The sequence below is a fragment of the Diceros bicornis genome, chromosome 8 (genome assembly GCF_020826845.1).
Source record: "Diceros bicornis minor isolate mBicDic1 chromosome 8, mDicBic1.mat.cur, whole genome shotgun sequence".
Lineage (NCBI taxonomy): Eukaryota > Metazoa > Chordata > Mammalia > Perissodactyla > Rhinocerotidae > Diceros > Diceros bicornis.
Genome location: NC_080747.1, coordinates 21,439,530 through 21,680,000, shown reverse-complemented (window position 1 = coordinate 21,680,000; position 240,471 = coordinate 21,439,530). Strand labels below are relative to the sequence as shown.

The 240,471-nt window shown below is 37.7% G+C and overlaps 1 protein-coding gene across 7 annotated transcripts; it reads right to left on the bottom strand.

Moving 5' to 3' along the window:
- Positions 1-33,765: 33,765 nt before the first annotated feature.
- Positions 33,766-174,746, bottom strand: TBC1D19 (TBC1 domain family member 19). 7 transcript variants are annotated; one of them, XM_058546836.1, is made up of 21 exons: positions 174,537-174,745; positions 145,220-145,292; positions 144,203-144,248; positions 139,489-139,564; positions 127,898-127,972; positions 126,674-126,737; positions 125,609-125,655; positions 121,835-121,945; positions 114,126-114,198; positions 106,037-106,075; positions 104,388-104,500; positions 92,644-92,718; positions 88,245-88,307; positions 68,755-68,839; positions 67,099-67,143; positions 52,910-52,942; positions 49,055-49,164; positions 46,746-46,837; positions 40,019-40,140; positions 35,211-35,281; positions 33,766-34,189 (listed from the first exon to the last, which is right to left on the bottom strand). In XM_058546836.1, the coding sequence occupies exons 1-21, from the start codon at positions 174,633-174,635 to the stop codon at positions 34,115-34,117; spliced, it is 1,587 nt and encodes a 528-aa protein (XP_058402819.1). In that variant the 5' UTR covers positions 174,636-174,745; the 3' UTR covers positions 33,766-34,114. The 7 variants fall into 7 exon arrangements, with proteins under 7 accessions (XP_058402819.1, XP_058402820.1, XP_058402822.1 ...); XM_058546837.1 differs by having other exon boundaries at positions 40,025-40,140; XM_058546839.1 differs by lacking the exon at positions 127,898-127,972.
- Positions 174,747-240,471: the final 65,725 nt, after the last annotated feature.

Sequence of the window (240,471 nt, the reverse complement as noted above, 5' to 3'; positions counted from 1 at the left end):
CTTGACTAAAATAGGAATTCTCTCTTCAAAAAGTAAATTGAAATTAGTGTTATAGAATGGACATCAATACTTCTTTTTGCTTCTGTAATATGCATCCCCCTTGTTTTGGCAACAGAACATCAATTTCCCTATGGGAACAACCTCTCCCTCATCTTCAGTCTCAGAGATCTCAGCTCCAAGCTCAAGGTGGAGGCACATGACTCAGGCCTAGCTAGTCAGAGTTCTGTATGTACCTGGCCACAGTGATTGGTCCAGGGATGGGCACATGACCAAGATGGGCCAATCAAATCTCTTCCCAGGGTCTGCTAGAACTACTGGGAAAGAGGCTGTCTTTATCCTTCTGAGATTTCAGGTGCTATGAAGCAAGAGAGTCTGGAGGTGCTAGAGGTCATCTTCGTTGCCACTGGAAAGAGCCTGTCTGAGAATGAAGTCAACATAGAGGAACACAGAGACAAAGAGATGGCTTCTTAATGACATCAGCTGAACCCTTGACTGTCATGTCTGGAGATGATTCATCCCCTTTGAACATTCTAGTTATGTAAGCAAGTAATTCCCACATTTGTTTAGCAAGTCTGAATTGGGCTTCTGTCACACACCATAGGAGGAATCTCGATAGACACAGACCATGTGGCCCCTGCATGCCTCTTGGCAGAGAGGGGTCAAGTCACCACCGGCAGTTGAAGAGGAATCGAATGTGCCATCCCCAAAATATGCCTCTTCAGCATGTGGATTATTTTGAGCTGAAGGCAATGAAGACCCAGCAGCCTCAGGAAAAGCTTTTACCTACCTCTGACCTGCCTAAAAGAAATTAGAGAGGGGGCCTGTACCAGGAAGAGAGCTCTTACCAGAGATAACTTGTTATCTGAGAGACTAATCTGCAGAGCAGGGCAAACATTTGTTTACCAAACGTATCCTCTTCTCATCTTCCCAAGAATTGCCTTCCTCCCCTTTGAAGCCCTGGCCTCTATCCCTTTCCTTGGCTCAGGTTGGTATATAAACCTCAGTTGCCTGACTGCCTTCGAGTCTCATATCTTTGTGGGGCTCCCGTACTTATATACATAATTAAATTTGTTTTTCTCCTGTTAATCTGTCTTTTTATTGCAGGGGGGCGGGTCTCAGCCAAGAACCTAGAAGGGTAGAGGGAAAATTATCTTTTATCCCCCCCAGAGTCAGCCCCCACACTTTGGGCCCCTGCATCTCTGGCCTTCTTGGCAGCATCCCTCCGTGTTCCTGACTGGAAACGCCTTCTTGGAAACGCCCACTCCTTTGGCCTCTTCAGCATTCAACTTCCACGTTATTAGGTTCTCCAAGTCTTCTGGTTGTTCATTAAATGTTCATATTTTTTAAGAGTAACAGAAAAAAAAATAACACTTTTTTTTAAAAGCTAGCCAAAATTTGAACTTTTTGACTTGGAAGAAATGCAGAATTGCTTCATTTTTTGGTTACAGAACCACCTCCTAAATGGGCCCATTTGCCTGAAAGGCAGGAAGGCTGCAAAGGGACCCAGCTGGCCAGAGTAGAGAGTATGTGTTAGGGTAGAGGGAGAAGGAGGCCAGGAAAGGAGCTGTGTTCAGGATGTGGAGGGCTTGGAAAGCCAGGCTAACCAGCCAGGAGGCCCTGATCTGAACCCAGCTTCTCAGAATTGCCCATGCATATCCTTTGCAGTACTTGAAGGGCAATAGGACAAATACAGCATGTTTTTATTGGAGGGTCAATTTTACTCAAAGATTTGAGGAGTAAAATTGCTGCCAATTAGGATTCCGGTGCGTGGTTTTTTTTTCCCCACACTACCAGGAAGTTGTCTGACACCAGCTACGTATCCTACAATTCAACTCAATTCTGACACTACCTGGAGATAGCATCAGATCGCACTAGTTGAGGGCTCAGTCCTACAAGACTGCTCCCCCTTACACACACTTCAGATGCCAATCACAAGTCCAGGTTGTCACTTGTGCTTCTGACTAAACGGCTCAAGATTGGACGTTCCAATGATCCCCCTCCTTGGGTTCCATTAATTTGCTAGAATGGCTCACAGGACTCAGAGAAACATTTTACTTACTAGATTACTGGTTTATTATAAAAAGATATCATTCAGGAACAGCCAGATGGAAGAGATGCACAGGGCAAGGTATGGGGAAAGTGCAGGAGCTTCCATGCCCTCTCTGAGCATGCCACTCTCCTCAAATCTCCATTTGTTCACCAATCCTGAAATTCTCTGAACCCCATTATTTTGGAGTTTTATGGAGGCTTCATTACATAGGCTTGATTGATTAAATCATTTGGCCACTGGTGATTGATTCAACCTCCAGCCCCTTTCCTCTCCCTGGAGGTGGGGGGATGGGGGTGGGACTGAAAGTTCTAACCCTCTAATCACATGGTTGGGTCCCCTGGCAACCAGCCCCCATCTTTAGATGGGGTCCAAAAGTCACCTAATTAACATAACAAAAAACACCTTTATCGCTCTTATTGCTTAGGAAATTCCAAGGGTTTTAGGAGCTCTGTGCCAGAAATGAAGACGAAGACCAAATATATAGTTCTTATTATAGATCATAATATCTCAGACAGGATAGATTACTTGTAAATTAAAACAGGTATTCTTCAGAGTAAAAGAGGAAAATTGATGTGAATCTTTAAGATTTTTCAAAGAAATGTGCTTATAGCAGGCTGCTTTGGCCAAAGCACCCATGATTTTCTGGTGACATACAATTATGATGTAATTCTCCCATCTTAAGGAAAATCCTTTCTTGAGCCCATATTCTCCTCCAGCTCCAGCCCCTTTAATCAGTTTCCTTTACAGCAAAACTCATTCCAAATATTGTGTCTAAATCTACCGTCTCTACTTCTCTTCGGCCTAGGCTCTCCTGAACCATCCCTATCAGTCTTTTGCTCCCACTTTGCTCTTGTCAAGTCAGCTGTAGCTTCCATGTCACTGAATCCAACGGTCAATTATTTGCCTTCAGCTTATTTGACTGCTGCAGAATCTGATGTAGTTTATCAGCCTCTCCTCCTGGAAACAGTCTCTTCACGTGGCTTCCAGTGCCTACATTTTGCTTGGGTCTCATCTCTCACAACTGGTGACTCTTTTTCAGTCTCCTTTGCTGGTTCTTCTCGTTTCCCAGACCACTTAGTATGGGGGCCTGCAGGTCTCAGCCCTTTCATGTTCTGATGTGGTGATCTTGATACCGAACCCCTTAATCCCAAGTTCGTGTGCCCGATGCACAGTAAGCCAAACACTGAGGCATTGGTGCTTGGAGATGGAGAACAGTGTATTTGAATCGGCCAAAACGAGAAGGTGGGAGTGTAGGTTCTCTCAAATCTGCCTTAACAAGAGCAGAAAGCAGGGGGGCTTTATAGAGCTAAGAGGCTTGGCAGGAGGAGCTTCAGAGAAACAAAGGGGTCACTCCCAATAAGCCCCTGGGCACTCTAGCTTCTGGGCTTCAACAGCTGCTGGGGACTGGCCAGCTGGTGATCACAAGCCAAAGGCATTCTCTTTCTCCTGCAAAACAAGCTCACAAATTCTCCTGACCCCTGAGTCACCCCTCAGGTTAAACAAGAAAACAGCGAATTGAACAAGGTCGAAAGGCAATCATGTTCTTATTGAATATCTACAGTAACCCTCAGGCACCCGGCTTCAATCTCAGCCAGTCACAGCTTTAAATACCATCTATATGCTGACAACTGCCAAATTTATGTCACCAGCCTGGACCTTTCCCCTGAATTCCAACTGCATACTTGACATCCCCACTTGGATATCTAATATGCATCTCAGACTTAACACACTCAAAAAAGGAAACTCCTAATCTTCCCACAATAAATTTGCTCCTCTCCCATCTCATTAAACGACAAGTCCATCTTTTATATTTCTAGACTTCAAACAGTGGAGTCATTATTGATTCCTTTTTACTCTTATATTCCACATCCAATCAATCAGAAAATCATCTCGGCTGTATGTTCAAACTATATCCGGAATTTCCACTGGTACTACCCTGGTCTGGGTTGCCATCATCCTTCATCTCTTGCTCACATCACTAGCTTAGACTCCTTACTGGTCTCCTGGCTTCTGCCTTTGCCCACTCTAGGCCCTTCTCCACCCAGCAACCAAGGGGTCATTTCAATATATATTAGATCATGCCACTCCTCTGCTTGGAATCCTCCAATGGCTTCTCATTTTGCTCAGCGTAAAATCCAAATTCCATCTGAAGGTCCTCAAGCCTTCACTTGATCTGGACTCTTCTTAGTCAACTATTCCATGGCAGTCACGCTGGACTCCTTGCTCCCCCTCAAACACACCAGGCCTGCTCTTGGACCAAATTCCTTCCTTCTGGAATGCTCTTCCTCAGCTCTGCACATACCTTGCTCCCTCACTTTCTCAAGTTTTGGCTTAAACATCACTTTTGAATAAGTCCTTCCCTGATCATCTTAGTTAAAATGGCATCCTACCCCTACTCCTGGTACCTACTATTATTTGTCTCTGATTTATTTTTTCCCTTATGCTTATCTCCATTTAATGCACCATGACTTAACTTATTTATTCATTTATTCTCTATCTTCCTACACTCTAGCGTAAGCTTCCTGAGGGCAGAGATCTTTTGCCTGTTTTGTGCAATCTTGGATCCCCCGGTTCATAGCAGGTGCTCAAAAGTGTTATTTGAATGAATTAAATCAATGATTAAAGAATAAATGACACCAGTTTGTTCTTTCTACCATTATGGCTCTTTTCTAGAAAAGTTTGAGATTCTCTTTGAGAAGCAGCCAAGAGCCATGCGGGGTTTGGAGCAGGAGAGAGAAAGGTGACAAAGGAGGATTTGGGGGTGATTGTCCTGGGGAGAGTGTACTGGATGTATCTGGGGGTGGGCAGGGAGGCATGGGGAGGAAACTGGGGGCAGGCTGGCCTATAGGAGTCCATTCTAATAGTCAAGAAAAGAACTAAGAATGACTTTGGGGTTTAAGCCTTTGTGACTGGGACAGAAAGCACTGTGAAAGAAAACCAATACCCTTCCTTCCTTCCTTCCTTCCTTCCTTCCTTCCTTCCTTCCCTCCTTCCCTCCCTCCCTCCTTCCTTCTTTCCTTCTTTCCTTCTTCCTTCCTTCCTTCCTTCCTTCCTTCCTCCCTCCCTCCCTCCCTCCCTCCCTCCCTCCCTTCCTTCCTTCTTATTCCTCATATAAGCAAATGATTTTAATAACTATTTGACTGTAAAAGTGAAAATATTATTTTTGCAGAAACACCATATTTGGTCAAAAAAAATGTTTAATTATTTGTCTCATCCAGATGGTATCTCTTTGAGAAAAGTGGTAGTCTTTTGTTTTTCTTCAAGAAACATAGGAATGTACTAATAAATGCCTCAACGTATTTTTCTACAGTGCCATCTTTTGCCCCCAAAATGCAAACTCTATAGCTGTACAGTAAATATATATTTTTAGTATTATCTTGGTGATAATCTAAGAAACAAGATTGACCTAAGTGAAATAAGTCAGACAGAGAAAGACAAATACTGTATGATCTCACTTATATGTGGAATCTAAAAAAAAAAAACCAAACTCATAGAAAAAGAGATTAGATTTATGGTTACCAGAGGTGGGGGTGTGGGAGGAAGGGGAACTGGATGAAGGTGGTCAAAGGTAGAAACTTCCAGTTATAAAAAAAATAAGTTTGAGGACGTAATGTACAACATGACGACTATAGTTAACACCGCTGTATAGTATATTTGAAAGTTGTTAAGAGAGTCGATCCAAGAGTTCTCATCACAGGGAAAAAAACATTTTTTTCTTCTTTTTTTTTTCTGGTATCTATATAAGATTACAGATGTCAACTAAACTTATTGTAGTAATCATTTCATGATATATGTAAGTCAAATCATTATGCTGTACACCTTAAACTTACACAGTGCTGTATGTCAATTACATCTCAATAAAAACTGGAAAAAAAAGGACTCTGTGGCCAACTACTTTTGCAACCCTTAAAGATAAATTTCTCATCTCTCTCTTTCTCTCTCTCAATATCTATTTATCTATCCATCCATCCACCCACCCATCTATCATGATAAAAGCAATCATGTATATAGCTCATTTATATGTATGTTCCAGGCACTGTGTTAGGAGCTTTGCATACGTTAATTCATTTAATTCTTCAACAGCCTTATGAGGTAAGCTAGCTGCTGTAGAAACCCATCCTAGATTCTCAGTATCTTAACACAATAAAAGTTTATTTTTCCCTCAAGTAATAGTTCAGGTGTTTGGCAGGCAGCCTTCCATGTGGTGACTCAGGGGCCCAGGATCCTTCCATCTGGTGGCTCCATCATCCCCCAGTCTTTGCCAAAAGCAGTACTAGTATGCTATGTCACACATGGGAAAACCAAGGTCTAGAAGGTTAAGAAACTTGCCCAAAGTTATAGCAGTAATAAGTGATGGAGCCAGGATTCAGACCCAAGCTGTCAGCCTCCAGAGAACAGGCTCTTTATCAGTACCACTATGACAATACTCCTTGGCAGTTAGGTCAAAGTGACAACCAGTCATCCAAATAAATGTTAAAAAAGCAACAATGACTCCTAGTCCTAGAGTGTTCCCATTTCCTGCTCAGTCTCAATCTGCTGCTTCCCCTGAGTGTACAGCCAAGAGGCCCAGAGCTCAGCAACAATTCGCCCCTCCCCTCAGGGCCTTGACAATCAGGAGCCAGCAAATGCCTGTCACCAAGAGCATGTTGTCTTCTTAATAGGAAGCCAGCCAGCCTGACAGGTGGGTGGGGGTATGGGGGGAGGGGTTAATTGGAAGGAGGAGAGGCGCCGGTGGCATAAAGATTTGAAAAACAGTCCTTCTCAACATATTTAATTTCTGTCTGGGGGGTCATGTTCAGAATATCACAGAATGTCGCCTTATTTTAGGATCTCTCATGGGGCTAGGGTAGCCGAAGGGGCCCTGGACACTTTGCTTCCACTCTCCTTGCTCCCTGCCAGTAGAACCACTTCAGGCAAGTCACTCAATCATGCTCTCTGGGCAAAATGAGGATTGTAGACGTGATCAAGACATGTAGGGGGTCTTAGAACCACAAGCATCTGATTAAAACTATGGATCTTCTCCCCACAAAATGCACCTACCCACCTAATTTAGCAGGAGTTTACAGACTTCCTGAAGGGTACCCCTGAACTCCTCATTAAGACCAGCTGGACTTTAGGCACATGTTAGCGCTAATGCTCTTGCTTTCCAAAAGCAAAGAAAGAACTTGACTCTGCTGCCTCCTATGGAAGGGAACCTTCCAGGCTCCTTCTAGGTTCCTGTGTCAGCCTCAGTGTGGTCTGCTTGGTTCTGTAGAGCACAGCCCCTCCCCACAACCCAGGGCCTCTGGTTGCCTGGAACTGCGCCCCCAGATCTGCTGGCAGACGGCCTTCTCCACGGAGCCTTGTGAAAGTGTGAGTCACGGCAGATTGCTCTTCTGATTCACAGGTAGCGTTTATTTGACAAAGGAGGTTTAAGGGCCTTGTTTCCCTTTGTGCTAGCTAATCTTTAAAAATCATTTGCTTCTTAGCTCTCGGGGGAGGGTTTCTGTACACAGCAGCCTTTCAGCTGCTCCCCTGGGGATAGAGAAGAGCTGGCTGCAAGAGTCCTGCAGCTGTTCTGGGCACAGGAAGTCCAGGGGCTACTTGTAAAAGGTAAGGGGAACTATAAATACAGTAAAAAATGACAGCCTCCAAGTTCAAAGGAAGTCCGGATGTTGTCAAGGTCGGGCTGAGGAGGAAAGGGGGCCCAGACGGAGTCTTTCTGCTTCCTTCTGAACCTTCAGTATTCCCCGCTGGCCTCCAGGGAAAAGCCAGAACTCCTTAGCATTTCAAGTCCTCTAAGCTCGGGCCCCCATTTGCCTTGCCAGCCCCAGGATCCTGGGGCTCCGGTTAGCCTCCCAACATGCTCTCATCATACTGTTCTTCCATCAGATTGCCCTTTTCGTCCTTTCCATCCATCTCAATCCCATCCTTTCTTCAGGCCTGCCTCTAATTGCATGTCCACCTCGAAACTTTTTTAGACCATTACTAATATAAATAAACACAGTTGCTCTTTATTGAGTGCCTACCATATGCCAGGCGCTTCACAAACCTTATCACGTTTGATTCCCTCAACAAGCTTGCAAGGCAAGTATTCTCATCTGTTTTGTAAGTGAGGAAAGGGGTTCGAAGGGGTTAATTAAATCTCCCGGGCTAGTAAATGACAGAACAGCAACTCTTGTCCATTTGGCTTCAAACCACTGTGTTATGCTGCTGCACCCCTGCATGCATGCATGCATCCCTCTATCCACCTCCACCCCAACCCTCTTATCCATGCATTTGACTGACCATCCACCCATCCTTTTGTTCCTCCCCCAAATACCTACAGGTAGCAGGGCAGCTCTCTCCCTCTTACATAGTCCCGTGGCGCTCAGGATCTGTCCCCTCCTATGGCAGCCCAGTGTGGTACTTCTTTCCAGGTGTAGACATTACCTTTTGAACTAGATTGGAAGCAGTCAGCACAGGGATCCAGTGTTCCTCATGAAGCCGACCACAGCGCTTTGGGCAGACTGGATACTTAGTGACAACTGGCTAATGATTGAACATTTTCTCTACTTTTATGGGCAATCTGAGAAGATAATAGCCATGTTCCCAGATGACAAGGAGCCAGGAGGCCATGTCTTCAGGTGACCAGGGCCGGGGAAGGCCATTCAAGTATGGTCAACAGACAAAGGACCTCTTGCCAGATTCCTGAGTCAGAGTCTCCTGGAATCCCAGAAAACCCCCTAATTTTATACTCTTTCAAAACCTTTTGACAGGTCCACACTGCAAGAAAATCCTGCAGTGAGCATGGAACTTGAGCCTTAGATTGTAATCACAGGAAATGTAGTGTTCAGTTTCCCAAGCAGCCATAATTCTTTTGATTTGCATCCTGCCTGCCCCTTTATATTACAATGGGCTCTCTGATGACTGGAAGACAAATCCAAAATACTCTTCGGCAGCAGCCAAAGCAGCATTTTAAAAAGCTCCTGGAAATCCTGGTCCTATGGAGCACAAGGAAAACGAAATGATAAAAGCAGCCGTTGTCTGAACCTAATTCTACCCTGTTTACACAGACAGACGAGCAGACACGCAGGCATTTCACAGTCATCGTGCCAGTGCACACTGCGCGGCTGTGTGCTGACTGAATGCGCGGTCCCCACCCCCAGCCCCGCCCCAGGCTAGGTTGACTCTCTCCCTCGTCCCGGGCACACTCCCGCCTTATGCTCACTGCACGTATCAGGATCGTCTGTTTACTTGAATGCTTCCCCACTAGACTCTGAACTTCTGGAGGGCTGTAACCATGTCGCCATCGCCACCGTCACCATCATCATGGTGATAATTAACATTTTTCAGTACTAACGGTGTGGCTGACATTGTGTTCACTGCTCCACATGCGTTTTTGGAATCCAGCCAAAACAATCCTGCGAGGTCGGTGCTCTTAGAGTTCTCAGGCGCCATTTTGATTCTCTGAAGTGCCAATGTTCAGCAAATCTCTCTCAAAAAAAAAAAGAAATTTAGGAGAAATATTTTCCTCTTTTAGTGCAAAAGAACTTATCATGCCTGAGATATAAACTTTTTGAACTGAATTGTAAAGATTGCCAGTGCAATGTCAAAATAATAGCTAGAGGGGTCAAGGAGATAAAAAACAGAGCTGGGTGTGAAACTGCCTCTGACAGGCTGTGTGACCTTGGGCAAGTCCCCTCACCACTCTGAGCCTCAGTTTTAACAAATGTCGCGGGGGTGATAAAACATGTCTCATGGTGTTGTTGGGAAAACTAGGGAGTACGTAGGCACTGTGTGTACCACGGCTCGTGACACAAAGTAGGTGTTGAATAAATTGTAGCTATTACAATTATTTTCAGGGCCAGCCCGTGGCTTAGCGGTTAAGTGCGTGCGCTCCGCTACTGGAGGCCCAGGTTTGGATCCCAGGAGCGCACCGACACACCACTTCTCCAGCCATGCTGAGGCTGCGTCCCACATACAGCAACTAGAAGGATGTGCAACTATGACATACAACTATCTACTGGGGCTTCGGGGGTGGAAAAAAAAAAGGAGGAGGATTGGCAATAGACGTTAGCTCAGAGCTGGTCTTCCTCAGCAAAAAAAAAAGAGGAGGATTAGCATGGATGTTAGCTCAGGGCTGATCTTCCACACACACACACACACACACACACACACACACAATAAATAAATAAATAAATACAATTATTTTCATGGTCAGTACTCACCCTGTAATGTTAGAGAGTAATACAAGCTAGGGTTTAGCCTGAATTTACGTCAAGGCAGTTTTTAATTCTCTACAGATAATTAGCCAATGTTCCCCAAGGCAGAGAACTTACTTCTCCCTCATCAACTCAGAAAGTGCTTAACGTTAGAACATGAACTTGCCATAGAAGAGATGTAAGGACACTGAAATGTTTGTTTGGGTCTAGGGTTACGATCCTTTACGTCTTCAGAAGATTCATGGGACCCACTTTAGATTAGGGTCACCACAGAAACTCCTGTTCTGGGTCAGGAGTTAGCACGACCACACAGAGCTCTCACTCCCAAGCAGCTGGAGGCCCTGGCATCTCTGCAGGGGAAGGGAGACAGAGGCAGACAGAGAGCTCTTGGGACTGTCTCTTGGGTACATCAAAACACAAACTTTGGGAATGCCCATAACAAAGGTTTCTGTTGTGTATTAGGTTGCAATTGAGTGGTTTGTCCAGTCATTCACTAGCCCCGGCATTTGCCGATAGCCTGCAGAGGCAAGGTGATGATGAGGCCGGCCCCAGCCTGGCATCCCAGGCTGGGTTCCCAGGCTCCTGCCAAGTGCCTTGGGCAGTCACAAGGTGATTTGGGGCCTGGGAGATTAAGAGGCTTAGACAACAGTCTTTAATCTCTCCCTGGCTTCCCCATACTGGATTCATGGAGCACAAAGATGCTAGCAAAGACACAGCCTCCAAGATTCTTTACTGAGAGAACACTTGGGGTAAAGGACCCCTGGGATTCTTGGTGATCCTTGATCTGCTGCTGTCAACCACCACAGCCTTCATCTCGGCCAGGGCAGAGGAGAAGGGAGAGGGTCGGTCTCCCTGTCCCCAGCTTAGTGTGAACAAGTTCATTCAGGTTACTTTCTATACCTGGTAAAGATGGTGAAGTTCTTATTGAGGGTGAGAAACATGAGAGGCAATTTGAAGCCAAAGCCGTTGGGTAGCTAAAAATCTCATGAAGATTAGTACACGAGGCTCTCAGGAAGAAGGAGTGTGAGGTCGGCTCCAACTGGGCTCCCAGGAGACCAGTAGAGAAGCTTGGCTGAAGCTTCCTGGAGATGGCAACCACCGGAAGGCGTGCTCCAGGAACATTTCTGCTGTGGCTGGGGAGCCATACCTTTTAGGGGAAGTATGAGGAGCACTCATTTCTCTAAATTAAAAACTGTGAAGAGCATTTCTTCTCAATTTATTCACCCCACCTCCATCCTCCCGTCTTCTCCCCATCTAGCTATTGTTTTGACACTGTGTTGCCAATCTTTACACTTCAGTTCAGAAAGCATACCCACTTTATTTCTCGGGGATGACAAGTTCTTTTGCATTAAAGGGAAAAAAATAGGATTGCCTAATGTTTCTACCAAATAGCTTTTTTTTTAAAAAGTGCTTTTTTATCTTGGAATAAGGTATTCCAGTTTGTTCTAATCTTTCTGATCTATTCAAAATGTTTTCTAGTAGGCCTGCAATCTGAAACCAGATTTTTTCCCTCACACATTTCAATAGAAGGTGTTTCTTTAATGCAGAGCAAGTCATCTTCAGTGATCAGCATCTAGAATCAATCACTCCTCATGCCTTTAATTAAATCTTCAAGTTGGAAATCTCATAGTGAGATTCTTTATTTAAAATACCAAGAAACCATAAGCAGGCTTCATTTCTTGCTGTAACAATGCCAGTTTTCCATAATCTGACCTTCATTTGACATCAGTGGACCAGAACTTTTCTTCAAAGCAGTGTCTATATTTTTATAACCTAGATGCACAAGATGACAACAGAGGATTATCTTTGGTTATTGAAGATGTTGGAACATTCTTTATTACAGATGGAAAAAATAGCCCCATGGTTAGTTATGATTCCTGTTTGAAGCTGAGTTGAGTTGTCTTTTGTTGTCACAAGGTGTGGACTCCAACTGTAGGATTATACGTACCTACGTTCTTCAGGACCAATATTTAAAAGCAGATTAGGTATGTGACTCACACATTCTGCAGTCATATTTTGCAGAATAGTGAGAGTCATGTGTGATCATAAAACATGCAAATATACTCACAAACAAGAAAATCATCTGTATTCTCTTCTCTGAGCAAGCTAAGCTGTATTTATTTTCAAGGAAAACTTATTGGCGCATTGCTTTCAGGATATATGTTATGTTTTATTCTTCCATAATCTTTTTTTGATTGTTTTATAAGAAAAAAAATCAATGTTGTTTTTAATCCACACATCCTTCTGGAACATGAATAAACAAATGATCAGTTTCAGGGGAAACTTGCATTGCCACAAGATGCCAATGTCAAAAGAAATTTAATTTGACAATAAAGCTTTTGGTCACCATTAAACATAGAACATAATGCTAAACAAGACAAAGATGCAAAATTGTGCAAGTAATAAAGAGTCTAACTCTAGTTTTGATGTTTGGCTGCTGACAACTTTCAAGCCCATCCTTCCCCTTTCCCTTTCTTGCCCACAGCTGGGCAAGCTGATGAGAAAGCCCAGGGGCACCCTCCTTTAGCACCAGCGAGAAGTTCAAAACTTTCAAGGCCAGGTCTCCAGGTCTGTGTGCAGGAACCCTCACTCAGCCCTACCCTTTAACGACAATAAAAGCCCCAAGCCAGTCTCCTTTCCATGCTCTCTCGAGCCATTTTTGGACCTCCTTGGCAGCCTGCCCTATACTGCCCACACAGCTTCATAATGTGAGTAATGAACCTTTTCCTATCCTCTTGGTGTGTGTGCGGCATCAACAGCTTTGACATCTGAACCAAATCGTGGGTGGGGGGAGTCCTTCCACCTCTGCAGGATGAACACAACAATGTAGTATAATCCTATTAAAAAGTTTTTATATATGTACACATGTTAATAATTATACCTGTGAGCAGAAAACAAAACCACAAAGAAATATACTGAAACATTATCAGTGATTATCTCTGAGCAGTAGGATGTAAGTGTTTTCTTTCCTCTTCATATTTCTCTGTATTTTCTAAAATTCCTGCTATAAAGATACACTTTTTTAGATATAAGCAAAAAGCAATGTAGTATGCAATATAAAGTCAAAAATGTTCTGCCTTAAGAAAAAAGAAGGAAAATGCTCAAATCATTTTGATTAGTTTTAACTTTACCTAATCTTGAATTACATATACAAAAACCCCAAATCAAGCCTTACGTGATCTCTTCTTCCTCTCTCTCTTAAAAAGAAAGAAAAAAAAAAAAAAAGGAAGTATAATTGCATGAAGTTAAGTTTCACTTTTTAGGAAAGTTTTAATCTAATCTTTGAAACTATTTGGATGAAAGTCAGCATGGGGAAACATATTTCTGCTAAAAAAAATCCTTATCCTCAGGACTCAAAGGCTGAACTGAACTCTTTTAAACCTAGAACCATTTAAAAATGTTAATTAAAAATGTATTAACGTTAGCATCTTGTACACGTGTGGCCATTCCTTGTCTTGCAGATTTTCACTCTGGGGACAGTAGGTCTTTTTTTGTGTGTGTGAGGAAGATCAGCCCTGAGCTAACATCCATGCCAATCCTCCTCTCTTTGCTGAGGAAGACTGGCCCTGAGCTAACATCTGTGCCAATCTTCCTCCACTTTATGTGGGATGCCATCACAGCATGGCCTGACAAGCGGTGCGTCAGTGCGCGCCCAGGATCCGAACCCGGCCGCTAGCAGCGGAGTGCGCGCACTTAACCGCTAAGCCATGGGGCCAGACCCTGGGGACAGTAGGTCTTTTTCTGTAAATTTCCTATTTGAAAGATTGGGGTGGGGAAGAGACAGAAACTATTATATGCCAGACACTCATGACCTCCTGTGGAAGAGGTGTTAATTCCCCCATCTTAGAGCAGAGGGAACTGATACACGGGTCACATGAACAGGAAGTTGCAGAGCTAATACTCAGAAGTGGGGCCCCAACCTCCCTTACCTCTAGATGGTCCTGATTCAGCCTGGTTTAAAGGGGTTGAACAAATGATGATGTTTTTCACTAGAGCAGTGGTCTCAAACTTGAGCCTGCTCCAGAATCACCAGGAGGGCTTGTTAAGACAGATTGCCGGATCCCACCCCCAGAGATTGGGACTCAGTAGGTCTCGGATGGTGCCTGAGAATGTGCATTTCTAACATGGTCCCAGGCGATGCTGATGCTGCTGCCTGGCAACCACACTGAGAACCAGCAGGTGAGCGCAGGGCCTTAACTCTGGGGTTTTCAAAGGCAGATGGTTCAAGGCCTGGATCTTAGAGCCCTGAAGGAGTTCCTCTAATTTACTGGATGCTTATAGGTGTCAGAGGGCCTGAGGGGCCATGCTGAAACTTCCCGTCCCCTAGATGGCCAATCTCCACACACTGGGCTGTTTCTCCACTTCTCAGGGACTTCCCTCCAGAGTTGCTTCCTCCTCTGCTCTCTATGGTTAATTAGCTAACCCCCTAGGTGAGGTTTCACGAGACCAATGACTGGCTTACGGCCAGGAAATGTCTTCTTTTGTTTTAGCCCTCAAACGCCTACGTTTAAATAGTATCCCCAAGGGGGTGTTATTAGGCTTGGGGAAGTGAAGAGAGGAACTTAAGTCTACTTATTAGACTGGTCACAGGAGACCAGAGGCCTATCCCAAGAGGCTGTGTCCAACCCACGGATTGCACTGTGGGTACCCGGCCACTTACTAGCTGGAACAAGGGTCTTGGGGAGGTTGTTGAACCACATCATCTGGGAATGAAACCTTCCCTTGGCTATCCTTTGGGGGACAAGAAGGACTAATTAAGCTCTCAGTAGAGCGGAGAAACCTGCTCAGTCTTTGAGCTACATTAACTCTCGTAGGAACCAGACTGCTTTTCTCTGAATCCTTAGAAACTGGCAGGAAATTAGTCTCGAGAATCTGGAAAAAAAATGTTATTCCGGAGAGTAAACAGGTTGTGTTCTGACGTCTAGTTTTATGTGGCATGTGGTAAAATGCCTTGTAAGTAGTACTTAGAAAAATGTCAGTGAACAAGCTCCAAATAAAAAATACAGGCCGATCCCAATGTAGAATCTGAGATTGAAAGAATCCCCTCCTTGGCTGTTCTCACACCTGACATCCTAAACTCTCAGTTTTTCTCTTCCCTTCCTGTTGTCCTTTTCTTTCTGTCAAACCTAGAGAAGAGCGAGCTGGTTTGATCTGTTGCAGATGTTCACTTTCAGCTCACTGGAATTCTGCGGAAGTGTTCCGCGGCCAGTTAAGGCTGTCCGGGAGACTCCGCGGCGTGTCCAGAGGGAAGCCCTTACTCAGCCTTTGCTTCACAAACAGCCATCCCCACTCTGCTGCAGGCCAGGGGATTTGAGTCAAAACTCTGGGCCACAGCTGAGCTCAATACAGGCCTGCCTCACATTCGGCAAGTCCCACACAACCTGCTGATGACAGTTGCTTGGGTCTTGCCAAGGGAGAAAAATATGTAAATTATAAGCTGGAGTGGGAACAGTGCATGTTAGGTCCTGCCAAGCTCCAGTCGTCAGACAGAATCTTGCCTGTCATGAATGGAGCCAGGGTGAACAACAAATCAAGTTCCGTCATGCTGTGTCTCTCAGGCTCTCATCCCCGTGGCCCTTATTCTCCTGGCTTAAGTTCCTCAGGGTTATGGCCTGAGCTTTTGCAGTTCTGACTTAGTCCAAAGCCCAAGTAAGCACACTAGGGACCGAGCACTTGCCCCAGGGACTGCTGGGAAGCCAAGACACAGGAACCTAGGGGCAAGTGAGAGAAGGATGGACCAGGGTAAAAAAAGGTAGACAGCCGGGGAAGGTACAGGCAGCCAGAGGGAGGAGTATGTACTTGCAAGAGCTCTTGCCCTGGGGCTGCAGTGCAGCAGTGTGATGCTGGTGGTCCACTCAGCCCCAGGGACCAGAGGCCCATGCAGCTACTGGGTGCAGCTGCCCAGCCCAGAACCAGGTGTGAGGTAATGTGCAAGGCCCTGGAAGAGCCCGCAGCACCCCTCTTCTCCCAGAGTTCCTTATTTTATCTTACTCTGAGATAAGTAGGCCAGGACTGTGCCTTACAGAAGCTTATCTTGATTCTGCGCTGTTTGTACTCATTGGTATTGTTGAAGGAAACCCCAAGTAGTTTCATTTTACTCCAGAAACTCCTCGGACCAGCAGCATCTGTCATCCGGGAACTTGTTAGAAATGCAGGTTCTTAGGCCCCACCCCAGATCCACTGAATCAGCATCTGTAATTTAAGATGCTCCCAGGTGATTCCTAGGAACATTAAGGACTGATGAGTACTGCCGTAAGCGCTGGTTCCCAACCTTGCTGTACTTTTGGGGAGTTTTAAAATATACTGATGCCTGGGCTCCATCTCCAGAGATTCTGACTGAATTGGTAGGGGTTGTGGACTGGGTATCATGATTTTTAAATGATTTAAAGGTGATTCTAACATGCAGTAAAGTTTGAGAACCACTGCCTAAAGAACCCTTGGATTTTTTCTCCTAGACCAGTGCTTCTCAAATTTTAACAGGCACGGGAATCACCAGGGATTCTTGTAAGCATTCAGATTCTCACTAAGCAGTCCTGAAGCGACAGAGATTCTGCAGTTCTAATGAGCTAGCTGCCAGGTGATGCCAACATTGCTGGTCAAGGCCCTTACTTTGAGAAGCAAGGTTTGTAGACATGGTGTGACTATAAATAATAGTGCAAGGATGGGGAGAACATATGACAAAGACATTTAAAAACTCTTCTGTGCTGGGGTAATAGATTTGTTGTTTTGAGACTGTGGTATGTGAATGTTGGATAAAGTAAATGTGATTATAGATATTTTATTCCAGCATCTCCCGTGTCCTTGAGAACCATGATTATCAGTATGGAGGAAAGGAGTTATAGACATAATATAGAAGAGCTAAAGTGGAAATACTGTAGTCTGTATTTGAATTGGAAATTACTTCTGAACACGTGAAAAGGCCTAGTAACAATGATTAACCTGGTAGCAATGAGTAGCCCTAGCAACCAGGTTGTGGCTTTGAAATATTATTTCGCACTAAAAGATACCAGGACTTGTTGGGGAACCGGCTGATTTCAGATTTGGGGTGAGAAATGTACAAGATGAACCTGGAACATCTTGTCATACCAGACAGCAAGCAAGCTTCCAATCATGAGTAGAGTCATGTCAAAAGGACTTAGGAGTCTCTTTGAAGGGGCTGTCACTGACCAAAAATGGGGTAACGAGCTTCAATGAGGATAAAAACTGCAATGGATTGAAACCCATAAAATAGCGTATTTAAATCCATGATGTTCATAATGATATTTAAAAAACAACTGACCATCTTTGAAGAATAATAATGAACCAACCTATTTCCTTGGTAACTGATAAAGGGAAAGAATCAAGCATTATCCTGGCTTTCCTATGTGTACTGTACCAAATTATTCAAATACAGTTCACTAGATTAACACACTAAAATAGTAAAACCATATGATTATTTCAATAGATGCAGAAAAGGCATTTATAAAATTCAAGATCAATTCCTAATAAAAACTATCAGCAAACTTGGAATAGAAAATAACTTCCTTAACCTGACAAAAGGGAACTACAAAAAACAACTGTAACACTTCATGGAGAAACAGTGAATGCATTCTTCTTAAGATTAGGAACAAGTGGTGATGTCCACTCTCACAACTTCTACTCAACATTTTATTGGAAGTTTTAGCCAATGTAAAAAGGCCAGAAAAAGAAATAAAAGGCATCCATGTTGGAAAGAAAGAAGTAAAACTCTCTTTATTCGCAGACATTATCACTTATATGGAAAAATCACAGGGAATCTACAAAAAGCTACTAGAACTAATAAGTGAGTTTAGAAACGTTTCAGAATATAAGATCAATATACAAAAATCAATTGTATTTCTATATACTAGCAACAATCAGAAATTGAAATTAGACAATAGCACTTACAATAGCATCAAAAATATGAAACTCAGAGAAAACTCTGACAAAAGATGTTCAAGACCAGCACACTGACAACAAATGCAGAGATATACTGTGATAACGTGGCTGAGTGAGATTTAAAAAGACCTAAATAAATGGAGACATATACCATGTTCATGGATTGGAAGATTCAATATTAAGATGTCAATTCTACCCAAATTGATCTATGGATTCAATGAAATCTCAATCAAAATCCTTGAAGTCTTTTTTATAGAATTGACAAACTGATTCTATAATTTGTATGTATCAAGAGCTGAGCTGAGCTGAAAGAGCACTGAGCTGCCAGGTGTCACAGTGGCTGATTAAGGCAACAAGACAAAACGGAAGTCACAGTCAAGCCTTTAATCACTTACTGCAATAGTAAAAGCAAGAGGCTAAACTGGCAAAAGTGCCACCCATCTCTTCCATTTTTCCCCCCATGAAACAGCTCTGGTTGAAGGTGAAGGGGATCAGCACAGATGTGGGGAATTGTCTTAATGCTCTGGAGCCCCAAACAAAAGGCTCCTGCAGTATTATGGCCCTGGGGACCAGGAGGAGAGATAGGAGTGGAAGAGTACTGAACCAGAGTGGAAAAAAAGTGTCTTCAAGTCCTCCCCACCCCTACAAGGATGTCTTGGCAGAGGCACCTGAGGAAGGCCTCTGTGCAAGGCCCTTGGTAAAGAGGCTTTTGAATGGAGGCCCCAGGCCAGGAATGAAGCTATACTAAGGGCATGGCCAGACGGGGGTGGGGGTGGGGCTGAGTCCATGATTGCACCTCCCTGTAGAGGCTGCGATGCATTGGCTGTGCACTCAGTCTGGTGTGGGGAGGGCAGCTTTCCCCCATGAGGCCTGCCAGGTAAAGCCTTTGTAATCGCCTGTGGTCAGGACTGAGAAAAAAAAAAAAAAAAAAAAATCACACATAGGTTTTTGGCCAGGAGCCAGACTCCTCAATAAAAAGATGCAGAGGTACCAGAATAGCCAAAACAACTTTGAAAAAGAACAAAGTTGCAATGCTAAAACTACCTGATGTCAAATTTATAGGCATGAAGTTGTTGGTAATATTTCCTGTAGTTACTATAGCTTCTCTCTCATTTCTGATATTGGTAATTTTTGTCTTTTCTCTTTTTTCCCTGATCAGTCTGGATAGAGTTTTATCAATTTTATTGATCTTGTCAAAGAACCAGCTTTTTGTTTTATTGATTTTATCTATTGTTTTTGTTTTCTATTTCATTGATTTCTGCTCTGATCTTTATTATTTCCTTTTTTCTACTTACTTTTGGTTGAATTTTGTCTTTTTTTAATCTAGTTTTTTAATGGAAGCTAAGATAATTGATTTGAGACTTTTCTCCTTTTCTAATATAGGCATTATAGTATAAATTTCCCACTAAATAGTGCTTTAGCTGCATTCCCCAAATTTTGATATGTTGTGTTTTCTTTTAGTTCAGATACTTTGCAATTTTCCTTTTGATTTATTTTTTGATCCATGAGTTATTTAGTAGTGTGTTAATTTCCAAATAGTTCAAAAATTTTCCAGATATCCTTACTATTGATTTCTAATATAATTCCACTGTAATCAGAAAACATACTTTATGTTGCTTGAATCCTTTTAAATTTATTGAGGTTTGCTTTATGGCCCAAAATATGTTATATATTCATAAAAGTTCTGTGTGTACTTGAAATAAATGTAAATTTTGCTGTTGTTGGATGGAATGCTGTATAAATGTAATTAGATGAAGTTAGTTAATAATATTATTCTTTTACATCCTTACTGATTTTTCTGCCTACTTTTTCGATAAATAATTGGTAGAGAGGTGTTGCAGTCTCTGACTATGATTTCAGATTTGTCTATTTTTCTTTGCATGTCTATCAGTTTTGCTTCCTATATTTAGAAATTCTGTTATGTGCATAAACGCTGGGGACTGTTATGTCTTCTTGATGAATTCACCTTTTATCATAATAGTAACACTCTTCGCTTTGAAATCTAATTTTTCTGATATTAATATAGCCACTCCAGCTTACTTTTGATTAGTGTCAGCATGCTGTATCTTTTTCATTTGTTTACTTTTAACCTAATTATGTCTTTATATAAAAATAGGCTTATTGTGGGGAGTATACAGTTAGGTCTTGTTTTTTTTTATCCAATCTGATAATCTATGCCATCTAATTGAAATGTTTACATTTAAATCTTACATTTCATGTGATTATTGATATGGTTGAGTTTTAATCTACCGTTTTGTTATTTCCTATTTTCTCCATCTGTATCTTGTTTCCTTTTTACTCTTTTTTTGCCTTCTTCTGAACTGCATATTTTTATGATTCCATTTTATCTGCTTTGGCTTATTAATAATAACTTTGTTGTTCTATTTTAGTGTTTGCTTTAGGATTTATTATATACATCTTTAACTTATCACAATCTATCTTCAAGTGATATCACACCACTTACAAATAGAATAAAGAACCTTAAACTGTATACTTACAATTCTACCCTACTTGCTGTTGTGCTAATTTGTCATATATTTGACTTCCACTTCTATATAATCTCATGATTTATTATTATTTTTGCTTTACATGGTTTATTTTTAAAATAGATTATATAGTAAGAAACAACGTCTGTATATTTACCCACATAGTTATTATTTCCAGCACTCTTATTCTTTTGTGTAGACCCAGATTTCCTTCTGGTGTCCTTTTACTTCTGGTTTAAGGATTTCCTTTACCATTTCTTTTAGGGCATGTCTGTAAGAAATTCTTTCAGCTTTTGAATGTGTGAAAAAAGAATCTTTATTTCCATTCATTTTTGAAAAATTTTTTCACTGGATGAAGAATTCTAGATAGAAAATATTTTTCTTCCAGTACTATTGTATTCCTCCACTGTCTTCTAGCTTGCATGTTTCTGATAAGTAATATGCTGTCATCCTTAACCTTATTCCTCTGCACAGAACGGGAGTTCTTGGGCTGCTTTTAAGATTTCTCTTTGTCACTGACTTGAACCAAATTTATTATGTGCCTTGTTACATGTTTCTTTATGTTTTTTGTGCTTGGAGTTTGTTGATCTTGCACATGAGGGTTTTTATTTTTCATCAAATTAGGAAAATTTTTGGCCTTTATTTTTTCAGATATCTACCCCTCCCCCCCTTGGGGATTCCAATTACAAGTATATAAGATTGTCTAAAGTTGACATACAGTTCATTGATCATTGTTTCATTTTTTCAGTCTTTTTTTTCTCTCTGTATTTCATTTTGAATAGTTTCTATTGCAATGTCTTCATGGTTCACTAATCTTTTCTTCTGAAATGTCTAATGTTAAAACATCCAGTTATTTTCCATCTCAGATACTGTCCTTTTTTTCTTTAGAAGATTTGGAACTTTTAATATCTTCCATGTATCTACTTAACATGGTCATTTTTCCCTCTAACTTCTTGAACAAATAGGACACAGTTACAAAAAACTGTTTTAATGTCCTCGTTTATACATTATATCATCTGTCTCATTTTCACTGTTTTGATTTATTGATTTTTCTCCTATTATGAGTTGAATTTTCCTGCTTCATTACATGACTGGTAATTTTTAAATTAAATACCAAATATTGTGAATTTTACCTTGTTGGGTGCTAGATATTATTTGTATTCCTATAAATATTCTTGAGCGCTCTTCTGGAATGGGGTTAAGTTGCTTGGAAATCATTTGATTCTCTTGAGTCTTGCTTTTAAGCTTTGTTCAGTGGGACCAGAGCAGCATTCAGTTTCGGATTAATATTCCCCACAAATGAGGCAAAACTCTCTATGTACTCTGCCCAATGCCTTGTGAGTTATGAGAATTATTCCTACTCTGGCTGGTGGGAACAGACACCATCCTGGCCTTGTGTGAGCTCAAGGATTGTTCCCTCTAATCCTTTTGGGAAGTTTTTTTTCCAACCTCGGGTAGTTTCCTTCCATGCATGCTCTGAGGAAATAGTTCCCAGCTGAATAGTTGAGGAGGATCTTTTGTAGATCCCTAGTTTTCCCTCTCTGTGCATCTCCCTCCCTGCCAGTACTCTGTCCTGCGCACTCATGTTGCCTTGGCCTCCTTACACTCCCAGTTTCATCTCTTCAACTCAGGGAGATCACCAAGTTCTTACTGGGGTCCCCCTTCCTGTGTTGCATCATGGAAACTTTCTACAGGCAGTAAGCTGGGGCAATTAAAAGGCTCACTGTCATTAGTGCTTGATGTCCCAGGTCTTGAGATCTGTGGGTTTGTCTATTTAGTTTGGTTTTTCAGTTGTTTCAGGTGAAGAGTAAATCTGATTCCAGTTACTCTGTTGTCTTAGTCTACTTGGGCTGCTACAACAAAATAACTAACTAAATAGACTGGGTGGCTTAAATGACAGAAATTTATTTCTCTTAGTTCTAGAGGCTGGGAAGTTCAAGATCAAGGCACTGGCAAGGTAGGTTTCATTCTGAAGTCTCTTCTCTTGGTTTGTAGATGTCAACTATATCTCAGTGTGAGCACATGACCTTTTCTTTGTTGCCTGTGCCTGCAGAGAGCTCTGGTCTCTTCCTCTTCTTATAAGGACACTAATCCCATCATAGGGGCTCCACCATATGATCGAATCTAACCTCCCATAGGCCTCACCTCCTAATACCATCCCATTCAGGGTTAGGGCTTTAACATGAATTTTGGGGGAGCACAAACATTCAGTCCATAACATGCATCTTGGATAGAAGCAGAAATATCCCCAAATTGTGTTTTGAGGAAGAGTAAATCTGCAAGATGTTAAGAGTTTGTGTATATATGATTGATAAACTCTGGGTTAAGTAGTTAATCAGGTTGTTTTAGGCAAGAATTCTTGGAGTCTCTAATGGCTTAATGTGCAGTGTAAATCTCCAAAAAGAAAATACAGTACTAAACATTTCCCAAATTTATTGATCATGAAACTCTAAAAATGGCAAAGAACTTTGATGGGTCTTACTAACCTGGGCTTGCTATTTTTTGCAAAACCATGTATAAGAACAGTTTCTTTTCTTCTCAGTAAAGCATGTAATGTTAAATGTTTTATATGCATGATCTCTTTTAATCTTCGGAGTAACCAGCCCTATTTGGTACTGATTAGCATTTTATAGATGAAGAAATTAAGGCTTATAAAAAGGTTAGGTAATTTTATCAAGGTCATATAGCTAGCAAATGGTGAAGCTGAGATACAAGTCTATGTCTAGTAGAGTATAAACAAAAATATGGGCTATTGAGAAAATATTTGTTTTTAACAGTGGTGACTATTCCCTCTGTTTCCAGCACAGGAGTTACTGATGTGTATGGTTATCTACAAAGCACAGGTATAGGAACTCTCCCCCTCCCTTCCAAACATCTCACATGGAATAGGTGTCTGGTGGGTCCTTAGGAATAAAGAAAGTCCTGAGGGTAATGCTGGGAGGTGTCCTCACAGTGTTTGAGTATTTATATTGGTTAGAGAAGTCTGGAAGGTCAAGAAGGGTGTTGTTCCTACCCTCTGGATGAGGCCACTGACCTTGTGCTAGGGCTGTAGTCCTAGGTTTGCCTTGTCTCCAGAGGAGTTCCTGTCCCTCCTACAGTGCCCCCTTACAACATTTCTGTACTTAGCCACCAGCCTAGCAATATCCAGACAGAGTTGGCAGAGTTGGGACCTCTCTTAGGATGGAGTCCTATCAGCCTTTCCACAGACCTAAATCTTTCTTTCCATACATATACTCAGATCTTCCCATTTTCTTTAGGCTCTCACACATGAAATACTTAATCATTCAGCCACTTTTCTCCTACACTAAAGGAGGAAGCCCATAAACATAAAAATAGTATGCCCTTCTTTGAGGGTAAGGCAGACACAGTCCTATGAAAGGTAACAGAGAAGAAGGGGAAAATCTGCCTATTTCTTCCTACAGAGTTGTGGGAGATCAAAATCAGCCACCCTGAAATATGTCTCTTTACCTTGATTATTTTCTCTGACAGACATTTGACCTCCCCTAAACTGCCTAAAGGATTTAACATATAAGACCTGTTTCAGGAAGGAGCCACTATCATATGATGGCTGTAATCTAATGTAAAATAGATGTTACAATAGGAAAGGCACCAACAAGCCCCTCTTATCAAAAATGCTGTCTCTCCCCAGCCACATTTTTTAGGTGGCCCTGAAAAGAGTTGCCAGACAAACATTTACATTTATAAGGGAAATCTCCATTTGTAAAGGTATCTCCCTCTCTGTACTGGGAAGAGGGGGGATGACCTCATCTCTAGAAACTTATCAGTGTGGAAGGGGAGGCCTTAAATCTGCACAATAACCTTACTCTTGTTTACTGTGCTTTTCTGCTAATCTCCCATAACTGAGTGCCCCCACCCCCAACATCCTCCTTTGTCTTTAGCTGAAGATAGTATTTGAGATGAGAATCTCTGCCATTTTCTTGAGAAACTCAGTTTCTCTGGTTTCTCCCATATATACATGTTATTAAACTTGGTATTATTTTCTCGTCCTAACTTGTCTTTCAATTATTTGGCCTGCCATAAGAACCTTAAGGGAAAGGGCAGAGGGGGATTCTCCCTCTTCCCCAACAGAGTCTTATCATTGACATTTTAATCCTCTCATTCATTCATATTCTCTCTCTCTGTCTCTTTCTCTCTCTCTCTCCTCCCCCTCCATGAGTCAAATCCATCACTGTGCATGCTATGGGTGCAAATTACATTGTATATTGGAGATAATTTGTTGCTTTCTTTTTCATAAAAACTTTGCAGTGATTTCATTTATAAAGGAGGGGTATTTTTGTCTGAGTAATTGAAATAATCTCTTTCTAAACCATGAATAAATTGAAACAATAAATAGGCAGAAGCCAAAATAGGGAGAGAGGAAAACCAGATTCACTGGATGTGAAAAAAAATAGCGAAGTTACCAAACTAGTGCAGTGCTAGAGCAGAGACGACCACAACTCCTGCTGTCTGAAGAAGCAGCTGACTATAATTAGACCATACGAACCTCAGGCTGCCTGAGGGAGCAGCTGCCCCAGCACAGAGAGAAATGGTCTGGACCACAGCAGTAGAACTGATTGCTTAATCACCTCTGAGAGGATCAGCCCATCCACACATCCCTGTTTATCCCACTCTCCATCAGGATTCCAAGCTTCCCAGTCATCAATTACCTAACCTTTCTTCCCTTAATCTGACCTAATTCCCACCTCTCATCCCCTATTCTCCTCCCTAGTAAACCATTCCCCACTGCATCTTAGAATTTACAATTCCCAATGTGAGGTCAATAAATTGTATTTTTCAGCCTTTTCTCTGAAGGTTCTATTCATCTCCTCACTTAACTAAAAACAGGCTATATCCTGAGGACATGGTTTCTCTGCAGCCCTCTCATATGGATGATTTCTTTCCTCTTCTACCCAAAGTGCTTCAGCACCAGCCTCACTCCTCAATGCCAACTTTAGAGTATTATTCCCCCTTTCTTCTTGCAAACCCCTTCTCCTTTGAGGTTCACACCATCTGATTATATCACTCTTCATCCTCCATGTTACAGTCACCTACTAGTAGCTTCTGGGTCTTTCCTCCTCATTCTCAGTATAATTAACTTGCAACTCAGTTTTCTTCTTCATCTCTACTCCTGTCATCCTTCTTGGTGACTTCAATGTGTATGTTGATGATTCATCCAACACCATGGACTCTTGGTTTCTTGACTTCCTCATATTTTCAGTGATGTTTTCATCTACTGTACCTCAGCTATCCACCATGCCTTAGATCTTGGCATCAACAAAAATGGCACCATCTCCAAAATTTCAAATGTAAATATCTCATTCTGACTACAAATATTCTTCCAAGTTACTTGCTGAAGTTTCCTTCCTTCAAAAGTACTTTTACTTTTTTGTTGTGACCTTCAATCCATTCACCTCTCTTTGCCCATATCCATCATCAACCCCTCCTTATCCTTCATTTGTTTTCTTTTCTAGCTTATATTCCATGACTCATCATTATAGTTTCTTCCTTATAACCCTTAACTTCCTGGCCCTGTTGAATGAGGTTTGGAGGTCAAATAAATAGCACCCTTCTTCCTGCCTGAGTTGAGTTCTTGAGAGATAAAATAAACCCTAGGCAGATGAAAGCAGATGAAGATATCATCTTTATTAATGATTAAGTTAATCCCACGAAATGTGATGTAGTTTCGAAGCAAGGACAAGCTTTTCAAAACTGAGTCTCAGGCTTATGCACTGAACAAATGCAGCCACCCCTCCCATCCTCCTCTCTCCCATACTGTGGGGTCCAGACTTTCTAGAGCTCAGGGATAGAGGAGCAGCACGGAACATATGTTTACTGTGGGCTGCTGGATCCCAAGATAAAGATGAAAGAAAGGGGTTGGCTTTACATGCCCAATCACCAACCCTAACCTCATCAATAACATAATTTACTCCTCTGCACAGGAGGAGGGAGTGAGGAGAACTATATCAGCGAACTTTCTCTAGATGGAAAGAAACATTATGACTTGAAGATACAGTTCCCCCAACACCTCTCTTCCTCCATTACACTTGCCTTATAAAAGCCCAGCTTTCTGGGGTCTTTTCCCTGTCAATATGAGAGTAGTAGAAGGTAGTCTTCAAAATACTTTTACACATTTTATCTTATTTCGTCATTATAAAAACGACATGACAGAAACTGGACAGGTAGAATCACCTATTCTATAGGTAAGAGAATTGAAGCAACGTGAACTTGTTATTGCCATATGTTATAGTTGATACGGTAAACCCAATTTATCTGAGAGGATGTGGGTTAGTTTTCTGTTGTTGCTGTAACAAATTACCAAACACTTAGTGGCTTAAAAAAACACAAATTTGTTTTACAGTTCTGGAGGTTAGAAGTCCTAAAATCAAGGCCTCAGCAGGGCTTAGTTCCTTCTGAAGGCTCTAGGGGAAAATCCATTTCCTTGCTTTTCTAGCTACTTGAGACTGCCTGCATTCTTTGGCTCATGGCCCCTTCCTCCCTTTTCAAAGGCAGCAGCATAGCATCTTCAAATCCCTCTCTGACACTGACACTCCTGCCTGCCTCCCTCTTTCACTTAGTCCAGGATAATCTCCTCATCTCAAAATCTTAATTTCATCACATAAGCAAAGTGCCTTTTGTCATGTAAGGTAACATATTCACAAGATTGAGGGATTGGGATACGAACATCTTTGGGGGGACCATTATTCTTCCTACCACAGGAGGGATAGCACCATTAGTTCAAAAAAGAGGTGTTAGTATTCTATTTCCATAAGAAGTACTGTCTCTTATCACATACTGAAAAAGCAAACATATGAATATATATAAACATTGAATGCCCAGCATAGTACCTTGCTCAGAGTACAAATTTAATGTTTGCCGAATAAATATATGCATACCTCATATCTAAGGATAAAGAATAGAAGTAATACAAAAACAATTACCTAATTAACATGACAAAGGCATTTATAACACCTGAAGCCAAGTGCTTAAGTAAAAGAATGATTTGAAGAAGCCATTTGGATGATCAGCAACATAAAACTCACCCAATTTATCTTCACTGTGTATCAATATTTCTCCCCACCTCAGTCTGAATCTGTTTCCTTTCCTCTCACTGTTTTATCCCTAAATTGGCCAAACTATTAAACTGACATATACCTAAAATATTTGTTGCACCTATTCAAGAAAGAAGTACATTTAATTTAAAACCAGGTGAGCTGAGCTGCACTTCTATGTTCTACTGTTCTATGTTCTATTGCAGGTTCTAGTCAGTGAATGAAGGGAAAAAAAGAAACAAAAGGCATATAGATTTGAAAAAAAGAAGCAAAATTGTCTTTATTTATAGATGACATATTGTATACGTAGAAAATCCTAGGGAAGCTACAAAAAAGATCCTAAAAGTAGTAAGTTTAGCAAGGTCTCAGGATACAAGATAAATATTTAAAAAAATCAATTGTATTTCTATATATTGACAAACCATTGGAAATTGAAATTAAAAATACCATTTACAATAACATAAAAAATGTGAAATAATTAGGAATAATTTTAACAAAATATGTGCAAGACCTGTACATGGAGAACTACAAAATATTGCTGAGTGAAATTAAAGACCTAAATAAATGGAGAGAGATACCATGTTCATGGATTAGAAGACTCAATATTGTTAAGATATCAATTGTCCCTAACTGACCTAGAGATTCAATACTACCTCAATAAAAATCCCAGCAGGTTTTTTTTTTTTTTTTTTTTGGTACAAATGGAAAATCTGATTCTGAAAGTTATTTGGAAATGCAAAGAACTTAGAATAGCCAAAATAATTTTGATATAGTTAAACAAAATTAGAGGACTTACACTACTGGATTCAAGACTTACTCTAAAGCTATAAATATCAAGACAGTGTGGTACTGGAATAACAATAGACATAAATCCATGAAACAGAATAGAAACTCCAGGAACAAGCCCACATATATATGGTCAATTGATTTTATACAGAGGTACTGAGGTAAAAGGGCAAATGGTGCTAAAATCATTGTATATCCACATGCAAAAATGTGATCCTCAACCCTAAACTTGTACCATAGACAAAAATTAACTAAAAAAAAAAAAAAGGTCATAGGCCTAAAGGTAAAAGCTAAAACAATTATGTTTCTAGAAGAAAACACAGGAAAAAAACCTTTTAACTTTGAGTTATGCAAAGATTTCTTATATAGGACACAGAAAATATGAACCATAAAAGAAAAAGATGGATAAATTGGACTTCAACAAAATTAAAGCTTTTGCTCTTTAAGAGATAGTTAAGAAAATTAAGAGTCAAGCTATAGGCCAGCAGAAATTTTTATAAACCATAAGCATATCCAGAATAAAGAATTCTTACAAGTTAAGAAGATAATTGATTAAAAATGGGCAAAAGATTTGAACAGATACTTTACAAAAGAATATGTATAAATGGCAAATAAGCATGGAAAGATGCTCAATATCATTAGTAATTTTGGAAATGCAAGATAACACCACCTATTAGAATGACTGACATGATAATACCAAGTGTTGGTGAGGATTTGGAGCAACTGCAACACATACATTGCTAGTGGGACTGTAAAATGATAGAACCACTTGAGAAAAGAGTTTGGAGGTTTCTTAGAAAGTTAAACTTATGCTTATATATGATCACCTAGTAACTCTACTTTTGGTATTTACCCAAAAGAAATGAAGATATATGTACACATGAGGTTTGTACACAAATGTTTGTAGCAGCTGTATCTGTAATACACCAAAACAAGAGAACAACATGGATACCCATTAACAATGATGGATAAACAAATTGTGAAACAGTCATACAATGAAATATTACTCAGTGATAAAAAGGAATGGACTACTAATCACACAACAACATGGATGAATCTCAAAACATCATGCTGAGCAAAAAAAGCCAGAAACCAAAGAGTACATATGTATGAATCCATTTACACGAAACTCTAGAAAAGACCAATCTAATCTTAGGGACAGAAGCAGATCAGCGGTTGTCTGAGTGAATGTGTATATGGAGATTGAATGGGAAGGGGCGTAAAGGGAATTGTTTCAGGTGAAGTAAATGTTCTGTACCATGACTGTGGTGGTGGTGATGTGGGTATATACATTTGTCAAACCTTATAGAATTGTATACTTAAAATGTATACATTTTATTGCACATAAATTATACCTTAATAAAATTGATTTACATGAAAAAAAATTGAGCTGAAGCATTTACATTTTTTTCCTCTCAAAATAGCCTTCCCTTTTGGACTTCTACAGGCGACTCCACAAATCAACTTAGTGGGTAAAATAGCTGTGTGACACTGAACAAGTAAGTTATTACTCTGAACTGAGCAAGTTTCCTCATCAGTAAAATGAGTGAATTAGATTAGATGACTTCATTCGTTCATTCTATAAACATTAAAAGCCACTATGGGGCAAGCACTAGGCCAGGTTCTAGAGATATAAAGCTGAAAAAGAAACCATGTTTGCCCTTAAGGAGTCAGTCTAGTGGAAGAGAAAGAGAAGCTACCACATGATTATGATATAGCTCTTGTATATTTAGGGTATGAGGAGAATCCATAAAAGAAGCAGTCTTCCCTGATGATACAACACCTGAGTTGGGTTTGAGGTACAAGTAAGAGTTAGGTAAAGAGAGAAGAGAAGGCATTCCAAGCAGAGGGTGCTGTATGGGCAAAGGGCCAAAGGAGAGAGACATACCATATGTTCAAGGTACTTCAAGTAGCTTAGTAGATCTGGAACAGAGAATTCATCCTTGTAAGGTTATGGTGTGTCTTGATTGAAAGATAAAAAGGATTCCTCTAGTCTAACCAGTGTGTAGACAGGGTCCTGTACCAAATAATGATACCTATGTTGTAGTGGATCACGTAAAAGGTAAAATAACTGTACCTTCAGTTAGGGTCCTTTCTGTCGCAAAGAGGATCTTTTGGCTCATGTAACAAAACAGTCCAGGGGTAGAGTGTGACCTGGGGATCAACAAGGTCAACAGAACAGCTTTTCACTCTTTCCATTCCTACGCTACAGCAGCTCCAGACCCCATATCCTCTCCTTTTCATATGAAAAGATTAAACCAAAGCCTCGTAATCAAGTTTCATTGGTCCTCACTGGTCTTAGATTTTGCACTGATCCTGAAGCAATCTCTGTGACCAGAGGAATGGTACATGGTGACTGGCTTGTCTGGAACCCAGAGATCCTGGAGGTGGGAGTCAGCTTCATCTGAAACACATGCAGGAAGGGATAGATCTCCAAAAAAAAATTAGAGCCTTTGCGGAAGAAAGGAGACTGGATACTGAGGAGGAATTACGTTTTAAGAAAAACAGATCCCAATAATTTTCAGATCAAGTCAGGGGATACCAACATACACAGACGAATTTCTTCTTTCATCTTCCATACCTAGGACTAGTCAATGAAAACTGACTTCAGAATAAAGTGATGTGAGAATCAGCACATATACAAAAAACTACCACTCAATATTCTAAGCAGCATATTAGTGGATGAACAGTTTCACGAGAACAAAGAGAAGGGCATAATTAATTCTAATTTACAGTCTCCGAGGTATCTTCACAATAAAGGAGTTTTTTTATTGAGGCCTTGAAAAACAGACGTCCTTCTGACAAAGCCCAGGGCCATAGCTGGTTGAGGATCAGCACGCACTCTGGTGAGGCTGAAGTATAAGACAATGGATCAGTGTTGGAGCACAGGAACGGAAAGACCAAGCTGTGGCGAATTTCCCCCACTATGCTGCAGAGCTTGGACTTTATCCTTTAAGCAATAGGGTGTTGTTTAATTTTTTAAGCATGGAAGTGACACAATCAAATCTATATTTAGAGAGCTGTAGGAATAGATTAGATATTACTTGAGACAAGGAAGGAGATAAGTATGGGATAAAGCTAAGTTTTGAAGTGGAAGGCTGAGGGAGTTCAAGCCTAACAGTCTCTGTTTTCCCTGTGAACTAGGGAGAGAGAGGACATGCTGAGTAAGGCGGTGCTATGCAGTCAAGACAAGCTGGAAATTTCAGTTAGTCAGAACAGTGTATTACCAAAGCATTCTGATCAAGAAGAAGATTGTTCAATAAACTCTTTCATAATATAAGGTCATATTACATCAGTGCGTGAATTGAAATCCAGAAGAGTTAAACACAATTTGTCTATGAGGCTATTTGACCATTAGCGTGAATGCCATAGGTAGAACAACTATGGAATTATCTCTGGTCACTTAGATCCTTGTGACCACTGGCAGAAGCAGATGTGAGGGCGTGTCAGGGTTTGGTAGGAGATGGCGAGGAAGAATGCAGGAGGAAGGAAGCCAAGAGAGGTAGTGTGAGGAGGTGCAGTTTGAGATGGAGTGGGCAAGACAGCCTGACTGCCCTGGAGGCAGCATTTTAACAAGCAGCCAAGAGCAGCACATGGCTGAGAGGGGTTTGTGACAGCAGCAAAATCTGTGGCAGCCCACGAGGTTTGGCTTTGGGATTCAGATTCAGAACTACTGGCTAGAGCCACTTGTTCCAAATGAAAGGATCTGCTATGCCATGGTCCATTCATTTTTTATAGACACAGACTCAAATGATCAAATAAAGTTATACAAACGCTAATGAAGCCAGGCATTCTTCATATATTACCTTCTACCACTTGACCTTAAAATATCATATTTAAAATTAATTACCAACAACATCTTATATTTGCTTGGTGCTTTGCAGTTTAAAAAAATCACTCTCAAATATATTTTCTCATTTGGTCCTACTCAACCCTGTAAGGTAAACAGAGCAAATACAATAATTTCCTGCTGCCTGTCCTCCTCATCTTCCCCCATCTGCCAAATTACAGGTAAGAGAGCTTAAATTATCTAGCGACTTTTAGCTAGGACTGGAACTCTTCAGTCTAGAGTTTTTTCTGCTAGACCACAACAGTGCTGCTTTTAAAAAGGCTTATGAATATTCTCCTCAACAAAGAAGCCAAAGATTGGCGTACCTGTACACATTTGATCTTAATCATTTAAAATTTTCTCTCTTCCTAACATTTTCTCAGAGTGAGGGAAGGAGAGAAATAATAGTCATAGGTGTGTGTTTATCCTCGGGATGAATGTGCATTTGTACACACAGAATGGCAAAGCATATGATTATAAGTGTATCACCTCAAAAGCAATACAATGGGGTTTATTAAGAATCAATCACTGAATAAATTATTATTGAGTTCTCAATAAGTCAACAAGTACCTGCTGAATAAAAGCACATATTATAGATTTTCAAATTAATAACTAGTTACATCCAACTCTACCAGAGTTGCAGTCTTGTGCTAAATCTCATATATTTCCTAATATATACTCTATAAATAAAAGACTCAGGAAATACATTTGGATAAAAGTTAATACAATTCTAGGCATTCAGTAAGAGTATTAATCCATTAATTTAGAGTTTTGTTGAAATGATCAGCATCCTGAATTTGAGTCTAAATTTGAAAGACAATAATTTTTGGACTTCTTTTCACATACTATTATTCCATATTACATAAGTGATAGGTCTTTAGGAAGTAATATAAAATAAGGTTTTACAAAAAAGACCAAAATAAGATTGATGTCTTGCATAATGTTTTCAGTTCTAGAATGAATGTATAGTACCTACTTCTAGTCTCTCAGCTGCTCTGCCCTAGAAGTAAGTCTCGTTAAACCAAGCTTCAGCAAAAGTGGATATGGTTTTGATTTTCCATTCCCTTCACTGAATCATTGGGTATCCTCTTTGTATACTTCCAAAGTAACAGAATCTGTCAACAGGCCTCAGCAGAGTCAAGTCTTCTAACCAAGAGATGGAAAGATGAGAAGTTTGAAGGGATCACTCCGTAATTTTCTGACTTTCTTCAGAAAGTGAGGAATAAAATACTGTCAGCTGGAGACAATTGTCATTGACCTTCCCCAGTAGAGACCTTTAAGGGAGAAATAAATTGGAGAGGGATCTAGAAGACCTCCGGTGAGGGAAAAGTTAAAAACACTGAAGTACATTCGAATTTCTACTTAAAAGCCTTATCTTTTTCAAGTCTTCCCACATCCTACCCTACCCAGGCTCTGAGCGAAGAGCAACTTATAAGACAAGACGATACATTATCTAGAGATAAATTTACAAACTGACATAAGAGAATTGTCCCAGAGGTGACATTACCTCTTCAAGTTTATTACAGTATCTTTAGTTCCTATTGCATATATTGTTACATGCCTTTTACAAGTCAGGATTACATACAAAGTATGCTCGATTTTGCAGAAGTTACGTCTATTGCTTCTCTCAAAATTCAGCAGCATGCAGTGCAATATTTGGTGTGCAGAGTTATTGTTTCAAAAAGTGAAAAACTACTTAGGTTTAACTGAGGAAGGAACATGATCTTTATTGGCTTATATGCAAAGTTTAATTTTGGTTTTATGCAGAGTTTGCATAGTTCATGATTAGTTTCTAATGAAAAAACTAGATGTGTTGTCAATGACCTTGAAGAAGATCAGGTGACAGTAGCAAATAGAAAAATCTGAAGAAGAGGCATAACTTTTAAAGTAGAAAGGTCAGCAAGAACTGCCTGAAAAAAAAAAAAGAATTATTAATATCAGTATTCTAATCAGCAAAGTGAAGCCTATGAAATAAGGTACAATAGAAACACCATTACAATGTAATTCTGGCATCAACACACACTCTTAAGTTCTTCTGATTTGTCCTAAATTTCTGTACTGAAGCTACAACTTTCCTTCTCATTTCTGAATATCTTAATATTAGAACATGTGCAAAATGCTAAAATGTGCAGTAGAAAATAACCTGGACTTTAGCCTTGAGCCTTCTTCAAATATACAAGGTAGCATGAGTTTATAAGAGGTCTAACATTTCAACTTGCTTCTATAAATAAACGTACATTACGAATCTTAGTCCTGTTGTACTAGTATAAGGAGTAACTGACTTCAGGAAATCATTTTGAGATGGAACTAATGTTTCTTCAGTTGCAAAAGGCATAAACATCCTCTTCCCTTTAAACAAAGAATGTAGGCAGCTATTTTAGGGATAAAATTTACATTTCTATGAGAGATAACAAATTGAGTAATATGCTAAGCCACTATTTAACTGAACCAAGTTTCAGGTATAAATTATACTATTGAAAAGAAACCAGCTCTAAATAATTAACTCACAATTAAAATAACCAAAGAAGCCTATGTATCTTTACTATATCATTCAAACACATGCATCTTTAACTCGCTCAACTAGTTTTTCTTTGTTCTATGAGCGTAGCACATGGGCATGAACAATAATAAGAAAATGCAACATAAGCCCCAATAGTTTCAATTAAAATTACTTGGCATCCTGTTTCCCATAATGGTTATAAGGTTTCCTATAATAATCTTGTTTATGACTCCTTTACAAGAAGATTGTTTTCAAGTAATAAAGGAATTTTGAATACTTAACGTTACTTAGCTCGGAACTTACAGGTTTTACCCAAGTTAAAAAATTAGGCTAGGAGTAATGTGTGTCCTATGCATCTGAGACTAAAGTGCCTGAGCCTGGCAGTCTCTCAGGAACTATTTCCATCCCATCTGAGTGAAACTTATCCTTACTTCAGCTGCAGCCAGTGATGTCACCTCCATCAGGTTCACTGCTCGGAAAGCAAACACAGCAGCTGCCAGGACTGGAAAAGAATGCACACTATTTCAACTGACAGCCTACTCGTCAGCCTGACAACTTTACTGCTATGCCCACAACCCACTATGAGAGCCCAGAACTAGTGCTTTCCATGACTTCATGCCTGCATTCTGAGTTAAGGTCTTGTGATGAAGGGAAATAGTCTTCTCTGGAGAATAGTGCCTGATGCCTAGATAAACAGAACCCACAGTTTTTGGAAAAAGGAAATTCATTGGTCTTAAAAAAGCCATTTTATAAATTGTTTCTTTAATATCTACAAATTAAATTACAATGGTTTTTAAATGGCATGAAGATCTAATGACTGTCGTATAAATTAAAGTCAATTTTGATGCAGGTGTTTTTTACTAATGCAATAGAGAAGCTTCTGAAAAGTTATACAGAGACTGAATTTTTAAATATATCAGATCATATTTCATATGTATCAAGGAGTTATCCTGATAGAAATGTGGCAATAAAGGCTTTTCTTAACATTTTTTACAATATTGTTATACTTATATTTTTGTATTCAGCACTGACTTTCTTAGAGTGTCATAAATGGATATGTCTGGGGGGAAAGCTGCTGTGGGACTGATCCTGACATTGACATTAATGTTGGCTATAGGAAAAAAGAAGTTGAAACTTTGAAGAAAAATCAAGCAAACCATTATAGGACATCTTGAAGGTCAATCACATACATTGAGTAGAAAATGACATTTGGATTTTTGTTTCCATTAATCATACGCATATGAAAAGAGTAATGCTAACATGTAATACTTCTTGTTATATAATTTACCATAAAACCTCATGTGAGGGAATGAGTCATGAACAACAGAAGGACCCATGTAAGAAGCAGGCAATCCTGATAAGGAAACAGATGGTACTGCCTGGAGGTGACTCTTGACTTCTCTCTTTTTTTCCCATCGCCACTGGTGGCAGTACATTCCCTTCCCAATAAGTCTTTGAGGTTTAGGGAATGAATGGTAAGGAATCTTTAAAATTATTTGGAAGATTGGTTCTTAAGTATACTGCATAGCTAATGCAAATATATATATATTTTTTAAATACATTTTTACTATGGGAATAATAATAATAATGATACTAGCAGTTAATTCTCATACCAACTCTAAGAGTTAAGTACTCTTATTAGCCCAGTTTTACTAATGTGGAAACTGAGGCACAGTGAGTTTAAGTGACATGTTCAGAGTCGCATAGGTAGAAAATAGCACAGTGAAGACTCAACCCTGGCTCTGGAGCCCGAGCATCTAACCACCATGTGATGACATTACTGAGACTGAAGACAAGCAGTAATGACTCATCCCTGACATGGAATTCTGTGGGCTTTCCTAAGAATCATTTTCTCTGCTGTCCCTCAGAATGGTTTTCCAGGGATGGCACGCAGACTGATGCCATGGTGGTCCTGAGCTCTGACAGATACGCAGTTCTGCCTGAAGAGTAGAAGTCCGGATCCAGGCCTCTTAATTGCCCCAGATAGAGGCAAAGTGCAACCAGTGACTGGGAAGCTCAGGCATTTTTCTAGGGGACAATAGATTTTGGACAGTTTGGCAAAAAAGCATTAGAACTAGTTAGGAAAATTCTAGGGGGAAAAAGATGGTAGTGGTAAAACAAAAGTTAAAAAGTCAAGTCAGCTGGGATTATTTAATACGTAACAAGGGACATAAGAGATCTGGTACAAAGAATTTATCCTTTAAATGAAAAGGCCAAAACTGAAGCACGTTAAAGTCACTGAGCTTCTACGTTTATAAGAATATTAAAGAAAACGATTTCTGTGGACCAGCAACTTCTTTACAGTTTCCTAATACCTGGAATCATATTTAACAATGGAGACATTCTAGAGGCTAAAGAATATGATCATTACTTCCTTTTTTTGTGTATAATTTAACAGAGTTGGTGAAAGCTTGACAGGATGCTCAAATTTTCTGCTGTAGCAGGAAAGAGTTTTACATGGCGGGAAATTGTTTTTCCAAAGGTAGATAAGAGGGGGAAAAAAGAGCAGTTCACTAATTGACCTCAGCATTCAAAATGCCTATGTGCTCATAACCTTTATTTATCTTGGTGTCACATCACAGAAGTTCCTTTCTGTCTGCTTCATGTTTGGTTTGCCCGGCCCTTCCGCAGAGCAGATTTGTTTGCCAAGGAGAAAAGGTCTATACTTTGGGATATTTTCAACTGAAATCATGCTTTATATGAAATATAGAAACTTTAATATTTACTTTTGGTCTTTTAAACTTCTCATTACTTTAATTCTAGGCAACTCTATCATGAACATTAAGGTACCTTTGCTTTACACTGTTCTTCAAAAGGCTTTAATTAATTCACAATTAAAGCCAGTAACAGTTATTAAAATATTTCTAAAGACTATATAATAACTCGCTTGAGCAAAAAAGGTGGTCTGAAAATATTCAGACCAAAAAATGTATGAAATAATAGAAACTAATTTGTATACATCCACATGAAATTATCTACCCTGTGGCTCTTTATCTGAATTCCATGGGAGGGGAGCTTCCATCAGTCTAGTTCCATTTCTAGATGTTCTACAATTCTTCCCTCTTGATTTTTGAAAAAAACACTCAAGGAAAGTAGATGGATGCAACAGTGTGGATTGTATTACTATCTATTCATCAGTAAAGTTTTTCTTTTTTTTGCTGAGGAAGATTTGCCCTGAGCTAACATCCGTGCCAATCTTCCTCTATTTTGTGTGTGGGTCGCTGCCACAACACAGCTGCTGCCGACTGGTGTAGGTCCACGCCTGGGAACCGAACCTGGGCTGCTGAAGTGGAGCATGCCGAACTTAACCACTAGGCCACAGGCCGGCCGCGTCGGTAACTTTTTTATTAATGTATTGAGCTCAAAGCAGAGTGCCTGGCTTAGAGTAAATGCAGTATTCAACATTCATTTATTTCTCTTTCACTTCAGTTTGCTGAGGGGTGATAAGTCACAGAATGAAAGAATTTAAATTAGAAGAGGCCATGAAGGTCTTCCAATTCAACATTTCTTGCATAGTAGAAAATCTCTTAACCCTTTAGGTTAAAAAGCCCATTCCACTTTTGGAAAGTCCTAATTATTAGAAAGTACTTTCTTACACTGAACCCCTTTCTTTAACGTGCTCTAACATCTTTTTGAAATGATACAAAAAGCTATATACAGTACTCCTTAAAATTTATGACAAACTCAGAGGAGAGTTATTTGATGGAAAGTCTAAAGGTCTGTTGCCTAAGAAACAGGAGCAGAAAACAAGGCTACTTAGCCTGGAAAATAGAAGACTTTGGGGGAAAGAAGGGGTTGCAGGAGTAGAAAAAAGTTATGATAACCCTAGTTTAACAGGAGTACACTTTAGCAAGTCATATTATCCAGAAATGAAATGGGCTACCTGGTAGGACAGGGATTACCCAACACTGAAGTGTTCAAACAGGATGAGGACTGCCTGTCAGAAATATTTAAAAGAAGTTATACCTGATGACCTCTAAGAGGTTCTACCTCTAGATTGTATGTATCACTGCCATTCAGCCAAAAGAGATGAAGGCAGACCATTCTTTCCTAACTCTTATTTGTATGGGCTTTAAAAACAATTGAGATAGAAGGATACTAGGAATTGTTAAAAACATCAGTAAGCGATATCTTTAATTACACCAAGGGCAACATTTATCTTCATGGCCCTTTATTATTACTCTAATTTTCCTTTTCAAAATGCCACCCAATTACTCTAGACCTCTCAGCATTCAAGAATATGGTAATATGGTACTTAGAGAATCTTCTGCAAGAAAAGGGTCTTCTTCAATTAAGCATTATTTCCACAATTGCCAAGAGAGGTGTCTTTACAGTGTCATCAATATCAGACAAGGAAACAAAGGCTCACACAGGTTAAATAACTTGTTCAATATCACACAACTGGAGATGGTTGGACCCAGCACTCTGCCAACTTTCTGTTCTCCATCCATTGTTGTGAAAAGCTTGTAATATTTATTTGAATTTCCTAATAATCCCAATGATAAAAATAACTGAGTCTATTTTACACAAGAGAAGCCAAATAATATAATTAATAAGAAATCTTCACCCTATGCGGTATCACACAGTTGCCTTGTGTGTACATCTGTTGTAAGAACTGTTTAATTACGAATGAGAGATGAACTTGTGGCTTCCTGAGAAAAAGATGAAATATTTTTTGGCTCAAGAGAATTCCTAAGAGGGGAAACTCAGCCAGCAGGGCAAGATTCAGAGACTGTTAGCAAAAACAAAAACCTTTTGAATCCATTATAAACTGAAGTCCAGAAGAGCTGAGATTTCCGCTATGCTGAGGCTCAGTCTCAGTTTGGATTTTAGGTAATAGTTGAGAAGGGCACAGAACAGAACCCTAAGAGAGTCAGAAGAGTCCCGAGTAGAATGGAAGTATATCTACACTCCGCCGCACAGACCTCATGGGTGCCGAGAGATAGTAAGCCCTGGATGAATTAAAAGGAGGGGTCGGGGGGTTGGGAGCAGGAAAAATGGGCTTTTCTGGGAGCCAAGAAGAAAGACTAGGAATAGACTGGTGTCAGGAGTTTACACAGAAGTATCTACAATGCAAAACCTCAGTACTTGTCTTCCAAGGCAGATAAATCTATTAAATGTTCATGAATTAGACATGACAGATAACTGTAGACTCGAACTCCAAATACAGATGGTGAATATTAGAAAAGAAAGGGGCTTTACTACAGAAACAGCACGTGTTTTATAAACAAGCACTTACTCTTACCAGCAAGAATTTCCAGCGAGTTGTATCCTAGGATTCTATCCCACAAAAGCAAGAGTTGATCTGTAGCTAAGTATCCAGAGAAAGCTCGAACCATCCATTTAAATGATATGCGAAGCCTGTAAGCAAAGAAAAAAGAAAATAAACTTTACCACTGGAATCTTTTCTCACAAAAAGGCAATATCAGAAGAGCCCAACCAATTCTATTGCTAAGGTAACTCCTTTGCGAGTCTTAGAAATCACCAGGGCATTTAAAACTCAGGAACTCTCTTAAAAGCTGCAAAAGTACAATGGTGAGAAACCATGAGTTCTCAAATTAGTGGTCTCAAAGAATTAAGAAGAAGAATTATATCTGCTGGGCTCTCCTTTATGTTATAGTTCAGCCTTTAGAAAACTCACTTCTACATTCTGTTTTTCAGGCTGTGTACTAATCAGCTACCAATGAAGTGATCTTATAGTCTTAGTAGTTCTAGGCAAGCCATGATCATTCGAATTTTTATTCAAAATACTTGAAAGAGTGCTTGATAGCTGCATATTTTTCCAATTCAATTAATTATATTTCTACATTTCAGTCAAATGGCTATATAAGATGAATGAAATATAACAAGTAGTAATATAATTATATATTTCTTATAAAGCTATAAGGGACCTTAGAAATAGATTTCTGATTTCACTTTCATTTTCATCTGATTTCTGATTTCAAAACCCTTCATTTTAAAGAGGAGGTTATCAGAACTCTGAAAGGTCAAGCAGAATATTCAACTGAATTCCATTTTGCCAAAAAAAAAAAAAAAATCCTAAGAGGTATGACATCCCACTATGTATAAGCAGGTTATGTTACAATAACAATTTATCTCTGGAACGAAGAAACAAACTCTTTAGCTTTGGGGCCTCAAGATATAAACTAGTCTCTCACATTTCCATACTATTTATTAGCATCTAAACATCACTTGACTACTCCGAGAGGTGCTTGCCAAACTCTTTGCTGGAACTGTTATAGTGTTACATAGATAAGTATCTGTGCTATTTTCCCTTTATTAAAATTTTTTCATTGAGTTATAGTTGACTTACAACATTATATTAGCTTCAGGTGAACAATATAGTGATTCAATATTTGTATATACTGTAAAATGATCACCACTGTAAGTCTAGTTAACATCCATCACCATACATAGCTACAGAATTTTTTTTTCTTGTGGTGAGAACTTCTAAGATTTACTCTCTTAGCAACTTTCAAATATGCAATACAGTATTGTAAACTATAGTCACCATGCTGTACATTACAGTCTCATGATTTATCTATTTTATAACTGGAAGTTTGTTACCATTTGACTCCCTTCATTCATTTCATTGATTTGACTGGCCTCCCCACCCCCTGCCTCTGGCAATCACCAATCTGTTCTCTGTATCATCTATGAGTTTGATTTTGTTTGCTTTTTTTTAGATTCCACTTATAAGTGAGATCATACAGTATTTGTCCTTCTCTGCCTGACTTAGTTTACTTAGCATAAAACGCCCTGAAGTTCCATCCATGTTGTCACAAGCGGCAAGATTTCATTCTTTTTTATGGCTCAATAATATTCTGGAGGGTGTGTGTGTGTGTGCGTGTGTGTGTGTGTGTGCATGTGTATCACATTTTCTTTATCCATTCATCCATCAATGGACACTTAGGTTGTTTCTATATCTTGGCTATTGTAAATAATGCTGTAATGAACATGAGGGTGCATATATCTTTTTGAGTTAATGTTTTCATTTTTTTTTGGATTAATTTATTTTCTTAAAAGAGAGAAAGGGACACAGAGATTGCCTTTGCTGGTATCTGTTAATTCTCTTAAAACTGAAAAAGACCCCCAAGTTTCAGAAATTACTCAATACTAGATAACTATTGTTCTAATATAACAAAGTACATATTGGCAGTAGTATTGACAAATTAAGCTTTTTGGTTGGTTTTACAATATCTGTTTGTAGATGCCAAAGAAACTTTTGGCCACTGGATTTTTTAAATTAAAAAAATTCATTGGAATTTTAAATCTAAATTATTAACTACAGTTAATTTCATTTTACTGGATCTCTCATAGACTCTTATTAAAACAATAGTACCACACATTGTGCCCCCCCATATATAGCACAGAATCAGTTTCTTAGAAATAAAGTTTATTGAGGTGTAATTTATGTATAGTAGAATTTACCCTTATTAATGCACAGTTCTATGAGTTTTGTTAAGAACCAAACAAAAACTTTAGCACTCAAAGATACAATAACAACAAAAAAACCAAAAACAAAACCCTCACTGGATGTATTCAATAGCAAAATGAAAATGACGAAGGAAAGAGCCAGTGAATTTGAATATAGATCAATAAAAAGTGCCCAATCTGAACCATAGAGTAAAAAGGATTGAAAATAAAAAGAACAGAGCTTCAGGGACCTGTGAGATAAGACCAAGAATTTTAACATTTGTGTCATTGGAATCCCAGAAGAAAAGGAAAATGAGTGTGGTGCAAAAAAAAAAAAAAAATAATAATAATAATAATAACTGAATATAATTATGGTTGAAAATTTCCTAAATTTGGCAAAGACATAAGCCTTACAGATTTAAGAAGCTCAACAAATCCCAAATATAGGATAAACCCAAAGAAATCCATGCCCAGATACATCATAACCAAACTGCTGACAACTAAAGACAAAGATCTTGACAGTAGCCAGAGAAAAACAAGGATTGATATTATTTCTTCCTGAAATGTTTGGTAGAATTTGCTAGTGAAGCCATCTAGGCTTGGAGTTTATTTGAAGGTAGAATGTGATTAAAGATATATATTGTAAGCCCTAGGTCACTGTTATAGACTGAATTTTTGTGTCTCCCACTCCCTCTCAAATTCATATGTTGAAACTCTACCTCTACCTGGCCCCCCACCACACTGTGATGGTAACAGCAAAGAGGCAGGGCCTTTGGGAGGTTATTAGAATTAGATGAATTTATGAGGGTGGAGGCCCCATGATTGGGATTAGTGCCCTTATAAGAGTCACAAGAGAGCTTGTTTCTCCTCTCTGCTCTCCACCATGTGAGGATACAATGAGAAGTTGGCAGTCTGCAACATAGAAAAGGATCCATAATAATTCAATAGTGGAGATAAAATGGAATAAGAAATACTCAATTCAAAAGCAGGCAGGAAATGAGGGAAAAAGGAATAAAGAACACATGGAACAAAAAGAAAATGTCTAGCAAAACAGTAGATAATATCAACTGGTATTACTTTAATCCAATAATATCAATTACCTTAAATGTAAATGGAATAAACACACCAATTAAAAGACAAACTACCACACTGGAAGACCCAACTATATTTTTGACAAGAAAGTCACTTGAAAAATAGACATTGATAATCAATATACATTAAAAGTAAAAGGATAGAAAAGAATACAGTATGCAAATTGTAATTAAAAGAAAGCTGGAATGACTATATCAGACATAGGAATAAAGGAATAAAGACATTACATAATGATAAAGAGATAAATTCTCCTAAAAAGAGAGCTTCAAATACATGAGGTAAAAATATACATAGCAATAAAGGAAGAAATAGACAAATTCACAATATAATTGGAGACTCTAACATTTCTTTCTTAATAATCAAAAGTAGAAAGAAAATTAACAAGTGTATAGAGGGCTTGAACATTATCAACAACCTTGATTTCATTGCCATTTATAGAACATTCTGCCCAATACTAGCAGAATATGAATTCTTTTCAAGTGCACATGAAACATTTACCAAGATAGATCATATTCTGAGTCATATAACAAACCTCAACAGATTTAAAAGAATTGAAATCTTGGGCCAGCCCCGTGGCTTAGTGGTTAAGTGTGCGTGCTCCGCTGCTGGCGGCCCAGGTTCAGATCCTGGGCGCGCACCGACGCACCGCTTCTCTGGCCATGCTGAGGCCGCATCCCACATACAGCAATTAGAAGGCTGTGCAACTATGACATATAGCTATCTACTGGGGCTTTGGGGGAAAAAATAAATAAATAAATAAAAATTCAAAAAAAAAATAAAAGAATTGAAATCTTATGAAGCATGTTGTCTAACTGCAACACAATTAAAATAGAAATCAATAACAGAAAGATATATCTTTCCAAATATTTGGAAATTAAACAACACATTTCTACATAACCCATGGTCAAAGAGGAAGGTACAAGAGAAACTAAGAAACATTTTGAATTGAATGAAAATGAAAATACAACATATTAAAATTTATTGAGTGGAGGTAAAGTGGTGCTTTGAGGGCAATTTATAACATTATTGATTATATTAGAAAAAAGAAAGGTCTCAAGTCAATATCTAAATTCCAACTTAAGTGGAAAGACAAGAGCAAAATAAACATAAAGCAAATATAAGACAGGAAATAATAAATATAATGGCATAAATCAATGAAATTGAAAACAGGAAAACAATAGAGAAAATCAATGAAACCGAAAGCTGGTTCTTTCGAACAAGAATAAAATTAGTCTCTAGTAAGAATAATCAAGAAAAAAGAGAGAGAAGATACAAATATCAATCTCAGGAAGGAGAGAGGTGATGTCATTCTGATTCTATAGATATTAAAAGGTTAATTAAGAATAAGTAGGGAATATTATGAGTAACTTTATGTCCATAAATATAACAGATAAAATGCACAAAGTATCAAAGCTTACTCAAGAAGAAAGAGATAATCTGAATAGTCCTATATTTACTAAAGAAATTAAACTCTAAATTAAAAATCTTCCAACAGCATCAGCTTTGATTCACGAAAGCCTTTTGAAAATTAATTTGTAGCTCGACGATCAAATTTTTATACTTTCTCTTATATAAGAATTTTAATGTTTATCATAAGTCATTGAAATAAATTTGTTCCTTTTAATGATTAAAGTGTATAAATAGGCTAGAAAAAAATATCAAGATTTTAGTGTCTAGCTAAATGTCTTCATCCTAGTAAAGAAAAGCCTAGTTATATTCAAATATTCATTTCACAATAGTAAGAAAGCTCAATTTACTATATGTTTAAGAAAAAAAAGACTTGTATGCAATATAAAATACTTCTGCCACATTCTTGTTTTATAATCTTAATCTAACAGAATGCTGCTTTTTAATGGCTACAAAGGAAAGAGTATCAGCTTAGTTTTATCAATGGATGATACGAGGTGTTTCATAAATGGCATTTCTAAGATCTAAGTTGTCTGAAATTCAAAGATGCTTTATAGAAAGAACATACATAACATTACTCAATCTTGAAACAACTCCATGAGGTAGGAATTCTCTTGATTTTACAGATGAGGAAATTGAATTATCTTGATTTAAAGAAAAAAATTGAGGCTTAGATAAATTAAATAACTTTACCAGGAGTATACAATTTAGTGGAGATAGAATTTGAATCTGGGTCTGGCTCTTAAACTCACCCACTCATCCATCCAGCCATCCATCTGCTCTGGCTTCAAATGTGGAGAAGACAAACACTAAACTGTTCTATTTTCCATTAACTCCTTTTGTGGCCTCAAAGAGTTAATGCTTCTTTCAAATATGCCCTCCTCAATAGGAGAAAATTGTTGTGAAGGGATTTAGAACAGGCTGCCCCAACATGCCACTTTGGCATGTGGAATATTTTGGGCTGAAGGCAATCAAGAGCCTGTGGGCTCAAAGGAAACTTTTACCTCTCCCTTGAGGAATTTAAATTAAGGGCCTTGCTTATAAGGAGAGTAATTACCAGAAATAACATTTTTTTACCTATCTGTATGGTAGGGAAAACCTCTAATTAGTGAACATCTGCTTTTCTTATCGTTGGTGAATTACCCTCCTCCCCTCTGAAGCCTCAGGCTCCTATCCCATTCCTTAGCTCAAGATGGCATAAACACCTCACTTTACCTTCTGTCTCTGAACTTCTCATATATGTGGGGTTTCTGACACTCTCATGTATCTGGGGTTTCCATACGTACAAAATTAATTAAATTTGATTTTCTCCTATTAATCTGTCTCATGTCAATTTAATTATTAGAGCAGCCAGAAGAACGTAGAGGGTAGAGGAAAATTTCTTCCTCCTCTACAGATGCACAGAAGGGAAGACAGAAATAAAACATCGATAAATCATTTGGAAACTTCTGTTACCTCAGACACTGTTATTTAAAGAAGAGAGAAGAGAACCAATAATATTGAAATCCAGAGGTATCCTACATATTCTCCAATACCTTTTACCGAGAAAAATGAACAAATATTCAAACTTTTGAAAGGAAAAATCACAGTGTACAACCATTGGTAGATGACTGATCTAGTTTAACAAAAGATAGCAAATTTTAACCTATACAGCTTTCATAAGTTGTTCTCTGATAAATTTAGCTTAAATTGACTTAATTTTAGTAATATTATCACATTTCTCAGGTAGCATTTGTTTCCACAAATTTTTGCCTCAGTTTTGGCCAACGCCTTTCATTATGAATAGAAATTAGTTCATTTGGATGATTCTTGTACCAGCCATGAAAATCCTAGCAAAAAGGAATTTATTAGGATTTTGGTAATTCTTCCAAGAATTTTTGGCACAATGTAGAGTTAAAATTTACTACTTGATAATTATTGCTTTAGTGGGGAAGTTGTTAGTTTAATTTCTCTGAAGAATTACTGCGTCTTTGCAAGTGTTTTACGATGATGAAAAAGAGCCTTCTGATGTCAAACAACCTATTCTTCAATTAGGAGAGAAAAATACTCACGGTTGAGCCCCAATTTCTCGTAGGTGATAAAAGAGTTGGGGGAGATAAGTTTGAAGAAGAGTTTCAAACAGCAAACAGAGTGACACAATACCCTGGATACAATAATAAATCACAAGAGAAATACATATTTTAGTATTTAAAAATTAACTGTGCCAACAAATTATTCAAATAGAAATGAGACAAAGATTATCAACATAAATATTTTTTATATTGTTTAAGAGTCAAAAACAGGAAATGCACTAATGATCTCTAACGCTGTGTTTAAAGATAAATTTTATCCCTCTTTATGGATACCTACCCTCATAGATATGCTAACGAGCTTCCTTTTTTAACACAATAGGCCCCCCACATAACCTGGTATGTAATATTCAGGGAGTCCAAGGAAAACATCATTTTCTAGAAAACCTGCTACATTGGAAGCCACATATTATCACGTAGGCCCAGCAAAATTCGTTTTTTCTGGATGCATTCCAGTTTCCAGTATTTCTCTGGTGCTGTCACCACACCCTTTACTTTCTCCTCCATATGTCCCTTCCCTTTCAGCTGCCTCACCCATCAGGGAAAATATTTCCTGCTTTTTTCACTCTGTCTTTGAAAACCATCCCCAGGGAAAGGCTGACTGCTGAGGACTTGAAATTTGCCTTAGGAAGTTATCAAACAAGAATGTTTGATTACTTAGTATAAAGATATATATATATATTTTTTTTACTAAAATCTACTTTTTTAAAAGGTCATTATTTGTAGAGCACAAGAAGTAACCGATTTAAGCAGATGGTTTTTCAAGTGTGTTTATTACTTAACAACTCTGAATAAAGTCTTTCTTGCAGCTCAGCATTCCTCAGGGTTGATCTTTGTAAGGAAGTTTTAATCCTCTTTTTGAGTTTCTAAAGAAAAAAGGTTGTCATGGTTCCAAATAGTTAGTCTGGCTGCAAGCCAGAAAAGGAGATGATGGCCTATGAGTCTTGATTCCACTGAATAAAGAAAGGACAGAGGCAGGCTGGCCCAATCAACCAACTGAAAAAAGACACCTCAGGGTCCACAGGGAGCTAGAGAAGGAAAATCCAGAGCTGCTCAGGGTCAAGCTTCAGTGATCTGCACAGGGAAGACATCATGGGTGTATATTAGGCAACCAGTTAAAAAAAATATTTTTTAAACTCCGAAGCATACAACGGGACAGAATACGAGAGTAAGAAATCTGATGCTACGAATGAGGCCTTAGAAAAGAGAATTATTAATATATTTCTGATTATCCTAGATTAAACACTAATGTAAGAGAAGCACTACATTAAGTTGTCTCAGAGAGAAGAAACCCAAGGTAATTGGTGGTGCCTCATTTGTTCATCTGTGACATCCTGGAATTCTATTATTCGCCAGTTTTCACTAGCAATATATGAGAGCAAAATTGGAGACACAAGAAGGAGGAATAGGAATACATAGGACTAAACTAGAAAGATAAAGAACAGCTATTTAGTTTAGTAGCAGTGACAGAGTCTGTTCTTTGGGGAAATTTGGTAGCCCTGACACATTCCAATTTAATGTTTCTTCTGGAGAGTCAGTCACGTTACCCACAAGTAGCCCAAATCAGGCCCAAAGGCAGAAAAAGTATAACTGAAATAAAATAAACACTGCTTTTAATCAGGCTTATGGGGGAAAAAACAAAAGATATGATAAAGGACCAGCCAAAATAAAACAGATAAAAATGTTCAACTCCCAATATGCTTCTCCTTGACTTTCATACTGAGGCCAAAGGAGCTATCAATTGAATAAAAGAAAATACCTAGTATGATAACTGATAATTAGCCAAATAGGAAATTGAAAAATAATTGATAAATAAATGTTTGATTTTCATTAATAAAGAAGAGATGATGATAATGATAATCATAACAACAACAACAAAAATAGCAGCCATTTATTTACTGAACACCTGCCATGAGCCAAGTACTACTACCCAGGTGCTTCGCAGATTTCTCTACAGCACTACAGAAACATCTTATCAACCTCATTTCATAGATAAGGAAATCAGCTTTCAAAGAAGGTAGCCCTCTTTGTTGAAGAGAATAATACAGACATTTCTGTTTTTTCTTTTAACACATAAAAGATAATTTAAATGCAACTGATAAAGGACTTTTTCCACTCAAATTATTACCAAAAATATTTAAATATCAATTTCTTCCTCTCTCTCATTTATTCTACAGAAATATGTTGCTTGACATTACAAATTAAAATTTGTTGCTTGAGTAGGAGACTACTTACTAAGGAAAGAGAGAACAGATTAGAGCCTGATTTGATCCAATTTTTTACGAACTTACAGAAGGATGAGAAGAGATGGAATGGAGTCTGAAGAAAAAACGCACATACATCTCACGGAATATCTGATACAATTTGGAAGGTTCGTGGTATAGAAAACAAAGTGGTGCAACTGAAAGAATAAAAGGAATAATTTATAATATTGCAGAACTACTAAAATTTTAAAAACAAGTTTATGAAACACGAAAGAATAAATCAGTATTGTATAGTAATAATCATTCATAGACAAATTTAAAATCATATACATATTGTTTTTTCATGTTTAAAAGGGAATTATGCACATGTAAAAAATTCAGTCATTAAAAATTATAAAGAAAGAAGTAAATTATAAACTATTATAATCCCATCTTACCAGGAGAATAAGAATGACACAATGGAATTACATGGGATATTAAGAATTCAAAGTAAATTTTAAAAACTACATGAAGTCAAGCCTCTTTTTTAAAAAATTGAAGTAGTAAGAAAGTGGTGATCAGGCAATTCATTTTTACTTTGTTCCACAAAGGATCCAGGCCACTTTTCAAAATTTTTAATTTTTGTAAGTAAACTATCAGATAATTTATGACTAGCTTTTAGAATCATAGGGTCTGCAGCTAACTTAATTTCCAAATAAAAATTCTGAATAACAATTTAGACTGTTGGTCCATATTGGCATATCAATATGTATCAAGACAGTTTTCACTGACTTAACTCAGGCAGAGGGATTTATTTCTCTAATAATTGTTGATTTAAGTTTTCTTTTGCACCCAGTTCTTGGCAATTGAGCACAGGTGGGTCAACTCAACCAGAGATCCCACAGCTGAACGTCAGAAAGTCCTGGTCTCAGATGCTGACCGGACAGTGTGATCATTCTGCACTGACAAACATCATCATGCTTTTCATCTTCAAAGCCTCAAGAGTTTTAGGCAGCATAAACACATTCATAATGCAGAGACATAAAACTGCATTACCTAAGTATTAATTTTAATGAAAATGACTTATTGGGTAATTTTAACTACAATATAAATTGGACAGGTTAAGAAGTTCTCAGGCTCTATAACCCATCAGTAATGCCCTGAGGGCAGTAGGCATTAAGTAAGCTGGGAAACCAATGAGACAACTCAAGCTCACTTTTTGACAAAGGAAAAATGAGAGAAAATTTTAAACTCTTACAAAAATTCAATTATCTGAGATAAATGGTGGTGTACGGCATTACTGATGAATAAATCATCAAAAACTAGCATTGCAAGTGAGAAATTTCACTTTTTCTGAAGGGCAAAAGAGAGACAAATCAATTTTAGAGGGGTACGTATCTAAATATATACAAAAAATTACTTTTATATGTAGAGAAAAATTTATATTATATATATGTTTAAAAACTGACAGGCATGCCCTTCCACTTCAAAACTAATTTTAAAAACTTATTTTCCTATCAAAATAAATTACTACTTATTAAAATAGCCCAAATTAAGGTATTCTATATATTTAAAAAGATTAACTCATGTTCTAATCGCAACAACCTAATAAAAAGCAATGTGGCACAAATTATGGTATTATTATAAATTCAAAGTGAAGGTTTGGAATTTATTTACTTTTTTTAATGATGCATATTTTTTCTTCTAATTTTTTAAGTTACTGATATGTAAAAACCTATGATCTGAATCTAAAGATTTTATGGGTTCAGTAATCATTAATGACCATTTCCAGTGAATGAATAAAAAGGAGAATTTTAAAATCAGCACTTTTGTACAAACATACATCATACAAAAAACTTTATAATCATTCATTATTCAAGATACCACAACTGTTTATGTTGAGTTCTCTTATATAGCTATGAAATGGAAATCCTTTAGTCCATTATATATTATATGTAAAAAAATATCCTACATGACTTTTTTTTCTACTTTAAGCATCTTTGCCTATTTGGCTTTTTCATAAAAATGAATTCGCTCATCATCTTTTTAACTATACTATAGAAATTTATTTACGAAATCATAATATACCACACCTACAATAAAATTTCATTAATCTGCATAAGTGGGAGGGACAGGCTAGTTTAAATTAGAGAAACGTTTTGAACTGATTTTTAAAAGAGGTAAGTATTATAATTTTAAAGAAATAAAGTAACTAAAACTGAAATGGCAAAGTACTAACTAGAGTTCCTCGGGGTTGATTTATGATTATTCTAATACACTGGTTCTAAATAAGTGGTTGCTGCTGAAGTATTTGTGGATGCTTATCATATTTTTCTAAGATAGTATAATAAACTCTATATCAAACATTTTGCATCATCTACTTCCTCAGTGAACATTTTCCCCTTGGGTGTATAAACCTTAGCCTATTTAAACAACCAGAAATGTGAACAGGCAGGAGTCAATGATGTATTTTGTACCCTGAGAATTGTTAAAATATTTAAACTAGCATGACATCAACTGTCCTCCAAATCACTCACTTCACCTTTTAAAAACTGTTTACTTGAAAAATTCTTGCAGTTGGAATTACTAAAATAGAAGGATAAAAGGGCTAACATTTTTATTATTAGAGGTAAAAATTTATATTCTTTTATATATATATCTTTATAACTTTTTTAGGTTTTCCATTTTAAATTCCTCACATATTTATAAAAGAGAAATATGCTGGAAGGTTACTATAACAATATGTATCACGTTACGAAATTTTGGTTGCTCAAGAGAATAAAGCAGAGTGCCTGATCATTCAAGCCCGTGACCAACACCATCAAGGGCAGCCTAGCGCAAAGTTCCTAGGTACTTTGAATCCTTTTCATTGTATGCTAGTTTTAAAAGTTTTTTACTATGTCATTCATCATGACTGTCTGATGTTGAACACTGAGGGGATTTTTACAAAGAAAAGTGTTAATTTATTGCTAATTTGTTTTACTTTATTTAAAGTGAAACATTAAAGTATTTCTGTTTAGTCTAAAGGTAGGGGGGTAGGTAGCAATATTGGGGACAACAAACTTCAACAAGTTCATATGTTATGTGTGAAAATTTAAAAATTAAGTGGCATTAAGGTGTAGAGCATTATTCCTCTTGCTAATCTTCATTAAGCTTCTTGCATTCCTCATTCAATGACACATGAGGCCAGAAAGGCACTCAGGGCTCTCAAGCCTGCACATGCATTTTTCACATGTACCTCAGCATGACTGAACGCTTCAATGTAATTGTTGCTGTGCATACCAGTAGTCCAGAGAAATCATAAACTCAAACTTGTGTTGTCCCTTCCTTTGCATTCTTTCTGACATATTATTTTTTAAAACGATTTATGAGGGGGGGCCGGCCCGGTGGCATAGCAGTTGGGTTCGCACACTCTGCTTTAGCAGCCCTGGGTTCGTGGGTTCCCAGGTGCGGACCTATGCACCGCTTGTCAAGCCATGCTGTGGCGGCATCCCACATATAAAGTGGAGGAAGATGGGCACGGATGTTAGCCCAGGGCCAATCTTCCTCAGGAAAAAGAGGAGGATTGGCAACGGAGGTTAGCTCAGGGCTAATCTTCCTCACCAAAGAAAAAAAAATTTATGAGACTTAGTTCAAGAACTTAAGCAATCTCATTTTATACCTATTAGAAGTAAATATTAACATATATCTCTAGTTTTCATTGGATTAGAAAATGGTAAACCACAGAACCACTTTCACAGTACGTTCTAATTCTAATTTGTCAAGCAATTATCATTTGAGCAATTATGATGACCCTTTATTTAAACATTATTTTAATTGGACATATAAACAAATATTAAACTCAACGTCTAAAAATGTTCACAATAACTTGTTTAGTGTGTGGGTCATGTGATATAAAGTGTGATCTTCATGTTTAATTTTCTAAAGTGTAATAAAAACAGAATATTTTAAAGCCCAACTTACCATACATTGAAAATCCGTGAAAAGGGATTACACCTAAAAAAATAAAAAATTATTTCTTTTCAATTAGTATACCTACTGAATTATTAGGTAAACTTTAGAGGATTAAAACCAAAAAATAGAAAAGTTTCCTATTTTTGCTTCAACTTTGTTCATGAATGTCAGAAGTACTTAGTGATGGTAACCACCAAAAAGATATGCTTTTTAATACCTTTAGAAAAGCAAACAAGAGATTTTCAATATATGTCTAGTTAACTTTTTATTGATAATAAGGTTGAATAATTAAAACTTCGATTATATGTTACAAAAACAGGACAAATACAGAACAAGGGAGTCACAGAACTAAGTTTAAGAACTAATTACAACGGTCTCAGAAAGCCAATAGATTATGTCCTTCCTGAAACAACTTCATCCTGTATATTAGAATCCAATATGTTAACAGATAAGTGGGCATTTCAAGGCACCTCTAGCATAGATGGATTCCTTTATAAACTTACCAAAAATTATATCATAGGATCTGGTTTAGAAAAATTATTGGCAGGATTATGGTATATAAATTCAGCATAATCTTTGGCAAGAATTATACACAAGTAAAATAGACATCCATTTCAAAGAAATATTCAAAGCCTAAATAGGTGTGCTAAACATCTTGTCACATTCTAAGTGAAAAATCAGAATTTGTACAGCTTAGGTTCAAAACAGAAGTTCTGTAATATACACACCACCATATATCTAACACTGTACTAAATCAGGTTGCAAACCCAGTACAGAAGAAAGTTGAGAAGTTTACTTTTTTGAAAAATAGTATAAAAATGCTTTATTCATCTGACATGTTCACAGGCAAAACCTCTTAGTGTTGGTAGGGACTTTAGAGGTCACCTAGAGTAAGTTCTAATAAATGATGCAATAGGGGACACATTAATTCTCAATGCCACCAATTACAATTTTGAACAAGTTTAATTTGGGGGAAGTTAATTCTCATACTGAGTCAAACTCTAGCTCCCTATAATCCTCACTTATTATTCCTAGTTCAGACCACAAAGGTCACATAAAACAAGTCTCACTTATCTTCTATGAAAACTGTCAGAAATATTTGAAGACATTCTTTTCTCCCCCACCCCCATCACCACCAGGTTTTTTTTCTCTAAGACTCGATGAGTTTCTTTAATGGTTCCTCAGATGAAGTGGTCCTGAATAGCTTCCCTATTCTATTTTCCTCTGGACAAGCTGTAGTTCACCACAGTTCTTAAGGTGAGGTGACTAAAACCTTTAAGCATTTTTGCTCCCTACACACCCCACAGCTAAGACACAGTGCACTTGTGCAGTTGTTTCTGACCTAAGTAAAGGATTGTATTCTCGTCTCTGTTACAATTCTTCTTTGGCGAACTGTTCCAAATTGAGATAATCCTATATTCTTATTCTGTTATCTAATGTATTCCCTATTCTTCCTGGTTCCACATTACTGGAAAATTTGGTAAGTACACTATCTACGTCCTCCTCTAAAGCATTATAAAAATGCTGAACAAGACAGACTGAGGACAGGACTTGTCACTAGAGACCTCCTTCCATACTGATAGCAATTCCTTAATCAGCACCCTATTGTGGTAAGTTAAGAGCACAGACTGGGTGTCAGACAGACTTGATTGAGTTTATCTAGTTCTGTCACTTAAGAACTTTGTGTGCCTTTAGGTCAGTTTTGTAACTTCGCTAAGCTTCAGTTTCCTCATCTGTAAATCAGAGATAATGCTAGAACCTACATAATATAATTAAATGAGATCATGGCTGTAGCTTAGCCATTAATAAATAGGTTAGGCCCTTAATAAAAGTTAATTATTGATGTTATCATTCACAAATTAGCTCATCTTTCTTTGTTGTTTCCAGAAGTAATTTTATCAAAAAGGAGTATGAGGAAAATCCAATATTATCCTGAACTAGTATGACAGGCCAACCATCTTTAGAATTTTGTGCAGCATCACTTTTAAGCTTCACAAGCTATAATTCTCAGGATTTACCTTTTCTCATTTTTCCCTAGTCTTCTAGAACACATCATAGATTCATGTTGTCCAACTTTGACTGAATCCTGTGTTCCTTATCAATTTGCTTTTTCAATTCTATTTCATTAGTCACCCTGTTCTTACAAAACTTTCTGACTCTTCAAGTGTTTAACACTCAATTATAGAACTCACTTCCCTCCTCACTAGGAGGCTGATGCCACTGACATGAACTCTCTCACTTGTCTGTTCTTTACCTCAAATGTTCTTCTCATTTCCCTTTAGGGTGGTCTTCAGAGGAAGATGTTTCCTTTTTCTTTTTCAGAGCTAACATCTTCACCTGTGCTTTTAATCTTGTTTCTTTGACCTTTTACAGCAGCTGACAAGCTATGGTCAGGTCTATAGCTTGTTTTTGTGCAGCTTGTGATCTAAGAATAGCTTTTACATTTCTAAAGGATTATTTAAGAAAACAACAAAGAAGAATATGTGACAGAGATTGTTTGTGGCCAGCAAAATTTAAACTATTTACCCTCTGGTCCTTTATAGAAAAAGTTTCCCAACCTCTGCTTTGGAGTCCTGCCCCATCAATTCTCTCCTCCTCTCCCTTCATGTGCATCATTCAGTAAATATGTATTGAGCCTCTACCACGTGCCAGACACTGTTCTAAGAACTGGAGCTTACTTTTCATTAAGGACAGAAAAGTCATGATAAAATAAGTGAATATATGTCAATTAGCGATAAGTGCTATGAAGACAAATAATGGAGGGAAGAGGGATAGAGAGGACAAGGCCTCAGGAGGGGGGAAGGCCTTACTGATAAAAGAGCCACTGAAGCCATGGAGGCGAGGACCACTGGTCAGGGTGACATGGAAGCCCTGGCCTTTGTCTGGTGATTGCCATAAACAGGGATAAGTTTACTGAGGTTAGTTGATCTTAAGGTGGATAGTGGTGGCATCTGCTCTTCACTCCTACTAAGGGAGAAGCAGAGGCAAGGAGTGTGTAGGGTCTATCAAGGTACTCCTATCTTTAGTCTCTCCTACTTCACTGCAACCTTTTAGCCAAGGATATTATAAATGAGAAGAAGAAGAAGAAGACGATGATGAAGACAACGAAGAAGAAGAAGACGAAGACGAAGAAGATGAAGATGACGATAAAGATGAAGAAGATGATGAAGATGAAAAAGAAGACGACGACGAAGACGAGGAAGGCGACGACAATGAAGACGAAGAAGACAAAGACAAAGAAGATGAGGAAGAAGAACAAGAAGATGATGAAGAAGATGAAGCCAAAGACAATGAAGAAGAAGAAGACAAAGAAGAAGGAAGAAGGAGAGAGGAGGAGGAGACAGGAGGAAGAGAGTGGGGGAGGAGAGAGCAGGAGCAGAAGGAAAAGGAGGAGGAGGAGAAGAAGAAAAGGAGGAGGAGAAGAAGAAAAGGAGGAGGAGAAGAAGAAAAGGAGGAGGAGGAGAAGAAAAGGAGGAGGAGGAGGAGAAGTCCATTTTCTTCCCTGAACCTTACTTTCCCATCAAACAAACCTCTAATCTCTCTCCTTCTCTTGAAGACAAGCTTAATTCTTCGAAAACTATCTAAATTAACTTCCTTTACTTCCTCATTATATATCCTCAGCTCCTTGTAAACTGGGTTCCATTCCTATGACTTCAACTTCTGATTTCTAAATCCAGGGGTCTCCTCTCTGTATGTGTCCTGGCCCCAAGCAACTGAAAGTCTTCTCAAACTTGAGCCTGCTAGGCACTGATGACACTATGTGGATCAGGCTCCTTGCCTCTCAGAAACTTCTGCTGCTCAGTTTTTTGTTTTGTTGTGTTTTTGGCTAGTTCTCTCCTCTGCCCACTCCTGAAATATAGCTACTTTCCAAGTATGACCAAGATTTGGTCATACTTATTTTCTCTCTTTTTCTACCAGTATGCTCTTTATTAACCCGTAAATCAAACAGTAAAAGCCCAGTACCCTGCGCCTCCTTCTGGACTCTCTTTTTCTGCAAATGACTCCTCATTGCCTTAGTCTTCAGGGAAGAAGGCTTTCAGTCATCTTTGCTTTCTAGTTATTCCTCAGCCCTTATTCCTAAATGCGATTGTATTCCTTTCCTATCCCTTTAGGATAAACGGTACTTAACTCTTCATGATTTGGCCAAAATCTAATGTCACCAGCTTCATTTCTCTTCTCTGTCTCACAAGCACAACTCTAATCCGGACAAACTGATTGCTACTTCTTCAGCCTCTAGGGCTTAGGACAAGGGCTGTACGCAATGCTTCTCTTATCACACTGTATTGGAATCACTTTTTGTTTTCTCTTTTCCAATAGAATAAATCTCTTGAGTATAGAAACTATTCCTTATTTATCTCTATCCTCAAAGGCAAGCATAGTGCCCAGAATATAATAGGTACCCATTAAATGTTTGTGGAATGACTATACAAAGCCCTAGAGAATCTACGTCTACCATTTTCAACCATTCATTTTCTTCCGACTGCCAGGGTCTGAATTCAGGCTCTGATGAACTCTTACCTATGGCCCTGCAAAAGCCTTCCAATTGGTAACCGTTCCCCCAAACTGTCAGCCCTCCAACCAACTTTTGTAATGGTTCAGGATATCTTCTAAAAATGTTGATGAGACCACGAAAAAGACCTCTATATCTATCGAAGGTTTTCCACCGACCATTCACCCATCCACCAAATATTTATTTGCTGAGCTCCTATTCATCCAATTAACCAGTATTTAAACGCCTACTCTGTAGCCTCTGGAGATATTAAAATGAACATGACATTTTCCCCATATTTATGGAATTCACATTCTAGCCTTGCAATATAGCCTAAGAGTCTACAGAGTGAAACTCAAAACCTTTGGACTGGTCTCAACCATTCACGATGGCAATCTGAGGGATATCTGTCTCCCCCTTGTCACACTATCCTGACTCTGTACCAACTGTGGTACAGCCATACTAAATTACTTACCATCACCAGAACTCATACGCACTTTCAATGCTTTGGCACCTTTGAACTTGATAATTTTGTATCCTGAAATGCTTTTTTGTTTTCTACTCAGCCTATCAAAACCTTACTAAGGTCAGGTATAACCTCAGAGAAACATATCCTGATCTCTTAATCATAATTAAAAGCTCATTTTTCTGCGTTCTTGCGGCATTTTGTTCATATTTCCATCACTATATTTTATGTTATAATTAGCAGTTTATCAGACTGCTCCAGAAGTTAGGAATGTGTTTTATTCATCTTTGTATGCATTTCATGATGCCATGAACATAGCTGATGATGAATACACATTTGCTGAATGAATGAATGGTGGATGGATGAGTATATGATGAATAGAGAAGCAGCAAGAGAAGTACTGGGCTCTAGTCAGGAGACTAGATTCCATTATGGGCTTACCACAAGCCAGCTGGGTAACCTTAGGAAAGTCATTGAATCTCCTGAGCGTCAGTAGTTCCTCGTCAGGCAAAGGGACAAAAATTGTCTCTGAACTATCATTTAACTATAAAATTCTATGTTTAACAATTATATCTAGAGCAAATATAGAAAAAAATTGTGAGACATGAAGAAAACTGGACATATGAGGATCTTCCAATGGTAAGATTCTTTACCAACTTAAAGGTCTTTTGCTATCTAGAAATGAAAAAAATTCAAAACCAGATTAGATTCACATTGAAAGTCAATATTCCCAATGACACTACAGGTCTAGTCCCATGAAGCACTTAGAAGGAGGGCCCAAAGACCGTTTTTCTTCTTCAAGTTTCTCTCTCTGTTTATATCTTTGGTTGAGTCTCTTTTTCTTCCTGTGAATACCCATCTTTTTCTACCTACCCTAACTGCTGCTTCATTTTATTTCCTTTACTGATTACAGACTTTTAACAAATAATGAAAAAATCTGTCTTTTCTAAATTTTCTACAATAATCATGTTGACATGTGAAAGAAAAACTGAGAGAGAAAAACAAGTTAATAAATAGAAGGCATATTTTAATGCCTTACAGTAGTATAAGCACATATTATATCTTTCTAAATACTAAACCTCAAAGCAGATTGCTATTACACAAAACCCCTATATTCTTACTGTAAAAACATGTTTTCCTTCCTCTGTTAAGCTGCTGCAGAAACATCTGAACAAGCAGACTAAGGTAGTCAGAAATGAAGACCTTACTACTATTATTTTCATCTTCTATAAATATTTATTAAGGATCTGCTCAATGTAGGAATACTTTAGTCAGTACAAGGCATTTTTAATGAGGAAGCTTACAGTGAGTGAATTAGTGAACAGCCAAGCAGCAAAAAGGGATGCAGGTATTAAGATGACTTGTGGTTAATCACACTTTCACTACATTTCCCTCAAGTTCTGAAATCTTGAGCTACTCTGTAAGCAGCTAGGTTATAAGCTATTGGAGGCAAAGCCACGATTCACACTGTGCATTATCCTCAGCATCCAGCACAGTATCTTCCACAAGCGAGATGCTCAATGTATGTTGTTAATGATGGAAATGTGAACATTTATAAATATAATCAAGGCTTATAAATAAAATATTAAAGATTCATTTATGAATATGTAATTAACATATAGGACAGCAGGCTCTCAATAACACAATGTTGAAATTAAAAATGGCCGACGAAGTCACAGAGACATGAATTCAAATTGTGTGTGACTCCGGGCAAGTTACCAATACTCTCTGAGTCTCTATTTTCATTTCTTAAAATGGAGATAAATAAGACCAACTTCACTGGGTTGTACTAAAGCACCAATGAGTTAAAATATTTAAATTGCACGAGTATAGTGTTTAGGACACAGGAGATGCTCAATAACTGTAGCTATTTTATGCTCTCAGATGGGAGAGTAGCACACTTAAGTATCAGCTTAAACGTAAGAAAATCTTTTCTTGTCAGTATTAGATAAGGGTTCACTTCAGCTTAATTAAGATTAGCCACAACTTAAGACTCCAAAAAATGGTACACAGTCTGCTCTGCTGAAGAGGGACAAAGTCAGATTCTGGCAAGCAAAAGTAGGATGCATAAGAAGCAATGAAGAATCCATTAATGCTCTAGGGCACATATCACCTAGAACATTTCTTTGACCTCAGAAGTTGTCATGTTCTTGGCCAGTTTTTCAAAATCCTTTCCTTTGCCCCTCATCACTTTTAAGGGTCAAGTTTCATCCACCTGGCCATCATCCAAGAGTATACTTCTAACAGGGATCAGGATGCTTGGGACACCATCTCTTATCTGGCCTCAGAATCCTACAAGTCTGCTATGAGTAATTATTTTAAGATCCTACTTTTCCCTTATTCATCTGAAGAAAGTCTAAAATATTAACTGCTTACTCTATTCAATAGGAATAACTTTATAAAGCAGTCATTTTATGGGCCTTTGACATAGCTCAGAATGGTAAACATCATCAACGAGAATAAATCTTGAATTAGACGAGATATAAATAGTAAATATGACTCAGAAAATACCCCAAATATTAACATGCTTTGCACTTACTAAATATTTTCCCTTCATTTCCTCACAGTCTCTATTAATACTTAGCATTTATAGTTGTATCATAACTCTCACATCTGATTCACTTCAACATCACTCCAGTTGAAAGCAAATTTTTACACTCTTTCATTTGGGATTACTTAATACAGTTTATTTAATTTGTTTGTTGAAATAATCATTTCCTCTGTTTATTCTCATTCCACATGTAGCCTACAGGTCAGTAAGAGTAGGGATTAGGACAATGATTAAATTGTTTTCTAGCTATTTCCATTATGTTTCTGAATTAGAACTTCAGAAGATAATTTTGTTACTTTATTTCAGTAGTTAAAACTTCCCAAAACATCAGAACCTACCCATATTTAAATATCAATCTAAAAAACATACTTTAAATAAAATTTTAATTAGGTTTTTGATTTATGTCTAACGTTACACATCAAATTAATTTTGGATTATCAGATGTTTTGTATTTATTTAATTAATACAGATGACAAAGCACATTGCTATTTATCAACCTGACACTTGCAAGCAGATTTCAAATGAGATATTTTCATTATTTCTTCCAAAAGCCTTTCCTAATCTTTGTTGTAAGACTGTACACTGTAGGATGTTTAGCAGCATGAGATACTGGTGGTACCCCCCTGCCCCACTGGCTGTGACAAACAAAAGTGTCTTCAGACATTCTGAAATGTTCCTTGAGGGTGTGGAGGGGAATTGCCCTGGGTTGAGAGCCACCGCTTTAAAGTCCTGAAACTCCTCTACCTAATGTTCACTAGCAATTAATTATTTTCTCTTGTCTTGTAGGAAACAAATGATATTAGTAAATTATGATGTTTGTTTATTTTGTCTCAGTCAGACCTATGTGTATTTTTCCTATGTCTCAGCTCCTTGTTTCTATTCTTGCTCCTCTATATTCTTCTACATTCATTCCCTCACTCATTCAGTAATATTTACTAAAGAGCGACTTAATGCTGTGCATGATTCTAGGTGCTAGGTATGTTGATCATCAAAACTATTAAGGTCTTTGTTCTCTTGGAGCTTACATCCAAGTGACACTTTTATTCCACACAGTAGACAGGATGATTTTTTAAAAATATTAATCAGGAATTGGAGGAGAGATATCAGTGAGAAGAGTGGAGCAGGGAACGCCAAAAACTCCGTCTCTCCATTAAAGTAATGGTTAACCTGGCTAGAACTTTTAGAATCAACTTTTTTGAACTCTGGAATCTAATAAAAAACTTACAACAACCAAGGAAATGCTTAATGAAGAAAGAAGCTGCCGAATTTTGGAAGGAGAGTATTGTAGTATTTTAATTTATCTGCCTACCATCCTCTACTCTCTAGCTTGGAGGCAGCTATGAAGGCAGCTGCCAGCATCCCTGGTACAGCTTTCCGGGGCCAGAGGGGGCAATATGGATCTTGAATCAAAAAATTCAGTTATGTGTTTTGACCCATCTAGTAGCTACCTGACCCATCTAGTAGCTACCTGAGGAACTGGGCTGAAATCGTGGGCCAGGAGGCAATTATCAAAAGCATTTACATGCAAATATACTAGCCTTAGCCACCTGGGGCAGCAAGGGATAACAGATGGGGCAAGCAGTAGACAGACTGAAAAGCCTACACAGGAAGAAGCTGGGGAGGGAGATACATGAAGGGATAAAAGCTTTGAAAAGCTCCTGTGTATTCAGGGGAATCTAGAAAAGACCTGAGAAGACCTTAAGCTTTCACTTCTGCCTGACTTCTGGGTTCTATGCAAGCAGGAAGCGAAGGCTAAGGTAGAGCTGTAAATGGCCTGGGAGAATTTTTTTTTTTTTTTTTTTTTTTAGTTTCAGACATTTAAGGAAATCTCTGTCAAGTCACTAGCTAATCACTAAGCTAATGGAACAGAGACTCCAGCGGGCACTCAACACAATGAACACGATCTTTACAAAAATAGTTTAGAAAGTCACTAAACAAACAACTACAACCCAAAAGAAGCAACAACAACCAATTCTGGGGAGGGAAGAGAATCTGATTTCCAGTGTTACCAGATTATAATATTCAGGCTATCCAGTTATCGCCAAAAAACATTACTAGGCATGCAAAGAAATAAGGAAGTATAGCCCATTCATAGGAAAATAAGAAATGAATAGAAACTGTCCCTGAGGAAGCCCAGATATTGGACTTACTAGACAAGACTTTAAATCAATTGTCTCCCTACCTGACCTGGTCCCTGTCTACCTCTCCTACCTCACCTTGTACCAGTTTATGTTTTGCTCACTGTCACCAGTCACACTGGCTATCTTGTTGTTCTTCAAACCATCAAGCATGTTCCTGCCTTAGGCCTTTAAACATGCTGTGTATTCCCTCTGGAATGCTCTTCTCCTACTTCTTTGCATGGCTCCCTCTGCATATCCTGGTCTCCGTTCATATTCTACCTCCTCAGAGGCACCTTTCCTGACCACCTTATCTAAAACAGCCATGCCCTCCCCCCCCCACCTACTGTCAATTTCTGTTCCCTTTCATTGTTCACTTCATCACTCTCTGAAATTATTTTCATTAGCTATCTATTTACTTGTTCATTGTACATCTCCCTCACTAGCATGTAAGCTCCCTGGCAGCAGGTACTTTATCTGTGTTGTTTCCTGCAGATCACCACCTAGAAGAGGGAGCCAGAGCAGGGCTAAATAAGCATTTATTAAATGAATAAATAAAGACACGTTATACATGTTGGAAAAAAGAATAAAAACAAGAAAAGCTTATAAAATTCCTGTGAGGAGTTTCTGTCAGCTCAGCAATTTTGCTTAGCAGTTGTTAAATGTATCTACTAGAGAAAGTCTGTCCATTGACAAGGCCTCAAATGAGGTGAGAAAGTAACGTCCGATGCCACTATCACCTGTCATTTCCATCCTAGGAAAGGTGATCACAGGTCAGGGGGGTGATGAGCGAGCAAACCTCTGCCCCCTTGAAAGCACCTGCCTGGTCAGGAACAGCAAGTCAGTCAGTGAGCTGCAGGCAAACCTCTCTGCGTGGGCCCCTGAGACCGAGAAAGCCAGGCCAGTTTTGGTGGTGGTGGTGGTAGAGGTGTCCTTGAGATTTCAGAGTAATCCTTTCTTTGGCAGAGGTTGAAAAACAAGGCGAGTAACATAAAAATGTTGCTTAGTATTGCCTTGAGTAAAGAATAAAGAGAGAGCAAACTGACTGGTCTTTGTCTCTCTTGTTCTGCAACTTCAGATTCACTCATTGTGCAGAGAAGAGAGTCCTCCCTGATTCTGGTACGGTTCTAAAACCACCTGAGAGAAGAAATGATTCTGAAGAATTAAGTCTATGAACAGCTGTGGGTTTACCCCATTAAGCACTAAACTATTTTTATTCTGGATGAAAATCTTTCTAGGGCCTATTATATACATCTTTTACTTTTTCAATATGTTAACCACTTTCTTTTCTTCTAAAAGACACTATTATGAACTCAGTAACATTTCCTGAGGCAGTAGGGCATGGTGATTAAGAATATTGCTTCTGAGGTCAAAGGGCTTGTGTTCAAAGCCTGGCTTTGCTACTCACCAGCTGGGCAAGTTAACACTCTGCACCCCAGCTTCTTTATCCATAAATAGGGATAATATTAGTATCTGCGGCAGAAGGTTCTTGTAAGGATTAAATGAATTAATACATGTAATGTACTTAGCACACTGCCTGGTATACGGTACCACTTAGAAAATGTTAGCTGCTGCTGCTGTGACTACTGTTACTATTATTATTACAGCAATACCTTTTTCTTGGTGCCTTGAGCTCATTATAAAAGTCTTAAATTATTATCATATGCTATAACCCAGTGATACCTTTTTAAAGGGTATAGGGTTACTGGCTTTTGCATAAAATGGTCCTGCATTTATTTGCTAGAGTGCTTTTATATGCTGTTTTATAGTTTTTTCATTTCCTTTGTAAGGTGTCTGGTTTTCACTTGTTGTTAGTCACTTTTCCTGTCTCTATCAGCCTCTTTCCATGCATCTATTTTTACAGGGGGGCATAAAAACCAGTAAACCAAGTTTGTTAGATATGTGTGTTAAGTAAAAGCTAATATGTTCTAAACTAAGTTGGAAAAGCTCTCCTATGAATAAAGAGAAGGAACTTGACTCCATGGACATCTCTTTTGGCTCTTTAGAGGAATTTTATTTTTTATTATTTTCTGATTCTTAGATAAATACAAAAAGTTATCAGATAATTAAATTTCTGGGGAGATACATATAACAAAGGTTATACACAAATGTTAAAATTAAAAAGCCTCTAATTTAGTTCAAATAAATACTCATTAAGCTCCTTCTATATACTAGATACTAGGGGAACAAAAAGGAACGATATGGTCCAGAATTTCAAGAAGCTTGCAATCTAGAGGGGGAGCCAAAGCATAAACAAACAATATCAAGATAACGTAATAAGAGACACTGAAGATTTTCACACTGGGTAGTATGGGAGCCTAGAGAAAGCACCCTTAACCTAACTTGGGGATTCAGGGAAAGCTTCCTGAAGAGGATCATGCCTGAACTGAGCCCTGAGGACAGCCAGGTGAAGAAGGGTTGAATGGGCTATTCCAAGCATGGGAACAAGAGAGGTGATGAGGTAGGAAGCAGCATAGTGGTTTTGTGACAGTATGTAGGTGTGTAGGGATGTGTGCGTGTGTGAAGAATTAATAGTTTGATATTGCTGTGATTAAAAAAAAAAAAGTGAGATGGGAAATGGTGAGAAATGAAGCTAGGTGTTAGACTGAATAGGGGACAGAGTCAAGAGAGGTCCTTGTATGCCGTGCCAAGAGGCTTGGAGGTTACTTGTAAAGAGATGGGAAGCCATTAAGAAAACTTTAAGGAGAAAAATGACAATTTTCAGATTTTCCTTTTAGATGTATAACTCAGACAGCATTGTGAAATACAGAGCAAAGCTAGAAAAGACTGGGGGAAGAGAAACCAGTTATACATCTGCTGCAGTTAACAGACTAGAGATAGTAAAGCCTGAATGAGGGGAAGGCAACAGTTATGGTGAGGAAGAGAGGGGTCCCAGATGTATTTTGGAGATAAAATTAGACAGCTCTGGTGACTTCTTAGATGGAGGAGGGGTGGGTACAAGACTGAGAGGAGTCAAGGGTGACTACCAGGTTTTAGGCCTTGAATAACTGGGTAGATGAGAGTACAATTAACTGACAGAGAAATAGCACAGTTTTTTTTTCTTTTGTTTTTAAATTTATTTTTTTTTCTCTTTTGAATAGTGGGCATAGAAAGAGAAATTAATGAGTTCAGGTTGAGATATGTTAACTTTGAGTTAATTATTGTAGAGGTCAGAACTGAAGATATAAATTTTACAGAAATTAACAAATAGATAAAACCAAGAAAGCAGACGGAAAGCTCTAAGAAAATGTGTGAAAAGAAGAGCAGTAGAACAAGGGTGGGGTGAGACACTGGAGAATACCAGTGCTCAACGAAGGGCAGTGGGGGATGGCCTGTGAAAGAACCTGGGACACCACACTGAGAGGTACAAGGAGAGAACAGTGCCATGAAAGCCAAGCAGGAGTTTCAGAGGGGGCGGTCAACAAAGAGGCTCAACATATTTCTAACAGCTGCAGATTTTGAGCACTCACGACACGTCAGGCATTGTGCTATTTTACACATTGTATCTCATTTAATCTATTATCTAAATGCCATAGATGACTAATCTGAAATTCAGCAAAGTCACGTAACTTACGCAAGGTCGTAGGTGAGCTGGCTGAACTGGGCTCTGAACCCAGATCTGCTATATCACAAAGCCCATGTTCTTAACTCTGCTGGGGTAAAATAATTTCTTCAGGATGCAGCTTAATATTATCATAATAAGGACTGCTATATATTGCTTTTCCAAGAAGCATATCTGAAAAACTAATAATCTCAAAGGAATATTTAATATCTAATGAAGTCATTATATTTGATCACTTTATATAATCAAAATAGATTATTTTGGTGATATATTTCTTCGTAATCTTTTTATTTCATAAATAGTACACCTGTCAAATTTCAGTGAGAACAAGAAGGTGCAACAAAAGGCAATCCACTCAATTGATTAGAGCACTGCTCCAATAAAGCCAAAAGGAAGGTCCTGGATGGACCAGTTAGTGTCCCTCAGAGGAAAACTAAGTGTCCTGGACTTAGACACCTAAGTCTACTTAACTTTCTCACAAATATTACTATTGGTCTCAAGGAAAACCAGAGAGGGTGCGCATAGTTTAGCACAAACCTACAACAAACATGGAAAAGTTAATTAAAATAGGTATTCTAGGGGCCGGCCCCGTGGCTTAGCAGTTAAGAGCACGCACTCCACTACTGGCAGCCCGGGTTCGGAACCTGGGTGCGCACCGACGCACCGCTTCTCCGGCCATGCTGAGGCTGTGTCCCACGTACAGCAACTAGAAGGATGTGCAACTATGACATACAACTATCTACTGGGGCTTCGAGGCAAAAAAAAAAAAGGAGGAGGATTGGCAATAGATGTTAGCTCAGAGCTGGTCTTCCTCAGCAAAAAGAGGAGGATTAGCATGGATGTTAGCTCAGGGCTGATCTTCCTCACAAAAAAAAAAAAAAAAGGTATTCTATAGAAGGTTTATTTTAGATAATAAATTATTATCCACTTAGAGAATAAGAAAGTCACATTCCTATTATAGAAGTTGTAATTTTCTTATTTCCCACTAGAGGAAGCAATAGTATTACTGTTACCATTTGGTGGATAAAAGACAGCATATTCTTCTAGTCCTAGTTTTCCTGTAAGAGAAAACCACAGAGGGTTTCAGTATGATTAAATAAATAAACAAAACTTTAAAAATTAACTAATTTTGTGAATGTACTAATAATTGATGGAATTTCAAAATTGCTATAGTACAATCTCATTTCATTTCATGATATAGAATTAATCTGAAAATATGTCAGCCAATCTTTTGATATTAGCAAACCCTTTCATCAATTAAAGTCAATAATATAAACTTAAGTCCAAGATAAGCGATACAAAATAATTAAAAGAACAAATGCCTTCAAGATCCTTAAGAACTTAAGAAGAGAAGCATCTATTTATAAGCATAGAATTGTTTTGCTAATTATAAACAATTCTATTCATTAAAGCAAGGCTCTGCAATGCCTCATTAGTTTAAATTTTTATGGAATGTGCTTAAAGTTAAAAATTAAATGTCTTTAACTATAGGATGGTCATATTTTCTGAATCCCAAAACAGTTCATATGATCCAAGAATGAAACATTAGGATATGTTTGCTAAATTTTCTGGCACAGGCTTTAATTGTTTTAGAGGAGAGGGAAATTGATGACAGATTGGTGGAAACGGTGAGATTTAGTCTAGTTCTTCAAAGACCTATGATTTTGGGGGTATAGGAGTGGGAATCCTTCCATATGTGGGACTACATGGAGGCTAGAATGAAGACGGGGTAATGTGGAAAATCAGGGAAGCAAATTTAGCTAGGTTAAGACAGGATCAACTGATAGAGGTCCTTAAAATCTTGGCTGAGTTTAGAGGTGAGCCCATTAGATAATTAAGTTGCACAATCAATTTCTCAGAAGATGATATTAAAGAAACAAACAAGCAAACAAAAGGTTTCTATAAGTTCAATTTAAAAGAAATGGAACTGACGAGCCCCCACACTGGGGGAGCCTGAACCCAGCACCAGGTAATGTGGCCCTGTCCTAGGGCAGGGGTTGGAGCAACCTGACAGAAAGTTAGACTTTGGAGATACAGGAGAAACAGTTTCTTTACGGGAACAGCAGAACAACCATACATAATAGGGTTATAAGCTTTCAGTGCTGGATGTTCACCACTTAATAAAAAGGAGAAATTGGGAAAGGCTTCCAGCTGAAATGAGTTCAGTTGTCAGGTGACAGCAGGATATTGAAATAGTGATATCTTGCAGGCACTAGTGATAAAGGAGAGAAGAAAGCACTAAAATAGAAATGAGAGAACTAATATTAATAGCATATAAATTATATCAAAATTTTAAGTGTGGTGGAAAATTTTGAGAGAAGGAACATAGAAAGTCGAAAAAGCAAATTCATGTGATAAACTCATAGTTAGAAGGGAAAATAAAAGTCAACAGATATGACAAAAACAGCAACAGAGGAGAGAGCAAACAGGAGAGATAAAGAAGGTAACTTCAAATGCTGCTTCTGGGAACCACTTTCCTATGATCTGTGATAGGTTGCTTGGGCACTCATTTAAGTGGTAGTGAAAGGATGGTTACAATAATCTGAGATAAATATTATTAATTTACAATAAAAAATTTGACAACACCAATATATGCTATAAAATACAACAGTCTTGGTATGATTATGTAAATCTTAAAGAATACTTCCTTTATGTTACTAAAATTTTACCTCTTATGTATGATTTCGGTGGTGAAGCACTGTTGTACGCAAAGTGACCCAACACAGATGTATCCCGGGAAAAACAAAGTAATACCTGGGTATAACATTGGAAAAAACAAACAATTAAGCACTGTTTTACAACAGGTAATTTATTGCTATTTCCTGCTTGGGAGGCATTGAGGTAGAATCTTTCAAGTTCAGTACTGTGCCTCTCAATGGGAAGAGTGCCCTCTATTGGTACCTATGGTAAGTGTTACATTGGATGCCAAGTGTGATGGCGAAAGTTCATCCAAAGATTTCTCACTGCTAGCCACCTAAACCTTGAACAACAACAGAAAATGCAAGTTACTAACTACCAGTTAACTCTTTTATTGTGCTTTCTATCTGGAAAATAGAAACGGGAGAAATTTAACAAGATGAGGAATGTATAGGGGGGGACCCTAGGTAACTACAGTGGCATAGAACAATTTGGGAGGTGCAGGAAACTGGAACCAGACTCATTGCTGGGATGCAGCAGTGAGCTGATGGTCATGTCAGGATGGGAGGAAAGGCAATTCATGGTATCTAGAAGGGATGGCAGCAGCAGCAGAACAAGTGGCAGCCCAATGCAGGTTAGGAGCTGGTAGTTCTGACCAGCAGCTAGAGGGTGGCAACTCTACCTGGAGATGAATATAGGTAGGGCAGAAAGTCAGAATCAAGGATGTCCATTAGGAGGAAGTGGATTGCTGACATTAGCCTGGAATTTGGGTGTAGGGGGCCAATCCCTAGAAAGGCAATTAGTGACAGGAAATCTGAGTTTTGCTATTAGAATACCTGGCATTCAAAAGACGTTACTGAGAAAAGAATTCGAGAACGACAGGAAAAGGCAGAAGCCCAGTTAACAGAAGAGAGGCACAAAGTCAGAGCCGGACTAGCAGCAGCAGTGAATGGAGAGGGGAACTGTGGGTCCAAGACACAAGAAAGGGGGCCCAGCTTTAGAAAAAGGATAGCTATGGAGATTGAGCATCAGTCAGGCCCAATAGTGAAATGTGTACCAACCATGGCCACTGATTTATTTTTATTATATTTTATTATATGTATTGCTGAAGTGAGCCCTATTTTTGTTATATTTTAAAGGACTACACAAGCAATACATATTTATTATAAAAATTAGAAATACAGATCATCAAAAAAGGAGGAAAAACACCCATAATTCACCAGTGTTAATATTTTGATGTATATCCTTTCAGACTCTTCTTATACATGCATATATAAATTTTTCAAAGAAAACAGGATTATGCAACTGTTATATAATCTATTTTCTCTCAATATTATAAAATATTTCCTACCCACGTTTTTTAATGTTGCAGAATATTCCACTACATGGATGAACAACAGTTTACTTAACCTGTCTTTTACTGTTGAACATTTAATTATTTCCACTTTTCCCCAACTATAAATAATGCTGCAGTGAACTTCTTTACAGCTAGATATCTATGTACACTTTTATTCAAATTCCTAAAACTGGACTAGCTGTCTGGTCAAAGTGATGGGCATTTTAAATCTAAAACTTGTGATACACATTGCCAAAGTGCCTCCCAAAAAGGTTCTGTTTTTAACATACACAGCAGTAAGATAGTGTACATTTTTCTCTTATTCTCATCAAAATGGGTTATCATCATCTTATAGATAAAAATGCCATCTTGCTTTAATTACTAATGAGGCTGAACACTTTTCCATTTGCATTTCTTTTGTTATTTTTCAGTTCATCTTAGTTCATTTTAAAATTGATGTTTTTTAAATTATTGATTTGTTTAAATTTTTTGTATACTAAGGACTCTAACCTTTGGTCTAATCATATGTTATAAATAGTTTTTCTCAAATAATTATTTTTGACACAGAGATGTTTTTAATTTTTATATGCTCAAGTCTACCAATATTTTCTTTCATGCTTAGAAAGTCCCTACCCACATTTACAATATTCTATATATATTCGCCTAAATTATATAAATCATTAGTGTTTTTCATCAAATATTTCTGGTTCTTCCCCTTTGGGAACATGCCAGCTTATCTTTTCTAGCCACTTTGGTCTCAGGTATGGCCATATGATTTGCTCTTTACTCAATGAAATAGATACGTGTCACTTGCAAGTTTCCAAATGGAAGCTTCAAGAACCAGAGCAGTTAACCAGGTTCCCTCCTTCCCTCTGCATGGCAATCATCAGTGTTCCAGACAGTGGTTACTCCATCAGCCTGGTTCTCGGAGTGAGGATGACACAGAGCTAGGTCCTCATCCTATCTGGGATGAACATGACCGTGAGCAAGAAATAAACTTTGTTGTTTTAAGCCACTGAGATTTTGGATTTGTATGTTACTGCAGTATAATCTTGCACATCCTGACAAAAACAGGAAATTGTCTAGCATTTTTAAGAGATTCATTTCGTGGTAAAACCATTGACCTGGTTTTTTTTAAATTTTTAAATTTTTTTTAAATAAGTTCACTAATTCTTTCCTTCTGTCTGTACTACGCACCAGGTTCTAGGTGTTTGGTGCTTGGGATACAACAAAGGACTTCTTAGTGACTCAGTTTCCTCAAATGGAATATGTTTACAATAATAATACCTACATCAAAGTCTATTGTAGGAATTAATATACAAAAAGTGCTTAGAACAGTGCCGAGCACACAGTATTATTAAAATGTTAGCTACAATTACTATTACTACTATTACTTTAATTTTATTCTATATTCTGTAGTTTTTTCCCCAATATATTTAATTTTGGGTTTGTTTTTATTTATATGACTCAAGATTGTCATGTTTCTTCAACTTGAAATTTTGTGTATCCCCATTTCTGGAAAATTCTCAGCCATTATCTTTTTGAATGATGCCTCTCCCACATTCTCTGTTCACTTCTACCCGACTCCTATGAGATATAAGATTGAGCTACACTTATTCAACCTGCCATATCTCTTAATTACTTTTATCCCTCTGTGCTCCATTCTGGATGACTTCCTCAGATTTTTTTTTTTTTTTTAAATAAGTTCACTAATTCTCTCCTTCTGTCTGTACTACGCACCAGGTACTGTTCTAGGTGCTTGGTGCTTGGGATACAACAAAGGAAAACAGACAAACAAACAAACAAAAACCCTCCCTTGTGGAGCTTAATTATAGTAGGGGGTAATAAATAGTAAACATTATAAATAATTACATTATATAGTATATTAGGCATTAAGTGCTATGAGAACAAAGTGAAGGGGAAAGAGGGAGGAGTGGTTGCCATTTTAAAGAGAGTAGTCAGGGTAGGCTGCATTAAGAAGGAAATATCTGATCAAAGACTTGAAAGGACTTGAAAAAGTTAACATATAGATATTTGGGGGAAGAGCATTCCAGGCAGAAGAGCCAACAATTGCAAAGGTGCTAAGGCAGGAGTATGCCTGATGTATTAGAGGAACAGCATGCAAACAGCGTGGCTGGAGCAGATGAGGGGGAAGAGATATGCGAGAGAGGTAAAGGAGGCCAAATTATGCAAGGCATTGCAGGCTATTGTCAGGATATTGGCTTTTATTGGGAGTAAAATGAGAGCCATTGTAGGGTTTTCAGCAGAGGAGTGCAATGGTCTAACTTATATTTTATAAGGATCACTGTCGCCACCGTGAAGAGAACTGGCCATGAGGGGCAAGGGCAGAAGCAGGGAGACCCTTTAGGAGACTACTGGTAATTGCAGAGACTAGGCAGCAGTGTGTGGTGGGCACTGGGATGTGCCATCCAGATCCCTCTTCAGGAATACAGGACTTATTACAGATGTTAGTAGTGCTGCCCTCAGCAGTCAGCTCCTTTCAGGGAATGCTTCTGCTGAAGAGAGCTGTTTTGTTTAAGGATCATGCCCTTTTCCTAGACTGGCCCACATCCAATGACGACTGACGCATAAGATAAAGGTCCGATCCTCTTGCCCCCATCTCAGGACAGGTCTGAGGGGTTATCTCACCTTCAGAGCTCTCTGCAGCATTAGCTGAGGTTTCCACTTAAACTGAATTGCAGCTGGACTTCTCCCTCTCCTCAATCCTGCTTCATTCACTGCCTTTCTACAGGTGTTGATCCCAAGAATAGTCCCTAATAAATCTTTGGCATACTAAACTCCATCTGAGTCTGCTTCCTTGGGAACTCATCTTGCAACACAGTGCAAGTGGGGAAAATGGTCAAATTCTAAATGTAATGCAAAGGCAGGGCCAACAGTATTTTACTAACACATTGGATGGTGTGTGCGAGAGAAAGATAGGAATCAAGAATGATGCCAAGTGGAAGGATGCTTGATTCTGAATAGGGGAAAAGACGGAGTTACCATCAACTGAGACAGGAAAAGTTGAGTGGAACAATTTTGGGAGTGAGATCACGGGTTCAGTTTTCAACGTACTAACTTTGAGATACCTGCAAAATATCTAAATAGAGATGCCAAATAGGCAGTTGGAGATTCTAGTCAGGAGTATGGGAGAGAGGTTTGGACTGAAGATACAAATTTGGAAGTTATCAACATACAGATGGTAATGAAAGCCACAAGATAGGTGAGCTTGGTGAAATCACCACATGGGTGAGTGTAACTCGAGAAAAGACGACCAAGAACTGAGACCTGTGACACTCTAACATTAAGATATTAGGGAGAAGGGGCCGCCCGGTGGCGCAAGAGGTTAAGTGCGCGCGCTCCACTGCAGCGGTTAAGTGCGCGCGCTCCACTGCAGCGGCCAGGGTTCGCCGGTTCGGATCCCGGGCGAGCACCGACACACCACTTGTCAAGCCATGCTGTGGCGGTGTCCCATATAAAGTGGAGGAAGATGGGCACAGATGTTAGCCCAGGGCCAGTCTTCCTCAGCAAAAAGAGACGATTGGCAGATGTTAGCTCAGGGCTAATCTTCCTCACACACACACACAAAAAAAGATATTAGGGAGAAGAGAAGGAACCAGTCTTGGAGACTGAGGACTAACCCAGAGAGGTGGATTTCCTACAACGCTAATGAAGGAGCTTTAGGACCCCTCATTAGCACGGGTCCCTTTGAGTGCTGGGAATTGCTGGGAGATGGTGTGTTCTAGGTAAGGAGAAGTCACGTTGTAATCAGAAAGCATTTCCATGTATGCATTTCTAGGAAACTGCCTAATAAGATCTCAGAAAAAAGGGACCTGAATCTCTTATGCTTCTAATAACCTGTAATGATTTTTTCCCTTATTCTAAATAACTATACATGTTCTTACCTGATTTTGTATTTTTAATATTATAGTCTCTTTCTTAAAATTGTATAAGCCTTAGATCCCCAAAATGCTGAATTTGCCTCTGGTGACCAGTAAAGCAAGAGAAGAACCACAGCGTGGTGTCTTGAAAGCAAGTGAAGACAGGGCACAACTGGGTCACAGCTCTTGAGATCAATTAAGAGGAAGATTGAGGTCATTGGATTTAGTAACTGGGGACCTTGACAACAGCAGTTTCAGCTCAAATGTAGGACACCATACACAATATTCAGTATCTGATTTTTTTTTAACTTAATGTATTTTAGAGATCTTTTCCTACCAGTGTATATGAATATACTGCTGCTTTGTATAGAGCTGCTTCATTTTAAGGGCTACATCTTATTTCATTATGGGTATATACTAAAATTTATTAGTTAGTTTATTTATTAGTTTGTATGTTAGTTCCCTACATACAAACATTGAAATGATTTTCAACTTTATGCTATTTCTGACAATGCCAAAATAATTAGCCTTTTCCTGAGTCATTTCACACATATATGAATTTCTCTGTAGGACGAATACATAAAAATAGAATTGCCCAGACAAAGGGTAAGTGCATTGAAAAATGTGATGAGGGACCAGCCCCGGTGGCCTAGTGGTTAAGTTTGGCGTGTTCCACTTTGGCGGCCCCAGGTCAGATCCCAGGCACGGACCTACACCACTCATCTGTTAGCAGCCATACTGTGGCAGTGGCCCACATGAAAAAGAAAAAAAAGAGGAAGATTGGCAATGGATGTTAGCTCAGGTCAAATCTTCCTCAGCAAAAAAAGAAAAAAAAAAGAAAGAAAAATGTGATGAATACTTGGCTATGTATTCACTTCTTTGTTATCTTCTATCTACCATTTCTTCATGTTTGTAGTGGAAAGGGGGCTGAGTGGTTGAGCTCAATCCTTATGTTGTCTGGCTTTTTGTTTTCCATTATATATTTTAAATGATTATTTCTCAAATTTAAAAGAGTAAATGATTTTAATATTTTATTTGGTCAACAGGCATTTAACTGATTTATCTTATTCTAGGGGTTTTCAGTTAATTCCCTTGAATTTTTATTTATCTATACTTGATAATAATTTTGTATCCTTTCTGATATCTATAACTCTAATTTATTTTTCTTATCTTATTCATTGGCTAGACATTCCAAAAAGACTCATGTTCTTTCCTTGCTTTAGTGGGAATATCTCTAGTATTTCAACATTAAGTAACATTAACTTACATTAAGATGGCAAATGTTAGTTTCACATAAACATTGTTTATATGTCAAAAAACATACTTCCATTCTAGTGTACAAAGAGTTAGTGCAAAAAAAGGATGTTAGGTTGCATAACAATGTGAACATACTTAACACTACTGAACTATACACTTAGAAGTAGTTAACATAGTAAATTTTATGTTGTGTTTTTTACTATAATTAAAAAAAATAGACGTTATTAAATATAGACTCAAATATGTTTTGGGCATCTATTGACATAATCATACCATTTTTTAATTGTGATATAATTGACATATAACATTATATTAGTTTCCGGTGTACAACATAATTATTTGATATTTATATATACTGTGAAATGATCATGATCATATTATTTTTATTTTTAGACCTATAAATGTGATAAATATTTGCAATAATGGAGTAAAATCATTAGGTTCTAAAAAATTCTAAATCTATAAAATGCTACTGAACCAGTAAATAATATTAATCTCTTCTCTTGTCAAACTTTCCTGTATCACTGTGGTAGGTAGAATAACGGCCTCCTAAAGTTATCCACATCTTAATCCCTGGAACCTGTGGACATGCCACCTTACACGACAAAAGGAATTTTGCAGATGTGATTAAGTTGAAGATCTTTAGATGAGACGATTATTTTAGATTATCTCATCAGGCTTAATGTATTACAAGGATCCTTACAAATAAAAGAGAGAAGCAGCAGGGTCAGAGTCATAAAGAGATTTGAAAATGTTATCTGCAGGCTCTGAAGATGGAGAAAGGGACCACGAGTCAAGGGACGCAGATGTATTCTGGAACCTGGAAAAGGCAAGGGAACGTATTCTCCTCCAGAGCCTCCAGAAGGAGCCCAGCCTTGACAACACTTTGATTTTAGCCCACTGAAACCCATTTCAGACCTCTGATCTTCAGAACTGAAAGAGAATACATTTTTTTTTTTTGTTTTAAGCCACTAAATTTGTGGTAATTTGTTATAGCAGCAACAATAAACTCATACAATTAATATAACTAATAAAGTAATACAACTAATATAATAATAAAGTAATACAACTACTAATAAACTAATACAAGTAAAGTAAATAATGCAAAAGAAAAATATACTTATAAATATCTTTCCACCATTGCCTAGAGGGAAAACAATTCCTAAAGAAATGTTTGTACTAACTTTCCCGTAGTAGGCTAGTGGGAACATAGTAATGTTAGGAGAAGTCCTGTGCTTAGATATATACCCCTTGAGTCCCTGTTGCCCTAGAGAAGATAAGATATCCGAGAATATTGGCAACTGTAAGGTGATAATGCCAAAGGTGGTATGTCAGACATTAGGTACTGGTGTGCAACTCTGGTGTACAAGCAGAGAGCTGCCAACTCCTATTCTAACCTGAGTTGTTGTTTTAACTTCTGAGATTCCAATTTTGTATCTGTAAAGAAGTGATATTTCAATTGTAAATTTGCTAGAAAATGTTGTGATTATATGAAGATGACAATTTCAATCAAATTAACTAGAAAATGTAACTTTGATTACTTACTAATTAAGTAAAAATTGATCTTTATGAGGATGAGGTTATACATGGTAATGATTTACTTTATTTAGAAGAGCTGTAAGAAACTGGATGTGTAAGTCTAAACTATGGTTTATATAGCAGAATTATACCTAAAATGTTTATATATAGCTGCAAAAGACTTACTTGGGCCTATAGCTTTCTTTAGTCTCTTGAAAATATATTTATGGTCAATGTTTCCGAGAAATAAGTTAGTTATGTAATAAAAAGCACATAAGAAATGATGGCTATTAATTGGACAATCACTTTAACTTACAACTATTACACAATTTTTTCATTTGGGGTGCTCTTGCATTTTTATCAAAAGCATTTTTTGGAGAATTTCAAATGATAAATTTTCAAGAATGACTTTTTGAAACACTCTGCTCTGATTTAAATTTTCATAAATTAAAGGGCAATGTGGCTTACAGGGCTTTGAAATGGGACAGACTGGCCTGGGGTTCTGGTAGCTGTATGAGCTTGGGCTCTGAGCCTCTGCTTCTCCATCTGTAATATGGGAATAAAGCTATCTTACAAAGTGCTGTAAAAATTAGTTATAAAGTACAGGAAGTCTCTAGAGCTGATCCTGGCACCTAATAAGCTCTCCATAAATAAATGATAAAGATAGTGCTGATGATCTCACTTGCAATGATTAGAGAATACTGGAACAAAAACAAAAAAACGAAGACTTTTTTCTGGTCTAGTTGCTTGCTTAGGCATGGGCTCTCATCTTCTTACCACATTCTCATGGAGAAAAATAAACTTTTAAAATCTTTCCCTTCTCTGTCCCCCTGACTTCCAACCTATACATCCTTCCTGTGTTTCTAATCTTAATTCCCAGTATTACCATGCTTGTAACTATCCAAAGCCTAAAAACTCAGTCATTCTTGATTCTTCTGCCTCTCTCAACCTGCATATTTAGCCAGTCTCCAAAATCCTCCTGAGTCCACCTTTGATAACTCCTTCCTTCTTTCCTTCTCTCCCTCTTCCTTCCTTCCAACAAGTATTTATTGAACACCTACTGTGTGGCAGGCATTGTTCTAGGCATTGAGAATACGGCTGTGAACAAAAAAAACCCCCAAATCCCTGTCCTCATAGTGTTTATGTTTTTGTGAAGGGAGATAGAGGGAAAAAAAAGCAAAATACATCATATGTCGTATGGTGTTAAGTGCTGTGGAGAAAAATAATGCAGACAAGAGGGATAACGCACGTGCACACACACATGTATATACTGGAAGAAGTGTGCTATTCTACATAGGGACCTAAAAGTGGTCAGGAAATGAGCCTAGAGTAATAAGATGTTTGGCAGAAGAACAGCTCCCTGGGAGCAGACAGTTAAGCCTGGAGTTGAAGGGAGAGGTCCAGAAAAAGATATAAAATTCGGAGTTGTCAGTGTATAGATGGTATTTAAAGCCATGAGAATAGATGATGACATCAACAACAGCAAGGACAGGAGAAAAACAAAAAGAGGTCCAAGGACTTATCCTTGGGATACTCTAGGGTAGGACAGGGAGATGAGGAGAAACCAGCAAAGGTGAATAAGAATGCCAGCTAGTTAAGATAGAAGTAAATCAGAAAGCAGATATTCTAGAAGCCAAGTAAAGAAAATCAAGGAGAAAGCATGATTAACTGAATGATGAAAGAGATAAAGCAAGATGAGAAGTGGGAATTGACCACTGGATTCAGCAATATGAAGTCACTCATGAGCTTAGTGGAGCAGTTGGGCAAAAAAGTCTGATTAAGGAGGGTTCAAGAGAGACTAGGAGAATAGGAATTAGAAAAAACATCTACAGATTTTTTTAAAGGAGTTTTGCTGAATAAGGGAACAGAGGAATGGCGCAGTCGCTGGAAGGGATATGGGATCAAGAAAGATTTTTGTTTCACTTTATTTGGCTTTGTTTTTCAGATGAGAGGAAAAACAGCCTATTTGTCTACCAAGAAGAGTGATCCAGTAGAGACGGAAAAATTGACAATGGAAATACTAACAATTGCACTGCCTTTGAGTACCAAGGGGAGATGAGCTTTAGTGTCCAAATGCAGGGATTGGCTTTATCATAAATAAAAGCAAGGGCAGTTTCCCCACAATAACAGGAAGGGAAAGCTGAGGGTACGGGTGCAGACGCAAGTTGGTGGAGTACGTGTGGTGGTGAGAGTATCTGGGGGTTCTCTTCTTACAGCTTTTATTTTTTTCAGAAACAGGACTCAAAGTCATCAGCTGAGAGAGAGGAGGTGGAGGTCTGAAGAGAGAGGAGGTGTGAAAAGTCATCTAGGAGAATGGAGGAAAGACTGGACTAGGGAAATGAAGTAGAATTGCCAGGAGGAACTAAAGACTCTCTTGAGGTTAGTGGTCATGAATTTAAAGTAAAACTAGTTATCATGGTTGCATGTTTTTCCCCAGCCATGTTCAAATGCACACTGCAGCCAGAATTGGTGGAGAGTTGTCTTTAACCAGAGTTAAGGTTTTGTCAAGTAATTACTACTAGAAAGTAGGAGAAGGGCAAGGGAGCTGAACAAATACTCAAGAGGAAGTGATTATAATGACAGTCACGGTACTGACACGTCTTTCACACCAACTCTGCTCCATGTCCAGTGCTCGTTAATACTAACCTGAACTGCTGGAGCTGCTCACCGCCACGCTAAGCTCATCTCTCCTCACCTATCAGAGCATGCACGTGCTTCATGTTCAGTTTTGTTTCTCTCATTCTCCTCCTAATTCCTTGCCTTTAAAAACCAGATATTTCTTATAACATTTTTTTTTTTTCTTGTGAGGAGACCAGCCCTGTGCTAACATCTGCCAGTCCTCCTCTTTTTCTGCTGAGGAAGACTGGCCCTGGGCTAACATCCGTGCCCATCTTCCTCCACTTTATATGCGACGCCGCCACAGCATGGCTTGCCAAGCAGTGTGTGGGTGCACACCCAGCATCCGAACCGGCGAACCCCAAGCTGCTGCAGCAGAGTGCGCGCGCTTAACAGCTTGCGCCACTGGGCTGGCCCTCTTATAACATTTCTATTCTGAGGCCCTAAACTGTACTATTCCCAGAATTTATTTCCCCTTTAACTGCATTTATATGGAACATTATTTAAACCTCTATCAGAGCCTTTATCAAATTGTATTATAGCTATGTATTTGCCTTTCTCCTCATTTTCCACCAAAATGTGAGTTTAATAAACATCTTCTTATGCAGCACAGTGCCGGTATCAGAACAGACTCTCAATAATTTGACTAAACGGACACCTGAATAAAGGATATCTGACTGCACCTGGGCCTTTCTTAAACTCCATTCAATGGCATTAAAATATCTGTAACTATGGCATACTCTAATATGTCAGTACTGCTACTAAGCAGATGCTAGATAAACCAAGCATACGAGAGAGGATTTGTCGCACAACAGAACGAGTAAATCCCCACTTCTTCCCTTTACTATGCAGGAATTCTCCCCTATGAATATTTTTTACCCTTTGGATAATAAGTTAACTTTTGTAGGTTGTCATGATACCATTAAGTACTGGAAGCCAAAAATGATATTGTCAAACTACCCAATTTACTTCCACGGAATAAGGGGTGTCTCCTGCTTGAACACATAAAACTCTGACATAATTTAAAACTTGCAACATCACCAAGTATTTTTAAGAATTTCACTCAAGATAAAAACTAACTAAACTTTGGATTATTAAAAAGTTGACTTATTACTCAAAACATTATTTCTATAATAGTCAGTGTTGTTGCCTATAAAACTTAGGTAACTGACATGAGTCACTCAGGAGCAGTGCCTGTGTATCCTGGTAACACAGGCTCAGATTTTCCTTAAAGAGGGATTACTGGAGGTTTCCTCATCTATATATGGACACAGCAACGCCACATGCCATCGAATTTTGTAATCTAGTCACAAAACCCAATAAATGGGTTATGATCCAGAGCATGGCCAAGAACATTAAATTCACTCCAATATCACCAACAATTTTCCCATAGAGCAGCTGTGTTGCTGGGCAGTGCTGCCAAAGGAAAGCCTGTAAGTAATGATAAGAAAAGGCTTTCTATTGTCTTACCTCATAAACATACACACATATATACACATATACATATGCACACACGTATGAATAAAATGTTTTTCCCAGAGAGAAACCAGAACTCAATTTCTGATAATAGAATATTGATTTCAATGCATATAATTACATATATTTTTATTACTTAAAATTAACTTCTCTAAAAATTCAGACTAATTGTAAAATAAACAATTAAAACGTATGATCATGGAAAGTGTTTTCTTAGTAACTATCCACATGAGGAAAATTTAATTCTGCATAATTCCCAAAGACAGAGCTTCGGTGTTGTAATTATCCTTTTATTTATATTATAGGAATAAAGATCCACATTAAAGCTTATCTAGTGTCATTTCCAAAGTACTAAAAGCAGCAGAGGCCATGAGATCTATGACTGAAAAAATTATGTGAAATCTAAAAATAATACAATTTAGACTAAAATATTGATAAAAATGGAAAATAAAGGTTAAGGCACATGCCTATAGTACTTACTGTCTGTGATATTAATTTAATATCCAATGCTATATATAAACACTTTAAAACAATTTCAAAACATGTCTTGCCTCCTTAGCTAAAATATAAGCCCATCAAGGGTGGCATCATTTACATATAATATAAGGATCAATAAATATTTACTGATGATCATTCTGCTTTTTCTCAGAGAATGTGGTCACTGTTTGTAAATAATTCTGTTTGTCAGACTCAGTCACTTTTAAGTTTTCCAAGTTTATGTGAGGCAGGCAAAAATGAGTATATCCTCAAGGGTTAACTCTGGCACTATGTGGAGGAATTGTTATTGCTCTCATTTAAAACGATACCCTTACTGACCCTGTTCAGCAAATGAGGCAGACTGGTTACCCGACAAGGCCCTTTTACCACCACCAAAGAGCCTTTGTAGTTGTAACTAAAATTTGACAATCCTCTTCTCTTCAGTCACCAAAGGGATGAAATTATCAAATTTACACTTTCTCTATCCATGCACTGAATAGTCAACACACTAGAAATCAAGCCATTATTGGCCTTGGGTTAATATTATAATTTATGTATTCATATGTTTAGTGCCATAACAGTTTCACATTAAAGCATAGGAAGAACAAAAAAATTTAACAAGTTAGTTAAATTTTTGCCAAGTAGTAGATATTTATTTGATTTTGTTTGTTTTATATCTTTAATACTATGCAACATTAACTAATCTGTTTCCCTTAGGAGTCAGTTCATAAAAAAGATCCATCAGGGGCCGGCCCTGTGGCTTAGCGGTTAAGTGCATGCGCTCCGCTACTGGCGGCCCGGGTTCGGATCCCAGGCGCGCACTGACGCACCGCTTGTCCGGCCATGCTGTGGTGGCATCCCACACACAGCAACTAGAAGGATGTGCAACTATGACATAGAACTATCTACTGGGGCTCTGGAGAGAAAAAGGGAAAAAAAAAAGGAAGAGGATTGGCAATAGATGTTAGCTCAGGGCTGATCTTCCTCACAAAAAAAAAAAAAAGATCTCTCTAGAATCAGGGATGGGGCAGAGAACATGACCAACCAAGTACCTGACTTCACAGAGCTTAGGTCCTGGTGGGTAAAACAAGCAATAAACAAATAAAAATACATATTTAAAAAGATTCATCATATCTAGAACCAAACTCTCTACTGAAGGAAATCTAGAGTCCGTACCAGACAGTAAAACTTAGTCAGCCAATAATTCCTATATTAAGCTTTCAGATAAAAGAAGAAAGTTTCCTTCTCAATAAAAAAAAAAAAATCAATGAAAAAAAGTATATGATATTAAGATAAATTTTTATTCAGCATGCTATGCACTAGAATTAACAATGAAGACCAAAACACTTACAGAATTTAGATGAGAGATACAATTATAAAATAATCAAATAAGCTATAGTAGGCACTATAAATGAAAAGTATGGAACGTACTACACGGTAGTTTCAAAGCACATTTTATTTTTTTGTGAGGAAGACTAGCCCTGAGCTAACATTCGATGCCAATCGTCCTCTTTTTGCTGAGGAAGACCAGCCCTGGGCTAACATCTGTGCCCATCTTCCTCTACTTTATATGGGATGCCACCACAGCATGGCTTGACAAGCAGTGCGTCAGTGCGCGCCTGGGATCCGAACCTTCGAACCCCAGGCTGCTGAAGCAGAGCACACGCTGGGCCACCGGGCCGGCCTCTCAAAGCACATTTTAGATGGCCATGACCTTGTTCGTGTTTGTGTTGGAAAGTAGGGAGTAGGTCAGGGAAGATGTATCTGAATAAGTGATAGTTCAGTTGAGAGCTGAAAGAAATATAGAAATTTACTAGGGAAAAAGGAGAACGTAACAGTCTTTTACATCAAAGGAACTGCAGATCTGATAGCCCTGAGGTAGAAAGGAGTATAGTGAACTTGAGGAGCAAAAGATCAAGGTAGTTGGAATACATAGTACCAGAGTGTCAGAGCAGAGCAGAGCAGAGGTGAACGATGAGGCTGGAGGGTAGGCTGAGTCATGCAGGGTCAAGATCCAGCAATTCCACTCTTGGGTATATATCCAAAGGAATTAAAATCAGGATCTCATAGAGATATCTGCACTCTTGTGTTCACTGAAGCATTATTCACAATAGCCAAGATACGGAAACAACCAAGTGTTCGTCAATGGATGAATGGATAAAGATGTGGTATGTTTATATATACATATAATGGAATATTATCATGGAATACATACATATAATAGAATATACATACATACAATGGAATATTATTCAGCCATGAGAAAAGAGGAAACCCTGGCATTTATGACAACTTGGATGAACCTTGAGGTCATTATGCTAAGTGAAATAAATCAGACAGAGAAAGACAAATACTGTATGACATCATTTATACATAGAATCTAAAAAAGCCAGACTCAGAGAAACAGAGAGTGGTAATTACCAGCGGTTGAAGGGTGGTGGAAATGGGGAGATGCTAGTCAAAGGGTACAAACTTCTAGTTATAAGATTAACAAGTTCTGGGGATCTAATGTAAAGCATGGTGATTATAGCTAATAATACTGTATCATATACTTGAATATTGTTAAGAGAGTAGATCTTAAATGCTCTCACCACAAAAAAGAAATGGTAATTATGTGATGGGATGGAGGTGTTAGCTAATGCTATGGTGGTAATCATTTTGTGATATATAAATGTATCAAATCAACATACCGTACACCTTTAACATACACAATATTATATGTCAATTATATCTCAATAAAGCTGGGGGGAAAATATGAAATTTCCTTCAGCAACTATTTTGTTATCCCGGAAAACAATTTGTATGGGAAAAGCAAGATGTATAGGATATCTGCTTGATGTTTTCTTTTATTTATCAATTTTCAGAATAATAGCTTGGTGCTCTAGCAAAATCCAAAAGTGACCAAAGAGTTTTTTTTTAAAGATATCACTATTGAACTTGTGGATTTTAATGTATTTGATGTGTTTGGAACTAGTCATTATACTTTTTAACTTTCAAATTGTCCCACCTTTGCTCATTGGAACCTGTTTCAATTATCTATTACTATATAACAAACCACCCTAAAATGTCATTTGTTAAAATAACAAATAAAAAAAGACCACTCTGACTTCGTGTGCAAAATGCACTAAAGGTAGGTAGTATTAGGCAAGAGAGATGAATAAGAAGACTGATTTACTTTTTAGCTGTAGTAAAGAAATATAATAAAGACCCATAGATTAACGCCAATAAAATTATTCTGTCTTTGGGACAAGATCAACAGAATTTTCTTGCATGTGAAACTATGAAAATCTCAACAGATATAACTCAGTAACTAATAACTCTTGAGATAAAAGAATTTTAAAATTTATGTTTTAAAAAAATCAAATAGATCTGTAATCAATACCTTTATGTAAAAAACCCAACTGCTTTGTCTTGTGTCAAATCACATAAATAGCATTTTTTAAAGCCCTAATATAATCATAAAGGAGTCTTTAAGACAGCGTAATCCAAACCCTCGTTTTAATGATAAAGATATGAAGGCCCCTGGAGGTCCCGTGACTTGCCCAAGGCAACAAAGATATTTGAAGACAGAACTACTAGAACATGAGTTAAATGAAGGAAAAAGATACTATTCAATATTTACTTCAGGGGGCTGGTCCAGTGGCATAGTGGTTAAATTCATGCACTCCACTTCAGCAGCCCGGGGTTTGCAGGTTCAGATCCCAGGCACGGACCAATGCACCACTCATCAAGCCATGCTGTGGTGGCATCCCATATACAAAATAGAGGAAGACGGACACAGATGTTAGCTCAGAGCTAATCTTCCCCAGCAAAAAGAGGAGGATTGGCAATGGATGTTAGCTCAGAGCCAGTCTTTGTCACACACACAAAAACAAAAACACTATTTATTTCAGCACTTTGATTACACTATCTCACTGCCTTCTGGCCTCCACGGTTCTGATGAGAAGTCACCTCTTAATCTTATTGAGGATCTCTTGTATATGACAAGTCACTTTTCTCTTGCAGCTTTTGAGATTCTTTCATTGCCTTTGGCTTTGGATAGCTTGACTAGATGTATCTGGGTTTGGGTCTCTGTGTATCCTAGTTGGAATTCATTGAGTTTCTTGAGTGTGTAGATAAAGGTTTTTCATCATATTTGGGAAGTTTTCAGAAATTATTTCTTCAAATATTATTCTGTTCTTTTTCTCTCTTTTTTCCTTCTGGTACTTCCATTATACATATGTAGGTGAGCATAATAGTGTAGTACATTTCTCTGAAGCTCTGTTCACTTATCTCCATTCTTTTCCCTCTGTTCTCTGGATGACATAATCTCTACTGATCTACCTTCAAGTTCACTGATTTTTTTTCGCCTGTTCAAATCTACTGTTGAGTCCCTCCAGTGAATTTTTCATTTCAGTTATGGTACATTTCAATTCCAGAATTTCCATTTGGTACTTTTTCATAATTTCTATCTTTTTATTGATCTCTATTTGATGAGCATTGTCATCATACCTTCCTTGACTTCTTTAAGCATGGTTTCCTTTAGTTTTTTGAACATATTTACAATGGCTGCTTTGAAGTCTTTGTTAAGTCTGACATCTAGGCCCTCTTACAGGCAGCTGGGGTTCTTTGCTGTTGTTCGCTTGTTTATTTGCCTAGTAACTTGGTTGGAATATTTTACTGAAGTTTATTTCTCTCTCAGTGTGAAACCTCTGATGTACCTCAGAGGATGCAGCCTTGGGCATACACACAGTTACGCTTTGATGACACTGGTTTTAGCAGGGCTCTCTTTGATGTCTCTTTCCCTGATCTGTCTGCTAAGCTTTCTAGCTCTGGTGGTATCACAGTGCACTAATTGCCCGCTGACTGCTCTATTGTTTTCAACAATGTGCTCAGGCATAAATTGTACCACAGTCTGATACAATTAAATTTGGAATCCTTTGCAGAAGTCATTTTTGAGGCCAGTCTTTGAGGTCTGTTCTGACCCCAGAGGGACTCTTCCTCGCTGTCTCTATCCCTGGTCTCTCAGGTAAACTAGGTGGTTTAGGGTTTAGCTTGTTACTCATGGAGCTAACTGCCTACCATTAAAGTCTCCATTGTTTTAGAGAGCCCCACTAGGCTTGAACTTTACCGAACTTCATTTAAAGTCAGTTCTTTGAAGAGGGCTTCAGCACTCTCTTTTCTTATGGTTGCCTCTACTCCTGGGCAAAATCTCTGAGGCACTGCTCTGGAGCTGGAGGTGGGGACAGTGGTTGACTTCTCTTGGAGTGACACTTTTGCTTTCTGAGAAGGGCACTGGGTGGGGATGGTAGCCTCTGATCTTCCCAGCTTGCCTCTCCCAATGTGCAACCTCTACTCTATGAGTAAGCTGGGGTGAGGGCAGTGGGGGCCCAGTGTTCTCAGCCTTTTGGGAACAGGCAGAGCTCTTAGGACAGGGTCTGCCCTATGAGTGGAGGCTGGGTGGAAGAAGGGAACTTTTGTCAGGACCAACATTTGTCAGGACCTCTGGAATTGAGCATCTGCAACACAGAGTTGATGGGTAGAAGAAATACTGTCTACCTGCCCCTCCTATGGAGATACTGTGGCCCTTGACTAGAAGCTAGAGGGAAAGGGAGCCCCATCTTCTTAGACACACTCAGCTGAATCGAACTTCCATCATGCTGATCTGGGGATGAGGGGAGAGAAAGAGTGCCACAGATTGCTCTTATTGGGCTTTAGTAGCTTTTCTTGAATAAATGTTTTTCCATTTGCAGACTTGATGTGTGACCTTAAGACAGTTTCTGGATACTTGAAATAAACGTTTTTAAAAATAATTTTCACCAGTTATGGTTTTTCTGCTGGGTATAGTTCCATGGAGCTCCTTATGCTGCCATTCCAGAAGTGATAATTTCCACTCAACATTTCTTAAGTACAGAGGTTAACAGTAGGCTAACATTACTATATAAATGAAGCATTAACTTTACTTGTATATTCAAAATTTTACTGAATACTAAGAATTTAGGCACCGGGCTACTATTAGCTACATAAGTAAAAAAACTTTTAGAAGATTTTTGTATTTTCCAACTTTTAATTAATAACTAACTTTATATTAAAGAACGGGATTTTAAATCTTTATTTTTTAAAATAAAAAAATAATGGTATATTTGAAATCATTGAAATTCTCTTAAAATTCTTTCTAGGGTTATTTCAAATTTCAATTTTATAAGTAAATTTTATAGTCTTTGGACTTCAGCTCTTGGAATATATGATTAATTAAACCTTCTTGAGAGATTCTTATTTAACTCTTTTTTCTTAAACACACACACCACCACTATTATCAAACAGAAACCTGCTAATCTAAACAGCTGGGACTGATTTACATTTAATCAAGCAGATTGCCATGAGGAATCTAAATATTTCTCCATGACATTTATATTGACATTCACTCAAAATCAAATTATTAATATATATGTGTGACCTTTTAAAAAAAGAACATCATCTAGGCAATTCTATATAAATTACCTATTTTCTATTTATGATAAACTCTTTTTATTTTAGTAGATATGAAAAAGATCTAGGTAAGAATCCAAACTCCCACAATATCAGCATATGAATTGATCAAAGAATAATCATGACACTTCAGACAGATTTCAAAACATTTAATTATTCAATACCTTTAATAAAAAAGTATCACGCAAAATGCTTTCTCTAAACATCCTGGGATGGCTTAAATATGAATTTGACATCCAACTTAAGAATCTGTGCCTCTCTCTCTCCTGGCTGTAGCACATATGACCAAAAGGAACGGTCCAAACCTTCATTTGGGAAGTCTTGTTCTCCCATCTAATCCCATGTTAGAACAAAAGTTGACCTTATCCCAAACTTAGAACATTTAATTTGATAAAAAATAAACATGGTTTGGATTTCAGGAGGATTCAGTTAACAACACAGATATCTCCTAAAGTATCCTGAGTTCATTATATATTTTAATTTTTCAACTTACCTGATATAAATAATCTTCAAATACAAAATAATAGTCATCATTGCTTGCTGTCAACTTCACATCCTATAATTAAAAGTAGAGAGTACTGAAGTGAACTTAAATTTGTCTATAGTACTAAAGCACAAATGCAATTTCTAGAAACAATACTGCAATGATTTTATTATGTATGATTATAAACTTCTCAATTAGATTTTATTACTGCTATATATTTACTTGAATAATTTATATGACACGTTATTTGACCTCAAATTGCTAACACTTTTTTAGGGTCCATTAGTAATTTCTTATTATTTCAATTTTATCTCCTTTTAATCTAATATTTAGGTGTCTTAAAGTTGGAAAAGTGATGCAATCATAACATCCAGAAGCAACCATAACAATCTGGCCCCAAATTACTGTTCCAATCTCAGCCTCCACTGTTCAAGTCCACATGCTTGCCATTCCCTCAAAATACCAAAAATCTTCCATGCCTTTGTGATTATTCACTTGCAAGTCATTGCTTATGACCCCACAAACAAACAAAGAAGACAATGTTTATCTTCAAGAAGTCTACAGTCTCACCAGCAAGAAAACACACATAGTAGAAATATGGGAACAATTAACAAGAAATATTGCAGAAATCCATGATAATATTGCTCAATCTACAAAATTCAACTCGGCTGTTGAGCAAAGTGGCAATCAGGGGAGGATGAAATGAGCCATGGATGACTCTGGAGGTAGTGAATGTGTGCTAAGGCTGGAAAAAACTCAAAGACACAGATTAAGAGACAAGAAAGAGGCCAGTCTTCTAAGTCAGAAGACAACATGGGCAGAGGTAGAGATCATGCATTCTCAACAGGGATGATATTGCCTCTAAGGGCGAGAGAACTGGTTCGTGGGGACCAAAAGATTGTATGTATTACCATGGTTTATGGACCTCCAAAGCTCATCTCTATCCAACAAAATCTTATTCTTTGGTATTTAATTTTTCATATTGAATAAAAATTAATTAATTTTTCTCTTTAAGGGGGTAATAATGAAGAAAGGTTGTAAAACGCTGGTATAAACTGTCAAATCATAGTAAGTGGTGGAAAACTGCAGAAGGTGTGGATACAAGGCAAGTTTGTGAAAAAAGAAAAAAAACAACTGGTCCAGAGAGAACCATTTAGTAATTTAGCTTACGGAGGGTTTGATGATGATCTGTATTTAGTATTGCCTTGTTCTTTTCATTCCTTTAACCACTAAAATAATTTTACTTTATTTTCACTTAAATTACAAATGAGTTTTTGCCAAGGGAGCCATAATGAAACTTCAAATAAGTTTTTTAAATGCCCATTCCCTCGAGGGCTGACTTTAATAATGTTTGGAGTTGTTCCAATAAGATCAGCAGAGCTCAACTAACACAAGTCAGGAACAACCAGAGACAGTTATCTTCCTAAAAACACTCATGTTGTGGACAGTCAGGATTGATTTTACCAAAACTTATATTCAATTCTTCAGCCACAACTGTTGACCTCTTTCTCATAGCAGATTTTCTTTACTGACTCAGACTGAAATTCATGTTGGCAGCAAAGAGAACTCTCACCCCAGCATCGCTGCTTTTCTGAATTTCTTCTCTTGTGAGTCTTCTCTCATTTTAACAGAAAAGAGGCTGAAGGTCTTAAAGCTCAAAAGATCTCTTATGCTGTTGCTAAAACAATCCACTGAGCATGATCATTTGACCCAAAAGTTAAGAGTAGTGTCTGTGATCCAAATCTATGTACAACCTTTGTGAGAGTCAAGACTTTTTACCAAAGACTGTATCCTCTTAACTCTCCTCATCTTTGCTGTCTATAGAGCGTAGCAATTAAAAGTACAGTTGTGGGGGCTGGCCCGGTGGCGCAAGCGGTTAAGTGCGCGCGCTCCGCTGCGGCGGCCCGGGGTTCGCTGGTTCGGATCCCGGGCGCGCACCGACGCACTGCTTGGTAAGCCATGCTGTGGCGGTGTCCCATATAAAGTAGAGGAAGATAGGCACCGATGTTAGCCCAGGGCCGTCTTCCTCAGCAAAAAAAGAGGAGGATTGGCGGATGTTAGCTCAGGGCTGATCTCCTCACAAAAAAAAAAAAAAAAAAAAAAAAAGTACAGTTGTGAAGTCAGATTACCTAGGTTCACATCTTGGCCTCGCTACTTAATATGTGAATTTAAACAAATTTCTTTAATATTTCTTTATCTCAGTTCTCTCATCTGTAAAATGGTAAAATAATAGTACTTCCTGTTTTGCTGAAACACGTGTGTCAATATGTGGCTGGTAAGTAAAGGAAAGATGTCAGTATAATATGGAAATTGTGTTGGTTAGTATGCAATTTTTCTTTATAAAGGGGGAGCCAGAACAGCACGAGTAGAATTATAACCTTCAGCAGGAAAGGAAAAAGCCCTCGGGTTAGGTGCTGCACAGGCACAAGCCCTTATAACTGTATATGAAGAAAATTAAAAATGAATGACCACACTGCAAGCTCCCTCTCCAGAGAGGCACACCTCCAGTCTTGCACATCTTAGTGGCTGAACTTCCTCTTGTGCCCACCTTAACAGCAGCTCCAGCGGCCAGCGCCTCACTTCCATCTGCATTATTTTAGCATTTCTACTTTATTATTTTTGTAAATTTTTAATAGATCCTGCGGGAACAGCTGCCTGAGCTGTCCAATTCACCTCCCAAGCTACCAATTATTGTTTTTGTTAGTATTCTGGTTACAAAGTTGCAAAAACTACCCCAACCCCATTTTTCCCATAAGCTCTATTATTTTTAATGCATGATTTTGCAGAATCCAAGTTTTTTTTCCAGGAAAAAAATGCATTTATCATTTATGGGTTAAATGCTGGTATCTGCTGTTCTTAAGGTAGCTGTCAGGATCAAATGACAATCTATGTAAAGAGTTTGGGACACTGTATGGCACATAGTAAGCAGTCATTAAATGCTAGTAGTTGTTGTTATTATTAACCTTGATCATGTTCCACCCAGACAAATCTTCAGGTCCTCCGTGTGCAATCTTCTCTCCTCCATTTCTGAGACCTGGAATAATATGCCCTTTTCCTCTACCTTACAAGTTCTAAATTTAAAATCCAAGTCTTTTAGACAGGAAACAACAAGTGTTGGAGAGGATGTGGAGAGAAAGGAACTCTCATACACTGCTGGTGGGAGTGCAAACTGGTGCAGCCACTATGGAAAACAGTATGGAGATTCCTCAAAAAATTAAGAATAGAACTACCATATGATCCAGCTATTCCACTGCCGAGTATTTATCCAAAGAACTGGAAAACACCAGTGTGTAAAGATACATGCACCCCTGTGTTCACTGCAGCGTTATTCACAATAGCCAAGACTTGGAAGCAACCTAAGTGCCCATCAAGGGACGAATGGATAAAGAAGATGTGGTATATATACACAATGGAATACTACTTAGCCATAAGAAACGATGAAATCCAGCCATTTGTGACAACATGGATGGACATTGAGGGTATTATGCAAAGTGAAATAAGTCAGAGAGAGAAGGTCAAATACCATATGATCTCACTCATTAAGTAGTAGATAATAACAACAACAAACAAACACACAGAGACAGAGATTGGATTGGTGGTTACCAGAGGGGAAAGGGGGAGGGAGGAAGGCGAAAGGGATAATTCGGCACATGTGTGTGGTAATGGGTTGTAATTAGTATTTGGGTGGTGAACATGATGTAATCTATGCAGAAATAGAAGTATAATGATGTACACCTGAAATTTATACAATGTTATAAACCAATGTTACTGCACTAAACAAAAAATTTTTAAAAAATAAAATAAAATAAAATCCAAGTCTTTTAAACAGCCTAATGATTAATCCAGAATCAGTCATATCCTATATCATCCTTACAGCATCTACATCTCAACTCTCAACTTGATATCAGATGCCTGGAGACAAAAACTCAATGTGTCCCTATCATAAAATTTGAGACGTGCTCACCCATATGTCTAGAAACCAGAAAAAATTAAAAATACAGAATGACTTCAACACAAGAGAATAAACAAGTAGGACCTAAAGAATCATGAGATAAATAAGATAACATATTATAGTCTGATTTTCCTTTCAGTTGCTTTTTTATTTAGTTTGTGTGGAAAACTTGAATTTATAAGGACAAGTAATGCTTACCATTCTCTTAATCAAAAAAATGGGAGGACCAGGCAAAGTCCATGAGGACAGCATCAAAGGGAAAGAAGATAATATTGAATGGAAACTACAAATTTTGAAGGTTAACCTTAATTTTGTAAGCATAATGATCACTTCAAATTATTTTGCAAGGTTAATGTGTACTAGCAGCATATACAGTGCAGGCTCTGCATGCTGAAGATTCTCAATAATTGTTTAACGATATTAATGAAATGGAAAACTATGCACACTTTTACTTACTTTATAAATTAGACTGTCCACCAAAAGGTCATGTTGTATCACATTGGTCTTAAGCTGTTCATAATATAAGATATCCTAGATTTAAAAGTAAAACAAACAAAAAAATTAAAGGTCAATCACATTTATTAAGTCAGCCTCAAACTTTAATAATCATTAATAGTATTATAAACACGAAGAGGATAGAGACTTTATTTTATTCACTACTGCATTCTTCATGTTTGTCCAATAGTAGACGCTCAATAACTATACCTAACCTCATCACTTGGGATCAGATCTGGCACCTGGTACATACTCAATCAATGTTTTCTAAATTGATTAACTAAATTTAACTTTAATAGCAAATATAGTATTTTTTTTTTTAAGATTTTATTTATTTATTTTTTCCCCCCAAAGCCCCAGTAGATAGTTGTATGTCATAGCTGCACATCCTTCTAGTTGCTGTATGTGGGACACGGCCTCAGCATGGCCTGAGAAGCAGTGTGTTGGTGCACGCCCGGGGATCCGAACCCGGGCCGCCAGCAGCGGAGCGCGCACACTTAACCGCTAAGCCATGGGGCCGGCCCAACAAATATAGCATTTATTAAGTAATTACTAGGTGCCAGGAACTGATTTACCCACTATACATGAGTTAGCTTATTTAATCCCATACCAACAAAATAAAATAGCTCAGTGATTATTATTCCCATTTATATTTGAGATATGAGGTCAAGAGAAAAAAATAACTTGCTGTCCAAAGCCACAAAGGTAGTACAGATTTGATCTCAGGAAACCTGGTCCAAGAACCTATACAAAAACCCAGAAGGACTACTCTATACTGCCTTTCTAATATTTAAATTATTATAAAAAAAAATTTAAACATATTAAATCACCCTCGGTAATAAAAGCAATCGTATAGCATATGAAAGAAGTCAGGTTTTTTTAATATTATAATATGGTCCCATAATACTATAAAATCTTATTAACTCTACACAGCAATAAGATTAGGCTAATATTTAATTTAATAGAGAATAGGAAATTGAAGAAAGAGAGGGAAGATGGAAAGGAAGAGAAAAAGAGAGAAAAGGAAAAAGAGGGAAAGAGGAAGGAGGGACTGAGACCGTAATCAAGTTAAGCATCAGGTTAACAGTTGATCAGGGCATTCATAATAAAGGTAAAAAAAAAAAAAATGAAAGTAAGGATCAAATGGGTAGGTGGGTAGCAGCTGTGTTAAAGAGACATGGAAATATCATCTCATTGCTCCAGCTGACCCCTGTGTTCCTCCGAATCCCTCCATTCATCTCTCAGGCACTTGAGCCCTGGTTTCTGCCCACATCCAACACTGTGTGGCTTCATTAGCACACACCAATCTGTGTGATTCTTTCTGAAGACATTCTCTCAAACAAGTAAGAGTTGTGGGATGGGGTTGTCTGGGATAAAGAAGAGTATCTGTTGCATGCAGCTGCCTTGGCAGGATGGTGTCCCACCATATGTTTCCTGAAATATAATTTCTTAATTTTGAAAAATGCTTAATACACACTTCTCTGATTTGAGTCAAAGTGCTCTTTGCCTAAGGACAGTCTAGGGATCTACTGGCTATTTTCAGTTATTTTAATTTTAATAAAAAAGCCTTATTTCATTCTTATTCCTGATGTTTTGATTTCTTAAGCAAAGCAAAATTATTTTACTATTTTATTTACCTTCTATTGTACCTATCGAATCCATCTCTCTGGCTAGAAAAAAAGAACATTCTTAAAGGCAGGAATAGCACCTAATTCAAATACTAATCTTTGACAATCGGCAAAGGGCCTAGTATTGTACTTTAATGTTTTCTAATGAAGGGAGTAGAAAAGCTAAGGAGTTTAGAGTTATGTCTCTTTATAAAAATAAAGTAAGTTTAAATTATAAATTGATATATGACGATTAAAATAAGTGAAATAATCTAAAGCTGGATAAAGAAAAAGTTAATAATCTTTTCTTCTTCCATCCTACCTTCCTGAAGAAACTAATGTTTTTTATACTGTATTTGTAACATTATTTGTAATTTGTGTTCTTCCATACCTTTCTCCATGCTTATACAAATATATAATCATATAAAACTCCTAATCATAATAAGGGTTTTGGTTGTCATTTTTTAACATAAAATGGAATCATACTAACCTCATTATTCAGCTTTTCTAACCTAATGATATATCATAGTCATCTCTCTATTTTAACAAATATACATCTATCTCATTCTTTTTAATAGCTAAATACACTTTAATATTTTTATAGCTGTGCTCTAGATGTAAAATTTATTTAATCATTCCCCTATAGATGGCCACAGGCTGTTTCCAGTTGTTTGTCACTACAAATAATACTGCAATAAATACCCTTGTGCACATATGCTTTTTTATCTATGGAATAAATTGGCAAAGGTAGGATTGCAGGCTGAAGGCTGTATATATCTTCAGTTGGACTACAGATTGCCTGATTACTTTCCAAAAAAGTATCAATTCATATTCCCAGCAACAACACATGAGAGCACAAGTTTATCCACATCTTCACCTCTTTTAACTTTCTCATGGATGAAAAACGGTATCTTACTGTTGTGTTAATTTGCACATTCCCAAATAACCATAAAGTTGAACATCCTTTCATATGTTTACTGGCCATCTGAATTTCCCCTTTAATGATTTGCCTTTCATAACATTTACCTATTTTCTATTAGATTATATTTATTTTATTAATTTGTCAGACTTTTTATTTATAATGAGGATTAACTCTTTGTCATCCGTGTTGCAAATACTTTTTCTTCAAAATAATATGTGTTGTTTGATTTTTGTTTATGTATACATTGACAAATTTTTAAAAATTCTTTATGGCTTTGGGTTTTCTTGCTTGCCTTAAGCAAGGCTCTCCTACCACATGTTTATACAAATATTTTCCTATATTTTTAATTGCTATTTTTTAATTTAAATATTTATAATCTACCTGGAACCTACTTTTATATATAGTAAGCAAAGGTCTGTTTTTCTTTTAGAAAGAATGGTTAATTATCTGCATCATTTATTAAATAAACCATGCATTTTCAATTGAAATAAAACTTTAACTCTTCTCTATAAGAAATGGACAGATTAAGTAGGCAGAAAATCAACAAGGACGAAGTTGAACTCAACAACACCATCAATCAACTGGATATAATGGACATCTATGCACTACTTCATCCAACAACAGCAGAATGCATATGCTTCTCAAGTTCGCATAGAACATTCACCAAGATAGATAGACCACATTCTGGTCATAAAACACAGCCTCAACAAATCTGAAAGAACAGAAATCATAGAATGGCTGCTCTCAGATCACAATGGAATTAAACTAGAAATCAATAACAGAACGGTAACTGGAAAATCCCCAAATACGTGGAGATTAAACAACACACTTCTAAATAATGCATGAGTCAGAGAAGAAATCTCAAGAGAAATTTAAAAATATTTTAAACTACATGAAAATGAAAATGTAACACCAAAATTTGTAGGATGCAGTCAGAGCAGTGCTTAGAGGGAAATTTATAGGACTGAATGCATATATTAGAAATCAAGCAAGATCTAAAATCAATAATCTAAGTTTCCACTTGAGGAAACTAGAAAAAGAAGAGCAAATTAAATCCAAAGTAAGTAGAAGAAAAGAAATGATAAGAATTAGAGCATAAATAAATAAAATTGAAAACAGGAAATCAATAGAGAAAAATCATCAAAACCAAAAGCTGGTTCTTTGAAAAGATCCGTAATGCTGATGAGCCTCTAGCCAGGCTAACTAAGAAAAAAAAGAGAGAGGACACAAATTACTAATACCAGAAATGAAAGAGGGGACATCACCACAGATCCTGTGGACATTAAAATGGATAATAAAGGAATACCATTAACAACTCTATGCCCACAAATTTGGTAACCTAGATGAAATGGACCAATTACTTGAACAACACAATTTGCCAAAATTCACACAAGAAGAAATAGACAATCTGAATAGGCCTATATCTATAAAGTAACCGATTCAATAATTAATAACCTTCCAAAACAGACAACACCAGGCCTAGAGGGGTTCACTGGTGAATTCTACCAAACATTGAAAAAAGAAATTCTACCAATCCTCTACAATCTCTTTCAGAGGACAGAAGCAGAGGGAATATTGCCTAACTCATTCTAAGAGGCCAGCATTGCCCTAATACCAAAACCAGACAAACACATTACAAGAAAAGAAAACTGCAGACCAATATCTCTCATAAACATAAACACAAAAATCCTCAACAAAATATTAGAAAAATCGAATCCAACAATGCAGAAGAAGAATTATACACCATGACCAAGTGGGATTTATCTCAGGTCTGCAAGGCCAGTTCAACATTTGAAAATCAATTAATGTAATCTAGCACATCAACAGGCTAAAAAAGAAAAACCACATGATCATATCAATATATACAGAAAAAGCATTTGACAAAATCCAACATCCATTCACAATAAAAACTCTCAGTAAACTAGGAATGGGGGAAACTTCCTCAACTTGATAAAGAATATCTACAAAAAACTTACAGGTAACCTCATACTTAGTGCCATAAAACTCAAAGATTTACCCCTAAAATCAGGTATAGGGCAAAGATGTCCCCTCTCACTGCTCCTGTTCAACATCATACTGGAATTTCTAGCTAATGCAATAAGACAAGAAAAGGAAATAAAAGGTATACAGATAGGAAAGGACGAAATAAAACTCTGTGTTCTCAAATGACATGATTGTCTATGTAGAAAATCTAACAGATTTGACAAAAAAAAAAAAAAACCTCCTGGAACTAATAAGCAATTATAGCAAAGTTGCAAGATATAAGGTTAATATACAAAACTCAATCAGTTTCCTATATACCAGCAATGAACAAGTGGAATTTGAAATTAAAAACACAATATCATTTACATTAGCACCCCAAGAAATAATTTCAACTTAGGTATAAATCTACAAAAATATGAACAAGATCTATATGAGGAAAACCACAAAACTCTGATGAACAAAATCAAAGAAGAACTAAATAAATGGAGAGATATTCCATGTTCACAGATAAGAAGACTCAATATGGTCAAGATGTGCATTCTTCCCAACTTGATCCACAGATTCAATGCAATCCCAATCAAAATCCCAGCAAGTTAATTTATGGGTATCAACAAACTGATTCTAAAGTTTACATGAAAAGGCAAAAGACCCAAACAGCCAACACAATATTGAAGAAGAATAAAGTTAAAGAACTGACACTACTCCACTTCAAGACTTACGTAAAATTATAGTAATCAAGACAGTGTGGTATTGTCAAAAGAAGAGACAAATAAATCAATGGAATAGAATAACAGAGTCCAGAAATAGACCCACATAAATATAGTCAACTGATCGACAATGGAGCAAAGGCCATACAGGGGGGCAGACAGTCTTTTCAACAAATGATGCTGAAACAACTGCACGTCTACTTGCAAAAAAATTATTCTAGAAACAGACCTTACACCCTTTACAAAAATTAACTCAAAATGGATCACAGACCTAAACGTAAAATGCAAAACTATAAAACTCCTAGAAGATAACATAGGAGAAAACCTAGATGACCTTAGATATGGTGATGCCTTTTTAGATATAACACCAAAGACACAACCCATGAAAGAAATAATGGATAAGCTGGCTTCACTAAAATTTAAAATTTGTGCTCTGCAAAAGACAATGTCAAGAGAATGAGAAGACAAGCCACAGACAAGGAGAAAATAATTGCAAAAGACATCTGATAAAGAACTGTTATCCAAAATATACAAAGAACTCTTCAAGCTCAACAATAAGAAAACAAACAACCCAATTAAAAAATAGGCCAAAGACCTTAACAGATACCTCACCAAAGACGATATACAGATGGCAAACAAGCATATGAAAAGATACTCCACATGTCATCAGGGAAATGCAAATTAAAACAACGAGATACCACTACACACCTATTAGAATGGCCAAAATCTGGAACATGGACAACACGAAATGCTGGCCACGATGTGGAGCAACAGGTTCTCTCATACATTGCTGGTGGAAGTGCAAAATGGTATAGCCACTTTGGAAGATAGTTTGGTGGTTTCTTACAAAACTAAACATTCTCTTACCATACAATCCAGCAATTGCACTCCTTGGTATTTACCCAAAGGAGTTGAAAACTAATGTCCACAGAAAAACCTGCATGCAGATGTTTACAGCAGCTTTATTCATAATTGCCAAAACTTGAAAGCAATCATGATGTCCTTCAGTAGGTGAACAGATACACAGTGGTCCATCCAGACAATGGAATATTACTCAGTGATAAAAAGAAACAAGCTGTCAAGCCATGAAAAGACACGGAGGAACCTTAAATGCATACTACTAAGTGAGAGAAGCCAATCTGAAAAGGCTGCATAATATACGATTCCAGCTATACGACATTCTGGAAAAGGCAAAACTATGGAGAGAGTAAAAAGATCAGTCGTTGCCACGTGGTGGGGGGATGGGGAAGAGATGAATAGGTGAAACACACAAGATTTTTAGGGCAGGGAAAATACTCTGTGTGATACTATAACGATAGATACCTGTCATTATACATTTGTCTAAACCGACAGAATGTACAACAGCAAGATGAACCCTAAGGTGAACATCAGACTTTGGGGGATTATGATGTGTCAATGTAGATTCATCAGTTGTAACAAATGCACCACTCTGGTGGGGGATGTTGACAACTGGGGAGGCTATGCATGTGTCGGGGCAGGGGGTATATGAGAGATCTCTGTACCTTCTCTCAATTTTGCTGTGAACCTAAAACTGCTCAAAAAACATAAAGTCTTAATAAAAAAATACTGCTTTGGAACAGTTTGCGTGATTTTATTATTTATTCTAATTTGTTATTTAAAAAATTTTTGCTTTACATTTATATTAACATAAAAAAGTGAAGTAGAATCAACTAAAGGAAATATTTCTTCAGGTAATATACTGCAAACATGTATTCATATCTGCGTTATTACCTACAATTCATAAATTCCCACAGGGAATTTCATTTTAATTGCCATTCTAAATAATAATTTGTTTGTAACTGCATTTGTAATGCTTATTATTATTAATTAATAATAAACATCCTTCATGACCAATGCTAGAAAACTAATAAATACTTTAATAAAAGCAAGTCATTAAAATTCCAATTTTAGTGCAGTATGCTTCCATAAAGAAATACATCTTCAAAATGCTGTGAATAATTTAACGTCTATAACTGTAGACATCTGACAAAAATCTACTTTTAATTCTACAGAAAAAAAGAAAAACATATCAGAGAATTTGAGACCTAGAAGGAACCTTGGAAATATCTAGTCTACTTTCCTTATTTGCACATTAAGAAAATGAGATTTGGTCAAGTAACTGTCTTAGCCAAAATGACAGAACTAGCTATTGACTGAACTAGTCCTCCTAATTCCCAGTCTGTAGTGTCTGGTTTCAATAGTTTTTAGTGTAACTTATCTATATAAAATGAAGGAAAAACAGGGATATGAGAGTCAAAATTATAACATAATGTTATAGTGATAAGGAACAATTTTTTTTTTGTCATTTTTTTTTTTTATTGATGTTTTAATGGTTTCTAACATTGTGAAATTTTGGGTTGTACATTTTTGTTTGTCCATCACCCCATATATGACTCCCTTCACCCCTTGTGCCCACCCCCCACCCCCACTTCCCGGGTAACCACAGTCCAGTTTTCTCTGTCCATGTGTTGGTTTATATTCCACATATGAGTGAGATCATACAGTGTTTGTCTTTCTCTTTCTGGCTTATTTCACTTAACATAATACGCTCCAGGCCCATCCATGTTGTTGCAAATGGGACGATTTTGTCTTTTTTTATGGCTGAGTAGTATTCCATTGTATATATATACCACATTTTCTTAATCCAATCGTCAGTCGAGGGACACTTAGGTTGCTTCTACTTCTTGGCTATGGTGAATAATGCTGCAATGAACATAGGGGTGCATAAGCCTCTTTGGATTGTTGATTTCAGGTGCGTTGGATAGATTCCCAGTAGTGGGATGGCTGGATCATAGGGCATCTCTATTTTTAATTCTTTGAGGAATCTCCATACCATTTTCCATAGAGGCTGCACCAATTTGCATTCCCACCAGCTGTGTATGAGGGTTTGATAGGGAACAATTTTTATATTAATATTTTAATTTTGTCCTATAAAATACATAAGCATTTATAAAATGCAACAATTACCAATAACGTAACATGGATATTTTAAGAGAGTATTTTGTATAAGTATTTGAGCTTTCTGGTGATATAGATATTTATGAGTAATGAATTATGATTATAAAAAGCAATCTCTGAAAAACAAAGCCTGAATTTTTAGCATCAGAGAATATTTAAATTTTAGTACATATATTTGTTTGGTATTTTATGCAGACTTACACTATCTCTTTAACTAAAGAAAAAAGAAGATATACTCTCAGGAAACGAAAGAACTCACAGAACATTCCTAACATTTTATAGTTAATTGTTCATTAAACATTTAGATGAGCCTACCATTTCTAGAAACTATACAAGATACTGACATTACAGATGGTGAAGAAGAAAACACTCCCTTTCCTCAGGTACTCAATCTAGAAAGGAAGGCAGTCAAATGGTGTAAGAAGTATGGTATGGGTGTCTCTGTCTTTAGGCCATAGCTCCTGTCCTGGGTATGACGGGACAAGAGAGAAGGAAGTATCTAAGTGCAGTGGTGATGGAGTTGGGAGAAGACAAGGTACAGCAGATAATGTTAGAAAGGCTTCTCAGAAAACAGGATGAAGCAAGCTGCGTCTGAAAGAACAGCAGGAGTCTCCAAGCAGACACAAGTCTGAGGCGGCCTTTTCAGGGAGACAACAGTATGGTGCAGAGAGAGACAATATATCATCTCTCAGAGGACCCCAAACACACGGAGCTAAATATTATGCCTTTTCTTTTAGATATCACGCATCTGATATACTGTTAGAACACATATTGCAGTTCTGTAGGCAACTGGAAATAAAAGTTTTAGGCTTAAGAGAAAGTTTGGTTGAAAACAGAGTGGAAGCCATTAGGGAATAGGTAACTTGTGCACGAGACGGTCCAGGGAAAATGTACGGAATGAAAAGAGGATCAAAATGGAATTCTGGGAAATACAAGCACTTCAGGTCCAGCAGAGAAACCCAAATGGAAACCAAAAAAAAGGAAAAAGAAAGAAAGAACAACTAAGAAAACAGGGTGAACTAAATTAAAGACTAAGAATATTTCAAGGACAGAGTAGGCGATAGGATCATATGCAGAAGATATAAACACTAAAATGTGTCCACTGTTCCTTTGTGAGTTTAGGTAGGGCAGTTATAGTCATACAGTGGCGTGTATGCCAGACTATGGTAGACTGAGTAATTAATGAGACTAAGGAAGCAGGAGCATCTACCATAGACTTTTCTTTCAGAAGGTGTAGCTGTAAAAGTAGAGGAAGCAAGAACAGGTGCTGATGCAATCAAGTTTAGAGGCTTGGTGTAACGAATCTGAATGAGTTTCTCATGATGATTTGTTTTCTCTGGGCAGGAGAAGCGGCGGTCTTTTGCTAAGACTGAAAAGAAGTGGTTGAGGAGACTGAAGGTAAGAAACAGGCACTGTAAAGACTAGGCGAGCTGACCACGAAAATCGAGGAAGGTCAGGCATTGTTGTGGACCTAGGTAAGGTCGCAGAGAACTTGATTATAAAATCACTAATGAAAATCTTAAAAGTTAAAACTGGTCTTGGCAATTTTATCAGTAAGCAAGCACCTAGAGCAAAGTATAGGAAAGATTTCTGTCTTCCTTTAATTAGCTGAAATTAAGCAAAAAATTTTAAAATATGAATAATGTTTCCTAAATATGAATATTTTGATGCGCACCTAGAGATTTGTAGAAAAGAAAATACATAAAAGCAATCCTTTTAAACTTACCACACCTTTTCTTAAAAAGAGGAAAAAAATCAAAGTTAAATAATTTCTAGTAAAAATACTAAATAAATGAACTATTAGGAACTTAAAGCATTATACCCAAAGTCTTTCTATTGAGATAAGATTTTGAAAAATAGCTTTATGGGTGTAAAATGTGAAATATTCCATTTATTTCTCTAACTCCTCAACTATGATGCATTTGAATGTATAGCTTCTTTTAAGTAACAGAAAAGTAATTGAACAAAAAGTTCTGATAAAGTATTCTTGATAAGAATTAAGTTTCTCCCTCTCTTCCTCTCTGCCACCCTCCCTCTAATGTACCACTTGCAACAATTATTTTGGAACTGCTATAGTTCATTGAGGTCATAATTTTACAGCTAAAAATAAGTGTAAGTGACGGAAAATGTTTTATTCAATAAAATCAAGATTGATTTTCTGAAAATATTAATTTCTATTTACAAACTTGTCATTTTGCATTTAGAAAATTAAGATGGCTATTAGTTCCAAAATTCAAGCGTAAAAACTGCCTTTGAACATTATAAAAAACAATCATTATCTGGGATTACTACTTTTATTCTAAAATGATACTTCTGGAGAAATTCTAAATTTGTTGTTGAAATGGGTGTAAACTGTTACTTCTAAAACTGCTCTGAAATAAATCACAAGTTTTATTCTTTCAAAAAGAAAGCAAGTGATTTTTGACAGTGCTGTTCACAGAGGGAGATTTAAAATACACAAACACACACACACACGCATGCATACATAACTTGCAAAAGTTAGAGGTACGGTTTTTATAATAGATATTAATAATGTTTGATTTTCTTTAAAAACTGTATTATTAAAAATTATAATTAATCTATAACATAACTATATCTAATATGTAATTATTATTATTACTACCATTAATGGTGACCATTTATGTCAGGCACTGTGTTAAAAGACTCACATACATTATTTCATTTAATTCTCACAACCACTCTGTGATATAAATATTATCTCTATTTAAGTATGGGTAAATTGAGGTTTGAAGAAACTTAACGACATATTTCAAATAAGTTGGGGGAGCTAGGAATTGAAACCAGGTCTATATGATTCCAAAACCCATGCTTTTAACCACTAGGCTAGGGAACTATTAGTTTGCTATTTATTAAAATCTTTAAATAGATGACTTATATGATCAATGGGCTTAAGCAAAAAAAAAAAAAAAAATACCCACTAAGAATATTGCAAAAAGAATCAATGTCTTACATAATTTTTCTTTATTGAATCTATTACCTATCTGTTGGTGATTTTTCTTCATATTCACTTATACTTCTTAAAATAAAATGTTCTGATACTTAGAAAAATAATATTCCTACAAAATCTGTCAATTTTTAGAACCATAAAAATAGTGCATATTTCAAAAGTAACTGTGGTGACAATGTACTCATTTATGTATACTGAGTTGCGCGTCTCTATTTCCCCTTATTCTAACACTCCAATTCTACCATATATCTTCACTGATCTAAACTGGCAGACTCCATTTCTTCAAATTTTACTTATTGTTCTGTTGTAGGTATAAGTTCACACCATCCAAATAATTGTTAATAACAAAAACTTCTGTGTTGAGCACAGTGATTCAATTATGTTAGCCTTGTCTTAGAACTCAAAATTACAGTGAGTTTGAAAATACAAAAAGGGATAAATATTGGACTAAGAAACAAAAGTATTTCTATTTTGAATAACTTATCTTTGAAAAATAAATATCAATAGCTCAAATTTGGCCCATCCTTTTTTCTTCTTACCTCAGGTTGACTGGAAATATTCAAAATGAGAGCCCATAATTCAGCTCTCAGAGCTGTGGGACTTCCTTGTCTGACATACTGTTGAGCAGCAGCACTATCTTGTTCTGCTAGAACTGTCAAAAGTATATTAAAATCTCATTAGAAAATTCATAATGTAAGAAATAACACTGAAATCTTTAACTAAAATCTTTAGGAAGCTAACATTTCATCTTTATATCTAACATAAGTACATCATGTCTTGACAACCTTCTTTTACTCTCTGAATTTTGATGTGGCCCTATTTACAGTCCTATTAAGTTTCAAGCCTAACCTCCTCCACCTCCTACCCTACTTGCTAAAAGTTTTTAATGTAGGTACCTTGAGATCACTTTGCTCTAACTATAGCTCCACGGATCTGAAACTAGTGATGCATATACATATTAATTTTTGGATTCCTTGATCCAGTAAAGTCATATCAACAGAAACCCTAAATTTCTTATGCATATTATACTAAGTCATGAATGTTGTAGTATTTGGAAGTAGCATGGAATTTGAAGTATTATGGCTAAGAATTATACATGATATAAGATATCTATCCTATTAGATGACTTCTTAGCTATCTGTCAAAATCAACAGAAAAGAGGGACTTTTTTCAGAAGTAAAAACAAAAAAGATCTGATAACTCTTTAAGAAGGCCCAATATTATTCGTAAGCAGCTAAGTTCACAAAATTAACATATTATCCTTTTGCTTTCATTTTCATTTCTATTTTCTGTAATGAAAATGCCAGTTATTAAATCTGGAAATAAAGCCTCCCCTCAAACAAACAAAAATGAAAAAGAAAAAAAGACATACTAGACAACTGCTGATATTTGTCTAACAGTACTGTTTTCTTATATTTTCTTCTTTCCAGACCAAAAGAAACAAAGAGATCATATCAAATAAAAGAGATGAAACATATTCTTTAATTTGCAATTGTGTTTAATGAAAATGTCATATCATACAAATGAAGTCTTTTAAATAAATATGATTTTGAAAAATTGAACTAGGGAGTTTAGAACATAATAATATAATTGTCATAGAAGTTTCATTCTAACACAAAGACTATCTGCAATTCATGTTTCAAAGATAAATAGGACTCATAAAACAAGGAAAAGAATCTTCAAAAGATAGGGAAAAATGATTCCCCAGAATACTAAGACTGGCTTCGGTTATTAAGTCTTACCATTGTGAACAGTCATCGGGAAGTGTGACAGTTATATCTTCTCCTGATGCAGGAGCACACTCCCATTAACATTAATGAGAAGTGTGTGGGTACATCAAAGAGAGAACCTGCCTCTTTGATTTTAAAATGAAATTCTACTGCTGAATGGATTAAGCTAATATCCTTGAGGAATGTGTGTCTGCATTTACTATTTCCTTTTCAGTGAACCATCTGTGTACCTCTTTATCTCACATTTATTGATAAAGTCAAAATGATGCATTTCCTCTTTTTAAAAAGATTCCCATTATATTGTCTACGTAGTTAAATATACTGCTTCTTAGGTTTTTAGATTTTCAGAGACTAAACCTCAGTTAGGGTACATGATGCAGACATTTACTTAGGACCGTCTCGTTTTCAGAAATTATAATCATCAAAATAAATTATAATAAATGTAATCAAAATCTTACCTTTTTGCCCAATTCGTACATGTTCATTTTCAAAAAGTTCTAAAAATGATAAAATAAAATTATTAGACACAAATATGATCAGCCACATTTAGAACAGTATTAGGTATACTTTTTCTTGTATTGATACTTTTAATTATTTTTAAATCTGAATGGCTCTATAGAAAACTATAAGAATATGTATCTTTATATGTAAAAAAATCTTTTTCTGTTGTTTAAAGTTTGTAGAAATTAAAAAGGATTTAAGTACATTTAATTAGAAGAAAAAACTGATAAACCAATTTTGCTTTGTTAAAATAGAATATCTTCTTACAACACAAAAATGTTTCTATCCATTCATCTTTGATTTTTTTTTTTTTTTTTTTTGTGAGGAGATCAGCCCTGTGCTAACATCTGCCAATCCTCCTCTTTTTTTTTGGCTGAGGAAGATTGGCCCTGGGCTAACATCCGTGCCCATCTTCCTCCACTTTATATGGGATGCCGCCACAGCATGGCTTGCCAAGCAGTGCATTGGTGCGCACCCGGGATCCGAACTGGCGAACCCCGGGGCGCTGCAGCGGAGCGCCCACACTTAACCGCTTGCGCCACCAGGCCGGCCCCTGATTTTTTTCTTAAGAAAAAAAAAATCCAAAACTTGTTGACAGCTTCATTTGCAAAGCCCTACATCTACGTTAATCTACCATTAAAGCATATCTAATAAAAGCCTTAATACTATATAGGTAAAATCCCACTATACAAATGCCATTTAAAAAGATTGTATGAGAGAAGCAAAGATTTGTTTTTAAAGTACCAATCATAATGAAAAAGACTCATAAACTAGACCACATTAAAATAAAAAAATTTCTGTTCATCAAAAGACACCATGGAGAGTGAAAAGGTAAGTCACAGAGTGGCAGAATATATTTGCAATATGTATACCCAGTAAAGGACATGTATCCAGAATATATAAAGAACTTCTGGTAAGTCAATAAGAAAAAGACAGACAACTAACTGACACAAATAGGCAAAAGATTTGAATAGGTTTTTTACAAAAGAGGAAATCCAAAGGACCAATAAACATATGAAAAGGTGCTAACCCCACCCAGTCATCAGAGAAATGCAATTAAAACCATTATAAAATACACATCCACCACAATGGCTAAAATGAAAAAGACTAACAATTCTAAATGCAAAGGAAACAGAGCAAATGAACTTCTCATCCAAAGGTGGTGGGAGTGTACATTAGTACAGCTCCCTTGGCAAGCTGTTTGGCAACATTTACTAACACTGAATACATGCACATCCTACGACAATTAATAATTCATTCTCAAGTACATATATCTAATATGTACATATATGCACAAAGAGACATATACAAGAATATTCATAGTAGTGCTATTGATAAGAACAAAATAGTGGAAACAACTCAAATGATCATCAATAGCAGAATGGATAAACACTGGAATATTTATACAACGGATTACAATACAGCAATGAGAATGAATGATTCATAACTACACACAATATGGATCTCGCAAACATTAAGCAAAAGAAGCTAGACACAAGAGAGTACATACTGTATGATTCTATATCTATAAAGTACAAAAATAGGCAAAATTAGCCTACGATGTTAGAAGTCAGGATAGTTGTTACCCGTGGGGGTGGTGGAATCTGGAAGTGTGCCTTAGGAGGTTTCCGGAACGCTGGTAATATTCTATCTCTTGATCTGGTTGGAGGTTACACAAGTGTGTCACTTTGTAAAAATTCATTGATCTGTATATACTTATGATTTGTAGCCTTTTTGGTATGTATGTTATACTTCTATAAAAGTGATTTGAAAATTAGAGCAAAACAAACAAAAAAAGATTATGAAACCATGAGGAGGAGAACTTTTAACTGTTCTCCCCATCCCAGAGAAAACCAGTTTCTCAACTTCGTTTTCCCCTCTTTCTCCCTACTACCTGAGAAAGGAGGTGGTGCACACTGGATTTGTTAGATTCTCCAACAGTGATTAGTTAACCTTTTCTAAAGAATCGGATAACTGTGTGTTAAAGGTCATGAAGTTACCTGTGACTCTCTGGGTAATTAGCGCCTGGGTCCCCTGGCACCTAGTGGCCATCTTGGCACTTGATTCTCTTTTGAGCAGAATGCTCATGCTCAGGCACTTTGGAGTTCTTATCCAAACTCAGTGGCCTGCTAATGGTGAGATCTGGGCATAGAGGGAGAGGGAGATCTGTTCTGGGCTAAGATTTTAACACAGTTTTCTAGAAAGCTTGTTCTGTGATGTCCAGGTTTAGCCCAGCTAAATAGAAAATGGTACTATACTTTTATTTTCCATTTATTAATAATTTCAGTGTTATATAATCTTTTTAGATTTAAAAAACTATCCATAAAGCTGCTCTTACATGTTTGAATATTTGAAGTAGAGTGTCCTATTCTTTTAGTTTATTCTATTCCTAATAGCTCTGAAGTAATTAGTTGAGCAGATTATACAATGACAAAGTAAAGTGTTTGGGGGCCCTGCCAACATACAATCATTTTCTATCACTAAAGTATTTGAATATATTTATTTCAAGACTGCATATAAAACAATAATACCAGTTTCATTTTAATTAGCTATGACTGTCGAGACTTAGTAACCAAAGAATTAAAAGTTGTCAGCCAATTCTTGTCTCTTATAAAAGTGGATGATACTACTGAGTGATAATAGTGCTTTATCACTGAAAGTAGTATGAAATAAAAAAAAAAGACTTCTTTACAAAATTTACCTACTCAATTATGTGAAATACAATAATTTTTCTTTCTTTTTTTATTAAATTGAGGTATAATTATCATGCAACAGCTTTTGCTTTCTAAGTGCTATTTCCTAGTACAAGAGTAAGAAGCCCAAAGAAGTCAGAACAATTTCCAATCTATACTCTGTGTTTCTCAAAGAATGCTCTGAGGACCATTAAGTTAATAGATGCATCTAAATTAATAGATCTTGCTTGGAAAAAAGCTCTCTGGTAAAATAAATTTGGGAGATGCTGAGCAAAAAGTTTACTTAGGACTTCTCATAGTCTTTAAGATAGTAACACACACTGTATATCTTACAAAGGTATGGCACAGCCTTTCCCAAACCTTATTTGACAACAAGATCCTTTTTCACAGGGCATCTGATGATTGCTTCATGGAACACACTTCAGGAAATGCTACACCAACTGAAGTGCTTTTTTCTTTTAGAAATAACAGGGGCCAGCCCGGTGGCATAGTGGTTAAGTTTGTGCACTCTGCTTGGGCAGCCCAGGGTTCACGGGTTCAGATCCCAGGAGCGGACCTGCATACCACTCATCAAGCCATGCTGTGGCACGCATCCCACATGTAAAGTGGAGGAGGATGGGCATGGGTGTTAGCCAAGGGCTAATCCTCCTCAGCAAAAAGAGGAGGATTGGCAACAGATGTTAGCTCAGGGCTAATCTTCCTCACCAAAAATAATAAATAAATAATAACAAGCTGTAAAAGATGTCTATTTAGCAGAAGCCCCATCTAATAAGATTCATTATTATGTATATTCAAACAATAATATCAGACATATAAGCCCCTCTTTATCATCAAGCCTTATGAAAGAATGCTGATCCTGCTCACCCTTTTAGCATGGGTCTTATAAATGGTTTCCACAGTAAGTATGTATGTGTGTGTTTATTTAAACTAAATGTGTATTCATGAGTTTGTAGGAATAATGAATAATCCTAATTTTTTTTATTCTTAAATAAGGATTCTATATTATTGTCGACGCAAATAATCAATAACCATTCTATCACAAAAGAAAAGGATAGAGAGTTTTATTTTAGCCAAGCTGAGGACAATAACCCAGGAGCCACAGCCTTCGCAAAGGAAGAAAGCGCTCTAGAGCAGAGCGTTTTTCAGCACAGTTATATACCATTTCCAAACAAAGAGATATACATCAAGCATGACAGGGGTATGTTCTTTCAAGGGTTCAAGGAGATATTTTGTTACAGGTTAGCATGTACACAGCAGGTCAACATGACCCTGGGATCATGGGAAGGGAGACTTATCTGGTGTCACAAGAAGGGAGGCATCAATTCTTATTCTCAGGGAGTACATTCTTTACTTTAAGATAATAATTAAAGCAGATGTACAATGTATGTTTGACAGGTCATAAATCAGGCTTCTTTTGTTCACAAAAATTTTAGGCCAAATCAACTTTAATACAGAATGGATTCCCCATATGCTTTAATATGTAAAAATTTCTTATATCATTACAAAGGTAAGGACTTTTCTCCTGACTTTTATATAACAGCTAAGTTAGTGAGGAATGCACTTCAAATATAAACATTGAAGAATAGTATTGATAAAACATAGGTAACACAGGTTTTTAAAGATGAGTAAGAAGGATATAGTTCCTTTAAATCACACTTAAACTTAAACCTAAATATAAAACTTGCCTCTAGCCAAACACAGGTATTAGCAACATTTTCAAACATTAAGCATTACATTTCCAATTTAACCAAAGACATAGACATAGACTAAAAAAATAAAAATAAAGTGAATTCTAAGCAAAAGTAGTTATATATGATCCCAATCTTCTTTCCAAGTAATACTGCTGACTAGTCAGGCAAAATGACAGTATAATTCTCAACTCAGGCAAAAATCCAAGTACTATACCACTAAAAACAATCTCATTGGATGAACACCAATTAACCCAATTTTTAGCAGTACTGTTTTGAGAAAGAGAGAGAGCAAAAATAATTGCATTAACTAAAGAGATTATCAACCTTCTTCAGGCAGACTTAGGTATTCTTTCCTCTGTTCCAAATGCCCCTTGTATATAACAGCAAATACCACAATGATTCTTATCTGAATCTTATTGTGGCCAGAAACCAGGCAAGGAAAGGGTTACTGAAAATCTGATCCATAACTAAACATCGTCTGTCAAATGTTTTCCAGACAAGGAGAAAACTAAATGTGCTGTTTTTCAGAAGTTGATGTCCTCCTTTTTGCAGAGGTTGCCATCCTACAGTGAAACTTACATGGGTGCAGCAGGACCCCTGCAAATTGCTCCCACTCGAAGTGTTCCAAAGTTACCGTGGACCTCTTATATAAAGGCATGTTGCATTGAACCTGTTATGTAATGGCATGTTACATTGAACTCCTCATTTAATGGTGCCTTGAACTCTTTATGTCATGGCCTGTACATGCACCCTGATTAGGCCTAGTTGTCACACAGTGGTAACATATCCTCTGCACTCTGGAGTATAAAGTCTCCACCAGCATTAAGCGGAGGTCGGGGACAGGGGGCACTGCTTTGGGGGCTGTTCCCAGCGTTCTCTATTGCTTGTGCAAGCAATAAAACTTTTTCTTCACCCACTTCAGCCTTGGTTGTGCTTTTTGGCTCTGCACTCACCAAGAGACAGACCCACTGAGTTCTGTTACATTATTTTCTACTATATCTTCCCTAAGACCAAAGATTATGTCATAGCTATGTATTTGCTAGTCCCTGGCCCTTAGCAGGGTCTCACACACATATATTGTATTATAACTAAATCAAAGAAGAAAGAACTATAATCTAGATTAAGAAAAAAATTACTCTTTCTAAAGCACAGCTACTTAAGGTTTAGAATAATTTTAAATAATTCTTAAGGATTATTTCAAAAGTGAAAAACATAAATATCATTCAAGGTTGTGTTACTATTTCCTTTTCCTTTTGTTATATATGGCTATCACTGGCCATGAACATAAGATATCTGTCTTAGTCCATTCAGGCTGCTTTAACAAAATACACACAGACTGAGTAGCTTATAAACAACTGAAATCTATTTCTCACAGTTCTGGAGGCTAGAAGTCAAGATCAGGGTGCCAATATGGTTGGTTCTGCTGAAGGCCCTCTTTCAAGTTGCAGACTGCCGACTTTTCATTGTGTCCTCACACGGTGGAAGGGCTAAGGAGCTCTGTTGGGCCTCTTTTACAAAGACACTAATCTCATTCAAGAGAGCTCCGCCCTTATGACTTAATCACTTAATCACTTTCCAAAGGCCCCACCTCCTAATACTACCACCTTGGGGATTAAGACTTCAACATCTGAATTTTAGGGAGACACAAACATTCAAACCATAGCAATATCTTATTCTATAAGCTATCTGATACTGTCTTATAAAATAAAAGAATATCAAAGAGGGTAGAGAGGAGTCAGCGTAGTAAAGCAGACTTTGGAGGCAGACTGCTTAGTTTTGAATCTTGGTTCTACCACGTACTAGCTTTGTGATCTTGGGCAAGTTACTTAAAGTCTCCACTTCTTCAGCTTTAAAATTGTGGTAATACTTCCACTTCACATCATACAAGAAAATTAAAACTGGAATGCAATACCACTATATACCACCAGAATGACTAAAACAAAGAAGATGGAATACACCAAGCCTTAGCAAGCACATAGAGCAACCACTACTCTCATACATTGTTGGTAGAAGTGTAAACCGGTATTACTACTTTTGAAAATTCTTTGGCAGTTGTCTACTAAAGCTGAACTCATACAAATTGTAGGACTGAGAAACTGCTTTCCCAAGTGTATACCCCACAAAAGGGTATGCATATATATGTTCACCAAAAGGCACATACTAGAATGTTCATAGCAGCCTTATTTTTAATAGCCCCAAACTTGAAACTTCCCAAATACACTTCAACAATAGAATGGATAAATAAATGTGTGGTATATTAGTAGAGTGGAATACTATAATGCAAAAAAATAATCCTCAAATACACACAACAACACAGCTAAATCTCACAAACATAATGTGGAACAAAAGAAGTTAAACATCAAAGAGTATATACTGCATTCTTCCATTCATATGAAGTTCAAGAATTGGCAAAACTAATCTATGCTGCTAGAAATCAGAATTGTGGTTATCTTTGACATGGGGGATAAAGACTGAAAGAAGGGGCTTCAGCTGATTGATCCAGATGGTATTTTAATAAGTGTGTCCAATTCATAAAAGCTAAGCTGTTCTCTTATGAAATATATACTTTTCTACATGCATTTTAAATTAATAAAGTTTAAAAAATAGTAATAATATATACCTTCTAGAGTTGCTGAAAGGTTAAAATGAGATAATATATATGTAACACAGTATATGCTCAATAACTGTTTATTATTATTATTATTACTATTATCAATTTCTGGGTCCTAGGATTTGCATAAGTTCAGCTTTAGTAGATTAACTGCCAAAGAATTTTCAAAAGTAGTAATACCAGTTTACACTTCCACCAATAATGTATGAGAGTAGAGGTGCTCTATATGCTTGCTAAGGCTTGGTGTATTCCATCTGCTTTGTTCTAGTTATTCTGGTGGTACATAGCAGTATTGCATTACAGTTTCAATTTTCTTGTATGATGTGAAGTAGAAGTAGTACCACCGCAATAATAATAATGATAATAAATAGCCAACTTCTTTATTTTACAGAGGAAGAAACAAATCCAGAGAAGTCAAGTGACTTGTCAAAGTCACACAGCTAGCCAGTGCCAGAGGAAAGACTAGAACAGTTCCCTGACTCCTGTCTAGTATTATTTCCACTACAATATAGACTTCCCACGTCTTCAGCCAATTTTTACTTCCTTTTTATTATAGCTAAATCCCAATCTGGTCTTTTAAGAAAAGCACATTGTATTTATGTACAAAAAGAGAAAAATTTCTCAGGGAAATTTTCTCTATGATTAAGGTCTAAAAGACACTAATTTTAAAGCCTAAATTTATTTAAGGTAGAATGTCAGTGTTTGCTTAACTTGGATATGAAAAATAATAAAAATAGATAGTGATGGCCAGTAAAGGGAAATATGAGTGCTACCAATGAAGATTTTGTCAACAAAATGACTTACATATGTCTAAAGACTTTTTAAAATTATTTTAAAGACCTTCAAAGAAAAAGACAAAATCTAGTTGAACTCTAATAATTACCACATACAGGATTTTATTCAGTAATTAATATTAACCAAGGAGAGGCAAAAAAGCATGCTTAGTTTTCAGGTATAAAAAAGTTACTAGATTAATTTGGAAACAACAAGATAAACCTCAAACTTACTCTCATTTATCATTAATTATATGCCATATGGGAGAAATACTAACCAGGAGGCACTTGTGTAGAATCATCTATACCCAGTTGTCCTGTAGTTAAGCCAAGTTCTACAAAGAATTCTTTCTGAAAAATAACACACATAGAATTAAAATATATTTCAGACTTTGTTACCTATTAATCTAATATTAATCTACCTATTAGCCTAATAATCAGCTTAAATAAAAATCACAATATAAAACTTTGCTTCATTGAATCTTTGCTTCACTTAAATACCTAAAAAAGAAAAAGACATTATTGAACCTTTAAATGGTAATGCATTAGTCCAAAATTAAGGGGCAGAACAACCATGATTCTTTTACTACAAGTATATCTATGTAATATTTATTATTTTCATGTGAAATAAATATGAGTAGAAAAAATTAAAGCTTTTAAGAAAATTAATAATAGAACGGGAAAAGAAACAAACAATATTTCTCCAAATGTAGAACTTTTAGTAGTATTTTTCTTTCCCTTAATTTTTCCTACCTAAGAAAAGTTTTTACTTTGATGCCTTCTAACCAATAAGTGATGCCCACTGTTTTAAAAAAAAAAACTTGGTTTTTAAAATAGTCCTTGATTTTGCCTTTTTAAGTAATAGACTAATTAGCAAAGTAAGGAGTGATAATTATCCTTTTGAGTAAAGAAGTATTAATATTCAAATCTTTCGCAAAACACACACAGTAAATGTAGCAATTACCAATTTTATCTTCTAGAATCATTGTCTAAAATTACCAATATAGTTCTGTATCTGTGCTTTCTATGTTACTGTACTTCACTCAGCTCTTAATCAACTAAACACTGCAAATATCCAAAACAACTTAATTTTTAAGTAAAATTAGACTATCAAGTGCTCTGTTAAAATAAGAATAAATTAGATTTATTCTCTAGACTTCCTCTACTTATCTAGTAATGTCTAGGGAAAGGAATCATGTTTGTCTGTTATTTTTTAAACATATAACAACCCCATAGTATTCACATTATTTTTATTCCCTAAGTAATTAAATATTTTGATTAATATTTCCCTCAGTGTTTTGTTAGTATTCTAATTGCTAAAACCAAACTTCCTTCTCCTTTAAAAAATGGAAATTGCTTTAATCTTTCCTGATTATCTATTATTATTTAAGTTAGTGATTTATTAAGGTCCCTCACAAGACAGTTATTCAGCTTAACATGCACACACATTTCATTTTTGCACTGATTTTAAATAACTGATGTTATATTTCAATTTTTAACTAAACTTGATTTTTATCTATACTTCAAAAAAGCACTGCAGCTTATATTACCAATTTTTAATGACTATAGAGGTAAAAATTTAATGTTATTCTTCCATTTTCAACCACTGTCTTCTATTTATTTTAAACACTCTTCCTTCATTGAAATGGTTAGAATTAATGATAATGTATTGATTTTTTAATAAATTTAATCTTCATACTACAGAAGGGACTTTACAACAAATATTTCATTATTAGGTTCCGTAATCACAATCGAGAATTTTTCTTATGCTAAGACATATTAGGAGCATAAGCAGAACTCTGAACATCCATTTTCTATTTCACTGCTCCGTAAGCTCAATACTCACACAGACAGACTGGGGTCACAGATAAACCATGCATCCTGGAGTCAGAATCATTAAATCTCCAGGCCACATGTTTCAGGGAAGGCAAAGACAACTACTCTAATAACTGCAGGAAGAGAAAGACTAACTATACTCTTAGTGGGCATAGTGCAATTTCTTGAAAATTAGCCCCAGGCTTTTGATTCTCCATTGGCTAGGAATGAATCCACACCAGCTCCGGGTCCCCTCAGACAGACAGAAGACATAATTAGTCCCACTCACGCACAGGCTCAACCTTTTCATACATTATCCTCTCCCTGCTTCTTGACCTAGCAAAATCCTTCACACTAGTTCAAATGGCAGTACCTCTGAGAAGACTTCCCACCACTTCCAGGAGAAGAATCTGCCACTTGCTCTTCTGTACAGCCAAAGTGCTTTGTACAAACTGCTACTAATAGGACTTCTAACACTTTTAAAAAATAACTTTTTAAAAATTAATTTTTTATCAAAGTTGTAGTAGTAATGCTTAATAGTTACATACTGCTTACTACGTTCCAAGTACCATCTATATGCTTTATATATATTAGTATCCTAGGGCTGCCATTAAAAAAAAAAGTACCACTAACTGGGTGGCTTAAAGTAACAGGAATTTATCCGCACAATCCTGGAGGCTAGAAGTCCAGAATCAAGGTGTTAATAGGGCCATGCTCTCCTTGAAAGCTCTAGAGGAGAATCTGTTCCATGCCTTTCTCTTAGCTTCTGGGATTGCTGGCAATCTTTGATGTTCCTTGGCTTATAGGTGAATCACTCTAATCTCTGCCTCCATTGTTACACGACACTCTCCTTTTGTGTCTCTCTTCTGGGTCTCTTCTCCTCTTCTTATGAGGACATTAGTCATATTGGATTTAGGGCCCACCCTACTCCAGTAAGACATCATCTTAACTTGATTGCATCTGCAAAGACCCTACTTCCAAAGAAGACCACATTCACAGGTACTGGAGGTTAGGATTTCAACATATCTTTTTGGGGGATACAATTCAACTCATATCTTATATCTTAACTTATTGATCTGCTCAGCACTCCTATGAGATATTATTATCCCTATTTTACAAATGAAGAAACTAAAGCTCAAGGTTAAGAAAACTTGACCAAGGTCACAGAGCCAGTAAATGGCAGAGCAAAAATTTAAATCCAGGTTAGTTGGCTTCAGAATCTAATCACCTAACCATCATGCTATACTGTCTCTACATGCAGCAAATAGTTTAAGAAGTCAAATCAGCTAAAAAATTTAAAACAACAACAAAATAGCAATTCCCTATCTTATACACTCCTCCCCAGCACACACACACACAATCATAACTAGCCTACTATCCAGGGACAACCACTTTCAGCTTTTTTTCTGGTATTTATCTCCAAATTTCAAGTAACAAGTGTATACTGCTATTTTTGATTCACCAGTTTCAGATATCTATTGATTTTTTTATGGTAAATGAGGATTTCAGCTCATGTATATTCTCTTTTCCTCCCTCCATCATTCAGTATAATTATATATCAATTCTTGATTAAATCCATATTAAGAGTTTGCATTATTATGACTATTTAAGTATTATTCACTGCTGAGCCACATAGTATGTTATAAATGTTTCTTTTCTTGTACTTTTTTTTCATGCAGTTCATAATTAAAGCATTTTTCACAATTTTCTCTAACCATTTACCTCTTCCTACACCCTTGAACAACTCTGAAAATACCCACTTCAATACAATTTTCCATGTGGTCAAATGCGTCAGATCATCTTTTGATGATCCAATCATCTTTTGGTGATCCAATCATCTTTTGGTGTTTTAGGCATTCATCCTGGAACCCTCTAACCTCTTTCTCCAGTAGGGATTGTTGTGCTCCAGTCCTGTTGCACAGGCTTTGTCCTGGCATTCTCTTCACTGTCATTCTGAAAATTCTTCTTCTCTGAGGTTGGAACCCTGTTTCCTGGGTCCTCTGTTTCGCTCTTTTTGTTTATGACCTTGTTGTGGAGCACTTCTACCAATGGCTCCCTGAGTAAGAGTAAATATTTTAGATCACATACGTCTGAACATGTCTACTCCAACTTCACATTTGATTGACTGTTGGTTACATATAGAATTCTAGGCTTGAAATCAATTCAAATTTTTAAAGGCATTACTTCAAAATCTTCTTGCTTCCAGTCCTGCTGCTGAGAAGTCAGATGCCACTCTGATACCTGACACTTTATATGTCCTCTGTTTTTCTTCTGTAAAAAGTTTTTAGAGTCTTCTCCTTTTAGGTGCCATGGTCTGGGTCTTCTTTCATTCATGGTATTGGGTACTGGATGGGCCTTTTCATACTGGAGATTCCTGTCTTTCAGTTCAAGGACATTTTAATAATTCCCTTATCTCTGTTTTCTCTTTCTGGAAGTCCTCTTCATCAGATGTTAGCCTTCCTGGATTGCTCCTCTAATTAAAAAAATCTCTTCCCTCTTAGTTTTCGCTTTGGCTTTTTGCTTTTGCTCTGTCTTCTGATAGAGATTTCCTAAGCTTTGTTTTCAACTCTCCTACTGATCTTTTTTTCTTTTTTTGCGTACCATATTTTTGATTCCTAGAAGCTCTTTTTCATTTTCTAATATTTTGTTTTGTTGTTTTAATGAAATTCTGTTCTTCTTTCATGAGTAATATCTTTTCTCTGAGAATATTAATGGTTTCTTTAAGTCTTCTATTGGGAAGAAATGGTTAACAGATTGACCATTTTGTCTATGTGAAGATGACCTTGGGTTTACCTTCTCTCAGTACTGTTGCCCTGAAAATATACTGGATCACACACACATTCACACATACACACACACAAAATGCAAAGAGAAAGTCCAGCTATATTACTAAGCAATGTTATTTACTGAAAAAAATATGACCCTTGACTGGTAAATAACATCCATAACGGAAGACTGTGAGTGGAGTATAAAAACCTACTGGTGGAAAACATAGGCCTAGCTGCCTGGTGTGGTGTCTCTTAAGAGGGCTTGGAAGCTATGCTCATGTGCAATACAAGAAATGGTTCCTATTGTGTATGAGACTTCCCTGTGTTGTGCCTATCTCAACTTGTCACTTCCAATTTCATGCATTCCTCGTGGGGGCTGGGAAGTAGCATCCGGTTGGCTGTAAGGACTTCGAATGAAGAGTCCTACCTACCTAATATACTGACATGCTATGTTTTCTGTCTTGTATCATTCTACAAATTTAAGTGAACCTGCTGTCAGGTTATAGCCTATTGTATCCTGTGAGTACGAATGTAAATTCAAACCTGAAACAACTATTAGTGGTCATGATAAGCACTCATTTCCTAAACTGGCTATTTCTTCATCTTTATTTTTTTATATGTGTGTTTTAGTTTTGGTTCCTGCATTTCAAGTTGGAAGATTTCAAATATCTGGAGATCCTAGGCTATCAGTCATATTTAGGAACGAGGCAATAAACAACTGACTGAAAGCTCTGTCTGCAAATATTGGGCATAGAGTATCGTGGGCTCACTGGGAAGCAATTTTATAGCCAGGCAGCTACTTTTTTTTGTAAGGGTTCTCCAAATCTCTGTTAGTCTTTTCTCTGGCATTCTAGAGTTGGTGGAAGGTGGGGAAGGAGAGAACTGGGCAGGCATTAGTGGTGGTGGTAGGGGATGAGAGTACTAGTCTCACCATTCAGTCAACTTTCATTTAATCCCTCTGTTTTCAACACACTGCCTCATTCCTGTCCTGCTCTATGTCTGAGGTCTCTGAGTTCATAGCCTTTCTGATCCTGTTTCTCTAATGAATATGCCTCTGGTCTCCCATGGGAGAGGAGGCACCTGAAAATGCAGGGTGGTAGGAGTCTGGGGGTCTAACCTCTCCTAATACAGACTTTCACACAATCTCCATTTTCAGCCCTATGGCTCATCAAGGTCTTCTATAACATGTGGTATCTCTAATTTGTGAGCCTTTCCAAAGTTCTGTGAGAAAATCATCCCACTTCTTGTATCAGTCAGCGTCCAGTCAGGAAATAGAAACCATACCAGAAATGTGGACATGGAAAAATGGAATCAGCAAATGCGGCCTATGTCTTCTAGGCTGAAGGAGAACAAATCAAGAAGGAACCAGGAACTCAGGAAACGGTCCTCCCTGCCCTCAGGACTGAGATTTGGACCTCTATGGAGAAGGAGTAGCTGTCACAGGAACGTGCAGACCAGGGGTGGTGAAGAAACTTGCCAGAAGGTACAGGCTTGAGCTGCTTGACTGAGGGCTGCCGAGGTGAGTGCTACTGGGCCTCCTGCATGCTGATCTGCTAGCTCTTGCACATGGGACAGGAAGGGAAGCCCCTTTCTCCTGCTATGTTCTTGCAGTATCCCTCCAGAAGCCTCTATTGACAAAGCCTAACATCAAGCCAGCTGGCAAAAGAGAAATGTTTGTAAAAGGTCCAACTCCAATATCATAAAGCAGAACCAAAAAAGGTAGACTTGGAGCTGAAAGATAATAAATTGATTACTGGCACACTTCTCATCCATACCTCCATCTTCTAGAGGTACTTAGGTTTGACCTTCTTCTTCCAGGGTTAAGTCATTTATCATTTTCGCATCAGCTCTCTATCTTAATACATTAAAGCTTAGTTATAAGTTGTTTCTTAGTTTTACCAAAGACAGCATTTACATTTCTGTGCTCCTTGTTGTGGGATAACTAACAAAAGAAAGAGGGATGATAATTTCTTAACTCCACCATCAGGAAATCTCCCCACCTTTCTATAATTACTCTATTTTAAAACTAACTGGTCCATCCATGCTGTCGCAAATGGCACAATTTCATCTTTTTATGGCTGAGTAGTATTCCATTGTGTGTATATATATATATATATATACCACATCTTCTCTCTTCATTCCTCCACATAAGTTGCTTCCAAGTCTTGGCTATTGTGAATAATGCTGCAATGAACACAAAGGTGCATATATCTTTTTGAATTAGTGTTTTCATATTCTTTGGATAAATACCCAAAGTGGAATAGCTGGATCATATGGTAGTTCTATTTTTAATTTTTTGAGAAATCTCCATACTGTTTTCCATAGTGGCTGCACCAATTTATATTCCCACCAGCGGTGTATAAGGGTTCCTTTTTGTCTACATCCTCTCTAACACTTGTTATTTCTCATCTTTTTAATAACAGCCATTCTGAGAGACGTGAGGTGATACCTCATTGTAGTTTTGATTTGCATTTCCCTAACAACTAGTGATGTTAAACATCTTTTCATGTGCCTGTTGGCCATCTGTATATCTTCTTTGGAAAAAGGTCTGTTCAGATCCTCTGCCCATTTTTTGATTGAGTGTTTGTTTTTTGTTGTTGAGTTGTATGAGTTCTTTATATATTTTGGATATTAATTATGCTAAGTGAAATGAGTCAGATGGAGAAAGACAATTACCATATGACTTCACTCATATGCAGCAGATAAACAAACATATAGATACGGAGGACAGATTGGTGGTTACCAGAGGGGAAAGGGATGGGGGGAGGGTGAAAGCGGTAAAGGGCCATAAGGTGACAGATGGAAACTAGACTTTTGGTCGCGAACACAATGCAGTCTATACAGAAGTTGAAATATAATGATGTACACTTGAAATTTATATAATGTTATAAATCAATGTGACCTCAATAAAATAAAAAATAATTAATAATAATAAATAACTTCCTCACAAAAATGTGACAGGCCCCAGAGCAAAGTTAGTCTCTACTCTCCTATCATCCTTCCTTTCTCTTACCTCTCTCTGTGCCTCCCCATGTTACACACTTAATAAAGCCTGGTTGAATTAAATAAAATGCACATTCTCAAAAAATTTTATATACAAAATTCACAATTTGTTTCAGTTTTATAGCCGTACATCGGGCACCTGAATCCCAACAAGCTGTCTCATAAATCTATGCTGTTTACTAAAATGAGGAATAAGCATTTATAGGTCAATACAAGCTTATCTTTAGTTCTACTAGCAAAGCAATTCACTCTCTGTATAATATATTTACAATAAAAAAGAAACTTTTCATTTTATTTATTTAATGAGCAGATTGTCCTATTGCTCTAGATATATGCTGCAGTAAAATATTTTTCTAATGGCTGTCTTCTAAAGTATGTTATTTTTAGATGTTTATACTTACCAATTCAGGGATGTCTTTTACTTTCAGAGGAACTTGGATTAAACCCAAATGAGTCCTGAAACTAAGAGAATCACCATTTTCATAATTCGGGTTGCGAAGATTAATTAATACCTTAAAAAACAAATCCAACAAATTCTTTGGTTAGTTTCTTTATAGGATGTTTATACTTATAAAATTGGCAGTGATATTGGTGTATCACCACAACATTAAAAACTATTTGAGGTTATGCATATACCTTAATTATACTCTAAAATACTATAAAATTGTATTGAAATATTAAAATACCATAAACATGCTTTTAATTAGGATGGTTTAATATTCCAACTGATGATCTACCATATACAACTCTAAAACATTAAGAATTTAGTTAGAAAGAAAACTTTTTGATGGTAAGAAAAAATAAAAATTGATTATAATATTTTATCAGGGAAGGAGACAGAAAAATTAAAATTGCTTGATTGTAATATTTACCAGGGAAAATTTCAGAACCAACTCTAACTCTTTACCAATATTGACAAGATTTTTAGAAAAGACAGTAGAATAACATTGCAGGGTGCAGCCTCTAAACCAAACCCACAAGGAAAAACAAATTTCAGAAGCAAAGCTAATAAGAAAGACCATGTATATACTTTCAAAATTAAGCAGACAGAAGAAGTCTTAGATATTTGCACAGGCTTTAAGCTAGGGATCTCACTTCTATGAGTATAATTATGGAAATAACTAAAGATGTTTGCAAAGACAGTGCAGAAAGAACATTAGTGAAGTACTATTTATAACAGAAAAAGATAACACAACTTAAACATCCCTTTAGAGGGAATTACTTAAATTATGGTTAATTAATATAGTAAAATACAGTGGAATATGCCTCAATTAATATAGGTAATGACATGAAAAAATGTTCACAATATATTAAATTTTAAAAAGCATAGTAATGATAGTGTTTATTGCTGTATGATGGTATTATGAGTAATTTTTGTTTTAAATTTTCTTCTTATGTATGTTTTCTTATTTTTCTAATAATTAACATGCATTTTGGGGGGAAGAATAATAATAATTTTAAAAAATATTTTTAAATTGAAACTCTTGAGGGCATAAAACCATCAAGAATCCAGTAAAGGAGATGATAATGATAGAAACACTATCATATCTGAAGCATTAATGAACTAATAACTAATGGCTAATAAAATGGAATGTACTGTAATGCCAAAAGAATTTCCTAAAATTGCAAATACTAAATTGAAACTAAAAATATCAATGGTATTTGCTTTAAAAAATAAAAGATTTAGCAAAGAATCAACAGTATTAAATACAGACTAATATAGAACAACACAATTTTAGCCTAATTACACAAATAAGGGATCACACTGCATGGGAAACTCACAAATACAGAAAAGAAGAGGAAAAGAAATTATGATTACATGGGTAATAGAAAACAGAAAATATTAGAAATGCAGAAACTATAACCAAGGAAATAATTATAGAAAATATTCTTGAGTTAAAGAATCTCAGCATGAATAATAAAAGGATCAATTCAGCAACAGTCCTGAAGGAAATAGAATGTTACGACTATTAAGGAGAAAACATAAAGATAACCATATACAAATTTTATGAAATTTCAGCCCTTATGTCCTAGAAAAGGAAAGAGTTTGGGAGAAACCTTTAATAAGCTAAGAGAAAGAATACCATTACCATAAAGGCAGTTTCTGACTAAACTAACTTCTCTCTAAAGTTAAAAGGAGACTTTACAACTCCAAAAGACCTGAAATAATTTATAACAATGTTTTATGCTGTCAAACTGGTATCAGAGACAATAGGTTCAGAAAAGAAAAATAAAATGTGAAAGATTCATTCATTCATTTACTCATTCATTCAACACCTATTTATTAAGCAGCTATGTGCTAAGCACTATTCTACCTGTTGGAGACAGACCACATAAGGATAGGATTAATTTGCAGCTGGTTTGCCGTAGGCTCTATGCTTATCTCCAGGGTATGATACCTGGATGTCTGGGAATGATCCCTGGCCAAGATGGAATGGAATGTAGTAATGAGTCATTTATAATGTGCTATGTAATGTCCCCTGAAGGCACTCCATATCACTTTATTTACATTTTTTATTAAAAATGTACAGATGGCTGGATTGCACCTGATTTACCAGTGGGGGTATAAAAGATCCCTTGGAAAACTTGTGCCTTGACTCCCAAGACAAAAGTATCTTACTTGCATCTTGGTGGTTCATAACCCAAAGACAAAGTGCATTCTGTGCAACTGAGAAAGGGCCCTGGGAGCTATGCCTGGAAGTTTGCATCTCTTTGTATTTGCATGTGCTTTCCTCTGCTTGCTGAAAGAAAGCCTTATGCGAGCGTATCCTGTGAAGTCTTTTGAGTCTTTTCCATTATCTGACTCTGAGTAATTGTTGCAGCAGTGAACAAAACAGAATGAGAAGCTCCTGCCTTTGTGGCGCTTCCACCTAATAGGAGAAGGCAGGCAATAAGTGAAATAGAAAAATAGTATATTATATAATGATAAATGCTATGGCGAGAAGAAGAGTAGAAAACAGCTTTCCAAGCAGGGGCGCCAGGAAAGGCTTTGTTGAGAAAGCAACATTTAAGCAAAGACATAAGGAGTGAGGGAACGTGTAGACAGCTATCTAGGGAAAAAGTAATGCAGGCAGAGAAAATAAGGAGCAAAGGCCCTCAGATGTGAGGGAGCCAAGGGAAAGCAAAAGTAGAACAAATCAGGAGGAAAAGTAATAAGAGATGAACTCACAGAGGTAATGGGGTATCAGATCAAATAGGGTATTTTAGGCCACTGTCATGACTTTGGCTTTTAAGTAGAATGAGATGGGAAGCTACTGGATACCAGAAAAGTGGCTTATTCAGAATTGTACTTATAGGGCTTCCTCTGGAAACTGCACTAACAACAGATTCTAGGTGGGCAAGGGTAGAAGCAGGAAGACCAGTTAGGAGGCTACTGAAATAGTCTACTCAAGAGATGGTAACTTGGACCAGGGAGGTAGGAGTGGTGGTGATAAGAAGTGGATGGATTCTGGATATATTTTGAAGGTAAAGCTGACAGGATTTGCTGATGGATTACATGTAAGGTACAAGAAAAAGAGTGGAATCAAAGATGGGTAAATTAAAATAATTAGTGAGTTCTAACTGCCTACTGAAAGTTTCACTTGAATGCTCCATATGCCTCTCCAACTTAATTAAGCTCATCATCTTCACTAATGGACCTGTTCCTCCTCCTGTATTCTCTATCTCAAAGGCAAGTTACCTCTGCCCAATTACCCAATTTAGACACGTAAAGGTCATCTTTATCTTTTCTTTTTCTCATACTCCCCATATATAATCAGTTCCCAAACCCTTCTTAAAACCTCTTTCAAATCTGTTGAATTCTTTCCATTTCCAATGCTGTTCTCTTAGTTCAGATCTTTATCATGTCTTGCCTAGACTACTAGAACAGGGAGGGAAATAAAAAAGGAAAAGATTCACCGAGCACCTATATGTGCCAGGCAGCAGGCTACATGATTTATAGTCACTATTTTTTAATCAAAATCTTCCTAATTGATTTATTGCCTCTAATCTTTCCATACTTCAGTGTATTTTCCAAGAGCAATTTCCAAACACAAATCTGATCATGTCACTCCACTGCTTCAGTGGCTCTGGGGCTTTTTACATGGTGATCCCTCCACCTGGAGATATTCTTATATCGTCATTTCTTTCACATTTTTCCCTCATTAATATACATATATTTATCCAATAGAACCTACCTCAAGAAAATCCTTAGGTGCATAAACAGGTCTGAAAAGGCTTAAATCTAGAATTAACAAGATAGGTTAAAACAAAATTTCAGTTAATATATTATATGAATGCTTATTAATAATAAATGTTAATGATCCTTTCATACATTGCTGTGCAGCTAGATCAATTCAAACATTTGCAGAGTATCGGTTTTCTGTCATATGTTGTATTAAGTATTGGGAACACGAAAATGAAAAAACAGTCTCTCCCCTTGATAGCTTAGATGAGATATTCTAGAAAAAATTAAGAGTCTCCCTTTCAGAAATTTGTAATAGATTATTTATAATTGAAGTGAAAAAAAGTCAATATAACATAAAAATTCTATATCAGAATTCTCAAAGTACGTAGAATATAAACAATGCAATCTTAGTGAATTCCTCCAGTTGTATTGAACTGTTTTTGAACTTCTATAACACACTGTTTCCTTTATTATGGCACTTATTTCTTGCCTAGTCCCCCAAACTTTTTTTAAGGAAGAGTGGTGAGGGATTATGTACATGTCTACCTATACAATTATATACATCTATTTATCATAGTAATAGTAATTTATCATAGTAATTTATCATAGTAAATGATACATAGCTGTCATTCATTATATGTTTATAAAATTGATTGACTCAACTTTAAACATTAAAATGAACCAAAATAAATTCTTAAAAACATTTTAGAAGTCTTAAATCTCTTCACCATTTAACCTATTTTTAACATCTCAATGTAATTAAAGCTTGAAAAATATTTACCTTAATTATGAGTCTAAGAAATCCAGTGAATGATTTAATTTACTCTTTTATAAAAATATTTTCAAATGCTGCTTTAGAAAAAGAATAACTGATTTAAATATTCTCAAAATAATGGAGAACATTGACGATAGTTAGGAATTTTTAAACTGCAAAGTAGAAGTTTAAGCAAATAAAACAGATGATAGTAACTTAGTGGGGAGAGAAACTTGCTATCTTTCTGAAAGAAATGTCAGTATTATTTTGAATACACAATTAAGAAGGCAATTTTTTTCCCACTATCACATTTTAAAATACCTGGTTCATCAGTTCCCATTTCATTCCATTTATTGAGAAGTTCTTTCTGTTCTCCAACTGGCCTCTAAAAAAGGTAATTTTAAAATTGGTTTCATTTTGTGAAGTTTAGCATGCAGCTGAAAAATAAGAATCAATAACTTATCTAAAAGTTTAAGTAAGCTACTGTAACATAAGGAAAAATAATTTCATTACACATGATGAATTGTTTTTGGAATTACACTTACAATGGCTCAGTCAGAATATGCTGCTAATGAGTCCAAGAAAAGAAGGTAAATGATCGGTACTAGCCAGTAAATTTCACAAAGAAAAACTGCTCCTCAGCCACATACTACGTCTCTCACCCCATTCAGCAATCTCAGAAACGCATCGCAAGGGGGACTGGCCAAGAGAGTGTGACTGTGAGTCAGTAGCATCATCTTCCTATATGAAAGACAGTATATTACACAATACTACGTATTTAGACAGTTTTTCATATAAACTTATCCTTTTTTTACACCATTCTTCTGGCCTTCAGTGACTTGTTCTTGGATATTATCCAAAATGCATCCACTATATCCTGTCCAACCGCAGGGAATAAATAGTAGGTAGGGAGAACGAAGTGAAGAGAAACTTGCTCTCTCCTACTCGTGAGCAGCAATAAAGAATCCAGAACATTCCTCAAGTGTTTTTTTCTCTCTTTTTTCATCTCTCCTCTCTCAAAGCACAGAGTGACAGATAAATGCTGTGTATAGGAGCTAAATAGATCCAGTACTATGAGATCTAAATAGTTCTGCAGAGAGACACATCATTCTTTTCACTCCCTATGTTAATACTGAAAGATGGTACCCTATTGGCTATTACAAGATGACACTATGCCTGAACTCCATCTCTAATTCAAGAAATATGGCTATTGTGTCTATAAACCAAAAAGCAAGGAGACTAAAGGTAATTAAAATCTTTAAAGTACACATAACTTTTACAGCCAAATCTCTAAATAATCTATACTGTAGATTTTATACTTTATTTCTATTTATTCTCAAGATACAAGTTTACTACAAAAAGCATTACAACATACATAATAGAAATCTATACAGAATACACCCATATAATTGGCCTTTTACGGATTTTTGTTTCAAAACAAACTGATATACTAGTAAAAAAAAAGATAAATCTGCCTAGCAGTTATAACTTCATGAAACTTTCTAGTACTTGATTTGTAATAAAATACTTAAGTGTGAAAAGTACCTTTCGTGCCAATGGGATACTCAGCTCAGTGCACATACTATTTAAACTCTTCAAAATTCTTTTTTCCCAACTTCCCTGAAACATAAGGAACAATCTATTATTGTTTCTGGCTACCAATACCAAAACTGATTAAAAAAAGATATTATGAGTTATATAGAAATGGTGAGATTGGTAATCTTCATTCATTAGTTTACTCAACAAATATTGATTACTGTCTACTATGTGCCAGATACTATCCTTAGTGCTCTGTATCAAGCCGTGAATAACAGAAAGTGTCAGTCCTCATAGAACTGATGTTCTAGTGGGGGATGGCAATGAGGATAGATAAAAAATAAATCAGCAAGTCATATGGTCATTCTAGAATTTACATTCTAGATAAACATTTTAAGGAAAAATAGTAGATAATAAAAGGTAATTAAATTTAAGCATTTTATAAATGTTTGATAGTCAGGCATCCCATTAATGACCTAGTAAAAAATAAAATTTTACAGAAATTATTATATTGTAACTTTTCCAAACATGACATTTCACCCCTAAGTACTTCAGCATGAATGTTTTAAGAATAAGAACCTTTTCCTACATAACCACAATACCACTATCACACCTAAGAAAATTAACAATAAGGTTTCATATCATCATTTAGTCCATATTCAAAATTTTCCAGCTGTCCCCAAATTGTCTTTTATGGTTTTTTAAATCGTAGATCCACTAAAAATTCTTGTATTATATTACATTTGGTTGTTATGTCTCTTTCAGTGAAGCTTAATCTAGAGTCTCTTTGTCCTTTTCTTTTTCATGATATTGACTTTTTTGAGGAGTCTATGCCAGTTATCTTTTAGAATGTGTCACAATTCTGGATTTGTCTTACTGTTTTTTGGCAGTATTGATTACCTTCTTCTCTAGCCCCTATATTTCTTGTAAACTTGAAATAATATGTTAATTTTAATAGTTAATCATAGATTGATTATCCATATACTATATTTTAGTAAACTATTCTTTCTAATGCCAAGGTAAAATGCCATAATTTTTTTGGTCTTTTTACTAAATATGTCTACACGCCACTTCTGACTCACTGAAACCAAAATAAAATAATACCAAAGCTGCAAAATTTAGACCAAATGAAGAGAAAAGGAGAGAAGTATAGAGGAGAGAAGTATATATTACATTATTTATAAAGGACAGTTAAAACCACTCAATAAAAGTAGAATAATAATAATAGCTCCTTTATGTGGTTGTTATAAAGATTAAAGATGTAAAGTGCTTTGAACAATGACATAATAATGGTAACAATAATCATTCAATAATTGATAGCTTTTACTATAGTTATCATTATGCATAGCTTACTCTTTAACAGACATATTTAAATACATTACTCTCTTTATCTGAAATATACTCTCCATGCTCTACTCTTATCCCCAACAGACTTATTCCTACTTTATCTGGATATATCTTATTCACCTTTCAGGTCTTTCTCTCTATTAAGCCTTCTCTTACCTGGTCCTGCACCCCTTCCTGTGCCCTATCCTGGCACACATCACACTTTGCCTAGCACATAATAGATTCTCAATAACTGAACACATTTCTACTCTAAATAACATTGCAAGCATTTTTTAAAATTTTGATACAATGGCCTAAGCAATGAATGAACAGAAAAAAAAATTCATCTATAGAAGAAATATAGAGCTATGTGAAATGTATAAGGCTTAGTTTACTAAATATATAGAAATAGATTTTCAAGAATAAAAGAGTACACTTAACAAATCGCATGAAATACCCCCAAAACAAATTCCATTTACTGGCTTATTTTCAATTCTTTTCTTTACTGTAAATAGTTCTCTTAGACACAAGACTTAAAATACATTTGGTACCTTATTCATGATCAAACATTAATTATAACAATACAACCCACTTCCACCCTCAACATCCTTATCCCCAATTTATCTGGATAAATCTTATTCAACTTTTAGATCTCAGCTTATGTATCATTTCCTTTAACAAGCCTTCTGTCACTTGCTCCCTCCACTCCAGATTGTGGCAGGAACAGGAACAGGTACTACTCAGCCATAAGAAACGATGAAATCCAGCCATTTGTGACATCGTGGATGGACATTGAGGGTATAATGCAAAGTGAAATAAGTCAGAGGGAGAAGGTCAAATACCGCATGATTTCCTTCATTAAGTAGTAGATAATAACAACAATAAACAGACACATAGAGACAGAGATTGGATTGGTGGTTACCAGAGGGAAAGGGGGGAGGGAGGAGGGTGAAAGGGATAATTCGGCACATGTGTGTGGTGATGGGTTGTAATTAGTATTTTGGTGGTGAACATGATGTAATCTATGCAGAAATAGAAGCACAATGATGTAGACCTGAAATTTTTACAATGTTATAAACCAATGTTACTGCAATAAACAAAATCAAAAAAAAAAAAAAAAAGAAAGCACATTACAATAAAAATAAAATTTGCATAAAGATTAAAAATCCAATCCCTGAATTTGTATCATTTATCCTATTATACAAGGAACCATACTGCTAGCTATTGAATTATGATTCCAAATATTCTCATTTTCAACCACTCATAGAAAGGGCTATTGAATTAATAAAAAGACAATAACTCTCAGATATAAAAACAAAATTAAAGTTACAATAGACATCAAGGTGTGGCTCATAATATATACTGTACATATTTTCAAGACTGTAATACACAATTTTAATACAGCATAAAACCTACTAAAAACTCAAATATGAAGTCCATTCGAAATAGAATGACACTTTCTGGAATTACATCTTGACAAGATATTCTGAAACACGTTTGTTAACTTATCCTTTAAAAATTATTTTGGCAAAAACATCTCATTCAGGTATTTTCTATAAAGTACAATTTTAAATAAATAATCATAATTCTCCAAAACGGATATCCCACTGTACTAAGTATTTCAATTTACCAACATTGAATTTAACATTAGATGTAATATACAGAGAAAAACGTTACACAGAAAAGAAATTAGACATCAGAAGAAAGCATTCTGAGTGAAAAGAGTTTAGGAAACAGAGTTATGTGATTTACATGCGTTTACATATGTTATTTTATTAGCCCTTTGAGATATGTATCTTACTCTCATTTTACGAATGAGGAAATTTAAAAAGAACACATGAGAGTAGAATGAGAAAGAATAGTAAGAACTGAAACAATGCTGATCAAATCTTTATTCAATTATCATTTTTTTCTGTGCTCCACAACTAAAGTAGGAACTTAGAAATAATCCAGAAGAAAGAATATGACTAAAAATTGAGAGATGGAAAGAGGAAAGGGATGCTCAATTCAGAAAAATTCAAATTTTTATGGCTAAAATGGGGAAATGAGGTATAATTTCAAATAATAAAAAGACATTGATTCAACAAATATTTACTGGTCACCTATTAAACACATGCCTCGAAAGATGAATAAAACAGCATCCTTGTCCCTAAGAAATATATCACTTTTGTGGTAGGGGTGGAGAGGATAAGACAGATACACAAATATGGGACAGGTTGCAAAAAGTTCATAAGGGCTATATCAGTCCATATGTCATAAACCACAGAAAGAACATAAAAGAATGAGCAAAGAAATAGAAAGCTAGACATATCAGAACTTCTGGTTTTCAACAGAACACACACTTCCTTGAAAATCCTAAAAATAATAAAAGAAAAATGACCCCAGGCGTTGGCCATGTCTTCCCCATTCCCTGTTCCATATGTGTGACACAATGACAAGGTTGGCAGGACTTTTCCAAGGTACCCCTTGCAAAAACTTCAATCAGATGGTCAGAGAAGTCATTTCCATAGACATCAGAAACAGGAATACAATTTCCTGACAATGAGCGGAAATCCAAGATGAAACAAGTGGCTGCTTTCAAGCTGGGTCATCCTTTAGGTTCCCTCAAGAACTGTAATCTTAATTAAGTGGTATTCATTTATTCCCTTGTTTACTCACTGACTCACTGACTAACATATATTGAATGCCTTCTATGTGCCAAGCACAAAACTAGGACCAGTGAGTAAATATTCTAAGGAGCACATGACCATTTAATACGAGAGAGAAACTTTCCAACAAGTAGAAAGACTTAACCAAAATGGTTTAAGTCAGTGAAATCGTGAGTTCCCTGCTTCCAGAAGTTCTCGAACAAAAGGTGATGAACTCCAGAGGTTGGACAGAACAAACCTGAAGGTCCACTTTAGCTCCAGTTTTATAGGTACTTAATTTTTCTCTCAGGTCCTATTTGTGGAGGTGAATAAATAAGCCCTAAGTCTCAAAAGTGCTCAAAAAAATCATAGTTATTCCTATGCTATTATTATAATAAAAATGTCAACATACACTTAGCATTCACACAAAAAAAGTGGAAGTAGCAAATAAGTTATTGAAAAATGAGATTGCACTAATACAAAATAAGAAGAAAGTAATGATTTCTACCCAAAAGACTTCAAAATAAATAAAAAGCTTTTAAAATGTTATTTTAAAGGAAAATAAATGGCCTTTTACATTTAAAATGTTTAAATAGGAAGACATTACCTTTTACCTAAACCCATATCCTCTCCAAATGAAATTACTGTTGCCTTCAAACCACTTTCCCTAGTAATTGGAATCTATGGTATTAACTCAAAGGTTTTCAAGAGTTTTTTAATAAGGTAATTTCTAAGCCACAAGAGGCAGAAGATTTATAAAAGAACCGCAATTGTACTGAAATCTTTAAATAGATATTAGCTATGGCCTTGTGACTTTTTTATAACAATGAAAGTAAATAAGAAGTCTTTTAAAACCATATAATAAATATAAAGCATGTAAAAAACTCTATGAAATTATAAAATTTTAAAAATTACTTCTTCACCCTGACAAAAAATAAAGCAAAATAATTATAACCCAGCTATCTACTGGAAAAAGAGTTTAGTAATTCTTCTCTGATTATAAAAGTAACATGTTTATTCAAGATAATTTGGAAAACAGAACAATATATAAAGAATAAAATAATAAATAAGCATCCATAAATCTCCATCAGCCAAAAATAATCAGTTAACATTTTGTTCTCTTCTTTCATTTTTACTATGCACCTATGTGTATAATTGAGATATATATGTATACATACATACATGCTTATATATAATTAAAGTAGAATTATATTGTTTAACTTTTGCTTTTTCCATTTAAGATTATAGTGAATGCACTTTGCTATTTCATTATATTTCTTCAACAATGACATTTTTGATACCCGTATAATATAACATCATCTTTTGGAGATATCATGTTATATTTAACCAAGCCCTATTGTTGTTCATTTAGATTCTTTTAAATTTTTTACTATTATCATGAACATAGATTTTTGTGTTTCCCTGTTTCTTTCCTTTCAATAAGCTTCTAAAAGTGGAATTACTAAGAAAAAGGGTATGAATATTTTCTAGGAGGGGACATTTTCCATTTTTCATTCATTCAATTCATTTATCATTTTAAAAAATATCTATTGAGCATCTACCATGGGCCAGGCACTATGCCAGATGATGGAGATACAGTTGTGAAAAGACAGACACTGGCCCTGTTTCACAGAGACTACAGAATCTAGGTGATGATACAGACAACCCAAGTATTGTAGTAGGAAATACAGGCGACCTCCTGTGTGGAGGATTAGAGACACAGGAATAGTATCTGAGATCTGGGGGTCAGAGAGCCTTCCTAAAGAAATTATCATCTAACCTAATACCTGAAGAATGTGCAGAAGTTTGCCAGAAATATGTGAGATTTGAGGGGAGGAAGTTTCAAAGAAGTAACAGCATGAGGACAGGTTCTCCTGCTTAGAACAACTGAGGCAGTCAAGTATGATTAGAGAGAGAGAATGTATGTATATGTGTGTGGAAGTGGGGAGAAGAGAGGCAGGATTGGGAGGGACAGTGTGAGGAGGCAAGAGATGAGACTTGAATGTAAAAAGGGGGGCAAGAGCATTTACAGCCCTTCAAGCAAAAGTAAGGAATTGGAGCTCTATCCTAAAAGTCTTGGAAGTTTTAAGAAATGGAGTGACAATACAGAAGGCAGAAAGACCAATCAGGAACAGGACAAGAACTGAAGTACATATTAAAATTAACAAAATTCTCATTTTTGCTGAGGTTACTGGGTTGACAGAGAACAGGGTAAATTCAACCACACAGCATTTCTTGAATTTGCCTGAGCGTTTCTGGACTGCAAAGAGAAATAGGCTGAAGATCATCAGGTAGTGTGGATTCTGGAGTCAGACTGTCCAGGTTCAAATCCCAGCTCTTCCTCTTAATAGTTTTATGAAGTTGGATCTCTCCAAGATCACAAGAGTAACTCACCTCATAGGGTGGTCATAAATATTAAATGAGTGAATACTTGCAAAGCACTAGAATGGTACCTGACACATAGTTAGAACTCTATGGGCTTACTAATATTATTTCATAAGAAAACTCATGCTGTATAACAGTTTCTTCAAATACTGCTTTCTCTGAAAGGTATAGCAAAGTAGTTTCTAAAGTATTTTACATGGAAATAGGTCACACAAATTTGAACAACACTGGATTAAATAAAATTAAACAGTTTATTTACTGCAGAACTTCTCTGAGCCTTTACCATGCCAAAATAAATTACGAGCAACAAAATTAAGGAATATTGGATTAAAACCCAAAGTATAAAATGAAATCCATGAATCCATACTGATATAAATAAATGATTGAATAAATAAATAAATGGGAGAGAAGAGGTAACTCTTGCATGCAGAAGAATGCCAAATAATTTCTGTAGATACTGCTCCCTCAAGGAGGTGGAGCATGACTCCTGCTTAAGTGTGGACCATACATAGTGACCTCCTTCCAAAGAGTACAGTATACAAGGGGGGAAAAGAGTGACTTTACAGTGGAGAAACCTCACAAATACTACCTCAGCCAGGCAACGAAGGTCATAAACAGTGATAAATCATGTTAATAGCATGTACCCTGATATGATGTGATGAATATAAATAGCACTTAATATCTGTGTTCTTCCTCCAAAAAACCCACAACCCCAGACTAATCATGAGAAAAATATCAGACAAATTCCAAGAGAGGGATAGTCTACAAAATATCTGACCAGTACTCCTCAAAACTGTCAGGGTCATCAAAAATAAGGAAAGTCTGAGAAATTGTCACAGCTAAGAGGAGCCTAAGGAGACATGACAACCAAATGTAATGTGGTATCCTGGATGAAATCCTGGAACAGAGGAAGGACATTAGGTTAAAACCATGAAAATCTGAATGACGTATGAACTTTAGTTAATAATGTATTAATACTGGTTCACTAACTGTAACAAATGTACCATAGTAATGAAAGATGTTAACAGGGGAAAATGGGTATGGGATCTATGGGAACTCTCTGTACTATCGTCTCAATTTTCTGTAAATCTAAATAAAACTCTCGTAAAAAATCAAGTCTACTAAAAATAATAAAATAAGTTGTGATTCACCAAGAGGAGGGCAGTGTGTGCCTCAATTCCCAAACTTATTTGTCCATGGAACCCTTTTTTGTGAAGCATCTCTCAGGGCTAGTATTCAGCAGAAAACACTCCACGAAATGCTGACGCAGTATAAGAATCCTCTTTCCCTCATCAACCTAGAAAATTAAACACCAATCTAGCTTGCCAAAAACTGCAAAGAACTGATTTACATCCCAACTCTGTTAAGAGCGAAGTGAAGTTAAAAATAACTTATGAAACTTTAATAGGAAAAAAAAAAAGGGAATCAAATTTTACAAGCTACAGTTCCAAAATATTTTCTGCCCACATGTTTTACTGAATAAAAGGGGAAGGAAACACTAACTGGATTTTTTAAAGTTGTTTTTGATGGTAAAGAGCAAAGAACAACCTGACAAGGAACCACCTGTCCCCAGCTCCTTCCCAGTGCTCTTACAAAACTTCCTAGCCCACTCCCCTATAGCACACAGCACCTTCTACCTTATATTACAGCTACACGTGTCCAAGTCTTATTTCAATTACTAAACCTTCAAGTTCCCTGAAGGCAGAATTTGTATCTAATTTATTTCTGAATCTCCATAGTACATAGCAGAATGTCTTCTACTTGTAGGCATTCAGTAAATATCTTTTAAACAAATATTGCAGTAATTGGTAGAAGAGATGGCAAACACCTTTCATATTAATTCATCATAAACTTACTAAGCTCCTGCTACAGAAAGGTCAGCATACGAGATGTAATGGGAACACAAAAGTGTTTTCAAATTGTTGCTGCTTTCAACAGGCTTATAACAAAAGTCAGAAAGATGTGTACAGAAATTACTATAATAGAATGCAATTTGTGATAAGGGCCATAAAATGATAGTGTGCTACAAGAGTCCAAAAGAGAGAGAGATCCTTTTCAACAGGGGTAATAATAACATCAGAGAAGAGATGCCATCTGAGCTGACCCTCACAAAATAGATGGGATTTTCATAATGCAAAGCAAATAGAAAGGGCTTTCCATGACAGGAAAACAAAATAAGAAAAGTGCTCAAGATGCAAGAGGAAAGGCAAAATGATTCATTTGGAAGGGTACGTAGGGCAGTCATAAGACAGCAGAGATTGATAAAGTGGAAGGAGAAGCTGTGGACAGATAGTCAAGACTCTTAAATGTTGGGCTTTGGAGTAGGAACTTCATTTGTTAGGCATTGGGAGTCACTGAAAGTTTGTTAGAAGGCAGTGAGATATATATAAGGGTTCATCTGCTTGCAGTTAAAGTTAATAGTATTGACTGTATGTAAGTAGATGGGGAGAGAGACAGATTGAAAGTTGAGAGGTGTAAGAATAAGACAAGGATGTGCCTTAATGTCCAAACAAAGTAAGCACTCAACAAAACACAGTCGTCATTATCATCATCATCATTGTGATCACTACAGTAATGGTCTCGGTAATGAAAAGGAAGAGAAGGCTATAAGACTATGGGGAGAAATAATTTATAGAACATAGTGACTATCTGGATATGGAAAACTGAGATCAAAGATATTTCAAGTCTAAATTACTGTAATAATGATAGAAACCAACTAACAGAAAGGTAAGGAAGAGATACTCATTTTAGGAATAATATAATAAACTCAGTTTTAGACATGTTGAGTCTGACCTCACAGAAGAAATGTACGGTAGACAGTTGATCATAGAGGATTGGAGCCAAAAAAGATGTGGTAGCAAAAAAGAGGGAAGATGTGGAAGCTTGAATGAGAAGACCGGAATATTCTTAACAAATTAAGTTGAAAATATTAATAATAAGATAGAGGTAGAATCGGGGGCTACACAAGCATAGAAAAAATTAGGAAAAACCCAACTGGAAAGCAGATAATGAATAACAAAAGGACTGACAGGCAGCAAAATGAATCCACTGAAAGATAGATAAATGGATTTAGACTAAACTAATGGTAAACATAGAACTTATGTGATTTTCCCCCTAAGTATTCAACAATTTGGAAGAAGAGAGAAAGTAAATGGTAGAGGTAGCCTTAGGCTGAGGACTGGAATGGCAGACAGAATAGAAGTCTGACGACACAAGAGATTATGAGGCGCAAGAGAGAACATGATGGAATGGTAGTCATGGGATCCAGACTAGGTAGCTTTGGCGCAAAAAGGAGAGAACTGCCCAACAGAACAGGGAGCTGAAGAACTAGATGACTCAAGGAGAACAAATACAGGAAGATACGCAGACAATAACTGGTAGAGGAGGTATTTAGTGTGACCATCGTTAAAGAATCAATTATTTCAACAAACATTTATTGAGAGTGTTCTGTAGGTTAGGCACTGTGTTTAGATGCTGAGGATAAAAAGCACAGTCCCTTCTCTTAAAGAATGAATAATTCAGTGCAGGGATTGGCAAACTTTCAGTATAAGGGCAGATAGTAGATATTTTAGGTTTGCAGGTCATAAGGTCTTTATTGCAACTACTGTACTAACTCTGACACTGTAGTGCCAAAGCAGCCACAGATAAAATGTAAATAAATAAGCATGACTATTTTCCAATAAAACATATTTTATTAAGTCCTATAATTTTCACGGGTCACAAGATATTATTCTTCTTTTGATTTTTCAACCAGTTGAAAGTGTAAAAAACATTCCTAGTTTGCCAGCTGTATAAAAACAGTTGGCGGAGCAGATTTGGCCCATGGGCTGTAGTGTGTCAACTCTTGATGTAGTGGGTGAGTCTGGAAAGAAAAGAGAGAAGTAGCATACATATACACAATACATAAACTTACCATTCATGTATATTCTCAGCAACTAGCAATAGGCATTAAGAACAGTCGTATTACTTACCTCTCTCTCTCCTTTTCAGTCATGATAGGAAACCAACTTTTGTGTTTTATTTCTTACACTTACCATGCTAAAACTGATAATTTCTCTAAATCTTTTAGAAATTTTCAAATTTCAACAAAAAATATTTAGACCGAAAGTTTTTAGTTTTATTTTCCTGAATTTATATCTTTACAACAAAAATACCAAACAATTCTTTCACACGTGTCACTTAACGATTATGCTTTAAGACACGTTGATAATAAATATTGTCTGATTACTAGCCCTAAAGGTACCACCTAGAGATAGCAATATATTACATATTTCCTCAAATGTCTCCATGTTTTTTGTTTATATTGCTTCCTTTCACCATCTAATTTTAAAGGTTTTTTAAATGAAAATAAAAGTTGAAAAATAAAAATCTGCCTAACATCCACTGTGGAATGTGGTAACTCAAAGCAGCAGAACAGTCTCAGGAGCAGCAGAACCACTACGATAACTGTTGAAGCCGGGTGATGGGTTCATGGGCTACATTTGAAATTTTTCATAATAATTTCTGAGACTATGACAGAGAAAGAAGGTCGACTCTGTGATGTGCATTGAACGCCTCAGCAGTGGCAGTCAGAGTCCTCAGCACTGTGAGGAAGGCTCACAAACAGTGCTACCTCACAGGCAGGTGGACCAGGCCAAGTAGAGGCAAAGGACATTTAAAGGAGTTAGGGGCATATGACAGAATTTATTAAGCTTCTATTTTAACAGCTTTTACAGTTTTTCAGTTTAAATTATTTTATTCTTTTAAAGTGACTTTTAGTTGTTTTCAGTCTATTTTAGATACAAGGTTCATTTGAGTTCTGTAACAGAATACAATCAGTATATAACAACCTGCTGTGAGAAAAAATATATTTTAAATACAGTATCAGTAACACTGGCTTCAAAAGCCAAAATTTTAAGGGAAAAGTGAGTCAGTCCATTCTCATTTCATTCCTTTATTATCACAGAGATGAGGAACAAATTGCCGCATAATACTTTTATTATATTTCAAATTTCAGGCCAGTATAGTACACAGTTTTTTTTTTCCTTCTACTCACTGTTTTTAGGATTACTATAGTTACATAGGTGTGAACCTCAGTTTAAACCTCGGTTTTACTTTCAGTAAAAAGGAAGAGTATGTAAATACTATTCCCATCACTTTAGTGGTTCTTACCTAGTCTTTCATATAATGCATAATATATACTCCTGATATCAATCAAGATCTTTTACTCTGCATTATATAACTTAGCATGAAAAAATAAAATTAAAATGAACAATAGCCAACCTGTGCTTTCCTCATATATACCAAAGGTTCTTTAAGATGCTCAGGAGGTGCAGCAGGATGACTAGGTAAAGGAAACCTAGGGACAAAAAGAGGCAGCTAAATATCATTCATTATTCTTGATCAATTAATTCTCTTGGTTAGAAATTACTTACCTCTGTAGTCCATGTTATAAATGAAATGGAATATTTGTTAGCAGTTCTATGTTTATACAAGGTGCAACAGCCTAATAAAACTTCAATTCTTATCCTACTTGTATGGTAGTTTTGGATTAGCAATTTAATTACTTGCTAAAAGTTAAATTGCATGATAATCTGAATTTATAAATTGAGGTAATTTTAAAATTACTTAGCTCTGTAAATGCTCATATGAAAATTGTCATGACTGTTAATAATAAGCTCTAGATACCTCAGTATTTCTTCTTATATGCAAGATAGTTTAAAAACTATATATTTCATACTGCTCAATATATCATTTGTAAAGGGACATGTGGTTTATAATTAAATATTGCTCTAAAATCCTTCCATTTTAATGGTAATTATTTCTAAATTTAATAAAACTTAGAAATTTAAGACTGAAACTTGAGAGTACTTACTGATGATCTTAAGAGCTATTTAATTCTCAAAGAAATTTATCCAAAAAAAACAGGTAACAGTTAAGTAGCAACCCAAAGATCATTAATATTAAAACCAAAATCAAGTTAGATATTTATTCATTGAGAAATATTTAACGAGAGCCTACTAAGTGTCCAAGGTAAAAGAGATACAGCAGTGAACAAAACAGGCTAAAATCTCTGTCCTCACGGCGCTCATATTTAGTAATATGAAGAGATGAGGGTCATCAGATAAGAAAATGCAGAAACCTGCACATCACTCTTGACTCCTCCCTCTTTCTGTCCCCCAAATTCCACTAAATACTACTCATCTTTTTCTACCCCACTGATACTGTTTTAGGCAACCAACATTTCTCGCCTGCACCCATCTGACAGATTTCAAGCAGTCTCCCCTGCTTCCACATTATTTTCAACCTATTTGCGAATTTGCCTGGCTGTTAGCCAGGAGCAATGTCTTCCTTATTCACCAGTGACTGTATTTCCAGTCTCTAGGATAATGCCTGACACATACTAGATAACCAGCATGTTGTTGAATGAATAAAACACAAATGTGACCATGTCACTACTCTGCTTAAAATTATAAAATGGCACCCAAATGCTTTTCAGATCCAGGCCTTGAGTAAGAAGCACATCCCTGCCTACAGATCTAGCATGATCCTTGACCATGCCCCTTTCCCATCTACCATCCAGCCATACAACTTTTGTTCCTCCAAAGTATCACATTCTTTTCTACCTCTAAACCTCTGGGCCTGTTGTTCACTTCTGCTTAAGGCACTTTTCTTCTCTACTTCTTCCCCTGACTAACTCTAGCTTAGCTTTTTGATCTCAGTCTGAATACTGTTTCCTTTAGTAAATCATTATGACTTCGCCAATCTGGAGTTAAGTGCCTGCCCCATGTGCTGCTTGTACTTACCCTATCATAGCACTTATTATATTGTACGATAATTGCCTCTTTAGAGTCTGTGTGCCCCACTGGGATGTAAGCTCCATGAAAGCAAAGACTATCTAGCTTGTTCATTATCCTCAGCACCTAGCTCAGTGCATAACGCATAGCAAGTACATACTAACATTTGAAACTAAGAGGGCAAAGAAGAATTACATGATTAGGACACTTTGAAGATAGCCAGGTGTACTGCCTCAGCCCTCTTCCAGCACGTGCCATGACTGTCTATAAAGACATACCCAATCTTGTGGTCTAGTATAAGGTACCCATTATCTAAAATCTTTCCATTTGGGGCCCATTACTGTTCAACACTTATACATCTCAAAGGTATGGAAGATATTTGCATAAATCTACTATAACAGTAGACTATGATACATGTTTTTATAATATATACACATATAGAAGGTTAAATAAAAAGGTTTATATGCTGGTTTATATGCTTCTTTAAAGGGAAAATGTTAGGTCATCTAATTCTTTATAAACGGCTCTACACAAAATACAATGAAAAGAAGGAAATTGGTGCATTTTCAATGTAAAGACCGTCTTATTAAATCTTTATAGTAAGTTTAACAATTACACTGAGCTTCCTCAGTTCAACAAATATTTATCGTGTGTTAGCATTGGTAGGTGGCTCAATAACTATTTGTTGATTCAATATCATTTATTTGATGCTCTAGGAGATACTAAAAGAAATGTAAGACATAATTCTTGTTTCATAACACTTTTAATCTAGGTGAGAAATAAAATATAAATATATGTGATATGTAGTAAAATGTATAGGCTTTGGAATCAGACAGCTAGAGGTGAAGCCCTGGCACTGCCATTTACTAGCTACATGATCATCCTTAAGCTACTTTAAGGTAACTTTAAGGTCTAAGCCTCAGTTTTCTCTTTCATAAAATGATGACAATAATAGATTCTACTTCATAGGGTTGTTATGAAGATTACATTATGTAAGGTAATGCATATAAAGTGCTTAGCACAGTGCTTGACATAAAATAAGCATTCAATCAATGTAAATTATCATTCATATAATATTAAATAGTTATTAACACAACAATAATTAAATAAAGTAGGTAATCTGAAGTGAGAAAAGTTAACCTGGGCTAGAGTTTCAAGTTTCATGTAAATAACAGAATACATAAATTTTTCTGCTATATTTGTTAAATAAGAATCTGACTAAAATTTTTGGAATGATTACTAAAATAAGTAAAATGAAGTGAGCAATTTTCAGGTATGATCTGCATAGCTCAGGTGTCCACACATCTATTAGGCATGAGAGTATTTTTTTTCAGCTCCAATTATTTAACCTAATGAATACTTCTACTTTTACTTTTTGCTTTCTTTACTTATCCATCTAGTGGTTTCTGCCAGTGAAAAATGCAACAGAATATGCTAAGTCCACTTTATTCTCCTGATTTATGTTAGGGGAATGCTTCTTTCCCATTCCAGATGCATCCTTCCATGGGAAAACAGCTCCCTTACTGTAACATTCTTGGCCTCTCTCCAGGGCTGTACTCACTACACCAGGAGAGGTTTAATGCCTTATCCAGTTTCTAAATTTTCAAACAAAAAAGTGAACATGCTCATCAATGCTTTTAACAGGAAGGTTAAGTCTATTTAATTCTGGAGTTCAGTTAAAGGGCTCATTTTGCTTTTGCACTAAACTATGTCCTCCTGCATAGTCTTCGTCAGAAATAAAAGTATAATTTTGATCTTTCATTTGCCTTTAAGTTTCATCTTGTTTCTCAATTTGTTCAGAACCCAAGTGAGGAAAAAAGGTAGAAGTACTGGACTCCTTCAAATATCCCAACAAGTTATTCAAAAATATTTATTAAATGTCTATTGTGTAGGATACTGAAGATATGACAATGAATGAAATACCGTCCCTGCCGTCAAATAAAAAGGCATTCTGTCTCACAGAACAATTTCCAGGAATGCATTATACCACAAAAATAGCAATCATCAGTAATATCCCCTCAGATGAGGATCTAATGTTTGGAATTATACACCACAGATGCTTTTATTCCTCCAGTATCAGAGACAAAGACACCAAAGTTACAGGCTTTCTATGTAATAGGCAGAGATAAATCACCATGTTCATATTAGTTTAATCAACCTGTGGCATCTCTACTACATTTTGTAAATTTAAAACCTTATTTGTCATGATAAATGTCTATTACTTTGGTGACTAGTATGAAAAGTATGGTCACAGTCAACTTTCATTAATAGATAGCACCTATATATGTTGTCGTTTAAGAGTTCAAAAACCAAGTTGGAAGATGGCGATAAGCAATGAAACAAATACTAATTTAAAAAATGTGTGTCTAAGCACAAGTCCACAGGTATTCATCTGTCTTTTTATTTTAGAAACAGTTCTGGTAAACTAGATTATCTTGTTTCCCACTTAACAGCTAAAGGGGCAAACTGGAAATGGAAGTGGTAGAGACCAGAGAATGCTGGAGACACAGATACATTGATAGCAGTAAAAAAAAAAAAAAAAAAGAAAAAATAGCAGACATAAGAATTCTATTAGACTATAAATTCCATGAGGGCAGGAATTGTGTTTATTGTTCTACACTATGTTCCCAATGCCTAGCACAGTGCTAGCAATAAATAATTGATGAATAATGGAATATTGAATAAACTACAAAAGCTAACATTCTGGATCTATATGTTTTGTAACGACAAATAGTTCTATATACCTCAATAGAGTCTGAGGGTAAATCCAGATAAATAAAAGCATTGATGTTCTTAACAATGACACCAGTTTTGCAAAAAAAAAAAGCTAATTATGTTTAGAATGTTTATAGTCAGTTTATAAAGACAGAAAAAGGTAATATCCAAAATGGCAACAATAAAAAGAATGCTGGTAAGCTTAAGTTATCTGAAATATTAACTTAGGATAAATATCTTATTCCCTAATTATACTGGATAAATGAATTGTTAATATAAAATTTTCCGCAATAAAAAATGCCCACCTATTCATTGATTCGCAGGCAAGACTATAATTTTTAACAGTATTAATTTACTTGAAATGTTATGTAAATACTAATGAGAATAATAATACAATGAGTGTACACAGCAATACTGTATTCATTACTTACAAAGTAAATATAGCTAAACACAACAGTATCTCAAAATAGGTAGGAAAAACTCACACACTCAGTTCACTATAAACAGCATTCTGAAGTTTCTTCTCCCAACCTATTTAAAAGAAAAAAAATGAATAAAATACACAAATATATTAGTTTTAAAAATAAACATACATTATAAATTTATCTCACTAAAGCTTGAACATCATATTCATTTGTGAAAGAAATTTATCATCTGCCAATTGCTGTATAAAGTGTTAAGGAATTATTTCCTATATATTTACCATATCCCTTGGCTAACACTGAGTAGCAAAGTCATCAGCATGACATTATTTTGTAAGTAAAACTATTGCATCATTTTCTTAAGATGAAAGGATCATTTCCTTCTTCCACTGTTAAGGTGCTCAACGAATGCCAAAATCTTTGGCTACTATACTACTAGCACTATGAGGAATGTGCAAGGGAAGGGCAAAAAACAGCTAGACACTTGACAAAGATAGATCACAAGTAATTAGTTAACAATCAACTAGTCAGTAAACTCCTGAATAACAGAAGCAGATTATTATGAGGTACCACCAATCAGACCAGTTAGCTTGGCTGCTAAGTAGTTGAACTTATCTGGGTAAGTAAACCACTTAACAGCTCAGTTCCCATGTGCAAAAGTTGGAATAGGGAATCCCTCTTGCTCTAAAAAAGCTGGGATTGTCTTTTGTTTTCTTTGAAAGGGTAGAAAAGAGGAGGGAAAAGAAGTGTAGAAGGAAAAAAGCCACAAATAAAATGTAAAAAGACAAGTTACTTAACTAAGGAGATTCTTAATACATTCAGGATGTATTTTGACCAGGAAGGTAAACAGTATTCAAAACTGATTAATGTAAAGCAGTCATTTCCACAGTGTTCCTGAATTATTGAAGAATTTTATTGAAATGTCTGAAAGTTCTAATTCTCTCCAAATGGAAACCTATCCAGCCACTGTTTCACAATTTTGAAAAGTAATTGAAAGGCTGGGGATAAAATATTCCCTCCAAATAAAGTATTTCTTATTTTGCCTCAAAGAATTAGGGGGAAAAAAAGCAACTTACAAACCTGATGTTTTAAAGAATTCCTTAATATCTTCTTTTAGTGATTCAAGTTTAATCTCAGGTCTCTGAAGACTGGCCTAATTTTAGAAAGAAGAAGAAAAAGAGGAAGAAAGGAAAAGACAGAGGTCAAAAGTAAGTCATTTGGGATGATATTTAATGCCAATGAAATTTTTTAAAAAGGAGTGTTCAAATGTGCATACTATTTTAAAAAAATCCCCTCTGAGGTCAGAGCACCTGAACATCTGGAATAGCTCATAAGAGAAGATTTTTTTCACCTACTCTGAAAATAGAGAATCTGTGACAGCATACTGTAGTTTACTCAAAATACAAAAACTTGCAGCTTATGAATACTTAACATCTTCATCTAGGATTTTTATCTTTACGAATACTTAACATCTATTTTTCTAGTAGGAAAAATACTCAGATTTATAAATTCATTCCCTTAATATTATATCCAACACGTATGGCACCTACACCTAACAACCAAACACCCAGTTGCATCCAAATAAATGAATCTTTGAATAGCGTCTTCCTCTTTGGATTGCTGCTCAGTGTAAACCTGCATTTGTTGTGCATATTTATGGTAAATACATAAAACTACTGGTTTGCAGATGCTTATTAGAGTCTCTTTCATCTTTAAGTGCATGCTTTCTATTCTACTGGTTTTTCACACTGTACTTTTTACCAAAACTAATAATTTCTCCAACTTATAACGGCTTCAGTTACTTTCAAAGTATTTATCTTTCATCACCTAGCTCTCTTTACGAAATTCTAAAAGCATATTTCTTAAGAAGGCATTTCTATTAGGGTATCTCATAAGCATTTCAAATCTAAGAAACCAAAAATTGATTTTATCTTCCACTCACTACCTTGCTCCTTCTCTTCTGTTTTTTAATCCTCATCCATATAATGACCATTCCCCAGATCTTCTAAGTTAGAAACTTCAGTTATTCTCAATTCGACTCCAACTCTTCTAGGATTCAACCCCTTTCTGGGAGGATGGCATTGGTGGTGGTAGGTTTAATCTCCCTGATTTCCACATAAAAACAGCACAAGCTACTAGATAGCAAAACCAAAATCCCATGGAAAACATTTACAACAAAACTTGGTGATAAGATATCCCCCACAAACCTAAAACACAAGCAGTTGGGGAAAAACTAACAGCCACAAGACCTGTATGGTATTAGCATCCATGAAGGAAAAAGCAGAGGGAAACAGTGGGTATCTGATGGATGTGAAAACAGGAGAACCCCAAAATAGCCAACAAGTATTCACTGGAACACATAATGAGCCAATTTTAGAATAGGAGCTGAAACTGGGAGGGGTTTTGCCTAATTCAATATAGCAGATGAGGTCTGAAGAGACTAGAGCAGCCTAGCACCATGAATTCTTGAAACTGACCAACCAGGGCTCCCTTTCCAGACACTGCCACACCAAGGAGAAAATATTGATAGAGAAATAAAAACTGAGGATGACAGGGAACGAGCTTACTACTTTGAAAACTGGTAAATAAAAGAAAAAAGCATTTAGCCTGCCTTTCCTATAGGAACTGTACCACTCGGTAACTAAATAATAGATAAGGGGAAATGTCTCTTTACTAAAGTATTCCAGCTAACAACTAAAACAGATATGATATAATTAGAATACCACCATTTTGCAACCCCTAACGAATTACTAATCCTAGGCATTGAGCAGAAACACCTATTAACATTGCAAAAGACAAGCAGACATTATGTGCTTCTCAATGAAAGCACACTCCGCTGCCAATAGTCCGTGGCCAAAGGGATGATACCTGAATCTGATCAAGCCTCTGGGTCCAGCTGTCAATTTACAAGTCATACAAAGGACAGAGGAACACACTAAGTTGCACCGTGAGTATGCAATCAGAAAAATCCAGGATGTGAGAAATTCTAAAGGTCAAACGGCCCAGTTCTTCAGCTGATAAATTATAAGAAAAAAGAAGGGAAGGAGAAAAAACCTGTAGATTTAAAGACTTAAAAGGCATCAAAAAAACTTTTTTGATTGGCAAGACTCACTTAGTGTCTAGGGATGCACATTTGGTTAATAAAACTATCAAGAAATGCAGGAAAGTGATTACCATAAAAATCAGGTTGTCAGGGAGGGACGGCTTTGTGATTGGGATGGAATAAACGGAGGGGTTTCTGGTGTGGCTGGCAGTTTCACTTTTTTACCAGGCTGATTGTTACAAGGTTGTTCACCTTATAATAATTCATTACATTATAGATTTGTTTTGTGTAGTTTCTGTTTTATTTTACAATAAAAAGGGTCAAAAAAGAAAAGGAAAAATGTGTCTCCCAATCTATTCCTTCTCTCCATTCTAAAGTCTCCCACTTAAGTCTCAGTACTCATCACTTCTCATTTGGATCACTGCAATAGCTTCTGAACTGGACATCTTGCCACTTTATTTTAATTGCAACTATCCCCCACTTGGCATTCTCACATCCCCTTATTCTATTTTTTCTTCTCTCTTAGCATTTATTACCTCCTAATATACTGTATGATTAACTTATTACTATGTTTACTGGTATGGTGTCTATCGCCCTACACTAGAAGTGGTAAGCTCTCCTAGGGCGGGTATCTTTGTCTTTGTGTTCACTGTTGTATCCCAAGTGCCTAGAACAGTTACTTTCACACAGTAGGTACTCAATAAGTGTTTATTGGATAAATGAATCAATTTTTCCCTTTTCCAATCCACCCTTCAGCATTTTCTTCCTAAAACATAAATCTTTCCTGGCTGTGGATCTCCACAGCATACCCAAGAAGTCTAAACTTGTCAAGAGGGCACACTTGGCCCTGCACAATGTAGGCCACCTTATCTCTCCAAATTCATCAGCTGCTCCCCCACCAAGCTAACAAAGCCCTCTCTTTTCTCACACCTCCTCCCCCCACACACCCTACTCTAGTCACAGTGACCTATACTCACTGATCTTCCAACTGTCAAATATTTTAAGGGTTGGAATCTTTGTGTTCAAGTTGTTTCCTCAGATGCAAACGGCCCCTCACTGCCTTGGCAAATACCTACCAGCTTCCAAGACATCCCTCAACTATCACTCCTTTCCCATTCCATCCACCCCCTGCCCTCCTGCCCTGCCTGTAAAGATAGTTCACTCTGTTCCTCTGTTAGAGCACTTATTAGATTATATTGTAATTTTCAGCTCACCTATTTCTCTTTTGACTCTTAAATTCAAAGGCAAAGACCATGTCTTCTTCATTTCTGCATCCCAAGTATTAACTTGGCATTAATTGTTGCTTGACAAAATTATATTGACCAAACCATGTTCTATCCTTTTAACCAATTTTCTCTAAAATAAGCAAGGAACTTTATAAAAATTATTTTTAACTGAAGAGACTGGTTTCCAGTCTGTTATTCCCAGGATTTTAAAAGCTGCAAAATCCTGCTCATTATTCAAAAATACCAAGGCAAAAGGAAATTGATTTTCTTTTACTAAGCCAGTATTTGGAAATGATTCAGAGGTAGCACCATTTAAAGAATTTCAAGGGAAAAAACTGGTTATTCCTTTTAAATATTTTCAATACTTCAAGGTTTCCAGGCCTCCTAGATATACTTTTTTATATCAAAGGCTAACCAAATTCACTAATCATCTATGCTAATTGTAAAAATCTTGAGAAATTGGAAAATCAAAAGCAGGATGCGACAGAGGCTAACATGGTAAGGCACAGCAGTTCTCAAACATGTTTTAGTAGCATAATTATTTTCAAATGAAATCTGAACCCTATTAGGAACCCTACTGTATAAAACACATTGAGAGTGGTATTATTAGACAATGAGAACAATAAGTCTTTTCTCATTGACTAAGGAACAATGAACATTAAAAAGGTACAGCTTTATTCTGATATAGCCTCTCAATATCCAATTTATTTTTGTATTTTGTCTTGGTTGCTCAATATAAAGAAAAATCTTGATTCACAGAGATAGGTGTTTGCATTTTTAATAGCCTTCCTGGCAATCTCAGCACATTCCCAAATTAAACTGTTGTGGGAAATCAAGAGAGAAGTAGTTGGAAATTTTTATTTGGAAGACAAATCACTAAAATTATCATAAATAAAAAAAATCAGACAAAGAGCTTCTAATACTTACAACTGCTGAAACTATGCATACTGTGGTATTACTACCACATGACGTGTTAGTGGCTCACCTGTCCCACATCTCAGCAGTACACCATGACGGGAGCTAGTGTTGAGCAGATGCACCTGCACTCTGTCTGGCCAACACTAAGCACTGCATAACCCCTGCAGCAGTATCCTCGCTTGTACCATGTACCATGAACGGACGTGCACAAGCCCAAATATTTTGAAAGACCAGTTCAGAATTACATCCTTCTTTATCAATGACACATTTGTAAGTGTCCCAAACATGCAAAGAGAGATGAAAGAAGCAGGGTTTTTTTCTAGGACTTACCCAGAAACAAGTTAATTCAGAAGCACAGTAGTGGATTATGAAGTATTTGATATAACAATGCATTTGAAAAGAGTGTTGTTTGTTAATATAATTTTTAAATTACGTATTTTTAAATGAATAGAACATTTTCAGAATCCTTGGATATAACAGAGCATAGTTTTAAAACCACTTGGGACTAAACGAAAGTGGGATTTGGCATCAGAAGATCTAGAATCATCTCAGCCTTGTTTATTATCTTAATCAAGTCACTTAACCTCTCTGGATCTCAATTTCCTTCCTTATTTAATAAGGAAAATAATACCTGAACTAGGTTACTGTGAGACTCAAATTGAAAAATTTTCAAAGTTATTTTTAGGCTGTGAAGTCCAATATAAGTTAAAGTTATGCTGTAAAATATACGATGTGCCCCGATGGCAAGAGACTAATTGTAAAAGATTGGCAGGGAAGGAGTTGCTGGAGGCAGAGGTTTTTAAAATATCTACAAAAGTTAGCCCTTCTTTTCAGCAAAATGTCTCTAGCTCACTATAAAAGCTGGTAAAGAATATGATCAAAAATATAATCTAGCAAGAGAGCGTACAGTACATTCCTAATAATGGCCCTGCATACATCCTTCACTCATTTATTTATGCTGACATTTCTGACATCCTCTATCTTTCTGTACTCTAAAAACACAAGACCATATCCACCACCCCCACCCCCAACATACACACACACATATACACATACATGAATCCAGTTTCTTTCTACTCCCACCAGAACAGTCTGAATCCAAAGCATTGGCCACTGGCAATCTTAAATTTCTAAACTTGGTGAGTAAAGGAAACTGGAGAAGCAAAGTGGCTGAAGTCACGGCTGGATCAAAGAAGCTGGGAGGTAAACTGAGGCTAAACACTCCATGAAGTACAAACCAGGGCATAGGAAGGTCTACAAAAAGGGTTCCAAGGATCCTTTAATTCCCTCTAAAGAAGCCCCATCCTCTCCACTTCTCACTATGCCACCACACTAATCCTGGATTTCATCTTTCTGCACCTGAAGAACCACAGAATTTCAGGGTTAGAAGGGACTACAGAGTTCTTCTAGGTTAATTAACCATTTAATGACTGACTCTCCTCTACAAGTGGTTTTCTACCTTAGAAACCAACTTAGACACTCTAACCTAGCTTTCTAGCTTAGAAACTCACTATATCCCTACCTTAGCCAATGCCATCTTTGAATTATTCTGTTAGAAAATTCTTTATTATGAGCTAAAATTGATTCCCCTTAACATCTGCCACCATCAGGCCCCACTCCCACCCCCAGGTCAAGGAAAATAAGCCTTATCCATGTGAGTAACTTTCAAATATTTGAAGGTAGCTATTGTGTCTTCCCTAAAAGCTTCTCTTTTCAAGGTCACATATATTTCCAGGTTCTCCAAGTTTTCTTCACATGACGGATTCTTCTTACCATCCTGGCCATTCTTCTCTGAGCAAAGTCCAGTCCAATTTGTCCTCTACTGTAGTAACTTCCTAAGTGACCTCTCTACTTCACTCTTTCCACTAAACCATTGATTCTCAAATTTTAAAGTCTCAGGATCCTCACTTTCTTAAAAATTATTGAGGAACTAAAAGTACTTTTGTTTATGTGGATTATATCTATGGATAGTTACAGCAGTGGAAATTAGAACAGAAAAAATTAAACCTATTTGTTTATTAGTATGGTAGTTCCTCAAAAAATCAAAAACTGAGTTACCATATGATCCAGCAATTCTAATTCTGGGTACATACTCAAAAGAACTGAAAGCAGGGACTTGACAGATATTTGTACACTCAAGTTCAGAACATCATTCATAATAGCTAAAATATGGAAGCAACTCAAGTTTTCATAGACAAATGAATGTATAAACAAAATGTGGTATGTACAGACAATGGAATACTATTTAGCCTTAAAGAAAAAAGAAAATTCTGACACGTTTACAACATGGATGAATCTTGAGGACATTATGCTAAGTGAAATAAGCCAGTCACAAAAAGACAAATACTGTATGATTCCAATTATATGAGGTATCTAGAATAGTCAAACTCATAGAGACAGAAAGTAAAATTGTGGTTGTCAGGGGAAATGGGGAGAGGGGAATGGGGAATTATTGTTTAATGGGTACAGAGTTTCAGTTGGGGATGATGAAAAAGTTTTGGAGATGGATGGTGGTGATGGTTGCACAACAATGTGAACAAACTTAATGCCACTGAGGTTGGTGCCAAGATGGCAGCACAAGCAGACTCTGAACTCACCTCCTCCCACGGACACAACAAATTTACAACTAACTCTTGGAACAATGACTCCTGAGAGAGAACTGAAAACTGGATAAAAAGAACCCCCACAACAAGGGACAGTCCTGACTAAGAGGGAAGAGGCAGAAATTCCTTTCTGGAGAGGAAAAAAGCCACCTTCACAAGCCACAGTGCTTCATGGCTGGCCAGGAGCAATCCTAAGGTATGCAGCCTTCCCTGGAGGAGTGGGGGACGTGAGTGGGGGAGTGTTACCACTATAAGCATCCTTTGGACTCAGCACAACCGAGATGAGTGTCGTAATATCTGGCTTTGCTGGCTACTAACAACAACAGGGAATAGACCCAGAAAAGCTATCTGACATAAGGGGAAAAAGCTGGCTGTTAAAGGGCCCATGCACAAATTCACCTGCTTTGGAAAGCAACCTAAAATCACCAAAAAGAAAGGTGCACAGTCCTTTGGTGAAAAGAGACTCACCTGATAGGGGCTGGGTGCATCTCGGTGAGAGGCGAGACCTCTACAGGGACTGAGACCTTGGCGGCAGCCATTATTGTAACCTAGTACAGGTATGCTGACACAGACGCTGGCAGACTCATTGGAGTTCTTTCCTTGGCCTGTTAGCCCCGGGTCTGCCCCACCCACTAGAGCACCAATTTAATCCAGCTCAGCCAGAGCAGGCAGTCTGCTCTAGGGACTGGCCCCACCCAAGAGCAAGCCCTGGGGGAACTTGTGGGTCTGTAAAGGCTGGGTGCCTGGATCCTGTGCAGCCAAGCGAGTGGGTCTGTCTCTGTGGGGCAGGGTGTGTGCGAGGAGCAGGTAGAGCGTGCAGCATTGGTTGAGTGTGTGGGGCCTCTGCAGTGGGGTGACTGGGTCTGCTTCAGGGGGTGGGGGTGCATGCAAGGGGCAGGACTATGTTGATGGTGTGTGTGGCCCAGTGGGTAGTGGGGCTTGTAAACTGCAGAAGACTTGTGCTTCTCAAACAGCCACATAGGGGATCGGCCCCACCTTCCAAAGCCTGAAACAACTGGGTGCTCCTGTGCCTAGGGCCAGCCCCACTCAGCTGCAATCCAGAGAGAGCTGACAAGAGCCTTGCAGGCCAGAGGTGTACAGCAATTGTAAGCCCCTGAGCTTAGCAACCAGCCATGCTGGGGGCCCACTCACTTAACAGAAAAACTGCAACAGGAATGTGCTATTAGACCTTGCAGCCAACTGTGTTGGGGCTCCCCATGCCCAATAAAGTGACTGAAGGGTCCACAGCAGCACGTGCAGCTGAGCATTACAACCAGCTGGCCAGGGGGACAGCCTAGCCTCCCTGGGCACCTGCAGCAAGAGCAACTCTGCCACAACAGAAGGACACACGTAGCCCACACAGGGGTCACGCCTGGAATATTTGCAACTGGTGACAACTGTTGCACTGCCTGGGCCTCATAAGGTATCTCTTACATAACGCCACCTCTCCAAGATCAGGAGACGTAGCTGACCTACCTAATATATAGATATAAGCACAGAGAAAGAGGCAAAATGAGGAGACAAAGGAATGCATTCCAAGTAAGGCAACAGGACAAAACCCCAGAAAAAGAACTAAATGAAACAGAAACAAACAATCTACCTGATAAAGAGTTCAAACAAAAAGTCATAAGGATGCCCACTGATCTTGGGAGAATGGATGAACTCAGTGAGAACTTCAACAAAGAATTGGAAAATACAAAAAAGAACCAATCAGAAATGAAGAATACAATACTGGAAATGAAAAATTCACTAGAAAGACTCAATAGTAGAGTAGATGATACAGAAGAACAGATCAGTGAGCTGGATGAAAGACTAGAGGAAATCACCCAAGCTGAACAGATAAAAGAAAAAAGAATTAAAAAGAACGAGAACAGTCTAAGGGACCTCTGCGACAACATCAAGCGCACTAACATCCATATTATAGGTGTCCCAGAAGGAGAAGAGAGAGACAAAGGGGCAGAGAATCTATTTGAAGATATAATAGCCGAAAACTTTCCTAACCTAAGGAAGGAAACAGACATCCAGGTACAGGAAGCACAGAGAGCACCAAAGATAAACCCAAAGAGGCCCACACCAAGACACATTACAATTAAAATGTCAAGAATTAAAGAGAGAATCCTAAAAGTCGCAAGAGAAAGGCAACAAATTACATACAAAGGAAACCCCATAAGGCTATCAGCCGACTTCTCAGCAGAAACCTTACAGGCTACAAGGGAGTGGCATGATATATTTAAAATGCTGAAAGGAAAAACCCTACAGCTAAGAATACTCTATCCAAAAAGGTTATCATTCAGAATGGAAGGAGAGATAAAGAGTTTCCCAGACAAGCAAAAATTAAAGGAGTTTATCACCAAGAAACCAGTCTTACAAGAAATGCTAAAGGGACTTATTTAAGTGGGAAAGAGAAGACCACAAATAGGAATAAGATAATTGTCAAAAAAAAAAAAAGCAAGAAAATCCCTGGTAAAGGCAAAAATACAGTAAAGGTAGCAGATCAACCACCTATGAAGATAATATGAAGGTCAAAAGACAAAAGTACTAAAATTACCTATTTCCATGATAAGAGAATAACAGATATACACACACACAAAAAGTGGTTAGATACGATATCAAAAACATAAAATGTGGGAGGAGGGGAGTAAAAGAGTAGAGCTTTTATAAAGAGGTCAAAGTAGGAAGACTATCAACTTAATATAGATTGCTATATACGTAGGTTATTATAAATGAACCTCATGGTAATCACAAAGCAGAAACCTACAAGAAAGACACAAAAAAATTAAGAGAAAGAAACCCAAACATAATACTAAAGAAAGCCATCAAACCACAAGGGAAGAGAGCAAGGGAAGAAGAAAGGAACATAGAAGAACTACTAAAACACCCAGAAAAAAAGTAACAAAATGGCAATAAGTACATACTTATTAATAGCTACTTTAAATGTCAATGGAGTAAATGCTCCAGTCAAAAGGCACAGGGTGGCTGACTGGATTAAAAAACAAGACCGATATATACGCTGCTTACAAAGAGACACACTTCAGACCTAAAGACACTCACAAACCGAAAGTGAAGGGATAGAAAAAGATACTCCATGCAAATGGCAATGAAAATAAAGCTGGGATAACAATACTTATATCAGACAAAACAGACTTTAAAACAAAAACTGTAACAAGACAAAGAAGGGCACTACATAATGATCAAGGGAACAACCCAACAAGAGGATACAACACTTGTAAATATCTATGCACCCACCATAGGAGCACCTAAATATATAAAGCAATTATTAACAGACATAAAAGGAGAAATATACAGTAACACAATAATAGTAGGGGAATTTAACACCCCACTTACACCAATGGATAGATCATCCAAACAGAAAATCAATAAGGAAACATTGGCCTTAAACGACCTATTAGACAGGATGGACTTAGTAGATCTATATAGAACATTCCAGCCAAAAACCACAGAATACAGCTTCTTTTCAAATGCACATGGAACATTCTCCAGGATTGATCACATATTAGGCCACAAAACAAGTCTACATAAATTTAAGAAGGATGAAATAACACCAACCGTCTTCTCTGACTACAGTGGTATGAAACTAGAAAAAAACTACAAGAAGAAAATCAGAAAAGCCCCAAATATGTGGAGATTAAACAAAATGCTACTGAGCAATAATTGAATGAAGGAAGAAATCAAAGGAGAAATAAAAAAATGCCTGGAGACAAATGAAAATGGAAATACGACATGCCAAACTTTATGGGATAAAGCAAAAGTGGTTCTAAGAGGGAAGTTTATAGCAATACAGGCCTACCTCAACAAACAAGAAAAACCTCAAATAAACAATCTTAACAGTGCACCTAAAGGAAATGGAAAAAGAAGAACAAAGCCCAAAATCAGTAGAGGGAAGGAAATAATAAAAATCAGAGCAGAAATAAATGAAATAGAGACTAAAAAAAAAAAAAAAAATAGAAAAAAATCAATGAAACCAAGAGCTGGTTCTTGGAAAAGATAAACAAAATTGACAAACGTTTAGCTAGACTCACCAAGAAAAAAAAGAGAGAAGGCTCAAATAAATAAAATTAGAAACGCAAAAGGAGAAATTACAATGGTCACCTCAGAAATGCAAAAGATTATAAGAGAATACTATGAAAAGCTATATGCCAAGAAATTGGATAATCTAGACGAAAGGGATAAATTCTTAGAATCACACAACCTTCCAAAACTGAAACAAGAAGAAATAGAGAATTTGAGTAGACCAATCACCAATAAAGAGATTGAAACAGTGATGAAAAACCTTCCAAAAAATAAAAGTCCAGGACCAGACGGCTTCCCTGGTGAATTCTACCAAACATTCAAAGAAGACTTAACACCTATCCTTCTCACACTCTTCCAAAAAATTGAAGGGGAGGGGATTGCATTCTACAATGCAAACATTACCCTGATACCAAAACCAGACAAAGACAACACAAAAAAAAGAAAATCACAGGCCAATACCACTGATGAACATTGATGCAAAAATCCTCAACAAAATACTAGCAAATCAAATACAACAATACATTAAAAAGATCATACACCATGATCAAGTGGGATTTATTCCAGGGATACAGGGATGGTTCAACATCTGCAAATCAATCAATGTGATACACCACATTAACAAAATGAAGAATAAAAATCACATGATCATCTCAACAGATGCAGAGAAAGCATTTGACAAGATACAGTATCAATTTATGATAAAAACTCTGAATAAAATGGGTATAGAAGGAAAGCACCTCAACATAATAAAGGCCATATATGACAAACCCGGAGCTAATATCATTCTCAATGGAGAAAACCTGAAAACTATCCCTTTAAGAACAGGAACCAGACAAGGATGCCCACTCTCACCACTCCTATTTAACATAGTATTGGAAGTCCTAGCCAGAGCAATCAGGCAAGAAAAAGACATAAAAAGGATCCAAACTGGAAAGGAAGAAGCGAAACTGTCATTATTTGCAGATGACATGATTTTATATATAGAAAACTCTAAAGAATCCACCAAAAAACTTTTAGAAATAATAAATGAATACGGTAAAGTTGCAGGATACAAAATCAACATACAAAAATCAGTTGCCTTTCTATACACGAACAAATGAAGTAGCAGAAAGAGAAATTAAGAACACAAACCCATTTACAATTGCAACAAAAAGAATAAAATACCTAGGAATAAACTTAACCAAAGAGGTGAAAGATCTGTACACTGAAAACTATAAAACATTGTTGAAAGAAACTGAAGAAGACACAAAGAAATGGAAAGATAGTCTGTGTTCTTGGATTGGAAGAATTAACATAGTTAAGATGTCCATATTTCCTAAAGCAATCTATAGATTCAATGCAATCCCTATCAATGTTCCAACATTTTTCACAGAAATAGAACAAAGAATCCTAAACTTTATATGGAACAACAAAAGACTCTGAACAGCCAAAGAAATCCTGAGAAAAAAAGAACAAAGCTGGAGTTATCACATTCCCTGATTTCAAAATGTACTACAAAGCTAAGTAACCAAAACAGCATGGTACTGGCACAAAAATAGACACACAGATCAATGGAACAGAATCAAGAGCCCAGAAATAAACCCACACATCTATGGACAGCTAATTTTCAACAAGGGAGCCAAGAACAAACAATGGAGAAAGGAAAGTCTCTTCAACAAATGGTGTTGGGGAAACTGGACAGCCACACTGAAAGGAATGAAAGTAGACCATTGTCTTACACCATACACAAAAATTAACTCCAAATGGATTAAAGACTTGCATGTAAGACCTGAAACCATGAAACTTCTAGAAGAAAACATAGGCAGTACGCTCTTCGACATCGGTCTTAGCAGCATATTTTCAAGTACCATGTCTGATCGGGCAAGGGAAACAATAGAAAAAATAAACATATGGGACTACATCAAACTAAAAAGCCTCTGCACAGCAAAGGAAACCATCAACAAAATGAAAAGACAACCTAACAACTGGGAGAAGATATTTGCAAACCATATATCTGATAAGGGGTTAACATACAAAATATATAAAGAACTCATACATCTCAACAACAAAAAAAACTAACAACCCAATTAAAAAAGGGGCAAAAGACCTGAACAGACATTTCTCCAAAGAAGATATACAGATGGCCAACAGGCACATGAAAAGATGTTCAACATCAGTAACTATGAGGGAAATGCAAATCAAAACTACAATAAGATATCACCTCACTCCTGTCAGAATGGCTATAATTAATAAGACAGGAAACAACAAGTGGTGGAGAAAATGTAGAGAGAAAGGAATACTCATATACTGCTGGTGGGAGTGCAAATTGGTGCAGCCACTATAGAAAACAGTATGGAGATTCCCCAAAAAAGTAAGAATAGAACCATATGATCCAGCTATTCCACTGCTGGGTATTTACCCAAAGAACATGAAAACACCAATGCGTAAAGATACACACACACCTATGTTCACTGCAGCATTATTCACAATAGCCAAGACTTGGAAGCAACCTAGGTGCCCATCAAGGGATGAACAGATAAAGAAGACGTGGTATATATACACAATGGAATACTACTCAGCCATAGGAAATGATGAAATCCACCATCTGTGACAACATGGATGGACCTTGAGGGTATTATGCTAAGCAAAATAATTCAGAGGGAGAAAGTCAAATACCGTATGATCTTACTCATAAGTAGAAGATAAAAACAACAACAAACAATCACAAAGAGACAGAGATTGGATTGGTGGTCACCAGAGGGGAAGCAGGGAGGGAGGAAGGAGAAAGGAGTGATTAGCCACATGTGTGTGGTGATGAATTGTAACTAGCCTTTGGGTGGTGTACATGATGTAATCTACACAGAAATCGAAATATAATGATGTACACTTGAAATTTACATAATGTTACAAACCACTGTTACTGCAATAAATAAATAAATGAATAAAAAAAATCTTAATGCCACTGAACTGTACACTTAAAAATGGTTTAAATGGTACATTTTATGTTTATTTTACCATAATAAAAATTATTTATTAATTCATTTAAAAACAACAATATAAACCCATTACATATTAACCTAAATATTTTTATCTAAAAGAACTGTATTTTCAGAAACAAAAATTAGTGAAAAATAAGAGGCATTGCTTTACATTTTTGCAAATCTCTTTGATATTTGGCTTAACAGAAGACAGCTGGATTTTCGATCTGCTGTGATATTACATCTGTGGCATGATGTTGTTTTGATTGGTGCACATGAAGAAAAACAGTGTCACACAGATATGTAACTGGAAAAGGGAAGGGTATTTTACTATCCTTTTCAGACATTGTAGATATTTTCCTTTGATAGTATACCAATATTTGACAACTAGTAGTTTCCTAAAGATTAGCTGTAATGTGGAATCTGAACATCAATAAACTTTTCATACTTTATTACATAAACATGTATCCATCTGCCTTGCACTTGGAATCAATCTTCTATCTATACATGATTTTGTGACATTATGCTCTGATCATTTCAAATATGTTGATTAAGTGATGCAGTGGACATATTTCATTAAACAATATCAAAAAGTAACATTCACTAACATCACCATCAATATCATCAGAACAGTCTTTAAGTATTGGGAAGCCACCAAGTCCACAGTGGTGGACACAAGTTTTCCAGAATCTAATTTTTATTTAAAGCTTGAATTTTATCTTTGGCAACACATAATTGTTTTCCTTGCAGTGATAGGCTCACTTTGCTTATTTTAGAGAAAGTATCTGCCAGATACCCAAGTCTGAATACCAATAGGTTGTCAATTGCTCTTTCAAGTAAAAATGGTGTTTTATTCAAAAAAAAAAAAAGGCAGTTCAGCTTGTAACTCAATCGTAGGAGTGCTTTTCCTCTAGATAATCATCTTATTTCAATATACAGCAGAAGTGCCTTATGCATACTTTCCATTTCTTCAAACAGAATATTAAAAAGATATGTATTCAAGAACGAGATTTAATAAAATTAATAACTGTTTACTGTTTCATCAAGGACACTCAAGTGAAACTGGCTTTTTTTTCCTAATGTGAATGCGTGGTGGTGAAGAATACAATGACTACTAGTACAGTTTGATACCGGTTTCCATAGTTGTGCCAAGATACCAGCAGGTAAACCCATCATCATTGCTTTTGTACCATCGGTGCAAAAGTCAGCATAATGAATTTAAAAAAACAAAAAGGTCTTTACATTATATAAAATAGTTTTGACCTGAAAGGGTCTTAGAGAGCACCAGGGGTTCACAGACCATACTTTGAGAACCACTGCACTAGACTATAGGCTCTTTGAGGGCAAGTATCTTTCACCTCTGTACCCCAAGATCCAGCCCAACAGCTACCACATAGTAAGAACTCCACAAACACATTTTCAATGAGTGCATATGCACAAAAGATTCCTTAGACCCACACCTGCAAAACCCCCATGGGAAACACATGATGAATAAGACACTGTCCTTGCTCTCTGGAATTTTTAGCCCAGAAAGGAAGAAAGCCAATAAAAAACTAACGCCACTCTAAGAAAGAAAAAAATGTTACAACAGAGGCATCATCTGCAGAGAAAGGAACAATTAATTCTAATTGAAAAACCTGGAAAAGGGGAGCAAAGGAGTATAGGCTGAGTGGACAGACTGAGCAAAGGCATGGCCATGGTCTTGTGCACTGTCAGTGTGTGGAACAGCAAAAGTTCCAATAGAATGTAGGCAGGAATACAGTGGAGGATGAAGCTGGAACACTCTCCCCTATTCCTATCCATCCTGCTCACCAGTGCCAGATTAACGTTCCTAAAAACCACCCTCATGTCTTCACCCTCCTCATAATACAGATCTTCCTTGACTTACAATGTGGTTAAAGCCCAACAAACCCACTGTAAATTGAAAATATCATAAGTCAAAAATGCATTTAATACACCTAACCTAGCAAACATCATAGCTTAGCCTAGCCTACCTTAAACGTGCCTCAGAACACTTACATTAGCCTACAGTTGGGCAAAATCATCTAACACAAAGCCTATTTTATAATAAAGTGTTGAATATCTCATGTAATTTTTTGAATGCTGTACTAAAAGTGAAAAACAGAATGGTTGGTTGGGTACAGGATGGCTGTAAGTATATTGGTTGTTTACTCTCGTGATCACGTGGCTGACTGGGAGCTTCGGCTTGCTGTCGCTGCCCAGCATCATGAGAGAGTGTTGTACCACATGGCACTAGCCTGGGAAAAGATCAAAATTCAAAATTCGAAGTATAGTTTCTACTAAATGTGTATCACTTTCACACTATCATAAAGTCAAAAAATGGTAAGCCAAACCATGGTAAATCAGGGACTGCCTATACCTCGATAACCCCTTCACTGCCTATGGAACAAAGGCAAATTCATTCTGGTATTTACCATCCTCTAAAAATCTAGTCCCACCCAACCTATCTAATCTTATCTCTCCAGAAGTGCACTACAACAGAAACCTGCTTATTAGCCTTCTCGCTGTTCCTACATTGGGAATTCACTCCCATCTTCCCACCCTGAGTGCCATCCGAGCCTTCTCCATCCTCAGCCGTTTCCTTTCAGTATTATATTTATACCCTAGTATATGCCTATTGATTTACATTCTTCTTTCAATAACTAATTGAACACTTCCTATGTGCCAGTTGCTGGATATAAAAAGAAAAACAAGACACAGTGCTCTCTTACTCTTGAGGAACTCACAATGAAGGACATAAACAATATGCTAAGAGAGAAATGTGATAAAAAGGAATAAAATGCTATTTCCCACATTAATCTTCAAACTTTCTTATCACTAACATAATTGTTTTGGACTTTGTCTGCTTTCTCTCAAGAGCCCATCACCGCCACAGAAGAGAGGCTCAATTAAAAGGCTAAATTGGGTATTCCCATTTCCTCCTAACACTTTTGGTTCTTTCTAAAACTATAGACCAGATTTGTTTCCGTAATCCTAGTAGTCCCAGTGGACATGCATTGTAGACAGGAATGAGTTTTAGTTTCATGTTGGAAATTCTGGCTCTGTGCAAGCTGACTGTGCCTTATACTCAGTCTGTGTTGTATAATTTGAGGTCTGCTCTAGTTTCTCTCACCTGAGGATGGATCCCTCACTGGCTTTCTTTTGCTGGTGTCCCCAAGCTGACCTACTTCTCTGCCAGCACTAGCTGTCTTATCCCCCTTACTCCACATCTTTACTTCCTAGCCTCTTTCATAATGTACTTTAGGCCTGAAACAGACTACAGTTCACATTTAGTAACTGATCTTTTCCCTGTCATTTCAACTTGGCCTCACCTAATTCAAGAACCTCCTCTAAGCAATTCAGTCTTGAAATAAAACATGAATAGCTATACTTACACAAAGCAAATCCACATTTTAATAGTTATCTGATCCCTCAAGTACATAAATTCTGTGGAGACAAGAGGTTCCTTTTTTTGAAATCCTGAACACCATAATTCACTTCTTCACTGTCTTACTTTCCAGGATTAAAGGACACAACAGTAGCCAATGTAGATATGGGTAAGAATGATACCACTCCCTAGTTCACAGCAAACACAATCAGAGTCCCTGAATTATTAATTTATATATCAACTGCAGTAGTCCAACCCAGAGCTTCCCCTAGTATATGTCAAATCCCACCCTAGAGAGAAAAAAAAGACAGAAGATAGTAAGCTCTAATTATGGCATAGGCCTTTGACTACCAATATATACTCTATCCATCCATGCCTTATATAAAATATATTTAATTAAAATCTATTTAGATGTTAGCTCAGAGCCAGTCTTCCTCAGCAAAAAGAGGAGGATTAGCATGGATGTTAGCTCAGGGCTGATCTTCCTCACATACACAAAAAAAATCTATTTAATTAAATACATTTAATTTCATTTCCCTAAAATAAATAATAAATGAATTTCAGTTTCTTTTCTCCTTTTTATGATCTCTAAATTCTCTATACATAGTACATATTTCTGTTAATGCTGAATAAAAAACAATATTTGAGATATAACGTCATAAGTTTTTTGTAAGGGACACTGGCATTGAGATGCTCTGGGGTTCTAGACTTAGGACAACATCCAATCAGTTACATTATTCCTTCTCTCTCCAAAGCCTATCTTCTTTCAGGTTCCTTCCTTTCACAAATCTATTATTTATAATAGCAATCGGAGCAACAAGACTTATTAAACACTTAATGGAATGGAAACAACATTTGAGGTTTTACACAATATCCATTTTAAATACAAATAATGCATGATACAAAATAACAACGCTGATCTGGTGCTAGACATCAAATTTGGAATTAGGCTATCACTCTAGTACCCAGAGAGTGAGTAAGCAAATTCAACTTTAAGATGCAGGTTGACTTCATAACAAAGTAACTCAGGAAAACTCAGAAATCAAAAACATAACCAATATAAAATTCCATGTTATCACACTAAGATCTTAAATAATTAAACTTCAATATATTAAAGGATACATTAAAATACAGTAAATGTTTAATTATAATACTAAAGGAGAAGCGTTAGCAGCAAGGGAAAAAATCTAAAAATCATTTATATTTGGCTTTGAAATATCCTGTGTGATTTTATTTTTCTAATTAAGCTGGGCCAACACTGTTCCAGCACTTTCTGAGTATACTCAAACAGAGAAAATGGAGGCAGTACAGAAAATGCTGGTGGCAGGAAAAGGCTCTCCTGATTAAATTTTTAACAGGCATGTGACAAATAGCCAGTTTTAGCCGTATATTATCGCGTTAGATCAAGATGGCAGAGTAGGATGATCCTCCATCGCCTCCTCCCCAGACACATCAGAACCACATGCAGAACAACTGTCACTGAGGACGACCTGAAGACTAGCAGAACAGATTTTCCACAACTAAGGACAAAAAAAGCCACGTCCAGACGGGTATGAGGCGTGGAGATGCGGTCTAATCAGGACCCACAGCCCCGGTGCAGGGACACACAGCGGAAGGGACATCACAGGCACAGACGTCCTGCTGGACAAGCGAGGGGCCCGAGCCCCACTTCGGGATCCCCAGCCCAGGGGACACGCACCAGGAAGAGGAGCCCTCATAACTTCTGGCCTTGAAAGCAGCGGGGCTTATGTCTGGGAGAGCCGGAGGGCTACGGGAAACCCAGACTTCCTCCTTAAAGGGCGCCCACACAAACTCACTGGAGTCCCGGCACAGAGGCAGCAGTTTGAAAAGAGCCTGGGTTATACATGAAGGAGATTCATCGACTTAAACTTTAGGGCATGTGCTGGAGGGGCAGGGACCTGCCGGAACTTCCTCTGGGGATGACAGCACTCCCCAGCAGCATTTTTTTTTTTTTTTTTTTTTTGGCTCTCCTTCTACCTACCTGGCGGGTAGCATTCCTAACACTCTCCATTTACCTTGCTAGCACCGCTTGCCCACCCCAGTGTTCTCCTGTAGACTCGCCCTGGCCGGCGCCCCTCCAAAGCAGCTCGGCCCCAGAGCGCAAGCCCCACACACCAGCGCGCCCACGGCAATTGTGGCCCAGCCACAACAGGACACACGCAGCCTACACAGGGGACAAACCTGGAGATCCTGGCTCTGGTGACCAGGGGGTATTGTGCTACTAGGCCCCACAGGACACCTTCTACATAAGGCCACCCCTTCAAGACCAGGAGATGTAGCTGATCTACCTAATACATAGAAACGAACACAGAGAGTTAGGCAAAATGAAGAGACAGAGAAATATGTTTAAATGAAAGAATGTTTAAATGAAAGAACAAGCTAAAACCTCAGAAAAGGAACCAAACAAAATGGAGATAAGCAATCTACCAGATAAAGAGTTCAAAGTAACGGTCATAAAGATACTTACCAAACTTGGAAAAAGAATGGATGAATGCAATGAAAACTTCAACAAAGAGATAGAAAATATAAAAGAGAACCAATCAGAACTGAAGAATACAATAACTGAAATGAAAAATACAGTAGAAGAAATCAACAGCAGCTTACATGATGCAGAAGAACAGATGAGTGATCTGGAAGAGAGGGTAGTGGAAATCACCCAATTGGAACAGAAAAAAGAAAACAGAATTTAAAAAAATGAGGATAGCGTAAAGGACCCCAGGACAGCATTAGGCACACTAACATTCGCATTATGGGGGTCCCAGGAGGAGAAGAGAAAGAGAAACGGACAGAAAACCTATACAGTTTTTCAGACACAATGTCTGGCATTAAATAAAAATTTACTAGGCATGTAAACAGACAAAATCAGATAACCAAAAGCTAAGAAAAAATAACACCATAAACAAAGATCCACGTGTGATCCCAATATTGGTGTTAACTAACAAGGATTTTAAAATAATTATGACTTACATATATATTTTTAAAAAGACAGAAAAAATGGACAAAACAGATGAAAAGCAGATAATTTTACCTGAGAATTAGAATCCATAAAAAAGAACCATCTGGAAATTTCAGAACTGAAAAATACATTATGTTAATAAGAGCTCATTAGATGAATTTACCAGGAGATATGAAATAGCATAAAACAGGATTAGTAAATTGGAAGAAGGTCAATAGAAAACTGAAGTACAGAGGAAAAAAATAATGGAAAATAAAGAAAAAGAGTATTAGAAGTAAGTGGGACTCAGAGAAAAGTCTAATGCCTAAAAATTGAAGTCTCAGAAAGAGTGGAGAGAGAAAAATGTGGCAGAATAAATATTTGAACAGATAATGGCCAAGAATTTTCCAAAACTAGTGAAAGATATCAACCCCAGATTTAAGAAGCCCCACAAACTCAAACCAGAATAAATTAAATAATAATAATAACACAAACAATAATAAGGTACGTCTTAACAAAACTGCTGAAAATCAAAGACAGAAAGAAAAAGTTAAAAGCAGCCAGGGTGAGGGTGGGGGACATGTATTCAACAAAAGGACTGATGGCTGACTTCACAACAGAAAACAAAGAGGCCGAAAGACAATGAAATGTCCTAAAACGCTGAAAAAAATTACTGCCAGCTTTGAAATCTTTATGCAGAAAAAAAATCCTTCAAAAATCAAGATGAAATAAAAACATCATCAGACAAATAAAACTGAAGAATCTGTCACCAGGAAATTTGCACTAAAAGAAATACTAAAAAGAGTTCTTATTATAGAAGAAAAATAATCCCAGGGTAAATATGGAAATGTAGAAGGGAATGACAAGGAACAAAAAGGATAAAAATGTGGTTAAAAATGAGTAAACATTGACTGAATATTGATGATACAAAACAATAATAGCAATGTCTTCTGGGATTTAAAATATACATAAAATGCATGACAAAAATAACACAAAAGGAAAGAGGTGTAACTGAGTAAGGTGTTCCACGTACTAGCATTACATTACAGAGAAATAGTAAAAATAATAATTTATGACTATAATTAATCAAGAATAAATGCTGCACCCTCTAGGGTAGCTACTTAAAGAACAGTAAAACAATGTGTAACTATCACAATAATAGAGAAGAAAATAGAATAATAAAAATATTTGAATAATCCAAAAGAATGCAAGAAAAGAGAGAAAACAGAATATGAAACAAATGGACCAAACAAAAAAACAAATATTAAGACCAGAAATATGAAAGCAAACATATCAGTAAATTCCTTAAATGTAAATAGACTAAATAATACAATTAAAAGACTACGATTGTCAGACTGGATTTTAAAAACAACTGTATGATGCTCATGCTTTCAAGAAACACCTTAAAAACAGTCACAGAAAGGGTGAAAATAAAAGGAAGGAAAAAGTCATACCATGCAACTCCTAACCAAAGAAAGCTGGTGTCGCTATACCAACACCAGACAAAACAAAGTTTAAGGCAAGAACCTTATTAGAGATAAAGAGGGACATTTCATAATGATTAAGAGGTTAATCCATCAGGAAAATATCACAATATAAATCTGTTTACAACCAATAAAATAGCCTTAGAATATACAAAGCAAAAAATTGAGAGAATTAAAAGAAATAGACAAATATATACTCATGGTAGGAGATTTTAACACATTTCTTTCAATAGCTGATAAAACAAGCAGAAAAAAATCAGTAAGATTATAGAAGAGCTGAACAGCATAATGAACAACTGGACCTCAGTGACAAATAGAGGTAACTTGACCAAACACTGACAGTATACACATTCTTTACAAGTGCACATGGAACATTCAGCAAAATTGACTATATACTGGGTTACAAAGCAAGCTTCAACAAATTTTAAAATATTTCATCAGCCAAAGAATGTTCTCTGACAACACTGAAATTAAGCTGGAAATCAATAACAAAAATATAAAAAGAATATCTCGACTGCTTGGAAATTAAGCAGTATACTTCAGGATAACTCTTGGATTAAATTTAAAAAATCACAAAAAATATTACGAAATATTTTGAACAAAAGGATAATGAAAATATGACTCATTAAAACTGTGGGATGCAATTAAACTAGTGCTTAGGGGGAAATTATAGCCTCAAAAGCATATTTTAGAAAAGAAAGCTTCAAATCTGATGTAAGCTTCCATCTGAAGAAACTAAAAAAAAAAAAAGCAAATCAATCCCAAAGGAAGGAGGAAATTAATAATAAAGCTATGAGCCAAAATGAAGAGAAAATCAGCAAAGCCAAAACTGTTTTTTTGATGATGATTAATAAAACTGATAAACCCCTAGCAAAATTGTTCCAACATACACAAATTACCATTATCAGAAATTGTAATAGACTTTTCAGACATTAAAAAGAAATAAAAGTTTATTATCAACAACTTTAGGCCAATGATTTAGATCATTTAAATGAAATGAACAAATTCCTTGAAAAACACAACTTATCAAAACTGGCAATAGAAGGAATAGAAAATCTGAATAACTCCTCTATCTAGTAAAATTGAATTTGTTATTGAAAATCTTGCCAACACAATATTGAAGAAGAACAACAAAGTTGGAGGACTCACACCACCCAACTTTTAACTTATTATAAGGCTACAGAAATCAAGACAGTGTGGTAATGGTGAAAGGGCAATGGAATAGAATAGAGACCCAGAAATACCAACACAAATATACTCTACTGATCTTTGACAAAGGAGCAAAGGCAATTCAATGGAGCAAAGATATCTTTTCAACAAATTGAACTAGAAAAACTGGACAACCACATGCAAAAAAAAATCTAGACACAGACTTCATATCGCTCACAAAAATTAACTCAAAATGGATCAGAGACCTAAGTGTAAAACCCAGAACTATAAGACTTCTAAAAGACAACATAGGAGAAAATCTAAGTGCCCTTGGGTTTGGTGATTAATTTTTAGACACAACACCAAAAGCACGATCGATAAAAGAAAAAATTGGTAAGTTGGACTTCATTAAACTTTAAAACTTCTCTGAGAAAGATACTGTTAAGAGAATGAAAAGACTAGCTATAGATTGGGAGAAAATATTTGCAAAATACATAACTGATAAATGACTTGTACCCAAAATATATAACAGACTCTTAAAACTCAATAAGAAAACACGCAATTAAAAACTGGGCAAAAGATCTGAACAGACACCTCACCAAAGACATACAGATAGCAAATAAACATATGAAAAGATGCTCAAGATAATAATATCATTAGGGAATTGCAAATTAAAACAACAGTGAAATATCACAACATACATATTAGAATGGCTAAAATCTAAAACACTGGTAACACCAAATGTTGACGAGGATGTGGAGCAACAGGAACTCTCATTTATTGCTGGTGGGAATGCAAAATGGTACAGCCACATTGGAGGAAAGTTGTCAGTTTCTAACAAAGTTAATCATCATTTTACCATACAATCCAGCAATCATGTTCCTTGGTATTTACCCAAATGATCTGAAAACTTATATCAATACAAAAATCTACACAGGAATGTTTGTAGCAGTTTTATTCCTAACTGCCAAAACCTGGAAGCAACCAAGATGTCCTTCAATAGGTGAATGTACAAAAAAACTGTGATACATCCACACAATAAAATATTATTCAGAAAAAAAAAGCTATCAAGCTACAAAGAGACATAGCGGAACATATGCATATTGCTGAGTGAAAGAAGCCAGTTTGAAAAGGCTACATACTGTATGATTCCAACTATATGACATTCTTAAAGGCAAAGCTATAGTGATGGTAAAAAAAATCATTGGTTGCCAGGGGCTTGGGAGGAGTGGAGGGAGGGATAAGAAGGGGGAACACAGAAGATTTTTAGGACAGTGAAACTGTACTGTACTAGAATACTGGATACGTGACATTATACATTTGTCAAAACCCATAGAACTCTACAACACAAAGAGTGAACCCTGATGTAAACTATGGGCTTTATTTAATTATAATGTGTCAATATTGGATCATCAATTGTAACAAATGTTCCACACTATGCAAGATATTAATAATAGGAGAAACTGTGCACAAAGAGAGAGGGGATGTATGGGAACTCTGTACCTTTTGCTCAATTTTTCTGTAAACCTAAAACTATTCCAATAAATAAGTCTACTAATTTAAAAACAAAACCTTCCCAAAAGAAAATCTGAGACACAGGCTTCATTGGAGAATTCTTCCAAACATTTAAGAAAGAAATACACAATCTCATAAAACTCTTGCAGCAATAGAAAATAAAAATGGAAGGAACACTTCCCTACTCATTTTATCAGGCCAGCATAACCTTGATATAAAACTTGTCAAAGACATTACAAGAAAGGAAAATAACAGACCAATCTTTCTCACGGACATAGATGCAATCCTTGAACACTTATTTTTGGAGTTCTGCTAGTGCACAGGACGTGGAAAACCAGTACAAGAAATGACATTCCCAGCCTACCAATGAGGAAAAGTGGTATAATCTACAAACTCATAACATTTGAACCCATCAGAAAACTGAAGTTGTAAGACAATCAAGTGAACTAAATTCCAAAGAGTAACAAGCCTCTCCAAGCAGAAATGGGACTTCAAACTATTTTACCTTTGGCAGAGCACAGGAGGTAACGGAAGCTATCATACGAGTGAGTAAGAAGAAATCAGCTAAAATTTTAACTGTTATAAACTAGATGTGGGCTAGCATAACAGTTTAGAATAACCGGGAGCTCAAAACACGAGGGTAATTCAAACTCACTTACATGCTCTTTTCCATGGGTCTCCACCAAGTGCCCACACAAAAGACTAGGGGCAGAGCAGGGAACTGCAGAGAGCGCCTTTCTGTGGCACAGGTATGCAAAAAGGATAGGCCACTGCAGGACAAGCATAAAATCATGCCACCTTGCCCGAACTCTCACGTGAGGAAAAGGCCTTAAACCTCTGGGGGAGGGTTCAGAAACCATCCCACTCTGAAGACAAGGCAATAATTCATTGCTTCTGGGGATGAGACAGATGCAAAAACCCTCTTCCTCATGAGAAAGTAAGAAAACTCTCTTGGGCCCAGGATCCTACACCAGTGCAAAGCAGAGGTAAACCAGCACTAGTGGAAAGGCAGCAATCTCTCCTTCACCCAATAACTGCCACAGATACAAGGCAGTTTGTCTGCAAAAGCGAGAAGAGGACGGAACACTGAGCAAGACTCACCCCAAGGCACATGGACTGAGATGGGAGGAGGAGAAAAGAGAACTCCTGCACCTACCATGAGCTTGGGACTGAGTAACAAACACCGGACTACACTGAGGGAAGGAAAAGAGCATGAAGAGAGACTTCCCACAGCAGGCAGAGACTGATGAAGGCTGAGGATGTAGCAGAAACAGTGAGAAGACCCCTCAGTACCCCAGGACCCATTCTAAGCAAAAAATCACAGCAGCTCACTGAATTTGAGGTCTGTGGTATGCTGAAGCTAACGACAGTAATAACAGAACTCAAACCTAGCTTGACTCCTGGCTGTATGGACTGAAGCCTCCACAGTCAGTAAAGATAGAGAACAATTACACAAAACTATCAATCTACGTGACTTAATTAACATTTATAAAGCAGCAATAGCAGAATGTTCATGCTTTTCAAGTGCACAGTGAACATTCAACAAGATAGAATTTATTCTGAGCCATAAAACAAAGTTCAACAAATTTAAAAGAATTGAAATTATACAAATAATGTTTCTGACCATAATGGAAATGAACTAGAAATCAATCAGAGAAAGGTATCAGTAAAATCCCCCAAAGTTTGAAAACTAAACAACATATTTCTAAATAAGTCATAGGTCAATGATAAAGTCACAGGAGAAATTATCTTAAATTTTGAATTGGGTGAAAATGACAATAGAATATGTCAGAATTCATGGGACCCAGCTAAAGCAGTACATAGAGGAAAATTGTAGCTTTATATTAGAAGAGAATAAAAGTCTCAAATCAATAATCTAAATTTCCACCTAAGTGACTAGAAAAAAATGTAAATTAAATTCAAAGCAAGCAGAGGGAAGTAATAAAGAATAAAATCAGAGAGATTGAAAACAGAAAAATAATAAAGAAAATCAAGGAAAACAAGAGATAGATCTTTGAAAAGATAATAAAATTGATAACTCTCTAGCCAGACTAATCAAGAAAAAAGATAAAACACACATTATAATATCAGAAATGAAAGAGGGGCTATCACTAAAAATTCTGCAGACATTGAAAGGAAAATAAGGGAATAATATCAATAACTTTATGCCAATAAATTTGATAATGCAGATTAACTGCAACAATTTCTTGAAACATAAAAACTACCAAAGCTTATACAAGAGGAAACAGATAACCTAAATAGCCCTACATATATTTTAAAAGTTTAAAATTTTATTAAAAATTTTCCCATAAAGAAAACTCCAGGCCCCAATGACTCTACTGGAGATTCTACCGAACACTGAAAGAGGAAATACTATTAATTCTTCACAATAACTCCAGAAACTAGGAGAGGATGGAATACTTCCCAACTAATTTAATGAGATCAGTATTATCTGATGTCAGAACCAAAGACGTTAAAAAAAAAAAGAGCTACAAACCACTATCTTTCATGAATATAGTCACAAAATCTTCAACAAAATATTAGCAAAATAAATTAAGAAATATATGAAAAGGATGATGCATCATAACCAAGAGAAATTTGTTTCAGGAATGCAAAATTGATTCAACATTCAAAACCAATCATTATTATTCACCATATCAACATATTAAAAAGAAAAATCACATGAGCATCTCTACAGATACAAAATAAGTATTGACCAAAATTCAACATCCATTCATAATAGAAGTTTTAGAAAACCAAGAATAGAAAAGAGCTTCCTTAACCTAATAAAAAGCATCTATACAACATTGTACTGGAGGCACTAGCCAGTGCAACAAGGCAAGGAAAAGAAATTAAAAGGCATACAGATTGGAAAGGAAGAAGTAAAACTGTCTTTCTTTGCATATGACACATATACTTGGAAAATCCTAAGCAATCTACAAAAATGGTACTATAACTAATAAGTTTAGCAAGGTTGCAGGATATATAGTAAATATACAAATGTCAATTGTATTACTCTATACTAACAACAAACAATTGGAAATTGAAATGAGAAAAAAAATAATTTATGATAGCATCAAAAACCATGAAATACTCAGGGGAAAATCTTAACAAAATATGTGCAAGATTTCTATACTGAAACTATAAAACACTAACAAGAGAAAATAAAAAAGATATAAATAAATAGAGAGATCAAGTGTGTTCATGAGGCAGAAAATTCAACATTGTTAAGATGTCAATTCTCCCAAAATTGATCTTTAGATTAAACATAATCCCAATTCAAGTTCCAGCAAGCTTTTTAATACTAATTTACAAAATGACTCTAAAATTTATATAGAAAAGCAAAGGACCTAGAATAACCAAAACAATTTTGAAAAAGAGGAACAAAGTTGGAAAAGTTACAAAAGTTACAAAAATCAAAACAGTATAGTATTGGCATAGTAATAGACAAATAGATCAATGGAACATTATAGAAAGCCAGAAATAGTCGTGTGTGTGTGCGTGTGTGTGTGTGTGTGTACTAAATCAATTTTCAACAAAGGTGCCAAGGAAATTAGTGGAGAAAGGATAGTTTTGTCAACAAATAGGGACTAGAAATAGGTATGGTACTGGAAATCCATATGCAAAAAAAAAAAGCCTTATGTTGCATCATATACAAAAATTAATTCAAAATGCATCACAGATCTAAATGTAAAAGCTAAAACAATAAAACTTCTAGAACAAAACATAAGAGAAACCTTTTGAGACCTTAGGTTAGTCAAAGATTCTTAGGTACGGCACAAAAAGCACAAACCATAAAAGAAGAAATTGATAAAAATGTTATGTCATCAAAATTAAAAACGTTTGTCCTTTGAAATACCCAGAAATGAAAAGACAAGCCACAGACAGGAAGAAAATACTTGCAAGATGTATATCTGATAAAAGACTTTATAAAGAATACTTACCATTCAACAATAAAAGAACAAACAAGACAATTTTTTTTAACAGCAAAAGTTCTGAACAGACCACTTCACCAGAGATGTAAACACATGATAAGATGGTCAATATCTTTAGTCATTAGGGAAATGCAATTAAAGCCATAATAGAATATCATTACACTCCTACCAGAGGAGTGTAATTAATAAATAAAAATTAATTAATAAAAAACTGACATCAAGGACTAGCAAGGATGCAGAATAACTGGAACTCGCATAGTTGCTGGTGGAAATGCACAACGACACAGCCACTTGGAAAGTCTGGCAGTTTCTTACAGAATTAAACATACACTTACCATACAATTCAGCAATTCCACTCCTAGGTATTTATTCAAGAGAAAAGAAAAGAAATATTCAAACAAAAACCTATACCAGAATGTATATATCAGTTTTGCTCATAATCTTTATAACCGGAAACAACGCATAACCCTACGATGGAAAACGCCCAGCAACCAATGAATGGATACACAAATCACAGTACATCCAAGCAATGAAATATTACTCAGCAATAAAAAGGAACAGAACTACTGAAATACCGACGACATGGACGAGTCTCAAAAGCAGCATTATGCAAAATGACAGAAACCTGGCACAAAAGTGTACATACTGTATGATTCCATTTATACGACTTTCACAAAAAGGGCAAAGATCCACTGATGACTCGCTGCATCCAAAGAACCTAGCACATTAGAAAACATTCAATAAATGCCGGATGGACAGCTAGAGGGGGAATCACTGCAGGGAGGGCAGAGGGCAAGAAGGTGACAGAATGATGCGAAAGCAAAAAGGCACCTGGGAGTCCACACCCCCCCACAGGACGAAAACAGTGAGGGCAGGTGTGGTCCAGCCTACCTCCACTGATTTCAGCAGCTTAAAAAATTAGACCTTGTAAAGGACTACGATATGAATGAATAGCCCCAGCGTGTCTCTGGCCTGAAGAAGCGTGATGCGCCCCACCCTTCTTTAGAAATCGACTGCCCCCCGCGCCAGGCTGAGCAAGTGGGGATCACACCCGGAAGGGGGGTTTTTCCGCGCACAGGAGCGGAGCCGGAGGCCAGAGGCGGGCTCCGGCTTAGGCCAGCGGGGGCCGGAGCAGACGGGGCGTCGCCGCGGGCCCGCCCGGCCCCGTCCCTCCCCCTCGGCCTCACTCACCCAGGCCTGCCGTTCCAGCTGAGCGTACAGATGGGAGCCCTTGAGCTTCTGGACTATCTGGGCAATAACGAGAGACAGATCCGACTCCTCCTGCAACATTTCCCCTGCCCCAACCCGCCGAGCCGCGGGGACAGGCCGCTGGCGCGGAGAGAACGGGCTACGAGGCCCCACTCGGGGCCACTGACACTTCTCCGGGACCTTATGACGCTAGGACTCCTCCAGCGCGTTACTAGGCAACAGCCAGGCCGTGTGTCCGTCCCGCTCCGGTTCCCCCCGGCGCGTGAAAGTCCCAGCACCTGCGTTCCGCCAGCGGAAGACGACCTGCGGGTGGGAGCTTTTTCATTCCATTGTTTCTGCTTAGTCCCTGGTTGAAACAGCGCCTCTGATGCACAAGGGGAACTCAGAGAGTTGTGCATTTTTGTGTTTTATTATAAAGGATCGTTCCTCTTCCGCCTTAAAAATCTCTGCAGGAACAGGGCAATGACAAGGCAAATTACTCCCAAGAATTATCAGGCTCTGAAACTAGCTGTGTGAACTTGAGCGAGGTGCTTAAATTTCAGAACTCAAGTTTCCGTCTCTAAAATAATACCCAGTTCACAAGATGTGATGATTAGCTGAGGTAACAGTTGTGAGGGTGCCTAGCACTGTGTGTAGCGCTCCATTTTATTTCCATTTCTCCTATTTTTATTCTCTGCGGTTTTATGACAGGAATAAATAGACAAGGCCTTCTCATCTAACAGCTAGGACTTAACCAAGAAGCATTTATTGATAGGTTTTCTCTGAAGAATTGACAATTCAAGGATGATTAAGGCATTGTCCCAGGCTTCAAGGAATGTACCATCCAGATTCCTCTTCTTCCATGTATTCAGTCATTTATGCATAATTCATTCAGCTTTCAACTTATTGAGCATTTACATACTGGAAAATGTGTGGGCACAGAGGTAAATAAAACATGGTTCTTGCCCTCAAGGAAACATATCACAGATTTTTAGGAGAACTAGAAGTAACCGATTTAACTAACTGAATGGCATTCCCAAAGGCAACTAGAAGAAGGCCTATGGAATAATACACATGTCAGAATAACCCCACCAAAATTATCAAGAATTAATTTCAAATGTGTGTATGCATACATTTTAAGAAAACAAAAGTAGGATTCCAAGAAAACAGACCAAGATTGCTGTAAAAACTACTCTAGCCTAACTACATTAAACTTGAATGTGCTTAGCCATCACAAGAGTTCTGCTTCTACAGGCTTCTGGTAAGATCTGCTAATCTGCATTTCTGGCAAGCTCCCGGGTGATTGTGACCTGGTGGTCCAAGGACTGCATTCTGAATAGCAAAGGACTAGAGCAGGTAAACAATAGAAAGTCAAAGGGACTGGCCTTGTGACATCTATGCACAACACCCTGGCATTCGTAACACCACTGTACACAATGTTGTGATGGTAGATACAGATTCCAAGTAACCCATTTGGTCAGGTTTGTTTATGAAAACAACTTTGAAAAGAGCTAGGCAGGGAAAAAACAAAATACTTAAAGGCAATTAATGGCAGGCTCTACAAAACATGTAGTTTCTCTACAAAACATTCTCCCACAACTCAGAATTTCTCAAACTTGTAGATGAATAAATCTTGTCAACTCTTTGCAATCTCTCCATTCCAGTGTCCCACCCATCCATGAATCTCCACAAGCCTCACTTTGAACAAAAAAAGAAAACTAAGGAGACAGTTCTTTTGAGATTGAAACTGGTGAGGTGATTAGTAATAGATAAGGATGATTAGGTTGAGAAGGGTCATAAAGCAAAGAGGAGAAAAAAGATGGAACTGTGGAGCAGAAGAAAAGGCATGGTGCCTGGAGTCAGAAAACAGCCTAGCCTCCTTCCTGCTATGTACCCTTGGATTGCCTGAGTCCCTTCCCCCATCAGAGTTTCAGCTTTCTCATCTGTAACAAGACGGTAAAAATACCCACCTGAGGGGATATTATGAGGAACAAATGTACCTAGTATTAAAATATCAATAAATATTAATAAATTAAATATTAAAAGTGTGATACATAAATAAGAATAATGTCTGATACTATTGACAAGGGAATGGAAAATAGCTAAATAAATGTGGCAATATATGTAAAAGTGCCCAGCACAATTCTTTGTACAGATAGAGGCTTTAAAAAGTTTTTTTTTAACTACAGAACAATTTGCAGTCTTAAAGCAACAACTAAGAAGTTTGGATTTGATTCTGAAGGCATATGCCCAAGCAAAAAAAAATCTTAATCCTAACATTAAAAATTTGTTTCTTAAATACACAGAAGCAGATGTGTTGTACTATAATACAATTCTAAAACGCCCTCTGTTCTCTTTTCCCGATTCAATTTAGCAAAACTTTTTGGAACACCTGCTCTGTGCTAGGAATGGCAAGGAATACAAAGATAACTAAGAAATTTTCCTTTCTCTCAAGGAATTCTCCCTCCCAAAGAGATGGTGAGGCCAGTACACAAAGAGCTGTAATGGTAGACAGACCCTTTTAGTCTCTCACCTGTGCAGCTGGAAATTTTATTCCTTAAAAGTCATTGTCCCATAAGAAACAGAAGGTGCAGATTCTTATCACCATCCCACAAGGGAAAATTTTGCCTTGGAAATCCTTACTCTACCCAGAGTGGGTTGGGATTGGGAAAACACTCTATTTCTGACATAGAGTGAACCATGACCCAGCCTGGATGATAAATAGCAAAAGGGATCCAATCTCATCTGAGCAATTAAAACTATATAAACAGAGACAAAAGTAAAATAGAAGCACAGAGAAGTCTTCTCAAAATTCCCCCCAATTCAGAACAAAGCCACTTCTGGGCCAATGTGACTAAGGCTCTGGGCCCAATTCTGCCTTTCTCAGATCTGCTCTGCTTTGATCTATTTCACATATAATGTTGTGTTGGATTTCACTGTGGGTGGGGGGTAGGGGGGATGCATTTGAAAACCACTGACTAGTGGCCTCATGTGAGCAGGGATGTGGGCCATATCCAAAACACCCTGTGAGCCTACACAAAAATGAGGTACACTTCAGAGTCTGCTGGAACGTGCTCTTACTTTATTCACATGAGCCTGGCTTCCATAAACTACAGTCTACAAAGAAAAGTGTTTTCAGCTTGCTTTAGAAGGAAATACTGCTATTAGCATGCTGTGTCTGCAAAATAGGTTGAACTGTGTGTTGTCAAGAAATTGCTTAAAGTAAATAAAAATCATTATGTGTGGTGTGTGTATCACGAATATCACAGGCCTCACTGTCTTCAAGAGCAAATGAGCTCATAGTGATATCAATTACCTGACACTGGATAGTTAACCGCCACATATTGGAACAGGACCTCTTCAAAGTCTCCTCCTGTTACTTCTGGGAGTCCTCAGGAAGTGGCACATGTGTGCTTAGGAAAAAGTCTGCGTGTGATCTGCTCTGCCTGCCTCAGCGATCTCTAATGCCCCAAAGCCACTGTCCAGGGTGCTGCTTCTTGGTGCTCCCAAAGCTGTAAAAACCCAGAGGTGCTTAAATCCCAAGGCTCACAAAAGCCCTCACGAACAAAGCCCCTTCTGGTTCTGCTTGCCGCCTCGTTTTACAAAAGTGGTAATACCACATTTCTGAGTCCAAGCTGAGTGTTAGACCATGCTGTCCTCCACTTCCCCATCTTTCAAGCCTCTGGCCTCAGGCAACGGTGTGTGAACGGGGAGGATTGAGCTATTGGCTCCATCAACAATCTCAGGGGTTGTGTTGACCTCATGAAAATATAAAACTCACAGGAAAAAAATGCAAATAACAGTGGTTTGAATCATGGGATATTTATTATTACCAGCAAGTCTGGAGGAGTGTACCAAGGTTGGTTTAATGTCTCAACAACATCATCAAAAATCTAAACTCTTTTCTTCTTTTCCATTCTGCCATCCTTAACATGTTGGCTTTCTCATCCAGCTTAATGCCTTAGTCTCGAGGTGGCTGCTGCAGTTCCAGATACCATATTCTCCAACCTCTGCCTTGAGGCAAGCTGGAAGGAGACAAAATAAAAGAGTTCTCAATAACTGTGTATGTCTCTCTTTTTTGAGGAAAGACTATTGTTCCAAGAAGCCCCCAAGAAAACTTCCCCATGCATCTTATTGCCTGAAGCTGTGTCCCATGACCACCTCTAGCCACAAGAAAGTCTGGCAAGAAATGATCTGGTATTTTATCCTCAATCCTGGGAGAAAGATGAAAGAGAAGAATGGCTTATTGATTCTACTGTATTGTCCAAAATTACTTCAGTGTGAGATTGGTACTGTGATATGAACACTTGTAAGTGAATATCGTAGAGTGATATTTGAACCAATAAGACCAAAAATAAATTAAAGTACTTAGAGTTAGGCAATATCCAGATCACTTATCGTTCACACAGGGTTGATTGTGTGCAGTTCAGGACCCAAAATCTAAATTATAGTACTTATCGATGTGGCATTTACTCAGTATCACAGTGACATTTTAAAAGCTAAAAACAAATAAGATTGACCCATTTGCAAAATAAAATCTATGAGTAAAAGATTATGTGACAAGAGCAGAATATTTGCAAGTGTTATTATTTAAAAAAAGACAAAAATTGGTGACTTGTGAAGAAAGCAGCTTGTTCATAAATGACTTTTGATGAAGGCTTCCCAGTATCTAGAGGTCATTCTACTGGAATTCTAGGTTATTCTCTCTGGTTGTACAAGCAGAGGTGAACATTGGAAAGAATCTATTCTCTAATACAATCCGTACTGCTTGGGGCAAAAGACGTTTACTGCTGCAAATTGATGTCCTAGTTTCTCCAGGCACCTCCTGTGGGTTTCAGGTAACACAACAGAACAGGATCTACTTGGCTCCTTTCCTCCTCAATTCTCTAATTACATCTCTGCTTTCTCATCTCCCCCTCCAAACTACACCACACGCACGCGCGCGCGCACACACACACACACACACACACACACTTTTCCACTCCAGGGTGTCTCCTTTTTTATTGCTTTTTCTTATTTTATATGGCCTTTCCTCCATTGCCTCCTGGGAAACTTACATTGGTTTTGGTTCCAGTTTTCATGAAGATATGGCAACATGTACAAGGCAAGCATATATATGAGAATAAGACAGCTGCAATATTAAGTGCTTGAGATCAAATTGAAGGTTGCAGTGGGGCCTGTCCCTATCCATTATGGAAGGTAAAAGTTGTCCATAGGGATGCAGATGGGGAATTAGGATCAAGTTATGCACCTAGAAAGAACATCAAAACCCAGATGTCAGAGGCCCAGTCATCTGGGAGCAGAACCAGTGAAGGGCAAAGCATGGCACTCTAGTGCTAGCCGGCAGACCCACTGCAGACACTGTTATCAGGAGGGGATTCTGGGGGAGAGGCCAACAGGTCTGTTACCAGGGCTTAAGCCTGAGGCAAGCTCTGTGCAGTGGAAGGAGCAAGGCCATGGACCCTGGAACAAAGTGAGTGTCTTGGCAAGGATAAACCTTTCAAATGGGAAATTGAATAGAATGTTTGATACAGAAGAGAAGAGAGAGGGGAAAAGACAGGCTACACTAAAGCAGTGGTTCTCAGCTCAAAATATCCTTGAGTTCTCATGCTTTATCTCAAAAATTCACAAGACTATGTAAGTATTCCAAAATTGGCCTGTGTTTATTTTAATATAAAAATGTTTTTACCAAGAACATACAATGGGGAAAAGAAAGTCTCTTCAACAAATGGTGTTGGGAAAACTGGATAGCCATATGCAAAAAAATGAAAGTAGATCCTTACCTTACACCATACACAAAAATTAACTCCAAATGGATTAAAGACTTGAATGTAAGACCTGAAACTGTGAAAGTTCTAGAAGAAAACATAGGCAGTACGCTCTTCGACATCGGTCTTAGCAACATCTTTTCAAACACCACATCTGACCGGGCAAGAGAAACAATAGAAAAAATAAACAAATGGGACTACATCAAACTAAAAAGCTTCTGCACAGCAAAGGAAACCATCAACAAAACGAAAAGACAACCTAACAATTGGGAGAAGATATTTGCAAACCATACATCTGATAAGGGCTTAATCTCCAAAATATATAAAGAACTCATGCATCTCAACAACAACAAAACTACCAACCCAATTAAAAAATGGGCAAAAGACCTGAACAGACATTTCTCCAAAGAAGATATACAGATGGCCAACAGACACATGAAAAGATGTTCAAAATCACTAATTATCAGGGAAATGCAAATCAAAACTACAATGAGATATCACCTCACGCCCGTCAGAATGGCTATAATTAACAAGACAGGAAACAACCTGTGTTGGAGAGGATCTGGAGAGAAGGGAACTCTCATACACTGCTGGTGGGAGTGCAAACTGGTGCAGCCACTATGGAAAACAGTATGGAGATTCCTCAAAAAATTAAGAATAGAACTACCATATGATCCAGCTATTCCACTGTTGGGTATTTATCCAAAGAACTTGAAAACACCAATTTGCAAAGGTACATGCACCCCTGTGTTCATTGCAGCCTTATTCACGATAGCCAAGACTTGGAAGCAACCTAAGTGCCCATCAAGGGACGAATGGATAAAGAAGATGTGGTATATATACACAATGGAATACTACTCAGCCATAAGAAACGACGAAATCCAGCCATTCGTGACAACATGGATGGACATTGAGGGTATAATGCAAAGTGAAATAAGTCAGAGGGAGAAGGTCAAATATCGTATGATTTCCTTCATTAAGTAGTAGATAATAACAACAATAAACAAATACATAGGGACAGAGATTGGATTGGTGGTTACCAGAGGGGAAGATGGGAGGGAGGAGGGTGAAAGGGATAATTCGGTACATGTGTGTGGTGATGGATTGTAATTAGTATTTTGGTGGTGAACATGATGTAGTCCATGCAGAAATAGAAGTACAATGATGTACACCTGAAATTTTTACAATGTTATAAACCAATGTTACTGCAATAAACAAAAAATTAAAAAAAAAATGTTTTTAAAATGCAATATCTAGAAAATTAATGCATCATTTGTATCCTTGATTTTCAGCACACTCCCTGGCACACAGCTGAATGCCCTCCGGGCATACAGTCTCCCAGAGGTCTCTGTGGCATTGAACTTAATAGCCCATAGCTGTGTCCTATTCATTAATGTACCCTGTTTTGTTCCTTCCCTTGCCTGACCCACTTTGATACTCCCCCACCAGTATTTACTGAGATCATCCCCCATACACTACTTACATTCAAATTCTTATTTCAGAGTCTGCTTCTGGGGGAACGTATACTAAGTCTAGTATCTAATATGGTGCCTGGAAGGTAGCAGGTACTTCCTAAGTGCTGATCAAAGGAAAGAATGGTCATTTCCAATTTTCTCTAGGCAGGGCTCCTTGGCTGGAGTCTTGCAGCTTTAAGCTTAAACTTTCAGCCCAGCAGAGTCTTCCAAACCTTACATCCTCGCACTAGAGAAGAAGAATGACAACAGAAGTATTATGAGTTAGGATTCTCCAGAGGAACAGAACCAATAGAAGATGAGACATCCTTATTAGATATCTATTAGATATAAATATAGATAGATTTATTATAAGAAACTGACTCACATGATTGTGGGGATTGGAAAATCTGAAATCTGTAGGGCAGGTCAGCAGACTGGAAACTCAAGCCGGATTTCTATGTTACAGTCTTAAGGCAGAATTCCTTCTTCTCCAGGAAACCTCAACTTTTCCTCTTAAGGTCTTCAACTGATTGGATGAGGCCCACCCACATTATAGAGGGCAATCTGCTTTACTTAAAGTCAACTGATTATAGATGCTAACCATATCTACCAAAGACTTTCACAGCAACATCTAGATTAGTGTTTGGTCAAACAACTGAGCACCATAGTCTAGCCAGGTTAACACATAAAATTAACCATACCATACCATGGTTAACCAACAAGATTAACCATAACCATAACCATCTTCTTAGCATAGTTCTTTAACGGCCCTTGTCCTAGCCACACCTCCCTCCACAGGTTCCCATTTTCCTTTGACCCCTTTGTCTCCCTAACATCCTGACTCTCCACACAGCCCTTCCACTCTGACTTTCTGTTTTATAGGGCTCCTTGGCCCTTTACCCTGCTGCATTGTTCTTCTGTTCCTGGCTTGTCCCTGCTGAACTGGACTCCACTCTTGGGGACTGACCTCTTGAGGTGGGTCCAGAGCCCCTTCCAGGGTACCCCTTGGCAGGCATCTGGGTCTAGTGGTCCATTGTGCTAGGTCCCAAACAAGGTGTGAGGTTCTCTCCATATCCCCCAAACAAAACAAAGTTTAATTCATGGAACTAAACATGGAATATATGTCAAATAGCACTTTTGTTAAGGGAAAGGGAAGGTGGCAAAATCAGACCACAGCGCCTATGGGGAAAGAGGAGTGGCTGTGATTCCCCACTAGGATTTTAGTCAGAATGTTTTTGAGTGCGTATGTGTGATGTTACTTAATATCAAAACATGCTGGAAACAGTTTAAATGAGTATCATTGACACATTACATCAGATAAATAAATGTTTCCATCTCAACTGACTCATTTGCTGGAACAACTTCACTTGACAATACAAATAAAGAAAGAAGACAGGAAATGTGGATGGTTGAAGAGCACATTTTAAGGTTTTCAGGACATCAGTAAAGGTGTAAATTTTTTAATAAATTTTAAGAATTACTTTTTATATTCCTGCAACATGGACTGTCAGAATTAGACCAAACCTGGGAACTCAAAAATTTCATTTCCTTTTGACAAGAGTGAAATTTGCTCTTTCTAAGAGCAAAATTAGGAGAACTGCTTCAAGTCACACAACGAGATGGTGGCGGAGCTCCAAGTTTACACCGACTTTTCTGACAGTTCATCCCACGCATTCCCATGATTCCAGAATGCTCATTTTTGGTGTGTGTGGTTTGTTGTTGTCATTGTCTTTTTTCTTTTCTTTCTTTCTAGCTCCAAAGCTGCAGAGATTCAACAGGGCGGGAAAGAAATCAATATTATCTCATTAACCCTTGTAACACCTCATAACGTAGGGATTATTTTCTCTAAAATTTTCAGATTAGGAAACTAAAACTTGAAAGTTAGATAATTTGTCAAAAGTCACAATAAAGTGTATAATAGCAGAGCTGGGACTTGAACCCAGCTTGTTTAGCATCACGTTTCCTCTCTGGGACAGATGAGGGCAATTTTTGCCTTAAAAATGTTCTGGTCCCCCTTTTGTCTTATAAGCCTAACTAGTGATAAAAACGACAACTCCAGAAGTTTTCAGAAATCCTCCCTTTTAGGAATGATGAATTTAAATTTGAGAACTTCTATTGACTAAAGAGGTTACAAAGTGTGAAAGGGGAGAATATTTCCTTTTACGCATTGTGCATTTCTGCACATCTCCATAAGAAGTTCCTCTGGACATCTTCTAATATCTTCCTCTACATTAATAATTTCGAGGCATTAGAAAGGTAATAAGATTTTATTAAATCTTAGAGATGCAATCTTGAAAATGTAAGAAACATGATCAGTAATAAAAAAAGAGTGTGAGACTCTGCAGCTATATAGCACTGTTCCGATCCATTCTTCTTGAAAATGTATAATGTTTTCTGAATAAATGGATGGACCTAGGGGTCAGTCTTGCTATTCTTCACTTCAGAGATAATAATAAAATTCAGGGAATTATTAGTTTTGTATCTGAGAGCAGTTATTCCTTCAATCTAGTCCTTGATTTAAATAGGTTTTATTGGACTTTGAAGTGTGTTGGCATTTATGCAAGAGACTATTGTTTCACTAGAAAGATTTTTGTTAGCCCAGTACTTTTCTTTAGTGACTAAATGACGTGATCAGAGATACTGGGATATTGTTAAGTTAAAAAAATTATTTGAAGAACTCTGATTTGAATTTAAATGAGATTATTCTTTAGGCTCTGCAAAGAGAGCAGATCATCCATGCAGAACAGTATAGTGGTCTTGAGCTTGGGGTTCATGGTGTAAGCCCCTTGGTGCTTGGGGTTAGATACTAAGATCTACCACACACCAGCTGTGTGACCTTGGGCTCTTTTCTAAGGCTCTTTATGCCTCAGTTTTCTCATCTATAAAATGGGGAAAATACTACTTCCTACTTTATAAGGTTATTATGAGAGTTAAACAAGTCACTGAGTGTCGAGTGCTTAGAAGCATGCCTGGTCCCCAGCAGTCCTCAAAGAATGTTTAAACCGGAGCTTCTCAAACTTTGGTGGGTATTAGACTCTCCTGAGGAATTTGATAAAAACACAAAGACTAGGGCGCTATTCTACCTCAAGGAGGCTGGGCTTTCATATTCTTTATTAGCTTTCCCAGTGATTACGATACACATCAAAGATTAAGAACCACTGGTTTAGGCAACAACAATGAACATTTGTTCATCTTTTGCATATGCCTGGTGTTGTGCTCAATGCCAAAGACAAAGAGAAGAATGCATCGGTCCGGGTTCAGTTGCAAAAAACAGAAACCACTCTAGCTTTCTTTGGCAGAAAGAGATTTTATACAGACCATTAAATACTTATGAAACAGTGGGAAAGACTTGAGGAACAAGTTGTAGACCAGGGCTCCGGAAATGACTATCAGAACGACATTGCCAGGATGGCCCACCAAGGCAGCTGCTACCTCCACCACAGTCAGGGGTGGGGGAACCAGCAGACCACCTTCAGGAACTGTGAGTTTGAGGACGTACCGCCCTGGCTGCCATCTAGCAATCAAGTCTACCTCAACCACCACCACAACTATCTCTCGACACCCTCAATGCTGGGGACTGCAGACTAGAACGCTACCGCAGAACAAGCCAGCACCTTCCTGACTGTGCTTCTCCAAGCAACACCCACAGCAGCCTGAAGACGGGCCCTGCCTCTCTTCCACCTTCCAAGTCTCTCTTGAGAGTATCAAATTGGGGGGACTAATTTACATACAAGACTGGAAAAGAACATTTTAAGCTCTCTGGCCTCTACAGTACAGGAAAACACACTGGAAGGAGGTTGGAAGGCATGCTGAGTGCCAATCTATCACTTCCACCGTAGGTGAATGTATTAGTCAGCTAAGGCTGCCATAACAAAATATCCCAGACCAGGTGGCTTAAACAACAGAAATCTATTTCTCACAGTTCTGGAGGCTGGAAGTCCAAGGTCAAGGTGTTGACAGGTGTAGTTTCTCTTGATGCCTCTCTCCTTGGCTTGCAGATGGCTGCTTCTTGCTGTTGCCTCACTTGGCCTTTCATCTGTGCACGTGCCCACCAATGGTGTCTCTTCCTCTTCTTGTAAGGACATCCGTCCTATTGGATTAGGGCTTCACTCTTATGACTTCATTTAGTCTTCATTACCGCTTTAGAGGCCCAACTCCAAATACAGTCACATTGGGAGTTAGGGCTTCAACATATGAATTTGAGGTGGACACAATTCAGTCCATAACAATGAGTAAGACAGGCTTCTGTCTTGGAAGAATTTGCTCCAGGAGAAAAGGTTATAAACACAGCTTCAGGTGCTGAGTGCCATAACAGTGGTAGGTAGAGGTTATGATGAAAATGTAGCACAAGATGTTAAGTGAGCTTTTGATGATGAATCACCTGTGTCTGTATAGAGCTTATAAGTGGAATCTTATTCTTGTTAATTCTTCTCCATTCCTGATGTAGAGTTCTGGTGCAAACTCAAGTGCCCAATAGTGAGGAAAGGAGATGGTACAAAATCTTGCCTGCAGGAGGTTGCTGACACTCTGCACAAATGTCCATTCCTTCAACTTCAGGAGCAACCTGGTGGCTGATGGGCTGCGGGAAGGGAGGCAAGACAGCTTTATTCATCAGCACCCTGCTGATTAATTTAAAAATACATATTAAAAGGTGACAATTTTGAACACTCACTAAGAAGCAGGTACAGTGCTAAGACCTTTACATGTTTATCTCCTTTAAGCCTCATCTCAGAATTATCTACACTGTCCAGGATTTGAATCTAAACTGTTTCCAATGACTGGGTTCTTATTTACAGTGCCAGGAAGATCCAGATCCTCTGCCCTTCTGACCCATCTAGGATTCTAATTCCTGAGGATCACGACAGAGAGCATTCCAACCCCGTGGTTCAAACCTTCCACCCAATATCTTATCTTTTTTTTTTTTTGCCTTACTTATTTCTGCTTTTTAATATTTTTGTTTTCTTTTGATTTTTCACCTGTAAAATTATTTAAATTAAATCATTTAATAATAATTAATTAATAATCATTCAATTTATTCTTTTTTTAAATTTTATTTTACTTTTTTTATTGCAGTAACATTGGTTTAGAACATTGTATAAATTTCAGGAGTACATCATTATACTTCTATTTCTGCATAGATTACATCATGTTCACCACCCACAGACTAATTACAATCTATCACCACACACATGTGCCTAATCGCCCCTTTCACCCTCCTCCCTCCCCCCTTCACCTCTGGTAACCACCAATCCAATCTCTGTCTCTATGTGATTGTTTGTTGTTGTTTTTATCTTCTATGTTTGTTGTTGTTTTTATCTTCTACTTATGAGTGAGATCATACAGTATTTGACCTTCTCCCTCTGACTTATTTTGCTTAGCATAATATCCTCAGTGTCCATCCATGTTGTCACAAATGGCTCGATTTCATCATTTCTTATGGCTGAGTAGTATTCCATTGTGTATATATACCACATCTTCTTTATCCATTCATCCCTGGATGGGCACTTAGGTTGCTTCCAAGTCTTGGCTATTGTGAATAATGCTGCAGTGAACACAGAGGTGCATGTATCTTTATGCATTCATGTTTTCATGTTCTTTGGATAAATACCCAGCAGTGGAATAGCTGGATCATATGGTAGTTCTATTCTTAATTTTTTGAGGAATCTCCATACTGTTTTCCATAGTGGCTACACCAGTTTGCACTCCCACCAGCAGTGTATGAGCGTTCCCTTCTCTCCACATCCTCTCCAACACATGTTGTTTCTTGTCTTGTTAATTATAGCCATTCTGACGGGCGTGAGGTAACTTCTCATTGTAGTTTTGATTTGCATTTCCCTGATAGTTACTGATGTTGAACATATTTTCATGTGTCTGTTGGCCATCTGTATATCTTCTTTGGAGAAATGTCTGTTCAGATATTTTGCCCATTTTTTAATTGGGTTGTTAGATTTTGTTGTTGAGATGTATGAGTTCTTTATAGATTTTGGCTAATAATCCCTTATCAGATGTATGGTTTGCAAATATCTTCTCCCAATTGTTAGATTGTCTTTTCGTTTTGTTGATGGTTTCCTTTGCTGTGCAGAAGCTTTTTAGTTTGATGTAGTCCCATTTGTTTATTTTTTCTATTGTTTCCCTTGCCCAGTCAGACATGGTACTGGAAAGTATGTTGCTAAGACTGATGTTGAAGAGCATAGTGCTTATGTTTTGTTCTAGAAGTTTCATGGTTTCAGGTCTTACATTCAAGTGTTTAATCCATTTTGAGTTAATTTTTGTGTATGGTGTAAGATAATGGTCTACTTTCATTTTTTTTTTTTTTTTTTTGCGTGTTGCTGTCCAATTTTCCCAACACCATTTATTGAAGAGACTTTCCTTCAATTCACTTAATAGAAAAACTGCAACAGGAATGTACTATTAGACCTTGCAGCCAACTTTGCTGGGGCTCCCCACACCCAATAAAGTGACTGAAGGGTCCACAACAACCACGTGCAGCTGAACATTACAACTAGCCAGCCAGGGCGACAGCTCAGCCTCCCTGGACACCTGCAGCAAGAGCAACCCTGCCACAACAGAAAGGCACACATAGCCCACACGGGGGTCACTCCTGGAGCAGTTGGAACTGGTGATGAGAAAGAAGCACACTGCTGGGCCTCATAAGGCATCACTTACATAAGGTCACCTCTCCAAGATCAGGAGACATAGCTGACCTACCTAATACATAGATACAAAGAAAGAGGCAAAATGGGGAGGCAAAAGAATACGTTCCAGGTAAGGGAACAGGACAAAACCCCATAAAAGGAACTAAATGAAAAAGAAATAAGCCATCTACCTGACAGAGAGTTCAAACAAAGAACCATAAGGATGCTCACTGATCTTGGGAGAAGAATGGCTGAAGTCAGTGAGAACATCAATAAAGAAATGGAAGATATAAAAAAGAACCAATCAGAAATGAAGACTACAATACTGGAAATGAGAAATTCACTAGAGGGACTCAATAGCAGAGTAGATGATACAGAAGAACAGATCTGCGAACTGGACGAAAGAGTAGAGGAAATCACCCAAGCTGAACAGATAAAAGAAAAAAGAATTAAAAAGAGTGAGGACAGTCTAAGGGACCTCTGGGACAACATCAAGCACACTAACATCCATGTTATAGGTGTCCCAGAAGAAGAAAAGAAAGACAAAGGGGCAGAGAATCTATTTGAAGAAATAATAGCTGAAAACTTCCCTAACCTAAGAAAGGAAACAGACATCCAGGTGCAGGAAGCACAGAGAGCACCAAAAAGATAATCCCAAAGAGGCCCACACCAAGACACATCATAATTAAAATGACCAGAATTAAAGAGAGAATCCTAAAAGCCGCCAAGAGGAAGGCAACAAGTTACATACAAAGGAAACCCCATAAGGCTATCCCCTGACTTCTCAACAGAAACCTTACAGGCTAGAATAGAGTGGCATGACATATTTAAAGTGCTAACAGGAAAAAAGCTACAGCCAAGAATACTCTACCCAGCAAGGTTATCATTCAGAATGGAAGGAGAGGTAAAGAGTTTCCCGGACAAGCAAAAATTAAAGGACTTTATCATTAAGAAACTAGTCCTACAAGAAATGCTAAAAGGACTGATTTAAGGGGGAAAGAGATGACCACAAATAGGAAAAAATTATCTATTTCCAGTATAAGAGGGTAACAGATACAAATGCACTAAAAAAAAAAAGAGGTTAGATATGGTATCAAAAACATAAAACTTGGGAGGAGGGGAATAAAAGAGTAGAGCTTTTAGAAAGAAGTCAAGCTAAAGAGACCATCAACTTAATATAGATTTCTATATACGTAGGTTATTATATATGAACCTCATGGTTATCACAAACCAGAAACTTATAATAAATACACAAAAAACTAAGAGAAAGGAACCCAAACATAATAGTAAAGAAAGCCATCAAACCACAAAGGAAGAGAGCAAGAGAAGAAGAAACGAACAGAGAAGAACTACTAAAACACTACTAAAATTTATTCTTTATTTTTCAATTACCTGGTTCTGCATGTTTTATTCAGTCTTGTTTTTTAGTTATTCCTAACTTTTTACAGTTTCTCTATTTGTCTTATAGGACCTTTCTCCCTCGCAGGGCAACTTGGAATTAGTTTTCATTCCAAAGGAAAGGAAGAGATACAATTAAGGCCGTCTGCCTTAGGCTTTCAGATATTCATTTAACAAATATTTATTCAGTGTCTTTTATGTGCCAGGCTCCCTCCTAGACACTGAAGATCCAGCAGTGAACTGGATCATCAAGAAATCTGATTTTCCAGTGCTTACACCTCATGGAGAAAATGCACTGTAAAGACATCATCAAGTTCTTTTTTAGAAAAGGACAATTTTAGATGATCATCGTTGTTTGGAAGAAAACAAAATATTGTGACGGGTGGAGGTGTCTGATATGTGGATTGGGTGGTCAGGAAAGACATCTCTAAGGCAATGACATTTGACAAGGCTGACCTAGGTTATTAGTCATTGACATCAAATTATATTCATCATCCAAATAATTAACACAAAGTTAAATGTAGTTGTTGCTTATAGGAACAAATAGGAAACAAAGCCCAAGCTGTTAGTGGTTAGAAGTTTGGTAAAGGCTCTGAAGCCTGATGAATAGATGTGGGTAAGAGCTGACCTTTCTCATTTAGCACAGTCTCCTGCTTTGGTGTGTTTTTTCTCTCCTATTTTCTGGGCACGAGGGATTTATTTCCTGAACTAGGGATCGATGAGTGTGAATCCTTGAAACTGGAAGTTCTGTTCGAATGTTCCTTCCTGTTAGTAATTGGTAGAACTCAGGACTCAGCATTCCAGAGACCCTGCCATTATAATGAAACTTTTCAAATGATTGTCTTAATGAGCCTTTACCTTTAAAATACAGCTCATTATGCCAACAGTACGCCGGCTTCTGATTACAAGTTGCAGCTGGATTGTTTCAGTCCTTTCTCTCAAGTGATATTTTTTTTCAACTAATTTTTGATGGTATGAGTTGTACTGGTTCATATCCAGCTAAGCTTTGTTCATTCATTAAGCTGGTAATCGTCAAAATCTGTGCCTTAAATTTCCAATTATATCCAAGGTAAAAATAAATTGTTCCTTGACAATAACACAGGTGTGAATTTGACTATGTCCTTTACTGTAAATCCAGATGATAAAAAATTCAAGCAGTCATATGATACTTGCAAACAGCTATATGTTTGTCATTATGTAGCCAAATACCCAGACAATTGACTGTGGTTTTGTTTTTGTTTTTCCAATTTTCCTCCAGAAGATTCAGTGTAGATGCAGGCAAGGAAATCTTTGAATTGTAAATGCTCAATTTTCCTGGCAGATTACAAACTTCTACCACCAGCATGAGTCATCAGGTTTTTCTCAGAAAGAACAGTTCCTCCAAGGACCAGGATCTTGGTTTCTCAGTCGGTTTTCTTAGGAATTCTTTGACATTAATCTTGAATGTACCCTTTGCTCTTTAAGAAGAGCTTCTGAATTTTAAACACAAAATGGAAATACCTAATGAGGAAAACATAAAACAAACAGACGATTTAGATTTTATTGGCTTTATCACTCAATTAAGCGTTTTCCTTCTTTATAAGGCCAAGCAAAACAAAAGGGCGCTGAATGGAAAAATCCAACTCTTAGAATCTAACACATCATTTGAGAGCATTTCCAGTGATCTCATGAAGCCTGGGAAAAAATAATTTAGTCTCCTCTCCTCTTCCGGAATTGGATTTACTCCAAAGGAATGATGCCAGTCAACATTGTTTAGGTTTGAAGTGTATGGAACAAATGTCTTTCTGGAGCCACCAGAAGCTTCTAGGCTTGTTGTAAAATGATGCCACCTGGTGTGGTAGACAGAGACCTGGGCACAGATTCAGGGTATCCAGGCTCTCATTCTGGTTCTGCTCCAAAGTAGCCGTGTGGCTCTTTGGATCTCAGTGTCTCATCTGAAAAGAAGCCAAACAAGATGATCTTTAAAGATCTTCTATCAAAAATCTATGATGGTGTAAGGCTAACAAGGAGTTGGCAGCTCAATAATACTGTATTTTAAGAAAGGACATCTTCAGTAATGTGATGACAGAATCCACTATTAAAGAGAACCTGTTGTTGGGCCGGCCCCGTGGCTTAGTGATTAAGTGAGCGCGCTCAGCTACTGGCGGCCTGGGTTCGGATCCCGGGTGCGCACCGACGCACCGCTTCTCCGGCCATGCTGGGGCCACGTCCCACATACAGCAACCAGAAGGATGTGCAACTATGGCATACAATTATCTACTGGGGCTTTGGGGGAAAAAAAAAAAAGGAGGAGGATTGGCAATGGATGTTAGCTCAGGGCTGATCTTCCTCACAAAAAAAAAATAAATAAATAAAGAGAACCTGTTGACTTTTCTAGTATTCTGCTATTAAATATTAATATTAAATTTATGAATTAAATTAAATTAAATTTCATGAATATACAGATAATTATAAAAGATTAATGCATTAGCATTAGCATTAATGCAATTAATAAAGATTAATCTAGAAACAAAAGGTAATGCTTATGCCAGACCGAAACAACTACTGCTCAGATGTAATTCAGTTGGATTTGTGGAACAACAACAAGAACTTAGTGTACCTGGCCTGTGTCTAAACAACAACAAACACCTCAAGAAACTTTCTTGATCAACTCAATGTTTAGTCCTCACATTATTAGCTGCCTTCATTATTAAAGCATTCGGATCTTGTTGCTTTAACTAATCAGAATGATTTAGTCTTTCTTGTCCACAATTTTCTTATCCACAAAATAAGAGACTTGGCCAAAATAACTCTAAGATTTTCCCAATCTCTAAAATTCTGAGAGTCTATAGTTTTGGATGTTTTGAAAACCTGGATTCTAATTAATTAAATTCAACCAATCTAAGAAATGATATGCTATCAGCTCTGCAGATCCAGAGAGAGGAATACCCTGCCAGAAAGCAAAATGGCTTCCTAAATAGTTTCATTTCAGGGATATCAAAAAGGACACTTCAAGTTCTATGCCCTCCCTTCCCCCAGAAAACCTCTCTTGCTGCCTGACCTGTAGAATTACAGATTCATCTGTTTAACTTAAGACCTTATCTTCTGCTAAAATACAAATGCCTCTGGAAAGGTCACACATTAAACATTATCAATCATTTTTACCTTTATTTGAATGAATTTTTTTTTTTCTCTTTGACCTTGCTTTGTTTCATAAAGGATTTGAAGCTGCTTATGGGGAATGAGTTGAGCAAATGCATTTCTGAGATCATATTTGGTGAAAGCTCATGGGGGCCAGGCAAGAACATCAGAAGGAGGGTGCCATCAACAAGGAAAGCTCTATGTAAACTGCAAAGTGCGGTAAAAATATTAGAGTTTGTTATTAATAACAGGGGTGGCCGGATGGTTAAAGACAAACCTTGCTCATTTCCCAATGATTCAGTCTGCTATTACAACAGGTCAAATTATTCTTCATTCTTCTTATGGGCTTAATGTTCCTTGCCTAATTCTTTGGACATTTTGTTAGAAAAAGAAATCCATTCATAATCTGCTCTTTATCTTGCTCGTGTTGCTTTCCAATTTCCTGAATGGCATAAAATTCTGTTAGGCACTGCACTGTCTGGGACTACTGTTTATACAGTCTCATGATCTTCCCTATTTCCTGGAAAAGCAAAGATCCTTTCTCTGTCTTTGCATAAATAGATGCCTATCAAGCTCAGGAAGGAAAAAAACGACTAATTTCAAATGGCTCTCTCAATGTTTCCAGAGCTGATTGTAGCAAAATGGATAGTTCTGCCATAAAACAGCAAAGAAAAATCATAGCCCATTTTAAAAAGTACAAATTTTAGCCGAACACAAAAAATTCAAGAAATTTCTAAATTGTACTGTACAGATTATACTTTGTTTAGGTCACAAAGATAACATAACCTTGAGAAAGAAAGAAAAAGAAAGTTTTAAACCCTGAGAATTAGACTGAAAATATCTCACCTTACTGGAAGATGCCAGCCCAAGGAGGAGATCTACTACTGGATTAGAGAGCAAGAATGAGAAGCAAACCTCTTGAGGTAGCCTTTCCGCCCCTGCAGGTAGAACTTAATCTTGAACAAATAATTAAAATATTCTAGGGCCGGCCCGTTGGCATAGCAGTTGGGTTTGCACATTCCACTTCGGTGGCCTGGGGTTTGCCAGTTTGGATCCTGGGCATGGACCTACCCACCCCTCATCAAGACATGCTGAGGTGGCATCCCACATAGAGGAGCTAGAAGGACTTGCAACCAGGATATACAACTATGTACTGGGGCCTTGGGGAGAAAAAAAAGAAAAAGAGGAAGATTGGCAACAGATATTAGCTCAGGGCCAATCCTACTCAAATATCTATCTATCTATTTATCTATCTATCTATCTATCTATATATATATATATATATGTAATCTATTAAGAAACTGTTTTACCATTATGTAACTATTGGTCTGAATTTTCAGTCTCTAAAACAGGATTGTGGAATCAATATTAGAAGTTATATCTATATGCATTTATCTTATGAAAATAAAATTAAAGCCTCAGTGTTATTCAGTATAAGGACTGCCCACATTTAGTCCATGTGTTCTCTGGCAATGTTGCACACTCAGTGTGGGAGGTGTCCTGAGGGAAGGGTTTCAAGAAGAGCTGATGATAGTAGTCTAAGGCATTTCACTTTCAGCATTTTGGGACACATGGACTTGACCTGGGGGAGGTGGGTTTACAAATTGTGTGCTCATGTTTCAATTAAATCAACCCTCACAAACGGGCCAACGACAACAAAAAGATACCTGCAAAGAAACATAGACAAACTATGTGGTATTAATAATGTAATGACACATACAAATTGGCAAAGCTATTATTTTTTGACTCCTGGTACAAGCCTTTGTCAACAACATGATAATATAAAACATTATAAAAAACAATGATATGACTAGAAGATGGCCATATTCCTTAAAAATATTAATAAGTCTATTTGAAACATAGGTTTACAACCACTCTCATAAATGATGACCCTTGCCTTAAATGTATTTTGTGGTTTGGACATAGTTATTGGTAGTCTGGAGGCATCACAATTTGCAAGACCCTTAAAAATCAAGCAGGTAAGGAGGATTCTGGAAAGATGGAAGAGTAGGAAGTAGCAAGAATCCATCTCCCCACTCAGACAATAATTACACTGGCAGAATCTGTCTGGTGAAACTATGTTGGAACTCTGGAATCTATTGAAGGCTTGCAACTTCCAGGAGAGGGCTTGGATGGTAAATTTCAGTCAATTTCAGCTCTTATCTCAGCAGCAGCTACTCATTACCCACTCTGGGCAGGCAGCTGTGCACATGTTCCTGGAACCACTTGCTTGCAGCTTGTGGGAGCCAGGGTGGGCAATAAGGACCAGGTCCTCCAACAACTAGGGATCTTTATTCTGATTCTAATTGCTGCTTCTGATGACAGAGGTGCAGACACAGAGGTAGTCACTGTTATTGCACCTCCCTCGATTGTTGCAAGCCCCCTCCCTCTCTAGCTGAAGTGACTTCCAGGGAATTTAAAGAGCTAGAGCCTTTGTTTTCTATCTTCATTTTTCTCTTTTGGAGCCAGACATTAAAGACTATGACATTCAAAAGCAACCACATACATGGGGCAAATTAGAAAGTCACCATGCATGCCCAGGGAAAGGTGTATGCTCAGAAAAGACCTAAAAAGGCGTTAAGTTTACACCCCAGGCTGATCCTTGGCACAGATACAGCCTACAGCAATCAAAACAAAGCAAAACAAAACGCAGCAAAACCTGGGGAAGGGGAAGAATCTGATTTCCAGACTTACCACATTATTTAATTCAAATGTCCAGTTTTCAACAAAAGAATCACAAGATATACAAAGAAATAGGAAAATATGCCCCATTCAAAGGAAAAAAATAAATCAAAAAACTGTTTCCAAGAAAGATGTGATGACAGATCTATTAGAAAAGACTTTAAAACAATGATTTTAAAGATGCTCAAAGACTAAAAAAAGACATGGAGAAAGTCAAGAAAATGATGTATGAACAAAACATAAATACCAATAAAGAGGCAAAAAACCAAAAAGGAAATCAAAAAGGAAATTCTGATGCTATAAAGTACAATAACTGAAATAAAAAATTCACTAGAGGGATTCAAAGACAACTTTGAGCAGGCAGAAGAAAGAAACAGCCAACTTGAAGATAGGACAATGGAAATTATCAAGTCTAAAGTATAGAAAGAAAAAAGATTTTAGAAAAGTGAACAGAGCCTAAGGGAACTACGAGACACCATGAAGGAGAACAGAGAAAAAGGGGCAGAGAGATTATTTGAAGAAACAATGGCCAAACACTTCCCAAATATGACAAAAGACATGAATATAAACATCCAAGAAATATAACAAACTTTAAGTAGGATGAACTCAAAGAGATTCACACTGAGACACATTATAATCAAACTGTTGAGAGCCAAAGACAAAGAATCTTGAAAGTAGCAAGAGAGAAGTAACTTGTCACATACAAGGGATCCTCCATAAGATTATCAGCAGATTTCTCATCAGAAACTTTGGAAACCAGAAGGCAGTAGGTTGAAATATTTAAAGTGCTAAAAGAAAAAAACCCTGTCAAACAAGAATCCTATGTCTGGCAAAACTGTCCTTCAAAAGTGAAGGAGACCTTAAGACATTCAAGTTCATTATCTCTAGACCTTCCCTGCAAGAAATGTTAAAGGGAGCCTTGCAGGTTGAAAGGAAAGGACACCAGACAGTAACGCAAAGTTGTATAAAGAAATAAAGATTGCAGTAGTAAAGGTAAATACATGGGCAATTATAGAAGCTAGTGTTGTTATAACTTTGGTTTCTAACTCCACATTTTATTTTCCATATAACTTAAGAGATAAATTCATTAAAAAACCCAATTATTAGTTTAAGTTTTTGGAAACACAGTGTATAAAGATGTCATTTTGTGACATCAACAACCGAAAGTGGTGGGGATGGAGCTGTAAAGGAGCAGAGCTTTTGTGTGTTATTGAAGTTAAGCTGGTATAAATTCAAATTACAGTATGATAACTTTAGGATGTTAAATGTAATCCCCATGGTAATCACAAAGAAAACAGCTACAGAATATACACAATAAGAAATGAGAAGGGAATTAAAACATTTCACTACAAAAATCATCTAAACACAAAAAAATCAAATAAGCGAGGGATAAAAAAGCTATAAGGCATATAGAAAACAACAAAAAACAAAATGACAGAAGTAAGTCGCTCGTCAGTAATTACTTTAAATATAAATGGATTAAATTCTCTAAACAAGAGACTGACATTGGCATGAGCCAGGGGCCGGCCCCATGGCGCAAGCGGTTAAGTGCGCGCGCTCTGCTGCGGCGGCCCAGGGTTCGACGGTTCGGGTCCCGGGCATGCACCAACACACTGCTTGTCAAGCCATGCTGTGGTGGCATCCCATATAAAGTAGAGGAAGATGGGCATGGATGTTAGCCCAGGGCCAGTCTTCCTCAGCAAAAAGAGGAGGATTGGCAGATGTTAGCTCAGGGCCGAACTTCCTCACACGCACACACAAAAAAACATAAGCCAACTATATGCTGTCTACAAGAGACTCACTTTAGGTTCAAAGACACAATAGGTTGAAAGTGAAAAGATTAAAAAGATATTCTGTGCAAATAGTAATCAAAAGAGAGTAGGGGTGGCTATACTAATACCAGACAAACTATATTTTAAATAAAAAGAGGTTACAAGAGACAGAAAAAGACATTACATGTTAGTAAAACTTTCAATATAGCAAGAAGATATAACAACCATAAACATTTGCATACCTAATAAAGACCATCAAAATATATGAAGCAAAAACTTACAGAACTGAGGGAAGAAATAGACAATCCTACCATAATAGCTAGATGCTTCAATACCTCACTCTCAATAATGGATATAACAACCAGACAGAAGATAAGTAAGGAATAAAGGACTTGAACAACACAATAAACCAGCTATATCTAATAGATGCATACAGAACACTCTACCCATTGATGACAGAATACAGATTCTTCTCAAGTACACGTTGGACATTTTCCAGGATAGACCCTATATTGGGCAACAAATTAAGTCTCAATAGATTTAAAAAGATAGATATCATACAAAATATCTTCTCTGACCTCAGCAGGATGAAGCTAGAAATCAATAACAGATGGAAAATTAGAAATTCACAAATTTGTCAAAATTAAACAACACATTCTTGAACAACAAAGGGATCAAAAAAGAAATCCCAAGGGAAATTATAAAATACTTACAAATCAATGAAAATGAACACACACTATACCAAACTTATGGGACATAGAGAAAACAGTGCTAAGGGGGAAATTTATAGTTATAAATTCATTAAAAAAGAAGAAAGATCTCAAATCAACAACCTAGCTTTACAACACAAAGAACTAGAAAAAGAAGAACAAACTAAACCCAAAGCTAACAAAAGGAAGGAAATAACAAAGATTAGAGGAGAAATAAACAAAATAGAGAACAGAAAAACAATAGAGAAAATCAATGAAACCAAAAGTTGGTTCTTCAAAATGGTCAACAAAATTGACAAACCTTTAGCTAGATGGACTAAGAAAAAAAGAGAGAAGACTCAAGTTACTAAAACCAGAAATGAAAGTGGGGATATTACTACTGATTATACAGAAATAAAAAGGAAATTGGAATCCTTGTGCCATGTTGGTGGGAATGTAAAATGGTACAGCTGCTGTGTAAAACAGTATGGCAGCCCCTCAAAAAAATAAAAATCATATTACCATATGATCCATCAATTCTATTTCTGGGTATATACCCTAAAGAATTGAAAGCAGGGTCTTGAAGAGATATGTGTACAACCGTTTTCATAGCAGCATTATTTACAGTAGCTAAAACATGGCAGCAACCTAAGTGTCCATTTACGGTTGAAAGGATAAACAAAAATGTGATATATACACACAGTGGAATATTATGCAGCCTTAAAAAGGAAGGAAATTCTGACACATGCTACAACATGGATAAAACTTAAAGACATTATGCTAAGTGTAATAAGCTAGGCACAAAAAAGACAAATATTGTATGATTCCACTTATATGAGGTACTTAGAGTATTCAAAATCATTAAGACAGAGAGTAGAATGGTGGTTGCCAGGGACTGGTGGGAGAACGGTTGGAGAGATATTGTTTAAAGGGTACAGAGTTTCAGTTTGCAAGATGAAAAGAGTTCTAGAGATGGATGGTGGTGATAGTTGGACAACAATATGAAAGTTTATTAACATTACTGAACCATACACTTAAAAATGGCTAAGATGGTAAATTTTATGTTTTACCACAGTAGGAAGATTTTATTAATTCATTTAAAAATAACAATAACTATCCCATTACATATTAACCTAAATATTTTTATTTAAAAGAACTGTACTTGCAGAAACAAAAATTAGTGAGAAGAGGCATTGTTTTAGATTTTTGCAAATCTTTTTGATGGCTGGCTTCACAGAAGGTAGTTGGATTCTTCAGTCTGCTATGGTATTCAATCTGTGGTGCTACGTTGTTTTTGGCTGATGAAAAAAATCCTATGTCACACAGATATGTAACTGGAAAAGGGAGGATTGTTTTAATATCTTTTTCTGATATTGTGGATATTCTCCTTTGATAATACATCGTCACATTAAAAAAAAAAAATCAAGCCAGCAAAACATGAAAGACTCCTACTGCTTTTTGGCAATATTTAAAATCTCATGGTATCAATCTAATACTTTACAACATTTCATTAAATTGAATGACAAATATTTAAGATGCTCATATGAGATGTCTTAAGACTGAAACCAAACAAGCCACACACCACCAGTGGAAACATTGTTCTTCCCATGGCAGTGAAAAAGACTGAAACAATACATTGAAAACAACATGGTTACAAACAAATACATATTCATCTGTCAGAAAATATTGTTGGAAGATGTAAAAAAAAACAAAACGCTGCAAAATTGAGTAAGTCTGTATTAGGACAAGTTAAGTGGTTTGGGAAGTTTGCTCTTCTGTCGGAGAAAAACACACATGTTGCCCACATGCTTCACTGGACAGAGTTTTCCCAGTTCTGTGTGGGTAACCAATAGAGGAAGGACTACTTTTGTGTGTGCATGAGAACCTCTAAGGAAAGGCGTCCAGTAGAAGAATGAATAGTGAATTCAATAAGGAAAGATTTCCATAAAAAAGAAAAAGGATATTTTGGTTAAAAACTGTGTTAGCATAACTCCTGATGAGGCAGGAGCTTTGATGGGAATAAATAAACATATTCTGGGGAAAGATTACAAAGATACCACTCCCTGTGGTGGAGTTTGTACAGTAGGTTTTAGTGAGATGAAAAGGGATCACGAAAATCTTGGGAACCTGTGGTGAACTGAATAATTGGTCTCAATTCTTCATTCTCCTACTAGAAAATTACACTTCAATACCCTTGACCTGGACTCATGGTGGGCAGAGTGTTCTAGCCACCTTTGACTTTGGGCTGAGTGTACCACTCATTTTGGCCAAATGCACTAACCAATCTCTGCTCCCTTGCTATAGCCATGAGAAGACTATGCCCTGGGTTGCTACTGCCTGTCAGCTTGGGCTCTGGAATAAGACGCACGGAGCAGCCCAGAGCCAAGCCCGGTCACCTGCAGCCAGACGCAGAGTCTCCCAGGCCTATGAGAGAGAAATAACGTTTATGCCTTATGCCACTGAGGTCCTGTGGTTGCTGGTGACGCAGCATCATTGCAGCAACAGTAGACTAATAAGGTATCCCACAGACGAAGCAGTTATCTCAAGGTACAATCTGTCAAACTTAAAGATGATGCTCATTTTTCTCTTACAAAAAACATAAATATTACAAATCCGCTGACCTTTTCTGAGATGACAAGTAAATGTCACTAGAATGCTACCTACTAGATATTTTTGAAACAAATAAATATGTTTAATCTGTCCCTTCAAGGTAAAGGTGATTTTTAATGATGAGAAAGAAAGTCATTGCTTTTAAAAATATATTTATGCTAGAAGGGATCAGTTTGGAAACCAATGTTGGGAGTTTTCCACAATTATTTCATGTTGGTGCTCCAAACAATTTATGTTTGTTAACTTAATGTTGTTATTTATGTTATTTATGTAAAAGCAGCCATATCTGCACCCTGGAAAAACTTGGAAACTGAATTTTCTACTGCTTAAAAATCCTCTATTAAGCCTAATATCAGTGTATTTTACTGTGTGTTATCACCTAATAAAAAGGAAAATTTTTCTCTAAACAAAGAATTTCAATGGATTTTAAACCCATTTGTTAAAAATATAGAGACAGGATACTATACAGTTAGTTTACAAGAACAAGTGATTGATGTCAGGGAAGATGAAAATTTACTAGCTGAATTTCAATAACAGCCCTTGCATAATTGATGGGCAGGAATGAAAAATGAGTATCACAATTTGGTACGCAAAGCAAATGACACACTACTCCCAGTCAGATCTATGTATCTTTTTGAGGTCTCTTTTTCAGCTATGGTAGACATAAAACCAAGTATTAAAATAAGCTGAAATTAGAACCATTTTTTGTGTGTGTGTGTGAGGAAGATCAGCCTTGAGCTAACATTCGATGCCAATCCTCCTCTTTTTTGCTGAGGAAGATTGGCCCTGGGCTAACATCCGTGCCCATCTTCCTCTACTTTATATGGGACGCCGCCACAGCATGGCTTGACAAGCGTTGTATTGGTGCGCGCCCGGGATCCGAACCTGCAAACCCTCAGGCTGCTGAGGTGGAGCGCGCACTTAACCGCTGCACCACCAGACCAGCCCCAGAACCAGACCTTTGAATTGCTATAATACAAAATGTTAAATCAAAAATACTGAAGCACATTCAATCACTTTGCTGCCACTAAAAATATTATTATTACTACTAATAATATGTAGTAATGGAGGTAAATAATATTTTAAGTGTGAAAAATTTATGTATAAACTATTTTAAAATATTCTATTTTTATATATTCATTTTGTATGTCCATTTTGCACAGTTTTATAATGTATGTAATAATGATACATGTAAACAATTTATAAATAAGTAAACATACTTGTATCTAAAGTAAACCCTCAAAAATATTTTACCAATAGGAATGGCACAATCAGAAGTTTCAAGACCACTCACCTAAAAAATGCTTATTTTTCTTACGTCTGTGGGCTCACACCTATGCCCTTGCTCTCAGGCATCTTCAGTGCCACTTCCTTTCTGTTCAAGCGCGCACACCTCCATCCTACCTTGAAATCAAACACACGAGAACATCCTCATTTCCTCCTGTAACCTCCTCTAGCTGAGGTTCTACTACTCTCCTTGTTATCGACTAAGTGGGCATCAGTGGTGCCTCCGTTGCTTGAGTAATTGCCCCTCCATTGCTTCTTTTTGTCCTCACCACCGTCCCCAGCACGCACATGCACACACAGACCCTGTTCATGAGACCCTACTAATATGACTTCGTGCCTCTGAAACTGGTGGTTTGGATGTTCCCACAGATCTCGATGCCAAATCTAAAAATCTTTCCTTGGTCCTTGACCTCTTTGTACCCAGTCAAATTTATTGCCCTTCCGTGTTACTTTTAAAAACTGTATTCAGGTAAAATCTTCTGCCTTCATTCTGCATTATTGTGGGAAATCCACTGTCTTGCCAGATATAAGCTGAAGTTTACTGAGTGAGAGATGCTCGTCACCTCCCCCAAGACGGTGGTACCTCTTGCCGTCTTACCATTCTTGCCCAAATGTGGACACAGCCCCTTCCTTCACTCCTCATGGCCCCGCTAACACAATTTCACTGTGAGAAATTATAACAGAGGGCAAAAAATATATATATCAGTCATAAGTCAGATACCACAAATCCTAAAGTTCACTGGCTGTGCCCTTTCATGGAGGGCAGGGGTGGAAATGGGACTGGGGGGGACACCCAATACCAGTTATCTACCTCCTTAGCCCTAGGCCAGCCACCACATTGCGGAGTCCACTCCTCAATCAGCTCGCATGCCTCCCTCTCATCTTCTCTCTCGCTCTCCCAAGTTCCAACTCTCTATCTCTAGCTTCATGCAGAGGAAGCTCAGCTCCCAAAAGTCTCGTACAATCTCTGTCCCCAAGGAAGACCATGCTTTCACCTCAACATATAAAACAGTTTAGTTCAGTGGTTCTCAACCCTGGCTACACATTAGAGTCACCTGGGGAACTTTTAAAATATTCCAGTGATTGGACTGTACCTGCAGAGATTCTGATTCACATGTTCTGAATTGTGGCCAGGGTATGGTTGTGTTGTAAAAGCTCCCCATGTGGTTTAATGTGCAGCCAGAGTAACGAAGTCCCAGTTGCCCTGCTTACTGTTTCAGCTTCTCAATTCCAGTATAAGAGTTTGCATTCTTTCTTGCGTAGCTGAAGACCTAATCACTCTTTTATCACCAGAAGCGAATCCCAACTTATGACCTTTAACAAAATTAACAACATGTGGAAGCTTTGAAATTATTCATTTTCCTTAAAGGCTGCAAAGATCCCAGATCAAACTCATAGGTTGGGCTCAAAGCCAAGTGCTCGGGCTTTTTCTAAGTGGGAGAGCTTTCCCGAACCCTTGGGGAGACCAGTCCAAAGCTGAGTCAAGAGAGACTGTGGTGATGGGTTGAGTGTCATCTCTCTCTTCTAGAACAAAACTAGAGTTCTGTGACTTTTTAAAAATTGTTATCCTTTTGCAATTCACTGCAGCAAACATTGCCATTTCTCCGTTTTCATTGAAACTTTATCCTATTTTGGCTAGAGTGATGCTTGATAAGCCAAATCTCCCTCTTTGGGCTCATCTCTGTTTGGTTCATCACCCACCTCTTCCTCCTCTTCCTCAGTTTAATTTAGGCCCCCCCCCCAGGCTCAGTCCTTGGCTCTCAGCTTTGTTTTCTCTTCATACTTCCTCAAATGGGTTATTCCTGATGATATCTTTAGCAATTACATCCATCCTTTATTCTACGCATTGTGTGCTCAGTGCTGGGTTTACAATAGAGAGCTTACATCAACATGGCCCCTGCTTCATAGGGTTTGCATTCTAGTGGAAGGACACCAACTTATTCAAAAAGGGCACACAAGACCCAGCCCTGATGGCCTAGTAGTTAAAGTTCAGTTCTCACTGCTTTGGCAGCCTGGGTTCACTTCCTGGTTGTGGAACCACATCACCCACCTGTCAGTTGCCATGCAGTGGCGGTGACTCATAGAAGAACTGAGGACTTACAACTAGGATATGCAACCATGTACTGGGGCTTTGGGGAGAGAAAAAAAAAAATGAGGAAGATTGGCAACAGATGTTAGCTCAGGGTGGATCATTCCCAGCAAAAAAAAAAAAAAGGGCACACAAGAAAATGTCTAAATGCAAGTTGCCTTAAGGAAAGGGACAGAACTCTATAGGAGATAAAACAAAGGATGTGCCTAGTTTTAGAGATTAGGGAAACTGACATTTGAGCTGTAATCTGAAGGATGAGAATGTGAAATCAGCATGTGCAATGGCCTCGGGCCTCCCCCACTGATTTGGGAACTCTAAAGAGACATTGGGTCTCAAACTTTGCTGTACCCAACCTTCAGTGTCAAGCTTCAAAAGTTCAGTAAATATCTATTAATATAAGATTTATTCCAAATAGCAAAACATTTCTGAGGTGACTGTCTGTTGTTTTTGCTCATCCAGCACATCTCCTCCAAGCAGAGGAGTGGATCTTCCTCCTCCAACCGAGTGATACCCCTCTCCTACCCCCTCCCCTGGTCCCTCAGCCATTCCTCTGTGGAAGGCCACAGTATCCCATTACCCTGGCTACAGGGGAGGGTTCAAGGGTTAGAAAGCAACCAGGCTGAGCCAAACACGGCCTTTCTCTGGGATTTTTCCATTTGGAGTTGAAGGGACAGGGAGATAAAAAATATGAAACTAGAGCTGCTGGTGGGCCTCTTTTCTACCACAAGGAGAAAGCTCATCTTCAACAGGTGAGAATAAACCAAGAGAGACCAGAAAACATGACAGACAGATGATGTAGAGTCCTGGGGCATTGGGGTCCAGTTCCAATTCCAGATGCCCTTGAAGCTGCCATGATTTCTACAAGACTTGTTTTCATTTTGTGAGTTATCCATTATAGGATCCAAAATTAACTTTCGTTAATTTGAGTTAAAATTCTGCCCCTTACAACTGAGTCTTGACTTAAAATTCTGCCCCTTACAACTAACAGAGTCTTGACTAATACATGCTGGCTCAACTCCAATTCACAAACAGATTTTGGGGGGGGTCTAATTTGTCTTTAATTAATATGAAAATTGGTAAAATTATTAAAATTAATAATATTAATTAATATGAAAATTGGTGGCAATTATTAATTATAAGTAAAATCAACAAATGATATGGCACTGGAACTACAGAGACGAAAAAGAAGTGGATACTACTGTTACGATGCTCTCAGTCAATAGGGGAAACGCTCAACAAATAGTTACCATACAGTATGACAAGAACAATGGCAAAATATATACAGGACACAGTAATTCTACTACTAAATTATAATTCCAATTTCATCTTGTCATTTAAAATTTATAGAGAACTACTATTTAAATGGCATGTCCCCCTGTCCTCTGACTACCCCAAATATGTAGGTGGACGAATTATTTTAAAATGCAGTGAAGTTTTTAAAATCTTACAATTAATCTTTCCTATTCTATTGTATGCCTATTTGTAAGTTTAAATCAAGTGGCCAGTCAGCGTGCCTTTTTCTCAGTTGCAAAGTAAGACATGTTTTAAAGCAGGAAGGTTTAGGAAACATTGTTTCAACCCTCTCCTCCCTTACCATGAATAGATAGATTGGTTTTTATGCTTTCTTCACACATTTCCATTCCTTTAAGCCATTTTTCTTGGCTCCCTCTCAGGTTGTGTCAAGTTCTGTCTAAAATAGAATGAATTTGGATCCAAAGCTCTAATTGAAGACAAGCAGAGCTTCCTCGGTTTGTTTGTGATTCCCTGGTCATATATTCAGTGCCAGGCTGGGTGTACCTCTTTATTTTCTTTTTATTTTACTTATTTATTTATTTATTTTTATTTATTTTCCCCCAAAGCCCCAGTACGTAGTTGTATGTCATAGCTGCACATCCTTCTAGTTGCTGTATGTGGGACGCGGCCTCAGCATGGCTGGAGAAGTGGTGCGTCGGTGTGCGCCGGGATCCGAACCCTGGGCCGCCAGCAGTGGAGCGCGCGCACTTAACCGCTAAGCCACGGGGCTCGCCCTGGGTGTACCTCTTATAGCCTATGTGACTTGGTGCAAGATACTAACCTCTGTGAACTTCAGTTTGCTTATCAATTAAATGGGGGTGATAATATTACGTACCTTACAGGATTCTGTAGTACCTGTCCCTTAAAAAGGATCCAACGAACGCCGGGTGCTATCTTTCTATAGTGTAAGGTCCAGCGTGAGTTGCAGTGAATGCCAAGCCTCCATCTGTCCTGTGTACAGTCAAGTCTTTCATAAGCTGAGTCACTGCCATTCGTTTTCCCAAAAAATCATCCCACTTGTTCCTTTTGAAGTTTATTTTTATTCTTGATGGATCATTTACTCTTTGGTCAAGGTGACTTTGAATCATATTTATTTTCCCCAATGTATTAACAACAAGGCTCAGTGTTGTAATCAACAAGCAATATACACAAGCTTTAAAATGTTTTCATTCACATAATAAGAACTAAACCATTTGACCTCTAATCTCACAGGGTACAAATCAGCGTGATTCTCCAGGGTGACTTTCAGCCACCTGTCAGTCTACTTGTACCGCATCTTCCTGACTTATGAGGAAAACCATTATCATCGTCAGATTTTTATTAACTGCCTAAAGCAGTGCTAAGGAGGGGAGGGAGAGAGAGAGAGACAGAACACCAAAAAGACCTGATCTTATTTATAGAGAGAGAGACATCCAGAACACCTGAACTTGAGTAGGCTGTGTAGGTAGCTAGAAATAAAACAAAGGAAATATATTTAACTGCATTTTAGGAGTGGGAGCCAAGTTTGAGTACATCAGCTCCAAGAAATTACTCCAAGCCAGGTCCTGTTGTAGGCACTGGGGATTTATGACTGAATGATAAAAGCTTGCTGCCTTCATGGTTTTACAATCTAATGGGAGGTGACAGACAAAAAAATTAACATATGACTGTTTATATTACATTAGGTAGTGATTGATTATTCTGAAGAAAATAAAACCAGGTGATAGAGTAGAAAAGAATGAGAGTGGGAGGTGAGGGGATTGTATTATTTTAGAAACAATGGCCTAGGAGACGTTTTTTATGAAGTGATATTTGAGCAGAGATCTTAATGGAGTGAGATATCTGGCCGAGCAGACATCTGTAGGAATACTTCTCAGGCAGAGGAACAGCGTGTGCAAAGGCCCTGAGGCAAGAGTGGCTTGACATATTTGAGGAACAGTAATGAGGCCAGTGTGGCTAGAGAATGGGGCAGGAGAGGGGAGAAGGAAGGAGGAGGAGATGAAGTCAGAGAGTTGGTGGGGTGAGAATGTGGGAGCTTGGATCATGCGGGGTCTGGTAGGACATAGGACAGCTTTGGATCTTGTTCTGAGTGAGCCAGGAAGCCACTAGAGGGTAATGGCAGAAAGCCCATTTAGGAGGTTTTTGCAGTGACACAGTTGAAAGACAATGGTGGCTTAGACTCTGGGTAGTGCTGGAAGCAGAAAGAAATGGTCAGAGTGTGGGTAATTTTGGAGATAGAACTGACAAGATTTACCAATGGATTAGATATGGAGGATAGGAGAAAGCAAAGAATCAAGGACAGTTCAAAGAGTTTTGGCCTGAGCATCTGGGAGAATGAACAAACATTGACTGAGGTGAAAAAGGAACAAGTTTGAGACTGGGGGTGGGGTGGGGTGGTGAATCAAGAGTTTGGTTTCACCATATCAAGCAGGGCCAGAATCAGACTGAAGCAAGTGTGGCACTTGCCTTGGGCAGAAAATTTAAGGGGCACCAAAAAACTCTGTTATCAAGATAATATTTTAGTAAATATTTTTTAAATCAAAATTAATGCAAAAAAACTGATGTTGAACAAAATATCAAAATTTTAAATAAAGATATACTGTTGTTTGTTTGTTTTATGACCCTGCATTATTATGCAACAGAAGCAATCATTTCCATCAGCCTGTGGTTCCTGAGGGCACCCCTCTCCCCCCTTTGTGAAGGTTGACAATGGCATTTGAACAGATTAGGCAACAGGGCTTTACATACAGTCATTTTTTAAAATGTAGAACTTTTATTCCCTCTTCCACTTGGTTCAAAACACTAGAGTACATTTTGATAAGCATATAGAGGGGCTCACATGTTTTCTTTTGCCTTAGGCTCCAATATGCTCAGCACGGCACTGCATCCAGTGGAAATGCTGAGTCTGGACACAAAGGAGAAAAGCTGGAGCAGAAGACACAAATGCAGGATCGTGGGCACGTAAACACGGTGTTTAAAACCATGGACTGGTTGAAGTCAGAAAGAGGAAAAGCATGAAGATAGAGGAGATAAGAGGTCTGAAGAGAGGAGAGGAACACGAACAAATCAGAGGACACCAGCAAATGTGACTGAGGGGGCAGCCAGGAGAGGACTCGAGAGAGTGATGTCACAGAGATCAAGAAATAGGAGCGTTTTAAGAAGGAGGGAGTATAAAACTATGCAGAAATACTCTTTTTTCATCTATAAGATTCGAAAAGATTTTTTAAAGTTTTAGTAAACTTTAATTGAACGCTGATTGAATGCTGGCTCCCAAAAAGATATGTCCAGGGGCCGAACCCATGCGTAGTGGTTAAGCTCTACTCCACTTCGGCAGCCCGGGTTCATAGGTTCGGATCCTGGGCGCAGACCTACACCATCACCAGCCATGCTGTGGCGGTGACCCACATACAAAGTAGAGGAAGACTGGCAAAAGTGTTAGCTTGGGCTGAATCTTCCTCACAACAAAAAAAGAAAGATATGTCCACGTCCTAATCTGTGGAACCTGTAAATGTGACCTTATTTGGGAAAAGAACCTTTGCAGACGTAATTAGGTTAAGGATGTTGAGATGAGGAGATCATCGTGAATTATCCAGGTGGGCCCTAAATCCAATGACAAGTGTCCTTATGAGAGTGAGGTAGAGGGACATAAGACAGCCAGAAGAGGATGAGACAGAGACTGTAGGGCTGCAGCCACAAGCCAAGGAAGCCAGTGAATGCCCAGAGCCACCAGAAGCTGGAAGAAGGAAGGAAGGATTCCCCCCCAGAACCTCTGGAGGGAGCACGGCCCTGCTGATGCCTTGATGTTAGACTTCTGGCCTCTAGAACTGTAAGACAATAAATTTCTTTTGGTTTAAGCCACCAGATTTGTGGTAATTTGTTACAGCAGCCTCAGAAAACTAATATAAAACTCTATGATTGAGGGTGTGGGGAAACAAATTCACTCACACATTACTGATGGGTGGTAAATCGGAGGGTAACTTTTATGGAGGGCAATTAGGTAATATTTATCAAAATTTCAAACACACATCCTTTGAACCAGTAATTCCAATTTCAGGAATTTATCATACAGCTATACTCACATGCCTGTAAAATTGTGTATGTGCAAGGTTATTCATTGAAGTGTTGTTTGTAGCAACAAACTGGAAACAATCTAATCGTGTTGAACTTTGTGTTAAATGAGCTTGATTCTATGAGGTACAATAAAAACATGACTTCATTTTTTCTCTCATCGTGGAGCTGGCTCTTTCCTGCCCCTGAATGAAATCGCAAGCTATTCTGTCTTTTTTTTCCCCCCAATACTTAATAAAAATGCCTTTGGTAATCTTAATTACAAGAGTGGCCCCATTGTATTAGCCAAAATATCCAGCCTGGGGTAAATTTAAAATTGTCATTTTCTTATCCTATTTAAGGATGCCCCCTTCTCCCAACCACAGGTTGGAAGGCTATGATGGGGAGGTGGGATGCCTGTCTGCTTCTTATTTTCCTTCCTGGCCCCTCTCCTCCCCACCCTGCTCCACCCTGAATCAGCCTCTGACTTCTCCAGGGTTGGAAGACTGGGATGGGGGGCTGGGGGGAAAGAAAGAGAAGGGACAGAAAAAGCCTTAGTTGTCTGTCACAGATACAATCTGGCAATAGTGTCCTCTAGGTGTCAGAGTGTACTAGTTAAATTTATACTAACTATAATAAATTAGAGTGACTTCACTGTGAGTGTTGTTTTCTCACCCATGTCACAGGCAACGTGGATCAATCATTGTTTGAGCAGAGTGGGGAGACAGGACTCTGCTCCACACCGTCATTCAAAGCCCCCACTTCTTCTGGTCTGTGGCTTCTCTATTTTCTAGGTCCTCATCCTGCTCTGCTGTTGGTAGGAAAGAGAAAAAGCCCAGAGGATACTGTGGGATGTACTTTTGTTGGGAAGATGTCTGTCATACCACTCCTGCCCACACTCCATTAGCTGTAACTCAGCTACATGAGCTCACCAAACTGCAAGGGCAGCTGGGAAATGTGGTCTAACTGTGTGCCTGGGGTGGGGGGGCAGTGGGAGGGGTGTGTGGAATGCATAGCATTGCCTCCATTGTATGGAGATTCCTAAAGCTGAGTCTTTCCTAGTGGGATGCTTTCATGGATTCCCAGGAGATGCCCCATGTGATTGCAGCTTTCTTAATGTGGAGACTTCTCCCCTCTCACTGACTACTTATAATTCCTTCTAAGCCTGTGGACATGTGGCTGTCCACTCCCTCACTGGCGTCACATTACCCCTCCAGAAAAGTTCTCTGCGGGGAATTTCAAGATGACTCCAAGCTAATCCTTCCAACTGGTCCCCCAGGAAGCATCTGTGCTCCCCATCAGTGAACTACAACTTGTTCTCAGTGTCTACCTTTCTACCCAGCCACCTCTGCATCACTCAGCCATCTGCCTGTAGAATTTTTCAAAAGTGGGTCAAATACAAATCCCTGTGCTCCTTCAACTCCAGGGGACACATGCCAAGCTCTCTTGCAACCTGCAGAATATGGCTGAAGGCGGGAAGGCAGCGCTCTCCTCCCCATCCTCATGGAAGGAAGACAGAATGCACAGCACATGCAACTCTCTCTCCTCAACTTGGACTCTCCAGATCATTCATTTTGAGGTCACAAAATAAGTTTTTCAAAATATCTTTTGCAAGTCGTGCATAGATGGTCTAGCATCTCACTTTGGAAGGTGGAGGTTCTTGACATATTGTTTTGCTCCTGGTATTTTTACCATGTAAAATGTTTTTGTTAGTTTGTTTGTTTCATGTAGTCAAATTTGTCATTCTTTTAACCCTGAGTCAAAACCAAAAAAATTCTTATCCTATTTCTGGTCTTAGAAATTTTGATTCTCCTTCCAGTTCTCCCATTCTTCACTGAGCAGCTGTGGGCAAATTACATCACAGGTTTGAACCTTGGTTTTTTTACCAGCAAAATGGAATAATAAAATACAATTCACAGAGTCGCTGTGGAGGTTAAATGGAACATTATCTTTGAAAGCATCTAGCACCATACTCAGACAGACTAAACGTTCAACAAGAAAGCTCTTCTGCCTTCAGTCTATTCTAGAAGAGGGATGTCCAAGCTGTTTCTAAACTGTGAATAAATAAATAAATAAATAAATAAATAAATAAAGGCGTTAGACTGATGTTTGGAATTAACAAATGGCTTTAAATAGAGGCCCTAACAAGAGAACGAATTTGCTAGAAATCTAACCTGAACTTTCTTCATGTTCCTGTGGCTTGGATGCTCTTATTTTTTAGGGAGCAAGGTGCTTATTTAAGGTGAACTAAGAGCTTGGAACCAAATGAGGGTTAGATTTTACTTCATTTCAGCCACCCCCAAACGCAGTCTTGTATAAACATCGTCAAATTGTCAAAGCTCCCTACTGCTCCCTGGGAAGATCTTTTATGAATATAAAGTGCCCTGGGGAGACTGATAACATGCTCCGAAACAAAACAAAGAAAATATATCCGGCTTGCAATGGGCAATCTTGTTCCTGGTCAGTGTTTGGATACTATGTAGTCCTGACGTAACCAGGGAGCCCTGTCAAGTTTGCACACACATGTGGACCGTGAAATGGGTGGTCCTGACGCGTTACGCCAACCCCCGGCCTGTGCAGAGTGCAACGGAATCGCGAGCCCAGCCTGAAGGATTACTATAGCCTGCTTGGGGGTTTCCCTCACAGTGTGCTGTATAAAGCATCTCCTTTTTCTGGGAAACCGGATGTGTTTGAAAAACGGGTAGCTCAGATAATTTCAGGAGTCAGAGATGAAACTGTCAGCTGTTTCAGATTCCAGGGGCTTTGACTAAGCTCATCTCATGTCTTGGGGTACATGCCAGGGCCCAATAAGTTCTGAACTAATTGAGAAATAAGACAAAGGAGCTCTTTTCCAGCAAGCATGTTTATTTGCTCTTCTGCCATGTATCTGTCTCTTAAAATTAGGGAGGAACTCAACGCACACCTTCCCAGCTAAGGTCGAACAGGGTGATGATCTGCCTTCTTGTTTCCCCTCTCAGTTTTTTTGCATTTTTCTACTTTTTGTTGGTGACTTCTCTGTTTAAAATAGTCCCCAAGTGTAATAGTGAAGTGCTGTTTAGTGTTCTAAGTGCAAGAAGGCTGTGATATGCCTTGTAGAGAAAATTCATGTGTTAGCTTCATTCAGGCATGAGTTCTAGTGCTATTGGTCATGAGTTCAATGTAATGAATCAACAGTCTATGCTAACTAAGTGTTTTTAAACAGAAATGCACATGAAATAAACACACGTGAAATGATAGATTGATGAAAATGTTGGAACCAGAGGTTTGCAGATACCTAACCTTATATTTCCCCTAGGAGCCATGGTTCAGTATCAACTAATTTAAAGTTCTCGGCAACTCTATAGAACATAACTACTGCAAATAATAAGAATCAAGTGAAATAATAGCAATAATAATAATACACCAATATAGTTATTTTGTTCTTATTAATGATATAATAATCAGAACTATTATTATTATCAAGGCAGAACAATTCGCAATGGAGCATTCCAGTCCCCTGGTCTCATGACAACGGAAATTAAAGCGTGCCCCTGGGCTTGTGGTAAGAACTGACGATGTGGTAGTGATGTAGACATTGCTGGAGGCCACCAGGGCCCCATTTAGTCACTATGCCTTGTTTAGCCTTTTCTCAGACACAAGTGATCTGGTAAGCTTTTATTTCAGACTCTCTAATGTCTGTTGCAGAATGTGGTCAACTTGCTTTGATGGAGGTCAGTGAAATGTAATTTTTTTCATAGTTGGTGGAGTTGCCAATGGAAAGTGTTAACATGATGAAAGGGTTGGGAAAATTGGCTCTAGGAGAAAAGACGAACAAAATTGGTGTCATTTTCTGCAAGGAAAGAGGAAGAAATATCAAAATAGCCTTCCAATAAGTAGAAAGACTGTCATTAAGGGCTATGAATAGGTATTCTCTCTGTCAGCTAAGGACAGATGGATTGAGCTAGGAGTACAGTAAAGATTGTTACTGGAGTTGAGACTTCTTGGTGAATCCATAAATCTCAAGTTAATAATGAGCTCTGAACTATTTTTTTTTCTTTGCAGTGGCTTTCTTGTTTCTATTGATAATAAGAGCAAAACATGTTCTTTAAAAAAAAAATCAGAAAATACAGAAAGTATAAAGGAAAAAGTTAAGCTTCCTTACAATCCCCTCAACAAGAGATGGGCACTGCTAATTTTTTTAACACAATTTTTTAGTGCAATCTTGGATCCACAACAAAATTGAGAGGCAGTTGTAGAGTAGAGATACACCTCCCGCCCCCACACATGCATGGCCTTCCCCATTATCAACATCACTCACCAGAGTGGTACATTTGCTACCAATGATGAACCAACATGGGCATAACATAATCACCCAGAGTCCATAGCTTACCTTAGGGTTCACTCCTGGTGTTGTACCTTCTGTGGGTTTGGACAAAAGCATAATAACATATATCCATCATTATAATATCATACAGAGTATTTTCACTGCCTACAAATCCTCTGTGCTCTGCCTATTCATCCTTGCCTTGTACTGATCTTAGTGGGAAAGCTTAAAGTTCTCACTGTTAATATTTTGATGAATAGTCTTCCAGAACATTTTTTTCTGTACATTTCCTCTTACAGGGGAATCCTAGAGACAAAACCCCAGATTGCATCTGACATCTTTGGCATGAGATTGTAATGCTATTTCCTTCTCATGCAAACAGATGAGGTTCTTATCAAGGTATGCCAACCAAAGTCACTGCCTCTTTTCCTTTAATGAAGGAACGTCACTGTCATCCAGAAATCCCTAGTTTAGAGTTCTTGTTTAATAGGTTTGTTTGTTTGCTTTCCTGATACGTATTTGTCTCTCAAATTACAGAGGAATTTGTTTCTCTTCATCCCAAATAAAGAAAAAGGAAGTTTAAGTGGGATTCTTCGTCGGTCCACAGTTGCTGCCTTGAGACAGAATTCCCTCTCCACTTGCTGGGGTGAGCCTGCCACTTCAGGGAGCAGGCAGTGCAGGCTCACTGCAAGGAGAGGGCATCCCACTTCTTATCTCCAATACAAACCAAGAATACTAGCACCAAGCTCCAGGAAAATTGAAAAAAAATTAGTTTCCCATCCACAGGAAGGGACTGAAATAGTGCAGGAAACATAGTCACAATAGTTAATACTTGTGTAGCATTTACTATGTGCTAGGAACTGCTGTAAGAACTTTAGGCATCAACTTATTGAAATCTCTCAACAAACTAAAGAGATAGAAGACATCATCCCCATTTTATAGATGAGGAAACAGGCACAGAAGGGTTAAGGAACTTGCCCAATATCACAAAGCCAGTGAGCAGTAGAGCTGAGCTTTGAACCAAGGTAATTTGGCTCCAGAATCTACGCATGTCATCGTTAGGCTAATAGCCTCTCAAACAGCTTCTACATACTCTCTGGGCATTGCATTTGTACAGAATAAAAGGCTTGAGAAACCCAGGCATAAAAGACATATGAAACCCTTGTTTAAGTCTTGAGATCACTTATCTGAACAGTAAAAGATGAGAAGAAGCACAGAAAACAAGGTGAGGTGGAAAGAATTCAAGCAAGGGAATTAGAGAGAGCTGAGTGTGTATCCCAGTACTGCCACTTCTAGGCTGCACTGCTTTAGAAACATTACTTCCCACCGTGAAGCCTCAGTTTGCTCATCTGCCAATGAGTTGAATGATACCCATCTCACAGGGTTGCTGACAAGATGAGATGTTGCATAGTGCCTGTGCCCTGCGCTCTGCCTTCTGTCCTCTGACTTGGGTGCAACTGTGGGCAGCCATGTGTCTGACTGCTCCCCACTCTCCCATGTGCGGAACTCAAAACACTTTTTAGTTTTCCCCAAAGAATGCACTTGCACAGAAGCATTTGTAAGTACCGTAGACTTTCCTGAAGACTGCGTAGGGGCGATGAGGAAGGACTTTACATACCTCTCCCCATAGCAAATGACTTAGTGTTTCTTTTCCCAACTTTCTTCACTGCTAACCTGCCACAGGAGGGGATGGGACAGGGTGGGGTGGTGGTTCAAGCTACTCTCTCTCTCTCACTCTTTCTCTCCCTTTCTCTTTCTCTTTTTCTCTCCCCCTTTTTGCCCCAACTCCATGGCTTTAGACTCCTTCTCTCTCCGAGATTTTTCACCCCGAGCAACTCCATCAAACTTTCATTACCATATGACTTTGGCTCTGAGCCAGCTCTGAATTCTACACTCACACATGCAAACTTGACACTCTGCTCAGCCAAAAGGGTCCTCCAGCTATTCTATCAAGACCTACTATTTTGGTTACCTGTTGCTGCATTAAAAAAACACCCCAGAGAGTGACGTCAGCATCATGGCGGAGTGAGCTTTCCCGTGAATTCTTCCCCCACAAAATACAACAAAAGTAACAGCCACAGACCAACAACGGAATCCCAGACAGTCAAAAGCTGGAGCGGAGGGATCCACACTGCCGCACATCTGACAGCGGAACGTGCTGGGCCCCCGGAGGAAGTGGGGAGAGGTAAGGAGAACTCTGCTCCCTCCCCATCAGAGCAGCGATCCCGGTCCACGCGGCTCCCAGAGAGGGGGGAGGGGCGGCCCTCGGCGGGAAACTGTAGCTCTTCGGGCGCTCTCAGCCAGTGGGAAACTCCCGCACAGAGGGCTCAGAGGAGCCACAGGGCTACCATCAACATCTGAGCAACCCAGAGAGCGGATAAAGAGGGGCAAATGAGAAGCCTCCCACGTCAGGGACCCAGAGGGCAAAAGAGAGAGCTCCCCCCTCCCCACAACCCGGAGTCTGCAGCTCGACCAGATCTAACGGTCAGAGGCAGACCTGAATAAACTGGACTGGACCCGTGGATCGCAGTGGGGAAAAGAAACAAAACAAAACAAAACAAAACTGCGGATCGCAGCAGAAAAACTGGGGCAGAGCGCAGGGGGCTTAGACTACACAGCCCTTTACCACCACACAGTGGCGGCAGGTGGAAATTGCAACCAGAGACTTCCAGGATGAGGAAAATCAAAACCAACACAGGAACCACAATGCAAAAATATATGAAATCACCAGACCAGAAACAAAATGACAAGCAACCAGAAATCAACCCCGAAGACACAGAAATCCATAAACTAAATGACAGAGATTTCAAAATAGCTATCATAAAAACACTCAACGAAATACGAGACAACACAGACAAACAATTAAATGAGATTAGGAGTTTCTTCACAAAAGAGATTGAAATCATAAAGAAAAACCTATCAGGGCTGATGGAGATGAAGAACACAATGGAGGAGATAAAGGAGAATCTGGAATCTTTAAAGAACAGAGCTGACAATATGGAGGAAAGAATTAGTACTTTAGAGGATAGGAATACAGATATACTCCAGATGGAAGAAGAGAGAGAACTAAGACTAAAAAGAAATGAAGAAAGACTCTGAGAAATATCGGACTCTATTAGAAAATGTAACATAAGAATTATAGGTATTCCTGAGGGAGAGGAGAGGGAAAGAGGAACAGAGAGCCTATTCAAGGAAATAATAGCTGAAAATTTCCCAAATCTGGGGAAGGAGCAGGAAATACCAGTAAGCGAAGCCAACAGGACTCCTATATATATTAACAGACAAAGGCCTTCACCACGACACCTAGTGGTAAGGCTAGCCAGGGTCAACGACAAAGAAACAATATTAAGGGCAGCTAGACAAAAACAAAAAATAACGTACAAAGGAACTCCCATCAGGCTCTCAGCAGATTTCTCAACAGAAACTTTTCAGGCTAGAAGAGACTGGAATGATATATTCAAAATACTAAAAGACAAAAACTTTCAGCCAAGAATACTCTATCCAGCAAAAATATCCTTCAAATATGATGGAGAAATAGTAACTCTCCCAGATAAACAAAAGCTAAGGGAGTTCATGGCCACGAGACCGCCACTACAAGAAATACTCAAGAAGGCCCTCAGGCCTGAAAACAAGAAGAGAAAGGGAACACAAAGCTTGGAGTAAGGAGAAAAGTAGGTAGACAAAATCAGAGAAATAGTAGATCTTTACCGGAATAGGTTAGCAACCACTTAAATACTAAACTCAAAGATCAAAGGAAGAAATTCACCAAAAATAAATTTAACCTCATCACTGTAAACACACAGCCACAACACAAGATAGAATAAGGTATAACAAGAGCAACTTAGAAGGGGAAGAGGAAAGTGACTGAATTGACTTAGTATAAGGAAATAGGAGGCTATCAGATAATGGACTATCTCATACAGAAGATTTTTTGCCCAAACCTCAAGGTAACCACTAAACAAATAATCAAATTAAAACCACATATGATAAACAAAGAGAAAACTAGAAGAATCATAAGACAGAACAACCAAACTGAATTGGCAGTCCAAAACAAATGGGACAAAAAACAAAGGAAATGCAAAAGAACCAGAAAATAAGTGACAAAACAGCAACATTCAACCCTCATATTTCAATAATTACCCTAAATGTAAATGGATTGAACTCTCCAATCAAAAGATACAGAGTGGCAGGATGGATTAAAAAGCAAGACCCAACAATATGCTGCCTTCAGGAAACACATCTTAGCACTAAAGACAAGCACAGGCTCAGAGTGAAAGGATGGAAGACAATACTCCAAGCTAATGGCAAACAAAAGAAAGCAGGTGTTGCCATACTCATATCAGACAAAGTAGACTTCAAGATAAAACAGGTTAAGAAAGACAAAGAAGGGAAATATATAATGATAAAAGGGACACTCCATCAAGAAGACATATCACTTATAAATATATATGCACCCAACATAGGAGCACCAATGTACATAAAACAACTATTAACAAACCTAAAAGGAGAAATCAACAACAACACAATAATAGTAGGGGATCTTAACACCCCACTTACAGCAATGGATAGATCATCCAGACAAAAAGTTAATAAAGAAATATTAGACTTAAATGAAAAACTGGACGAGATGGACCTAGTAGACATATACAGAGCACTCCACCCAAAAACAGTTGACTACACATTCTTCTCAAGCGCGCATGGAACATTCTCTAGGATAGACCATATGTTGGGAAACAAAGCAAGCCTCAATAAATTTAAGAGGATTGAAATCATAACAAGCATCTTTTCAGACCATAAGGCTATGAAACTGGAAATGAACCAGGAAAAAAAAACTGGGAAAGTGACAAAAATGTGGAGATTAAACAACATGCTACTGAACAACCAATGGATCATTGATGAAATTAAAGGAGAAATCAAAAACTATCTGGAAACAAACGAAAATGATAACATGCCATATCAAACCATATGGGACGCAGCAAAAGCGGTCCTGAGAGGGAAACTCATAGCGATACAAGCCCACCTTAACAAACAAGAAAAAGCCCTAATAGGCAACCTTAAATTACACCTAACAGAACTAGAAAAAGAAGAACAAACAAAGCCCAAAGCCAGCAGAAGGAGAGAAATAATAAAAATCAGAGCAGAAATAAATGATATTGAGACCAAAAAAACAGTAGAAAGGATTAATGAAACAAAGAGTTGGTTCTTCGAGAAGATAAACAAAATAGACAAACCCTTAGCCAGGCTAACTAAGAAAAAAAGAGAAAAGGCTCAAGTAAATAAAATTAGAAATGAAAGAGGAGAAATTACAACGGATACCATGGAAATACAGAGGATTATAAGAGAATACTATGAGAAATTATATGCCAACAAATTGGACAATCTAGAAGAAATGGATAAATTCTTAGACTTATACAACCTCCCAAAATTGAACCAAGAAGAAATGGAGAATCTGAATAGACCAATCACAAGTAAAGAGATTGAAATAATAATCAAAAACCTCCCAAAAAATAAAAGTCCAGGACCAGATGGCTTCTCCAGTGAATTTTACCAAACATTCAAAGAAGATTTAATACCCATCCTCCTCAAACTATTCCAAAAAATAGAGGAAGATGGAACACTTCCTGAATCATTCTATGAGGCCAACATCACCCTGATACCGAAACCAGACAAAGACAATACAAAGAAAGAAAATTACAGGCCAATATCGCTGATGAACATTGATGCAAAAATCCTCAACAAAATATTGGCAAACCGAATACAACAATATATTAAAAAGATCATACACCATGATCAAGTGGGATTTATACCAGTGACGCAGGGATGGTTCAACATCCGCAAATCAATCAACGTGATACATCACATCAACAAAACAAAGAATAAAAACCACATGATCGTCTCAATAGACGCAGAGAAGGCATTTGACAAGATACAACATCCATTTATGATAAAAACTCTCAATAAAATGGGAATAGAAGGAAAGTACCTCAACATAATAAAGGCCATATATGACAAACCCACAGCTAACATCATACTCAACGGGGAAAGACTGAAAGCCATTCCTCTGAGAACAGGAACGAGGCAGGGCTGCCCACTCTCACCACTCCTGTTCAACATAGTACTGGAGGTTTTGGCCAGAGCAATTAGGCAAGAAAAAGGAATAAAAGGAATCCAAATAGGTAACGAAGAAGTGAAACTCTCACTATTTGCAGATGACATGATTGTATATATAGAAAACCCTAAAGAATCTGTTGGAAAACTGTTAGAAACAATCAACAACTACAGCAAAGTTGCAGGGTACAAAATCAATCTACAAAAATCAGTTGCATTTCTATATGCTAATAATGAACTAACAGAAAGAGAGCTCAAAAAGATAATACCATTTACAATTGCATCAAAAAGAATAAAATACCTAGGAATAAATCTTACCAAGGAGGTGAAGGACCTATGCAATGAGAACTACAAGACATTATTGAGGGAAATCTACGATGACATAAAGAAATGGAAAGATATCCCATGCACGTGGATTGGAAGAATAAACATAGTTAAAATGTCTATATTACCTAAAGCAATCTACAGATTCAATGCAATCCCAATCAGAATCCCAATGACATTCTTCACAGAAATAGAAAAAAGAATACTAAAATTTATATGGGGCAACAAAAGACCCCGAATAGCTAAAGAAATCCTAAAGAAAAAGAACAAAGCAGGAGGCATCACAATTCCTGACTTCAAAACATACTACAAAGCAATAGTAATCAAAACAGCATGGTACTGGTACAAAAACAGACACACAGATCAATGGAACAGAATTGAAAGCCCAGAAATAAAACCACACATATACGGACAGCTAATTTTCGACAAAGGTGCTAAGGACATGCAATGGAGAAAGGAAAGTCTCTTCAATAAATGGTGTTGGGAAAACTGGACATCCACATGCAAAAGAATGAAAGTGGACCATGTGCTATCGCCATACACAAAAATTAACTCAAAATGGATCAAAGACCTGAAGGTGAGACCTGAAACTATAAAACTCATAGAAGAAAATATAGGCAACACACTATTTGACATTGGGTTTAAAGGAATCTTTTCGGATGACATGCCTACCCAGACTAGGGAAACTAAAGAAAAAATAAACAAGTGGGACTTTATCAGACTAAAGAGCTTTTATAAGACAAATGAAATCAGAATCAAGATGAACAAACAACCAACCAGCTGGGAGAGAATATTTGCAAAACATACATCTGACAAGGGGTTGATCTCCATAATATATAAAGAACTCACACAATTGAACAACAAAAAAACAAACAACCCGATCAAAAAATGGGCAGAGGAAATGAACAGACACTTCTCCAAGGAAGATATACAGATGGCCAATAGGCACATGAAAAGATGCTCAACATCACTAATCATCAGGGAAATGCAAATCAAAACAACACTAAGATACCACCTCACGCCCGTTAGAATGGCTATAATCACCAAGACAAAAAACAACAAATGTTGGAGAGGATGTGGAGAAACAGGAACCCTCATACACAGCTGGTGGGAATGCAAATTGGTGCAGCCTCTATGGAAAACGGTATGGAGATTCCTCAAAGAATTAAAAATAGAGATGCCCTATGATCCAGCCATCCCACTACTGGGAATCTATCCAACGCACCTGAAATCAACAATCCAAAGAGGCTTATGCACCCCTATGTTCATTGCAGCATTATTCACCATAGCCAAGAAGTGGAAGCAACCTAAGTGTCCCTCGACTGACGATTGGATTAAGAAAATGTGGTATATATATACAATGGAATACTACTCAGCCATAAAAAAAGACAAAATCGTCCCATTTGCAACAACATGGATGGGCCTGGAGCGCATTATGTTAAGTGAAATAAGCCAGAAAGAGAAAGACAAACACTGTATGATCTCACTCATATGTGGAATATAAACCAACACATGGACAGAGAAAACTGGACTGTGGTTACCCGGGAAGTGGGGGTGGGGGGTGGGCACAAGGGGTGAAGGGAGTCATATATGGGGTGATGGACAAACAAAAATGTACAACCCAAAATTTCACAATGTTAGAAACCATTAAAATATCAATAAAAATCAAAAAAAAAAAAAAAAACACCCCAAAACTTAGTGGCTTAATATAACGACAAGCATTTACTATCTCTCTCATGGTTCTTTGGGTTACTGGGCTCAGCCTGGTGGTTCCTCTGCTCCACATGGCGTCAGCTGGCCTGACAGTCATCAGGAGGCTGGAATGTCCAAGATGGTTTACTCACACAGCTGGCAGTTGGTGCCGGCTCTCTGCTGGGAGCTGAACTGGAGTAACCCAGTTCTTATTCCGTGTGGCCACTCCATTTGCTCGGGCTTTTCATGGCATGGCAACTGGGTTCCAAGAAGGCGCATTCCCAGCACTTGCAAGCAGAAGCTGCAGCTCTCTCAAGGCACAGCCTTGGAAGTCCTACAGTAAAAACTTCCATCACGTTCTATTGGTTAAATCTAGAGCCAGTTCAGATTAAGACGATGAGGGGCCAAGAATTTGCACCATCTTTAATCCCCCACACCCATCATCTTGAAAAAACGTGTCAATAGCAAAATTATTTTTCTGTGACCTATTCAAAGTACTTGGCATATAAATGCCAAAAGGAAGTTTTCTGACTTTTTCTGTATATTGCCATAAAATGAGTACATTGGTAGGTTTACAGGGGTAGGAATGCAGAGAATGGAAAGTACTGGCTAAAACAGACCCTAATTTTCATATCTGCTTACAAGTACCCTCTTTTGCTTAATCTTAGATCACAAACTCCAAAACAATTAAGATCTCATTGATCAGATAGCCCTTCTTGATCTCCTCCCCATCAGTGGGGTGTGGTTCATCCCTTCACCCATCCTGCAGTGGGCCCTAGTGACGGATATGCCCCTACTTCTGCACTGCTCTCAGGCTCAGGCCACCAGCATCGCACCCATCAGCACGTCTCTGTGCCAAGGCCCTGATTTACTCTCTTCTTTTCTTCATTTTCTTTGCAAATTACATTTATTATCATCTGAATAATACATTTTAAATCTGACAGGAAATCAAAAGGCAATATATTTTATGTTGCCAGTAAAAAGCCCTTGGCAGACCCCAGCTAGCCATGAGAGCCAAGTCCAAACATTCTCCAGGAGCCATAATGAAAAGGAATAAAGAGGATTCTTTTTAACTGCCCCGCGTCAGCCTCCACTTCAGCAATAATACATTCAGCTATAACAGTGTGAACAGAGCTGAGGGAACTGGAGGAAAAATCCACATTGTGACCCAAGTCATTCCTCTTCCTAATTAAAAGACTCTCATAAGTCTAGACATGGATTAACTTAAATTCCTCTAAAAGACAGAAAGTAATTTGGACAATAAAATAATTAAACTTGCCAAATATGTAAGAGCCATTCTGAAGAGACTGGGAAAAACAAAAGCTTCTTCCTTAGAAATACAAACACTCTTCTGGAGTAGAACAGAGCTGGTTTTTAGGCACTTCTGAGAGGACTGAAATAGTTTCATTTGGACTCAAATTGTGTGATCTCCGATTTCCTTCCAAATTTATTTTACCCACTTGCCTCTGGCCTTGGGCATGTGCAGATTTTAAGGGCAAACACCACCGTGGGGTGACCTGCCGAGTTGCTCATGGTTTGCTTGATGTAAGAAGCAATGGATTTTTAAGTAGTTGAATCTACTGATCTGTTCCTTTGTGATTTCTTCTATTGCTTTTATGTTCAGAAAGTCCTTCCTTGTCCCGAGAGCAGTTCAATATTTGCCTGTATCTTCTTGCGGTCCCTTTAGGGCTTCCTTTTTTACAGTTAACTCTTTAATTTCTAGAATTTTTCTAAAGTCTGTAGTGAGCATACATTACGTTTTTGGATGATCAGCAACTTGGAAACATCCTTCATGCATGCGTGTGTGCGTGTGTGTGTGTGTGTGTGTGTGTGTGTGTAGGGGGTGTTCCCACTCTATCTGTTTGTACTTCCTCCATGATAGAAGCCAGAAACTCGATGTTCCAGCCACCTTTGCAAATAGGTCACAGGCATGTGACCAAGTCTCTGCCATTTCATGTGCAATTAACTTAGAAACCAGTGATGAGCAGAGTAGTTGCCTCCAAAAATCCATTCTGGGGAGGGTGGTGGACAGGCCTCCAGATCTTAGAGGCAGTGATGGCAGAGGTTCTGGTGGCACCAGCTTGTGCTTGGCTACAGCGGTGAGGTCTGGAGGTCAGTCCTCAGGAGGGGAGCAGTAGGCTCTCCACTAGAGCTGGCCTGTGCAGTAATTTGGGCTATTCCTGGCCGCATAGTGCTCAGGCCTGATGACTGGTCTTCTTAGAGAGCCTCAGGGCCACTTAATATCCTTTAATAATTTCCTTTTCTTCTTAAACTAGCTAGACAGGGTTCTGTTTTGCCTGCAACCAAGAACACTGACTAATTCAAGCATGCTGTGACATAAGAATAGAGTTTAACGTTTTTTCAAAAAGATAATCATTTGCTCCTGTATAAATTGTTGAGTAATAATAATAATAATCTATTTTCCCCCACCTAACTTGAAATGCCATCTGCTATAAACTGAATATTTGTGATCCCCCAAAATTCATTTGTTGAAATCCTAATCCCCAACGTGATGGTATTAGGAGATGGACCCTTTGGGAAGTGATTAGGTGGAGCCCTCATGATGGGATTAGTGCCCTTATAAGAGACCCCAGAGAGCTCTGTAGCCCCACCACCACATGAGGACACAGGGAGAGGATAGCTATCTGTGAATCAGGAAGCGAGTCCTTACCAGACACTGGATCTGCCAGCACCCTGATCTCAGACTTTCAGCCTCGAGAACTGTAAGAAATAAATTTCTGTTGTTTATAAGCCACCCAGTCTATGATATTCTCTTAGAGCCGCCCAAACAGACGTGAAAGACACCATCATATCTTCTTAAATACACAAGGGTTGGTTTCTATGCTCTCCATTGCCTTTGATTGATCAACAGTCAGTTAAATCTTCTGTAAAAGGAAGGAAAGCAGACGACCACAAACCTTGTTCTAGACTGTGACAGTGAGTCCCTGCTTTCTGATTCCACCTACAGATAATTGTGTTCTTGCCTTGACTGCTATTCATATCGTTTAAAGTAATGTGATTTTTGCATTCTGAGTCACCACTCTAATTATTTTCATCAACAAACCGTGGAAATGTCTCACCCTCTCCAGACCTGTGCCAAGCACACAATGGCAATTAGAGAATTCTGTTATTTAGCTGTTTAAGAAGAACAAATAAAAGTCTGGATGATGAAGAGAATTTTTTCACTTAATTGTGCAGTCAGCTCTCTCTCTTCTTTTCCTTGTAGGAAGGGTGGAAACTGAGCAACAAGTATATTGAAGCAGCAACTCTGTGATACAGTGGATAATGGTCAGAGTTGATAATATCAGGGGCTTCTTACCTCCTGATGCCTCATTCCTCACTTTAATCAGGTGCTCCCATCTAAACTCCTCCTACAAGCCAAAGGAAAGCGTCTTAATTTGGGCATCATAAGAACCAGGTTCAAATCCCATTCTACCACTAACTGGCTGCATGACCTTGGGCAGCTGTCCCCGTATGCAGGACAAGAGCCACAGCAGGGTCTGAAGGGATGTGTTAGTTTTATAGAGCTGCCGTAACAAATTACCACAAACCGTCTGGCTGTAAACACCAGAAATTTATTCTCTCACAGTTCTGGAGGTCAGAAATCTGAAATCAAGGTGTCAGCAGGGTTTGTTCCTCCTAGGGGTTCTAAGGGAAAATCTGTTCCATGCCTCTCTCCTGGCTTCTAGTGGTGGCTGGCAATTGGGGCGTTCCTTGGCTTGCAGATGCATCAGTCCAAGCTCTACCACCGTCTTCACATCACCTTCCTAGCTGTGTCTCGATGTCCTCTCCAGTTCTTATAAGGACATCAGTCCTTGGATAAATCCAAGATGATCTCATTCTGAGATCCCTAACTTAACTGAATCTGCCAAGACCCTGTTTCCAAATAAGGTCACATTCTGAGATTCTGAGGGCACATGAGTTTTGAGGCGATGCTATTCAATCCATTACAAGAAGCAAGGAGAGATCAATGACTAGAATTTGGCTGAGGTCAATGCCTGATTCCGGCATTACGATCTGGCTACCTGGGAGCCAAAACGAGCTATGGGTCAGAGCCACAGAGCCAAAGGAGGAGAGTAAAAAGCCCAGCTCATCACAGAGAAATAACGCAAGAGGGAGAAACGGGGATGTCAGCAAGACTAACCAGGAGGGCAGGGATACTTGGAGAAGTATGAACATAACAAAAGGACCAAGGGAGGTTGGGCAGAGGAACCAGATTCCTACCACTGCTGCTCTAACTACCTACCCTGCCCTCCTGCTTCCATGAGAATTAATTCTGAGTGAACTGGTTTGGGTCTCAGCCTCTCTGGCTCCACAGGAGCCAAGTCTCTCATTCCCATGCAGTTCCTGAGTTGATGCTTACCAGACAGTCAGCTCACATCCGCCAGCAGCTGGAGTCTGTAATCTGTTTTGTAGGACAAGTGTGTGTTTGGCCTGGGAAGCCTCTGGCTGACTAGGCCAGCTTCTGGTCCATAAGCCCTCTCTGGGCTTGCTCTTTTCCCAGGTCCCTTCTGCATCATCTCCTTGGTTTTCTCCCCACTTGGACTAAACACCTACTCATCTGTGAGGTTAGATCTTCTGGCCTGTATGTTCCATCACTGTCTGGGGTCCTGCTCCAGAATGGGCTTATTGTTTTGCTGCTAATGTACATTTTCCCCTTCTGGTTTTTCTCTGAAGGACCAATTCCTCACCTACTTTCTGTCCTTGTGCCACAGGCAGACTTAACTCTACTCCAGCTCTAGGGTGGGCATGTGACTTGGGGTTGGCCAATCAGATATTATATTTCCCTGACCATAGTGATGAGTTATAGGATGGGCATGGCGCCCAGTACAAGCCAACGAGACATAAATAGGAGAGAGGCACACACTCTTTCCTGCTGATTATGAACTTGGGAGAATGTGAGCCTGGAGCTGCTGGTAGCCATCTTGCCACCAAGTAGAGCCTGAGGATAGAGCAAACATACAGAAGAGTATTGCTCAGAGATGGAGAGGCTAGATTCTAGTGACATCATTTGAATCTCTGCATCTTAAACTATATTTAAGCCAAAATATTCTTGGATATTTCAATTTCATCAGGCAATAAATTCCTTATTTTGCTTAAGGTGATTTGAGTTTGCTTTTATTTCATGAAACCCGGAATCCTGATTTCTACCTGCTCCAAACTTGACGGGTCCACTCTACCTTAGAATTAAAATGCTGCCAATACCTGGCTTCTGGGGTCACCAATGCCCAGATTTTCTTGGAGTTGTGCCTTTTCTCTGTATCTCAATATCAATATCACTTGGGACTGTCTTAATGGGATAGGCATTCATTACTTTTGGCTACCCAGAATCTGTGTGCCCCACCCTTTCTATTCAAAGGGCTCCCTCTCCCTAATCCCTGGCTACTACAGCGTGAAGACCTGACCCAGATTTTGAGAATCAATGATTCCATCCAGAAAATGAGACAAAGTTACAGGGACAGTATTCAGAGCAGAAGTGGCAGTTTTGAATGCAATGGCCACGGTGGCAATGGTAGTCTAGCCAGAAAGTTCCTAAAATGTGGTCGTGGCTGTGTTTCTGCTACCCTGGGTACCTGCCACTTTTTCCAACTGGCTCTCTAAATCTTCCATCATTTCTGTTAGAAATACAGTACCCTTCTAACAACTCCCTTTGATGCCCCAGTTTACCAGACTTAGTTTCCGTTGCTTACAGTCAAGAGCCCTGATGATACACTTAGATGTGCACAGCAGTGCAGATGAGGCCCATGGTTACCACGACCTCTTGGACACTAAATTTTTTATAGAAATTGAAAGAGCTCAGGAAGAAGCAAGGAAGGGCAGTGGTGAACAACACTTTCCTCCTGAATCAACTGCTCCTTCAAGCTGAAACCAGAAATCCGTGTTGCTTACTGGATGCCCGCATCTAGGATGGCTCAGTGGGTCAACAAGAGAGGTGTCCTTAATAATAAAGAGCTTAACAGAGCCACCTAACCTCTGTGAGCTTCGTTTTCCTCATCTGCGAAGTAGAGAGAATAATGTGAACCTCGCAAGGTTTAGTGAGACCTAAATCCCCCACTAGACCGTGTATTCCATGGGACAGGCATCATGTCTGTCTTGTTCACTGTTGTGTCTAGAACATGGTAGGCACTTTGTAGATACCTCTTGAATAAATTAATAAAATAATATTTGTAAATCACTTAATTAGCCCACTATAGAAAATAGCTATTACTATGACAATATTATTAGGACTATACATTTCAGCCCCAGGATTATCACTCAACTGTGGTAGATCTCCAGAGTCAGGATAGGTTCTAAGCAAAATTCCTAGTTGCAAGGAAGGGCATCAGAAGAGTTAGACCTTTTGATTGAGTTTTCTAGGCAATGATGATATAAGTGTTTATATTAGCTAGGACAAATAACTCAAAGCTACTGTAAGACATCTCAGTGACTTAACAAAAGAATATTAATTTCTAGCTCATATAAAGTCTTATACAGGTCAGATTATGCTACTGGACAATGTGCCTTCAAAGGTGACTCCAGGCTCCTTCCATCACGAGGCTCCATCATCTTTGGAGACCTTTGCTTCTAGCCATGCAGCTGGGGAACACAACAGCATGGAGAATGGGACAGTGTATTAGTCAGGGTTCTCCAGATAAACAAAACCAATAGGATGTGTGTACAGAGAGAGAAAAAGATTTATTTTAAGGAATTGGCTCATGCAATTATGGAGGCTGGCAATTCCAAAATCTGCAGGGTGGGTAGTCAGGCTGGAGAAGGGAAGAGCCCTGCTACAGAAAAAGTCTAAAGACTGTTTGCTGTCACTCTTGCTTGGCAGAGGTCAGACTTCTGTTCTATTCAGGCCTTCAACTAATTGGACGAGGCCCACCCACATTGAGGAGGGCAATCTGCTTTCTTCAAAGTCCACAGATTTCAATGTTAATCTCATCTAAAAATATCCTCACAGAAACATTCAGAATAATGTTTGGCCACATATCCGGGCACTGTGGCCCAATCAAGTTGATATACAAAATTAACCATCACACACAGTATACTTTACTGTCAGACCAGGAAACAATGTGTATCACTCTGACCACATTCCAAAGTCCATGACTCATCATAAGGCCCTAATCTACCCACAAAGGAAGCCAGGGCATATATTCTTCCCATGTGTCTAGAAAGAGGAAACTGGATTGGTGAACATCTAGCTAGTCTTTGTCACAGTGGGTTTTCAACCTAGAAAATTCTTGATTTGGGAAAGAACAAGCCCAGAAGTGTTGAAACCAAATAGGTAGGGTGCCCAACAAATCGCCAAAGAGAGCAGAAGGTGGCAGGGTATGGGACAACCTGGGAACTCAGAGCAGAGGGCAAACCAAGAACATACTGACCAAATCCATTACTAGGAATATCATTTAAAAAATTCAGTAGAATCAAAATAATTTTAAGCCTTGGGGCAACAGTCTATGCTGAATATTCTTTTCGGTAATACAGCTATGAAAATCACCAGAATAGAAAATGTATTACTATGTTTTAGAGGTTTTTTTGTTGTTGTTCCTAATTCTTAGTGCAGGGGAAGTCCCTTAAGAGAACTAACTTTGACACAGGCATCCATCCTTCTCAGCATGGAAGCCAGAGGGTCAACAGAGGGTAAAAAGCAATGGTTTTGGGGAAAGCTGATTTCAGACATAGGACTGGTAAAAAGAATGTGATGGTTAGAAAATGTAAGAAGTTGAGTCACAAATTACCGTGTTACGTGGGGCCTGTTGTTTAAAAGAGGATAATATAGTAGAAAGAGCACATGTCTTATAACAAGACACAATTTAGAACCATGGTTCCACCACATCACACAGTAGGTGAGTTTTTGATATTTCTAAATCTTGTTTATTATTATTATTATTGTAGTTATTATTTTTGCTGAGGAAGATTCACCCTGAGCTAACATCTATTGCCAATCCTCTCTTTTTCTTTTTTGCTTGGGGAAGATGAGCCCTGAGCTAACATCTGTGCCAGTCTTCCTCTATGTTGTATGTGGGTCGCTGCCACAGCACGGCTGATGAGTGGTGTAGGTCCATGCCTGGGGATCTAAACCCACAAACCCAGGCTGCCAAAGTGGAGTGTGCTGAACTTAACCACTATGCCACGGGGCCAGTCTCATTATTTATTATTTTTTTAATGGAGATTTAAAAGACATACCAACAAAAGGAGCACGGGGCACATGGTAGGTCTCAGAGTTGAAGTTCCCTGGGAATGCCCTACCTTCAACTAAATGGCATATCTTATCTCATTTAACCATCACAATGACATTATGAAACTGATACTATTATTGGTCACATTTTCCAGATGAGGAAAGTGAGGTCAAGAAAGATTTAGTAACTTGCCCAGAGTCACACAGCTAATAAGTGGTATAGCTGGGATTTGAACCCAGGCAGTCTGATTCCAGAGCCTCTGCTTTTAACTATATAGTACGTGTAATGAATAATTTAGAGCCCAGATATACTGCAGTGCTGGTGCAGCATACACAAATATGTCTGAATATTCAGCATAGGCTTTTTGCCCAAGGCTTAAAATTATTTTATTTACACTGAATTTTTTAAATGATATTCACAATATATTGCAGGAACAACTTTTTATACGTATATATACTTTTTCTCTTTCAAAGAATATGTTTGAAATGCATAAAAAATATCAGGAGGGGCCGGCCCCGTGGCTTAGAGGTTAAGTGCACGTGCTCCGCTACTGGCAGCCCAGGTTCAGATCCCGGGCGCGCACCGACGCACCGCTTGTCAGGCCATGCTGTGGTGACGTCCCATATAAAGTGGAGGAAGATGGGCACAGATGTTAGCCCAGGGCCAGTCTTCCTCTGCAAAAAGAGGAGGATTGGCATGGATGTTAGCTCAGGGCTGATCTTCCTCACAAAAAAAAAAAAAAAATCAGGAAAGATGCAAATATCGTTTGTTAACAGTGATTATTTCTGGAGAGTCCGACTGGGAAGGATGGGTTAATGGAGGGTGGAAGTATGTTTTTAATTTTATGTTCTATATTGTTTGAATTTTTGCAGGAAATGTGTATTAATTTTGTAATAACAGGGAATCCAGAAATAGAATAAAGACAGGTTTAGGAAATATGATAAAAGTAGTGTTTCAAATCAGAAGAAAAAAGATGGACTGCTGTTCAGTACATTGTGTTGGAATAATTGGTGACCAATTTATTAAATTAAGACTAAGTTCCTATTTCACACCATATAATATAAAAATAAACTAAAAAGTGATTGAGATTGATTTTTCTAATGATGAAATGAAACCAAGAAGACCACTATATCAGGAAAACTGACAAATTGAACTACATATAAATGGGGGAAATTTTCTGTTTGGCAAATTAGAGTAAAATAAGTTACCACAGATCACAATCTAAAGAGTTCCTACAAAATCAATTTAAAAAATCAAACTCCATAGAAAGAAATATGGTCAAATGATATATTAAGAAAATTCACTAAAGAAATATTAATGGTTAGTAAATATTGAAAAGGAGCAAACTCTTACTAATAGTAAAAGAAATGGGTTTTAAATAGCAACAAGATTCCATTTTCTACCTGTTCCCTGGCAAAAATACAAAGATTGCTTACCTCTGGTGTTGGCAAGGATGTTGAAAAACAATTTCGTGTACTTTGATGGCAATATAAACTGATAAAGCCTTTTTGAAGCATTATTTGACAATATCTATCAAAAACAAGTATGTGTTTAATTTCCCCTTTTAGAAATTGAACCTTCAGAAGTACTTGTGCCAGGGTGTAAAGATATGTGTTTGAGGATATATATTGCTTTATTGTTTGTAATCATAGAAAATAGATACAATTTAAATGCTCATCAATTGGAGAATGACCCTAACAAATTATGGCATAAATAGACTATGAACTATTGTGCAGCATTTGCAAAGAATGAGGTAGAACTATATATGTTGATCTAGAAATCATATACTCTTAAGTAAAAATATAGTCTTCATATTATTCATAATATGTTCTTATATTATTCAATATAATTCATCAATTATTCATCATATATTCTAAAGTAAAAATAAAAATGATTGCAGAACAGTATAAAATAGTCCCAATGGCTACCCTAAATGAGTAAAAATTGAAAATGAGGCAAAGAAATATTTTTTTATACATATATGTACTTTTTATTTTTTTCAAATGCGTAAAAAAATTATCAGGAAAGATTCAAATATATTGTTAATGGTGATTATTTCTGGAGAGTTGTGCTGGGAAGGGGTGGGTAAATGGAGGGTGGGAGCATGTTTTTAATTTTATGTTTTTTACTGTTTGAATTTTTGCAGGAACTATCTATTAATTTTGTAATAAAAATGAGAGCAAAAACAAAACAAAAAGCAAAAGAAACAGAAAATATCACCATGACGGTCAGGAGCTTTTACTGTTTTCTCTTTAATCTCTCTCTCTAAAATAGAAAGAATGACCGAGTGTTTAGAAGCTGAACACACTCAATCACCAAGGCTGATGGCATTTATTCTATGGTACTCAGGGAATGGGAAGATATTACTGCAAAGCCATTAACTATTATTTTTCAGTTCTTCAGAAGAATAAAGGAAGCTCTCAAAAAAATGAGAAAAGGTCACCCTTCTACTCAAAATGGAAAAAAGGGTGACCTTGGGTATTACAGGCTGGACATTTTTAACTCTGTTTTTATCACTGCAAAGATATTAGAGACAATCCTGAAACAAGTAGAAATGCAGCTGCTAGGATAAACATGAAGTTCTAGGGGACAGGAGAGAGGGTGACATCATAATGAAGTGGCCCCTTAGGCTTTCCAGTCACACTCAGTTGGGTGGGACTGCTGGTCCTCTGAAGGTGGCTCTGAGCAGGGCAAACATACCAGTCGTGGAACCACTTGAGCTGGGTCACATCAGCTGTGCTACTTTTGAGCACGTGAGGTATGATCAGGACTCAGCCACAGAAACCCAGCTCACCTGGCTTAAGCTAGAAGGGGAGTGTCTTGGCTCTCTCAACCGAAACTTCCAGCCACATCCAGGTTATAAAGAAGCTGACGGTCTTCAGCTCTGCATTCTTCTGCATCAACTCCATTTTCAGCCACTTCTTTTCTCCTGTGGCCCCTCCTCAAGGTTCATGTCCGGTAGAAAGAAGACCTTTCTCCAGGTCACTCCCAGGATGACGTTTGGTTAACTCCGAGGAGATCACTGATCAATTTTCAATGATGCTAAGGTGGCGTATTACTCCAATATCCACTTCTGAAGCCATTGACTGACTCAGCTTCACAAGGACCTCACGCCCTGAGACTGGGGAAGTTGACTCCAACAAAAATTGGGATGATATTAGAAAAAGGGGGAATTGATGCTAGGTAAACAACACATGTCCACTACAGTCACATTGGATAGATCATCAAAAATACCTGAGTCTCAGTTTTCTCATCTGTATGATGGGTATAAAATATCCATCTCATGAAATTATTGAAAGGATTAAAGTAATGTAAACTAAAGTACTTGTAATTCAGAAAGCACTACTCAAACATAAGAAACTAATATCAGGGCCGGCCCCATGGCTTAGCGGTTAAGTGCTCGTACTCCACTGCCGGCGGCCCAGGCTCGGATCCGGGTGCACACTGACGCACCGCTTCTCCGGCCATGCTGAGGCCACGTCCCACATACAGCAACTAGAAAGATGTGCAGCTATGACATACAACTATCTACTGTGGCTTTGGGGGAAAAAATAAATAAATACATAAAATTATAAGAAATTAATATCACTATTGACCTTGAATAATAGGAAAGAAAAACTAAGTGAGCAAAGAAAAAAAAGGTAGAGAGAAATGAATCCAGAAAAAGGGTATTTCAGTCACAAGAGAAATGAATACGGCAGAGGAACGAGTTAACCCAGGCCACAAATTTAAAAATGAAGGAACAACATGGCAATTTGTTTTGAAGAATTATTCCTGACATTGGCATATTGAGATATCTGTCTGGTACTGGGAACAAGAGAAGTGTCAGCATGCTGAGGATAAAGGGGAGTGCTCCTTCTTGGCAGCCAGGAATTGGGAATAGCAGTAGCAAACAGCGGTGGGAACCCCAAATGAGCTCCAAAGACAGATGTTAGCGTTCTTCTGTAGACAAGAAAAATGCTGAACTCTCTTCTGAAAATGTAAATAAAGGCTTCCTCGGCCTGCCTCTGTTCCCTGGCTCCCTGAACGGCCTTGGGTCGGCACTACACACATTTGGAAAGATAAAGGCATTAAGGTTTGTTTTATGAAAAGCAAACATTTGCCCAACATTTAGCTTAAGGGCTGCCTGAGCAGGGTCATTAGATAATGCTTCTTTCTCCGGAGGCGGTAGGTCTTTTCACTCCAGAGGTAGAATGGAGTCTCTGTATGGTAGCAGGTTTGAAGGCCGACATCTGGTTTAAATCTCACCTCTGCCAAGACCTTGTTAAGCACTTGAAGACCTCTGTACTCCATTTTCCTTATCTTTAGAATGGGGGTAACACAGATATTTGCTATGTAGGTATGATGTGAGCATTCAATGCATTAACACATGGAAACTCCTAAACTGCAAGCAACAAATATTAGCTAAGATTGTTATCATAACTAATCAATATCGTATCAATCAAGAGGATTACTCATCTATGCAGGTGTGAAGTCAGGTTTGCAGTGAGATCAAAAATTTCTTTTTCCTTCATTCTCATCTAAACTGAAATGCCCTCTGAGATTAAGAAAAGGAAGATATGAAAAATGACCACTTTTTAAGATCCATAAGATCCAGGACTCTGTGTCCTGTTTGTTGCTTCGTTCCTACCACAGAGAATAGTGACGGTACATTGTAGGTGCTCCATAGGCAAGTCCACATGCATTGCTCTATTTATTCCTTATAATACTGAAAGGTAGATGTTATCACCATTTTACACGTAACCCGAATAAAACAAGGCCACCTTAAAAGAAACACAAATCTCACCTGATGTGACTGAAAGTAACATAAATCTTGACTGAAGGTTGTATTGGGATGGGAGCAGGATGGGGAAGAAGCTGATGGTAAAGAAGAGACTACATTGCACAACCACTGCAGACCCTTTTCTATAACTCAAAATCCTGCTCGTCAAAGATCTGCTCCTCTTATCTCCTCTTCTCCGTCTTCCCAATGCCAAACTTTCTCGGCCACCTGCCATTCCCTATCCCTCTTTCCTCTCCTTTCGCAAATCTTTTTCCCCTTGTGGTAGTCCAATATCTTTCTCCTTTTGTTCCAAAAAAAATTATTTTTATTTATACAGTATATCAAATTACTTTCAAGTGAAACAATGACATAATCCCCAATTTTTATGTGAGCCAATGCTCATTGTGTGAGCATTGGCTAAAAAGCCGTTCACATTTATTATATCCCTAGCCTTTTTCTCTCGCATATATCCCTTGACGTTGAGTGAAATGAGAACCACTGCTAAAGAGCTACCTACATCCATTGCATTCATAGATTTTTATTCTGTTATGAATTCCGTGATGTTGATAAAACTTTGAAGATGATGAAGGCCATCCCACAATCCTTATTCTCAATGTATTTCCCCACAGAATGAAATTACTGCTCTTAAGCAAAACAATTAAATCCTTTTCAACTTCACTGCATTTCAAGATTTTCCTTCTTACACAGACAATTGTGTGCTTTATTGTGAATATGTTTCTTTTGAATTGTTGATCATACAAATGATATTTATGTGTTCTCCTTGTGGGAAAAGGCTGCTGGACAAAAAGAATTAACTTCAGATGAAAACATCTCCCAAACTTGCTACATTTGTTTTCTTTTCACAGAAAGAATGTTGTTACAGCTATCTCTGCCCTCAAATTTATCATCCCCTTCCCATTTTTGCCTGAAAAAAACTATCTTAAGGATATGACTTGTAAGATATTTCCATCATTAACTACCTGCATAATTCTTGCATAATCCAACTTTAGAGTTAGCCTCTTTGCCACACGACCAAACTGCTTCTCTCGCTATTAGTGACTGGCTCTGTACAATGTAGAATGTGATTCTGATGGGACACATAATCAGAACCGAAAACTCACAGCCACTATATTAGGCAGAATAAAGGCTCCGCAAAGATGTCCGTGTCCTAATCCCAGGAACCTATGGATATGTTACCTTACACAGCAAACAGGATTTTGCAGATGTGATTAAGTTAAGCACCTCGAGATGGGGAGAGTGTGCTGAATTATCCAGGTGGATCCAATATAATCACCACACGGTCCTTAGAAGTTGAAGAGAGAAGCAGAAGAGGAGAGAGAGGGAGGGAGATGTGACTACAGAAGAAAGATCAGGGTGATGGGATGTAAGAAGGCCTCCATCCGCTGTGCTGGCTTTGAAGATGAAGGAAGAGGACTGTGAGCCTCTAGAATGTGGGAAAGACAAAGAAACAGATTCTCCCCTAGCTCCTCCAGAAAGAAACACAGTCCTGCTGACGCTTGCCTTTAGCCTGGTGAGACTCGTGCTTGACTTCTAACGCACAGGACTGCAAAGTGAAAACTCTTTTTTTGTTTGAAGCCACTAAGTTTGTGGGAATTGTAATAGCAGCAACAGAATACTAACACAGCAACAGTGACCATCAACTCTGCAGCCACGATAGTTTACAGGGTCGGGCCATCTTTCCACCATCTATGGCAGAAATGGGAGCATGCCTCTCTAATCTCCCTTCAAGAGAGAATCTGCTCTGAGGAGTAGTAGCTGAGAGCTGTGAGCTGCTGCAACTTCAGGATCCATCACAACATCTACAGCAAGGACACCTCCTCCCTGGGCTGCTCCCAGCCAATGACTGAGCGTGGTGGGAGTCCTAGAGCCCCGCCATTCCTGCCCAACAGCGGACTCCTCTAATGGGCCATCTTTGATCTGGGGCTCCCCATCAGCCTGGCCAAGACTTCCCCAGAGCTGCATTGTAGACTGAAACTTTTCTTATTTAATCTTCCTTCCTTCCCGCTCTTTCTTCACAGATGTCAAGCTTCCCTCCTGCTCCTCCTGCTTCCTCTCTCTTTTATCCTACAGGCACTTTCCCCCAATACATTTCTGTACTTCTAATTCCATCTTGTCATCTGCTTCTTGGAAGATCCAAAATGACACATCTTCTAAGGTCCAGCTTCAAAGCTCCCGTGTCCTTGTAGTTAGCCATGAAAAAGGCTCCTTTGAGGGCCGGCCCCGTGGCTTAGCGGTTAAGTGCACACGCTCCGCTACTGGCAGCCCGGGTTCGGATCCCGGCGCGCACCGACGCACCGCTTCTCCGGCCATGCTGAGGCCACGTCCCACATGCAGCAACTAGAAGGATGTGCAACTATGACATACAACTATCTACTGGGGCTTTGGGGGAAAAAAGGAGGAGGATTGGCAATAGATGTTAGCTAAGAGCCAGTCTTCCTCAGCAAAAAGGAGGAGGATTAGCATGGATGTTAGCTCAGGGCTGATCTTCCTCACGAAAAAAAAAGAAAAAAAGGCTCCTTTGCGCCTTTCTAGCTCACCACTGCCCCTTCATGTCTCTCTTAAATAAGGTAACCTGGGCCGGCCCTGTGGCTTAGTGGTTAAGTGCGCGCGCTCCACTGCTGGCGCCCTGGGTTCGGATCCCTGGCGGGCACCGAGGCACTGCTTCTCCAGCCATGCTGAGGCCGCGTCCCACATACAGCAACTAGAAGGCTGTGCAACTATGACATACAACTATCTACTGGGGCTTTGGGGGAAATAAATAAATAATTTAAAAATAAATAAATAAATAAGGTAATGTGGCCTTACTTGGTTTCTTTAATTCTCCTTTCTACCTCTCACCCTGATGGGACCCATCCAAAGTCCAATAACTGATTAAGAAGGCAAAGATCTTTGCTCATTTCAGATGTGTTGTATTGTGGAGTGTGTGTGTGTAGAAGAATGCAAATATTCATAATCAAATATCTTTCCTTCTTTCTCTGTCACATAAAGATATGGAACCCCAGGCTCAGGAAGGTCAAGTAACTTGGCCAAGGTCACACACTGAGCACATGATGAAATCACTCTCAATTCCAGATCTTGCTGACTGCAAAGCCCATGCTATTTCAACCAAACCACATACACTCTGTGTGTGAAACCGTATTTGTGGAGACTCCCATGGGCATTTGTTCCAGCATTCAGTTGCATCTGGAGGAGTAGTGGAGGGAACAATATCAAGACCCTATTTGCATGAGGAACCGAGGATCCTCCCAGGAAACACTCATCCCAGGCTAGAGTTAGATGAGCAGATGTGAGCCAAACTCAGCAGGATCAGCATGGAGGGAGGGCTTGAGCCCAGCATGGGGTCCCACAGTCACTTCCACAGTCTGCCTTCTGATGCAGCCCTCAGGGACTCACATCTGAGTCCTGGGAAGAAGGAATTATAATAAACAAGCTGTTTTTCAATATATTAATAAAGATGAAAACACTCAGTTTTAGCAAATCCGAATTTAATAAAGCAAAGAAGAAAGACATCCAAAGCACAGAAACAGTGTGGAAAACGTTCATCACAAATAAAGCCCCTCTCAATGCAGCCAGCAGCAAGAGCAGGCTGGGATGGTCTGAGTAGTCAGTCCTGTGAGAGAGGCAAATTGCCAGTAAGACAGGAGCTGGAGGAGGCCCAGCGGATAGCAAGGTAAATATTCGAGGGAGCAGCTGCTCACCACTTCTATGGTGCTAACAACACTGAGGTTAAGCTCTAGAATGTTGAATGCCCTGTAAAATGCTCTGTGTGCTCTGTAAATGACAAGGATCATTGCATATCTGTGCTATCCTCTTAGTTTTTTTTTTTCTCATTCAAAAGGAAGTGGTGCTTCAAGGTTTTGAAAGCTTTGTTTTTTAATTTAACCCTCAGCTTAGCACAGTGCTTGGCATGTGGACTGTGTTTAATAAATGAGTGAGAGCTAGTCTATTTAAAATAAAAATAGCGCATGTGCACTCTAGACAATTTGAAAATTCAAGGAAAGAAGAGACCATCCCCACTCTTAAGCTCCTCCCCCAAAGAAAAGTATAAAATGTTTCCTGTATGTCCTAAAACTGGAGCATATTCTTTTGCTGTTTCATAGCTGGGATCATCCCCCCGATTCTAAACTGGTTGTTACCAACCATCAGCTCCTTGAGGCATTCACCTGGGTGAGAGGTAGCATTGGCAAAGATGTGAAGAAAGATAATGCCCTCAAAGATCTTTTGGGTGATCCAGTAACTCACTGCTGGGTTTGCACTGGTACCTATATTTTCCCTCCACCCTCAGTGTCAACTTTTGTCTAGGCCTTCTTCTCTTACCACGCTTCTAATTCAGTGGACTCCAAAGTGGGTGCATGAGAAAATGCATTGATGGCTAGGAAATTCCATTTCTCTTTTTCCTCTTATCCTTTAAAAATTCCTACATAATTTATAAATAAATAAATAGACCTATAGTGGCGGTACGTGCTCAAAAATTTTTGGCTGATGGGGGATAGATGAAGAAAGTTTGGATACTAGTTTTAGTCTCTCATATTTTGAACTTTCCAGATCCTTTAAGGTTATTCATTTTTTCAATCTTTTACTCATCAAATACTTCTTGATTGCCTACTCTGCTATCTTTGTTCCAGGTGTGGGAATACGACATCAAGATGGAAAATTTCCTGGTCCTCATAGAACTTACTGGGAGATATAGACAGTAAAAACACTGTTTAAAATAATTAATGTTATATAGTAATAGGTACAATTTAAAACTTGAGCAGGTCAAGGAGCTAGAGATGATGGGAGGTGCTATTTTTACATGAGGTGGTCAGGGAAGATCTCTCTGGGAAGGTGGCATTCAAGTACAAGTTTTAAACAAAGTGAGAGCGTAAGCCAAGCGAGTACAGGATAGGCTGCTATAACAAAGAGACCCCACAATACAGCTGCCTAAACGAGATAGATGTTTCTCTCTCACCTAACAGACTAAATATAAGTAATCCAGCACTGATATGATAGCGATCTGGAATCTTTCTCTGGCTTATTTGCCATCCCCTAGAACAGGAGTCAGCAAACTACGGCCCACTCATGGGCCAAATCCAGTCTATTGTCTCTTTTTGTCAATAAAGTTTTATTGAAACACAGCCACATCCATTCATTTATATATCACCTTGGCTTCTTCATGCTTCAGGTAGAGCTGAGTAGTTGTGACAGAGGACACTGGCCAGCAAAGCCAAAAATGTTTACTATCTGCCCCTTTATTGAAAACGTTTGCTGCTCCCTGCTTTAGCTTATTGTTTGGAGAACACATTTTAGGGGTCACCTTTCCTCCAGTAAGCAGCTTCACTGAAGCAGGAGAGAGTCCGCAGAGAGAGGCCTGGGCCATTTCTCTGGCCCTCATTGTCGAGGTCATTCAGAATGGCTGAGGATTAAGAGCATACAGTAGACTCTACCCGATGCCCCTTCTCCCCACCAACCCATGATGGTATTTTTGTGTCGTGAACCCATCAGACTCACCATCTCCAGAAACGCCTCATCCCACACCCTGGTCCTCTATCCTTACTGCTCTCTAGCCTATGAGCCCCAGGGGAAAGGTAGTGAGCCCCAGCTGGGGGACAAGGGAGCTTCCAGGGTGCCCATTGCTCAGTCAGTATAGGAGGGGCCACAGCATGAAGGACTTGAGCTGCGAAGCCTATGAGAAATTTGCTTCCTGAAATCAAGAAATCACAACAGGCCAGTCAGGGAGGAGCGCTCCAGCCTGCAGGCAAGG

Bases quoted from the DNA above. Each gene is read 5' to 3' on its own strand.
- TBC1D19 (XM_058546836.1), bottom strand. From the start codon at position 174,635: ATGTTGCAGGAGGAGTCGGATCTGTCTCTCGTTATTGCCCAGATAGTC. The intron at 126,738-127,897 runs GTACTTTTCACA...TACCTTTTTTAG, and splicing joins GTATCCCATTGGCACGAAAG to AGGCCAGTTGGAGAACAGAA. The intron at 35,282-40,018 runs GTAAGTGCTTGT...ATTCTTTTCCAG, and splicing joins GGAAATTCTTGCTGGTAAGA to TCCTGGCAGCTGCTGTGTTT.